The 288,358-nt window shown below is 42.3% G+C and overlaps 2 protein-coding genes across 6 annotated transcripts; both read left to right on the forward strand.

The window, feature by feature from the left end:
* Positions 1 to 8,235: 8,235 nt before the first annotated feature.
* On the forward strand, positions 8,236 to 196,558 carry TPD52 (tumor protein D52). Of its 5 annotated transcripts, none has more exons than XM_074944198.1 (8): positions 8,236 to 8,476; positions 47,705 to 47,823; positions 51,793 to 51,941; positions 52,919 to 53,020; positions 54,014 to 54,040; positions 60,189 to 60,230; positions 62,833 to 62,881; positions 65,015 to 66,636. In XM_074944198.1, the coding sequence occupies exons 1-8, from the start codon at positions 8,455 to 8,457 to the stop codon at positions 65,129 to 65,131; spliced, it is 627 nt and encodes a 208-aa protein (XP_074800299.1). In that variant the 5' UTR covers positions 8,236 to 8,454; the 3' UTR covers positions 65,132 to 66,636. The 5 variants fall into 5 exon arrangements, with proteins under 5 accessions (XP_074800299.1, XP_074800296.1, XP_074800297.1 ...); XM_074944195.1 differs by lacking the exon at positions 8,236 to 8,476 and adding an exon at positions 40,220 to 40,601 and having other exon boundaries at positions 65,015 to 66,649; XM_074944196.1 differs by lacking the exons at positions 8,236 to 8,476; positions 54,014 to 54,040 and adding an exon at positions 40,228 to 40,601.
* An 80,317-nt stretch (positions 196,559 to 276,875) lies between these two features.
* HEY1 (hes related family bHLH transcription factor with YRPW motif 1) lies at positions 276,876 to 280,924 on the forward strand. The gene is made up of 5 exons (XM_074943039.1): positions 276,876 to 277,343; positions 277,636 to 277,711; positions 277,817 to 277,900; positions 278,091 to 278,172; positions 279,084 to 280,924. The coding sequence occupies exons 1-5, from the start codon at positions 277,252 to 277,254 to the stop codon at positions 279,665 to 279,667; spliced, it is 918 nt and encodes a 305-aa protein (XP_074799140.1). The 5' UTR covers positions 276,876 to 277,251; the 3' UTR covers positions 279,668 to 280,924.
* Positions 280,925 to 288,358: the final 7,434 nt, after the last annotated feature.

Below are 288,358 nucleotides of genomic sequence, written 5' to 3' on the forward strand. Positions count from 1 at the left end.
CTGCCTGAGCCAACAGACTGCGGCTGTTCCAGCTGGCCGGGGATTGCTGCCTGGGGCTGCAGACTATGGCTGCTCTGGCCGGCTGGCCAGGAACTGATGCCTGGGGCCGCAGGAACACTGGCTCGTGTGGCTGTCCCGGAGGCCACCTGAGCAGCTGGCCCCAGAGCTAGCTGCTTGGGTGGCCCTGGGGTCAGCCATACTGGGCCCTGCAGAAGTCACTGAGGTCACGGAATCCATGACTTCCGCAACCTCCGTGACAGACACGGAGCCCTAATTATAAGTCGTGTGATTCTTGAATGGATATTCCTGGGGCCGGTTTTGTTCAACATCTTTGTTAATGATCTGGATGATGGGATGGATGGCACCCTCAGCAAGTTCGCAGATGATACTAAGCTGGGAGGAGAGGTAGATATGCTGGAGGGTAGGGATAGGGTCCAGGGTGACCTGGACAAATTGGAGGATTGGGCCAAAATAAATCTGTTGGGGTTCAACAAGGACAAGTGCAGAGTCCTGCACTTAGGAAGGAAGAATCCCATCCCATGTGGTGGCTGTCCTGTAGTACTTAACTAAAAACCCTTAGCTCAGTTCACCACTACTGATCGTTATGTAGTCACCGACAGCTGTACAAAGTGGGAGTAAAATGCTACTGCAGATGGGAGTGGAGAGTTCTAAATTGACAGCATTTTACACTCAGAGGGCCAGACTGTCTCCTGTAGCTAAGCTCCATTAAGCCGGGTGTCATGAAGCCTGTTATTCAACGGGAGTTTTGTTTGAGTAAGAATTTCAGGATTTGGCTCACTATTAATAATAAGTATATAGTTACTTTAGGACAACTGCTGTGTAATGCTTAGAGAAAACTTCAGAATGATAATGTCCAAACCAGTGAGGAGCAGATAGAACTTCCAAAAGCCTTGCAATATTATTTCCAATAATCCTTGACAATACTAGTGGTATTCTGTATGTGCTGTACAAGTGACAAACACCTCGCAGAAGCCCCCCAAATCTTTCAGAGTCCAGGTGATTAGAGGTGTCAGGTATCTTTTCAAAAGTGTCTAAGTGATTTAGGAGCCTAACTCCCATTTTCAAAAGTGCCTAAGAGCCAAATATTCAACGGTATTTAGGTGCCTAAAGATGCAAACTGGCACCTAGTGGGATTTTCAAAAGTGCCTCAGTGCTTAACTCCCATTGAGTTGCACCACTTTGACTATACTGGGATAGTGAAAATAGTGCACCCTTTGTGTGTAGACAAGTCCTTTCTGAAAATGAGACTTTGGCTTCTAAATCCCTTAGATGCTCTTATCTGTATTCTATGATGCACATCTGAGTTAGGAGAAACTTATTTCAAAACAAAGGTCCAAGACCCAGATCCACAAAAGGACTTAGGCGTTGCAATGCTAAGCATCACAAGTGCCAACTTTTAGGTGCCTAGAGAATCACAGGAACAACCAGTGATTGGCAAGACCTGCATTAGGTACTTAGGCTATACAATGAATGGAGCGAGATAGTTGCCATAGATTAGAACCACTGGATTTTTTTTTTTTTTGGCTCAGCACCAAGATTCCTGAAAAATGTTTTCTAATTAAATAACTAGGGTTGCTTCTGGGCCAAATGACTATTTAAGTATTTTGTCAAGCTGTCCTGCAGCGACTCAAGAGCATGAGTACCAGCCTTAGGTCAGACTGTTAAGAACCAGGGCACAATCCCCAAATTGGTTGTGAGTTCTGGTTCTGAGTTAGATTTCACCAACCAGTTTTCAAGTGTAAACTCCTCACGCACCATAACAGCCTGAACACAGAGTCATAGACATGAGTCCCCTTCCTGCTCTTGTCACCTAGACAAGCCTGCCTCTGTGACAGATGGTCCCTTGCACCACGAATCACAGAAATATTCAGGTTACTCCCAGTCCAAAAGGACCAGTCACTTAACCCAGGTCAATTGCACCTTAGATCTCAAACCAAAGACAATGCTTGTAGAGACCCCTATAATAAACTATATTGTTCTATTCATAGGAAAAGGAAATAAGTGTTAGTTACAAGGTTAAAGCCAGTAAACATACATACACAAATGAATTACAATCTTTAATTTCAACATTATAGGTTTTTTAATAAGCTCTATATGTCCTTTAGGGCTAATCCAGGCTCAGCACTGGGTTCTCTTGCCTATGCCTAGAAAACCTTGCCCCTCAAAGTCCAAACAACATAGAGGTCCACTTTCTTCTCATTAGGGGTTTTTATTCCCTTCCCCCTGGCACTTTGAGCTGCAAATCAGCTGATGGGATGAATTCACGTGCAAGGCTCATCTTCATGGAGGGGAAGAGTAAACAACATTTTTCTTCTTTACTATTCTTCTCTATCTGGTGCTGATGGGCCTTCCTTGTCGGGCAGGACATAACACCTTCTGTTGGAGACCAGCATTTCACACTAGTTCATGTCTCTCTCTTGTCTGGTGATTTACACAGTTACAGAAGCTTGCAATGCAAACCCTCAAATATTACCTTACAATATGGGATACAGATGTTATCAGTGAAATTAATGCACACAACTCACTGGCATTCACATCTAAACACTAAACAATTCTTATAATTCTTATACTTATTTTAATAGTACTAACACACAGGTGAGCCAGTCTGATCTCAGCTATATATTTGTCAGTACTCAACTGAGACTGGTAAAATGACTAGGGCTGCTTCTGGCAGGGGTGAAAGTTACATTCAACACTTACTGGTACAGGGGCTGGGTCTGGGCCCGGGAAGGGGCAGGGCCTCAGGCAGAAGGGGCGGGGCTGGGGGGTCAGCCTCCCCCAGCCAGCCCATCTGCACTGCCTGGCCCGCGCTGCCCGGGGCGCCAGTGGCAATTTAAAGGGCCCGGGGCTCTGGCTGCTGCCGCAGTAGCAGCAGCGGTGGCCGGAGCCCCGAGCCCTTTTAAATTGAGGCCCCAGGGCAGCTGCTCCCTTTGCCGCCCCACCCCCACCCCGTCGGTGGCCCAGGGGGGTGTGAAAGGGGCAGGAACGTTAAAGCGCTGTCACGGCAGTGCTTTAATGTCAGTTGAGTACAGACTGGTACCGGTGGCCACTTTTTACCGGTATGCCTTACCGGCCCGTACCAGCTTACTTTCACCCCTGGCTTCTGGGCCCAATGACTATTTAAGATTTATCCACAGTAGAACAGTCACTGGGCTTGAGAAAGGTGGGAGACTCAGGGACCAGCCCCTGTTTCAATCACTCACTCATTATTTGGCCACAGCAGAACAGCTTCAACAGGAGAGATTGAGGGAATCCTGCATCAGACTATCCCATACTTCAGTGGTTAGAGCACACTTTCCCGCTTTTGGCAGTTCTCTAACCATAGGGCTAAAAGTGATAACGTGCGCACCACCACCTCCTCCAGCAGCTAGATTTTGAATGGAACCTGACCTGGTAGATGGCCTCCGCTCAAACGAGTTAGGTGGATGAACACCTATCTTCCCTCAGTTCACAAATTGTTCTGGGATCTAGGTATCTGGATGCCTAGGGGAAGGCAGCACTGCACATGCTCAGAGGCAGAAACTTAGGCATCTAGGGAACTTTTACCCTGAAAACTTAGGTGTCGAATGAGCCTACAAGGTTTAGCAAGAGTTTTGTGGATCACAGTGGAGCCTAAAACTGGGATATATGCACAAAAACCCAAGGGTTCATTTTTGTTAAATGAAAATTAAATTTTACACTTATGAACCCGCAACAAAACACAAATGACTCAGCTTGGAAAGGGCCCAGTCCTGGCCAGAACAGAGCATTCTCAGCTTCCACAGATAAGAAGATAGCCAGTACGGATTTCGGATAATTATTATATTTACAGTAGAACCTCAGAGTTATGAACACCAGTTACGAACTGACCAGTTAACCACACATCTCATTTGGAACTGGAAGTACGTAATCAGGCAGCAGCAAAGACCAAAAGAAAAACAAAAAGGCAAATAGGGTACAGTACTGTGTTTAAACATAACCTACTACAAAAAACAAAGGGAAAGCAGCATTTTTCTTCTGCAGAGTAAAGTTTCAAAGCTGTATTATGTCAATGTTCAGTTGTAAACTTTTGAAAAAACAACCATAATGCTTTGTTGAGAGTTACAGACATTTCAGAGTTACGAACAACCTACATTCCCGAGGTGTTCATAGTTCTGAGGGTCTACTGTATATCTTATAAATGAAAAAAGTAATTGACTCAAAACAATCTGTGTATATAACTAATCACGTTCCCTTTGTCCTCTCTTCCATTTTTCTTCCTACTGTTTGTTACACTCACCCACTTGTGTCTTGTCTTATAGATTGTAAGACCTTCAGAGCAGAAATTGTCTTTTACTCTGAGATTGAACAGTAATGTCTTTTACTATGTATTTGCAGAGCCCAGTCACGGCTGGAGCCTTTAGGCACTACTGTAATACTGTATAACTATCATAATAAAAATAGAATTAGTGGGAGTTGAGAACGCTCAGCACTTAGCAGAGCACCTTGCAGCATTAGGCTGCAAATGAAAACAGAATATGCTACCTTGCATGAAAGCAATGCTGAGGGTTTTCAGTGCTTCTTCTCCAGAAGAAGAATACAGAAGTGAGGCGCATGTGGGGATCTGAATATAAATACGTTGAACACAGAGGTGCAACAGACTTTAAGATGGTCTAACAGATATAGGTATCAGTATCAGCCATGAACATTATAAATACTGTTCTCAGTCAATGGTTACAGAAAGACTGCGGCTGAACGCTTGGTGACAAAAGAATGAAGAGGCACAATACATTCAATCCGAAGTGAACAAAAGGAAAAAGGAATCCAGGCAGACAAAAAGGTCCAAGGTCAGTATTATTCATGGGACAGAAAGGCTGTTGTGGTTATGTTCTTCCTTTTAATAACTGGGTTGCAATAACTGGATGAAAAAGAAAGTACGCATTCAGAGAGAATCATCCTCTGCATACCTGTGAAGAAAAACAAAACAGAATGTTGAGATAGTTTAAGTGTATTTGGGGGACTCATTTGTAACCATTTGTAGTTAAGAGGCTAGATTCGGTCAAATTGGCACTAGGAGGTGTACATTAAAACTATCAATCAACTCCAACAATACCCTTGCATGGAACAGGGCATTCCTCTCTGGTGAGAGCAAGGAGCCTGTCAGCAGTGTTCTTCGTTGGGGGTCATCAGAGCAGGGCAGGGCAGCTTTCATTTGTACCAGAGACTCATAGGAGCTTTGGAAGTGGGAGTGTCGGGGGAGGAACTAAATCAATGAACTCCCTAACTGCCCTGGAAATGCCTCTGTCCTAGTCATCACACCCATTCTGGGGGATATACTGGCTCCTATGCCTCTCTAACCCCTAAGAAGAACTGAGATTGTGATTGCTTTGCACCACTGCAACCCTGACACTCTGCTATTGGGGCTTGTGCTAGTCGTGTAAGTGCTGCATAATGGTGGAGTGAATTGAGCCCAAGGGATTTAATTCTCTACACTGCTCATATTCTTACCTTCTGAGAACTGATCAGTCATAAATCATCAGCTGCTCATGGGAGATGGGGAAAAGCGTAAGATTTCAAGTGCTGTATTTTAAAATATAGTTCTCTCTCAATTATTTATGTCTTTTAATATCAGAGATGTATCAATTTCAAATACGTATCTGTGTTCAATTTTGTGTTCAATCACTACTATAATCAAAAAACATTACTGTGAGATATGTAGACTCATCTCACTGCACAGGGTGTTACATGCCTAGCTAAACTGATTCCTGCGCACCAAGATGAGAATATACCCATTACCTTGTTTTATCTGCTTGCTATATTGTTATGGCATCTTCACAATCACTTCGTTCTGAAGCCGTGTATATGCTAGAATGCAAACAAATAGTCCTCTAACAGAAGCTGTCCCAGATTTCATAGAATACCTGAGGTTTACGTTGTTTTTCCTCATTGTCTAGGCATCCTAAATTGGTACCTCACAGCCCTCTATTGTGATCCTCTTTGGCATGTGACAGTGTGCCAAATGTTCATGACAATTTGGGTATTCACAAAGCCCCACACTGTGTCTGCCGGACACTCATTTTGTGCAAACACTGCTCTTTTTGATCAAACAAAGCCATAGATAGCAGGATCAGGGGAACAGAAGGGAGTGGGGGAAGAAGTGTATCCATCAATCTAATATTCTTTATTGAGATACTCTCTTAAAATGCTTTGCTTTTATGGCAGACTCCACAATTATAATTTTTCAGCATTTAAAGTTATTTTAGGAGAAAAAGCTCAGACTATATATACGATGTTTCAGGTTCAACCAGTGCCCTGTTTTTTAAACTATTAGTTCTCTTTAATTGTTGTATGCAGTGTTGTTGTAGCCATGTCATTCCCAGGACATTAGAGACAAGGTGGGTGAGGTAATATCTATTATTGGACCAAGTTCGGTCTACTTAGCTGTGACACACCGAGTACCTTTCCCAGACCTGAGGAAAACCTCTGTATAGCTCAAAAGCTTGTCTCTCTCACCAACAGAAGCTGGTTCAATAAAAGATATTACCTCAGTCGCCTTGTCTCTCTCATTCTCTTTAATGCAGCAACAGTACTTTTGAACTGATGGTCTGCTAAGTGCACTGGGTTGCTTTAGCTGTTGGCAACTTTCAAGGGAACACCCCTGAGGCTAAAATAAGAATATAATTTAGTTTCAGTAACACAGTGCAAGTTGTAAATATGCCTATTGTTTACAAGCAAAAATATAATAGAAAAAACAAATAGCCTGAGCAGTCACAACAGGGTATAGACATATCATGAATTAGTGTTACGATTATTCAGTTCTTAACTGCCTGCCATAGGCTTCTTTAAACCAGCTTGTGTAAAGTGATTACTGTATCAATTCTGTGAATAAATAAAACATCAAGTTGCAATTATTAAGCAACTTTTATTCCAGGGTCCAGAAGCATTTTACAGAAGGTAGGTTTTAGAGTAGCAGCTGTGTTAGTCTGTATCTGCAAAAAGAACACATTTGTTAGTCTCTAAGGTGCCAAAAGTACTCCTTTTCTTTTATTTATTAGACCATAAGCTTTCGTGGGCTACAGCCCACTTTATCGGATACATAGAATGGAACATATAGTAAAAAGAAATATATATACATACAGATAAGTTGGAAGTTGCCAGACCAACGGTGAGAGGCTAATTAGTTAAGATGAGCTATTATCAGCAGGAGAAAAAAAATTTGCAGTGATAACCAAGATGGCCCATTTAGACAGTTGACAAGAAAGTATTTACAGAAGGTAGTGAGTACTGTTAGCTCCAGACACAATGGTGATTGATTAATATGTAAAGATCTGAATAAACAAACAAATATTTATGTATAGGAAACTGAGGCACAGTATGAAATAGCATAATAGTTACCATGGAAAAGAGTGCAGTGTAAAAATCCCAGCTACACTGATTGCGGTGTATGAACTTCAGGCCCAATTCTGCAAAACACCTATGCATCTAAATACTTTAGGCATATGAGTGTCTCATTTTAAATAATTCAGATTGCTCATGTGTGTAAAGTTATTCAGTGGTTGCAGCACTGGATTTGGAAATAGAGAGATACCAGTCATTATGTGGTATAATTTATAAATGCCTAGACGCTCAGATTAGGTTAGACCTGTTTTGCAAAATTTTACTGGTGCACTCACCCAGGAAAAGTAATCTTTATTTGAAGAGTAAATGAAATATCTTTACTTTTACCATTACGATCATCATCATAAAGGTAGAGAGAATGCTCTAGCTTCTCATGACTTTATCACAAGTCTCAAGATATTTGGCATTTTATGGCATCTTAAAGACCCAGCTCCTGGAGCCATTTGAGGATGATGTGATAATTTTGCCTTTCCTTTCAAAAAGGACATTGCCAGCCCGCTGGGTTTCAGAGAAAAAGCTTGAAAACAGGAATCCCAAAGACACATAAACCAGCAGGCAAGTATAAAGAACCCCCTGGTTATTATTTTTAAATAGACTACTTTCTAAAGTGACGCTTGCGATTTCGTGGGGCCTGATCCATGATGTCTGAACGCCTGGTAGCTGAGGGGGCCGCTCGTGTCCGGGCTGGTACGTTTCCAGGACAGCTTTCCAAGACGCCGGATGGGGCGCCGCCGGGGCTGCCAATCACTCTGCCTCTCTCCCAGCACCTGCCCGGCTTGAGCGGAGAATCCCAGAGGCGGAGCAGCGCGGGGCTCACGGCTCTGCCCCCGCGCAGCGCCCCTGCCCCCCCAGCCAGGGGCGCCGCCCCTCACCTGCTAGCACCTTGCAGCTGCCCCAGCCGCAGGGCAGCTCCGGTCAGGTGGCTGGCGGCGGGCTGACGTGGCTGGGAGCCCGCCCTATATGAAGCCCAGGCGGCGCTCGCGCTGCCGAGCCTGACGCCGGGGGGTGGTGACTGAGCCGGGGCTGCACGGGAGCAAGGCGGCGGCGGGCTGTTTCCGGAGGGCGCTGGCTGCGAGCATGGACCCCAGCAGCGAGCAAGGTACGGGGGGCTTTCCCGGCCGGGCGCCCGCTGTCTGCCCCGGCCCCGCGGGGAGGGGAGCCGCTGGGGGCGGCGGTGCCTGGGGCTGCTGGCGGGGCGGGGCTGCCCGTTCGCCGGCCCCCGGAGCAGCGGGACAGGGGAGAGAGGAGCAGCCTGACTGCAGCCCCCCGGCCCCTGCGCTTCCCCAGCCCCAGAACCCTCCCGCCTCTGGGCGCGGCGGGCGTGGCCGCGGCAGCCCCTCCCCTGGCGCCGCAGGGCACGGCCCGCGCTCGGGGGCCCTGCGCTGTGTCCTCCCCCTGCCCTGTCCCTAGCGGCATCCGGGAGCATGGCGATAAGCGGCCGCTGGGCAGCGCTGCTTGTTTGCATAGTGATTAGCTGCGCGCGCCCTCTGGGAGCCGTGGCAGCTGCTGTAACTCCGGCGGTGGCTGGGGGCGGAGGAGTGAGGAGAGGGCGTGGAGGTAGCTGGCCCTGCCTGGGGAGACTGAAAGACCTAAACTCCCCATAGCTTGGCTTCCTCTCGATCTCCCCTACTGGGACCTAGGCACCTCCCAGCCCTGCTCCTACTGTGCCCCTCTGCACTAGCCTAAGACGTGTCTCATCTCCCCCCACTCCCTTACTCCTGCGTGCCAGGCGTAACACCAAGCACGCAACCTGCTGAGATGCTGAACTCTCACTACTCCCATTTGCTCTTGTGGGTGATCAGCACCTCTGAAAATCAGGCCTGAGGTGGACCCAGCTACTTGGTTTAACTGCCCAGTGGTCCCCGTTAAAGACTTTGTACGCTTTAAAAAAAAAAAATCCGCATTCTTCTTAACCATGGTTTCAGAGTAGCAGCTGTGTTAGTCTGTATTCGCAAAAAGAAAAGGAGTACTTGTGGCCCCTTAGAGACTAACCAATTTATTTGAGCATAAGCTTTCGTGAGCTACAGCTCACTTCATTGGATGCAACTTAACCATGATGTCTTCTCTACTAGAATGTTGAGATTCTATTTATGCCATGTAGTTGTAGCCCTGTTGTCCCCAGGATACTAAAGAGAGGAACTTGTGTCTCACCTACAGAGGTTGGTCCAATAAAATATATTGCCTCACCCAACGTATCTCTTTAGGAGTCTACTTACTGAGGGTTGCAGCCTTCCTCCTATCCCTATTCCTTGCAGGTCAGACGGCTTACATTTCTAAGATAAAAGGTGTCTGGCGTTGGCCCCTTACATAGGGTGAATGTAGCTGATTCTAAAGGGAATGATTTTGCTGCATGAATGCAGCTTTTAGTGGAATGTTCTAAGGTCAGATTCATGTACGTACCTTGAGACTGCTTCTCTGTACAAACACAGGACTGGCATTTGAGCTAAGGCATGATCTCTGCTTTGCACCAGAGAATAAAATCCAATCTTGAGTATGACTCTAGTTTCTGCCTTCTGTACACATACAAGATAGAATGGAATTACTCTGATTTAGCCTCTGAGATGTTGGGTAATCTTCTAAAATAGCTTATACATTCATATTTAATAACTATACTAGGCTCAGGTGAATGTCTTAAAACACAGGCTAAGCATTTATATCCTATATTTCTAATGTGCTCAGAACTCTGGATATCTTATGACAGTATAGTAAACATGGATTGAAAACCAAACCCAACAAAACACCTTCATTATAGGAATCTGGATGGGGGATAGGGATTACGGTAATTCTGTAAACGCGGTAGTGGAACAGTTCCAGTAAAATATTCTAATCGGCCAAATCTTCTCTGGTAGAAGTAAACATCCAGTATTCCTGTAGCATGAAAGAGCTGCTTTCCTACAATAAATCCAAGGCTTAAAACCACCAAAAACTATTAGCGGGAGAACTGAACCCACTAGTTACAAATATGACTTTATAGTGTGGAGTGGATATTGGTAAGGTAGGGGGCAATGCTCTAATGAAGAAACCAAACCCTACTGCCAAATCCACCTGGAAGGAAAAAAAAAAAAGTTGGGTGCTGGGATTTATTCCTTGAGCAGGAGTGCTAGGATAGTAGTTGTCAAATTCCTCACCAATAGACTGGAGAAGCTTTGTTTCTTCTCCCTTGCAGTAGAGGTACATGGCTGTGGGAGGGGAACAGATAGTGAGGATGCTGAGTAAGTGGACTTTTTTTTTTTTTTTTTTCTTTTCAAATTGGTCTTCCTTAATACTAGTGCTCACAACTTTGCCTAACAGCAGGGAATTTGTATGATGTCCATTGTGCTGCAGCCCACAGGCTTCTGAATTGCTATAGCAGAGGCACTGCAGCTGTTTGTAGACCTTGGAAGGCAAAAATTCATGGGCTTGGATTTCCTTTATACATGGAAGGCTCTTTCTAGCTTTTACAGCATCACGGCTCTCTTCCTGCCTTTATAGTTAACTGAAGCTCCTCTCTCGAGATTAATCATGAGACTAAGGGAAAAAGTGAGTTGAATCTTGCACCTTAAGGTTGGTGGTTATCGTTGGGCCAATCTGTGACATGACCTGTTGCTCTAAAATGCTTTCAGGATATTTTACACAGTAGCTTTACATAGCAACGTGCTGCATTATGCACCACTGATGTCTGCTGGGTGGAATAAATTAGACCTACTGTATTTCTATAAACAGCTTCTTACACTGCCTGAGCCATTGGTGCTGCTCCTTACCTGGTCAAGCTTGATATTTGGATCCAAGTGCCCTCATTTTGTATCTTCATGACACATGTTCAAAGTCACAATGGGCTAAATGGTAAATGGCTTGTCTTGGTGTAAACAATAGACTGGCATGCCTCCAACTTGGACTTTATCTAGCTTTGGCCATAACGCCTTTTGATCAGAGGCAGTGCACTTTAGTTAACTCGCATGGCAATGCAGTTGGCCTGATTAGACTAAACAAGTGCATTAGTCTGTTAACCACTTTTTTTAGTAGACGTGTACTGCATTAGCTGATAATATAACTTTAAAAAGACAGCTGTGAACTTCTCTGCATGTGCACAACAGAAGGAAAGCCTTGCCTGGTAAAATAATTAATGCAGAGGAAAAAAAATTTAGTGAAAGTACTGAAGTAAACCTTTCCGTTGTACCTAAGTCCCATAGTAAATATTTGTGCTCCTAAGTCACTTTGGTAAAATTTAGTGCAGCAGGATTTATGTGGCACCTTCAAATATTGTCAAGTACGGAGGACATGATCCATTATGCCTTGAGATTGAGGTCTCAACTTGGTGTTTTACTCTGCAATGTAATTGTAGACTTGTATGTCAAATTTTAGTTTTAACTTTATGTGGAATGTTATTAAAAAAAAAAAAGTGGATGGAACTTACGCGTTGCCAGGGCACCTCCACTGAACTCATGTGAGGGTCTACTAAGGAAAACGTGTAGCTTTTACACTTAACTAATCTGGTCAGATAAATTATCTCCGTAAGACTCAAAGTGCAATATTTAACAACTTGCATCAAAGTATATTTAATTGAAAGAATTACTGTAGGGTAGACTTTATTCCAAAGCAGCTATTCCCTGAAAGTAATAGCTCTGCATTGAAACAACATGGAATCTGCAACAAAAGATTGACAAGACTTGTAGAGTGAAATACTTGCCTCTTCCAGAAGCCACTGTCTCACTACTGTCCACTTCAGGAACTTCAAGAGAATGTTTCTCTGAATTCCCACTTCTGATCTCCTTGTACAAAATGAGAATATACCCAATTATAAAGTCAACTACTCTGAAATAACAGGACTCCTGTGTAGTGAAGAAAAACCTAGTTAAATCAGTTTAAAAAGAAGGCATGCAAGAAACTAGTCTAAAGAAATATAGCTGTAAGAAAACTCTAGTACAGGAGACATGGGATTCTTGTTCCACATTTGATAGGCCTGCACTCACCAATGACTTACCACTACAGCGGCCTGTCGTCTTGAGGACTCATCTAATTAGCTAACTGGGTGTCTCTTTGGATTGTAAACTTGGCTGACAATACTAATCTTGTGTTTCTTACCAACAGAAGTTGGTCCAATAAAAGATATTACCTCACCCACCTTGTCTCTCTAATATTCTGGGACTGACATGACCACAACAACAATATTAGCCTAGTCAGCCAAACAAACTCTTGCTTAAGAAAGCATAGTGTCAGTAAGCTGTATCTCATTGACGCTTGGTGGCTGCTGTAAACTCAAAAGGAATATGGGGAGAGGAGGGTGAGAAGGCAACCCAGAGGTAGTACAGATAACTCGTAACCAGCTCAGCAATAGCCAGAATGCTGAAAAGATCAACTTTGTTTAAAACTAGCAAAAGTTGGACTCTTCTTGCTTTCTGTCTCTTTTCTGGGTGGTGTGGAAGGAAAACCTCATTTAGATGCTCTATATAAGATTATGGCTACAGTCTAGGAGATGTCTATGCCATGAGCAAGATAATTGAAATAAGTTTGTTGGTCTAACAGTGAGGTTTGTGAATGAATTGTGATGCATACAGAGTGATAATAGTGAAACTGCCATGTAACCCATGTTTCCACTTAGTAGATGTCAATGCAGGGTAGCAACCTTGTAACAATTAAGTTGACAGCTGCATTCTCACCCTGTCAAAGTGAAAAGAATCTTGGATGGCTTAATAGCTGTTCCTGAATTTTTGTACTCAACTATAGAATATGTTAAATATGAAATTAATTGTAAATAGTTTGGTTACTCAAAACAGTAAACTTTAAAAATACACTGGTAAATGCATCTCAAAACAAACAAATTAAAATAATACACGGAAATGAAGAACTTCATAAACTTAGCAATTAATACCATAAACTGGGTTTCTTCACACTTGTGCAATAGAAAGACTTGTGTAATGCTGGCTAGAGACTAGTTCTTTGATTGGAAACCCTGCAAGAGAGCCTTTAGTTTAAAACTGTTAGCACTAGAAGTTTTACTTTATAGAACAAAAAAGCAATTTACTAAAACTAGTGGATGTCACAGCATTCATTTAAAATGCTACTTAATGCTTATTCTTTGTTAGTGTTATTTATCCCAGATGCTCTTTCACTACAAACTAATGCTGATAAATCATGCAGTCTTTTGCTTTGTGGTGCTTGTAGTCCCTGAGAAGTAGGGTCTTCACAGGTAAATAGACACTAACTTTCTCAGAAACCTGCCTTGGTTACATACTGACAGTTTCCCACCCTTAAAGGCCAACTACTTGGGGCTAGTCTACACTAGAATTGCTACAGAGCTCTCCTATGGGCATAATAAAACCACCTCGAGAGGCGGTAGCTATGTTGGTGGGAGAAGCTGTTCCACTGACCTAGCACTGTCCACATTGGTACTTAGATTGGTGTAACTTATGTCATTTAGGAGGATGGCTTATTCACACCCCTGAGCAACATAAGTTATATTGACATAAGTGGTAGTGTATACAAAACCAGAGGTCATTGCATACTGTCAGCATTCCCACACCTTCCTCAAAAACCTAAGCTTAGAGTTTAGTCTGAACAGCTTTTAAATAGCCTATTACACAAAATACCTGAAGCCGTGTGGTTGTGTATCCTTTTCAGCAGTAGAAAACATTGTACCAGCATTTCCAGCTTCTGCACAGTATGGTAGCAAGAGACATCTGAGCCCTGTCTATGTTGGCACTGACACCTTTGCCAGCACTAGTGCAGCTCACCATTGCTCAGAAAGCTGGCGCAACTTCAGTGCAGATGCGACCTATCGGTATGATCAGATCAGAAATGGCTTAACCTTGAATGCTTAGTGACCACATGCAGCAAAAAAGTCTCCATGACTTACCAAGACTAATCTGTGTTTGGTTTTTGTTCTTGTTTTTTGTTTGTTTTGTAGAACTGTATTCTGCTCAAACTTCACAATTTGGTGCTGGTTTCTTTTACCTACACTTCAGCAATTTTCCACTTCTAGACCTGGAGAAGAATGATAGCATGTAAGCTTTTCACTCCAGTAGTCAAGAGGATTTTGAAGTGTTCTGGGACTTGTGGTACACTGAGCTCCTCTGTTCTATTCACATTGTTATACACGCCCAATATAAGCATCTCTTTCTAGAACTAGCAGTCTGTATTAAGTCTGTTACATCAGAATCCATTATATCAACCCCAGTGTGGAGGGAACTGCTGCTAGCAATACTGGGAACTTTCCTCACGTTGACTCTCTAAGCACTAATGTTGCATGTCTAACGTCGTAGCTAACATGAATGGTGGGGAAAGGAAACAAATGTGCTTTAAAATCAGGAGCGACAAGCATAACTTCACCAGGCAAATAGGCCACCCGTATGACTAAGAAAGTAAAACTGAAGAGAGAATTTAGCTATACCAAAAAAGTCCCATTTTACTGTGGCCAGAGCAGATCGGTCCTTGAACCTCACTAGGTTGAACTTTGGCCAACTAGTCAGTCCATACAAGACCCATCAAATTCTGCCCTGGTGAATATGGTACGTTTGTCAACTTGTATCAGTTCTTGTCAAGCTTGTTTGAAAAAATCAGATTTGCATTCAAAATTAATCTACACACTTCAAAACTACTTTCTTCACAAAACTTTATCTCTAAAGTTGCACATGGCTAGACAAATGGGAAATGAACAGTTAAGGGATCATCCAGTTCTCACTGTCAATAACTCTTCAGTATCCTGTCATCCAACTTACCTTTTCTGTAGGTTTTTGTTGTTTGTCAGCTTCACCTCTGCACATCTACTAGATGAATAGAAATTGGCTTTTTATTCCTATGTTATAAGGCCAGAAGGGACTACTGATCTAGTCTGACTCCTGCATCACCCTGACCATAGGATTTCACTGAATTAAATTCCATTAGAACTAGAGCATGTTTTAGAAAAACATCCAATCTTGATTTAAAAATAGGATTTTTATGGTGTCCAAGTCACTTGTTTTGATCTCCTGTATATTGTGGCAAAACTTAGTGGTAAACTGTTTGGGTGGGCAGTGTAAATCAGAGGGTGATAGTGAGAAAAGGATTTCTAACTGGAGACAGGTTGGGTCCTGGAAGGCTAACTGGAAATGGCCAGACACTCGAATGCTTGTGGGGAGAGGTGGGTGGAAGGCTGAGGAGCAAGATGTCTCTCTCTCTGGCTCTTCCAGCCTTTTTTAGACCCTCATTCCCCCGACAGCTTCATTGCCTGCGTGCCTCAGGTACTCAGAGCTTCCCCAAGTACCAGCAAGATAGTTGATATGAATCTTATCAGTTTCACAGCTGCCCATAGCACTCTGAGCAGCTTTGGTGAAACAGAATAATTCTGAACTTCAGTCTGCTGCTTAGCAAAGTGAGTAGCAGCTGAGATGTGTCATTTGTCTCTAGACTTGGAAGGGTGCCATTCCATTGACAAATACTTTGTACTTTCAGCAAAGGGAAGGGCTAAATTGTCTCTAAATGAGGATTACATTTTCCAGGAAAACTTCCTATCTTATCTCTGTTGTAAATGCTACCCCTAGCTATTTTTTAGTGTTGCTCCTATTAGGCCTGATCTACACTTATGCTATAGATTATTTTAATTCTACTTGTAAGGGGTATGTTTTTTTTTTTAAACTATCAGTTAGGCTAGTGAGAGCCTTAATGTAGATCAAGTTATGCTGGTATAAAGTTCTCTGTACTGATATAGATTATTTTGCTTTGCTTTGCCAGGCTAAGCTATATCAGTATATGCATTCTTATACCCATACAACTGCATCTATGCTGGGGGAATTTTTTCTCCATGGGCCAGATTCTTTCCTGTGGCAGAGCATTGCTCTGCCTAGGAAATGTGGGGAGGTCTGTGTCAGGGAGTTGAGTGAGCCTTCCTGACTTGCACCAGTCTCTGAGATTGAAGAAGCCTCTTGGCTGTTCTAAATTCCACCATTGCTACGAGTGCTCTGTTGGTATCCAGAGCTCTGTCATGCTTTCTCCCAATCGCTTGCATTTCTGACACCAGGGTGTGGGGCAGCTGGTGTAGGAGCCACTTCTGCCTGTTTATGATGGTAGAAAGCGCTCCTATGCCAACACAAAGGGATCTTGGAGAATCTACCTTCATCATAGCAATGTACAAAGGTGTTGGCCTGTTTGGCCTATGTACTATCTATAATTCTGTAAAGTATTTTGGGATTTGAGATAAAAATGACATATTTGTCTGAAAGGATACAATTAGTGTGCAAGATGGAAACAAAACAAAAGTTAGTGTTTCCATGGCAGCAGAACAGTGTAGGAACTTTACCTGAATGCTAAGGATTCCTGAACTAACTTACAGAAAATCTTATTGTAGACTTAATGGTTTTTTTGGTGCCCCCCCCCCCCCCCCCCGAACAGAATAATAGTCCAGGTTGCTGACCTCTGCTCACAAGGCTATCTGAAAGAATCATAAGTGGCTTCAAAGCAAAAGTACAGCTTGACTGAGCTTGTATCAGAAAAGCACACAGCTGTTTCTGATGGAGAAATCTTCCCTAGTCTTAATATCTTGGCTTGAGGTTCATTGTGTGGGGGTAGATGGCTCACTTATCCTCATCCTTGGGTAGACTGCTGAGAGTAAGCCAAAAAAATGGGGACTGGAAGGGAAAGATGGTGCTACAATAAGACTACTCACTGAATTGAGGTGCTACTATATGGCCAGAATTTTCTGTGAGTCAGCTTAAGCTTGGACCCCATATAGATTCTTAACATAGAGATGCTGAGCACATGGAGATGTACTTAATTCTCAGGGAGAGGGGTAGGATGGAATGGAACTAGGTCATCCTTAGCTAGATGCCTACATTGAAGCCCCTAAAACTAAAGTCAAGTCTCTATCACTAAGGCATACCGAGCTTTTGTGTGGGGGGGGGGGAAGGGAGAGGGAGAAACAGAGTGAAGAACAAGCAGAGTGTCCTCAAATGCTGAAGTGTGGAAATACGAGAAAACACTTTCTAGTGCAAGTCTAAAATCTACTGTTGATAAGGGGAGAATCTCAGCTAGCCAACCAGAAACTAGTGTTAAAAAAGGAACTACTTTCATGACTGTAAAAGTTCTGCTCTCCCTATTTTGCAGCTGTGCTTTGTGCCCCTGTTCATAGCCCAAGGAACACCATCCAGAGCATTTACTAAATGTTGAGTACTTAAAATCTACTCACTCACAAGTTGCAAATGGAAAGCTTTTTCCTGGCAAGTTTCTGTGACCAGTTCTGCAGAACTGAAACTTTGTTCTAGTCCTTGGCTGCTGCAACCTAAACACTAACTGATAATGTAGTATCTCTCTGAATCTGCAAGGATGGACTCGTTACCACTGTTGCTGTTAACTCTTACCTAGCAGCACAGCAAAATTTTCCTACTTCTGGGGGAAGTTGAGCAGCACAAGCTTCCACTGGACTTAGACCTTGTCTATACTACACAGTTTGTCAGTAAAAGCTATGAAGCTGTGCATACTAAAAGCTACTTTTGGTGGCAAAACTGTTTTGCGGACAAAATAAAACCACCTCGACAAGAGGCATAGTTTTTTGTGGCAAAGTTAGTGACAAGGCGTCAGTGTAGATGCTGCTGTTTCTCGCCCCAGCTGGCCTCCCCAGTATCCCACAATGCTCACCATGCCTGCTTTCTCTCACTGTTTTGAACTCTGCTGCCCTGCATCTAGCTATGCAGGCATATGCCTCTCCCCTGTCAAAGCTTCCTGGAGCTTTGACGTTCCACAATGTGGAGAGCTAAGAGCTGCTGAGGAGGCTGTGGAAGAACTTGGAGGGAATCACAGAAGTCCATTAATGGGAATCAGCTGGCAGAACAGGCTGCTGCTGTGGGGGCCCAGAGGGGGAAGGAGAAGAGAGACTGCTGTGCAGAGCTGGGCATTGATGTGGGGAGGTGTCCTCCTCCCTTGCCTCAGGTTTGGATGCTCAGGCAGCTGTCTGAACTTAGAGACAGCATGCTAACACACTCTTCCCCAACACACACACTCTTCTCCCTCCCCCCGCTCTTCACTTGAAAAGCAGCTGGCAATTTAGTAGGATGCCCATGGAACAATGGGATTGAGAAACCTGCATCATGTGATGCTGTACCTGCCCCATGAGGCATTGCAAACCCTTCCCAAAGCACCCTGTGGCCAGTTGTACAGTGGGATAGCTACCCACAGTGCACTGCTTCCTGTGTCAATGCAAATACTGCTAGTGTGGATGCACTCTGCTGACGCAAGGAGCATAGTGTGGCCATGCAACAGCTGTTTTATGCTGCTTTAATTTTTTTTGTCTACAAAACTCTGTACTGTAGACATAGCCTTAATCATAGATGAGAGTCAAAATATAGAGGCCAGGGAAATGTTAGTGGCAGACTCCTTCCTCCTGTTACAAAATAGTCTAGAAGGGGGAAAGTGCTCTCTTCCAGCAGGTAAAGGTAGGTGGAGCTTCAAATTTATCAGAGCCCTATAAGACACTGATACAAAAGAATGTGTCTAGCAAGGGATAGGGACAGCATCGCACCTTGGTAAAATCAATCAGCTGGGGTGGAGTTGAGCTTCTCATCAGAGTTGCTGCTGAGCTTCAGTGCACGGAGAGCCCATCCTTGTGTAGCAATCCTGATGAGTAGTTGTCAAATTCTTCAAGGCTTTTATAGCAACCTATCCTTGCTTATTTACTCTTCTAAATGGAGAAATTGACATGTACAGCTGCAGCAGGCAGGTACTTCATGTGCTTTCCTTGTTAGGCGTTGACTCTTTTTTGTCTCTCTCAGAAAAAGGCCTTTTGTCACTGTGATCAAACAGCAAGTTCTGGCAGGTTTTATGCACTGCTGGAGAATATCTTAATGCATTAAGAGGCCAGCAGTGAGGTTACTGATAATCCTTAAATTGTGGAAAGGTAGGACTTGAAACTCTGTCCATCACAGGATGTAGGACCCAGTCTGCTTGAGCAGGGCCAGAATTATGACTCTCAAAATCTATCCAATGTTTAGGACCTGTTCACAGGATACACCTCTACCTCCATAAAGGTATCTCCATCCCTGAACTGTGTGTGGGGGGGGGGGGGGGGGGAGGAGGGGGGAAGAGGAAGAGATGAAGTAATGGTAACTGACAATTGGAACAATTCAAAGTATTTGGATTTTCCATCATTCAAAGTCTTTAAAGAATGCATATCCTCTTCCAAGGGTATGTCTACACAGCCAATGTTAAAGTGCTGTGGCAGCGCTTTAACATGTTTGTGTAGATGCAACTCCAGCACTGGGAGACAGCTCTCCTAGCGCTGTTAAAAAACACAACAAAAAAACTACCTCTGCGAGGCCAATAGCACCCAGTGCTGGGAGCACATCTACACTGCCACTTTACAGCACTGAAACTTGCATCAGTCATGGGTGTGGTTTCTTTTTCCACACCCCTGAGCAAGGAAAGTTTCAGTGCTGTAAGTGGCAGTGTAGACAATCCCTAAAAGACATTAACATCACTTACTGCACTTCTGGAAGGAGCTCTGACTATAGTGGTGAGAGGCTTTATAAAACTGAATGGAGTAGTACAACCCAGAAGTTATGGGTTTGATGCAGGAATTATTGGATGAAAGTCTATGGCCTGTTATGCATGAGGTCAAATTAGATTAAGGCCAGAAGAGGCCATTATGATGATCTCAGAATTGATACATCCTCCTGTAAAGCACTAAAATGGGTACTGATTAGCTCTGCCCCATAGTTCAAGGTCAAGCTGCTAGGGCCCAAATTTTTAGATTTGATTCTTGAGTAATGCTGTGACTGAGGGGTCTTTAAAATTTTTAGGTCTAGATAACTGATCCTTAATATAGTAACATGCCCTGCTTTCAGGTATAAGACAGTCAGTAAGAACTAGTTTCATTCTACCCACAAATATGCAGTGGGCAATTGGTTGGAACAGAAATATTTGTTTGTTTTCACCAGGACATTATCAACTCTCGAATTTGTCTTCTAACACTAGCAGATTCTGAGCCCTATGGAGCAGAGGTTCCCAAACTTTTCTTAGTGCATACCCCATTCCAGATCTGCCAGCTGTTCCTGTACCCCTACCCCGCTCATCACTGATCCTTTGTGTGTTCTTCTTAACGCTACCTGTCTTTAGCCATCTGTCCATATTTCACTCTTACGTACAGTATATAGTGTGACATACATAATTGAAAACCTCCACCGACGAAGTTTTGAGCTCAGTTACACTGGACAATTGCTGGGCAACTGAACCTGTGCTGTACAGTGATTAGAGGTGAGGGTTCTGCATATCAGTTCTCTGTCCTCATTGGTACATCTTGAGGTAAATTAACTACTGTATTTTATATAACATTCCCACAGTTTTAAAGCTTTGTCTGAGTAGCCTGTTATGAAAATGCAATAAATCCACTATTCTACAATTTCTCTTGTAGCCCCGGGGATATGTGTACCACAGTTTGGGAACCCCTGCTATAGGGGAAGGGCTGCAAATACAGGATGTTGTACTGTCCAACTTCTCAGCATTGCAGTTGACGTCAAACTTGACAGTGTGCACGATTGCCCAAGGGAGAAACAAAAGAAGCTCAGCAGGCATATACTAAGCACTGAAATGAAACTGCTTAAATTATACAGTGTTCTATGTATTAGCAACACAAAACTTTAAAACTGTCCTATTAGTATCTAGTATGTAACAAACAACCCTAGAGACAGGAAATCCTAGGTTCCATGGCTCTGCTTTACATAATGTACACAGCATACACCTTGAATTCAGCAGGATTCTTTACAAATCCATGGCTACAAGCACTCCCGAGGCTTGACTGTATTTACAAAAATATACTGTCATTGACATCTTAAAGCAAGCTTCCATGTGTCAAGAGTGCTTTATCTGTATTCCCTAAACTCATCTGCAGACTCGGTTTCTGCATAGCAACACAATGTTTAGAGGCAAGCTCATCAGACATAACTTAAAATATAGATATCAAGGTCTCTGCGGTATCTTTGGCTGGCAACAGTGTATTTAAACTCTTGTAGCAAATTACACCAGCATTCATAGCTGGAGCAGTATCTCAGTGTCGACAAGCGTGCACAATAAAATACTTAATCAGTGGTCATAGTCTGAATCTTAATAAAATGTAAACTACATCTTTTGTGAAGACTAATCCATTAAACAGGCTTCAGTTGTCACATTAATCATATGAAGTATTAATACAGTGTGTTTTGTCAAGGTTCCTTCCCCACTCTGAACTCTAGGGTACAGATGTGGGGACCTGCATGAAAGACCCCCTAACCTTATTCTTACCAGCTTAGGTTAAAAGCTGCCACCACCAAAGTGTTACACAAAGAACAGGGGAAGTGCCCACTTGGAAAAGTCTCCTCTCCTCCCCCAGAATATCCCCCAAAGCACTACACCCCCTTTCATGGGGAAGGCTTGATAAAAATCCTCACCAATTTACATAGGTGAACACAGACCCAAACCCTTGCATCTTAAGAACAACAAAAAGCAATCAGGTTCTTAAGAGAATTTTAATTAAAGAAAAAGTAAAAGAATCACCTCTGTAAAATCAGGATGGTAAATATCTTACAGGGTAATCAGATTCAAAACATAGAGAATCCCTCTAGGCAAAACCTTAAGTTACAAAAAGACAAAAACAGGAATATCCATTCCATTCAGCACAAGTTATTTTAACACCTCTAACTAGATTGCTTACTAACTCTCTTTACAGGAGTTCTGACCTGCATTCCTGCTCTGGTCCTGGCAAAAACATCACACAGACAGAGAACTCTTTGTCCGTGTCTCCCCCCCCCCCCCCCCCGCCCCCGCTTTGAAAGTATCTTGTCTCCTCTTTGGTCATTTTGGTCAGGTGCCAGCGAGGTTATCTTAGCTTCTTAACCCTTTACAGGTGAAAGGGTTTTTCCTCTGGCCAGGAGGGATTTAAAGGTGTTTACCCTTCCCTTTATATTTATGTCAGTGTTCATCTTTATTTGGGCACTAGAGCAGGATATGGATTTCTTTCCAGACTGAAGGGGTACCATTCTATGAACTCAGAGTAAAACCACACTCAAATGGATCTGTCTATACAACCTATACAGTAACAACTAGTTCCTTTTATCAAGATTATTCCTGGTTGGCACTTCAGTGCCAACCCAGTTAAGAGGGAACTAGTCTATACCTCCCTTGAGCATTAATAAAAACATTCCAGTGACTTCCACTAACAAAGCCCATGGAAATAATGCAGCTGCATGTCACTGAGGGCATATTTGAGTCTAGACAATCCTCCCATCCTATGTATGAGAAGGAAACCCACCATGACTCCTATCCTAGGTAGAATCTGGAGAGCTCTCTGTTTTATAAAAAAAACAAAAAAAACTTACTGTAGCTGTAAATAGAATACACTTACAGAAAGGAAGACTCATGCTCTGGTTATTTGCTTATAAGAGTTACACTTTATACATTTAATTTAATACTACAGTATTCAATTTTGAATATCCTTCAGTTTCTTACCTAAACTAAATGGACTTCCTCTTGATAGTTATGGCAGGGCTGCCCACTCTTAAACTTGGAAGGACATTGCAGGGTCTTCACTCCAGCCCTTAACCCAACAGGTGGCATATAAATGGGAAGGAAGAATAGGTGGTGGTTGAAAAAAGTTGGGAGAACAATCAAAATATTGAGTTCAGAAAACTCTACATATCATCAAAGCCAAACTATAAGAAAATAAGATGTCTCAAGTTTCCTTCATACTTAAGATCAGAGGAAAAACTCGTGAATAAATGTGTGGGTCTAGAGGAGAATGGGTGTTACAATAAAGCAAGCTTTCTCAAGTGTTTAGCATCTACAGTCTTTATAACTTGACTATTTATATTAAATTCAGCTTTGGATGGGGAGGGAGTTGCTGTTTATCTAACCCCTTTAGGATGCTGCTGAACTCTCCTTTCAAGCAACTAAGTTTTGGCCTCTTTATAGAAATAAGGATTCAAGCACTTTCAACAAGTGGAGAGTACTCTAGCACAGTACTACTAGCAGAGAATGTCTTAATATGTTGGAAGTACTGTTGATTAAATAATGCAGTAGGTTGAATGTGCCATTGAGAATTGCCTACATCATACTTGCAGATTTCAAGAACTTGGGTGTTTAAACCCTTCCTCCCCCCACCCCCCAAAAACCCATACACCTTTGGCATCACATTCTACATTTCAGAATGAATGGAAAATAATCTAGATTAGTCACCTTAATCCCAGCAAAAAATGCTAGCGTTTAAATATTCTCAGCAGTTATCACACATGTGCTGGTGGCACCATGTGCAAAACAAGGCTTGTACACTTACTGATGCAGTGGCCTAAAGCTCACTGAGTTTTCCATAACTCTTGCTTGGATATAGAGATTATTTAAATATCTAAACTGTTTCTTAGGTTGTAAACTGAGAATATAACATGCAGTTTACTACTGAACCCAGTAACAAGAAATAGCTGTGTTAACTTTCACTATAGGCTTCATAACTGTGGATTACAATTAGGAAACAGGATGAATGCATAAGTGATTGCTGAAATCGTGCAATACATTCAAAGTTCCAGTCATGGCTTTACATTCTACTTTAATTCTAGCTGAGAACTTGCATAATTCACAAGCTGACGTGATCCCCCACTTCAGCTTTTTATTGTACACTTTGTACCATACACTGTAAGTGTTCATGGGTCTCCTGACATCCATGTTGCCATTCTTCAATCCACAGAAAATAGTACTAGATCTCTTGGCCATGCCACCTGCTTTCTGAATCTCCCCACTGGTTTCCATGTTCACTGCATCAAGTTCAAGGTCTGTCCTTCCAGGTTTTGCATAATTGTCTCTGCATTGTTCCATTAATGCCAGCTTTTACATGTGATTGTCCATTTGCCTTTCACTTAAACACTTTAAAATTCACCTGACCAGTTTCCCTGTGAAATATAAACCTTACTAGATAATTCCCAGTATAAACCTGCTGATGAGGGTAGATGAGAGAAACAACTTGCCATCAGACCGGAGTGACTGAAGTCCCACAAATGGAAAAGACAAGCATGTCAATACTACTCCTGGTTACCAAATGGTTGGGAGGGATCAGAGCAATACTAAGGCTAAAACATCTGAACAGATTCCTAACTAACCATGGTTTGCAAGAAGTTAAGGACTCTGTTCTGGCAGCTCTATCTTGGAACTTTTATCTTCCATAAACTTAAAGGAGGCAAATTCACACCTAGATTGCTTTGTCATCACCTACGTGTAGCAACAAGAAGTCACACTTGCCACAGCACCCTGAATGCTCATAGGCTTTTGTGGTACTGGTAGCAGGCCTTGGACAAGAGGTGACTATATACAGCTCAGGGCCCCATCTGAAACAAAGTAGTGCATGATACAGATAATCCAAGCCCTAGAGGAGAACAGACACTAAGATAAACGGGAAGAATTGGCTTCACTGAGCCTGCCTAGATGCCATCTAGCAGAAGGGGTCTCTTAAAGAGGAAACAATTTGCGCAGGTCTCCTAGATGTGATGGCCTCACTTAAAGAAATACTGCAATGTGTCCACTTGCCACAATTTCAACTAATATTTAGGGGTCTCCAACTGTGGGTGGCAGAAAGCAGATTCTTGAGGGCATACTGAATAGCCAAACAAGAAAGCAGTTAATGACTGAAGCCTGTGGTCTAGAGTTGGCTAAGAAGTGGAATGAACATTGTCTTTTTTTTTTTATGGAAGACCTCAAAAGTTGGAATTTTTTGACCAGCTTTATTGCAGATGTCTCAATGTTGGAAAATAAGAATGTATTCCTACTTTGTGTAGTAAAGATCTACAGGCCAAATATTCTGGTTGTGACTAAACCAGAAAACGTGGCTCTTTAGCACCCTTCCACTCTGACCCCAGTCCAGCTTGTAGTGTTCAGATATGATGAAAATAACTTGAGCATGTAGAAAACTCTCTAGGTTTTTACATGAACCCCATCACTCTTGTATCTTTGCGTCTCATAAAGGGCAATATACTTGCTTTCCTCACAAGAAGAGGACAAGTATAATTCTTTTTATTCAGTTGCCCGAGCTTGCACAGGAAGTCTGTGGTATAGCTGGAATAGAATGCAGATCTGAGTTCTTGTAGTACCTTAACTAAAGACCAAACCTCTGCTCTACCCAGTATTCCAGAATCTTCCAAAGGAGGATGCCGGGATGCAGTGAACTCAAGCAGCATTAAACATTAACAAGTCTTACTATGACTAGACATTTGCAGTTATTTCAAGACAGATAATTAAGTGAATTGGTTAGCCTACAAAGAGATTGCTGTCACATGAATGAATCAAGACAGTCATAGATACTAATCATCCCAGTCTTCTACATATGAGCTAATAGCTGCTAGTATGCAGCATCTACAACTTTAGTCCTACCTATGTTACTACTCTGCTATACCATGTGGTGGAACAAGTGGATTAGTAGCTTTGCAGTCAAACTACAACAAATAGAACCAAACCCATCAGGTGCTCTTACTATATTGTCAAATACTGGATTATTGAAGGTCAAGATTTCAAAACCAAACTAACAAGCAGAGTGTCTGGTGTCCGTCTGCATCAGCCTTTCTTGCAGTCTCCAGTTTTGTGTGCACACACATCGTGAATGATGCAGGAGGAAACTAACAAATGGGGAAACTGGTCAAACCTTTTGAAAGTTCATCAGACAATACTGTGTACTAGTATTGCAATAGCCCCAAAATGAGCTAGTTACACAAGGGAAGATGAGCCCTGCCCCAACACACGTGGTGGGGAAGGGTTATAATACAACATAAGCAGACTGGTCAGGGGATGATAAACACATTCTACTTTGTTAAAAAAATCTAATTCTGTGTCTAAGCTGTGACTATCCTTAGTCCATCTTCTTGCAAGCTACCACATTAACATCAAGTTGCCAATGAAATCAATGTCTTTTTACCTTTCAAGCTGTCTGAAAGATGTCTGGCTAAATACTAAACTTTTTTTTATCCAAGCAGGGGAGCGAATACCTTGTGTTAATGGTTAGGAATAATAGAGCCATTATTTGAGAGAGTGTCCTCTGTGTGTGTACGTGCACTCGCTCCAGTCATACCACTGAGTAAAGTGTTCACTAATAATCTTCTTCTGTAACTAAAGATCCAATTCAAAATGGCATGGGACAACTTCATAACAATCTGCAGTTTGCTGTTGATAAGCTAAGGGAGCAAAGGTGTTAGGTAGCAGTTCTAAACTGTCAGTTTGGTATGCAACATCTTCCCTGCAATCATTTGTTACTATAGCCCTTCAGTAAGGCAAACTTCTTATGCAATAGCTTAAGATATGACCGAAGTCCCAGTTGACAGTGCTGTGACACTGCAACCTTGAATTTAGCTGGTCATGGCCTTGAAGAGAAGAAAATAAGTAACACCAAGTCTTGATGCTTGGTGTGAGCATGGTTATTGTACACTGCTTGAACTACTACAGAAATACCTTATTTCTATACTGGATGGCTAAGCTTGCTGTATTTTGGTTCCATATTCAATTTACCTGTACTAGAAATCTTCTACAGATGTGCTCTTGATGAACATGAAGCAGAGTCTCTATGTACATGTAACTATTTGGCTACTAAAATCTAGAAATGTTCTTTTTAGAAAGAAACATTTGAACCTTTGGAATCTTTAAAGCTAGCTGAATTTTAAGTGACTAGTGTCCTTAGGACTAGAACCTACATTCTATTTGTTGTACACCATAGCTTGTAACCCCTCCCCTGAGCTGACCACTTCCCCTCTCCTGACTTGAACAAGTACAAACATTTGGGGGGAGCATTTGCTGCCACCAGGTACCCCAATTGCTGCCTGCCGTTTACCAGGAGGAGGGACGTGGGGGAGGGAAGTGGGGGCCTGGCTGGGGAGGGGGGTGGAGGAAAAGACTGACTTGGCCAGGGGTGGGTGATGGGGGCCTGAGTGAAGGGGTGGAGCCAAAGATGGGAAGAGGTGGCACAGGTGGGGCCACCACGGCCCAGGTGTCCATGCTCTGAAAGGCAGCGGGTCGGTAGTTGTGCCACAGGGGAAGCTTAGCCTCCCCAGGCCTATTATACCCTCCTCCTAGGCTAAAGAGCCACCCAACCCTGAGAAGTCAGGGTGGAACCAGGACTGTCCCCCCCCAAAACAGAGGGGAGGAGTACATGTAGAAGCCCACAGTTCTCAAAACAAATAGCTAGTACAGAGTTAATGGGAGTGGGTTAACGGCTTAATGGCATCCATACATAATTTCAAAGGGCAAAACTAAACAGATACTCCTCTATAAAGTCCCTGCATGACATGGACCTACCTGTATAATAAGCCTGATAAATAGACTTGTTTACAGCAGAGTTGATATCAGTAGTGTCTGAATACACTAAACTTAAGATCCAACTGATCCTTAGACAATTGTGCTACTGGCAGATCAGGCATAACTCATAGGGATTGGGAATAATTTGAGTACACTCAAACTGCTAGGAGAACATAGACTTGTATTAATAATTTAAAAAAAAAGGCTATTAACTTCTAACTAATCTAACCACTGTAACAATGTAACTTCAGGTTTCCTCAAGGAGCAGATTAGTGAGATGTAAACAAGGCCAGTCTAACTTGCTTTCCCAATTTTTTTCCCCAGTGCATAATATACTATCGCTTTCTATTTCTACAGAACGCCATTAGGGGGAGCTCAACTACTTATTTCAATACCTAGGCTGCTTATTAATGCTTTTAACTTTGTCACGTTTAACCTTCACACTGCACTTAATACTATTTGTTCAGTGCAAATCTAAATATTTAATTCAAATATGAGTTGGGTGACCAGATAGCAAGTGTGAAAAATGGGGGTGGGAGGTAACAGGCCCCCTTATAAGACAGCCTCAAATGTCAGGACTGTCCCTATAAAGTCAGGACATCTGGTCACCCTGAATAGTGGAATAGGCAGTCAGCTGTTCTTAAAATCCCTGATCAGTCCCTTATTCCTCTAGTGCAGCGTTTCTCAATGACCCATCTATGGACCATTGCTGGTTCCTGAGATCTGCCTGACACAGTTTAGGAAGGCAGCAAGGTATCAAAGGTTGCACTAGAGCAGTGTTTCTCAGTTTTTTGATGTTAACAATTCCCCATTTGCTGAGGGACACGTTTCTTGCACCTCTTATGTAAGGGGAGGTGGTAGAAGGCACTGGATGCTGCTGTCAGTAGTGGTAAAGGAGCCTCCAGAAGGTTAGATGTTGGCTCTGGCAGAATAAAGAAATGTGACAGTCTAATTCTTCTGCCTACAACAGGGGACTTCACTGTGAATTACTAGTACCTAGGATCAAAAATGGATTTCTTTAGGTCTGGGTGGAGAAGAATTCAGGTGCCCAGAACCAGTAAGTTTCAGCTGGCTTTACACTGTTCTTTGGGTGAAGCTGCAAAATTCTCATATCAAATGCACCAAACTAGGCCTTGTCCACAAGAGAAAAAAGTAGTAGTGGAGAGAGGGTGTTTGGAACTTACTCTGCTTGAGTACCTTAGAACGAACAAGTACAGATTAATACCATCTAATAAACAAGCTTCTCCCTATTCCTAGCCCCTCACATAGCTGCATGGATGCAATCCCCTTAGTGCCTCCCAACCCTGCTTGAAATTAAGATAGTTGCTTAGCTGTCAAGCAGGCTACTGATGTAGCTGCACTAGTGCAATGGACAGAATCTGCACAGAGAATATGGAGGTGCTCAGTCCCTTAGAGGAAACTAAGCCCAAAATTGGAGCTCAACTCTCCAACTTGTATGAGCAAGTTCTTGTTTGTACCACAGGTACAAGTAGTGCAGAGTCCTTTTCCCTTTGGGATTTCAGACCTGGCAGTTACACTATCACCATTTAAAGAACTTCATAAAAAGGCATAAGGGGACAGTCTGCTCAAACTCTAAAAACATTAGTGTCTTAACTGGATGTGGTGACTTCTAAACCAAGTTACTACTTCAAAAAATTGGATCTTTCTACCAACATATCTATTGTATACTCTGTTCAAGTTCTTAAAGTAACTTGAGCACTACTCAAAGGTGATCGGTCATGGTGTAAAATCACTTAATGTTGTATTCCCGTATATGCCTCCTTCCATAATTAACCACAGTAGGCTAACTAGCTGTTCAAGGACACTAATGTTGCCTAGTAGAGCTTGTTGTGAAAAACATTAATTTTTGTTCTCTGGCTTAACTTTCATTAGCTTCAGATTTTGGGCATGTGTCGACTACAAACTTAAGGTGCCCTATGTTAGGTCCATGTTACCCTTCTGCCAATGGTGCACATCCTCACCAGGAGTGCTTCCACCAACTTAAGGGGGTAGTGTTGGGGACACTGAGAACCTGGGCTCTCGGCTCTGCAACTCTCTGCTCCCCGATGTAAGTAACCTGCAGTGTATACACAGACACGGTACTGCCTAGCTATACCAACATAATTCCATCTCCACAAGAGGTGTAGGGCTGCTTATGTCTATAGGTCACTTACATTGGCGGGGGCAAAGCAGTAGTGTGTACACAACATGATTAGGTTGACGTAAGATGCCTTATGTTGACCTAACTCCATAGTGTAGACCAGGGCTTTGAAATCCAGAAAACTATGACCAGCTCAACTGTCTTTACCTGTTTAGTAACAGCCTTGCTATATGGTTCATATGTTAGCTGGCTTTTGCTCTCCTGTCATTACTTGCAACAAATTATGCATTACCATACTACTAGCAGAAGTTTCTGAGCGCCAGTTCCTTTTTAATATTCCTTGTACTCCAGCTCTGTGGCTATAAAAATCTAGGCCTTTTAAACAAGCAAACAAAACTTGTTGACATTCCCATGGGATGAGCTGGCTTAAATTAGCAAAGATCAGCACTTTAGCAATACTTTATCAGTTCAGGCTTCAAGTTATGGTTACTGGCACATCTAAGAGATTCAGTACTATTTTAGGTCCCCTCAAGTGACTAACTTTGGTGTATCTACCATGAAACTAGTACAATCACTTCAGATAGCATTGTAAGTGCTACCTCAGGAGCACTATCCAAGATCCAACTTGGAACAGCATTAAATATTCTTGATGAAAGCCAACAAGTTAAGTCCTATACCTTGGATTCAGGGTCCTTAGTGATTTGGCAAAGAGCTCTGAGAACCAATGAAGGAAGTTTTTGGCATGTTGCATTGAAGGACGTGGGTTTAGCTGAGGAGAGCAGTGTACATAATCGTCCTCTGAGGAAAGACTTGAGACAAGATTAGTACATAGCTGTAAGGGTTAGGCAAACGGAATGCTTGAGTGCACTAAAGAGAACCAGGACACATCCTCATCTGGAGCATTGTGTCCAACTTTGGTTATATTTTGAGATAACCAGTCCAAGGAAGAGCAGCTGAAATGACTAGATATGGCAGGTCTAAATGGGTCACTTGTTGACGCATCAATTGCATAAAACTTACCTGAGGTTGTGTGACATACTTGGGTACAATCTGGACTAAATTATAGCTGTCACTCATGCCCTGTAACCTGGAGTGCCCTTTACAATGTTTTACTGCTGTAGCCTCCAGTCTGAACTGCTCACAGCTTCCAGCATGTAAGCCACCCCCAGGTGTGTCTGTGTGCTGCGGCCGTCCAGCCATACCTTGGCTCTTGCCAGCCTTGGTTTATATTGCATGGTGACTCCAACATGCTCTGTCTGACTTCCCCTAGAAATGTATGTTTTGTATTGCCCAGCCCTCTCCTAGACAACACAAATTCATATAAAGTCCATATTTCTTTGATAAAAGTAATGTGTACACACCTTGCTACCCCAATAGAGTTTCACAGACACTTCCATTTAAACAAACTGGATTCGATAAAACAAGTTTATTAACTACAAAGATTGAGTACAACTAATGACGCATAAAAGTGAGAAATATAGTACCTTTATTTTTATTGTAAATGCAACTGGTGCCTGATGTAACAAACTGTTAACTTTGCTCTAAATTTTTCTTACCACATGCTCTGAGCAGTCTCTCAGTGAAAGCTGACCAAACTTCTTAGACCAGAACCCCTTTTCCAGTTCAGTGGCCGCTTCTTTTGTCCCTTCTGGTGCAGTGAATCAATGGACAGAGGAGAGGTGCCTTGGGGTGTTTGTCCCTCCTTTTTATGGTGTCAGTCCTCCTCTTGGAAAATGTTTCCAGCTGAGATTTTGGAGACAGTCTATGGAGAAGGCTGTTCCCTGCTGCTTTTCCTCAGCTGTCTGAAGTTTGTCTACCTTTCCTATTTGGTGACTGTTTTTTACTGCTTAAATGCAAATTAAGCACAGAACCCATTCCTTTGTTTGACAGACCCGTTTGTCAACTTCTACTGTGGTTTGGAATGTGGTGTTAACACTATACAGGGAAATCTTATAACTCCACATACAACTTTGGCACACATTTTATCAAGACAATATTGACCAGCAAACTGAGTTTGTTTTTTTTCAGATACTACCTCACAAGACTACTTAGTATAAAGATTATTCATGTTGTTTTGTGGGTGTTGAAGCTGACCACTTGCAACAAACTGGTTTAGTTGTCCTTGTAGCTGAAATGGCCGAGTTTCTCTGCCACTGAGGTAAAAATGACCAGTGAAATCTTGCAAAAGGGTCATTCAGGTATATCCTACGTGTTAGTGCCAAACATAGAATGGTACTGGAAGCCCATCCAAAACAGTGAAAGCACTCTTCATCAAGCAATTGAAAAATCTGAATGCTTGATATCTGCCTTTTATCTGAGTTGCAGTGGACACTAAGCAATGAAAAACTTGAAGACTATACTTTGTTCTCACGCTGCCCTGACACGTTGCTCCAGCAGGGGTAGGCTGTTATAGCTTAACCCGGTGCCTGATAGGCATTGCAAGGCTGGCAGGTGATTGATGAACTACTTATCAGTATCCATGTCGATACCAGCTGTGGGCATCTTTCCATCATTGCAGTATGGGTCCTGCCCAGGCCAGTGATGCAACTGGAGATCACTTTTTACCAGCAACTGCAGTCAGTTCTTTAAGAAACTCCAAGAACTATTGTGATCCTGGGAAACTTTAATGCATAGGTAGGAAAGGATAATGACACCTGGGCAGTACCAAATATTGCATGTCTCTGGCAGACAAACAGGAACCAGGCACTGGCTGCCCAACACGTGGTGATCATTGATTTGCTCTTGTCACTCATTCACAAGCAGATCTGAGACCGCCCAGATGGTTTTGCTATGGCTGATGTCTTCAGCACCACTGACCACCAGCAATAGATGTTCAAGTTCAAAGGTGGTGAACTTGACGCTTCTGCTGTCAAAAGTGCACCTCCAGTTTTGAAGACAGATGATGGGCTGAAATAGTCCAATTCAACCAAAAGCTCTTTATTACAACCCAGCTGTCAGATGGCTTTCTGTCTTGAATGGTGTGACAGTCAGGCCAGATGATTGCAAGAGGGTCCTGGAAGGCGGATATATTAGTCCTAGAATGTTAAAGGCCCTTTTTCCTCCAAGCTGAGAAGGGGGTCAGTTAGGGACACCTGAATCCAATTAAGGACTGCCTGATGTCTTTAAAAACCCCTCCTCTTGGGAGAGCAAGAGCCAGAGAGCCAAGCTGCTGCCAGGCGAGTGGCAGCGGGGAAATAGGCTGTTCCAGGCTGCGAGGCTATGTCCTTAGCGTAGGGGAAACAGCCAAATCTGAGGGCCTGCTAGGGGAAGGACTGACACATCAGGGTGGGGGTGGCCAATCTGTGGCTCTGGAACCACATGTGGCTCTTCAGAAGTTAATATGCGGCTCCTTGTACCAGGCACCGACTCTGGGGCTGGAGCTACAGGTGCCAACTTTCCAATGTGCCGGGGGGTGCTCACTGCTCAACCCCTGGCTCTGCCACAGGCCCTGGCCCTACCCCCACTCCACCCCTTCCTGCCCCCTCCCCTGATCCTGCCATGCCCTCGCCCCCCCCCCCCCCCACGAGCCTCCTGCATGCCACGGAACAGCTGATTGGGAGGTGTGGGGAGGGAGGGTGAGGCGCTGATCAGCCACTAGTGGGCGGGAGGTGCTGGGAGCAGGTGGGGGCGCTGATGTGGAGGTTGCTGACATTGGTAAATTCTGGCTCCTTCTCAGGCTCAGGTTGGCCACCCCTGCCCCAGGGCAACCAACTGGATGACACAAGGGGGGCAGCGAAAGATACCCCCCTGGGTTTTTGTATGAGACTGTTTCCTTTTTGTTTGGTAGAGGATCACCCCTTAGGCTGACTCTGAAAATGCAACCAAGGGAGCACAGAAGGGAGAAGGCAAACCCTGCCAGAGTGGGGCTGATTACTCTAGGCCTGCCAGCAACAGAGGGGGAAATGCTAAGTCTGGTGAGAGAAAAGAGGTGCCTTGTCACAATGGCTTAAAAACATCAAAGGCCACTTCCTCTGTCATCTAAGCACACAGATTCTAGTTTTCAGTGCTGACTGCAGCCGGATCAGTGCAGGGGCCTCAAGCGTTCAAACTTCCTCAGTGGATCTTTGGAACTAAGAAAAAAGTGAGGCTACAATGAGTCTTTAAAGACACATTTGACAAGCACAAAAGGAAAGGCTGAATGGATTTGATTTCAGAACTTCATGGGGAGTGTGTGTGTGTAAATCCTTGTTGACTCAGGCAGCCGGTGTAGAATAGGGTGCTGTCAGGTATGATCTCTGCACCCTTTTATTCAACTTAGCAGTGTTTTTGGGCACCAGCTTGTAGAGGAAAGGATCAGGATGACCATATCACCCAGAGTCTGCAGATCAGTTCCACTGATGGAAAGTGCATTTTGAAATGCTCTTTCCAACTGTCTGTCCCGGCAGTCCCTCTTCCACTTGAGGAGCAGGAAGTAAAGGTGGAACCACTTTTTTCTCTGAGATCCAAATAGTCCATAAGCTGAAGTTGGGGAAGACACCGGGGGTTGGTTACACTACCCCTGAGTTGCTACAGACACATGAGAATTGTTGTACTGTGGCTGCATAGTCTGGAAAACTCCTAGCTGGTGTATAAAAACCATTCCCTTCTGACTGGAAGAAAGGGGCTATTCAGTTTTTGAAGGTAGCAGCTATAGACCCAGGGGAAGTTTTCACTTCTGTTAATGTCTCAAATGAACAATGCACTTTGAAAAAGACCAGGATACTTGGGGCAACATTAGACCTAGTTATTCCATTGTCCGTGAGATCTCTACCTTGAGACTGCCTTTTGAGGATGTCTGAATTTTAGTAAGCAGGGTGCTGCACTTACATGTGGCCTTTGATTCAATACATTGAACAAGTTTGTGGGAGCTGATAAGGTGGCTCAGCATCACAGGGAAGATGGTCACCTGCTAGAAGAACTATATTGGAACAAAGCTGCATTCAAGTCAATGGCAGATAGGAAACCATGGTGTGTATTGCCACAGGAATGTGGGAAGGCAGTTTTGTCACCCTCATTGTTCAGTATCCGTGTTGATTGGCTAACAAGTTTAAGAAGGCAGCTGCTGGTGTTAAGCTCAGCACTATTCTGCTGTAAATTCTCAAATATGCTGGTGACCTTTTGTTGGGCTTAGTTTGAAATTACTGTAGCTGATGGCTGACTTGGTTGGGCAAGAAGCCATGAGCACTGATCTGATTATTAAATAGGCTAAAACGAAGTCCCTGGTTTCTGTCATTAAGCTGTCCAGATGGCAACTGTCATGTACGTTTGGGTAGTGTTAGTGGAGGATGCTTGAAGGATGTGGACATTTGTATAGCAGTAGCTGCTGCTGTGAGGCCTTTCAATGATCTCCAGGGATGTCATGTCATCGAGCTTGCTATAAAGCTGCAGATCTGTAGAACCACAGTTAAACTGTTGCACAGAAGCAAAATATGAGCACTGAGGCAGGCTGAAGAACACCAGATTGACTTTTTTTACTTTTGTTTTTCGTTACCCTGCAACTTGATATGGAGCAGCGAAGATAAGAAGTTAGGATTTCTGAGGCAATTGCTGGTTTGGCTTTGATCAGCCCTGGTTTGATTTCGGTGGCTTTCCTGATATGGAAGACCAACAAATTCCAAAGTGCGTGTGCCAAAGAATGCTGCTATGTGGCCCGCAATCACATGTCATGTCACCAATGCTTTTGGCGCACAAGATTGCAGTTATGCCCATCATTTGGCATATCAAACCAGACCACCTTAAGCACCTAGCTAGCCAATGACCTGGATGGTGCTCTGTTTGCAAAGAGGCTGTGTCTCTTTGTGATTTGTGGTTGTGTGTGTTCAGTGTCTTTTAAACTAGGGGGGAGGGGAGGGCAGGGGAGGGGAGAACTTAGACAACAATGGAAAGTGGCTTCTGGTAATATCTTCCTTTGGTCTTAAATGAACAGACTCCAGTTATCCATTATGATTCTAACAGTGTGATTTCAAAAGCTGAATTGCTGGCTTCCTCCACTAGAATCCTGTGTGTTGGAATGGGAAGGGTGGGGAACAGCAGTGCAACAGGACCATTTTAAAAACCAAACCTGGACATTACATATCATCTTGCCCTGTTGCACTGCTTTTTCCCAACCTGAAAACCCTGTTTTCTAGCAACGTTTTTTTTTAAACTGATCCAGAACCTTAAAGCTGCATTAGCTGACTTAGTCTTTGATCTTTGAGGGTTTATCAGTTTAGGTTTATCGCTTGGATTGCTTATCTACGGTTATGCAGTAAGTGGCTTTAAGGTTTAGATGGTGTATACCCCACTTCAGTTTTATTGGGGTAAGGCATCTAAGGGGTATGGGAACACTGACTTGGTTGAAGGGTGTAGGTTTAAAAGGCACTAGTTGGGCAAGTATTGACTAAATTCAGAATGGCCTAGTAAGGTAATCCCCCAGTTCAGGTCACAGTCTAAAGCTAATCGCAACATAAATTGGCAAAGTGATGGCCATGTAAGAACCCTTTTAGCATGACAGCACTACCCTGCCAGTTCAAATAAATGGAATATGGTTCTGGCCTACGAAGTTATGTGACAATGATCATTCAGTCCAGGAAAGTGATAGCTGGCTGGCAGGGGACTTAGCTTTTTTTTTAGTGCTAATTCTGGAGTGTGGCCTTAAAAGCACCAAAAGACCTCAAGAAAGAAATGTCCATGGAATTTCTATTACATGTCCTGCGCAGCACCAGGCTCTGTCCAAGTAATGCACCCTGTTCCAAAGCTCTAATGATAGAACTTAATGTCTACCTAGTTACAGGGTAAACCACTAGTATCCCAGTCACTCTTCAGGCAATATGGAGCTCCTACCCAACTCTTTCACTTTCTGACTTTTTAGTGTGGAAGACCAAAGAAATAGATATTGCTGATGTGTGCTTCAGATTCTAAGGCTGTCTCCACTGAAGATGTGCTTTTTGCTGTGCAAACAATTCAAATCAAGGCTACGGACAACTGGAACTCAGTTTCTCTAATCGAGCTTCCTGAAAAAAATGCACTTACTACAAGGTAGAGGGGGAGAGACTGAATTAATAACCATTATATGTGTTAGGACTATATGAAAAACATACAGCTGATTCATTCATAAATGCAATCTGCGATAGTGTAGATCAGACAGCCTTATTGAAATGTAGGCAAACATGCTTTCTTAGCCTTTCCCATTTGAGAAAGCAGTTAATAAGATGGCAACACTTGTCACATGATCATTGCCAATTAGTATTAGCCCTACATTGTGAAATTGAAACTAGGTAGCAGTTGGTATCTGAGGAACAAATACATCTGTGCCCAACTCTAATCAAATACATGTCCTGTTTTTTGACATTGGTTAACAGCTCTCTCTACACATAGAAAGCTCTCTGCACTTGTGATTCATGTAGAGAAATACTAGCCCTTGTTCCTCATGCTAAGTACTAACTCTGAGAAGTCTTGGAACACTAACTGATCACAATCCAATTACTTGTAGCATATAAGAATCTTGATGCTAATGCCTGACCGAGCCATTTTACATCACATTCAGGCAAACTTGGTTGTAATTGGCTAAAGTGCATTAAGTCCTGAGTAATTGACCTTCTTGACAGCCCTTGCACAAATAGCATCTAAAATGGTGTAAACCAAGGGCTGAGCACTTAGTCTATTGACCTCCTACACCTCTCACATTTTTAGGGTAGAAATGTTTTCTACAGCAGTTCACCTCATAGAAGCTGAAATGCTGATTATAGCAAGCAGTGCCCTATCAGTATGAGTCTCTGGGGCAGGTATGTCTAGAAAACTACTGCCCTTATTTCTCTCAAACCTATGCCCATCTCCTTCCTTTCATCGCTTCTGCTTGCTCCTAGTTTTGTCAGCCTGTAAAGAAGCAATTAAATAATAGTCCTAAAACTTGTGGGTGTAGTGCTTAAACAAGCAACACTTCTGAAACAGAAAAGGTAGCAGGGTGGTATCCGAAACGGGTTGAGCTCTAAGCTGGCAAAACTTGACTCTTGCCCTCACGGGTTACAGGAAGATGAGGTAGTTCAAACTTCCTGCTAGGGAATGTAGCTGTACTGATATTGCCACTACAAGAATGGAATTTCAGTCTGTGGTTTCTTTTACTTGCTGTCAAGAGCATAAGCATTCTCCAATGTGTAGAACAGCTGTTATGGACTGGCCTAAAGTAGCTAAAATCTGAATCAACTGTGACCACCTCAACTCCTGCAGATAGTGCTAAGGCAAGATGGAAAGGGTACAGCTTATGGGAGGTGATGTGTAGTGCTTAATTTGTAATGAAAGAGGTGCTGGGGCTCAAGTCTTTCCAAAAAAAAAAAAAAAAAAAAAAAAAACTTTCATAACTGACTTGGCAAGCACAGAGGTGCCAGGGCTAGGAACCGCCAAGCCTAGAGGTGCTGGGGCTCAGCCATGGCACAAATTAAGCACTGGTGGTGTGATCAGAGTGGGGAAACTAGCTTCAGCCAGAGGTCAGGCTAAACCAATCTTGCCATTCAAAGGCATATAGTGCATGACTCTTTGGCAGGTCATTTCATAACAGGGTCTCTTGCTTCACATGGGAATCTTCCTCATAGCTTATATAATGGAGGAGGCTGGGAAGCTGTGATCACATTGAGGAAATCTTGGTTTCTGGTGCTCTTACATGTGTCAAGCAGTTCCTTATTGGCTGTGAGGAAACCAGTAAAACACTGTCAGAATAGGAACATCTGAGAAGAGGATGACTGAAGACTTGTCGTGGTATTGGAGCCTACATCTCTTGATGCATCTCAATGTACTTCTTTGGCACCTAGACTAAATCAAGGGAAATGTAATAGGCAAAAGCTATGTTTCTCAATGTTTCAAGGCCATCCTTCAGTCTGCCTCTTCCACCTTTGCGATCTCAACTGAGATGTGCATCGTTGGAACACTTAAAATATACAGTAATACCCCAGCAACACAGACAAATTATGGTCTGGTCTTGCGTTGTAGATGGAAACAAACAATGTTATCTGAATTCATCATGGCTTGTGAACAACCTCTGTTCCTGTACTGTCTTAAAGACCAAACTGTTGGGACAGCTGTTCAAAAACTTGAGACCCTACCGTAGTCTCTATTTCACCTAACCCAGTTTGTGCGATTAGTATGTCTGTCTGAGGCGCAACAAAGATAAGTCGGTCAACGCTTGTAACTTCCAAGGGCTGGATGATAGGAAAGAAAATGGAAGTTACTTATTGACACTCATGCTTGACAGGGCATCTGCAATGTTAAAATTCTTAGCTGTTCCTGGATACTTGAGTAGATGCTGTAACTAAAACTTTTACCTTTCAGCCAGGTGGAAACTTCTGTGGCACGATCCTCAGCTGTTTTTCTAATGCAGAGGTTAGGTCACAATGGCTTCTACATGGGGCACAGCCTGGAAGGTACAGAAACTTATGCAGTGCTCACTTCAGCAGAATTTCCTGCAGAGAGCTTATTACTCTGATGCTCAATCTGCACTGGTTTCCAATTGGCATCAAATGCTTTAAAGGTGGTCTGCAATCAGCGGAGATGATTGAGCTAACAAGCCTGGACTCACTCATTATGTTATGGTTCCTTTCTACAAAGGGCCCTGATCAGGATTCAGTACCCAAACCTGAGTGAGGTAAGTTGCAAGGACCTTTTTCTTGAATGGGTAGGGAGAAGGGAAAATGGGATAACTTGACAAGACATCAGTTTCTAGGGAACTGCTCCTTTGATTTCCTCCATGGTCTGTTCTAGGAATGCCCAGTCAGGTCTTGGGCCTCTAGCCTTCTCTCTATAGATAGGGACCCACATCCCTTCTCTCTTCAGATTGGGAGTTTGGGCTGTAGTCCCCTGTAGTTCACTAATCACCTGAGCAAGCCAATCTGCCTAAAAGCCAGCACCTGCAGTTTGCTTTCCACTAATTTTTGTGGAATATACTGACTAGCACTAAATAGGCTTTAGCCAAAGCACCGGGTGCATGGGTTACTAGGGTAGATGAATAACATTTCCTCTGTAGCTTGTGAAACTTAGACTTTTTGTACTGTCTGTAATCAGTTTGTCCATTGCAGGCCCCTGCCCTGGTTCTCATCTGGAAGTGTCTTGAATATATTGGTAACTCTCTTCTCAGGTGTCAAATACCACTTTAAGTATATTAGACTGCTGAGATGGGTGCTGCATTGTAACATTGCTAGATAGAATCAGTGCTTTTGTTTGACTTTTTATTTTTGCTAGCCACACAAATTACAAACAGTTGTTGCACAGACAACAGGATGCCATGCACAATTTCTTATTTCTGTGATTAAAAGTCCTACACAGATGGCATATAGAATAGATTATGGCTAGTAATCCTTTTGTGTCCTAGAAGATTAAGGATATCCTGGTACAGCTGCAGTCAGCTGACTTTTTTTTTTTTTTTTTTATTTAAATGATTGAAAATTCTGGCTGCAATTCTGCAGAAGACATCCCAGAAGCCTATGCAGTGTGCTGCAAGTGTTTGTTTACCGAGGGAACGGTCCATAAAACCCAGCCCAGGTTATAGATTTACAAAAACTTAACCACCTGCTATGCCACAACTACGACATGGCTCAGAAGTAGTTTATTAAATGTGTACTGCACTTGAGTCACATGAACGTCTAAAGTCGTCCAAAGGAAATAAAATGCAGAGTGGGAAAGTACAACATCTAAATCCTATGGTTGGGATTACTAAGTGAATGAGGCTGCACAACGCTGAAAATCGGAATGAATGCTTCCGTGGATGTTGATCTACATTAAGGACTGAACATGCATTCTGAACTTTCTGGGATGGATTGGAGGGATACAGATCTAAATGAGGATTATAAATCTCCTTTTGATTTCAATAGTGGCATTAACAAAAACTATCTCTACCTGTCACCTAGTATAAACATCTCTCCACCTGGATCACCTGTACAGAAGAATTCTGGTAACTTTTTCCTTAATATTTTTTTGCAGGGGAGAGTGGTGAGTGTACTAGTTTACTTTAATCTATGTAGAAATGATTACCTCTACAGCAAGAGCAATCAAATTCTGGGAAATCTAAGGGCTGGCATTGTGGGGGCCAAATTCTGCCAAATTCCTATTCTCGCAACATCATTGAAAGAAAGGGTTACAGTTCTAAATGAGGACAATTTGGTCCACTGTTCCCAACTTGGGAGGCTTACTGGATACAAAAAAATGCTGTCTTGTGGAATGACCTGCATTACATATGCTTCACGGACTGACTAAAATTGACTTCCTGCTGTAAACAAGCTGTTTGGGGTCTGAAGTAGACTGAGGAAAAATAAGTGATCTGAAAATTTTTGCGGGATGGAGATACTTAACATAGCTAAACAATTGCTTAGTTTCATGTGAATCTTGCATCAAAAAAATCTTAAGATGTACTTCAGTTTAAGATTGCCAGTGCCCCAAAATGGTGGAAATCGGACATTAACTCTTTTGGTTCTGTGTCAAAGTATTTCCCAACCTAACAAAGGTCCATAAAGTCTTTAAATTACAATTCCCACATAATTCCCCCCCCCCCCCCCAAAAAAAAAAAGCTGCAAACTAACTTTCTTGGGCACACAACCAGCAGAGTCTGGTTCAGATGAATACTGCTTTTAGTGCCACATGTGCCAAAGAAGATGCCTTGGTCTAAAATTAAACATTTATAATTACGGATGGACTGGCATTTTGAATTTGTCTTGAACACTTGTGACAGTACTCCCCAGTTGGAGAACTGCCAACCTCTGGCACCCTCCTATGCTCATTTTCTTGCTTCTGTTCCTGCCCCATCCACCCACCCTTCCTTATGCTAGTGAACACATTGCTCTCGTTCTCCGGTCAGATCTGAATGCAATGTGAACAGGAAGTTGCTTGTAAAGTGATAAATGGCTAATAAATGCAAAAGAATATGGTTCCTTCCCCCTGAGGACCGAACAAAGCATGTTTTAAAGCTAAACTACAGGGATGGAAGAGACTGTTTGGGAACTTGGTCCTCTGTAGATAGGAGGCCTAAGGTATTAGTATGGAGAAGAGGTAGTTTCTCACCAGATTGACTAGAGAATTAGTGAAATAACGTACAAGTGAAAGTTGAGCCAGAGAAGTTCTTCCCAGATTGAAGTTAAAATGAAAACCAGTGACTCCTATGGAACAAGGACAACTCTGCCCAACATCTTCACCTTAAATCAATGTGGGAACTCAAGGTACGCATCCTCAACGTGACCAAGAGTTCCCTAGCAAAATCAGGGGGAAACTGACTTGGCAGACTGTAAATTAGATACTTCATGCCTCTCCTTTGTCAATCACAAAGCAAAAATCCCTTCCAGTTAGCCTGTAAGAAGTTATGTGAGTAAACTTAAAATCACTAGCAGGCCAGATAGATTAAGAAAAATCTTTAGTGTACATGGAAACATTCCCCCTCCCTCCCCCCTGTTAATGGGCTTTAAACTGTTGTGCCTATCATGGTATTTCACCTCTAGTCAGACTTAACTTATCCCTATTTCTGTTCACTGAGGGCAAAGTTCATGGAAAATATCAAATTTACAATGATTGGGAAACCTACAACCTTTCAACATAAAAACGGACATACTGGTCCATCTAGCCCAGTATCCTGTCTTCTGATAGTGGCCAATGCCAGGTGCTTCAGAGGGAATGAACAGAACAAGTAATCAAGGACCACATTTCCTGTTCCCAGAACTAGTGGCTCAGATCATATTGACTACTCCTAAATCTTAATTTTTTTGGGCAGAGAATGAACATGCGTAACTTCAGGTCAATGGGTAACTTTTGAGACCATCAATATCTTGTGTGTATGGTTCTAATAGTAATTCATTTTGTAGTAGCAGAACAGGGAAGTCTGTAAACAAGATTTCTCAAGTTCCTAAGGAGATGCAGTTCTCAAACTGTGTAGCAAGTGCTAATTACATCTTTTAAAAGCCAAGTGCTTTCCCTCTTGATTTTGCAAACCATTTAGATCTCAAATGAGGAAGACATCAGCTCAGAAGATGGGTTTAAAAACTTGATAATCTGAGATGCTACAATGAAGATGCCATTCCTGCTCTCCAGACTAACATGTACTGGGTTAGTAATTGGAATGTTGTCATTGGAATTAACCCTCAAAAGTCATGAGGTGGCCCATGCTAATTAGTCAGCTAACATACACTGAAAGACTTCTTTTGAAAAAAGCACCAGGTAGGTCTAAATTGACAATGTATTAATTTTGGCAATCCTTAGTTATGTAAAGGTAACTAAATTACCCCACACAACTTGCGGCTATCAAACTAGTTAAACTTCTGAAAAAAGTCATCCTAGCATTTATCTATTTTGCAAGCGTCTGAGAATGAAAAGAGTGTAGCTCCTTAAATCCGTTCAGTCCAGACTTTAGCTCCTAAAGAGCTGACAGTATCCCAAATGTACAGTGGAGGAGAACTCATAAAACAAAGAAAATATCTTTTCCCTTCTGCAAAATAAGGGGATTAGATAGCTGACTTCTTACCACCTTTAAACTTATTAGGTGATAACTGTTACTTATGTTTTGACATGAAATTGAGTCGGTCAGTCACTTGCTAGCAATGTGTCAATATTGTCTACCCACCTCAGATGGAGAGCTTTCCACATGCAACTGGCAGGATATGATTTTTAAGCTTTTTGGGAAGTTCAGATCTACTATGAAGGCTGCTTATAACCCTGGCTTCAGGACTAACCGAACTCCCACTAGGTATAGGGAAAGAGGACTCTGAGTAGCAGCAATTTCCAGTCTCCTGAAAATGTGGCATCACAAAATCCACCTTTGCTGGTAAGTGGTGCAGAGGTTGAGGACTAAATGCATATGGAAACCTATCTACAGTTTTGACCTGGGTGGTCTAGAGCTGAAGATTGAGGCATGCTGTACTGTGAAGAGGATTGTGCTGCTCATGTTGACCCTATTCCTCAAATATATAGATGTTGCTGACAATCTGGCATGTTTCCTTAGCACTGAATTCACAAACTGTTTATGGATAGATAAGCCAGATGACTGTTCCAGTCAGCTTGTAATTAGGATGGTCAATGAATCCCCATTAACACATGTGATTAACTCACAGCACAATGAGTGCGTTCATTTTTTTTTTTTAATGTGCGTTAATCGCAGACCCTCTGGGTGGGAGGGCAGCATCAGCTGCTACGGAGAACCTATGTCCAGTCAGGCACAGTAACACAAGCAGTCACCAGAGGGCAGGAAGAGAAGAGGCTAGAGAAAGATGTGATTTTTGGATCCTGGCTCCAGCAGAGAAGTAGAGATCCTGAACGAATTCCCCCCCCGCAGGTGTCCATATTTCTTAAAGTAAAAACAGGGGCTTGCCCGAACTGCCCCCCCCCGCCCCTCCCCTGCCCCAGGGCTGAGCCCTGTGCTGCCTGTGGCCCACCAGCAGCAAATTTCTCCGCTTTCCTGCTGGTGGACAGTGCTGCCTTCAGCTGACCCCCAGGCAGCAGCCACCACACTCTGCTCTGCCTTGCAGCTGGGACAAAGGCCCAGTTTTGGCAAAAAGTAAGGACAGCCAGGACAGAGCTGAAAAAGGGTCCGGTCCTGGCCAAAATAGGACGTAGCATCACCCTAGCCAGCCTGTTCCCTATTGTTCCCGGCCGGCCCCTCACTTCCAGGACCAACCCCCCTGCGTCGTGCCCCATTGCCCCTAGCCAGCTGCTTGCTCTGGGGGTACCCTGTAGAGGACATGGGCCTGGCGAGCTCAGCCTCCCTGCACCAGCCTCTTCTCCCCTGCGGTATGATGAGTCCCTGAGGTAAAATCACTCTTCCTTGCAAACAAGGGCTTGCTCAGCTGAAGGGAGCCCAGCTCGCCTCCTTTTACTGAGCTAGCCCAATACCAAAAACCACCCTTCCAGAAGAAGCCGCAAGACATCTCCCTCACCCTCCTCCTGCACAAGTTATTGCTTGCTCCCTCCCGTTGTCACCCCCTGCCCTCACAGATTCTTCTCCTGTACACATCATTACTTCCCCCCACCCCGCATCCTCCAACACTGAATGCTTGTTTGTCTGAGGTGAGTGGCTGAACAAGAAGTAGGACTGAGTGGACTTGTAGGCTCTAAAGTTTTATATTTTATTAAATGCAGTTATTTTTTTATCATGAAAGTTGAACTTACAAATGTAAAGAGATTGCACTACAGTACTTCAATGAGGTAAATTGAAGTTTGTTTTACAGTCCAAATGTTTGTAAAATAAATTGAGCACTGTACACTTTGTATTCTGTTGTAATTGAAATCAATATATTTGAAAACATCCACAAATATTTAAATAAATGGCATTCTATTTAACAGTGTGATTTTTTTTTTTTTAATTGCTTGACAGCCCTACTTGTAATATACTGGTGTCCCAGCTCTAAATTCTCAAATCAGAGTCTCTACTTGGTTTTATTTTTTGTTTCATATCTTTCCACTTATTTTTGCACTTAGAATCAGAATATCAGGGTTGGAAGGGACCTCAGGAGGTCTAGTCCAACCCCTGGCTCAAAGCAGGACCAATCCCCATATCCCTAAATGGCCCCCTCAAGGATTGAACTCACAACCCTGGGTTTAGCAGGCCAAAGCTCAAACCACTGAACTATTCCTCCCCCCCCCTACTTGTTCTGAAGTAGTCAGTTAATTACTGAAGTATAGGACGAGCTACTCTATTTCCAGCTGAGTGTCATTTAGTATTAATTGTATTAAATTTTAACACATGAAAGCCAGACAAGTCTGTTAGGATTCTGCAAGCTATCTTGGCTGTGACCCTGTATCCACTCCTGGCCCTCAATAGGGTGTCTGAAAGCATTAAGTACAGAAATTCCTTACAGCCATAAAATGGCAACATATTTCATATGTGCCCCAGTTATCCTTTGGAGAAAAGAATACTACAAAAAAACTTTGGATCCAGCAAGCTGTTCCAAACATTACTCAGTTGCTTGTATCCCTTCAGGAATAAGGTTTTCAGGCAGTCTTGGCTCAAGAGCAAGTAGTTCACATACTTTTTGGGGAGGCTGTAAAAATGGTGGTGTTACCTTTTGGCACTATAGTAAAAGTGGGTATTTCAGGTTTGTTTCTGGAAAGTGCCTCATAACAGTTGTATGGATGAAAACACTGGGATCTGTTTCCTAGAAAATAGATTAGGTGCACTGGCTTATCACAGAAGGGTCTGTCTTTGACCCTTTGAGGTGTAAGGCATGTCCTTTATTTATTTTCTTGTGATGTATGCTCCAGGTTTAGCAGGGTTTTTTGTTGTTGTTTTCCAAATAGAAAGCCAATTCTCTTCTGATGTAATATCCTTATTTGCTGTCCGCGTACTATTGTGCTTGCATTGCAAGCTCACTGGTGTAGGGACTGTTTTATTTACACAGCTCCTAACTCAAGGGAGTCCTGCTCCATGATCAGGGTTTCCTGAGTCTCTGGTAATACAAATTAAGAAGTGAGAATAAATGGTTTAGCAAGAATTACTTGCCTAATGAGCAGTAACACTGAACAAATTGCTGGTAGATCAGAAAGTATTAAGGTTGGAATCTAGTAGCTTTACACTTTAGTGCTGTGTCCACCAAGGTTGAAGCCAAAAACTTGTTAATCAGACTCATGCTATGAAGCATACATTTAGTGGAGATCACAGTACATGCCAGTACTTAAAACCTGTTTTGGTCTGAAAAACGAGGCCCAGGGCTTGTCTTGCTGACTCTTTCAATTTCCATATCAAATACACTCAATTGGTTTCTCAAGACAATCAGAACAGCAGATTCAACCATGAGCTCTGGACAAGATGGCTCTCCTTGCACATCAGTAAACAAGGGTCTTCAGGATAAATGTTTAGAGTTACAATTGGCAATCTCACTGAAAGCTGTGAGGTTGTACTGGTAGAACTGTCTAGAGTTCTAATGACTTACAATGAGAATAGATTTCAGAGTAACAGCCATGTTAGTCTGTATTCGCAAAAAGAAAAGGAGTACTTGTGGCACCTTAGAGACTAACCAATTTATTTGAGCATAAGCTTTCGTGAGCTACAGCTCACTTCATCCAATGCATACTGTGGAAAATACAGAAGATGTTTTTATACACACACACACCATGAAAAAATGGGTGTTTATCACTACAAAAGGTTTTCTCTCCCCCCACCCCACTCTCCTGCTGCTAATAGCTTATCTAAAGTGATCACTCTCCTTACAATGTGTATGATAATCAAGGTGGGCCATAACCTGGATTTGTGCTGGAATTCTCCCCACCCTCCCCAACTGATCCTAAGGAGAGTGATCACTTTAGATAAGCTATTAGCAGCAGGAGAGTGGGATGGGGGGAGAGAAAACCTTTTGTAGTGATAAACACCCATTTTTTCATGGTTTGTGTGTATAAAAACATCTTCTGTATTTTCCACAGTATGCATCCGATGAAGTGAGCTGTAGCTCACGAAAGCTTATGCTCAAATAAATTGGTTAGTCTCTAAGGTGCCACAAGTACTTCTTTTTAATGAGAATAGAATCCATCTTACTTAGTTTTGAATGGCCAACTTGGCAGCTAAGTATAAAATTCCTCATTCTCCTGTAGAGGAGATGTATTCAAAAAGCTGTAGACCTGGTGTCTATTTAACAAGGCACCAGGCTTCTTTCCCAACCCCCAGTTACGAAGGCCAAAGGACAGAGAATATGGCTGTTCTGATCCCACCTTAGTGCTAGGTGCTACCTGTATTTTCTTTGGGAACTTGGACTGGATGTTAAAGGATGACAGGCAGTACTTTCCCCCAGCTACAGCAGGGGACTGGCAATGGAGATTCAAGAATGTCTGCTTTCTTTTTTTTCCTATCCATCCTACATGTATAAGAAACGGCTTTCCAAACTAAGGAAGCTGATTTCAATGCTGATGTCAAACTAGGAGGCCCTTATATAAGTGCCAAAACAATTGCCTTAAGGATTTCAGTACTCCTTAGTACACACTCTGGCACTTTAGTGTTTGTCACAAGAACAAATCTTGCAGTCTCCTTGGAGACTGCAATACATGTACCATCTTTTCTTACCACAGAGTTCTCTACTAATCTTTCTCTCCCAGGTTTGCTGAGCTCAGACACAGTACCTGAGGTAGGAGAGGATGCTGCTGCTGCTACTGTTAATATGACAGAAAATCTTTCTGAAGAAGAACAGGAAGAACTGAGAAAAGAACTTGCTAAGGTAAAGAACAATCTGTATGCAAGTGGCTCTCTCTGAATTAAATCTTGCTGGTTTCTGAAAGTTCAAAATTTGAATAAGATCCTTCTCTAAAGTGGCTGTCAAAATAGAAGTCTGGAGAGCACTGACCAAAGTGGTAAACTTTGGGTCCCCAACTTTCAGGCATTTAATCTACCTTGATTTTTCTTCAAAGCTGGTACTCACAAATCTCACTAAAGTCAGCTAAAGCTACAAATGCTCAACATTACATAACTAATCAGTTTCAGTCGATGCCTAAATATAGCTTTAAGTCTGTTTTTTAGGTTCCCAGGCTTGAACAGCTTGTCCACTTCCCTTCACACTTCAACTTCAGCATCCACTAATGAAACATCCCACCCTGTTCATGTTTTTATTTTTTGGAGTGTTATCGATGTGCACATCTTATTGCTAATGGTTAACAAGGAAACTAATCTGTCCTCAATTCATACCAGCAGTGAACATTCAGTAAACCTTTTTTAAACAGACCTTATAAATGAGCCAAAATGAACTAGTTTCCTAAAGCCTTTTACTTCTAAAGCTGCTTGAGCACCCTCTAGCTTCAGTGTAACCTGAAAAAAATCAGGCTGCTCAAATAAGGCTTTACTCCTGAGAGAATTCTGTGCCACGGTGTATGTGCAGACTTAATGTCCCCTGCAGATTTCTTTGCTTCTCTGCAGAAAAATGACTTTCTGACAGGGAAGCTGCAAGAGCAGTCACACACCACTCCCTAGCAGCACAAGTGCATTGTTTCAGGCACCTGGAACAGCTGGCAGAGAGGTAAATCACTGCGGGGCTGGACACACGCCTGTCAGTGGCTCTTATCCTGAGCTGGGATGAGCTGCTTGTCCTGGCTGGGCTGGAGGCGGAAGAGGATGGGACTTCCTCTTCCCCTTCAAGGAGTGGCTGGAGCTGTTAGATCCACCCCCAGAAACCTCCCCCAGCTGCAGGAAGCTCAGTATCCTCCCCTGCTTCCTGCCCCCATCACTTCTCAGGTGCAGGGAAGAGGGGTCACTATATGGGGAGCTGATCCCCCATGCATCCAGACCTTCCATACCCAGACACCCCTGCCAAGCCTCACCTTGTACACCCAGAACCCACCTAGCACTCCATACCTGAACCCCACCCTACTGAATCTCAACCCCTGCATCTGGAGCCCCCTGCACCCAGACAACCTGCCTCCAGACCCCACCCCTGCACCCAGACCACTCCCCACTGAGCTCCCTGCACTCAAACCCCCACCCTGAGCCCCCATCACCCTGAGCCCCTGTTAGCCGATGGCCAGGGATGTTTGGTGAGGTGCCAGCTATGCCCGTTTATACCATCCGTGACTTTAACCGCTAGGACGCACTGTCCCTTCGCGGCGGGCAGCCCGGGCTAGGCTGACGGATGCCCCAAGGTCCTAATCACCCGTGACTTTAACTGCTAGAGCTCAGAGCTCCTTCGCAGCGGGCAGTCAACACTGACTGACAGGTGCCCCAATGGCAGCACTAAGAGCCTCTCCACACCCGTGACTTTAACTGCTAGAGCTCAGAGCTCCTTCGCAGCGGGCAGTCAGGATTGACTGACAGGTGCCCCAAGAGTTTGCCCCGTGGAGGCGGCACAACTCAACACTAGGCTCTTAGTACTCTCACCTAATGGCCAGGCTTTATAGCCAAAACGGCTGAGGTTCTTTAATTGTGTTGGCTGCTTCACAGTAAACCAGAGAAACAAGTCAGGCTTATGCACAAATGGTTACCAAAATTTATTAAACTAGATTCTAATCATGTGGTTACAAAATTGCTAGTGCCTACTTATTTAAATGTAGAGATGTTACACACACAAACAAATTACAAAACTGAAGCTACAATCCCAAAGAAAGAAAACAAAGTATAGAGCTCTATTTCAAAATATGTGTACACTAAAGATAGGAGATCAGGTGTGGGTGCTTCTTACCCTCCTTGCATCTCTCGATTCCAGCGGTGCCAAGCCAGGATCGGTCACTCAATTCCGCGGAAAGACGAATAAGGGACAAGGCTCAGGGACCCTCTTAGCTGCAGAAGCCTTGGGAGGCTGTCACTTATCTGACCAGCAGATAGATAGTGAAAAGCACTCAAAAATCATGGTGCTGTAGGTCCCCTACTTATACCTCTGTACTCCTTTATTCTCTTTCTCCTTTCTATGCCAAATTGGGGCTGGTCTGTCGGGGTGACGCCAGCTCTCGCAAGAGTAGTTCACACTTGCAAGGGAGAAACAATAAGTTTCGACTACTGGACACTTCTTTTATCAGGGTAAATATTTTCCCACCTAGGATGTTGGTGTGTGTGCATCATGCTGTTTTAGTAGGGGCTAAGAGCCATGTCTGTCACAGCGCCTCTGCCTGCTGTGAGCCCAATTGTTGTATACGTTCCCAGAGGCACATTGTCGCAGCACACCTGTGCTTCTCACAGCTTCAAAGGCTGTGCTGGAGTGCCCTGGTGTTTTGGCTCCCGTGTGTTTCCAGCAATGCCGGTCTGAGTGGGGGGGGGGCTGGCTGTCTGGCTACAGCCCCCCATCATCCAGACCCCCACACCACCAAGCTCCACTCCCCCCAGTCCCCTGCTGAGACCTCCACACAGAGATCCCTCCGCTGAACTCCAACCACCTTCACCTGGAAGCCCATACAGAGTCAATTGCATGTGGAAACCCCCCCCCACGAGCCTCTGTGCATCCAGATCCCACCACACCTAGACCCCCTACTGAGCTGCCTGCACCCAGATTGTTCCACAGAGTCCTCTAACACCTGGATCCCCCCGCACACTGAGCCCCTCCACACTTGGATCCTGCCTGGTTGAGCCTGCTTGCCTCACACCTGGTGCACCTGGCACAGAGGGAGAGGGCCCCAGGCTGTTTCTGGGGCAGGCCCAGGCCTTGTGTGGTGTCTAGATCAGGTGCAGACTCACCGCTGAGTCTGTGTCCCGGCGGTGGGGAGGCTGCAGGGTGATCGCCCACCTTTGTGCTGCCAGTGGCCTGTGCTCCCCACTGCCATGCTGGAGCCTCCACATTTATTTATTGACAAATAAAACTTGCAGAATTTTAAAATTTTAGGTGCAGAATGCCTTCAGGAGTAAAGACTGCTAGAGCCTCCATATAGTTTAACTTCAGACCCTTACGTTTGAACATCTTGGCCTAAATGCTTGTTTTAGGTATCCTAGAGTTGATGAATAAAGCTGGCATTCCCCAGCTAGTCACTTCTCTAGCTTCTGCTGGCCTGTTCAGGAGTGGTGTTCATATATAAGCAGATTGGTTGAGCACCTCTCCTCTGAAGATAGGGCCTCCATAGGGTGCTTCATGCTGGACAATCAAACCTTGGCATTCTGTTTTTAAGAAACATAATACTGTCAGTCTATTCTTCTTGAGAACCTTTAGTCTCCAGGGCAGCTACTCTGCATTTTTTTTTTTTTTTTTTTTTTTTTTTTTTTTACAAGAGTTCAAATCTTATGCACAGAACAGGTACAGTGCAGGCTTCACTAGTCCCTGTAACTATGCGTCAATCCTGACATGAAAGGACTGTCAAGACGTGAAAGTGTGTGGTAATTCCCTTAAGTCAATCCTTGAGCTCCAAACTGGCTAAAAACTGTCTGGGAAACCATTATTTACTATTAATCTGGATGAGTAGATAAATGAGGCCCTATAGCCTATTAATCTCCTAAATCATCTAGTCCTCCAGAAATGCTGAAATAACTGGAGGAGATGAGGACCCCCTCCCCCCTTTTTCATTAGGCTCTTCCTAATGTCTGCAGTCCTTATTTATAAAAAGACACTTTTGCATCAATCCCTTTCTAAAATACCTAGATGAAATGTTAAAACATGGCATCCATTGTAAATTACTTCATTATGCTAAATGTTCTTCAGTTAATAACTTCCTAAATGAAGTATTGCTAACTGGTTCCATAACTTGCTAACTGATCTTCCTCCTTGAACTGTATACTGCCCTAGGTAGAAGAGGAAATCCAGACACTCTCACAGGTACTAGCTGCCAAGGAGAAGCATCTAGCAGAGATCAAGAGAAAACTAGGAATCAATTCACTGCAGGAACTGAGGCAGAACATTACCAAAGGCTGGCAAGATGTGACTTCTACTTCAGCGTATGTTCCTGTCACTGGTTCAGTGTGTCATGAATCTGTGTTGGTTAAGTGAAAACTGTTCCTCTGTTGTTTAAACTTTGTAACACATTTACTAGTCAAACTTTCTTTACTTACAAATGTCTGAAGAAACAGTAGCAGCCTTCTTGAGGGTATCAAGTTTAAGGTAAAACTAAGCTTCATTAAAATCTAGCTAAGTACCTGCCCCAAAGAGGCTTCTATCAACCCTGTCTTTACAGTGCCATGATTCCTATTCCGCATAAACAAAAAAAGCAATTCTGTCTTGCCAGCACATTGCACCACCAAGATGGTGCAAATCAAATGCAATACCCTTCCCCCTTTAATTGGCAAACTATTAAATCTTTCCCTTTATGTAGGAAAAGAAATGTACAATATCACAATAGGCACTTGAACCTGGGATTTTATCCAAAAAAAATTCCAAAGATTGTTGTTTTTAATGTCACTCAACTAGTGGATATCTGAAAAATCTGCAATAACTGTATGCATGAAGTAAAAAGTTTATACTGAAAAGTCTCATAATATTGAGATTCAGCAGAAAGCCTTTACTCTTACTTAATCACTTCTTCAAGCAGTTTTTCACTAGAACTGCACAAAATTTAGCAATCTTGGTTTCAGCCTGCAGCTTAAATCACTTCTCCAGTGGCCGCAGAGCATGTTGCTTTGCTTCATGTATAAAAAGCAAATTGATTTCTAGGTGAGCCTGCACTGAAACTTGAGTGATGACAGTGAATTAAGTGTGAAGGCTAAAGGGACTATTATCTAGTCTGACCACCTGCAGAATTTCAGATTCTTGTGATTGGGGCATATCTTGGATATCTGTCTTGATTCAAAGACTTAATGTTCATGTGGGTTTTTTAGAATTTTTTTTTTTTTTTTTTGGTATCAAAATGTTGCACAACTTGCGACTGTCAGTAGACTTACTAATGGAATCCAATTTACCTCTGGCTGTTTGAATATAGATATAAGAAGACATCAGAAACCCTGTCTCAGGCTGGGCAGAAGGCTTCTGCTGCTTTTTCATCAGTTGGCTCAGTCATCACAAAGAAGCTGGAAGATGTGAAGTATGTTTCATTAATCTTTTACTGAAGTTCAGTGTGTGTTGGCGGAGAGGGCACATTATTAATTTCACTTACACTTCTGATCAGTGAGTAAAGGCACAGAGTAGCATACCAAGAACCTGCAGAGCATCTGCTGCTGACTTGATCTGGGTGAGAGAACGGCTGCTTGTGGAATGCACTCCTAAAATCATTATATGCAATTCTATTCATATAAGACGTTTCTGTGTGCAAAATAGTTTACTATTAAAATATTTTACTTCTAATGCCACTCACTAGAGTCTCTCTTGTAGGATATTACACAGTAAGTATTTTCATCAGTACTTACATTCTCTCATGACAGTCTAAAACCTTTGCATCAAAATCCATTTTGTATGGATAGCTTTTGTGTTTTGTTTGCTCTCCTTAAGTCATGTTTCATGTTTTTATAAGCTATTCGTAACTTCATTCCGAGAGCCTGATTTTATTACCTTTTTGTGAACTATTGCCAATGTGCCAGGTTAAAAGCTGGTAACTGCCAAACTGAAGCTGTTGCCATCTTGTGCCAAAACTGCACATCCATTCTGTTGCATCTTTCATGCACACGAATACCAAAGACAATTTAAAACTACCCTCTGTTTTGACCAGCATGAAAGATTTTTTTTTTTTTTCCTGAGTCCATTAACATCTGAAGGCTTATACAATCCATACGATTGCACTGCTTTCACTACAGGAATTTGCGAAATTCCTGTATATCTTGCCTGTGTCTTCCTGTAGCTTGTCTTGCATTAGTGGACCAAATTATTTGCCTGTTAATTGGCCTATAAAAATTCAATCCACTTAAGAATTTAATTGCATTGAAAAACAGCGTAATAAAGTCAGCCCTGCATTTCAAGTGCTGCCATTTACCTCTTGCTTCTATAAAATGAGTGCTTGAGAAGTAGCTACATGAGATTAATTTTACTACAGATTCATCAGAACTTCCTTTCTTTTTTTAATGCTTACTCTGGCATCCTGCAGATTGCAGGCATTTTCACATTCCTTTAGGTAAGGTGGGCTTTAGAATTGTTAATACAACTTCAGCACATAGTTGGTTAGACTGTTCCACATCAATTTTTAAAATTGGTTTATCTAGGAAATGGTTAGTTCCCTTATAGTAACCACACAGAATAAAAATAACCCAATCTTTTTAATGGCAGGGGTGGGATTACATCATTTTGGGCAGTTTCTAAATGAACATGAAATCCAGATATACAGTAAAACTGTAATACTTTTAAAAAAGTAAAAGAAAGGAAGCTGTTGAGAGGAGGGAGGGGGAACAGTTGTGGAAGCATGTTATAAGGAGACGTGAAAAGCCTTTGAGGTCAATGGCATGCAGAATTCCTTCCTCTAATGTCTGATTAAAAGTTCTGGTCCCCTGTTTGTACCATGTATGTTTGTTCAGCAGTGCGTTGGTAGAGTAGTAGTTGTCCTTTCAGTGTCTCTCATCACAGTAGCTGTTCAGTAATTACACTGGTGTCACAGTACTCGAGGCTAAATACATTTCAAAGTAATTGATGCATACTGATGTCTGTAATCTACCCAGCTACACTATTTCTCACCCTTTTTGTATTTACTATTTTTGGAATCCTAGGCAAGCTTAATATTAACTTGCAAATAAGACTCAGATTTATAAGCAACTGAAAAGCCAAGGCAAGCTACTAAATTTAATGTTAGTATACAGACTTTGGTGGATCATCTTGGTCTGACTAAATGTAGTGTATAAGGGGCAATAAATATTGATGGAATTGACAACGTATCTGCATAAAGAGTATTCACACAATACCATGTAAAGGGTTGTGTATTAAAAAGGGGTAACATGCACGAGAAACTAGTACTTCTACATATATAGTAATTCAAGTATCTTAAGTGTATAACAGACCTATGGCACAAATATTCTGAATTTGATTCAGGTGTTTTGTAAAATAATACTCCTGTCTTCAATGTTTTATCCCTACCAGTGCCCCTTGGCTCCAGTGGCTACCTGCTAGAGCAGGGTTGGGCAAACTTTTTGGCTCGAGGGCCACATCTGTGTATGGAAATTGTATGGCGGGCCATGAATGCTCAGAAATTCCCACTGGGATATGGGAGGGGGTGAGGGCTCTGACTGGGGAGTGTGGGCTCCAGGGTAGGGCCAGAAATGAGGGTGCAGGAGGGGGCTCCAGGTGGGGGTGTGTGTTCTGGGGTGGGGCTGGGGATGAGGGGTTTGGGGTGCAGGAGGGTGCTCTGGGCTGGGACTAAGGGGTTTGGTGGGTGGGGAAGGGGGTTCAGGGGTGCAGGCTCTGGGTGGCACTTCCATACCAAGGCCAGCCCAGACAGGACCACAGTTGAAGGCAGCCTAGAAACCAGAACCGCCATTGCCAACCCCAGCCTCCATACAACCAGGGATCTGGTTCGTCCAAACTGCCAGGCCCTAGGCAGGCCTTTTGAAGATGCACCTGAGGATGACCGACCAGCCAACTGGATCCTTCCTTCCCCTTTTTTGGCATGTCTATCCCATTTATACCAGGCTTGGTCCCAAATCACCTCAGACCGTTGGGATCTTTGCATGGTAGAAATGGGATATTCTCTCCAATTCTTTCCCACCCCTTCTCTTCTTCCCCCCCGCCCCCATCCCAAATCCCTCTTCAGGGACCCTTCTCATGAGCAACTCCTTATGCAGGAGGTACAAACCCTCCTATCGGCAGGAGCTGTGGAGGAGGTTCTGCTGGAGCTCAGGGGCAAGGGGTCTTTACTCCTGAATACTGAAAGCACAGGGGGGCCTCAGACCCATCCTGGACCTGCACAACATCAACAGCTAAAGTTTCAGATGGTCTCTCAGCCACCATTATTCCTTCCCTGGATCCAGGAGATCGGTATACCCTCGACTTTTTGAAAGATGCATATTTCCATAATCCCACCCCACAGGCACTTCCTAAGGTTTGTAGTGGGGGGCTTCTCACTACCAATTCACAGTGCTCCTGTTCAGCCTGTCATCGGCACCTTGGGTGTTCAAATGCATGTCAGTCATGGCCACTTTCCTGTGGAAAAGACTGGTTCAGGTATTCCCATATGTTGATGACTGGTTGGTGAAGGGACATTCCAAGACACAAGCAGATCAGCAGGTCAACCTGATAAGATCCACCTTCAACTCACTGGGCCTCCCGCTAAATACTCAAAAGTCAATGTTCACCCCTATTCAGAGAATAGAGTTCATGGGGGCGGTACTAGACTCGAGGCAGGTCAGAACATGTCTACCTCAGTCCTGTTTTCAGGCCATACACGTACAAGACCTCGGGCAGTTTCCTACAGCCACAGCAAGGAGTTGTCTGAAACTCCTAGGACACATGTTGTCATGCACATATGTGGTCCAGCATGCGAGGCTCGAACTCAGACCTCTCCAGGCTTGGCTGGCATCTGTTTATCGACCGAGCAAACAGTCTAGACAGGGCAGTCATGCTTCCACCAATGGTTCTCTAGTCTCTTCAGTGGTGGCTCGACCCTTACACGGTGTATACAGGTGTCGCATTCTCCAAACCGTACCCCTCATTATGTCTGGCCACCGACACATCGGCAGTGGGGTGGGGATCTCACCTCAGAGCACAGAACTCAAGGCCTCTGCTTTCCAGAGGAGCTGTTGCTTCACATCACCAGAGCTGAGCGGTTTGTCTGGTATGTCAGATCTTCTGGCCTCATCTGGAGGGCGAAAGCATATCAGTCCTGACAGACAACACAACAGTGATGTATTGTATCAACAGACAGGGTGGGCGTGCTCCTCTTCCCTGTGTGAGGAAGCCTGCAAGCTCTGGGAGTTCTGCATAACACTCGATCCTTCTGAAAGCTTCCTACCTCCCCGGATCTCAGAATGAGCTAGCAGATCATCTCAGCAGGTCTCTTTACAACCACGAGTGGCCCATTCACCTGGATGTAATAAACAATATCTTCCAATGGTGGGGTCTTCCCAGTGTTGACTTGTTTGCCCCAAGGAGCAACAGAAAGTGCCTGTAATTCTGCTCCTTCCTGGGCTCACTGGCAGATGCATTCCTTCTTCCATGGAAGGACCAGCTCTTCTACGCATTCTTCATTCTCCCCCCCCCAATATCACACTTGTTCACAAGGTCCTCCTCAAGATCCGGAGCAATGGGGCCTCTGTCACCCTGGTAACACCAGCCTGACCATGCCAGCTTTGGTACACCATGTTGCTGGAACTGTCGGTGGAGACTCCAGTCACCCTGCTGCTAGTTCCAGATCTCATTACTCAACATCACGGCTGACTCCAACACTGCAATCTCGAATCTCTTCACCTCACTGCTTGGAAGCTGCGTAGTTGAATCCACTCAAGCATGCATGGTCAAACCCCATTAGGGAAGTTCTTATGGGCAGCAGAAAACCATTGACAAACCTACTTAGCCAAGTGGAAAAGATTATCTATTTGGTGTTCGCAGAGCAATGTCCTTCTATCGCAATCTTCAGTCCCCTTTTATCTTGAACCACCTACTAAAGTTGAAACAGCAGAGCGTGTCACACTCATCGATAAAGGTTCACCTGGTCGCCATCTTGGCTTTTCACCCAGGAGAGTTGGGCCTCTCCGTTTTCACTAACCCTATGGTGTAGTGGTTTCTTAAAGGGATAGATCGGCTATACCCTCAAATCCAGTGGCCTACCCTGCCTTGGGACTTTAACAATGGTACTCTCAAGGCTGATAGGGCCTCCGTTCGAATCATTAGTGACATGCTCAACTACTTTACCTGTCTTCTAAAGTGGCCTAATCCTAGTCACTATAGCTTCAGCCAAGAGGGTGTCTGAGCTCATGGCCCTCCCATCTGACCCTCCCATATACTACCTTCTATAAGGACACAGTGCAGCTTTGACCCCACATGGCGTTCCTCCCGAAGGTAGTCTCCAACTTCCACACCAACAAAGACATATTTCTTCTAGTCTTTTTCCTGAAGCCCCATACCAACAGCCATGAGCAGAGACTTCACTCCCTGGATATTCCGTGGGCTTTGGCTTTTTATGTTGAACGAATAAAACTGTTCTGCAAGTCAAACCAGCAATTTGTTGTGGTGGCGGACAGGATGAAGGGCCTCTTGGTGTCCTCCCGGAGAATATATTTTCTTGGATCACATCCTGTATCCAGGTATGCTATGACCTGGCTAAGTGTAACATTGGACTTGTAAGTCAAACTTGAAAACCAAAGTAACTTAACTGCTACTAATTCAAAAATATGCTTGATTTTAAATATGTTGTCTGGGCTTTATCCTACAATATGCAAATACTATCCTTGAGGGCCACTCCTTTATACTCTAACTTTCCTGTATGGGTGGGTGGGTGGGTTTGTAGACTCAAGTACCAGGGAAGAGTCAGCATCCTTCTACTCAATTTTAAAAAACAAGACTCCCGTCTCTAGAGGTGAGAGCCTCTTGCAGGGTCAGACAGGTGGCTGACCACTGCTGGAAAAATGTAACTATTGAGTGCATTAGAAAATGTATTGAGCAGAAACTTGGCATCCAGCAAAGTTGGGATCTGTGCCAATATATCACATAATGGGACTCAATATAGAAGTTTCTCATCCTGAAGGCAGGGGATAAAACAGACTCTAGAAATCTAATTATTAGAAGCTGGACCTCCTACAGGGACATGGGCGGCAGATGTACACAAGGTGAAACAATAAATAAACATGATTGGAGCACAAACTAAACCTCAGCAAACTAGTAACTGATACTGAGTTTGACTTGCAGTATATGGCACTACTACCCCATCTTCAGTCACATGTTCAGTTAGCAATGTGTCCTGGCTTATCTTAAAGCTTTTTACCTCTTTGGTGTCTAAACAAGTCCAGAAATCCTTACATTCTAAACCTATTCTGGAACCTTTTCATTCATACCGAAGTGGCTCTTATCATTGAGGCACTAATTTAGGGGAGACTGAGTTGCCATCAAAATGAGATGACTAGCTACTGCCAGGGATAAGAACTCTCATATGAAAGTATTGATTCAAGATTAAGCATTCCAGGTATGGTTGGAGAAGATGCATGTCCAGCAAAACTGCTCTACTGAAGCTGGAATGGTACTCAACTAGTACAGACTACACATCTACAGTAGTGTAGGGCTAGATGTTTGGGGGGTGGAGGAATTGAAAATGAGAATGCTGAGCTTTTCCTAGGAAGGATTAAATTGGCTCAAATTATTACTGTCTGAAATGATCTAGTTGCTATTAGGCCTGAGACACTCCTAATGACTCCTTCCTAATGAGCAGTTGTCCACCTCACCTAAACCATATCACTAACTAAGCTCATAGTGATGAGTTGGATGTATTGGCAGGGATTAGATTTAACAAGTATGAAGACTAAACTTGTCGTTCCTCAAAAACAAAGTTAAGGCTAGGGCTGGGCAAGAAATTGTCTTCCTGTCCCACAAACTTGAGCTTTCAAACTGTTTTCCTGTTCTACACTAGGACAAAGCAAAGGCCAAAATCAGAGCTGGGACTTGATTCTGGGCCTGTGACATCCCAGGTGAATGCCCTAACCACCAAGCTATTGGCTTCTCTGGGACGGTGGGGTGATATGTCCAACTATTTTGTTGGAAACTTCCCAACCAGCTGTAGCTGAAAGTAGGCCTGTTGAGTTACTATGACTCTAATCCTAGTGAAAGGTAATGGACTGAAACTGAGCTGTTTCTAAATGGTGCTAGTGAACTAAAATTCAGCCTTGTAGTTTGCTACTCCATATGCAGGAGTCCCATTAATTTAGTGATAGTCTGAGAGAATTTATCCTTTAACATAAACATCATTCAAGGGGAGGGAATATGTGAATGATAGAGCTTTAGGCATTCACTTGACACTACCAGAATTGCAAATTTAGCATGTTTCTCACTGTCTGAAAACTTAATGGGTAGATTAAAGAAGGACACAGGAATTGTGTTGTGACTATGTAGAATGTACTTTTTAACTGGCCTATTTTTAATGAAGTATTGCTATAGCTCTCTTGTTATGTTCTTTATGAATGTGTTTGTTTGAAACTGCCCTTGGGAAAACAGTTGTAGTATCAGAATCTTTCTCCCCATAATTGAAGAGGTCTCTTTACATGGAACCTGATGCAAAGGGTTTCTAAGCAAATTGCTTTTCATAATTGATCATAACTAACTCTCTCTCTCCTTTTCTTAATGCTGACACTTAGTATACGCTCCATACAACATTCAATTAGCATGCCTGTTATGAGGTAATGTATGTACGTTTTAGTATGTAATCCAGCTATTGGATGTGTGTTGTCTCTTACTAACTGAATTGATCCTCTTTCCTTCCCCCATCCCACCCACATATGTAGAATTAAATACATGGAAACGTCTTGGTTTTTAGAACAGATTTACTGTACTGACTTAGGATAAAGCATGTACTGACTGTTCTTGCAGAAAGTTCATTATTTCTTTGAACTTGTTCTAGTGGCTATTACACATCCTAGACATGACATTTACTTATGATGAGAAGCTGAATAGTCTTTACTTTCTTAGAAATGTTATGCTACCAAATGATTTCAAATTCAGAACTGTCTACAGCTCTTCTAAAATGAAGAGACTTACTCTCCTATAGGTTAATAAGAAAGTAAGTAGTTTGGCCTCTGACCTCAGTTTTTTCTCTTGCTGACTTTAAGTGCTTGCCTTGCCTCCCTCTTCCCCAAAAAGCCTGCTTGGATCAAAAGGCATGCAGATACAACTTCATATTGGTTGGTGTCCATTTCCCAAACCAAGGAGTGGTGCACATGCCTACTGTATAAATGCATATCAGAGTAACTGAAAGATAAATGTGGGGCATCCTAAATGGACAATGAGCAAGGGAAAACTGAACTTAAGACCTTACCCCAAACCTAAAGCTTCTAATGTTTTGCACCTTCTAAATAAGGTTGAGTACATTACAAACACTAAGGCTGACTGCATCAGAAGTAAGAATTTCTTCATCTGGCAAAAAAGGCACAAGGTCACGCTGCAAGTTGGTGGCAATTGATATAGAATCCCTGGATGACTTACTGACCCTACTGAAGTCAGTGTTTGCCATTTACTTCAGTGGGGACAAAATTTCACCCCTTGTCTCGACAAGCAAACCTAGGCTGCTACCACTAAATAACACCGCTTTTATCTTAGCGTATTGCGTTTTATCTTTTCATAGTTTAATAGTCTCTACCTGTGAGAGATTGAGGAGAATACTTATTACTGTTGATAGGGGCGGTCTCCAGAAGGACAGGGTAAATTATCTCCAGGGTAAATCTATCTTTAACTTTGAGACACACATACTATAATGAGTTGTCTTTATAGACAACTAGAGCAGTGGTTTTCAAACTGCGGGTTGCAACCCAGTACTGGGTCAGGGAATGTAAGGCACTGGGTTGTGGTGCGGTGCTCTGGTAAGCACTGCTGACTAGGCTGTTTAAGTCTCTTTGGTGGTGCTGCTTGGCTACGGCAGGCTAGTTCCTACCTGTTCTGACACTACACTGTGCCCCAGAAGCGGCCAGCAGCAGGTCCGACTTCTAGGCAGTGGGGGCCACAGGGCTCTGTGTGCTGCCCCCACCCTGAGCACCAGCTCCACACTCCCATTGGCTGGTTTCTGGCCAATGGGAGCTGTGGGAGGGGCGGGGCGGTGCCTGCAGGTGAGAGCTGCATGCACACCTCCACCTAGGAGCTAGACCTGCTGCTGGCTGCTTCTAGGGCACAGTGCAGTCTGTGGTGCCAGACATGCAGGAAGCCTGCCTTAGCACCCCCACTGACCGGGAGCTGCCTGAGGTAAGCCCGTGCCGCAATCCCTTGCCCCAGCTCAGAGCCCCACCCCAAACCTGGAGCCTCCTCCTGCACCCCAAACCCCTCATCCCTGGCCCCAGGCCAGAGCCCCCTCTCACACCCCAAACTCCTCATCCCCCACTCTGCTGGGTCATGGGCATCAGTGATTTTCTTCAGCTGGATTGCCAGAAAAAGTTTGAAAACCACTGCTTTAGAGTGACTGGATGTGGCTACGTTGTCTTACTGAACTAGTTAACTTTTCTAAGCCAACAACCATCAGCCTGTTTGAAGAGTCTATGAAAAGTGACTAATGACAAGTTAAATCTGGCATTCTACAGTACCTTACCCCTTAACTTTGTAACTCTGTCACTGAGTTCCAGGCAATAAGTAATTTCACTGAGAACTTCTCGTGTTTTTTTTTTTTTATTTTTTTTATTCTGCTGTTAAGCAGTGTAAAGAGTGATTGCCTCAAAGGTGGTAATAAAATGAGCTTCTTGGCTTGCAGTTGAAAGTTCTATACATGAGTTGTATTTGAAGCTCTTCAATTGTACAGTTTAGGCCTAAAGCAGGGGTCGGCAACCTTTCAGAAGTGGTGTGCCGAGTCTTCATTTATTCTAATTTAAGGTTTTGCATGCCAGTAATACATTTTAATGTTTTTAAAAGGTCTTTCTATGTCTTTAATATATAACTAAACTATTGTTGTATGTAAAGTAAATAAGGTTTTTAAAATGTTTTAGAAGCTTCATTTAAAATTAAATTAAAATGCAGAGCCCCCCCGGACCGGTGGCCAGGACCCAGGCAGTGTGAGTGCCACTGAAAATCAGCTCGTGTGCTGCCTTTGGCACGTGTGCCACAAGTTGCCTATCCCTGGGCTAAAGTAACTGTTTACAAAATGTGCAAAAGCTACTATCCAAAAGATATATTAATCTGACGGCTGTCAAAAGCATGTTAACATAGGACAGGGAAACATGGATGCATTGTCCCAAAACTAACCTAGTATTACTATGCTCATGTTCTCACTTTAAGAAACTAACCACTGGCTTTTTTTCCCCATAGAAATTCTTCTACTTTCAAGTCATTTGAAGAAAAGGTTGAAAACTTAAAGGTAAATCTAACTAGCTGCCTCTGGAAACAGTTGTTTAATGGGAGACTTAAGCTGGGACTTTCGAAGGAATCAAAATGTGGTGCTCAAATCTCTTCCCTTAAAATTCAATGGCAGCTGGGCAACTAGCTTCTTAGGCTACTTTTGAAAATCCGAATATAGTAATTTGACGACCAAGTAAACAAATGCTATGAAATGCAGGGATTTAGCCAACTGGCTTCATGCCAGAAAACCCCCAGTTGGGAAGACTGACTGACTGCTCTCTGGTCTGCTTGTATGCTCAGAATGGCACGAATGGGCTGGATCATGCTGTTTTCAGTTCAAGGCAGTTGCACCTGTGTTTCTCCTATATGGTCCAAAAAGGTCACTCTTGCTGACTCCCCGCCATTACCTTTGGACGGAAACATGCATCTCTCTCCCTCCTGACCCCAAAATATTTCCACGCTGCACAGCTTCACAATTTAGTTGTAAATTCACCAGCAAAGTCAGACTGCCTAAGCAGGCCTGCTTTTACTTTTTCTCCTCTGATGGTAAGCAATGTAATTGACCACAACTAAGTTAGCGCACAGCTTTCTAAGCAAGTACAATTATTAAGGGAAAAACATTAGTGAGAGAACATATATAAAATAGTAAACCTACATGCAAATAGGCTTATCAGAGATCACCCCAATTCCAAGCAGAACTCTGGCCAGAGAACAGCCCTTCAAACCCCACCAAGAGGTTTTTCTGTGGTTACAAGTTGATAACTGGCTTGGCGCAGAACCAGCACACTATGAATAGAGTTGCTCTTTTATGCCATTTGGGCTTTGACCCTGGGAACAGGTAATTTGTAGACAAAGATTCCCATCCCAGGTCAAAGCTTCAGTAGATCAGGTCTGGAGGTGGATATTTGCATTCCCCTCCTCCCAAATATTTCCTAGGAAACCTACTCCATTAACAGCTCAGTCTTGTCTTAGCCCATTGTTTTAAAGTCTTCTTTGACGCTTGTAACACTTCTCAAAGTTTACATTAATCATGTCTTGCCAGACAAGTTAGACAGTCCCACAATAACACAAACTTGCATTTTTAATACAGTGAGGTTCTAAGATACTTCATTCAATAAAGGTTGTCCAGGAAACTGCCTTTCACACACAATAGAGAACCTGTTCTTTGTATATCCAGAATCTATACTGTTTTTAACTTTAGGGCTGAAAAGCTTTATATTCTAGCTTACACTGGGAACGCAAACTCTTATGTTACCATCAGAAAGTAAGGAATATAGGTGTGCAATTCTGTTGTAAAATGTACATGATCTTAGATTTCACTTTCAGGTAAGGAGGCTGAAGTTGATGCTGAGGCCTCAATAAGCAGAGATCAATGTTATGTGGCTGTTCAACTAACTTTTTGATATAAAGGCCTTCATATTATGGACCAGACTGCTCCTTGTACAGGAATTTGGGGTTGGGGAAAAGTACATAAAGAACTCCTTTCCCCTTTTAGCATCTTGTGTAATGGCTTGTTGCAATCTGAGAGTTTAGGGACTTCTCCTTCCATGAACTCTGGGAATGCATCTCCCTAGAAGGGAGGTGGGAGTGATGTGGGGTAAGTGTGTTACACACCATCTGAAGGGGTGTAGCAGTGGATGTGCTGCACCAAAACACCAGAGCTTCAGGATGTGTCCTTGAGGCTGAATGTTTCTTGGAGCTCCTCCAAGGTGGTACATAACAAAAGCTAATCTTGTTTTAATTCAAAATGTTCCAAAACCTCTGTAGGATGTCTCAACTTGAAGTTGTACAATCTTCATAGAGCATATCTGAATATAGGCTGTTGCAACAATCTGGTCAGGAGCATTTTTGGAGTACTAAAGGCTAAGGGAGACTCATGTGTTAAGCCAATGTTTGGAGGGTTGCAACATTTCCTTCAGAGTATCTCCACCTAGCTTCTTCCACCAAGTGGCACTGAGTGCTGCTTCTACCATAAGTATTGTAGAGGCAGACTGATCCTGGAAAAACTGTTTGGGGGAATTTATCCTGTGGAGGCAATCTTAACATTAAGGCATTGTTTATTGCAAAACTTGTTTGTTAAAATACCTGGCTATCTAACTGTATTTGCAGTTATCCTTTCTGAAGGGTTTACCTAAAACTATCTGTATTTTAGTCCAAAGTTGGAGGAGCCAAGCCTGCTGGAGGTGACTTTGGAGAAGTCTTAAACTCAGCTGCCAATGCTAGTGCCACAGAAACTATTACAGAACAGATACAGGAGGAGACCCAGTGAGATTCCTGCCTTTGTCCTGCTACCCACTGCCAGATGCTACAAGCAAACTCTAAGCACATTTGTAATGTTCTTCACTGTCAGTTTCCACCAGATGTGCTTTTACTTAGCACTTAGCTTTATATCAATTTGATAAAATAGCTTGTTTATGGGTTTAAAATATTTTTGGAACTAAAGTAGATTGTATCAGCCTGGCTTTCTGGGGGGAAGGGACATTTTTATGCTTTTCAAGTACTTAAAGGATATATCCCTGATTTTAAAGGCAATCTCTAAAATGTTGTTTTGAAAAACTTTAGACAAACTTTATGCTGTACATATAGTATGTGGATTAATAACTTTCTTTTGGATGCTGTGATTATTAGCAATTGTCTTCACTTATAAGAACTGTCATTCTACTTTTACTGCCAAACTGAAGGCTAACTTCACTCCTTTGGTGGCTTCAGTGCAACAGTTCCCTAAATTGGACATCACACTTGGAAGATTACTCTAAGCTGCAGAAAAAGGATTTCTGCTTCAACATTATAAATAACATAGTTATAGCAGGTTTCCACAATAGTAATCTACTGTAGTCAAAACCAGAGTCCTAAACTGGATTTGGTGCACATGGGGCAAAGGACATAATCCTAACTAGCATTCAGACTTACTGACTTCTCTGTGGGTCCTATGACTAGAGTTAATGTCCTAAGTGTGGGTTTCTCAGAGTACTTCAAATGAAAGTGAGATGCCTAATGCTGCTGCTCTAGTATCTGAGCTAGTTTGTTTAGCACAGTACACTATTGTGAGTTCTTCACTTGATGCTTTAACTCCTGAATTATTCTGCTGTGATAAAATGGCAGTCTTGTAATAATGGTCTCCAATGGTGCTGATTCTAAAACTTCTATTCTAGTATTAATATTGAATCTTACACTATAAAACATGGAGTGGAGATGAAATGTGAACACATTCGTACAGCTTAGAATGTAGGAATATGGCTTTATGAACTTGGCCTTGAATGGCTGCAAAAAATATTTCTAACAAGTCATTACTGATTAATAATTCCAAGACCGTTATGGGAAGTTTTTCAAAACCTTTCACCATGCTGTAATAAACTTGCACAGCATTTGCAGGCAAGAACCATTGCTCTAGGAGGTAGAGGACCTTCTAGATGCTCAAACTATTTCATGCTCTCAAGACTCTTGTAGTCCTACTCTTTGTTAGAGGCTTGAAAATTAGCAATACTGTTTGCACCACTGGAGACTCCACTCCTGCTTAACCACTGAGATCCACTCTTGAAACTTTACCCATTTCAAAGCCTACAGCAGACCTTGTAAGAGGGCTACGTTACTTTACATATTAACTATATCCACTTTATGTACTTTGGAAGTTGCTTGTATTATGTACATGTCTGGCACATGTTGGTCATTATCAAATTGTAACTTATGCCAAATGTCTCATCACTGAGCTTGGAATGAACTGGAAGCAATTAAAAAAACTAACTGCAAAAATTTGTCTTATGCATGTCAAATTCCAAAACTGCTACACAATTTTCTTTAGACACCATTGTACTGCATTTCTGACAAGCGCTTTGATAGCACTTCACTGCTAGTGAATATGCTCAGTTACATGTGAGCAGCTTAATAAAATCTTATACATGAGCATTGCCATTCTCATTAACAGCACAGCTGTAAATGCAGACATTATGAAAACTCCTCTTTGGAAAAGTCATAGCTACCTATAGGCCTAAGCTTTTTTAAAATCAATTTGAAAGGACTGAATTCACATACGAAATATTCATATGCCTAATCCTCTTTTCAGTGATGTGATGAAACACCTGAATCCTGCCCAAATGTAAACTGAGCTAGCAGTGTGGGATAAGCTGAACAGATACACCTTGGAATCCTTAGGGCTTGTCTACACTGGCAATTTACAGCACTGCAACTTTCTTGCTCAGAGGGGTGAAACCCCCATGAGCACAGCAAGTTTCAGTGCTGTAAAGCACCAGTATAGACTGCACCAGTGCTGGGAGCTACGCCCCTTATGGAGGTCTTTTTTCTTTTTTAAGAGCCCTGGGAGTGCTCTCTCCCAGCGCTCTGCCACGACCACACAAGCCACGTTAAAGCGCTGGCACGGTGCCAGTGTAGGCTAGCCCTTGGGCAGTAAAATTCCACTTAAAACATTGGAAAGAAATCAGAGGAGCAGTTTCAGTTGACACATCTAGGGAATGTTTTCCCACTAGTGTGAAATGCAATTAGCAGCTCCACTGAAGATGTCTTCAGTACCTGAATCCTGTCAATTGAGACTTCTCCTCCCAGAGCCTTGACTTGAAATGGCTGAAGCCATCCTGGGCATCTAATTTTCTAGAATCACAACCTAGTCAAGATCCTAAGCCAATTAATATTTACTCCCTGCTTTTGAGAGAAATTTTTATGCCCACTTGATATCCAGGGCACCTTCTGTTGGAAATGGGACCTATCTGCAAAGCTGGACCTTTGTGCTAAAGATAAATGCAATGGTTTGTAACTGTCTGCTAGATTTAGTAGCTAATCTCCTAACTTGATATCTCTATACCTATTCTACCTGTACTGCTACTCATTACTCAGTTCTTAAACTTCCACTACCTGCTTCCTTCTTTATTACTAAATTTACCCATTTCCTGTGTCTCCTTTCACTTTCCAGTCTTTAAATGAGACTTATCAAATACAATATGCTTACTGTCCAGTCCAGTGACCTCTGTACTAAACTGCTTACTTTGTCATGGATTTTTAGATACCTTTACTATCATAATGCTATCTAACTTTCTTAGTTATAACAATCTTTACTTTCTTTACAGAAGCCAGACAACAGCTATAGAGATACTCTCAATCTGGTCTCTTGTAGGTAGTTAGCCCTAGACACTATCTCTCTTAGTTTGTTTGAAAAGATGGAGTTTGTAAAACAGCTATTTTACAAATACTAAATTTTTATACGAGATTCATTTTCTAGGTACTGATTATCTGTGAATGCACCTATGTTTCCTGGCCTAAGCTTCCATATGTATGTCTCCTTACTGAAACTGCTCTTCTGATTCCTTTCTAACTGCCATTACAATAGAACCTTAGAGTTACAACTACCTGGGGAATGAGGGTCAATGCTGAAATGTTTAACTCTAAACAAAATATTATGGTGGTTATTTCAAAAGTTTACAATTGAACATTGACTTAATACACCTCTGAAACTTTACTATGCAGAAGAAAAATACTGCTTTTTTTTTTTCAATTTGCATTTAAGAGTACTGTATTATATTGCATTTTTGGAGGGGGGGGGTCTCTGCTGCTGCCTGATTGCATACTTCTGGTTCTACATGGGGCCTGAGCGGCCTGTTGAGCAGCCATCATGACAGTGATTCAATTGTCAGCCGCTGCCACCTAGTTCCCAGCCTGCCAGGCCTGGTGGCAGATTCAGCCTGTCCCTCAGTCGCGGTGGAGACTTGCACTTCCAGTGAAGCCGCTGCCTTGTTCGGGAACAGTAACGGGGCCCTGGGCCTTCGCCCTGAGCGAGGGGCAGCGAGTCTCTCACTTCGTCCCTCCCCCACCCCGGGCCACTCCTGGCAGCGAAGCCCTTACAGCGCCCGCGAGCCAGCAGCAGAGGCTGACGCTGACCGGCCGTTTCCGCACGAACAGGGCTCCCCGCGAAGGGGGGGGGGGCCCTCCAGCCAGGCTCCTCGGGCTGGAGCCCCCGCCTCCTGTCCCCGGGCGGGACACGTGACGGTGGGGAACTTCCTGCCCCCACCCCCAGGAGAGGTGGGCCCCAAGCAGCAGGTGCTGTTCCCCCTCCAGCGCCCCAGAAGCCCCCCCGCCCTTATGCGAACGCCGCCTCCCGGAGCCGACCAAGATGGCGGCGGAGTTCATGCGCGCGAGGCGGCGCTCTCGGATACCCCCGCGCTACTCTATGGTTGCCCGCGAGTCCGCCGCCTGTGCGTGACCGGGCGCAGGAAGGGTCAGAGGTCACGCCCCGCCCTCCCGACGGACGCGCAATGGCGACGCGGAGCTGGAGCCGCGCCGCCTCGCGGAGCCGGGCCTGGCAGCTGCTGGGTGCGGCCAGGCGGGGCAGCAGCCATGGAACCGGCGACTCGCCCCCGGAGCCGGAGAAGCGGCCGAGCGGCCTCACCAGCGCCTTGGGCGCCGGCCCGTGGCAGGTGAGAACGCAAAGAGGGGGCGGTACGAAGCGGAGGGATCTAAACGGCGGGGGCAGAGGAAGCCGCGCTGTATCACGTGACAAGGGGCGAAGGCGCTAGTGGCGAGTGGTTGTCACCTGACGCGGAGCGAGGGGCGGGGCCTAACCGTAGCGCTACCCAGTGCGTGCGCCGCAGGGAGTCCTCGAGGGAGCGCTCACGCAGCGCCCCCTGCTGTGCGTGGGGCGGGCCTGGCAGCTGGAGCTTGGCGCGTTCGCAGGGGCGTGACGGGATTCGCTGCTGCGGGCTCAACACGATTTAGTGCAACAGGAGTGAAAAGCCCTGCTTAGATGAGCGCAGGCGCGTGTGAACCCTGTTTTAGCGGGGAAGTGGAGCTTGGGGGGGCTTTAGGGGAGGGAGACCCCGGCTTGATACGTGTCAGGTGCTAGCCTGCAGCTGACCAGGGTTTGCAGGTGCAGGGCTCCTTTTCCCCCCCACCCCGTGGGTGTGTCGCTCTCCCCCACCCCTGCTGTTGGTGTGTCACTGGTGTTACCAGTTTTGCCCTTACTATGGGGTATGTTCATTTGTTAGGGTTACTCTTTTTTTGCGGGGGGAGTTCTGTAATTCTATCAATGTACTGCTTGTGTCATTTGTGTTCTCCTATGGAGCTCTACTTCTCCCTTTGGCAAGTTCCCTCCCAATGGAACTATCCTGCAGGATCTAAGTTCCCCAGGGCTGGGTTCCTCCAGCCCCAGAATCAGATGAACACACACACATTCATTAACAGAGCATGTCTGAGGGGACCGGGTTAATCAGCACTCCCAAGCTGACCCCTTGTATGTCACTGGACTCAGCAGACTGGGTCGAGCAGCACTTTCAGTCTGCCACCCTCATATGTTCCGGGTTCAGCACATCCCTTTCCCCGCTTTCACGTTACAATTGTTTTGGTAGTAACCCACTTGATGGGCAAATCCCACAGGATATTTGAGTGCTGCAGGGGAGCCAAACAAACAAAACAGTTATTAAATCAAACTTACATTTGACTAGGAAAGTCAGGTTTAGAAAACTAAACTTGCCACAGAAGGCAGGGTCAGAAGGCTATGCCTAGAGAGAGAGAGAGCTGGGTTCTCACCACTCCATGAAGCTTGAATCTATCGGGGGGGTCCCAGTTGGTGGTTGTGGTGGTAACTGAGGGTCCAGAGTGCTGGAGACAGGCAGAGCCCCCAGCATGATCAGTCAGGAGAAAATGAAGTCCCAGTGGAACTGTTGCAAGTGCTGTTCTTGCCTTGGAATCTCTGTTCTCTATTCTGTCTGCTAATGGGGATGCCTCCCTGTCCCATCTTTGATGCAAATGGGGCTAGGGGAGTTTCCTTAATTCTGTAACCCTTGTTGGAGCGCAGGTGTGTGTGTGTTTAGGTGTGTCTCCCACTACCTTTTCATTGCTTTTTGTAAGTCTTTCTTCTGATCGGCTTTGGTTCAAGTAGAGGCTGGGAGGGTGTCCTTCATGAGTCAGACAGGTTCGATACTGTGCTCTAGTTCCCCAAGAATGCAGCGCTGACAGGTAACACCGGGCCCCAGGTGCAGGGCTCCCCCCGCCCCATCTGTCTTGGGTGTGTCACTGGGCCCCAGGTGCAGGGCTGTCCTCTTTCCCCCTCTCCCCCTGCTTTCTGTGTGTCACTGGTCTCCAGGTGCACAGCTTCCCCCACTGTCGGTGTGTCACTGGGCCCACATGTAGCCCCCACTGCCCCTGGCAGTGTGTCCCTGGGCCCAAGTGCAGGCCCCTTCCCCCTGCCCACCGTCAGTGTGTCACTGGGCCACAGGTGCAGGGTTTCTGTTCTTAGGAAGAATGTGAGGTTTAGATTTTCTTTCTTTTAGCAAATTCTGGATCCTGTTCATTTGACCAGTAAACAAAACAAGATTAATGTAAGAGAAAATCATATTAAAATTCATAATGGAATAATCAAATCAGCTTTCCAGTCATGTGTTTTTCCTTCTGAGATCAGAGAGTCAGTTTCTCCTTGGCCAAGTTCACCCTACTACCAACATGTAATAAAGTAAGAGCTTTTCATGCCTATGGAAAAAAAAGTTGAAGCTTGCATGGGTATCTTTTTAAAGGGATTCTATGAACATGAAATCTAACCAATTTAAAAATAAAAGTACAAGTAGTTTTATATACTGCAATTGAGTCCCTTGCCAATTATTGTTAAATAGGAGAATGTAGTAAAATATTTTTCTCTATCATGTTGTTGTGTAATAGATCCAGGCAAACAAAGGGTGAACTGACAGACAGTTGCAGGAAACTGGCTGTTAGTGTGATTATTATTTGTATTAGCATAGCATGGAACCCTACATGATTGTTGTTAAATGCACAAAGTAAAATATTGGGGAAAATAGGGATTTTTTTTCTTTTATTGTTTTAAATTATAGTAATTGAAGATGTCATATGTAACAAAAATAGGTAAAGCATTTTCTGATAGGTGTATGGCTTTTTAAAATTGTCTAATTTGTTAATGTGAATTTCAGTTTTACATACCTATTTTTCTAACTACAATGTTTGATATACAAACACTGGAGCAGTTCTTTTAAGTTCTGATTCTGCAAGCAGACATATTTGGGCTTGTTTCAGTGGGTCCTGCTAGGATGCAGCAATCCGATTTTAGGATTGGGACCTAATATGTCAAGCTGAGCCTTAATTCTAGTGGTTAGATATCCTTTTTTTTTTTTTTTTTTTTTTTTTAATGCCCTAGCTAAACTGATGTGAATTCCTAATGTTGATTATCTAAATGGGTTTAACTCTTGCTTGTATCCCTTTATTGACTTAGTATATGTAAGTAAGGGTTAAACCAGTTCAGTGTGTCTCCATTAGGGATTTACACCAGTTTTAACTGGATACCTTGGTTTAAAAGTCAATCTAGTTAAGATGGTGAATTTTTCTAGTATAGAAAAGATTAAAGTTAACGTTGCCCTCTGCAAAAATAGCCCATGCTATAAAAAGCCTTCCGCTTACACAGGCTATTGGGAAAGAGTATCCTCATTAATTGAAGGCAGACTGTGGCCTCAGTGCCTCTAAGAATAATGGGATATGGCAGCCATTTTTGAAAGAGGGTGAATTCCCCTGAAGATTTGATGCACCAATTCTGCAAACAGGTAAACTTGCAAACAGGCAAAAAATCACATTTAATCCTAGATATTTATTTTCAAAACCTACCTACTGTAGTAGATCTATGCAAGGGTCACCTCTTCACCGGTTGTCGTATTGATACATAATGTTGTTTTTATAAATACACATTGATAACAAAAGGTTAGAAACCCTGCAGGAGCCCAACTTCAAACACTCTTTTAAAAATGTATTACACAAAACGAAACAAAGTTTATGTAGAAAAATCAAAGGGCATAAAAGATAACAACACTGTGGAAATGTCACACTGGAAGACCAACTACCTATGAAACAAACCAATCCAGAAATTGACGCCACATTTTAAATCTATTTCAGAATGCAACCTTAGCTATAGAGTTATGGCAAGTGTCTCCATTATACATATATAATTGCAATATATGGAACATGATTCATTATATGCAGTCAGATATTCGATAATATGTAACAGAAATCTGTTTTGCCTCTGTAAACTGAATATCATCAGAATAGACCTAATCTATCAGTAAGATATTTGCCATGGGCTAGAATTGCTTCCAGTGCAGTCAGTAACAAAATTTCATTGACTTCACAGGGGCCCAGATCAGTTACAAGTTGTTTCTGTAATAAAGCTAAGCAATAGAAAATATCTGAATTCTATACTGAGTACATCAGCTTGTCTCGCTGCTTGGTATGGGACACAGCTAAGAATGCCAATCTCAGGTCAGACTGCCAAAATACAGGGCATGTACCCCATATGGGAGGTTTACTCTATCATAAGATTTCACCAAGCCAGTAACAAATGTGTGCTTCAAAAATATTGTACTAGTTATTGTGAAACCACAGACAGTCCCTCTCAGGCCCTCTAGCCCCTCATGTATCACCCAAACAAACCAGACTTCAGTGATAAATGATTATTAAAACCAGAAGTCACACCTATATTGGGTTCTTCAGTTCCAGAGAACAGGCACTCATCCCAGGCCAGAGTATACTTCAGATCTTACCCAAAAGCCACGCTGGTAGCCAATCCTCTAGCAAACTAAAAACTAACAGTTTATTAATATAAAAAAAGGAGAGTTATTAAATGGTTAAGCTGAATTATAAATTACAGTTGATTTCAGAATCTGTAGATCAGGCTAATAACAGTGATGTTAAATCTGATAGCTTGTAATAAGGCTCTCTGGTTCATCCTAAATATTGGGGTCCTCAGTCCATTGTTCAAAGCTCCCTTTGTTAGAAATCGCAGTCCAGAGATGAGCAGGAAAGAGGCAAGGAGATGTGTCAGTCTCCAAGTTATACCCCCAGGTTATGTGCATGGAAAAATACTGGCTCAAACCATGGAGTCTTGATCACATGTTCTACTGCTGAGTCACTGGCCAGACTCCTGTTGAGTCACTGGCCCTCCATTGTCCATATGCTCTCTGAGGCGTCCTTGGGAGGGGCCCACGGGAACAGTTGATTCTCCTTAATGGCCCAGCAACACATGGCTGGCTAGTCTTGATGTAAATGGTTCGGGTGGGTGTTATCCAGGAACGCAACATGTTTAGTAACAAGCACACAGAACAATTTCATAACTTCATACACAGTGGTGATACACACATTTCAACAGGATAATAATACTTAGCAGATTATAACTTTTCCAATGATCCCTTACAAGGCATACTTTGTACAAATTTATTGTGATTGTGCAACAGTGGTGATAATAGTAATATAGACATGGTCACCTTCCTTTTTATACAGTGTCACACAGCTATAAAAGCTTATTAGTATAACTGACCAAATATATATCTCTGTGTGGGCCAGGTTGTGTCCAGGGCATAGGCAGAAACAGAGCACTTCAAGCATCTCCCTCCCCTTTGGACCTCAGCAGGAACCAGGCACTGTGAGAGTCCTTGTGCCTGAGTGCAAGATCTCCTTTGGTCTAGTGTCAGTGCTACCAGAAGCCACTGCAGAGGGAGCTGGACCATGTCCGTGGAAGGGGTAGAGACACCCGTTAGAAATGTTTACCAGTGACCAGTATGAAAGATGGCAGAGCCCCCACCAGTAAAATTCACAGGCAGTGCCCTAACGAGAAACTGAGCCTTACCCCACTCTGAACTGCTGGGAAGGGGAAGATGGATGCTGGGGAGCTATCGGCCCTGGGGCGCCATCTTGCATATCAGCCTATGACTTGCAGGTGTCTGATATACCTGAAACCACGTGACCTCCGCCCTCCCCCCCAATTCCTGGAAGGGAAGGAGCTTTTCCTCTCTCCTCTTCCATCCCCGAGCCTTCTGACTGTTGGGAATGTGTGGGCGCTGGCCATTAATTACATAAATGTTTGGGAGCTGGTTCAAGGATGGGTTGGTTCTCCTATGTACAGAAGCCAGTTTGGATCAGGGTATTTCTTCACTACAGTTATCTCAAGTTCTCTACACTCAAGTTACTTCTCTTGAGTTATCCTACCTTGAGTGAGAGCAGCCACTTCGTGAAATAACACTCATGTTGTTGTGGTCATACTGGCACTGTACTTACTCGTGTGGTGCTAAAACTTGGGCTGCAAACGGAACCAGGGGCAGAATGGGGGATGTGGGAGGAGCTGGGGCTAGAGGTGGAGGAGGGGCTGGAGCTGGGCTGCGACTGGGGCCAGAGCTGGGCTGGGGGTGGAGTGGGGCTGCATCTGGGGTCAGAGCTGGGCTGAGGATAGAGAAGGGGATGGGGTGGAACTGTGGCTGGGGGCAGAGCTGTGCTTGGGTGACACTCCCATTGGGGCTGGCCTGGGCCCCACCATGCACCTCCCTCCCCAAACGTTCCTCTGTGCCTCCTTGTGGGTCGCGCCCCACAGTTTGGGGACCACTACCTTAGGTGGGCAGCACAAAGAGGAAGATGTTTATTCCCCATCTCCACTACGTAGCCATGTAAGGACCAGGCATATCCTGGCCCGCAGTGAACTGTCTATGAGAGGGTGTGAAGTTTATGGGTAGTTTTACAATTTTTATGGAGGAATGGTAGCGAAGCCACACTTAACCACAATTCTCTGATGCAACCTTAACCGGGCAAAAGAATTGGAGTATCTGCTAAATATTTCACTTCTGGGAGGTGGGGGAAGGGGAAGAAATCAACAAAATACAGTGTAAGAAAGAAGAAAGCTTTTAAAATTCTTGTATGGTAGGAATTTGTGGGGGAGTTAAGGTACTTCAAAATATTTGAGATAAAAATAAATGTTTTTTAAATTGGGTCCCTAGTGTCATGCTTTTTTGGAGCCCTTTTGCAAAGAGTACATACGGAGATTCTACACTAAGTTTCTGGGATGGATTATTGTAGATCACCACTTTTATATTTTTCCATTTTGGAATTTCGGAGAAAATACATTTTAATTTTCATAACTGATTTGAGCTTTGCCAGTTTGAAAGCACTGCATTAACAATATGACAGTGTTATTGCCTAAACAGATAATCTATGTCTGTACACAGTAGAAAATTAGACAAATTCCAGTTTCCCTATTTACTAGACATGTACTTCAGCAAAGCCAATTGAAAAAGCATCACATACACTAATTATTACATTCTTTGCTAGGTAGTTTTCCAATTTTTTCACACGACAGCAAGAGTCGCCAAGCTGCAAGCTCTGCATTTTAATGTTGACATTTGTCCATAGTCAAGCATTCCCTGCAGCTTCGGTGTGCTTCACTATATTGGTATTATTCTTTGTAAAGCTCTGTATTATTTTATTTTTATTTTTAATTTCCAATTTGCACATTTTTTTAAAATCTAGGGAAATTAACAAATAAAAGTTTTCATTTAAAGTTAGTTATGGTTGCTCAGTTCTACTCTAATAACATTTTGCTGAAAAGCTAGCAAATACAATGTTAAGGTCAACAGCCACGCTTGTTTCTCTACTTACACCAATATAAAACTTAACCATTTTATCTATTACTGTCCTTTTTACACAACACATGGTTGACAGCCAAAGCTTTAAAAACTACCATGCAGTCTTAACTTTGATACACCTACAAGAAGAACAGGTACATTAGAAGTTGTTCTTTTCCCACCTATGAAATCTATTCAACAAAATCTTAAAAAGAAAATACTTTTAACATATGTCCTTGTATGCATGTCAGATTTAAGGTTGCGTAGTAGTTTATGAAGGCCTGCCTATTAGGTAAGAGTTGATTAGTTTTATGTAGATGTTGGTAGAGAAACAAAATGTGGTTGTTGATCTTAACTGAATGTTATTTATTTGCTAGCTTTTCAGTGGTTGAGAAAAATGTTAAAGTAGAACAGAGTAACCTTAAGTTACATTAAATGAAGTCTTTTGCTGTGCGATAGACTAAATAAAGGGTAAAATGTTTTGATAATAGAGTGAATAACCTAAATTTTGTAGCTCAATATCTTTAAGTGAAAATGATTATTACTATGACTTCTTTTTAGTTGTTTAGAAAAAGAGTGCATTGGCACAGTATTAGGTTCTGTTTGCTCCTGTTGTTTCCTTAATACTAATAGAAAAAGAGATACCAGGTTCACATTTTACATTTAGGCAAAATCTTAGAACATCTCAAATGTTTATTTTAAAACTATTTACTAAAGAATTTATGTCTGTAAACCTAGTCTCCGCTCCTTAAATTTAATGGAATGTGAGTTGTTGGAAGCAAAAACACAAAACAAAAACAAAACGAAATAAAACCAACAATGACCCAGACTCATAACCCTCAATATCTCACTTATAACCACAAGGTGGAGGTAACTGAGCAAAGAATCCTCCTTTGTGGAGTTAGGCTAACCTTAGTTTTATTACAGCAGAGGGCATCAGTTCTTTTAAGACATAGTGGAAAAAATACTGTACGTTTGGGGGATTTTCTCTCGGGTCAGTTTTAAAACATACTACAGTTGGGAAATATTATAATTGTGAATAACTAAGGTTGAGATTTATAAAAGTGCCTAAGTGACTTAAGATCACAAGTCCCTTAGGCAGTGTTGAAAATCTCACCCTTAATCTTCAACTTTATTTTGATTTTTTCTTATTTATGAATGTACATACGTTTTATCATACCTGTGTATTGAATAGTTCTTTTGATTAACATTGCATCTCACTTGCTTGGCAGAGGCACAATGCTTAACACGTAGATCTCATCTTCTGTTCTCCATGTCATTGCATATTTATATTAACATTTCAATTGTGTATGTGTTTTTCCATCTAAAATTATGCTGTAATAACTGTTTTTTATCTAAACCTTCTTGACCTGTAAATTATTTTGCAGTTTCTGTATCTTCTTCTGCACAAAAGGTGTACTGGTCTATTTTCCCTGAATGTGAAGATTTTCTACATCCATTTGAAGTTCCCTCCTCTGGATCTGTGGTGATATTATTGGGATGATCTAACTTTTCTTCCTCTATAAATGAATTTTTGATGGAAAAACACAGACAACATTTCTAATAATGATTACATTTGTATTAAATTACATATCTTGTTTAACTTTAAGAAAAAAACTTTGCATATGTTTGTTAATCCCTTATTATGAGCACATTAATTTCAGAATAAATTTTGAGGTGGACATTAAAATTGGTAAATGAACACTTTGTTTAATGGAGGCCAGCAAACCATGTGTTTCGGCTGCAGTCCAGAAAGTACGTCATCATTTGGAGCCTTTTGTGGTGCAGTTTCTCCCTTCTTAGTCTAACTTAGATGGGAATATAGTGAGAGAGCTCCTACTTTTTACAGGAAACAGGGATATTTGTTTGAGTTGACAAATCACAATAAGATGTTGTAAGGTTATGGCATTTGTGGGTTAGCCCCTTGTAGTTGTGGTAGCAATACAGCATGTAAACAAAGTGATGTCACTACTTTCTACTACATTCAAATGGTAACTGATTTGCCTCACACTAGGCACAGGAGCAGCTGTGGTGAGAGCATACTGTGTTTAGATAAGGTCTAGCATTATACTTTAGGCTTGTTCAGAGGTAAATTGTACTGTTTATTTTCAAAGTATAATTATTTGTTATTGTTTTCTAAAAAGGATTACATGAAAATAATAGATATGAAATTATAACTCCTTTTCATGTAGGTGCGTCTTATCAATTGGGGACTATGACTTTCTTAATATTTTCAAAAGAAGGAAATTATAGACATGAGTCCCTACTCTTTCCTAGTACAAAAATAAATAAATACATTTTCTCTATTGAATATGTGTGGGTAAATAATAAATATATGTTTAGCATTACTATATTTTTCTGCTTCATGACATTAAAATTTTCTCCCAAAACACAGAGATGTATATTAAATTAATGCTGATTTTTATATGTTCTAGATGCATAATTCTAAGGCTACAAGAGACCACTGTGATCATCTAGTCTGACCTCCTGTGCTACACAGGCCTTCTGACATTCTGTGAACAATATTGGTGCAATATAATTAACAAGGACATATGATACAGCATCAGTATTGTTGTATTACATTATTTTACCACCTACATATGTTTATTAACATTATGACACCATAACATAATTTCTGTTTTCCACAGTATTGAAGGGCTGTTTTTTATATATCTAGACATGCCTATGAAAATGCCTCTGACTCAAAAAAGGCAAAAGTCACAACATAAAATATATTATCAGAGCCATAGGAAAAAAAAAATTATACAGCAAAGAAGTTTTGATTTAAAAAGAGGGTAATTCAGGAAAAGGTATTGTATACTGTGCCAAACATAAAAATAAGATGGCTGTCATTTAAAAGCTGCCTACATGGTACTTCTTGAAGAACATCATAATTAATAAGGAAAAAGGAAAATAACATGTACAGTATAATACTAAACAGTTGGAATGCTTCATATATTTGTCTGTTCACTAATTAAATGATAAAAACTAAGTTGTCATGTCCTATTCTAAACTTGTAGTTGAAGTTTAACCTTTAACTTTATATTTTCTGATTCTTTTAATAGTTTGATAGAAAGCAACCAACATGCACATTTGAACAAAGTTTTTTGTGTTGGATTAAAAATCTCTGGTAAATTATTTTCCCTACATGTATAATTTTTAATATTTTTGTCAGCAGTCACATGCTAATCACTTTCTTTTTCAACCAGTGGCACATCCTTCCATAGTTGCAATTCAGGGGATTAAGCAATTAACTGTGAAGAAAATAATTTAGATGTCCAATATATGCCAGCAGATTTTCACTGTTATTCAAATATGAATGTAAGGTGTTAGAAAAATGGTATAGAAATGTACTGGATTGTTTGAGAAATAGTGTGTGATCATGTAATTAAAGACTACATAATAGATTTTAATATTGAACGGTGCCATTGTAATAATCTAGTTTGACCTCCTGCATGATACATGCCATAGAATTTTATCCAGAGATTCCAGTATCAAACCAATGACTTGTGGTTGAACTAAAATACATCTTTTAGAAAGACAGCCAGTCTTGATTTAAAATCTCCATCATGACGTGTGGAAGAGGGCAGAGTTAAGGTGTCTAATGTAACCTAACTTTTGGCATTTTCTGATTTCTGAATGCAGCTTTAACATTCTCTTTATGTAGCTTTGTGTCTTAGATTTTATGGGTTTTGTTTTATTTGCTTTAAGAATAAAGTTGGAAAAAATAAAAACATAAGAAAGAACTTCACTTTCCATGGCTTTGTAGTTCAGCAAGCTTTAAACAGGTTTGGCAGGAGCACTTGTAAATCAATGATTTGGAACTGTCTATCCAGACACCCTCAGAATGCCCTGTCCCACATATGCAGGAGACTTGCAGAAGGAGTTGCTAGATGCATAGAGGAATGCAGTGGGTGGGAGGGGCAGAGAGACCCTCTCATGCAAACTTTTAGCAACTGCACGCTTCAAAGGCACATCAGAGCAGGTCTTCTTTACACAAGTCTTATAAAGTGTGCAGCAACCTTTCTCTAAAGTTTTTGTCTCTTCAGTATAAATGAGCTAGCCTGGAATACTGTGCAGCATGGGCTCCTTAGGTGAATTAGTTACACGCTTAGGCCCTTATTCTGCAAATGTGAGTAGTCAAGGCCTTTGCAAAATAGTACTGCACATGTGCAACAAGTGGTTTTTGAAAGGCTATAACTTGGTAAAATCAAAACTAAATTGGGCTAGAACACTCAGATCACTCCTTCTCATTGAAAGATATTTAAATATCAAATTTCGACTTCCTAGCCCCATCATTTTTGGTTGTAGAGTTAATAAAGTAGGAAGAAGATTTTTTATATAATGGGGAAAAATTATACATCTATTTTTCACCCTCTTACTCAGAACAGCTTTATTTTTAAATTTGGAAAAAAACAATTTTTTAGGCCGGGATTAAACATGGAAAAATTTAAATCCAAAATATGTAAGTTTCAGAAAGTTATGAAATGAATGCAGATACTTAAACAATCTCAGTCATAGCAGTTACTGTTACTCATGGTATAATTCTGTTCAGAGTGGATCGTTTTATTGCTTTTTTCTTTCTTTTGGTAACCATTTCCAAGATTCCTTCACTGCATTTTTTGGGGGAGGGATAGCTCCGTGGTTTAAGCATTGGCCTGCTAAACCCAGGGTTGTGAGTTCAATCCTTGAGGGGGCCATTTAGGGATCTGGGGCAAAAATTGGGGATTGGTCCTGCTTTGAGCAGGGGGTTGGACTAGATGACCTCCTGAGTCCCTTCCAACCTTTATATTCTATGATATTGAGTGTCTGAGTAAGAGTCTCCAGTTTTCACTGTGGTCTTTCAGTTTTGTGTTTTGTAATGTTTAGTCTAACTCTTACTCATCTTTTTTTCATCTTTTCTCTGAATTTTGATATTCTTCCACAAAATTTGCTTTGTTCACTGGGGTCATTTTGAAGACTTATTTATAGTCGGTTATTTTTCTAAATTATTATTAAGTTGAAATAAGCAAGAAGGAATAATGCTGTCGAAAAGGCTGTTGGTATTCATTGCAATAGCTGTTGTATGAATTGTTTTTCAAACTACTAGAGAAGATTAAAATGTATTACTAATTCATATATTTCCAGTATTTTCAGTGCTTTGGTGGCAGGCAATAACCAGTTAACTTTAAAATATAATAGACAAAAATAGCATTGTGGTGACTCTCATGCTTACAGAAATGACCCAGGACAATACGTTTCCTAAGAAGAAGAAAGTTTTTAATACAGTATTTTGTTGTGTGAGAATATCTTCTGACTTTCCATCCAACTGCCTCCCAAATCCCATTCAAAACTCTCCCTTGTGACTTTCCAAGTCAACATTTAACTGTTTTCTCTGAGTTAATTACAGCTTTCACTTTCTTTGTTTTTGATAAAACATCCTTCTTTTATGACTTCTCCTGTTACCCTGTTTTATAAAGCAACTTTATTAAATAAAATTTCTTTCTGTTTCAGTTTATACAGTAGTTGTTTTTAATTCCTGTTGGTAATGAGATCCATGTTTGTGCTCCCTACCATTATCTCAGATTGTATGGAATAAAGTAAAAAAGTCTCTTGTTTTAAAAAAAAAAACAAAGAGGTCGATCTTGTCTTTGTGGTTGCCCATGTTGGCTTGTATGTTGAATCTGCTGGGAAATACTATGAGCTTTAATTGTGTGGGGTTTTTTAATATACCAGAAACCCAAAGGCCACTAATGAGGGAGGACAAAGAACTATACTATGATGGGAAAAAATTTCAAAACACAGTGTGCTTTAAAAAAGTAAACACTGTGTGTGTACAGTATTTAGTTGTAACTATACAAGTAAAAGTGGATTATAATTGAACATCTTACTTATGTGCCTTAATAGGTGAATTTTACTAACAGCTGTATTTACTTGAATTATTCACACGCTAGCTAAAACTTTTGATTTGGTCTGTATCATGCAGGGTTGTATGATCAGTGGTCTTGTTTAAATTTCTGTTGCATGCCCAGATTGATGTGTATATTTTGTCCATACATATCATTTTGATTTTATAAGCAGTGTTGTGATTACAGTCTAAGATATAATTTGTCACACATAGTGGATTCAATGAGTGATAAGTCTTGAAAAACACTAAATGTAGTGGATACCGGTCAATTGCTTTGCTTTTGAGACCATTAGACTGCCAAGCCAGGATGGGTAGCAACAGTTTTGCCATCCATATTGAATTGCTGTATCATATCTGGCAAAATAGGAAAGAAAGACTTAATACTTCTGGTCTGGTGATATTTTCAAATCAAGAGATTAACTAAATCAGTACTGTTTACTGCTGGGGAAATTGTGTGCAGATTTCCTTTGCTTCCTTGCAGAAAATGGTTTCTGTGGGGAAGGAAAGAGAAGCTTCACCAGTACTCACTCACCCCTCACTGGCAGCTTGGCAGCTCAGACGCATCTGTTTGGGCTGCCGTGGTTGTGGGGAGAGGTAGATCACTGCGGGGGAGGGAGATCTGGGGATCCCCCACAGAATCATAGAAGATTAGGGTTGGAAGAGACCTCAGAAGATCATCTAGTCTAACCCCCTGCTCAAAGCAGGACCAACTCCAACTAAATCATCCCAGCCAGGGCTTTGTCAAGCTGGGCCCCAGCCGCCCGGGGATATTAGTCCCAGCTGGGGGAGGAGGATGGAGATGGAATAGCTGGGCTGGGTCAGATCAAGCCCCAGAAACTTCCCCTGGCTTCAGGAAGCTCTGCACCGCGTGGTGGGGAAGAGGCTTGGGAGAGGGGTTCCAGGTGTGGGGGGTGAGGCTCAGCGGGAGGGTTTGATTGCAGGGGGGCTCGGATGCATGGGGCTTGGGCGGACAGGGGGAGCAGCTCCCTGTACAGTGACCCCTCCGCGCACCCGGAACACCCCCACTGAGCTCCTTCCACATCAGGAGCCCCCCCACTCCTTCTGCACTCAGACCCCCCCCCCCCCGAGCCTTAGCCCCTGAATCAGGAGCCCCCCACACCACTGAGCCCCACTCATCAGGGATTCCCATCCCACTGAGCCCCAACCAGGTGCACCCTGACCCCCCACTCCCCCATCCCCCACTGGGCCCTAACCAGCTTCACCTGGACTCCCCTGCAGAGTCCTATTCCTCCTGTACTCAGAACGCCGCACCGAGCTCCTGTGCGTCCATGCACCCAGACCCCCCACTGAGCTGCCCGCACCCAGATTGCACCACACAGAACCCTGGTACTCTTGAGGGAATTCTTTGAAGAATTTTAAATTGTTAGCTGAAGTTCTGCATATTTTAATTGATAAAATAACACAGAAACACAATAACTATAATCACACCGTTTTCAATTATTTTGGTAATTTATTTCAAATACTTGTCATCAAATAATTGAAAATGGTGTGATTATATTGTATTATTTTGACAAACAAAATTTGCAGAATTTTAAAATGTGCTCAGAATATTTAATTTTTTGGTACAGAATTCCCTCAGGAGTAACTGTTGAATAGTGTAACATGAATGACTTTGGTATAGACAATAGAATAGAGATTTGGAGAAGACATGCTGCACTGAAAACATGTCCTACCAAATTCAGGTCCATGATTTCAGGTATTTAAATCTGAAATTTCATGGTGTTGTAACTGTCAGGGTCCTGACCCAAAATGGGATTTTGGAGGGGTCGCAAAGTTATTTTAGGGAGGTCCCAGTATTGCCTTCCTTACTTCTGCACTGCTGCTGGCGGCGCCACTGTCTTCAGAGCTGGGCAGCTGAAGAGCGGCAGCTGCTGGCCGGGAGCCCAGGTCTGAAGGCAGTGCCACCACCAGCAGCAGTGCAGAAGGATGGCCTGGTATGGTATTGCCACCCTTACTTCTGTGCTGCTGCCTTCACAGCTGGGCCCTCAACCAGCAACTGCCACACTCGGCCACCCAATTCTGAAGGCATCAGCACAGAAGTAAGGATGGTGTGGTATGGTATTGTCACCCTTATTTCTGCGCTGCTGCTGGTGGGGGGCTGCCTTCGGAGCTGGACACCTGGCCAGCAGCTGCCGTCTCTGGCCACCCAACTCTGAAGGCAGCACAGAAGTAAGGGTGGCAATACCATGATCTCCCCTACAATAACCTTGTGACCCCCTGAAATCCCTTTTTGGGTCAGGACCCCTAGTTCGGTCTCTCCCATAAAATCTGTATAGTGTAGGGTAAAATTCCACAAAAACGCTTCACGGACTGTGAAATCTGGTCTTTTCATGGCTGTGAATTTGGTAGGGCCCTAGCTATATGTGTTTGTGTGTTATCCTTAACTGAAAGTCAAAATGGAACCTGGGGTTACATCATAGTACAGCACTTCTTGTATGGTACAACACTACAAAAATATTAATACATTCTGTACAGAAAATAGGCCACAGTATTTAATATTGTAAGTATAAATATGTAGTGTTTATTCATCAGCTTCTCTTTGCCTCTAATAACATCAGCTAATAGGTGAGATGAGCCTGTGACACAGCAGAAATAATAGCTTGTTTAATCCAAAAGGAAATTATGAACAATATTTCTCTGAGGAATTTGGAGCTGCTGTGTAATAATTTATGAATACTGTATGTTGGTCTGGTTTGTGGGGTATTTTCTGTATGGCTAATATTGACTTAAATCAATAGGGCAAACTATCTGGAAAAACAGGCAAGGAAGAATTGCTCAAGAGAATACCTTTCTATGCTAATAATTGAGAGTTAAGGAATAATGCCAGAAATCTTAGCTCTGAAGATTTTGCCTCCTCCCCAACTAACCTACAGAACTGGTTTGGACCAAGACATGAAAGAGATCCGTAAAACTTTGACAGGTTTTAAAAAAGCACTCTCTAAAGGGCATGTGTAGTAGTTCAGGGGAAGCAGATTGAGACTCCAAGAACTGATGGGAGTGTCTGAAGAAGTTAGGTCTTGCCTATATTACCATCAGGGGATGGTAAGCCTCTAGGTAAGTAGACGTGTGTAGACTATTAGGGCCTGTGTGCACTACAGACTTAAATCACTACGCTGTTAGGTCACCTTACATCCACCACAGTAATTACTGTGGTGCCTGATGTCCACACTACCCTCCTGTCGGTGGTGCATGTCCTCACCAGGAGCGCTTCCACCAATTGAAGAAGGGCAGTGTGGGGAGGCTGAGAGCCAGGGCTCTCAGCTCTGTGTAGCTTCCCACCGGGAACCTAGCTGTCCCCGGGGCTTCTCGCCTTCCCACCAGAAGTGTGGCCCAGCCACCTGGGCTTCTTGCCTCCCCATCATGAGTGAGGGGAAGCCACCTGGGCTTTTTGCCTTCCTGAATGGGGAGCTGGGTGGGTGCAGCCCAGTTCCAAGTGGGGAGCCGCAGGCGGCCTGGCTATAGCCCCCTGCCTTTCTTGTCAATTTCACAGCTCCAGCATGGAGCCCTGAAATTGACCAGATAGCCAACAGCCCAAGTAAGTAAGGCAGCAGACGTAACTACACCGACTTAAGCCCTAGGTCTCTTGTGGAGGTGGAGTTATTATGTTGGTGTAGTAGGGCACTTACGTCGGCAGGACGAGGCTTTAGCGTGTACTCTGACACACTTAGGTTGACATAAGCTGACTTATGTCGACCTAACTGAGTAGTGTATACCAGGCCTTAGTTCATTTCAAATCCTTTTTCTGTACAAGCTAAAGCTTTGTTCCTACTTCTAAAATAAACAATACTTCTGTTTTAAGAAGGCTGTCTGACCAGAAATACCACTGGTCACAGACTCCCAACAGGAAGAATCACAGATGCCCAGACTAGCTGACTTGGGCTTGCACTGCAGGGCTGTTTTATTGAGGTGTAGACTTCTGGGCTCGGTCTGGAGTTCAGGCTCTAGGACCCTGCGAGGTGGAGCTAGGGCTGCAGCCTGAGCCCAACATCTATACTGCAATTAAACAGTCCTGCGAGCCCGAGTCAGCTGGCATGGGCCAGCTGTGGGGGTCTAATTGCAGTATAGACATACCCATTGGGTCTTTCATTTTGTTGGACATCAGGTGCTGCAAAACTATATTGTGCATGAGCTGTCTTCAGCTATGCAGCTCCCATTGGCTTCAAGGTGAGAAGTATATGCACAGCTGAGAGCAAAGTTTGGACTTGAGTACAGAAACCCCAAAATCTTATAATGGTTTATTATCAAAGTTACAAGCCTTATCTTTGGGAATTGGCATTTTAAGAATTGTAAGGGTTGCTGTTTCTAGAAGTAATGCCTGGAGCACATTTTGGTTAAAGGGTGGTGGTTGAGGAGAAAAAAATGGTATAACTGAAGAACAAAATGTGTGTTGGTGATTTTTTTAATAGAAAACTCCAGAGAGAGACCCACTAAGTGGGTTGTGTAAATAGTTATCCCTGGGTTTGTAGTAATTTGTATGACCATTTGTTTAAAATTGCTAGAATTTTCACTCATATTTAAATAGTAATATATAACTTTTATAGGTACAATATTGCAGAACCATAAGCTCTTGTGGGCTAGTAAATAGAAATGAAATATTTATTGTAAACAAATACAGTTAAAGTGACTTAATGGTAATGATTTTCATCAGGTCAGATGAGGATTTTTTTATTTTATAGTAGACTGCCTACTCCTTCTTGTTTTCCAATTGCGTCCTTAATTGCTGTGGCAATACAGTACCTCTCACTATAAAAGACCTATTTCAAATAACACATTTTTTCCCTATTTTTATTTGTTGTAACTAGGCAGGAGATATCTGCCCTTGTCAGCGTTTTACACTGGCAACCCTATATTTATGTACATGATAGTTGCATTCTTCGCATACTGCTTTATGTTAACATCATTCATTCCACAACTGCAGGAATTTAACCACCCATCTCATTTATCCATGTTTCATTTGTATTCCACACATTCCAACATGCACACTGCTTGTCCTTGCAAGCAGACATAAAATGTTTGTAGGTTTTTCAAGACCTGTTGCTCATTTGGGTGGGATGGGACCACCTTGCTGTTAAGTTGGGGGGGGGGGGTGTTTACTTCAGAAAATGTGCATGGCCTTCCTCCATTACCTGGGGATCTTTTACTGAGGTTTGGGACTATGATTTGTCCATCCTTTGTTCAAGATATATTGCCTTGCAGAATATTTAGTTTTAGGGAGAGACCAGATTCGTAGTGTTTTTCATACTGACCTATATAGTGTACCTAGGAAACTGAACATATCCAAAATGTTGTGGTTTGTGTTAAACCCTTCTGGCCTCTTCCCTTTTTAATGTCTAGGGTGTACAAAACAGTTATTTACACTTAATTTGCCTAGATCATTGTTGGGCAACCTGCAGCCCGTCAGGGTAATCTGCTGGCAGGATGCCAGACAATTTGTTTCCATTGCACGGCCGCCTGCAGCTCCCAGTGGCTGCGGTTCGCCATTCCCAGCCAATGGGAGCTGTGGGAAGCAGCGGCCAGCACAACTCTGTGTCCCGCGCTGCTTCCTGCAACTCCCATTGCCCGGGAACAGCGAACCGCAGCCACTGGGAGTTGCAGGCAGCCGTACAAATGTAAACAAACTGTCTGGCAGCCTGCCAGATTACCCTGACAGGCTGTGTGCTGCCCACGGGCTGCAGGTTGCCCACCACTGGCCTAGATGTTTGACACCCTTTTTGTACATCTGAGTTTTATTTGTCATGTTTTTCTAAATTTTTAAAATTTTATCTTCATCATGATTAAGTATACTTTATATCGTAGACAGGTCTGAATGTTTGACAGGAAAGCGAGCAGCTATAAATGACTTGAGGTCCAGAGGTTTGCACTCTCAATTCTGCTGTGTATTCTGGAAGAAAATAATTAGAGGAGACTTAGAAGTCACAAAGAGAAAACAACAAATACATCAGAAGGTGATCTAAGAGTGGAATTACATGTTTGGAAGAAGCTGAAGACACACAAACCAACATCTAATGAGAAATCCTGGAAGTCACACAGAAAATTAACAAAGTTGCAGTTTCTGCCACGAGATTGTAAATGAACATATTGATGATGATGATAGCCCACAGAAAAGTCTTGGAGCTCCTGTACACCAACCGTTAGAACCTCATCCCCATCATAGCAACTTAGAGGAGAGTCTCCCTGCTTCAGGCACATGGGTTTGTAATAAATCACAAGAAGATCCATAATCCCTTCTGAGAGAATTGTCCACCTAGAAGTCAAAATAGGTTCAAAAGAGGGAGATTTCTTGGCACAGCAAAGGTTCGATGAGACCCAGATGTTGATCTCCGTGGTGTCAAGGAACCAAGTTCGTCCATCCATCTTTACCTGCAGCTTCTGCGGCTTCCAGTCTTGTGCGCAGAGCCTATTCCAAGGGCAAGCATGCACATAAGAGAGCTTCAGGAGCTAAACTATTTCCTACAAGAGATGCTTAGAAGAATTAAGATATTATCCAGAGTGACCCATTCCCTCAGTTTGTGAAAACAGAAAACCCATATGATATTAATATTATGAATTTTCCTTCACAGTCCCAAAAATCTTGATCACGGATGTCACACTTTCAGGGTGGAGAGCTCATAGGGGATGTCATAATACACAGGCAATATGCTTGAGATCACTGAGGTTTCAGAGCATCAAATTACTAGAGATGAGAGTGCTAAGGGTAGCCATTGGGACTTCCAGGGTATGTCTACACAGGGATAAAAGCCCTGTGGCATGGCTGCGGCTGGCCTGGATCCGCTGACTTAGGCTTGGGATGGGGCTATGGATGTTCAGGCTTGGACTGGAGCCTGAGCTCAGGGACACTCCACCCTCACAGGGTCCCAAAGCTCAGGCTGCAGCCCAAGCCCAAATGTCTATGCAGCAGTTTTTCAGCCTTGGAGCCCAAGCCCCGTGAGTGCAAGTCAGCTGATCCAGGCCAGCCGAGGTGTTTTATCCTTGTGTAGACATGCCCTCAGAATCGCTTGCAGGCGCAGGTTCTGGATCAGACAACACAATGACTTTGGTATGTCATTGTCTGGCAAGGGAGCAAAGAAGCTTGAGTCTGAACACAAATCAAACATCCTCCATGGGTGCAGTGACACTGAGCCTCCATCAGGAGGATCCACATAAAAGAGACAGTGAACACAAAAGCAGCTAAGACACCAGCATATGGACAATTCAGTGGTTTCTGTATCAAGAAGTATTCCAATTCCTATCCAGGAAGTAAGGCCATGCCCCAGGTGGGCCTATTCATATCCAGTTGAAATGTGAAAACAAGGCTCTTCTTTGTCAGCCTAGCAGATTTAGGGATCTGGGGCAAAATTGGGGATTGGCCCTGCTTTGAGCAGGGGGTTGGACTAGATGACCTCCTGGTCCCTTCCAAACCTAAGATTCTATGATAACCAAATATTCCTCTATACGTCCCTTTTTCTTGTTTCTGCTGGTGAGAGTAATTCAAAATATTAAACTGGAGGAAATGATGGCCATTCTGATTACCCCAAATTGGCTAAGAAGTCAGCAGGCTAAGACCTAGTAGAGTTGCCACAGAGACTGCCAAACCATCTTCCAAGCAGATAGGATCTCCTCTTCTGTGGCTCAGTCTGCATTCCAACTGAGGTTACCTGAGCCTAGTAGCTTGGTATTGAGTGCAAATGCCAAAGAGTGGATACTCCTCCAAAGTCATAAATACCTCTCCTAGCCTCCCATAGACTCCTAAATTCCTAAGTCACTTTTGAAAATAGGACTTAGATTTTTAAGTCACTTGACGCTATTGAACATTTTACCTAATGCTCTTAAAGTCTAATGGGGAGGTCAGTCAGTACCCGTTGTAGATTTTGGCATTGTCTATAAGGTGCTAAAAAGTGCAAGAAATTATATTTGTGCTTTTCTTCAAAATACTTCAACAGGCAGAACCTTAGACAATTTTTACTACTTAGATACGAGGTTTCAAATGCAATAATCGGTTATATAAGATTTTTAGGATGATTCATTTTAGATGTTTGTTTGTGTCACTTAAGCAGCATGTAGGGCAGCCTGAGGATTAGATGAAGCATTACCTAGATTGCCATATCACCTGAAGAAATACAAATTGTTAATGCTTACTGTCAACATTCCTATTGTATCTGGGTTTTATTCTTGAAGCACAGCAAGTGCTTTTGTAAAATTAATTTACTTTACCCAGTTGAATTTAGTTTATATTATTATTATTATTATTATTATTATTGCCTAAATTTGAAAAAAAAATGTGCATTTGTGATTGTAAAGCAGAAGGTTTTTATACAGGATACTTATGCTGGTGGTGCATCAACAGCTACTTCTCTCTCTTGGTAATAGGTGTTTTGTATACACAATTGCTTAAAAGTATTTTAGTCAGAGTTCTGGGGTGCTATGTTTACACTGGTAGTTTCTGAATCAGCAGATTTGCCAGGCGTCAGATCTCTAGCTCAATTTTCAATTCCTGAGGTTTTGCTATGTCAGGACAACCCAAGCTGTTTCTGCATTCCAATAAGTTGGAATTCAAAACTATCCCCTTTTGTTATGATGTTATTAGGAATGAGGTTGCCAAATTTACAGATAGAATGTGATGGCCCTGTTCTAGCTACATGATTACTGCTGTGTGGCTGCTAACTTTTTCAGCATCTGTTTAGTTTAGGCTGGGGTATGTGTGTTTTTTATAGTGTCATATTTGATAAATAACACAGAACTATCTGTTAAGAGTTATGAGATAGAAACATCTTTGCTTCCCATTAAGCATGCTTTTGATTCTTTGATTTAAATACGATATGGTTTCAAGTAGTTTGAAATGTTTTAGTTTTCTGATTGAATAGTTTGTGTCTCATGTTGTCCAGTCTCTTGTAACAATTAAAACACATTACTGCGGATGCGTCAGTAGGTTGTTTGATTAGTTCCTTGGCATGAAGAGATTAGATTTCCCATTCCAAAGGGTAAATAGTATCACAGATGTCTGTAGCAGTGGTACTCTGTATTTTAGACTACATTGTGTAGACGATGTAAAAGATGGTAAAAATGTGAGAGCCTGGAATGTCTTATTTACCATTTAAAAATGACTGGCACATGGGCTAACTTCACTACAGATGGAAGTAGGTATAATTCCCTCACCGCTTATATCAGCAGTGAGTTTCACCCAAGCTTTCTAGATATTGAGCCTTATCCTGCTAGGTCCTGAGCTCCTTGTGTGAGGTTCTGAGTGTCCCCTAATCCCTTTGGAGTTAACATAACATCAGGGCCGGTGCAAGAATGTTTTGCGCCCTAGGCGAAACTTCCACCTTGCACCCCCCCTCCACCCTGAGGCGCCCCCCCCGTAGCAGCTCCCCGCCGCCCCCTCTCCCCTCAGGGAGCCAGGCAGCAACTCCCCTCGGCCTGGGAAGCCATGCGGCAACTCCCCACCCCAGCCCACCTCTGCTCCGCCTCCTGTCCGAGCACGTCGCCACCACCTCTTCTCCCATCTCCCAGGCTTGCAGTGCCAATCAGCTGTTTGGCACGCAAGCCTGGGAGGGAGAGAAGCAGAGCGGGGCGGCGTGCTCAGAGGAGGAGGCAGAGCAGAGGTGAGCTGGGGTGGGGAGCGGTTCCCCTGTGCGTCACATCCTCCCCCCCGTTACTTGCTGCAGGCAGCCCTCCCCGCACCCCTCTGCTGCAGCTCACCTCCGCTCCACTGCCTCCCCAGAGCGCGCTTTTGGCCACCCCCAACCACTTGGCGCCCTACGCGACCGCCTAGTTCGCCTAGTGGTTGCACCAGCCCTGCATAACATGGGTTGAGCCATTCTGAGCTCCTTTCAGGGTTGACCCACTATATAGAAAAAAGTGATGCAACTGTAATTTTTAATAGCATTTAGTAGCTTTGAGACTTTTGATGCTATATATTAAAAAAGCAGGAAATTACTGAAAAGCAATGCTCCTCTACATCAACCAAATCTCTAAAGGTTTGGCTATTTGATTATTACTCATTCCATTGAGATTTGGAGCCCATATGCCTTGGCTTGGAAAAATCAGCAGCCGAAATTATATAAAGAAGTTATTCTGTTAAGGTGGTAATTGCCAAATGCCAAAAAGCAATTGATTAACGGGTTCTCTTTGCAACTTACGAATAAAAATGTTCTTTTTCATGCACTTTCTGTTTCTGGGATGTACTATCTCAAAAACCCACGCGTCCCTCCACAAATTCTCTTGCTTCCCAGAAAAAGGCTGCTGTTATCATATTTTATAGGTATCCATCTTAAAATTAACCGAACTTAAAATTAACCGAACTTAGTATCTTAGTAGTTAGTATTGTTCTCATAAATGCTGCTTTTTCTGACAATGGTATATCTAGGTATTTTAAGGCTTTCATTTCTTAATACTAAGATTAAAGCCTTTTACTTGGAATATTTAGGTACATAGTACCCTGTGTATAGAGCTGAGTATTTACTATTTGGTCTAAATTCTCTTAGAGTTTTTCTTTGAGTGTTTTACTCCTTGGTTATTATGTATTGTCACTGATGGCTGAATTACTAGCTTTTAACTGTACAGTTAAATACTCTCGTCTTGTTTCCAGATCTTTCGTGTCAGTCACATTATGCTCAGTTAGCATCAACCAGCACAGATGGCAGCTAAAGTACCTCAGTTTCACAGAGATGTATTTTTCAGTTATTGTTTTTAATTGGATGTGGAGAGATGTTTTTATTAAAATCCATGGATGAGTGTTCTCAAGAAAATACAGTAGTATCGGACATAATTTAAACCTCACCAGAGAGACAGATTGGGGACCTAGGGGAGCAGGCCTCCCTGAAACCAAAAGAAAAGGGGGAGGTCTCCTTTTGCTTGAGGAGGAGGATTTGTGGTCCCCAATTGTCTTCAAGGGGAAAAAATAGTGTTCTGTGCATTTTGCCAGTCGGCACTTGAATTCAAGTGTTTTGTTTGAGATTTTGGTGTATGAGAAAGAAAAAAAGATATTGCTATGCATTCTCTATGGCAGGGGTTCTCAAACTGGGGGTCGTGAGCCCTCAGGGAGTCGCAACGTTATTACATGGGGGGTTGCAAACTGTCAGCCTCCACCCTCAAAGCCCACTTCACCTCCAGCATTTATAATAATGTTTAAATATAAAAAAAAAAAGTGTTTTTTAATTTCTAAGGGAGGTTGTACTCAGAGGCTTGCTGTGTGAAATGAGTCATCAGTATAAAAGTTTGAGAACCACTGCTCTATGGGTATTTAAAAAAAATCAAGTGTGTACATGTATGTACTTCCATATCATTACTCTGATGAAATATTTTCCATGTTTATATGTGGGGTGTAAATAAAAAAGCTGTGAGTATTAATCCATAATTTGGACCGTTCCTTTTATTATTTAAATACAAAAGCCAAAAAGCTAAATTGTCAAAATTTAAAAAATAATTACAGTCAGTAATGTCTTGCCAAATTTATTTGAGTGCATTTTCAATGAGGAAGTAGTAAATTAAAATCTAATTTTAATAAGGTTCTACATGCAAGTAAATCATATCAACTAGGAAATATACCTTTTAAAGAACTATTACATTATTTTATTAAATTATTGATTAGTTAATGTCTATAGAACACTTTGAAGATATGCCTTACTACATAGGTGCAAAGTATTACCTATCAGCATGGATTCACCAAGGGTAGGTCATGCCTGACTAATCTAATAGCCTTCTATGATGAGATTACTGATTCTGTGGATGAAGGGAAAGCAGTGGATGTATTGTTTCTTGACTTTAGCAAAGCTTTTGACATGGTCTCCCACAGTATTCTTGTCAGCAAGTTAAAGAAGTATGGGCTGGATGAATGCACTATAAGGTGGGTAGAAAGTTGGCTAGATTGTCAGGCTCAACGGGTAGTGATCAATGGCTCCATGTCTAGTTGGCAGCCGGTGTCAAGTGGAGTGCCCCGGGGTCGGTCCTGGGGCCGGTTTTGTTCAATATCTTCATAAATGATCTGGAGGATGGTGTGGATTGCACCCTCAGCAAATTTGTGGATGATACTAAACTAGGAGGAGTGGTAGATACGCTGGAGGGGAGGGATAGGATACAGAAGGACCTAGACAAATTGGAGGATTGGGCCAAAAGAAACCTGATGAGGTTCAATAAGGATAAGTGCAGGGTCCTGCACTTAGGACGGAAGAACCCAATGCACAGCTACAGACTAGGGACCGAATGGCTAGGCAGCAGTTCTGCGGAAAAGGACCTAGGGGTTACAGTGGACGAGAAGCTGGATATGAGTCAGCAGTGTGCCCTTGTTGCCAAGAAGGCCAATGGCATTTTGGGATGTATAAGTAGGGCCATAGCGAGCGGATCGAGGGACGTGATCGTTCCCCTCTATTCGACATTAGTGAGGCCTCATCTGGAGTACTGTGTCCAGTTTTGGGCCCCACACTACAAGAAGGACGTGGATAAATTGGAGAGAGTCCAGCGAAGGGCAACAAAAATGATTAGGGGTCTGGAACACATGACTTATGAGGAGAGGCTGAGGGAACTGAGATTGTTTAGTCTGCAGAATAGAAGAATGAGGGGGGATTTGATAGCTGCTTTCAACTACCTGAGAGGTGGTTCCAGAGAGGATGGTTCTAGACTATTCTCAGTGGTAGAAGAGGACAGGACAAGGAGTAATGGTCTCAAGTTGCAGTGGGGGAGGTTTAGGTTGGATATTAGGAAAAACTTTTTCACTAGGAGGGTGGTGAAACACTGGAATGCGTTACCTAGGGAGGTGGTAGAATCTCCTTCCTTGGAAGTTTTTAAGGTCAGGCTTGACAAAGCCCTGGCTGGGATGATTTGATTGGGGATTGGTCCTGCTTTGAGCAGGGGGTTGGACTAGATGACCTCCTGAGGTCCCTTCCAACCCTGATATTCTATGATTCTATTATTTATCATCTCTGTATAGCTGAACTGTTAAAATATTGCCCTTTTTAATATGTAAAATGTTTTGGATCAGAGAAATAATATACCATAAACTGAAGTCCTCTCAAAAGGCGAGAATTTACAAAAAATGTACCAAGGACATGAAATTTTGAATTGTATTGTAGTGAATGGCTTTTGTTTGTACATTAAAAATAAGATTTAGTATCTCGTTTAGACATTAGTTGCATTTTATGTATGGAAATATGTTTAACATTTTTTTTCCTTATATTTATCTGTAGGTGCCTTCAAAAAATGTGGAATCCTTCGCATCCATGTTGAGACGCTCTCCTTTAGTTCAGATGGGGCCCGCCAAAGACAAAATAGTGCTTGGTCAAATCTTCCACATTGTAGAAGATGATCTTTATATCGATTTCGGTGGCAAGTTTCACTGTGTGTGCAAACGACCAGACGTAGATGGAGAGTAAGTAATACTATTGTGGTAAAGGAATAAAATTTGCAAGAAAACCAGGATACCTAGGCAGTCAGAAATCTCTTTGGAATGATCTCAGATAGGGTTTCTTTGTAATTTATTAATTTTAAACTGCTGAACTATAGATTGCAGGTGGAGAGCTAATCCAAATCACAAAAAGGTTTGGTTTTGCTCCGAAGTCACTGCATTAAAAGAGCAGATTCCCTTACATTATCAATCATTGGCACACAAATGTTACAAACTCTTTAAAGCCCAGAGGGGAATTACTTTTGTTAAATGTGTGATTTGTAAACAGAACATTAACTGGAGATCCGAAGTAATTTATTTGTTAATGTTTTCTGTCTTCTTTTAGTTCAGGTTTTTAAATTGTCAGAATTTTATCTTTGCGCCTTGAAATGCACATTGACCACAAATGAATAATGAACAATTGGACTGAGATAAATTGTGATGACATAAATGGATAAATATGATCCAGTTTAGATTCACTGCCTGTTTCTAGTTGAGTGCACCACGAATATATTTGTATAAGCTTTTCTCTGATGGGCAAAATATATGCATGAAATGTCAGATTCCTGTATTTGTAGATGTTGGTTTCAAAAGAAACAATTAATTAAAACCATCTATTTCTGTAGAAAACAAGCTTTATTTTTTTGAGGAGAAACATATTTCAGCTGTTATGAGTACAAAGAAGATAGCATTACACATGTGAACTGAATATAAACTGGGTTCATTGTTGTCTTCCTTACTTTTCAGAGACAGCTCCATACGTCTGCAGCTGGGTTGCAGATTGCCCAGTGGCAATGGTAGCAGCGTGAAATTAACAGCTCAGTTTCACTTTTGGTATCCTGAAACTTGTGGCGTTTGGTTAAGCTGTTAGCTTTCTCATGCAGCAGCATGATTCCTATGAGCAGAAAGGAGAACAGGAACTGAGATGAGGAAGGAGGCTCCAAAAACGGGGACTAGGGAGGAGCAGAGTAGCACAGACCCACTCTCTGGAAGCAGACTGGAGGCTCTGGTGAGGCAAGAAGAGACAAAATTCCTTTTCCCTTCCGGCAGCCAAAGGAGGGTTGAGCTTCAGATTTACCAGACACCTAATGCCAGAGGCTGATCATAAAAGATAGAGCCTCAGAAGCCTCTAGGGACAGCACCCTAGTAGAGATATTGTTGCTTGCCCTATTTGCAGCTGCTGGGGAACAGGGCTTCTCACCAGGTTCTTGCCCTTGGACCTTGCTGATGGGAGCCCCCTTCTTGTCTTTCATATCTGAATCTGGCTAGTAGGTTTACTCTTCTGTCCAGTAGGTGTCTGGTCAAAAACTATAATAGGCATCAGTGTGTCAAAGTTGTGAAACCAAACATTTACTGAAAATGTATTTTTTGTGAAAACTTGAGCACATTGAGAATAAAAACTCACTTTCATTATTCAGTTCACTTTCACTCTTTAGTTTTTGTGCATTAGCACAATGCTGTGGTGCTTGAGTTCACAATGCTATGGTACATTTAAATCTACCCCCAACTTAAAAAAATTTTTTTAAAGGTTTGAAAATATTTGTATTGGGTTGGATGAAACCCCTCACTACCATACCTAAAATAATTGTCTTAAACTGTCTTGACAATAAAAGCCAACTCTAGAGTATTTTGATTTCCAAAAGTTTTTAATTTGAAATAACAAGTTTGTGCATAAGACTCTAATGTAATTTTGTAATCAAACAGCATTTGCGTATTCATGATTTTGCTCCCTAATGTTTTCTAAAATAACGGCATAGTGATTTTTGTAGTATTGCCTCTCTGACAGCAGATGTGTTTGACAGGCCTGTGACTTTCAAAGCAGATATGATTGACAAATATAAGGTAGATAGCACGTGCCATGAATAGTAGTAGTACATTTTTTGACACAGACATGAAATAAACAAGGTAATTTCTCAGTTCAGGCTATATGTAGGGTAAAAATAAAGGGGGATTAATTCTGCGTGTGGTGAGCATCTCCAAAGAAAGTCCTCCAGCCCTATTGACTTCACTGGGAGCTCAGTACACTCAGCACTCTCAGGACCAGGTCTATAGAATCAACCTATATTATGTATTCAAGGCAACTAAATTTAAAATGCAGAAAAGAGAGAAAATTCAGGGTGGGAAAAGGCAAAAGAAAATCCAACCTTTATACATAGTTCTAGTGAATTTTATGTTCACAGTTTATTTAGAATCTTGATTTAATATTATGATAGTTTAAAATTTGATCCATTACTATCATAAATTTACTTATAAAAGATAGAAAACTTTAAAGTCTGTGGTTAATGTAGCTCATACAGTGAGAATGATCAGTAATCATGGCAATCATAATAGGTCTTAATGTCTTGTGTTAACAGGACATTGCATCATATTTTGGTGACCGAACATAGCACAGGAAAGAGAAGAAATGTATCTCAAAGGAATTTGTCCCCAAGTCCAATAGTGTTTGTGCCTGAATGGACCCATCTCTAGTGTTCCTTTTCCCCATCTTTCTTTTAAGGTTTACATTTGAACATGTATTGTGGTGGGTGGATTGGGGTGGGGCTAAGGAGTTGGAAGTATAGAGCTCAACTAAATTACTACCAAACCATCACTTAACCCTCCACAGATACTCCAGAACAAGTGCAAGATTAGCCCCTGTTGGTTTTTAAATTCGCATATAAATAGATAGATTAATTTTGATGAAATTGACATGGGGGTGGTGTTAGTACTCTATCTGATAGTTTTTGTTTTAGTGTCAACAGTTATATTATGAGATGTCTTCTTCCTACAGAACATAGTTAAACTAATTATCCAAAACTTGGCACATTGGTCAGTGTGTGCGCACAAGGGACTTTTGGATCAAAAGCAAATCTGGAAACTGCTATCTTGGCTAGATGCATTAATATTTAAGTAGTCATAACTATGTCTTGAAGTTAATGCCTCATGAAGAGGAATAAGTGGGAAGGTCATGCCTCTGCTTGTCTGATTACTTCTGTCTGCTTGCAGACTAAAGACAGCAGTGCACTGATTTTATAAAATTAAGGTTGCATTCTCAGAACAATACTACCTTCTCATGTTTAATAAGAACCTGGTATAAATAATGTGTGGAGACTCTGCTTTGGATATTCCTGTGTCCCTCACCTGAGACAGAGATGGAGACTGACTTCCAGTTTGGAAGCAAATGAATAATCATTTTTTACAAAAAAAAAAAAAAAAAATCCTTAGTTTGGCAGAAGATGCTAACGTAGTTCTTTTCTAGAAAGTGACAGGGTAAGAATATCATCCTCTTTTATAAAAAGAAAAGGAGTACTTGTGGCACCTTAGAGACTAACCAATTTATTTGAGCATAAGCTTTCGTGAGCTACAGCTCACTTCATCAGATGCATACTGTGGAAAGTATAGAAGATCTTTTTATACACACAAAGCATGAAAAAATGGGTGTTTACCACTACAAAAGGTTTTCTCTCCCCCCACCCCACTCTCCTGCTGGTAATAGCTTATCTAAAGTGATCACTCTCCTTACAATGTGTATGATAATCAAGTTGGGCCATTTCCAGCACAAATCCAGGTCTCCCCCCCCCCCCTTCACAAACCCACTCTCCTGTTGGTAATAGCTTATCTAAAGGGGGGGAGAAAACCTGGATTTGTGCTGGAAATGGCCCAACTTGATTATCATACACATTGTAAGGAGAATGATCACTTTAGATAAGCTATTACCAGCAGGAGAGTGGGGTGGGGGAAGAGAAAACCTTTTGTAGTGGTAAACACCCATTTTTTCATGCTTTGTGTGTATAAAAAGATCTTCTACACTTTCCACAGTATGCATCCGATGAAGTGAGCTGTAGCTCACGAAAGCTTATGCTCAAATAAATTGGTTAGTCTCTAAGGTGCCACAAGTACTCCTTTTCTTTTTGAGAATACAGACTAACACGGCTGTTACTCTGAATCCTCTTTTATATATATCCTCATATATGTTCTTTGTATGGGTTTAGAGTAGAGGTTCTCAACCTGGACCCCACAGGCTGTTTGTGGCCCACTCAGCACAGAACTGTGGCTGATTTGACATCCTCAGGGCCATACAGGTAGTACTGGATGCGGCCCACAACGGTAAATAGGTTGAGAACCACTGGATTAGAGCCATCCCTACTCACACTGGTGACCATAATAACATTTTATTATACTTTCTATTAGCACTGTAGAGCAGGGGTGGGCAAACTATGGCCTGTGGGCCGGATCTGGCCCACGGGATTGCCTCCTGTGGTGCCGCAGGCCCCGCGCCACTCTCGGAAGTGGCCGGCACCACATCCCTGGGGCCCTGGTGGGATGGGGGCGGGCAGAGAGCTCGGTGCGTTCCCCTTGCCTCCAGGCACCACCCCCCGCAGCTCCCATTGGCCGGGAACAGGGAACCGCAGCCAATGGGAGCTTCAGGGTAGGTACCTGGAGGCGTGGCAAAGGCAGCGCACGGAGCCCTGTGCCCCTCCCTCCTGGAGCGGCGCTGCCACCCCGGAGCCGCTTTAGGTAAGCGGCGCTGAACCACTGGAGCCCGAACCCCCCCCCGCACCCCTCACCCCAACTCCCTGCCCTGAGCCCCGCTGCACCCTGTACCACCATGCACCACAACCCTCTGCCCTGAGCTCCCTCCCGCAGTCCGCACCCCTCCTGCACCCCAACCCCCTGCCCTGAGCCCCCTGCAACACCCCGCATGCCTCCTGCACCCAACCCCCTGCCCTGAGCTCCCTCCCGCAGTCCACCCTCGTCCTGCACTCCGCACCCCTCCTGTACCCCAACCCCCTTCCCTGAGCCCCCTCACATACCCCGCACCCCTCCTCCACCCCAATCCCTTGCCCTGAGCCCATTCCTGTACACTGCACCCCCTCCCACAACCCACACTGCCTCCCACACCCCAAACCCCTGCCCTGGCTCTGCATACAATTTCCCCACCCAGATGTGGCCCTCGGCCCAAAAAGTTTGCCCACCACTGCTGTAGAGTCAATCTAGCTGGAGAGTGAATTGTCTGATATTGTGACTCACGTTGCCAACAGAAATGTTTACAAAGTGGATATTTATTGTTGATAGAGCATGAGCCAGAAAGGAGACATCTTGACTTTCAGATTGCATATTGAATGTAGAGGGCTAAACTAACAATTTAGAAAAAGCATCAGATTTAATTTGCAGTTACTGAAACAGACATGGAACCTTGTGATGCTATTCTTACAAGTCACTTTCCAGAGTAGAACTATACTTTTATACCTATTCTAGTGTGACTTGTACTGCAGACCTCTCTTTTTAATTTGTTCTTCTCTTTTCAGGAATGTTAAACTCCCCAAAAGTGTTACTTTTTGACAACAATAAGAAAAAACGGGGAGAAAAAGTACCTTTTGCCCCTTAATAATCCTGTCTCAAGTGATGAGCCTGCAATGCTTCCTCGATAACTTTGGCTTATTACTCTAGAACCGAGGTCCTCAAACTTCACTGAGCTGTGACCCCCTTCTGACAACAGAAATTCTTACAAAATCCCAGGAGGGTCTTAGGCCTGAACCCACCCAAGCCCCGACTCCCCAGTCCGGCGGGGCCAAAGCCAAAGCCTGCTGCCCTGGGTGTGGAGGCCAAAGTTGAACCCCGAGGGGAGGCTGTAACCTGAAGCCGAAGCGTGAGCCCAGTCACGCTGGGGCGTCAGCCCTGGGCAGTGGGGCTTAGTCTTTGGCTTCGACCCTGGGCCCCAGCAAGTCTAACACTAGCCCTGGCAACCCCTTTAAAATGGGGTCGTGATCCACAGTTTGAGAATCGCTACTCTAGAACAATCATCTAGAATTAGTTTGTAGTCTCCTAGAGCATAATAAAACCTACCTTTCATTATCCAGCACAATCTTTGAGCTGCAGGGTGACTTTTGGTTCTTCAAAGCAAACAAAACTCTTGTAGACCTGTTCAGTGGAGCCTGTGCCTATTAACCAGCTTCTAAAAATCCTAATTCTCTCAATTCTTTTTGCCTCCTCCAGGAGGCAAATTCCATTCAGCATAAAGTCCTTGCACTGCTGGGCAAAGGAAGATATATATTTTATTTAATTAAATATTTATGTATTTATTTATTAAATATTTTCCCTTTCTTTTCACGGATAGAGTATTTCCTTTTATTAAGTAATTGCAGAGCAGCAACCTCATAATCCCCCAGAATATGTCTGCACAAGAACTGTGCAAGTATCTGATTTTTTTGGTTTGCTGGCAGTTACGAAAAATAAAGTTTCAGGTAGACCCAAAACACTTTGTTTTACCTGAAACAAAATGTTTCATTTCCATTTTGAGCTCTTCAAACATATTTAATTTTTTTAAATAAAGTTGAAGGAAATTTGTTAAGTAAAAGTAGTATTGAATTATCAAATATTTGAATTGAAATATCAAAACGTTTAGTTTCAAAAATATCAAAATGAAACATTTTGATTTTCTTTGGATTTTTTTTTTTGTAGTTTTAGTTTTTTTCATCAACTGAAACAATACAGCCCAAATTTGCAAAATGTTTTGGCTGATCCAAATTTGCATTTTTCTCCAAAAAAATGTTTTGACCAAAAAGTTTTGCCCCATCCGTTCTCACCATTACATAAATTAATTTGCAGCCTTGAGTTGAAACCACTTCTGGTTAAAAGAAATCCTGGAAACAGTACTGATAGAGGTTTAAAAACAATGAATATAATGGGGAAGTGAAGACTAGAAACTCTTCTCTTGCAATTCATTGTCTGTTTCTCCTTTTGGAAAATATTACTTCATGAATTTGTAAAGTCTGTTGTTATACATCATTATTGATGTTTGCTTGCTTCGGGATCAGAATCTGCCATATTTGGAGTATAGTCAGTTTACTATGGGCCAAATGCATTGCTGGTGTAATGTCAATGGAGTGAAACTAGGATGCACTTGTCCGCTAATAGCAGGTTGCCATGTAGGATTTATTTGATGTTACAAAGATATTACCGTCATTCTTGCAGAACAAGAAAATATGAATATGGGGCATTACTAAATACATGACATTTTATTTTATATATTGCAGTTATTAAAAACAGCATCTTTCCTAGCATGCATTATTTAATCTTGTATAAAGTCCCTGTAAAAAGTGCAGTTTCTGTAAAATGATTTGTAATCCACCCAGAGATAACATGCAAGGCAAAGAGATACTATGGAAAAATAGGAGTATGCTAGATTACGTTTTTTCTGTCGCTGAAAGTTTTTTCTTTTGGGTAGTAGAAAGGGAACAAAGCCTTCAAAAGAATAGTGCCTGTTTTTAATAGATCTCCCAAAAGAACAGTAGTATAAACCATGACACAGAGGTTCTGTTCCAACCTGTTTCTGTCATCACTGGGTGGGATTCTTAAGAACTGTTAAGTCTGGGAAGGAGTTGTGCTGATTTTGTTTCTTGTAAGGTCTGCACCTGTATCATTAATGACCATTCCCAGTAAAAACGCAATGGCTTCTGGTAGTTTTCTGAAATGTGCGATTGCAGGACCCCTATCTGTGCCAGTCTGAGGTTGCTTCGTTTTCGAAGACTGTTGTAATCCTCTAGCAACTTTATCAAGTTACAGAATCTAAAAGGTACTTCTTTAAATTTGCATGTGCAGCTGTTGCAGGGATTTCCAATACATCCTGTGGCAATTTACTTAACACCTTTTAGTGTGTGCCAAATTTGCATTGGGGAGGAGGGGAGAAGGAGGGAAAGAAATCATATGATGCTAGTTGCAATTCAGAGCATAAGGAGTACTAGTGGCACCTTAGAGACTAACCAGTTTATTTGAGCATCCGATGAAGTGAGCTGTAGCTCATGAAAGCTTATGCTCAAATAAATTGGTTAGTCTCTAAGGTGCCACTAGTACTCTTTTTCTTTTTGCAAATACAGACGAACACGGCTGCTACTCTGAAACCTGAATTCAGAGCATGACGGCTTCATGACCTTCATAAAACATTAGGTAATGTTACTTTTGTAAACTATACCAAAATATTTATACTGCTTGAATGGTTGCCAAGGTGAATTTTATTTGGGAAACATTCACACACTTTTGTTTTCTGTATTAAAATTATTTTATATGTTAGGAGGAAGTGAAACTAATTATTCTAAAAAATATCTTTTTATGTAGTTGATTTGTTGGGTGTTTTTCCCCCTAGCAGTTACGTTTAATTAAGACAATTTGAGCTGTACTGTTTCCAATAATGATGGATGAAGTGTGGATATTTAAGATTAAAACATGTTTAATAAAATTAGAGCTAGGTTCAGTGAGAGATTCCGGTTAGTAGATGATTTTGATATTTCAAAATTTGGTTTCATTCCAGTTTGGACCAAAACACCCTAATTTCAAAATTCTCCATGAAACGGAATGGACCGCTAGCTCCAGGTTAGTGTATCTGGTGGACTGCTGTGGATCCTGGAAGCCCTGGGGTCCCCAACTCAGAGGCAGTTCACCTGGCTGGCTGCCCCAGACTCTAGAAGTCCTGGGGTCCCCAGTAATGAGGAGCTGAATAGGTGAGCTGGCAGGAAATTAGTCAGATTTCCATCAGAAACCTGTCTCATTGCCAGTAGAACTTTGTCAAAATCAAACCATCTCTATGAAACATTTTGATAAATAGGCAAATTTGAACCAAAAATGTTGTTTTGGAATTTTCCTGACCAGATGTAAAAAAAATTCTACCATTCCTTTTTCCAGACCTCGCTATAAAAATAGTTGAAAATGTTTAATGTGCATCAAAGAAAAGGAAAACATAAGATATTAATTTTACATTACTAAAGTATTAAGCACAATATTTTAATTTACGTTTCTTAGGCTTGATCTACACTAGTAACTTATGTTGGTATAACTATGTCACGCAGGGCTATGGAAAAGACAACCCCTGAGCGACGCAGTTATAGCAACCTAACTGCCGGTGTAGACAGTGCTATGCGATAGGAGTGCTTCTCCTGTTGACCTAGCTACGACCTCTCGAAGAGGTGGATTACCGATGTCGATGGGGTAAGCCCTCCTGTCACATAGGTAGCATCTACATTGAAGCACTACAGTGGCGCAGCTGCACCACTGCACCATTTTAAGTGTAGACAAGCCCTTGGATTTCAGACGTTTGGCCAAAATATAACAACTGGCCTCAAAGTCACACCTAGGAAGTTGTGCATCCACCCACATTTGCAAAAGAGTTACCTCTTTCGGTGCTGATCCAGTAGAGCACTGAAGCACACATGCTATTTTATGCTTCTGAATACTCAAGTTATCTTCAGTGGGACTATGCATCTGATTAAAGTATGCATCTGCTTAGATGTGTTGCTTGACCACAGACTGTGCATAAATGCCTGGATGGTTGTGTCTATGATTGGGGTTTTTACAAAAAGAATTCTTACCTGTGTCTAGGGCTGGTAGGAGTTGTAGTATAGATAAGTGTCTGACGGCTTCCTGTGTTTTTGCCAGTGTGTTGTTAAAATCATAGAATTGTAGGACTGAAAGGACCTCAAGAAGTCTTCTAGTCCAGTGCTCTGTACTTGAGGCAGGACTAAGTATTATCTAGACCATCCCTGACAGGAGTTTGTCTAACCTGGTCTTAAAACTCTCCAATGATGGAGATTCCACAATCTCTCTAGGTAATGTAGTCCAGTGCTTAACCGCCCTGACAATTAGGAAGTTTTTCCTAATGTCCAACCTAAACCACTCTTGCTACAGTTCAAGCCCATTGCTACTTGTCCTATCCTCAGAGGTTAATGAGAACAATTTACCACCCTCCTCCTTGTAATAATCTTTTATGTACTTGAAAACTGTTACCATGTCCCCTCTCAGTCTTCTCTTCTCCAGACTAAACAAACTCATTTTTTTCAATCGTCCCTCATATTTCATGTTTTCTAAACCTTTGATAATTTTTGTTGCTCTTCTCTCGACTTTCTCCAGTTTGTCCACATCATTCCTGAAATGTGGCACCTAGAACTGGACACAATACTCCAGTTGAAGCCTAACCAACGTGGAGTAGAGCAGAAGAATTACTTCTCATATCTTGCTTACAACACTCCTGATAATACATCCCAGAATGTTGTTTGCTTTTTTTACAACAGTGTTACCCTGTTTACTCATATTTAGCTTGTGATCCGCTCTGATCCCCAGATCTCTTTCCGCAGTACTCCTTCCTAGGCAGTCATTTACTATTTTGTATGTGTGCAACTGACCATTCCTTCCTAAGTGGGGTACTTTGGATTTTTCCTAATTGAATTTCATCCTATTTACTTCAGACCATTTGTCCAAATCATTTTGAATTTTAAATCCTATCCTTCAAAGCCTTTGCAACCTCTCCACAGACTTTATCAGTGTACTCTCTGTGCCATTATCTAAATCATTGATGAAGATATTTAACAGAATCGGACCTGATCCCTACAGGACCACACTTGATTTGCCTTTCCACCATGACTGTGAACCACTGATAACTACCCTCTGGGAACCGTTTTCCAGTTAATTATGCCACCATCTTATACTAGCTCCATCTAGGTTGTATTTCCCTAGTTTGTTTATGAAAAGGTCATGCAAGACCGTATCAAAAGCCTTACTAAAGTCAAGATATAACAGATCTATCACTTTCCCCCATCCACAAGGCTTGTTACCCTGTCAAAGAAAGCTATTAGGTTGGTTTGACATGATTTGCTGTTGACAAATCCATGCCGAGTGTTACTTATCACCTTATTATCTTCTCGGTGTTTGCAAACAGATTGCTTAATTATTTACTCCATCATCTTTCCAGGTACTGAAGTTAAACTGACTGATCTGTAATTTCTTGGGTTGTTCTTTTTCCCCTTTTTATAGATTGGCACTGTATTTGCCATTTTCCAGTCCTCTGGAATCTCACCCATCTTCCATGACTTTTTGAAGATAATTGCTAATAGCTCAGATATCTCCTCAGTCAGCTCCTTGAGTATTCTAGGACAGTGATTTTAAAACTGCGGGTCGCGACCCAGTACTGGGTCACGGAATGGAAGCCGCTGGGTCGCGGCGACTCTGGTCAGCACCACCGACTGAGCCATTAAAAGTCCCGTTGGCAGTGCTGCCTGGCTAAGGCAGGCTAGCTCCCACCTGTTCTGACACTCCACTGCACCCCCGGATCGGCCAGCAGCGGGTCCAGCTCCTAGGCGGGGGGTCACAGGACTCCGTGTGCTCCTCCCATCCTGAGCACCGACTCCGCACTCCCACTGGCCGGGAACCAGCCAATGGCAGCTGTGGGGGGTCAGTGCCTGTGGGCAAGAGCCATGCAGAGCCACTTGCGCACCTCCGCCTAGGAGCCAAACCTCCTGCTGGCCGCTTCCAGGACGCAGCGCGGTCCATGGTGCCAGGACAGGTAGGAAGCCTGCCTTACACCCCCGCTGCACTGCTGACCGGGAGCCGCCTGAGAGAAACCCACACCCCCATCCCCTGCCTCAGCCCTGAGGGCCCCCCCAACCCGGAGCCCCTTCCTACACCCCAAACCCCTCATCCCTGGCTCCACCCTAGAGCCTGCACCCCCAGCCCAGAGCCCTGACCCCCTCCCACACCCCTGCCCCAGCCCAGAGACCCCTCCCACACTCTGATCCACTCATTCCCAGCCCCACCCCTCAACCCAACCGTCTGCCCCAACCCTGAGCCCCTCCCACACCACAGATCCCTGATCCCCAGTTCCATGGGGTCGCAGGCATTAACAATTTTCTTCAACTGGGTTGCCAGAAAAATAATTTGAAAACCACTGTTCTAGGATGTATTTTCATCAGGCCCTAGTGCCTTTAATACATCTAACTTGTTTAAGTAATTTTTAACTTTTTCTTTCCCTATTTTAGCTTATGATCCTACCTCATTTTCACTGGCAAGAAAGAAATATGTAGTAGAGATGCAGATTTCCATTTCAGATGTCCATGGGATCATTCTAAGCAGTGAAAAAGAAAACATGATGAAAGTTACCTAAACTGTTCTTTTAAAGTGTAGTTTTGCACATAGCATAGTACATATACTGTAACGATATGTTTCAGAGTAGCAGCCGTGTTAGTCTGTATTCATAAAAAGAAAAGGAGTACTATTGGCACCTTAGAGACTAACCAACTAGTTATGCGACCCCCGAGCATGCTCAAATAAATTGGTTAATCTCTAAGTACTAGTACTCCTTTTCTTTTTGTAACGATATGATAATTCTTACTTTTACATTCTTCCTAAATAGAAGCAAATCATTTTACAGACTTTATTAACGAGTTCTGTAAAGCGTGTGCTAGGTTTTGCCTTCTGCACTAGGCAACTAGGAGAAAGAAAGCATATGGAGTCTCTTTTTCCCACCCCCAATGCAAGTAGCAGGGCAGGATTCTCTACTTAGCATCTGAGAGGGCCAGCAAACACATTGGTCAAAGTATCATGGTCTTGTACCAGCTAGGGGCACCATCTAGGCCCACCATTGGCTAGTGTTTATGCTGCTGCTAACAACTCGTGCACACCATGAGCCACTGCTGCTGCCAGTTAGAAAGTGCACTCCAGCATCTTGTTTCCCATAGAAATCTGCCATGACTAATAGGATGATTGCAGTAGAAAACACACCCACTAGTATTAGGGATACTGGAGGGAATAATTATATGTATCACATTCATATACACGTACACTATAAACATACATATGAATTGCTTTGTTCCCCACGAATGGAGGGTGCAGCCTTTTCTAGATTGAAACCTGGCATCTATTTTAAAGCACATAGCAACATTAGACAAAAGTTATTCTCTTCCACTATCACTCTGCCAATAGTGCCATCTCTCTACCCTGTTCATCTGCTTCTAGGAGCATCTCTGTTTCTTCTTCTGTATTGCCCCCCCCCGGTGCTTTGGCACAAACTTATAATTCTGGTCTGCCAGGCCATCTCTGTCTCTACTTGTTCCTTAAGACTCAGCTCTTCTGCAATGCCACAGTGTGAGTAAATTTATATTATTATTATGAAAATATTTTTAAACCACAACAACAAAATAGTGTAACTGAGCCATCATAATGTGTGCATAACCAAGCTGAATAACCTCATGATTTTGCTGTAAACCACATTATTCCTTCCTTCCTTCACCCTATTGTTCATTATTCCCACTTGATGCATCCTGTATATTATTTTGTAAGCTGTACGGGAAAGAATAATGTCTTTCTACGTGTTCGGTAAGACCCTGTACAGCAAATATCGTAACAGATGATATAAAATAAATTAAAAAGTGAGGAATACTGTATCCAACTGAAACATCCGGGTAGAGCATAAATGGCCGAGCTTCCATGGCCCAATGCTCAACTTGATGGCATTTCTCTGTTTAGAAATAACACTAATAACTTTTGAATGCTGCATCTGATTAATTCCCATATCTCAGGGAATGTTCTAGGCTTCAGTGGGCAGAGCCCTATTGGTTTTGGTGAAAATCAGAAAAACCAGAGGGGAGAAATGAGAGAGACACAGCACCACTTGCATTTGGTTAGCAGACTTACTGCCTTCCGTCACCTCTGGAATTGTCTAGAGAACAAAGAACCAGTTGATGGCAGCCGTCAACACATTCCAACACAATAGTATTCCTATCCCAGTTTAAAATGTTGACCCCCTGAGTGAACAGAGGGAGGAAAGGGGGGAATGGGGCATATGCAGAGCCCCTGACATGATGGGAAGGGGGGGTGGAGTATGGAGGACCCTGGTATGGGGAGAGAGGGGAACTGGGGGTACATAGAGACAATGGGATGGTAGGGAAGGGGGGAATGAGGAAGTACAGAGTCCCTGGCATGGGGCTCACAGAACCTCTGGCAGAGGAGGAGAAAGGGGGACAATACTATGGTGAAAGGGGAGCACACAGAGTACCTGCCATGGTGGGGAATGGGGAATGAGGGGCCCTGGTATGGGTGGCACATAGAGACCCTGGCATGAGGGGAGTTGCAGTGAGTCACTGAAATAGAGGGGGATGGAAGGGTGACACACGGGGAACTTGAGGGGAATCAAGGAGGGAGGCAAGGAGACTCTGGTGTGTGCAGTGAGCTCAGATGACAGAAGCAATAAAGTGTGGGAATCCCCAATTACCCAAATTAAAATTTGGCCAGGATACAGGAACTTAACCATACACTTGCAAAAAATGTCATGGGATTTGTAATGACTCCAGTGATCATGGACTTCATAGATCTTCAGACCTAACCCGAAAAATATCATCATTAGAATAGAGTTCCCCCTAATACTAGGCTGGGCCACCGCGATAGAGTATAGATTCTTCAGGGTTGGTAGAGAGCGCCTCCTGCTGAGTCATCAACATTACTTCTTGTCAGTCCTGAGTTTCCTCTAGATCTCTTCCACCCAGTTATTGACCCAAGCTTGTGATGTTCTGACATTATTGCAGCTTGAGGTATAATATGACTGTCCAACAGCTGTTGGTCAATATGCAAACTGACAGCACTTTAATTCTGAGCAAACCATTAACTCATATGCAACTTTGTTTTTAGCAGTAATGTAATGCAATGCTATATTTAAAAAAGTGGTCCTGGTACTGCACGGGTGATATGATCTCGTTTTTGTCTGTCTTATAATAGTTTATTTCCCTTTTAGCGTCAGTAACCAGCAGAAGCAATCTGCTTACACATTGAAATGCTTATGGAGGGGTTGGGGAGGAATTGCCACCTAGCTTGTAAAGAATTGTTATTTTTAAATGTCTTAATTTTAACACTGGTTATATACAGAGAGGTATATAATATGGGGGGGAGGGATAGCTCAGTGGTTTGAGCATTGGCCTGCTAAACCCAGGGTTGTGAGTTCAATCCTTGAGGGGGCCATTTAGGGATCTGGGGCAAAAATTGGGGATTGGTCCTGCTTTGAGCAGGGGGTTGGACTAGATGACCTCCTGAGGTCCCTTCCAACCCTGATATTGTATGATATAAGAGAGAGGTAAAAAACAGAGATGTAATGTTCTGCTTCTGCTGATGGCTTATTTTTAAAGCTTCTTATTTTCATTTTTATTATTGGGATCATTTCCTGCTGAAAACCCAGAATGCCTCAGTTGTTTTTGTGTGTTTGTTTTGTTTGTTTAAAATTTCAGTTTGGACTGACATGAAAGATCCTATTGGTTGTGGCCACGAAGATAGCTTTTTCAGAGTGGAATTAAATTCACAATCATAGAATCATGGGACTAGAAAGGAAATCAAGAGGTCATTTAGTCCAGTCCCCTGCACTCATGGCAGGAGTAAGTATATTAATCTAGACCATCCCTGACAAGTGTTTGTCTAACCTGCTCTTAAAAATCTCCATGATGGAGATTCCACAACCTCCCTGGGCAATTTATTCCAGGGCTTAACCACTCTGATAGAAAGTTTTTCCTAATGTCCAACCTAAACCACCCTTGCTGCAATTTAAGACCATTTCTCCAGTTTGTCCGGATTATTTTGAATTTTAAATCCTATCCTTCAAAGCATTTGCAACTCCTCCCAGCTTGGTATCATCCGCAAACTTTATAAGTGTACTCTTTATGCCGTTATCTAAATCATTGATGAAGATATTGAACAGAACCAAAGCCAGAACACACACAGGATAAGAGACTAAATCACTTATAAAAAAAAAAAAAATACACTGGGCCAAATGCAGTTGTGGTGTAAGCAGGAGGAGTTCCCGTGAAGTAAAAGGAGAAACACCCACTTGTGCCAGCGCTGATTTTGTCCCATTGTGACGCTTCTCTGCAAAGACAAAAATTAATATTCTGTCTGCATTTATAATCATTTTAATAAATCGCAGGCGGATTACCTGGAAATGCAAAGGATTAACATTTAAAGCTTAACAGAATAGTAATACTAAAATTAGGTCTTCTCATTAGACAACTTTAGATATAAACACACTTCATTATTTATTTCCAAAAACATATGTACAGTGCACTTTAGTTTGTTTTCATTTACTTAATGGTAACAATTGTATAACTAAAAGATGTTTAAGTGGTCATTTGGAACTTAAACAGCTATTTCAGTTTAAAAAAAAAAAAGTTAACAAACTAAGCGCTACTTCATTGTCATTGTATAGTCTGTAGTGTTGCTGTGCGCTTTTAAACAGCTGCCAAGTAAAATTCAACTTATAAATCCTCTGCATGCTTTTGTACATTCCATCAAAATTATATGTTACATACCATAAACCCCATATTGAAAGAAAGTTGTGGTTGCAAATAAAGCATTTAAAAGTTAAGAAATGCCAGAATTAAGTTTGCTCGTACAACCCTAATTTGGCCCTCTTGTGCATATGCATTATGATACAATCTTTAATTACATGATCATATATTTTTTCCACAAGACTCCTGCGTCATTCAGTACACAGGATGGAAGACACTCATGGAATGAATTAAGGTTAGGTAGTGGTAGATTGTTTGTTGGATCCTTGCCTCGTTTGCTGCAGAAGCTGGCAGGTAAGTAGAGAACTGCAGTAAGAGGGAAGAAGATCTTCTGCTTAAGGCAGGTGAACACCCCAAAGGGACCTCAGTTCTATCCCTCTGCTACAGCGTTGCTATGTGCTGTTCAGCAAGTCACTTACAACTAAAATTGACAGGTGCATGTCCCTAATTTCTGGTTGCCCAACCTGAGCCAGCAGGGCATAACTTGCTGAAGTGCTGAGCACTTGAAATGCAGCTGAAGTCAACAGGAGCTGTGTATGCTCAGCATCTTTGGCTGTAAGACAGTGTGGTCTGAAGGAATGAGCATAAGGTTGGGAATCAGTAGATCTTGAGTTCCAGTTCTGGCTCTGCCACTCCGTTATCCTGAAGCAGAAACAAATTCATTAATGTCTGTGAGACACTCAGATGTCAGAATGATGAGTGCCCAAGAAAAGACCATAAGGAATGAATAATTCTGTATTCATTACAGGCTTTGAATGGTGTGCAGTAAGGCAGGCAGAGTCCAATAACTGAATAAGGATAAACATTTTGAATAGCAGCCTCATTCTCTGAGGATCATCTATCCTATGCACTGAATGAGGAGCCAGGGTCCTGGGGAGGACATAGTATACTATCACATATCAGTGCATACAGACAAGGGGCAGAGTTAAGGTTGCACAGGCAATCTATAGTCTGGTATTTCCCAACTTTTTTGAATGTTTGACTCTACAACCTAAATAATATATTTTAACAAGATTTCCATATGTAATTCCCTCATTTTTTACAGGAAAATATTAAAAAAAAAAATCTATTATGTGCAACAGTAACAACCTCACATCATCAGTAGGGTTCAAATCCTGCACCTGCTGGGAGCTTGTGCATGAAACATCTAATTAGCAGGTTATATCTTATTGCTGAGAAAAACATGTAGAGGGAAAGGTCTATGCCTGTTGTATAAATATATCTGTAGCCTGGTCTACACGATGGGGTTAGGCTGAATTTATCCGTGTTAGGTTTATTTAAAAATGACCGCGTCCACACAACCAACCCCATTCCGTCAACCTAAAGGGCTCTTAAAATCAACTTTTGTACTCCTCCCCAACGAGGGGAGTAGCGCTAAAATTGACCTTGCTGGGTCAAATTTGGGGTAATACGGACGCAAATCGATGGTATTGGCCTCCAGGAGCTATCCCAGAGTGCTCCATTGTGACTGCTCTGGGCAGCACTTTCAACTCCAGTGCACTAGCCAGATACACAGGAAAAGCCCCGGGAACTTTTGAATTTAATTTCCTGTTTGGTCAGCGTGGCGAGCTCAGCAGCACTCAGCAGCACAGGTGACCATGCAGTCCCAGAACTGCAAACGAGCTCCAGCATGGACTGAAAGGGAGACACTGGATCTGATTGCTGTATGGGGAGAAGAATCTGTGCAGGCAGAACTCCGATCCAAAAGAAGAAATGCAAATATATTTGCCAAAATCTCACAGGGCATGTTAGACAGAGACTACAACAGGGACATGCAGCAGTTCTGCGTGAAAGTTAAGGAGCCTCAGGCAAGCCTACCAAAATACAAAGGAGACAAACGGTCGCTCCGGGTCAGAGCCCCATACATGCCGCTTCTATGAACAGCTGCATGCCATTTTAGGGGGGGACCCTACCACTATCCCATCACTGTCCGTGGACACCTGCAAGGGGGGAGTCTCACGCTGCACAGAGGAAGATTTTGTGGATGAGGAAGAGGAGGACAATGCGCAGCAGGCAAGCAGTGAATCCATTCTCCCCGGCAGCCAGGACCTTTTCATCACCCTGGAGCCAATACCCTCCCAGGGCGGGATCCCCGACCCTGAAGCTGGAGAAGGCACCTCTGGTGAGTGCACATTTGTAACTACGGTACAGGGTTTAAAAGCAATAGTGTTCATGGTCCCCTGGTTGAAATAGTGGAATTTTTGTAAGGGAACAGTAAAAGGCCCCGTTCATGCTGGGCTGTTTGTGCTTGGCTAAAAGGGATCATCCCAGAGAATAGCCACGCGGCACAGGGGAGGGGTGAAGGGATCATCCTGGAGAATAGCCACGTGGTGGGGTTGGGGTAGGTGTGTGCTGCACATCTACCTGAATACTGCAGTCCCTCCTTTTAAATGTAAAACCCAACCCATTGCTTGCTCTGGGAAAGGGGGGTGCTGCAGTTTGAAAACATTCCCACATGTTATGAAGGTGTAAGAAGCCAACTCAGTTTTACTCTCCCTTTTTATCTCCCCCCAGGTGCAAATGTTTCTACGCTCCCCCTATCATCTCCGTCCCTGAGGTTATCACAGATTAGAAGGTGGCAAAATAACATGTTTTCCGAGCTCATGCAGTCCTCCCGCACTGATGGGGCACAGCTTAATGTATGGAGGCATTCAGTGGCAGAGGCCAGGAAAGAATTAAGTGAGCACGAAGAGCGGAGGCAGGACACGATGCTGAGGCTAATGGGGGAGCAAACGGACATGATGAAGCATCTGTTGGAGCTGCAGGAAAGCCAAAAAGAGCACAGAGCCCCGCTGCATCCATTGTATAACCGCCTACCCTCCTCTCATTTTCCATAGCCTCCTCACCCAGATGCCCAAGAACAGGGCGGGGAGGCTCCGGGCACACAGCCACTCCACTCCAGAGGATGGCCCAAGCAACAGAAGGCTGTCATTCAAACAGTTTGATTTTTAGTGTGGCTACAATAAACAATGTGGCCTTGTCCTTCCCTCCTCCCCCACCCTCCCGGGCTACCTTGTCCATTCTCTCTCTTTTTTTTTTTTAATTAATAAAGAAAGAATGCATGGTTTCAAAACAATAGTTACTTTATTTCGAAGAGGGGAGGTGGTTGGTTTACAGGGAATTAAAATCAACAAAGGGGGTGGGTTTGCAGCAAGGAGAAACACACACAGCTGTCACACCATAGCCTGGCCAGTCATGAAACTGGTTTTCAAAGCCTCTCTGATGCAGAGCGCGCCTTGCTGTGCTCTTCTAATTGCCCTGGTGTCTGCCCGCTCAAAATCGGCCACCAGGCGATTTGCCTCAGCCTCCAACCCCGCCATAAATGTCTCCCCCTTACTCTCACAGATATTATGGAGCACACAGCAAGCAGCAATAACAATGAGAATGTTGGTTGTTCTGAGCTCTGACCTATTCAGCAAACAGCGCCAGCGAGCTTTTAAATGTCCAAAGGCACATTCTACCACCATTCTGCACTTGCTCAGCCGATAGTTGAACTGCTCCTTACTACTGTCCAGGCTGCCTGTGTATGGCTTCATGAGCCATGGGAGCAAGCGGTAGGCTGGGTCCCCAAGGATAACTATTGGCATTTCAACATCCCCAATGGTAATTTTCTGTTCTGGGAAGTAAATCCCTTCTTGCAGCTGCTCAAACAGCCCGGAGTTCCTAAATATGCGAGCGTCATGCATCTTTTCCAGCCATCCCACGTTGATGTTGGTGAAATGTCCCTTGTGATCCACCAGTGCTTGCAGCACCATTGAGAAGTACACCTTGCGGTTTATGTACTGGTTGGCAAGGTGGTCCAGTGCCAAGATGGGGATATGCGTTCCGTCTATTGCCCCACCACAGTTAGGGAACCCCATTGCAGCAAAGCCATCCAGTATGACCTGCACATTTCCCACAGTCACTACCCTTGATAACAGAACGTCAATGATTGCATTGGCTACTTGGATCACAGGAGCCCCCACAGTAGACTTGCCCACTCCAAATTGATTCCCGACTGACCGGTAACAGTCAGGCATAGCAAGCGTCCACAGGGCTATCGCCACTCGCTTCTCAACTGTCAGGGCAGCTCTCATCTTGGTATTCCGGTGCTTCAGGGTGGGGGAAGGCAACTCACAGAGTTCCAGGAAAGTGGCCTTGCGCATGCAAAAGTTTTGCAGCCACTGGGAATCATCCCATACCCTCAACACTATACGGTCCCACCAGTCTGTGCTTGTTTGCCAGAATCAGCGTTCCACTATATCAACCAGGCCCACTGCCGCCAACCTTTCAGGAACGTCTGTGTCCATGTCCTCATCAAAATCCTCCTCGTGCTGGCATCTCTTAGCCTGGTTCTGCATATAGTCCAAGATAATGCGTGAGGTGTTTACAATGCTTATGACAGCAGCAGTGACGGTGAGCTGAGCAAGCTCCATGCCATGGTATGGCATCTGCAGGAGAGCAGAGTTGCAGTGGAAACGGTGGATGACAATGGTTAGCAGTTGTACAGCACCCAGGAGGACCAGAACGGAGCCCCCGAGGTCGTTGCTGGGGAGCAGGAGAGCAGAGTTGCAGCAGAAGCGGTGTATGACGATGGTTAGCAGTCCTGCTGCATGCACCATCTGCTGACAGCAGCACCCAGGACACAACAGCAGCGGTGATGCTGAGCTGAGCGGGTTCCATGCTTGCCGTGATATGGCGTCTGCACAGAAAAAAGGCGCGGGACGATTGTCTGATGTTGCTTTCATGGAGGGAGGGGTGACTGACAACATGTATCTAAAACCACCTGTGACAAAGTTTTTGCCTGATCAGGCATTGGGAGCTTAACCCAGAATGCCAGTGGGCGGTGGAGAGTGCAGGAACTGTGGGATGGCTATCCACAGTGCACCGCTCCGTCAGTCGATGCTAGCCATGGTAGTGAGGACGCACTCCACCGCACTTAGTGTGGACATACGCAATCGACTGTATAAAATCGATTTCTAAAAATTGACTTCTATAACATCGACCTAATTTCATAGTGTAGACATACCCTTAGTGTGCGTAAGTGTGTTTTTAACTGGCTCAGGTTTGTGGCTAGCATGGATAGGGAAAAGAAAAAGAAAAGTCTTTAAAGAAAGTAGCAATACAGAATTGGCCTTCTGTCCATTTCTATTGTAGTGGCTACCAAGAATAATACTTCTGCCCTGTTAAAATCACACCTTATTGACTCAACATACTGAATCTCCTTTAAGTTCCATCTTGTAGGTCTTACTGCAAGAATTCTTGGGACGTGGGTTTAAATGCACTTTGTGGATAAGGGAGAAAGGAAAAGAATAACAGCTCTACTTGCACTATTACTTCATGCTGTTTGAACCTTCAGGCTGATTGTTTACCAGCAATAAGGTTAGTGTTTTCTTGCGCTGTTTGATGCTTCCCTCCTGGTAGTCTCTGCTGTAGCCTTCATTTCCCTATAGGTTCCTCTTCTTCCCGGTAGCCTCTGCAGCAAGCCACACACTGTAGAAAATATCCAGGAATGGCTCCCCCACCTTCTGCAGCCCATCTGTCTCTGGAGTGGATTCTCAGTCTTCTTTTACCTACTTTCATCCTTTGCTGTCATTCTCTTGTTCAGAAACTTCCTATTTGTATGTTCTGCTGTTGCTCTCTACTGACATCTGAATTTCTCACCACTCTCATACCTTGTACTTTATTCCCCAGTAATGACTGCAGCCAAAAAATAATACCTTCTAAAATCATAGGATTATAGAAGTGTAGCACTGGAAGGGACCTCAGTAGGTCATCTCATTCAGTCCCCTGCACACATGGCAGGACTAAGTATTATCTAGAATAGGAGTCTCAAACTCAATTTACCTTAGGGCCAGTGCCAGTCCTCATATCCTGCCAGCGGGCCAATAATGTCACTGAAGATGGCGTTCAGAAAAGAAAACATTTATATTGTATTTTTTATTTCGAATTTCTTAGAAATAATAAAACTGTCATACAACTTATACAATTCTTCACCTGCCAGAGAGTTTTTAGTGTTTGCCAGACACCTGGCAACGTGTCAATTCTGTCAGTTTGTTGATGTTTGGCCTCAGTGACTGAGCAGTTGAAACCTTCAAGATTGCAGCAAGGTGTGCATCAGATAGTTGTGTTTGGTATTTTGACTTGTTTCTATTCATTGTGGAAAAAAGCGATGCTGCCTCCATGGCTTACTCCGTCCGGCAACTAGTGATGGTATCTCTGTCCCTCTTCCCAAGCCAATGGGAGTTGCGGGGGGCAGTGCCTGCAGCAGACATTGCCGGCAGCATGGCTGCATGCGTCTCTCCTCTGTGGGCCGCAGTGGGGAGGTTCTCGGACCGCAGATGGCCTGCGGGCTGGGACTTTGAGACCCCTGATCTAGAACATCCCTGACAGGTGTTTATCTAACCTGCTCTTAATAAATCTCCAATGATGGAGATTCCACAATCTCCCTAGGTAATTTATTCCAATGCTTAACTACCCTGACAGGAAGCTTTTCCTAATGTCCAACCTAAACCGCCTTTGCTGCAATTTAAGACCATTGCTTCTTGTCCTATTTTCAGAGATTAACGAGAATAATTTTTCACCACCCTCTATGGAATGACCTTTTATGTACTTGAAAACACTTATCATGTCCCCCCTAAATCTTCTCTTCTCCAGACAAAACAATTCCAATTTTATCAATTCTTCTTCATAGGTCATGTTTTCTAGACCTTTAATTGTTTTTGTTGCTCTTGTTTGGACTTTCTCCAATTTGTCCACATCTTTCCTGAAATGTGGCACCCAGAACTGGACACAGTACTTCAGCTGAAGCCTTATCATTGCAGAGTAAAGTGGAAGAATGACTTCTCATGTTTTGCTTGCAACACTCTGGCTAATACATCCCAGAACTATGTAAATCAGTATCATCTCTAAAAACCTTAAGGTCAGGGCCAGTGTTTGGGGCAACTACAGAGATAGATGTATTTTTAGGTCAAACGGTCTTCGGTTTTTCTTTTTAATTGGACACTATCTGATCAAAAACATATATTTAAAAATAAAATTCCCTGCCTGTGTTGTTCATCAAAATATTAATAATTCTAAAATAGAAAGGATGTACAAGATATAATGTATTCTTATTTATTTGGGGTCAATTTCAAGAATCCCACAGAAGTCCTAATGGATTGGGCTCTCTACAGCCATCATATGTGAGAATGGGAGAAATTAACTCTACCTCCCAGCCCAGGAAAAGGCCCCTCCACTTCAGCTATGCGGGGGTGCCCAGCCATTGGCTCTGTATGAGGGTAGATTCCCTAGTCTGACCCATCCCTGATGCCTACTTCTCTGTCAGAGTGGAGTCATCACATCTCAGACCTTATGGAGACTCACTGGGAGTGTATGCGTTCCATCCACGCAGGGGTACACTGAGTAGGCCCTCTGCTACAGGTTGAATTTTGGTTTTTGCATTTCATTCAGCTTGGACAAGGTAAACACAGTAGTCATTTTAACTTTTTAAAATTTGTTCTCATGCACAATCTTTGTCTTGTGAGCATGGCTAGGATGGGTTCAAATCCGAACAGAAACATTGTTTTAATGGAAATTTTTAAAAAATCATCACATTATTTCTGTTTTATTAGGTTTTGTAAAACTTTTATCAGATGTAAAGTAGCTGACAGTGTCCATTTAATACATTCAAAGCTAGTCACAGGTTTTGTATGAATAGTAGGGGTGCCAGCCCTGACATCCTAGCCAAATTTTAGTTTGGTCAATTATAGTCTGTAGTGTTGCTGTGCACTTTTAAACAGCTGCCATGTTTCTGCCTTCCAAAGTGTCTGCATTTCAGTGGTGTCTGAAGTGACCCCTATAAATATATATTTTTAATAAACCAATTTCATCCCTTTTAGTGTGAAAAGTGGTATATGGGAATAAAATAATATAATCTTAAGAATTTATAATTACATAACTTACAACAGTGCACCTTAACAGCCGTTCAAAATCAGCATGAAAACTTACCAGGCCATGCACAAAAATCTGTGCACGCCAAAATAATTTTGATTTTAAAAATGCTGTTTTCTTGCCTGATAAAAACATTACTTGGTCAATTATCAAGTTAAGTAAGCAAGCAGAATTTTTCAAGTTTGTCTGAACAGCAGTTTCTTTTAAAGAGAGAACTTTTTAAATCCTTGAAAGTTCTTCAGTGCAACCATCCTGTATCAGTTTCTTTCTCTGTAATGGCATATAGGCAACTGAATAGTAGAAATCTTAGTACTGTTTTTCACACACTAGAAGCATTCCTCCAGACCATGTTATGTACTTTGGGCCGTATTCTTCACCAGTGTGACATCAGGGCTGACTTTGGCCCATTGTGTGTTTATACACTGGTAATGTTTGCTAACGTTAAAAAAAAAAAAGTCTGATTCTCCTACGCTCCGCATCTTTTAAGGAAAACCATAATCAGACAGTTAGTCTCCATGCTGTGAAAAATGTAGTCTCTCTCTGATTAAAATTGCAAGAATGTCATGTTGAAATCCTCAGAGGACAGAGATGATTGCCACTGTTGATCAGCAAACATGCTTTCAGGCACTCCAGTCCATCTCTTGATCACAAACTTTACCCGAATTCATGGGAGAAATGTTAAGTGCTGCTGGGCTTGTTGTCCGGTTCCCACATACCAGCACTGCTACTTTAAAAGGAAGAGTCATTGTTTAAATTAAAGAAGGCTAAATCCAAGGAGGTGGTATGAACTCCCTTTTTCACAAAACTATGTCGTACAGTTCACCGTAGCTCCTAGCCCAAACAATGCATGTGGTGCCACTGTGTCTGCTATCAAACAATTTCATCTTTTCTTTCTATAACATACTTGCGGAGTAGCCCTCTGACTGCAGACTTACTCTATACACTACAGCAAATAACTGCTAACTTTATCTATAGTAGTGTGTATTTTCAAAATATTTCATCCCCTGTGCACATAGCATATTATTTGGTTGGTTACTTTACCATTGTGACTTTTTTTGTCACCCACTGTATGTCATTCTGAAATAGTTATTTTCAGCCACAAATTGAGGTGTTAATTTTTGTGGTTCAGTAATACACAAGGACTGTACCTCCACAGTTCCTGGAGCCTTTAGGTCTGTAAATATTTTTTGGAAAATGTCTTAAATTTTACATAACTGATAGTTGGTACTTTAAGCTTTAGTCGATGAAATAACATACTGCCGTATATGCGTGATCAAAGTGCAATTGATTTGCACTAATGATGCAGCCAATGAAGTGAGCTGTAGCTCACGAAAGCTTATGCTCAAATAAATTGGTTAGTCTCTAAGGTGTCACAAGTACTCCTTTTCTTTTTGAGGATGCAGACTAACACGGCTGATACTCTGGAACCAATGAATACTGAGTACATATTATCATGTCTAGCATCAGTCTCACAGCAGAGCAAGTTACCCTGCAAATCACTTCTTTTCACTTCTGGCACTATGTTTGAGGCAGTATAGGCAGAAAGGCAAGAGACCTGCTGGGCATTAAAAGGAAATAATGGCACATTTTGCACCAGTGCAGTGTTTGCCATATTGAGAGAACTTTTGAGGGCTGTCAAGCACAGTCTTTGCAGTGTGAGGCCGCATGACATCCTGCATGTGGGGGAGAGAGTGTTAGAGAAACGGCTCTTGGAGAACAAAGAGGTCCATAAGTGGTCCTTGGCCCCTTTCGATCCAGTGCCATAGTCTATAAGCAGTGTGTGACCACATGGAAAAGCACGATTGCCCTTACATCATGGTTATTCGTATTTATCAAAAGGTATATTTTGCTAGCATATTAGAAGGTCTGAATATTTTGCCTAAAATGTAACCAAACATTAATATGAGCAGGAAGCGCTGTGTTTCCTGGTGTGTTTCAGGTGTTCGACCCCCGTAGTTGCAGAAGCTGGAATTCTAAACTCAGGATTTGGAAAGTAAATTGGAAGGAGAATAGATTTTAACATTGTTTTAAAATGTATGAACAGACCTAATTTAAATCAATAGGTACAGTCTGCGGAAGGATTTTTTTTTTCTTGTATTTAAAAAAAAAAAAGGGCCTTGTAACTCACTTTTAATGAGAACTTTTGTCATACTGAAATATTCTAACAACTATAATTTAAACCACCTTGCTGAGATTCCACCCAACCATTTTGGGTACAGCCTGAGATAATAGTTTTAGAGGGATTTGTGGGGAAAGAGCTTTAAAAGATTTGTGAATCCTGGATGACTGGTGAGGAGGTAATTATACATAAGATGTACAATTATCTGAGGGCACTTCTGTTTGTGTTTGGAGGTGTTTTACACATTTGGGACATATTGTTGCTTAATAGACTGTTCTGTTTCTCAGAAAGAAAAGGAGTACTTGTGGCACCTTAGAGATAATACATTTGTTATTTATTTGTTTATAGTCTCCAACAAATTTATTATCCCTAAGGTGCCACAAGTACTCCTTTTCTTTTTGCGAATACAGACTAACATGGCTGCTGCTCTGAAACCTGTTTTGTTTCTGGAACTAAAAATGCATTGGTTCTATTTTGGACAAAGTACAAATGATGAATCTTCATATACATACAGACAGGTTTCAGAGTAGCAGCCGTGTTAGTCTGTATTTGCAAAAAGAAAAGGAGTACTTGTGGCACCTTAGAGACTAACAAATTTATTTGAGCATAAGCTGATGAAGTGAGCTGTAGCTCACGAAAGCTTATGCTCAAACAAATTTATTAGTCTCTAAGGTGCCACAAGTACTCCTTTTCTTTTTGCATTACATACAGATACTCTGAGGGCCCATATGAATATATCCTACAATAACAATCGTTGTTGTTTCATTATTTATTTATTTTTACAATGTAATTAAAAATACAGCCTATCCCCTATGGAATAGTTATAGTGGGCAGTCTAAAAAGAGACACGAGGGACCCTCTACAATACAAGTTTATAGTTCTAGGAATGCAGTATTGTCAACCCTAGATGTTCAAAAATCATGAGATGTTCTTAAATGTTGTGATTTTTAGGCCAATAATTTTGGGGTTCCTTTTATTTCCCTTCTGGCCTCTGAGCCTTTCAGGTTCATGTTTTCAAGCTATTTTCCTCAAATATGAAGGCTAAGCACTTTTTAAAAAAAAATTAAAGCTGAGGTTCTCATGTAATAATAAGATTCTGGGGGTTCGGGCTTTAAGAAAAAGACCGAATATTGCAAAGACTCAGGATAAAATTGCTAGACTTGGCAACCTTGGAAATGCTCATCCGGCACAACTATATGATGGACTGTTCTTCCCAGGTCATTTTATTATATTAAGAAGGTACTGGCTGGTAAGGCTGTTCACCTGATTGATGTTATATATTGAGAATTAATTAAAGATCATATTTAGTTGCTTTCAAAGCATTTGCAGTTCAGTTTAGTCATGCATCAATATTTGCAAAAATTGAGAAGGGAAGGGTCATCCATGGGAGTTGCGGCATGAAGCACCATTTGGGATCAGATCCTAGTGGGACACAATAAGACTAATTTTAACTATCCCTCCTCATCTCAGAAAAATCCCTGAAGATGTACTTCAGCTCCTCTAGGACTGACACTGCCTTCCTATTTTGTAATTTTTATCAGCATATTTAGAGGCAACGGTCCAATCATGGACCAAGGGCATGTGAAATTCAGGTTGAGAAACAAGAATATTAAAGAATGAGCTTTTCAAAGCGGCCTAGGGGATTGGGGCACCCAGTTCTCATTAGGCAGCTTTGAAAATCTCAGCTTAAGTGTTAAGCACCTGAAAGCACAAACAGAAAATGGTGTTTTGCAGCAAATGTGTGATTTAGGAATTCACCCCTCCCTTACCCCCACCCGCAAATATATCAGTAAAGAAAACTCCATCCTGGACTCAGATCTTTCCAAGTCTCAGTCATGAGGGAATTTTTGAGGCTGATTTATAAACCTCATAAAAGTGGAGGTTTATTATAGAAATGAGCAGATTTTGGGTGGGTGGGGAGGGGACAGATTATACATAATGGCAGAGACTTTTCCATCGGAAATATTTTCAAAAGTTAGGGGCAGAGGTATTGAAGGAAATGAGTAGGTCAAAGCAATGACTAGATTATGGTGATTATCCTGATTGGATGAAAGTACTTCTAGCAGCATGCGCCACACCAGTATTTTTTGTTTATGCAACTTGTCTAATCTTTTTAGGATTTTTCATTGTCGAAAAGAGAGGGAGGGAGGGAAAGGAAAGGACTTGCTGCTCTATTGAGAAAAGCTTATTGTGAGTGAAAGCTATATTCGTTTTTTAAAAAAAAAACTGTTCATGTTTTAAAAGCCACGCAGTACTATTAGAATATCCCCTTACTCAACACTGCAGTCTGTGTGTGGTCACTGCTGCCATATTGCTGTCAGCATTTAAAAAGCGATAGCAGCCAGCAGAGATGCAAGTTGCTGGTAGTACTTGGTGGGACACACTGAAAGTAGGCATGATTTGTGGTCATTGAAATGTGAAGTAAGTTGATAGTCAAATATGGAACAGCTTTTCTAACAAAAACAACATTCTGCGTTCCCTCCCCCCCTTGGTTACACATGTTGATTGTAAAGAGAAGCAAATTTTCCATTTTCTTTTGTTAGCATTTTGGAACACTTTATTTTTATCTAAAGAACTGAAAATCAAGCCACCCAGCTTGGGTGAGAATTAATAGCCTGAAACATCCTGAAGGAACTGTTCTGAAAAGCTCTGAAGATGTCTATTAAATGAAGTGGTTTGAGACTTGGCAGACTTGTTCTACATAGAAAAGTGCCTAATTTGATCACTGGTGTTCCTACATCAGCACATAAAAGCCTAGAGTGAGTAACTCTGAAGTACTGCTATAAAGGTAGGGAATGGACCAATTTGGGTACAATGAGAAACAAATGTCATTTGTTCCTGCTTGGTAAATTTAAGTTGATACACATCTATCATGACATTAAAACCATAATGGATAAGCAAGACACCTTGACTTGGTATCTTGCTGTTATATGAAGATGTGGTTGTCAAAGAAGCATCCGGTATTTTAAAGGTTACATGAAATGGGAGAAGGGAGAGAAATGGGCTTGTGCCATTTCCCTTTTTGCTTTATCAAGAAGGCACAAAGAGTATGGGCTTGTTTTTTGTTTTTCTTTGTTTTAGGTTCTTTGTTTATAATTGCTTACTTTTTATGTTAGTCAGGTCCTTTTAAGCTTGGAAGTCTGTCAGCCAGATCCTCAGCTGCTGCAAATCCACTTAGCCTCTTGGAAGCCAGTGGTGCTCTGGTGATTTCCACCAGCTGAGGATCTGTTCCTATGACAGTAGAATTAGTGAAATGATGACATTACAAAAACCAAAAGAGTAACAGTTGAGCTGGGAAGGGATTTTTAGGCATATTGGTTAAAAATATTTGTTTGTTTGTGTTTAACACCTATTAAACTTTAATGACTAACTATTCGGAGAAAGGGTGTCTTAAGGAAAGATTCAACACCCTATCCCTTTGAATAAGTTGTGAGAGTTTATAGTATAGCTCATCTGACACCAGAGTCCTCTGGTAAGATCAGGAAAGACCAGAATTGATATTTAAAGTAAAAAATATTTAAGGTAAAAACAAGCATAAAAAAACAGCAAAAACCAACCAAACATTTTAGGCTTTTCTATGGACAGTAAAGAAGCAAAACGGGCACAAGTCCAGTTACTTTAAAATTTGTGCAGGTAATCTTTAAACTGCACTGAGATGTGACACTGTTTGACAAGAATTAATTCTCTCTGTTGCTAAGGTATTGTCTTTGTTTCAGATTTTTATTAATATTTGTTGGTTCAACTCCGTGTTTAATATTATTTAAGGAGTTAATGTTTCTAACATTCTAACAGTTAATGTTTCTAGTCCTTTGTGTGTAACTCTTTCCTCTTTTGGGTCCCTTTCAAAGGCCCTGTATCAGATATCCATTCTCACAGCTGAGTACTGGATTTAGCTCCCTCAAGAGCACAACAAGACTGCTGTTGGCAATTGGCCTGAAGGAGTCACTACAGAGCAAAATGAAGCTCTCTCTTCCGGCAGACAGTTCTGTAAACAAATTGTGATTCTGTGCCTGGCAAGATGCAGCATTCCCACTTGATTGCCAGATACTAGATGGCACTGGCATGAGGCAGAAATGACAAGAGGACTGTCTGAGAATGTCAGTTATCCAAACGACAGCCCATTATAAACTGAAAATTGTTCAATATACTTGAGATGTACCTATGCCCCACCCAGGTTTGGGCATATTTACATGAGAGAGTTGAACTGGTTTATTTAAAGGTGTGATTTTTAACTAAGTTAATTAAACCAGTGCAAAAGGAGGCGTGGACACTTTCGTTTTAGTTTAAATTAGACTCATTTTGGCATAGTTTAAATTAATTAGGAATTGGTTTAAGATAATAGGAATAAATCACTCTTAAACCAAAGTAAGAGTGCCCACACAGAGAGGTGTGAAGTGGTTTAAAATCACATCTTTAGCTAAACCAGTGCAACTTTCTCACACAATCAAGGCCTTACATTCCTCTGTTCTCTTCCCTACTGATCATAAGGGAAACTTTGGCTTGAAGGATTTCCTCCCTGTGAATTAGGTCAGGTCAAACAAGAAGTTGTGCTCGGTACTGACTTGCTTTCTGCTTATTTGTTCAAAATTTCAAATGCATGGACTTTTCTATGTTATAGGAACCTAGTATACCAACTGATAATGTTCTAAAGCTGTAATTGACGGTCTTGAATGACACGGTGAACTGCAAAATTTCTTCTGGTAGTGTGTTTTTAAAATTACTGTTTAAGATTCTGAATGAAGTTTCCTGAATTAGATTCTCAGTACGTTTGCAGGCACATATCTGCTTTCATACAAATATTTTCCTACAGTGCACATTTTGTGCCCGTTCAAGTTATGTACACTACCACATCCTATAGTGAGTGGGCATACCCACAAATGAACTGAAAAATCAGGCCATATGTATGAAAACTTATTCTCTCAGCCACTCCAAGCTCCATGCTAGTCATATAAGAATATAAATGTGTAATCACAAGTAACCACCTCACTCCTTTTAGAATAAACAGTGCATGTATTGTTTTATAATCTAATTTTAATTTATGAAACAAAGGTAATACAGTTTTGATTTTGTGCCAGAATTGTCTTAAAAGGTAGCTGCTTTGTCTCTCAAACACGAGCATAAAGTTAGTACTTTAAATGTTCTAATTACTGTTTACACAGAAGTGCGAGTTGACTATATATAGTTCTTGAGGTATTAAGGTAATTTGTATTAAGTATTTTGCATATATTAAACTAGAATGTCTGTTAAATGTAAATATGAATATGCGCAGGTGGGCATGCATATAGATATACTTGCCGCTCTAGCTATACGTGTACAATGTAACTTTTTGTGTTTGTACCTTGAAATATCAACACACAGCTGATTATTGTCTGCTGTTTATAAATTTTGGCATTAAGATTCGTTATACTGGGAGTTTAGAATGCCGAATAAATTGCTCTCTATCACTTCTGAGCTAATTGTTCAAATAACTTAGAGCCAGTATAATTCATATTCACAGTTGAGTTCACCTCCCTGTTCCTTGAAGATGTGATTCTTCAGTACCCAACACTGCTGCAGTGAACTGGACTGGTAGGGATAACCATGGGACAGGAGTGGTTTAAGAAAGGAAATAAAGTAGATTAATTAAAGCTAATACGTTGGCTGCAGGCCAAAATCCCAGTGATAGATGCTGTTCTAAATATGGCCGTCTTGGGGTCTAAATCAGATATGTAGCTGTTACTTTAAAGTGGGGTGCTGGGAGAGATTTGACCAGTGACTTTGGGCTTCTCATTTGACCTGTCATGTGCCCGTGGATATGCTGTTGGCTGCAGGAGAGAGTGTGGAGCCATTCTTCCGCCTTCACTTCCTAGGCTCTTTAGCCCCCATTGAGCTGAGAACAGTGACTGAGGACAAAAGCTGTATACACTGTACAAACAGAGCACCAAAGCAGCAGTACACTGACTCATTCTTCGCTCTGTGTGAGAACTGAGGGGGACTCTATTCACTTCTTTTGTGCTGGTGTCTGTCAACAGCGCTGTTTGAGGCAAGGCCTATTGTGCTGGCCAATGTTTCTTATTGACCTAAGTCTGTGCCTGCAATGTTCCCAGGGTCGAAGTTGCGAGTGAGAGAATGTTTGAAAAGGGGTAATCATAGGCTAAATGCATTTTGCTGCATTGTCGTCTGACCTATTAAATCTAAACTGTGGTCTACGTTAATGCAAACAGGTAATTATGTAGTCACAGCTGCAGCTATTGACATCTGGTTACCGCCCCGTGGAAAAAAATATATGTGGTTTTCTATTCTGTGCCTAGGCTCTTAAACGCTGGACTTTAATGATATTAACTGGAAATAGAGAATGGATTAATGGGACTGACAGGTCAACAAGGTGGGTACTTTATCCATGTAAGCAAAAATAGCTCCAGCCACAGCTGTTTGTATACTTCTCCTACCTTACATTTCACAGCTTTCCCATGACTCCAGGTTTAACCATTCTCAACTCCAGATTCAGTTATTTAATTGTTATGGGGTGGGAGTGGAGACTGCAGAATATTTTGTATCCCCACTTCCCAGAGTGCTCATTGCAAAATAGTTTTGCAAGCCCTGCCTGTTGTAATTGATTTTACAGTGTGGTGCTTTTATGAATTACTATCATTCTTTCATGTTGAGTTGCCAGGATTTCTAAATGTAAGTCGTTTACATTTAGGCCAACACCCCCAAAATGTAATGGTAAGTGTAATGTGCAAGGGTGATAAAACATTTCTGGCTATAAATTATTTTATGGAGACTTCTTTTCCTTTCAGTGTATTGTAGAATGGACACGAGTGTTACTTGCATATAAATCAGTTGTAGGACATCCTCTCTTTCCTTGTTTTCCTGCATTTGACTATAAATTAAGAAATTGTTAAAATGTGTCCTTCTGGACTAAACAACTTTCAAGGAATATTTCAGTGAGAACAAACTCTTTACTGCTCTTCTTCCTTTGTATCCTAATATAATTTCTTTGGAGCCAAGTATTCTGAATGCTATGAAGTTATTGAAATAGTAAAATTAATGCAACAGGAAGAGTAGGTGCTGTACAGCAGTATGTTAGGTCCAGTGTATGACAGATCCCCTTACCGCTGTGAAAGGACTGTAGCTGGTAAAACTGTGAAACTTCCTCCTGCAAAAGCTTGTCTGCTGAGTCTTACTAGAAATGTAGGTCATTCTCCTTAAAGCATCATGGCAGAAAAGCCATCTGCCCACCTCACAGGGACCTGTCCAATAAGTAATTCTCTGGAAAACTCTGTCTTCCACAGGCCTCTGAAATTCAACTGTTTTCCTTTTTTGGTTCTTATTGAGGATAAACTGCTGAGAAGTGGTTCTACTTCAGTGAGAGCTTTCCTTTCTTCCTTGCCTTCTGTGCTTTTTACCGTCTTCTGCGCCTTCTAATCCTCCTTTCTTGTTGCTGGTCCTCCACTGAATGGAGAATGCTCCCTCTGCTGGGCTGGGGCATTACAGGATGGCTAAAAAAGTTGAAACTAAAAAATACCTTAAAAACAGGAAACGCTCTCTGATCCCCTGCAGCCAGAAAACTGCCTTTTCTGCACTCAGACTCCAGAGGTGGAGATAGTATCTTGCTCAGACAAGGAGAAGCAAAGAATACCTAAGTCCCTCTACCAGCACAAACCAGACCAAGTTACTGAGTGGGCCAGCGTTGCCCCAGACTCAGACTGCTATTCATCCTTGTAGAGATGAACAAGCTCACTGGCTTTTTGCTTTTATTCATTAGGAGCCAGTGAGGTGGGAGGCAAAGGTAAGTCCAGATCTCTCTTGCTCTTCCTCTGCAGCGCCAAGTCTGCCTACCCATTCATTCCTTTTTTCAGAGTCCAACAGGCACCAATATCTTTCCTCTGATGCTAAAACTGATGCTGTTAGCTGTGGGCTCCTAGGCTGGAATTATCCTTTCACAAGCTCCACCTGCCACAGTACCAGACTCTCCTCAAGCTCAGCATTCCTCAACGCTAGCCCGTTCAGGTGCCTAAGTTTGATGCAGATGCTGTAATGTCTCAGCTGCAGTATGTCTATGGTAATGCCCCCATCCCTGGATGACTCTCTTTAATTTCTAGTTATAAGGATGCCATCTAGGAAAGAACAAAAGTGGAGTCATGCCCTCAGATGTGCCTCCAGAGTTACTAAAAGGTGTGTGAACACCCTTATCATTATGGACATTTTGAAGGGTAGCACTAGGTACTGGAAGGGAAGTTGCCTGAAAAAAAAACATTGAAATCATCTGTGTGCTAAGGTGAATTGGGAGATACAAATAAATCTACTTTTAAAATTATCCACTGTGAACTGTCCAGTTTGTTTTAGTTTGGAAAGATTGTAGACTCCCAATTTGGGACTGAAGCTTGAAAGAGATGGGGAGGTTTCGGATGGAAATTAAATCAACAAAAGTGTGAGGAAATAGTGTACAAGATATGCAGCACTGCTCTGTAAATCATCATAAGAAGACAGTGGAGTTCAAGCTTTCTCATCATATGTAATGAATGCACTTTCTCCTTGTTTTATAGGAGAAGTATAGCACAGGGTGCATGCAATATTGAACTACCCCATTTTGGCTCAGTGTTCTCAGAGGGATCAGTCTCGCTGAGGGCGCCAATGTTAACCTGAAACTAACAACTTATTAGTATCCTGTTGGTGTAAATTGTTCTTCAGATCAATGATAGCAATGGAAAAAAAGCACTGACCAGCACATTAGTTCTGTCCTGGAAATAGCGATACTTAAAATGCTTATCTTAAAAAGAAATGAAAAGCAGGATGCCTTTGAGCAACTCTGATAACCTCTCCTTGACTTATGGTATAACAGCATACATTATTTAAAAAGTTAACCATAATAAATTCCTTCTGTGTAAAGACCTGTGCTTGCAAAAGCAAAATTTGCTCTAGATTTTAACATCTCTGCTTTTTACGGGGGGTCATATCATCCTTAATAAGTATTTTTTCGGTTGGTCTGTTGGTTTTAAAGTTGCACTTAATTTTTACCATGTGATACTTAATTCACAATGTAACATTTGTATTTTTTTAGCATCTCTCCTTATACTAAAGTTCATAAATGGATAATATTCTTTCTTAACCTGGAATGCCAGGTTATGTCATACCTAAATGTATCACTGTTATGTCAAAACTGTGAGACCATGTGGCCATAATCCGAATAGGGTCGGTTTGTGTACCTTTCTTAAAAGGAAAATGAAGCGATTCGTAAAAATAATGTTCTAACAGAAATTAGTTGGTGTGTTTCAACAAAGGCCCCAGGCATGTGTAAAAACCACATTACACTTGGCACAAGTTGTCTCTCTCAGTTCAAAAGAACTTAAGGGGAAACTCAAGTTACCTATTATACTAAAAATACATTCCAGGGCATACCCTCTAGCTTCTGGAAGTTGTGTCAGATGTTCAGCGTGGGAGAGTATAGCTTCTGTGGATTTCAGCTGGAGACTAGCTGCAAAGTAGGAGAGTAAGAATGTAAAAGTCCTTTAGAGTACGACCAGTCCCTCACAAATGCAGTTTTTGTCTTAGAGGTTGGCTATAGTGATCATTTGGTTTGTTGGAAAATGAATGTAGTTTGTGAATTCAGATACTTAACTTCATTTTACAGCGCTACGTGGTGACAACTTTCTTAGGAAAATTTTGTTTAATACATTTATTTCAAGAGACAGAGAAGTGTAGCATGGTATAAAAAGATGCAAGCCCCAATTTTGCTAACTTTTTAAAAAGAATAACAAATCTTAAAGCACAAAGTCACATTTATTGATTTCAGTTTGAAAATTTGTTGTTTGAACAAATATTGAACACATTAACATAATGTATAGAGAGAGAACGCTTTCTAGATTTGTTGGAATGGATGTGCCAAATGCTGTTTTATAGAAGCCCTGATATGGGAGGGATTTGGCATCTTTGTTATTACTGTGCCAGTTAAATCTGGGGGTATTGTAAAATATTCTACCTCCATAGAGGAAGACACAGCACGTAGTTTCTCTTCTGCACCACTAGGGCTAGTTCAGGCATGGCATTGTAAAATCATCCTGCTTTTCCAACCATAGGAACTAATACACAGAAAGCACAAGTGAATGGGATTGGACTACAAATTACCTAATTGAGGTTGTGTAAAATTCAGTGTTTATTTCCCTGGAGTAATTAAAGCCTCTCTGACAGATGTGTATTGCTAGAGTTTGTAAGATGAGGGTGACCACATAGTCTGCTGTGGTCTTTTAAAAACCTAGACCAGTTTTTGGTCAATTTTCTGCATTTTCCTGTGTCACACACAGACATTTTTGTATTCAAATTGAGATGTTTTCAACTATCAGAGCTGAATGGACTCAATTGCTGTATCAGTGTTGCCCCACATTGTGACTCTTTATACTGCTTCTCGTAAGAGAAGATGTAACTGTAGATGCAGGATGTAATAGTTAAACAGGGTTGTGGACCATGAATATATAGATTACAATCAGTACAAGTTAGCCTCAACAGTGAGCTTCCTTTCAACCATTTGGACTATTGTCACTGCTTCCCCTCATTCAGTCTCGTGGTTGTTGTTCTTAGCACAAGACCAATAGACAGTATTGATAGTTTAGCAAATACTGTTTTCTGTTTGATTTTTTTATTTTACATGAGAGAGAGACTGTGCTTTGAGTGCTCCCACCCCCATGAATAAATGGCTGTAGAGATTTCAAAGTTTGCAAAATATCATTGAATAGGTAAACAATTTACGTAGCTTTTCTTCTTTAAAAAAGGCTTATCTCATTCACATTGGATTTCATAAAAAAATTGTTTTTCCCTTAAAAAAAAGAAAGAGGAAAAAATCAAAATGGATACCCAACTTAGTAGGTAAGAGGCTTCATTTGTTTTAGAGAGGTTTCTAAAACCATATAGTACAGTCTACTCAGCTAACTGCTCTTTACTTGAAGAAGTAGAGGCATAAAAACACTGAGGACTCAGTTCTAGAGTGTGAATAAAGTCTGGGTTACACAAATATTTCCAGGAAATGGAAGCAAATGTCATAGAGCCTCTTACAAACCAAATAGGAGCAGTACAGGGTTAACACTCTGACATTCTGAAGTGTCTTAATTAGGCTTTGGCAAAGAGCCATAGTCAGTAGAAAATGGGCCTCATCTGAGACGGGAGCAGAAACTAGTGGTTTCAGCCTCTGGCAAGGTCTTGTGCATTCAGCAGCATTCTGTGCTTGTGCCTACCTGTTGTGGGAAAGTGAGATGCTGTCCAGACCTGAAACAAAGCAGCCAGGCATTTTCCCATCCAGCTTTGCCATTGTGTGCTTAAAAAGAAAGAGAGGGAGGGAGGAAAAGGTACCTGTCAATGAACATGGCTTTTTGCAGTGATTCACCGCACATAGCTCCACTCAATTAAAGGAGGGCCTAGTTAACCCACAGAGCAAACCTCTATCAACTTTCTCAGACTAAGCCGATCATTTAGAGCAATATTCACTGTAAAACAGGATGCCTTGGGGATTTGAGGTTTTGAAGATAGCCATGCTGAGAGAATTTTATAGTGCTGATGTTTGAATCTCTTGGTGCTTTCTGTACTAGTCTTTTCAAAATGCAAATAATTGTAGTTTTTAAAAATGAAAATTTTGAGACTATGATCTTTGATATATTTTTACATGGTTATTTTAGCATTCTAGTTAGTCCTTTACAATGGAACCAAAATTCAAGAAAAGTGTTAGTGATCAGACTCATTTTTTAGATATTGTCACAATTTAGATCAGTGGTGGGCAACCTGTGGCCTGTGGGCTGCACACGGCCCATCAGGATAATCCGCTGGCGGGCCGTGAGACAGTTGGTTTACATTGACTGTCTGCAGGCATGGTCGCTCCCAGTGGCTGCAGTTCACCGTTCCCGGCCAATGGGAAGCCCGTGCTGCTTCCCACAGCTCCCATTTGGCCGGGAACGACGAACTGCGGCCACTGAGAGCTGCGGGCGACCGTGCCTGTGGACGGTCAATCTAAACAAACTGTCTCATGGCCCACCAGCGGATTACCCTGACGGGTCGCGTGCAGGCCGCAGGTTGCCCACCACTGATTTAGATGGATCAGCCAGGTAGGCTAAATATAAAAACTATCTGTTTAAAAATATATAAATATATTTTCACACATAATTACAGGGCTCCAGGAGCAGGGACTGTGAATGAACAGAGTTATCTGGAGACTTGCAATAAAGTTGCAAGAGTTGGCAACACTAATATATATGTCCTGTACATATACACACATTGATACAGAGCGCATAACTGTGACAGGGTCCCCGAGGTGCAACCTGGATTGTGGGACTGCTGAGCCCTCTGTCCCACCAGTCTGGGTGGCCCTCACACTGTGATGCTGATGTCAAGCTACAAACCTCTAACAGGTACTGCACTTACACAGATATCCACAAACAGGACACACCCAACTGTGTTACATGAATGATCTCCAAGCCACTCATGAATCATCAATAGAGAGGCTCCAGCCAATTCTCCCTAGCCTTGCATTCCAGAACTGTACCATCTTACACTGCTCAAGGCTCCTTTGGGCCGTGCAAGTTCATTAAGTAGTCTGCCACTCCCTCAATGTGGAATGGACACACACTAGCCTTTGTAAACTGAGTTGAGATTTCCTAAGCAGTTCAACCAATACACATGGTTATAGCTAAAATATAAAACAGGCTTATTAACTACAGAAAGATAGATTTTAAGTCATTATAAGTGGTAAGCATAAAGGTCAGAGATAGTTACCTTAAGAAAATGAAACTTCTAGTTTAAGCAAGAGTTGACTCAAACAATGTCTTACCCTGACAGATGGTACAAGCAGGTTTAGTTCCTCAATACAAAGGCTGGGACTGCCTTCCAGTCTGGGACCATCCTTCCCCAGTTCAAAGTCTTTGTCCTCCAGACGGTCTTCCAGGTGTTGAGCTGGGAGCAGGGAAGTCAGAGGCCAAGTGATGATGTCACTGTCTCTCTATTTTCTTCCAGCTTCCTGGAAAGATCTTTGCTGTGATGTGGGTTAGTCTGTCCCCAGGGTGTACATGCCTCCTCCAAGAAATTTCTGGGATAGTGGATTGTGTGTTGATGGGCCATTAACACTTTCTGGCTATTGATGGCTACTCCTTTGTTGTAACTGAAAGGCTCGTTATGGGTGTTCCCAACCTCACAATATATTTCAGTAACATGTATAGTAATACTTGATAACTTCACTTACAATGATTGTACAAACAGTCCAAAAGGTTATTATCTCAACAGATCAAGACTTACAAAATGGTATCTCAAAAGGCAAATTCTGTACAAAACATATAATCATATGATAGTGGTGAATATGGGGGTTCCGGGGTGCAGAGTGTCACAGTAACCTTAGAACTTTTGCGCCTCAAGCCAATACATTTGTAAAGTTGATACATAATTTACACAAGGTTACAGATACCTCCTAGTGCTCATAGGGTAGCAAATGAGATTATGGGGGAGATTTTCAAAGGCACAGAGAGCAGTTAGGTGCCCAAATCCCATTGAAATTCAGTGGGAACTGGGTACCTAACTCCAATTTGTGCCTTCATAAATCTCCCACCCTTTAAGATATAGGATTATTAATAATACATTACAGCACAGTCTGTTCCTGCAACAACTTACTACCAAGCATAATGCTTACTATCGTGTGACGTCAAAATCATCACTATCTATATTTAAATCTACTTAGCTGAACCTGCTGTCCTTAGTAGACTGTCCCCATGTTCCAGTGGGACTCTGGAAGATATCTGGTGGATGCTGGAACATTGTAACAGAGCAGAAGTGCCCTGCCTCGGCTTTGGGAGACAGATGGCTCCGGACCCAATTTTCTCTTCTTTGGGAGATTCCAGACCACCAGAGGAGCCATTATCTCCTCCTCCAAGAAATTCTAACCCAGACAGTAGATCCAGCGCCTCCTGATAACAATCTCTACCTCATCATTTGCCTCATGCTTTGAGGACCTCCACAGCCCCAGACCCCCACAGTACTGATCCAGCTTAATGGCCATACTAGGGAACATGGGTCTCATACACTAGATATGCCTGTGTGGTCTGCTAGGGAATCACTCTACCATTCCCCTCTGAGGGAACACCCAGAGCTTCCTCTTGAATCCATCATTTCCACTGGTACTGAAAAGATTGTCCTCTTCATCTCCTGTAAAGCTGTCACTCTGGCATCTCCATCCCCTCCAGATGACCATAAACAGTTCCAAGAATTATTACTGTACTTCCAGTTAAACAAACTATTCTGGAACCTACTAGAGCAGTCTGGCCGGCACCACCCAGACCCCTACCCCCAACAGGGCAGAGAAACACTATTTCATTCCAGCCAAGGAAGTGGAATTTCTTTCTACCCATCCCACACCTAATTATCTGGTGTTCCAGGCTGCCAGAGAGAGAGATCTAGAAAACAACATCCAAAACCCATTCCTTTTGACAAGGAGGCTAAACGTCTAGACTTGTTAGGAAGGAAGGTCTTCATGTCCATTAGCTTTCAGTTCAGAATAGTGAACTTTAGAACCGTTGGCTAAGGATGACTATCTGAACTATTCCAAGTTCACAGAGTTTGTAGACAAGTTGACACAGCAAGACAGAGTTCAGTTCCAAGCTCTCACCTGTTGATTAGCAGAGTAGGATACACTCAAAATCCATTTAGAGATCCTCTGGGAAGATACAGCTTGATCTTTAAGTCATTCTCTGATGGTGAGAAACAGTCTAGGTGATTTTCTGATTGATTTTATCCTTTGTATATAAAGAGCCAAGGCTCATTGCACATCAAGGGAATGAAGTCTCCTCTCCTCAGATGCACATGATTTCAGAAAAAACAAAGGTAATTGGGTCGACTGGTTTAAGTGTAACTCAAAGTACTTTGTGGATGAGATTTTGTTCTTATGGAATATAGTGTATGGAGGATTTGCTATTAGGCCTCTGAGCTCACCTACCATTCTCGCTGAGGTGATGGCCACAAGAAATGCAACTTTCTTTGGTAGGTGATACATAGAACATGTGATTAGTGGTCTGAATGGAGGCTTAGTGAGTGCCAAAAGTACAAGGTTCAAGTCCCAGTGAGAGGTAGGTTTCCTTATTGGAAAGCAGGTTCTGATCAGGCCTCTTGAGGATCTCTAAATGGATTTCGAGTGTTTCCTACTCTGCTACCAGCTGTCACAGCCTCCTCTTCATGGGGTAAGCGCTCATTCTGCAGGAGAACAAGCAACGTCAGTAGTGGAGTTCCAGCTACACATTCACAAGACATTATGGGCTAGTTCTACTGACTCCTCCACTGATGTATCTTTTGGGACAGCGGCCCTTCAAACAGCTGTACTGCCTACATCCTCAAACCTTTCTCCTATTTGAGTACTGCCTGTCAGTCACCCACACATACAGACCAACATTTGAAGAAGAAAAAGAAGTTACTTACCTTATAGTATCTGGAGTCCATATCTGTATTCTACCACACTCCCTTCTTCCATTCTGCTTTGGTTCATTGCTGGATTTGCTGTAGAGAAGGAATTGGAGAGACTGTTGGTCTGTTCTGCCCTTTATACCCTTAGTTTGAGGGATAAGGAGAGCAAGCGTGCATGCATGGACCAATGGACATTGCTTGCAAGAATTTTGCAATTCCAGGCGCATGGCGTGTATCTGCACCCACAGTGGAATACAGATAGGGACTGCGTATCTTGAAGAACCTCCAGTTACTGTCAGGTATGTAACTCACTCGCAAGTGTAAAAGTTCTTGTATATGTTTGATTGCATTGTACAAAAAAGAAAGTGTGTCTAAGGAAATATCCTAAAGTTGTAACTGAGCATGGAATCTTTTAAAATGTGTTTTTTTTTTTTTGCTTGAGAACCAATATAAGGATTTCCAATATTTGAAGACAAGTTATATTCTGATTTACACCCTGTTGAACCACTTTAATTTTGAAGGGGCTGTACAGTGTATAAATGAAGGCACAATTTGGCCCTTAGAGTGTACTTTTTTCATTGCAGTTGGGTGACTTACGTTAGTGAGAGATGCATGGGAAGATGAAAACTCAACCCTCAGTCTTCAACTTTATTTAATCAATCAGTTATCTATACAGTGCCATAGGTGTGCATGGTGCTTTGTAACCAGCACATCAGACTGTTTCCTGCCCCTGGGGATTTTGTATTCTAAATCAGATATAAAAGTAAAAGAAACAAAAGGGGGAAAGAGGGGGCAAGTATGGGAGAAGGAGGAAGAGGGTTGTAATCATGGAATGGCATATAAGTTTATTCTAATATGTGCATTTTGTCAGTTCCTCTTTTAAAAATATATTCAAATCTGGGGCGGAAATGATGCATTATAAACACAAAGATAAAAAGTGTAATCTAACATACTTTTCCTGTCACTTTAAAAAAAAAGCCAGTTAGATTATTTTGTTCATTGCATTACATCCTATAGGCTTCATCTCTAACCAGCCGTTACCCTTCTTTATATTCAGGGTAGTAATGAATAACTTTCTTAGTCTGAATGAGAAATAGGAGATTGTAATGTGTTATGGATGGTGTCAGGGAGTGATTTCTCCAGAGATGATGATACACGTTGCTTTCTGTTACTTCTATAATTTTGACCCAAATATTTTTCCCCTTGATATACCAATTAGTTAATTTACACAGATTCCTCTCTCTCTTTCTTGAGCCCTACCCACCTCAAATGGCCTTAGTATTCAGTAAGTCCATGCTTTTGTCTGGCAGATTTCTTAGACCTGGTGATACCAGATAATCAAGCTGCCTGTGACATCATAAAATGTGTTGGATCAGGAAGGCACCATCAGCCTGGCTTCGTTTTGTTTCTAAGAGTCCACAGTAGCTGTCATTGTCTTAGAGTAACTGATATCCTGCAGTCCTTACAGATCAATCATTGGTCAAAAGAAACTTTTGTGGCCTTTCAGACCATTCTGTGAGCGCAAGTTTAATTCATTGAAGTACTGATACGAAGCATGACCTCCTCTCATGTCAGATGAAAGTCAGTCACAATATTGTGATGAATTGTGAGAGAATAACCTATATTATTGAAGGCCTCTCTCAATATAAAAGGATTAGCTCCAGAAAACTTTTTTCCTGCTGCTGTTCAGTGGTAGAAAATATACATTTTTATTGGAGAATCTACTGGTTTTGTTTCAACTACTTAAAAACAGTTGCTGAGCCAGTTATATACTTTTTTAGTGCCCATAAATACATAAAGGAATTAGAAATTTGTGCAAGTGTAATTTTTAGTCACATTTTTCAAGTTTATTACTTTATATGAAGGAAACTGGGTGAACATTAAAACTGTTAACCAAACTGAAACAAGTTTAAAATCCAGGAAGGAGGAGAAACCACAAGTTACCTTGAATTCAAGTTAAAAAAATAAATAATTACCCTCTGCCTACCCTGTCTTTAAATCCTTTGCTTATGAATAAATTTGTTATAACTATTTACACAGAAGAAAGTTACTTGGGCAGCTACACTTACCCCTTGTAGTAAATTAGTTTAACTTTCAGGTCAGTGCTGAGAAGCATAGTTTCATTTATTTTAATTTAAATATAAATATATTTACATTATATGGCTTTTTTTTCCTAACTGTCTTATTTAACTGGTGTGTATGGGGAATTGAAGAGAAGATCTTTTTGCAGTGTTTCAGGGATACAGAAATTCAAGATACAGAGTTGACTTACGCAAAATATTTCATACTGAGAACTCCAGCTCCCTGATCACATCTACCTCTGAGCTCCCCTGAGCGGAGCTCAAAGCTTGAAGAGTCTATAAACATGGTTGCCAGCTCCCGGTGCTGACAGGAGCGATACTGGCCCCCAGTTCTGCTCTCTCTTGCCTCCCTGACCCCAGTTCCATCCCCTACTCTTCTCCTTCCAGTAAAGAGAAGAAGAGGACTTAGATAGGGACTGGCCTAATTCGCCTCAGAGAGTTGGAATGGCTATTTTAATAGCCTTCCAGGCGTCATTGACCTCAGCCTTGGAGTGCCGCCTGTACTCTGGGGTAGGAGAAGCAGAACTAGCGATCTAGGGGTGAGGAGTGAGTGGGAGGGGAGATATGTGGAAGATGTGGTATTGCCAACTCATGATTTTTTCACGAGTAATGGATTTTGGCTGGGGCTGGAGCTGCAGCCAGTCTGGCAATGACACGAGGAGCTCTAGCCCTCTAGCAAATGACAGCCTTCCCTGAGGGAAAATCCTCTCTGATTGGCTGCCTGTCCCGCTTGTCTGCCTCCAAGGAAAGAGCAACCAGTCAGGGCTGTTGCAGGAAGCAGGCTGAGCTCTCCTGCTCTTCCCAGCAATTTGGCCCATTCTCACTGGAGGGGATGGGGAGGAGGGAACAGAAAAAGCCCAGCAGCTGTAACAGCTCCTCTGCTCCTTCCCTGTCTCTCACCATAACACCTGGACTGGGAAGGAGGCAAGCAGTTAAAGGACCCCTGGAGTTGGCCCTTGGCCTAGAAGGGGGACCCCACTGCTACCCCCGTACCAGGCTGAGGGTGGGATTAAGAGTTCCAGGAGGAGTAGAGGTGAGGCTGGGGAGATTGGAATAACTGATGTAGGGGCAGATTGATCTGGGGACTGGGGAGCAGAACTGATGGGAGGCTAGGTAGTTTTGGGACAATGGCAGGACTGATGTGGGGTCTGGGGGGACACGATTTATTTGGCACTTGTGGCAGATGTGAAGGTGAGAGCTCCTGCAGCATGGGCCAAAAATCACATTACCCAATAAATTTGAGAGTGGGCAACACTAATTGTCACACACCCACAGTAGGGGTGGGCAGGGCCAACTCAGAAATCAAAGACAGATCATAAAACACAACATAATCTGTTTTCTTTTTGTTTTTTGCTGTGTTCTTTCTGCCTTGTGATTTTTGAGTCATTGGGATTGGCATTACTGAAGATGGGGTGCAGACATGGGGGAGAATAACTAGGACCTGGGAATCTTTACTATGTTTTTTTAAAAGTAACTGTTTCTTGGCACTTTGGCCATTCCTACCCTGGACATGAGTAATATCCCTTTAGATTGTATTATGTGTTGTAATTTCAGTACCCAATCCTGGAGCCCTTACTGATGTGATATACTCCCATTGACTTCATTGAAACTATTCACCTCAGCAAGGGCTGCAGGATCAAACCACCCTCTCAATAGGTTTTTTTGTTTTTAGATTCAGTAATCTAATTTGCAGTGTAACTTTAACAGCCCCATTCACATGCTGTCTTACAGATGAAATGAAGTAGCCTGTTCAGAATTCTGTCTCATGAACCATTCTTCTGCATGCATGCATGTATGCGTACTTGAGTGCAGACATCTCTTTAAGACGCACAAAAATTTACTCTGTGTACACATATAAGCACACCTACAACTTTTAATTTTCTTCCATCTTTTTAAAAACATTACAGTTCACTGTATTTATTGACTACTAAAAACCACCTGCTGTGTACCTGTCTCTGCTGGCTATATTGTGACACGGAATTGGTATTAAAATATATTAAATTGGAATTTCTATCAGTTTACCTTGAGACTTATATCATGCAACAGCATCACATGATCTGATAATCGTAAAACCAATCAAGTACAATAAAATAGATGAGTAGTATTCTGACGGGTACCTAATCTAGAGTAAACTTGTCAGATGGGACCAGTACAGCTGGGCAGCAAATTTTCTGCAGTGTCAAAGTCCTCTCCCCTAAACTCACAGATCCTGTCAAATCAGTTTCCGAATTATTTCTGGTGCTTGTACGCCTCTTAACTCCGTTACATACATAACCTCTTTAAACATTAGTGGTGAAGAAAGTAGGATAAAAACCTTTTTATTTGCGTCCTTGCTTATACATCAGCCTAATCAGTGATTTCAACATTTTGGAAGTCATGTGTAGCTGCTCTCCATCTGCAGGCTCTGCAGCAGCAGTAGCAAGAACACAACTCTGGTTTTAAGTGAATTCTAAATAAAAAAGTTGCTATTGTTTGAGAAAGAAGGGTGATAAATTATGATTAAACTTGAAGACATTTTCCCCTATCAGCTAACAACTTTTAAATGTCAGTAGACTAAACTTTGGGAATAAAATATTTGATAATGTCTTTTTAAAAAAATTTTTTTTCCTCCCCACCCCTTCCCTTTCCCTCCCCCACATTAAATGTGCTCAGAACTTCGCTGCTGGGCAAATTGTCAGTTAATGTCTATAACATACAATCTAGCAGAGTGTAGATAGCTTGTGCATGAGTAGTTTATTTTAGCTTCCTGCAGCTGATAGAATGATTTCATTGTGGAATTACTGTTCATAAGAATGCTTTTGTATTTGCAAGGCTTGAAATTGGCACCTGTCAGCAATAAATTGACAAATGATTATATTTATGTGAACAGTGGTACAGCCTCTTTGTGAAGGCAAACACCTGGACTAGCTGAAAAATATAGCAGATATACAGTTTTATCAATCATGTCCATAACAGACTACTTACTGATATGGCCCCACTTCCTTGTTGATTTGAAGGTACAACTTGTACAGTTATCTAATGTAGTTATAACATTGTTTCATAGCCAGATGTGTTTACCACATAATCCATTATATAAATGTCTGTCTCTGTGTAACATATACTGACAAAATAGTAAGCAAAATATTTTAGAATCAGTTCTATACCTTTCTAAGATAATAATGCAGTGATAAAAAGATACTGGAGTCAACATATTCTGATTACTTCATCAGAAGTTTTGCAGCTCACATCCATTTGACTTAAACATTTAAATTCCTTCAAAATAAACCAAAAATAAACTTTTGTACAGACAAAAAATATTGAGCCTGGTTTAAGATCCCAAACTAGAAACAAGTTATGGCCCAAATCCTTATTCGGCCAAAACTCCCATTGATGACAAGTGCATCCATCCCTTCTGTGCATTGAAACCACTTCTCTGCAAAAGTTTGTTACCTGGCGTAGAGCTTAGCAAGAGTAGTCCCATTTATTCTGTGGGCTACTGACATTAATAAGCACTGTGTTTGGAAGCAAGTGTATTGAGTCTCAACCCCTTATACATTATAAATAAGGCTAAGGTTTTGTCACGGTTATTTTTAGTAAAAGTCAGGGACAGGTTGCAGGCAATTAACAGAAATTCACAGAAGCCCATGACCTGTTCCTGACTTTTACTAAAAATAATGGGGATGGGAAGGAGGGGAGGCTGACTACTGGGTGGGGATTGAAGCCTGACCCCCGCGGGAGCGGGAAGGGAGAGAGGATGACTGCCTGAGCCCTACCGCCTTGTGGGGCGGTGGTTGGCTCCAGCCTCCATCACTGTGGTGACAGCTTCAGGCCCCGCTGAAGCTGAAAAAATCAAGGAGGTTTGTTAAAGTCATGGAATCAGTGACCTTCATGACTAAATCATATCCTTAATTATAAACACACATTCTTAAAGGTATAATCACAGTAATTTGAATATTATTCAGGTATGATGGCATAATGATCAAGACTGTATTGTAAACATTAAAAAAAATTCCATTTCGTCCTATGAATTATAGACTGGAATTCTAGGATAATTAGGTTGTATATACTGCACTCATCACAGTGGTATCTGAGCACTTTCCTATAACATGTGAAGAAGGGCTAATGTCTGTCACATGCAGTTTGTTCTTTCCTTCTGCCTTCCTTACCCTGGGGTAAAATTTTCATGTGGACTTTTTTTTAATTTATATCTGATATATTGTGTGTATTTTATTTGTGGAGCCAAGGCTAAATAAGCGCACCTTACACTTGTAAAAGAAAGTGGTGAGGTCTGTGGTGATACTTAGTTTCTTGCACAAACAAGTTTTATATTTGTGTTAGATAGCTCCATGTGCTTTAGCTGGAGGAGTAGAATTACTGTACTTTACAAGATCTCTTTGGTATTCCAGACCCAGACCATTTAGTGCCTTGAAGGTAAGCATCAAGACCTTTTACTGTGATTGACTTTGGAAAGTCAGTGTATTGAGCAGAGGACAGGTTTGATCTGCTTATGGTAACCTGTGTTGCCAAGGAGCTGCTGCATTGTGTACTAGTTGTAGTTTTCTCAGGGCTGACTGTTTCATACCCAGATATATTGCATTGTGGTATTCTAGCAGTGAGATAACGAAGATGTGTTTATTTCTGAGGCCAGGTCATCACCAGAATAGGACTCGGATTTCTAGCTGGCCGTAGATAGTAGCATCTTCAAATAATGTGTTCTACAATGTGAGAGCTTTGGTGTTGGTCTGACTATTGTTCCTTTGACAGAGGAAGAGAAGATTTCTTCACTGAACGAGACATTGGCTATTTCAATCATTGAAAGCACCAGTTGCTCATGCCTCTTTTACTAACCAGGAAACCCAGCAATCAGATTCACAGAGGTGAATCTTCAGAGTGTCCGGCACTTCGTGATGTCTGAATGGGCTGAACTCAAGGAAATACAGCAGACTGGCTGTTTGGGTGGCACACGTAGATAGGATTTATGCAGCCTGAGGAGTCTTCTGAATGCAGGTGATAGGATAGTTCTTTGCAATACATAGTGCTGCTCTGAATTATGGGCAGAGTTGATGAAGCAGTCGACCACAATTCTGAACAATTCTTTATGTCATGTTCTTTAGGTCTGTTAGGTCACGCAGCTTGTGAGGAAACAGAGGATAGTTCTCTTGCTTGTAAAATAGCCTTAGGAGAAATTCTTTACTTCAGCCTGCCTATTTCAACCTTCATTTTCCATCATCACTGTTCAAGTTTCCATCCTTCTCTCTTGATCTGACACAGAATCTCTGAAAATCAAAGAGGTCTGTGAGGGTGATGAGGAAGAGTGGCCATTTGGGGGCCAGAGCGTCAATGGTGTTGGCTAGTATATGATGATTAGGACCTTTCCAAATTCACAGCCATGAAAAGCATGTCACAGACCATGAAATCTGGTCTCCCCCCCGTGAAATCTACTCTTTTGTGTGCTTTTACCCTATACTATCCAGATTTCACAGGGGAGACCAGCGTTTCTCAAATTGGGGGTCCAAAAGGGAATTGCAGGGAGGTTGCAAGGTTATTTTAGGAGGATTGTGGTATTGCCAGCCTTACTTCTGCGCTGCCTTCAGAGCTGGGCGGCCGGAGAGCGGTGGCTGTTGGCCGGGTGCCCCGCTCTGAAGGCAGTGCCCCACCAGCAGTAATGCAGAAGAAAGATACCATACCATGACACCCTTATTTCTGCACTGCTGCCTTCAGAGCTGGGTGACTGGAGAGTAGCGGCTACTGACCAAGGGTCCAGCTCTGCAGAAAGCAGCACAGAAGTAAGGGTGGCAATACCATACCGTGCCATCCTTACTTCTGCGCTGCTTCTGGCAGCGGCTCTGCCTTCACAGCCGGGCTCCTGGCCAGCAGCCGCTGCTCTCCAGCTGCCCAGCTCTGAGGCAGCGCCGCCGCCAACAGCAGTGCAGAAGTGTAAGTAGCAATACTGCACCCCTCCCCCCACAATAACCTTGCAAACCCCCCCCGCCCGCGCGCACACACACACGCGCCTCCTTTTTGGGTCAGAACCCCTATAATTACAACACCATGAAATTTCAGATTTAGATAGCTGAAATCATGAAATTTATGATTTTTAAAATCCAATGACCATGAAATTGACCAAAATGGTCCGTGAATTTGGTAGGGCCCTAATGATGATGATAGTTCAACAGATCTCAGCTTCTTGACCTGCAGGTGGAGTACTGCCATTCTTCTGCATATTTTGGGATTTGGTGGGATTTATGAGCCTTTGTGAACAGACCAGGATCAGGAGCCGTTCAAGTTGCCTGGGAATGCGCTAACCACTGCCTAAATGAAGCAATGATCTGGCGAAGACAGTGGCTGAATTTTAATGTCCTCCACTGTGACATCTAATCCAAAAACCATGGATTAGATGGCACAGTAGAGGACATTATGAGCAGCTATCCAATAAAAAGTTCAGTAAACTGCCTCATGAGCTGAATGTTCCCAACTAAAAAGAAAATTTCAGTGGAGTTTTCAGTGTGAGATGCAACTAAATGCCCTGAATGCTTTTATTTAATGTTCTTCATGTCTGCTGTATCAGGAATTTCAAATAAATGCATCTGTATTTCAATGTGAAGAAAAGTCCTACTCATGGTTTGTTCAGAATTTAGTGGAGTATGTGCAGTGCCGCAATTTGATTTTTTTTTCCCAACCACTTAAAATTAAAGTGTGTCTAAGCCACATGCCCAGTTATATTCCCCTCACTCAAATTGAATAGTACCCACTACACAGGTCCAGTGGTAAACAAATTTTAAGTTGAAATCAATGGGTCTATTTATGTAGTAAGTTACTAATCAGTGTGAGTAGAGGTTTCAGAATTGAGGCCCAGATTTCTTCAAATATATCTAATGTACTTGTTTTCACTGAGGATTAAGACCATGGCAAGTTGGAAGTTTTAATAATCTGCTTTAAGTTATGTGAACACTAACCATTTTCCCTTCATGTTGTTATTAAGCATTTAAAATGGGGTTTTTTCTTGCTACAAGTCCAAAACAGCCAGAGAGATTGTTACGAAACTTACTTTAAAAACATTTTTAAAAATTAAAAATGCCTGAAAATAGCACCTTAAAATGAAATCTTCAACTATAACACTGAGGGGAGCAGGGAGGAGAATATAAAACCAAACTCAGATACATTTTATCTTTGTGTCACCTTTGCCAAGTGATTTAATGCATACATTGAATTTACACAGGAGCAATTAGGTTTAATTAAAATACTATACGTAAAATATTTGCTCTCTCTATCCTTTACCTTGCCTGCTAGAAAAATCACACTTTTCTGAATTAACTGACTGGCTTAGCATATGAGTTATGCTTTTGCGACTTATTTTTAGTATTACTTAAAAAGCTTCCTTTTGCTTTAATGGTTCTTACAGCCTTCCCAGTTAATTTTGTTCATTCTTCAGGAAAAAAATTAAGAAATATTTACTTTATTCCACTGAATTAGGAAAATGACTACTTACTAGCAGATACTGTATTTAATGGAACTTTAAAATAAATCCTTTACACAATTCAATGCAGAATGCAACATGTGTTTGACTGAAAGTTGGAAACCAAGTTTCAGCTAGCTTTGAGCTGTACAGCTTTTGAACTCATGAAGCACAGAGCCCATTGGCAGCTCATGCTCCTCGGCAGCAGTTGGGATTGAGTGGGGGATGTACGTGCAAGTGTCATGCAGTGTGTATCCAGAGTGACACTAAAAACAAAAGAGACACCCGGCTGCAGCATGCTGAGCATAAGCAGCTGCTGCTTGATGTCTTGCACTGTGAGAGCACCTTTCTGACAGGTTCTCAGGCTCAGCTCTGAGGTCAGAACAGGATTAGGATGGGAACCCACTTTGCCTATACTGACAGCTGCACTGTTTAGTCAGTGCACTGTGACTTCAACTCCCTGGCTTCTAAAGAATGTTTAATTAATTTGCCCACTATCAAAATTTATCTTTACCAGAAACACAAACATATGTTAGAACTGGAAAAAATACGTTTGGTAAAGAATAATGTCCTAAAAATGTTATGCATAATTTCATATGAGGTAGGATTGTATACTTCTGATTTTGTGAATGCTGCCATGCATTTAAATTTTGAATTTATTTAAAAACCCTCAGTTAATTTTAGATTATACCTCGCAGTAATTTTACTGCACTATATTAGAAAAAGTAAATTAAATCATTTAAAATTATAATCTAAAGTATTATGTTTAGTATTGTCATCACATTTTGTATAGTCTGTATTGAATGTGAGGATGTAATCTGAAGTTTCCGTAGACTAAATGTATTTTTTGTTGTAAATCTATCGTTTTTGAGACATCTACTGAAAGCAAAATTTCACCTCTGCAGAAGGAGTTTGCTTAAGTTTCACAAACATGCTATTCTCAACAACAAAATAAAAAGTTAATAGGAACTTGAGTAGACTCAGAAAGACAAATGCTGTTGTATGAGGAAAGCTAGTCTGCCTCACTGGTTTTCATCATTAGCATAAACTAAATCAAGCACGTTCATTGCAGATAAAAGCAGTCCTTCCTGTATTCCCCTGTTGAGTGACTGCTTCTTTCTATATATTGTAAATATGCTGTACCCTGAAATATTTTTCTAAAGCCCATTTATATTCTGAATAATAGCTAAAACTGTACAAAATATATACACATCCCCTTCTTTGTTTTGTGTTTTCTGCAAGAAGACAGTGTTTTGAAGTGTAAAAACCTTTTCACTTGCTTAAATGTTTAGCTGCCTTGTTCCTGGTGGGAGTAAGGGACACTATGGATGAAATGTGGTAACACTCGTCAGATTTCACGGTCATGTACAAGATGTTATCTGCAGCCAGTCCTTCCACTCTGCCAAACCCCCTGAGACTGGTGTTCATTGCCAAAGGCATTTTCCCACCAGGAGATTAGAGAAGAGACTAAAGAGAGCTGGTTGGTCTACTGTGTAAGTTGTTGAATATTTAGGTCACGTTAGAAGATGAGATTGCATGGGGCAACATCGAAATGTGAGTGTTATTTTCATGATACTATATATATGTATTTATAGGACCCATAAAGACATTGACACAGCAAGCCTAATATGATTTTTTTTTTAACTTTTGTCCTCCCCTACCTCTGCGTCCACTCCAGTGCTTATTACTATCACTTACTGTATATTGTGTAAAAATTTTAAAATTGTAAGCTTCTCAGGGCAGGGACCATATCTTTATCTCTCTGCAAAGTGTCTAGCAGTTTGGGGTACAGTATATTGCTACTGTTTACTTAATAGTCTTTTTATGTTAAAGTTACTTGGAATGATCAAGATGTACACTTTAACCAGCAGCCCTGTCTGTTCTGATTTCTCTCTACCATCATGCTCTTGCCCAGTACTCCCTTTTTTATTGTTTGCCACACTCATTTGCTACATCTTTTTAGAATTAGTTTGTAAGCTCTTTAGGGCAGTGATCATGTTGTCTTGGATGTTTTGTACAGCTCTTAGTACAATGGAGTCCCAATCCTAATTGCAGCCTTGGGGTACCACTACAGTACAAATAGCACACAATAACAGTAAATATAAGTAGTAATATTCATTCTGTTATGTGCACATCCAATCCAATGTGATGAAATGTCCTGAGATATATCTGACCTCCTAGCAGTCATATAAATAGTTTTTTTCATTTGGTCATGTATGTTACAGATATTAATAAATTAAAACCTCACCACATCCCTATGTAATAATAAGCTATTATTATCCCGGTGACAGGTTGCTCTACTTACTGCTGGATGGCACAACCTGCTGGCAGTTCTGGAGATTAGCTTTGTCAAGGCTGATGCCCCTTCCAGAATTTACACCCTGTTAGTTTCTCCTTTGCAGCCCCTCTCTCGCTCTCAGGAGCCATAGCTGTCTTCTTCATGACTCAACCCTCTGGCCAGGTCACTATCGTGGTTCCCCTTCCGGGGGGAGTATATCAAGTTTCCTGCTCTCCAGCAGTCTTAGGCAGTCTTCCATTTTTCTGCCTCACAGTGCCACTCCTGCAGTGGCTGGCAGGGGAACCTGGGCCCCCACCCTGAAATTTGGCTTCTGTCTCAGGGTCCCTCTACACAGCAGCCAAGGTCCATTCCCTGCACCTTGCTGCCTTTTCCCTGAGCCACTTCGATACCTCCTGGCCCTCCCCACTCCTCTGGGTTTACCAGGGAGTAAGCTACCAGGGAGTAACTTCAGGCGACTTGTCTCTGCAGCCCCCAAACACTCCTCCTTTCTCCAGTCCCTCCAGCCTCCTTCCTGTTATCAGCTTCCTCTGAGCCTTCAGCCTAACAGATTAATTGGCCCATCTGGCCTCCATTTAACCCTTAAGGGCAAGGGTGGGTTGGACGCCCCATCACGATCCCCATTTCATGGACGAGGAAACTGAAGCACAGATATGCAAGGTGACTGAGCTTACAAAGTATGTGGTAGAACTCAAAGTAAACCCATCATCTTATTACTATTTTTATGTTCCACCCACAAGACCATTGTTCTTCCAAATAAGCAAAGACTCAAGACTCGCAGTGCAGTTGCAGAGGGCTTTTACGATAAGTGGGATAAACAGCATATTTTCTCCCCATAAGCTACGTACTTCGTCATAAACTGAAGAATGATACAGAGCCATTGAAATTTGATTTTTCTATGTGTTCCTCAAAGGTGGACAGAACTCTTGGTTTTATGTGCTCTAATGGGGGGTGCAAACAGAACACTTTCTTTTGATATTTGTGCAGAAGGAAAGATTAGTATCAGCACTTTATTCGCTGTTGTTACCCTCTAACTTCTCATTTAATGCAATGTGATAGGCACATACCCTCTGAAGTGCTTGGCATGGCAACAAATACTTCTGAATTAAAAATGGAAGTTTAACTCTTTCTTTTCATAGATTCATAGATATTTAGATCAGAAGGGACCATTATGATCATCTAGTCTGACCTCCTGCACAACTCAGGCCACAGAATTTCACCCACCACTCCTGCGAAAGACCTCTCACCTATGTCTGAGCTATTGAAGTCCTCAAATCGTGGTTTAAAGACTTCAAGGAGCAGAGAATCCTCCAGCAAGTGACCCGTGCCCCATACTACAGAGGAAGGCAAAAAACCTCCAGGGCCTCTTCCATTCTGCCCTGGAGGAAAATTCCTTCCCGACCCCAAATATGGCGATCAGCTAAACCCTGAGCATATGGGCAAGATTCACCAGTCAGATACCCCGGAAAGAATTTTCTGTAGAACTCAGATCCCACCCCATCTAATATCCCATCACAGGCCATTGGGCCTATTTACCATAAATATTTAATTACCAAAACCATGTTATCCCTTTGTTATTCCATCATACCATCTCCTCCATAAACTTATCGAGTTTAATTTTAAAGCCAGATAGATCTTTTGCCCCCACTGCTTCCCTTGGAAGGCTATTCCAAAACTTTACTTCTCTGATGGTTAGAAACCTTTGTCTAATTTCTAGTCTAAACTTCCTGGTGGCCAGTTTATATCCATTTGTTCTTGTGTCCACATTGGTACTGAGCTTAAATAATTCCTCTCTCTCTCCAGTATTTATCCCTCTGATATATTTATAGAGAGCACTCATATCTCCCCTCAACCTTCTTTTAGTTAGGCTAAACAAACCAAGCTCCTTGAGTCTCCTTTCATCAGACAAGTTTTCCATTCCTCGTATCATCCTAGTAGCCCTTCTCTGTACCAGTTCCAGTTTGAATTCATCCTTCTTAAACATGGGAGACCAGAACTGCACACAGTATTCCAGGTGAGGTCTTACCAGTACCTTGTATAACGGTACTAAAACCTCCTTATCCCTACTGGAAATACCTCTCCTGATGCATCCCAAGACCGCATTAGCTTTTTTCACGGCCATATCACATTGGCAGCTCATAGTCATCCTATGATCAACCAGTACTCCAAGGTCCTTCTCCTCCTGCATTACTTCTAATTGATGCGTCCCCAGCTTATAACTAAAATTCTTGTTATTAATCCCTAAATGCATGACCTTACACTTGTCACTATTAAATTTCATCCTATTACTATTACTCCAGTTTACAAGGTCATTCAGTAGGATATCCCTGTCCTTCTCTAAATTGGCAATACCTCCCAGCTTTGTATCATCCTCAATCTTTATTAGCCCACTCCCACTTTTTGTGCCAAGGTCAGTAATAAAAAGATTAAATAAGATTGGTCCCAAAACTGATCCTTGAGGAACTCCATTGGTAACCTTCCTCCAGCCTGACAGTTCACCTTTCAGTAGGACCCGTTGTAGTCTCCCCTTTAACCAATTCCTTATCCACCTTTCAATTTTCCTATTGATCCCCATCTTTTCCAATTTAACTAATAATTCCCCATGTGGCACGGTATAAACGCCTTACTGAAATCTAGGTAAATTAGATCAACTGCATTTCCTTTGTCTAAAAAATCTGTTACTTTCTCAAAGAAGGAGATCAGGTTGGTTTGGCCCGATCTACCTTTTGTAAAACCATGTTGTATTTTGTCCCATTTACCATTGACTTCAATGTCCTTAACTACCTTCTCCTTCAAATTTTTTTCCAAGACCTTGCATACTACAGATGTTAAACTAACAGTTACCCGGATCACTTTTTTTCCCTTTCTTAAAAATAGGAACTGTGTTAGCAATTCTCCAATCATATGGTACAACCCCTGCGTTTACAGATTCATTAAAAATTCTTGCTAATGGGCTTGCAATTTCATGTGCCAATTCCTTTAATATTCTTGGATGAAGATTATCTGGGCCCCCCGATTTAGTCCCATTAAGCTGTTTGAGTTTCGCTTCTACCTCAGATACGGTAATATCTACCTCCATATCCTCATTCTCATTTGTCATGCTACCATTATCCCTAAGATCCTCTTTAGTCTTATTAAAGACTGAGGCAAAGTATTTGTTTAGATATTGGGCCATGCCTAGATTATCCTTGACCTCCACTCCATCCTCAGTGTTTAGCGGTCCCACTTTTTCTTTCTTTGTTTTCTTCTTATTTATATGGCTATACTATTTTTTCTTTTCTTTTACTATTCCAAATGATTGACATATGTAAGTGTGTGTGTGTGAGAGAGAGAAGCTAATGGAAGTCATGCACTGTTATGTGGCTGTTATGAACATGAAAAGAAGATTGTATGACTGAAAGCACCCCTGAGGTCACACCCTATACGTTATTGTAATAATCTTTCTACAGTATAAGCCTTGTGAAGTAATATTTAATAATTTAATCATTTAACAATAGCACACTGATTATTAATATTCTTGTGTAATGTATGTATGAAATGTGTATTAAGAGTTATCAACATAAGCTGAAATTATGAATACAGTGTGGTTGCCAGACAAGTCTGGGAAGGGGGTAAACCCGTTTCTGAAAGACAAAGGACAAGCAAGTGCTTCTAGCCAGGTGTCATCAAAATTGATTGGCAGTCACCTATCAAATGGCCATTCTTTGGTAATGAAGGGAGTCAGGAACAGATTGATCTGCATTTTAGTAAACAACATGGAACCTCTTTCACCATGAGATTCCAGGTCTCCGTCCTCACAGCTGGAATTAACTTTGTCTAGGGGTAACCTCAGGAGAATGAGTGACCAGACTATAAAAGTGAGGGGCAAAAACACCCTAAGTTATCTCTCTTCTTTCACCTAAGACAACAAGGGAACCAGCCCTTTGACTTTGGGGTGGGCGGACAACCCTGAACTGACAATTCTTGAACTAAGTCTAGCTTGTTAAGTTTTAACTATTGGAAAGCGTTTTATCTCTATTCCTCTTGTAACCATTTCTAACTTTAATATCTTACACTCATACTCACATAAAACCGAATTCTTTGTAGTTAAATAAACTTGTTTCATTTTTAATCTAAACTAATCAAGTGTTTAGTTTAAACTAAACTGTTTGGTAACTCCAGTTAAAGTAGAAAACTGTTGAATATTGACCCTTTTACAGGGGCAGTGGACCTTTACTATCTGATCTGTCCAGGGGAGGGTTGGACGGTGCAGAACACTGGTTTTTGGGTAAATTTGGGACTGGGAGTGTGGTGACATCACCCTGAAGTAGTAACCAAAGCTGGTGGAAGCAGGTGTGTGGCTGGTGTGTTGCTGACAGGCTGCTGAGGTCAGAACTGCTGGACCAGGGCTGCAGCTATACAGACACTCAGGTTGTGACCTGCATGCTGCTGGTCTGTTTGTGAGTGGCCCAGGTTGGGAGCTACAACAGCAAAACATTGTGAGGCACCCAAGATTGCAGGGCAGGCAGCGATACAACCCCTCACTGGTCTGAATTGCACCCTGGAATTTGACTGGTGGTATGTGCTTTCAGTTGTAGAAAACTAAAAGTAGTGCTGTGAATGATTACGATAAGTAGAAACTCAAGTTTGGAAAAGGTACAGAAAAATTACTCTTTTTAATAAATGTTTTGGATAGGGATGTCCACAGTGCCTCATCTGAAAAACTGCACAGCCTGCTGGGATTACAGTGCTGTATAGTGTCTGAGTACATTTAATTTGACCTGCAAGGATATTTCCATGAGTAGCAGTTTACTGTACTTGTCCTATTTAAGGTTCGTAAGCAAGGAAAGGGTCCAGTTTAAACCTTTAGTAGTAGACTAGCCCCAGTCTTGAAAAGGTGAAAACTAAACAAAAGTCCAAAACTTGGCTATGATCAGTAGAAACCTGCAGTGATCACTGAAACAAAATGAAGGTATTCAAAAGGGAAGATGTTAGATGTTACAAATACCTTCCTCTTATCCCCCAGGATTTGCTGTCACTAATATAGCAGACACTATTTGCAACAGGCAACATGGTGTTAGGGATTCTTCTTGGTGTATTGAAAATGTGCCTCAGGTGGCATGTGAGCAGGATTCATCACTGAATTTGGTCCGCTGGTTGGTTCATTAGCTTCCACGGCCCAGGCCAGGTACTGATGGGGTATGAACGTTGATCCATGGCCCCTGGTGTTAGTGATTATTGTAGGTAGGTGAAAAGGAAAGAGAAGTTTAAGATATATTTTTAATTTTGTGCTTGTTGCTTGTGTTCATTGCCTTATTTTATTTGAAGGTCATTCTGGTTTTGGTGCTTCGTAACTTACATTTTACTAATGTGTTCAAGAACCTTTCTCCGGTGAAGTTGCTTGCTGCTCCATTACTGCAGTAGTTATGAGTTTTTTGCTTTCATACCATTTCGGAAATAGACTTAAGATCCTTACTGTGTCATTCTCTCCTGCCTCCCTGCCCCCAAACTCAGTGCAGGTTCCTCTGACTGGCACACTTGAGGTACTGCTCTGCTAGCTCAGTCTAATGCCTCTATGCCAGTCAAATGGAGATTCCTCGCGGCTCTCTCTGTGGACCCTCCTTTCCAGGAAAGATTGCTTTTTTAAAAAAAAACCTTTTTCCTCTCTCTCTTCCTCCAGCCTTGCCACAGTTCTGATAGAGAAGAGGATCCTTCACCAGAGATTATGGGGAATTGGAAAATTCCTCCATTCTGGTGTATAGTAGCCTCAACACACTGGCTGGTGAAGTGGGGGTCTAGTGTTCAGATCAAAGAAGGCTCTGCTGACTTTCCCAGTTAGCTCATATTGTCCGCAGCACCTCCTACCCCACTAGACAATTTTTTTTTCCAATAATACGTTTCTAAAATAGTTCTTACTCACATAGTTGAGGAGACAAAGTATGTCTGGGTTCTCAACATGGCTCAAGTATCCCAGGAAGGGGAGTCAGCATTCAGCATTTGGGGGTGAAATCCCAAACGGGATCTCATATGTACCTCCAAAGCCTAGAATGAAGGCAAAAAGCCCATTAATACTGGCTAAATAGAGCAGTGTGTGTTTCCACACATGGGAAGATAAAATTACAGGTAATTAAATTAATTTTTTCCTTTATGTATAGGGTGCAGATAAATTGAAATGTATGGGTATTGTGCCAACCCATAAAGTATTCCCACTCAATGGGAGTGTTGCCTTGAATAAGGAGCAAGTAAAATTAGAGTAGGAAACATTGACCCATGGCTTTGAGCTTCATTCCTAGTTGGGCCTACAGTGAGGAGTGTCTTGAGTGTTTTGTTTACTTTGTACTTCATTTCTGGCACTTAAAAATGTTACCAGCAGCACTAAGATAAACTGTTGTAATAACTTCAGGTATGGTATCTATTTTGAATTTTATTTTATAGGGCTTGAAAAATAAATTTATTTGGATTGGAAAGAGTGCACTGTAGGTGTACGTAATTATGTCTATGCATTAAACTTAAAATTCATAGTATTATGTAAAAATATATACATCGTAAAAAGACAGTGAAATATTTTGATATGGAATAACATCTGGCTGGTACAAGGAATCGCTGTTAGTTGATAATTGTCTGCTCTTTCTACCTGGGCTATATTCTCTATGAAATCTTAATGTATTTTGAATGGGTATGCTTTTCAGTGGAACGAATTACACACACTGCACAGTAAATAGTATGTTGGTGGCCACAAGCATGGCTGTGCACTCAACAACATCTTGTATACAGCTGTTAACATTTATATTAGTGCCAGCTAATCCACAGTAACAGTATTTGTGAGGGGAATGCATGCTAAGGAATATTAATATCTCATTGGAAGTATGGCATCATCCAGCAATAGCATATCATCATGGTATTAGACTTTGATGTCAACATTGGATATAATTCCATCATCTGATGTCGGACTTGACCATAAACTTCTGGTCCACAGAGGAGAGATGAGCCAAAGTAGCGTACTTGATTCTTTCTCAAGTAGCCATAAGTGTCTATGGTAACAGCCTTTGAGCTAACTTGCTAATCAGTGACTTGACTTTACAGTTGTGTACAATTACATTGCTTTACAGCTGGCTAAGATGGAAACATTAAATATCTGCAGAGCAAATTTGATCACTTTCCTAGCATACTGTTTTAGTAGTCAAATGTAGAATGTCTCAAAAAATCTGGAGAAACTTTGGGGGGATTGTTTTGTCAAACTATAGATTATGGCCCCTCCCCTTTGAAAGGCTTTTTATGTAGCAGGGATTTGGGCGGGGGGGTTGTTTTGGTCTGCTTTAATGAATTTGCTAATATACAAAAGAGGGACCCTTTTGCACCACAAGATTTTTGTTAATTATTAAAAATTCCATACTCTCGCTAAACAATAAAATGCTACCATTCAATATTTCTAAAGATTATGTACAGTATCAACTTTAAATCAGCATTTTTAAAAAATTTACTTTCAAAGGTAGATTCACTGGTATACCAGAGCAGTGCAAAGCAGCCAGAATATACTACCACTTAACCTCCTTAGCCAGAGCAGTGCAAAGCAACCAAAGCATACTGGTGAATCTGACCCTTAATTTGCAATTGACTTATTGGTTTAGACAGGGCTGTGAAAAGGCACCAGTGATGTCATGTTGCAGGCATGGCTAGGGTGAATAAGTGAGCTTTATAGATTTAAAAAGCAAGTAGTAGTTTGAATGCACATCTGTGAATTGTAACAGTTTCCTGACAGAATAATGGGAAAGGAATCATATAAAAGAACATTGATGTGATTTGGGCATCTACAATATCATGTCTGAAAGATGATGTTAGTAAATTTTCTGGGCTCCAGTTGCATAATATAATACTATATAGAAGAATACATTTGTTTTGTGTGTATACCATTCTGAGCTAACGTGGCTTACCAGGATTCTTCAGTAGGTTAGTGCAATTTCTGCATCAAACGTAAGAGAATTTTGGTGTATATCCGTAGCTGTTTGTATGTCCACAGCATTTGCTGTCATCTGCAGAATTCCAGGAGAGTTGATTTTTCCAGAGATGGAATCACTAACTTCCCATACTATTTGTTACACTCTATAGTGTACTTTAGAGAGTTAATGTCCACTGAGTTGGAAAACTAAGAGAGAACTCGGGAATGATTTTCCTGAGATACCCATTACACACAAAATTTTAAAAACCTATGTTAAAAGAATATTAAAGTTGCAAAGTCAAGCACTGTAAAATTAGGAAATGCTAGAGTTAAGGTTGCCTTCACAACCTTACTTCAGACTCCTGCTTATGCATAATGAAATGGTCTTTAATTACATGATCACCTACTATTTTTTCCACAAGACCATTGCCTCATTTAGTGCGCAGGATGGATGTTGCTCACTTAATGAGCAGCTATTCAGTTATTGTGTTTTATCCGTGTTCTTCCGTTCTTTTATCCGTGTGTGGCTTCGTGACTTATTTACTGCATATTATGCAAACCCTGCTCTGAAAACAGAATCACTAATTTCCTCAAGGGCTTTTTCTATGGCATTCATCACTACTGTTTCTGAGTGCTTCACAAACAGTGAATTTATTTTCACAATACCCCGGTGAGCTGAGGGGATATTATCCCTATTTTACAGATGGGAATCAGAAGAATAAAGAGATTAAGGTCAAAAGTATTTATTAATATTGAGTGCCCAACTTGAGATGCCAAGACCTGATTTTTCAGAGTACTTAGCATTTAGTAGCATTTCATGGATTCAAAGTGCAGCTCTCATTGATTTCAGTTGCATCAGTCAGTGCTCAGCACTTCTGTAAATCAGACCCCAGGGTCTCCAGTTGGGCACCCAGAAAATGAGGAACACACAATTAATGAACTCCTGTAAACAGTTCGGTTTAAGTGACTGGACTAGCATCACATAGGAACTCCTGTGGCAGAGGCAGGGATAAGAATCCCATTTTCCAGGTCAGCTTTCAGTTGTCTTATCCATGAGATCATCCATTGTCTTCCTGCAATCTCCGCCTCATTCACCACAAACCTTCTAATCTTTTTAACAAATGAAATAGGGGTACTGCAGACCACAGCCTCCTTCACTGCACAACGCTCATTGATTCCTTGAGTAGGTCTATCCAGTGCACTGAAGAAAGCACAGGTCCTGGGGGAAAAAATATGATCATGTATTAAAGATTGTATCATAATGCATATGTACTTGGGCCCTCAAATAAGGCATTTCCTAACTTTTGAGTGTTTGATTTTGCAACATTATTATTCTTTTAATTGAAGATTTTGTGTGTGTAATTTCCTAGATTTTAAAAAAAGCAAACTGAAAAAACCAGAAATTCCATCACATGGCATTGTATTGATATCCACATGGGTGATCAGCAGGGTTAGACCCTTTAGATCAGGGGTTGTCAATAGACAGACGAGAGGCCAATCCTGGACCTCCAAATCCTTTTGAATGGACCATGAAATCTTTTTATTTACGTATTGCTACAAAAATAATAACAATAATGAAGATATTGTTTTCTCTGGAGGCTGGACTTCGACTATACCTTGACCAAGAAATTTGGGCTTTGACACAAAAATAATTAATTAACCTTGCTTTAGATCCACCATTCCCCAATCCCTCCCCGGTGAAATAATGTTGCTGGTGTTATTGATCAACTATACTACTTGAGTTGTTCTTACTAGTTTGAAGTGAAAGTCCCACAGTGAAGACTAATTGTATATCAGATTGAAACTGCATGGGAAAATTGAATAGAATAGAATGACTGAAGTTCAGATTTAGCTGGAAGGACCAAATGAACAGCATTACTCATGTGATAAATGCTTTTGGATTTTTATTACCAAAAGTTGTCAGGACCTTGATTTTATGTATCATTCCACAGACAGTACCTCCAGTAGCACAGAGCACCTTAATATCAAGCTGTGGTACAGGTTCAATACTGACTTAATATCCCTTCTTTAATCACTAAATTAACATCCGTCTGTACCAGGGAGGTCTCTCATTCAAGTACTTTTTAGCGTTATCTAAGTATGTAGGCTGGATATCCCCTCCTCCTTTAACCAGTTGAAGGGTATATGTTATGCGATCTGGAGAAAAAACGTATTTAGGACTAAGTAATGTTTAGGGGAGTACTTTCCTCCTACTACCCATTTATTTGTTGACCCTCTGTATGCAAAGTTTGTCACTGCCTCCTTCACCTAAGAGTGATGGGTAGATAGCTGCTTCTGTAACTATGTGAATGCTATTTTATAAATCGGACAGCAATGATCAGTCTGTGACTTTTGCAGTCTCGATTCAGGAAGGTGCTGGATTTTACCCTATTGATCTCAGCCTCAAAATTCAGATTCCAGCACGAAAATCCATGAGATTAGTTTCTTTTTTAGGTTACGACATGAGGTTATAGTAATAGCAGATTCCCTTTGCATTCCTATTCCAAGAATAGCAGGAGCACCTATGGACCTCTTCTGGATGAAAAGTTCAGAATAACTGATGCACAGTGCTAGCCCTGGGGAAAGGAATATCCATGCATTATTTTAGGTATCAAAAATGAGGCTTGTATTGATTCAACCACTTCCTCCCTGTTTCTCTTCTAGCTATTGTCACCTAGCACTCTTCTTGCAGCTGTATGAGTAGGCAAGCAGCTGTTGTTATGTATTAATATGTAGACTTGGCATTGGTTATGAAGGCAGCTACTAAGCAGTCCTCACAGCTGGAGGAAGTGTGTTTGCTATTAGCACAGCTAATCAAAATAGAGGGAATTAATAACCGGGAGAGAATGGGGTGCCCTTGCATCTTCCAGTCTAGATTGCACAGGGTTGCATAACTCTTTGATTTCATTAGGAAGTGTAAACAATTAGTGGAAGTAGTGAGGTATATTGATAGTCACCTAGAGGTTTTTCTTCTGCATGTATGGCTTTAGAATGGTGACACATAATTGCAGGGTAATAGTTGAAGTCTTGTAGCAATACTGATTGTTCCGTTGGGGAAAAATGAAGCTATTTCAAGGTTCTGCACTGAATTTTAAAATCTCACAATAACTAATAATGCCTCTACTAATTATACAATTAATGTCCTCATGACATGCAAAGCCTAGAGCTCTGCCCAGTTTTAATATACATACAGGTAATAGGGAAACAGGACGCCTGAGCTTTTTGTAGTCTCCACTTGTGTCGCACTGGGAAGTTTATTAAATGCACTTTGACAAGTTTAAAAGACCCAAACCGAGTTGAACTTGGAGTTTTTCTTTCTGCCCTTATTTGTGAAAAAAGAATGAAAGTTTGTGTTACAGTTTTAGTCTTTGACAGATGGAAGCTCCATTCTGCTGTATTTGATCTGGTCACCAGCAGCCAATAGGAGATTGTATGCGGAAGGCCTTGTCCATATGAAACTTCCTCCTGTCAAATACTCAAGTAACACAAGGCTTAGAAGAAAGAAGAATGGGGATTAGTGAAAAGCCTGAAAGTGCTGTGTGTCACACAAAGCCATGCCATCATCAGTAAATGACACAAAGCCCACCACTAAGCTACTTCAGACTTCATGGACAGTGTTGAATGAAGTAGCAAAATTCTGCAAGAACACCAAGGTTTTTCTTTAAATTGTAGAGCGGCACAGGGAGAAAGCACAAGAGGATATTTAGTATTCTATTGTAGTGGTCTGTTCTGCTTGATAACGCCAGTCAGTGGGCAGATCAGGCTTCAGTGACACAATGCTGTGCACTTTTTGAGTCCATTGCAAGCTTGAATGCAGGCCTAATGGGATAAATAAGGTGTTTGAGAAGTAAACAGTAAAGCATGAGAGGCTCTTGGTATTGATGAAAGTGCCTTCCTTCATGTGATTGGGAGGCCTACACTCCATAAGCTTTTCTAGTACCATAAACAAACACTTCTAAGAATGTGGTGCATGTTTTTTTGATGTGGGCTGAGAGCTTTTGGAGTACATGTAAGAAGAGATTCTTTCATTCCTTAGTTTGGAAGTATTTTCAGTTCTCCCTTTAGACTTCTTCAGTCACCAGGATGGGAAGTGAAAAGATTCCGTTTCATTCAGAAATTAAAAATACTGAATTTTTCAGACACAGTTAAAATCTTATGTGCATTTTAAAAACTCCAGACTAAAAGAGAAATGATTCTGCACAACTATATTTTAAATGGAGATTCAAAGAATCGTTGATATTTTTTATTACCATTGGGTACAATTTCTGCTGTAATGTGCAAAAGAATTAAACATGGCAAGTTCATTTACATGTTCAAACATGTAATTGTTCATTTGCACTCCAGAGCGGCTGTGGTAATTCTTCTGTTTTTTTTTTTTTATTAGCCATATATTATAGGTGGAGCTGGTAATGATGCCCATAGTTAGTATTGCCTAATTCGTTCCACTACGAGCCCCTATTTTAGTTGCTTGTAATTCTGGGAAACTTTGACTATTTGGGGTTAAACTATTTTCAGCCATTTCTGAAAACAAGGTTGGGTAAAAGTGGGTGGTTTTGCCAATGTTTAAAAAAAAAAAAAAAGTTCCCATTTCTTTGAGAAGTTCTGATACCTCCATGCTTTGAAGCAGGGACTTGAAATTTGTCAGGTGGAGAGCCCTGATGTCAGGACGTTGCCTTTTGCTGTTCCCTTGAAAATTCACTTAGAATTAGCTAAGTTATAAGTCTTTGAAAATTACCATTTTCACATAATTAGTAGAGGTTTGGTAGAGGCTCACAGATAAAATCTTTGAATGTTCTGCCTGCACGGAGCACGCTCCAGTCTATCAGAGCTTACTGAGCATGCTCTAGTAACACTAGCTTCATTTGTACAGAGCATGCTGCCTGGTCTCATGCAGCTCGAGCTGCAGATGGGACCAGGGCCGGCTCTAGGTTTTTTGACACCCCAAGCTCTGAGAGCGCAACTGCCCAAGCGCAAAAAAAAAAAGTGGGGAGGGGGTGGCTGGAATGCCGCCCCTGGAGTTGTGCCGCCCCAAGCACGTGCTTGCTTTGCTGGTGCGTAGAGCCGGTCCTGGATGGGACACAACAGCAGAAGTAGATGTCCCTTTAACTTAAGGGATGGAATGCAGGGTAGAAAGCCTGGGAAAAAAACCAAGGCTTCTAGTCTCAGTTCATCTGCCAACTGGTGTTAGTAATGCACTGCATGTTGTTACTGAGCCTTACCTCAGGAGGGGGGCAAGTATTATTCCCCAAGTTAAGTAATTGAGAATTTGCAAGTGGTCACTTTTGGCAGTGCTGGGAATAGAAATTTTATCACTAACATGGCAAACGAAAGGCACTTTGATCCGGAAGTTTCTCTTAAAAGATTTTTGATCCAGGGTTACCTTTAATGATTTATCCTGTTGCAGTTGGACATAGCAGAACATCTATTTTGAAGCCAAATTGCTTAGATTGCAATATAAAATAACAGTCATAAAATATTACAAAATTGTTCAGACCTCTTTGATCATTAAGGTAAACTGGGTTTCCGATACCCGAGTTAAGGATGTATTGTTTCTGTGATAGATGATTACATTCCAAGAACATTCAGTGAGTACTTCCTCTATACCATTCCCACCCTCCCAGCAAAACGAATGGGCATTCGTTAAAAAGAATGCTCTTCCCTGACTGGTTGTGAAGCATTGCAATTATGCTCTAGAAAGCTATAAGCAAAATGCTGATATAAAACCTATGGGCTAAATCTATCCCTCTGTCACTGGGCCTAGTGTGAGAAGGTTGGGGGATTTAAGGAAGGGCTGCAGAGTCACTTCACTGTCACTGCTGCAGCTTTGAGGTTACAGTAGTTGCTGCTGCTCCCTTGCCCTTGCTCTGCATGGGATAGGTAAACTGGCTGGTGAATATGGATAGCGATAGCTTGCTTGGTCCTGCTGCTCCCTGTCCACAAAAGATGCTGAAGGGGCAACAGCAAGTCATTTGTAAAGATATAGATGGCTTTGATCCCCTATGTTAAGCTTTTTCTTTTCTGTGTAGTGTATCTTTAAATGTGCAGTGTCACTCTGCTTGCTTTTTGGGGGGAGGGAAAAGGATGGCGTACAAAAATGCTGTCAGTCATTTCAAGGAGGAGGATCTTTCAGAGCAAGATATGTGCATTGTATTCACTCTCATGGAGAAAATAGATTTGTTCTTTTGTTGTCATTTTCTTTGATCTAAAATAAGACATCTAGGTTGACAGTACATGTTTTGCTCTCTGTGTATGGAAAACCTGACACCTCCCTTCTCTATATCTGGGGCTCTTTGTGGCAATAGAATATGGACCCCTTTTTATTTTGTACTTTATTTCTGTACTTCCAAAACAAGGGTATTTTGGGCATGGGGGAATCAAGCTATGTCCACAGTTCTGATGATAAACGTAGAGTTCTGTACAAAGGCACAGTACTCAGATCTCAAAAACTGAATGCAATGTTATGTTAGATAATGAACTACTAAAATTGATAGGCAAGCTTACTGGGATTTTATTTGCAAAAATTATTATTATTATTAAGATTATTATTACTATTACTATTATTTTAGTTTTATTTGTTCCAGGACATATTTTCTAGGGCAAAATTTTCAAAAGCGCCGCCTATGTCCCATGGATTTTCAATTCACTTTCAGGCTTGTATGTGCCCAAGACACTTTAGAAAATGGAACTTAAGGGCCAGATTTTCAAAGATGTTCAGGTGACTAGATATTCAGCCAGGCACCTAATGGGATTTTCAAAAGCAACTAAGCAGATTAGGTGGTTAACTCCCATTGATTTTATGATGGCCTTTATTTGTTATTATTTGTGTGAAGGAAACACCCAATGTGCCCAATCAGGATTGGGGCTTTATTGTGCTAGATGCTGAACTGTAAAATTTTTGTGGTCTCTATGTCATTTGCTTTCACACTGGGTTGCTTAAGCAGAACCATCACTCTTGTGATTTGCAGCTGTATTGTGTGTTAATTTTGTATGTTAATAAAATCCCATGAATAAAATTATAAACAAAAAATAAAGCTGAGCATTTCTTTTAAAAGTTTCCAAGCAACAAGTGACATCAAGTTTTATACCTGTAGTCGTAAGGTATTTTGTCACATGCATGTAATCACATTATTAAGAGTCAGTGTCACTCTATTAGTATTAAAGATGAGGTGCTAGCAAACATAACAGGATTTTTTTAAATTTTCAAATGGAATCCTAAATCAATTTACCATGCATTGTGGAACTAAAGTTTATTTAAATAGTCCAACACTTAAGATAAATGTATGTAGTTTTAATTCAAAAGGGCATAAAACACTGTCATTTAAACTGAAGTAGCTTTCCTTTGAGTTAATTGTATATCCAGATCTCATGATTAAACAGTTTCACTTCAGCCAAAATACCTTTCCACAAAACCACACCTAACAGACTACTTAAACTAGTGAAACTTTCTGGAAATGGGTTTCAGAGTGGTAGCCGTGTTAGTCTGTATCAGCAAAAACAATGAGGAGTACTTGTGGCACCTTAGAGACTAGCAAATTTATATGGGCATAAGCTTTCATGGGCTAAAACCCACTTCATCAGATGCATGGAGTGGAAAATACAGTAGGAAGATATATATACACAGTACATGAAAAGATGGGAGTTGCCTTACCAGATGGGATCAGTTCTAATGAGACAATTCAATTAAAGTGGGCTATTATCAACAGGAGGAAAAATCACTTTTTTAGTGGTAATCAGGGTGGCCCATTTCAAGCAGTTGACAAGAAGGAGTGAGTAACAGTAGAGGGAAATTAGCATGGGGAAATTAGTTTTTAGTTTTTGTAATGGGCATGTAGTTTATGTCACTACAAAAACTAAAAACTAATATCTTCCTACTGTATTTTCCACTCCATGCATCTGATGAAGTGGGTTTTAGCCCACGAAAGCTTATGCCCAAATAAATGTGTTAGTCTCTAAGGTGCCACAAGGACTCCTCTTTGTTTTTTCTGGAAATGGTAATTAGCCAAACAGATACTAAAGATCATGTTCTATGTTTGTACAGCACCTAGCACAGTGGGGTCCTGGCTAGAGCTCCTAGGCACTACAGTAATACACATAAATAATTATAATATAAAACTGTACCTAGCTTCTTGTGGGCAAATCCTTTCCTGATCTAGATGGGTCTTTTTATCACCCAGCCACTCTCTTTGACCTTAAGAGAAAAGTAACTTTACTTCTTATATCACATCTGGGCATCTTAATGCCTGGTTTTAGTCTTACATTCACTTAGCCTTACTGTTAGAATGATAGACACCACTGATCATATTTTAAAGCTTTTTTTGTGTATTACAGATATACGTATCCTTTTTTAAATGTTTATTTAGCTCTGTTGTCAAGCGTTTAACAACATATTTTGATAGCCTTGGTACGTCAATGGAAAAAATCAAATTTGTATGGACTTATTTCCTTTTCTGTGTGTGTGAGAAAAGTTTCTGAACAATTCTTTCCACCCCAAGGGTATTATAGATTGCTTGTACTGTCAATACTTTCCTCCAATCTTTTGTTGAATACAATAAACCTCCCTGTCCTTTTTATTAAGAGGGTTGGTAGAATTTCACCCACCATTTAAAATTTAGATAATGCATTGTTTGGAGAAGTTTGTTTGAAAAAGTAGTTTAAATTGGAATGAATTATCACCTAGGTGCTTTGTGTGCGTGTTTGTGGGTGTGTGCGTGCGCACCAGCAACTTGATACAGTGGGAAAGCTGCAAGACACCTTCTGAGATGGAGAAAAATATATACTGCAGTACAATTAGTTTTGCTTGCAGATGAGAGTAGGATTTTGTTATGGTGATTCATTGTGACTCACCATACTCCACGAGAGGATGGGTGATGGCAGTAACTGCAGTTCCTGAAAGAAAAGGAGTACTTGTGGCACCTTAGAGACTAACCAATTTATTTGAGCATGAGCTTTCGTGAGCTACAGCTCACTTCATTGGATGCATACTGTGGAAGCTGCAGAAGACGTTATATACACACAGAGACCATGAAACAATACCTCCTCCCACCCCACTCTCCTGCTGGTAATAGCTTATCTAAAGTGATCATCAAGTTGGACCATTTCCAGCACAAATCCAGGTTTTCTCACCCTCTGACCCCCCCCCCCCCCCACAAACTAGAAGCAAAACATACAGATTAAACGTTGAGGTCTATTTTATTCACATTTTTTGTTCACAGATATAACTGCTTATGCTGAACCCATAGAATATTAAAAAAAAAAAAGAAAAGGAGTACTTGTGGCACCTTAGAGACTAACCAGTTTATTTGAGCATGAGCAATATGCTATGCATCCGATGAAGTGAGCTGTAGCTCACGAAAGCTCATGCTCAAATAAACTGGTTAGTCTCTAAGGTGCCACAAGTACTCCTTTTCTTTTTTCTTTTTACGAATACAGACTAACACGGCTGTTACTCTGAAACCTGTCATAGAATATTAAGGCTACTTTGTTTTTTTAATGAGCATGTTAAATTGTAATTTATTTGGAAGAGACAACAGTTGTTTACTTCATTAACACTGCTGAAACTGTGATTTAAGGACAGGACTTAAATCAAGAGCTGATTTTACCACTAACATCTACTGTTTCATTTGCTCTTTTTGTTGTAGAGGCACAAACCCTCTGTTGGTTGTTGATCCGTCTAACTAAAAGCTCTCCTCTCTACTTATACAAAAAGCCCCTTAGCATTTATTCTGCTTCCCACCACACTGGTTTCCTCTACATTCCATCTAACTTTTTGTGGTGCCCCCTCTCTGCATCATCATCCGTATCCAGAAGCTTCAGTTATCTATGGTCTTGTCCATACAGTATAGTTATACTAGCCTAATCTCTTGGGTAGGCCCTCTTATTCTAGTTAAATAATGGCTTTTTTGGTTTAGCTTAAACCTTCCTAAACGACATAAAATAAATGTAAAAAGACTCTCCTACTGGAATAGAAGTGTCTGCACAGGGAGGTTATATCGGCATAACTATCTCTTTGACTCATACCTTAGCTTTATACTGAAACAAGGTCTGTTTCTTCAGGGTTACTTTTCTGTGTCTTGATTTTCCTGTATATCAGCTTTACTTCCATTTGGTGGCTGCTGATAATGACTGGCTAATGGGTGTAAGCACCACCAAAAAAATCCCTTCCCCTTTATTCCTTTAAACAAGCAAAAACCCTTTGTGGCAGATCCTGTTCTTTTATACAGCTGCACAATGGAGAGAACAATGGGGGATGATTTGGAGCAGGGGCTGGAAGATTCTTCAGTACAGCACCAAATTATTTGTCTGGATTGAGAAAATAGGTGGGGTTAGCTAACCTATGTTAGGGGAACCCTGACCTAACCACTACCTCTTTCACAGTGTAGAAATGGGTTAACACCTTTTACCCCCATTTAGCTGGTTGAGGTGAACGCTAGAAGGGAGCAAGATTGATCGGTTAATTGGAGGTAAAAGGTGTTAATCTGTATCTACACTGGGGGCATGGCTACACTTGAAACTTCAAAGCGCTGCCGCGGGAGCGCTCCCACAGCAGCACTTTGAAGTGCAAGTGTGGTCATGCGCCCCAGCGCTCCTGGTACTCCACCTCCATGAGGGGATTAGTTTAGAGCGCTGGGAGCACGGCTCCTAGCGCTGGGGCGCTGTCTACACTGGTGCTTTACAGCGCTGTAACTTGCTGCACTCGGGGGGTGTTTTTTCACACCCCTGAGCGAGAAAGTTGCAGCTTTGTAAAGTGCCAGTATAGCCATAGCCTAAGGAGGAAAGGTTGTTAGAGACAAGGTTAGCTGACCTATTTTCCTAATCTAGACAACTCAGAGTGCAGTTAGCGGATCGAGGGACTGGAAGTGTCTCTCACATCTTCATTACATCAGTACCATAGGCCTGGTCTAGACTAGGATTTAAAACTCTGGTGGAGGAGCGGAGACTTTAACTTGACCCATTTACTATATTGGAAAGTACAATTGCTTTGTCTTTAATATAGTTTTAAAAGGTGTTAATTAGATCAAGTTAGTTGATTGCATCTAATTTTCTAGTCTAGGCAAGATCATCCAGGAGGAGAGAGGTGAATGGGGCTGGAGGGTTTCCATCCGCTTAGATTGCTGCTACTCCATTGAAATACAGAGCAGTGCTAAGAGTTGCAGATGCTCTTGGAGATAATTTTCCACCTTCAAACTCACCCACCCCCCCACCCCAGTCATCAAAATCTGAATGCAGGCATAATACCTGTGCAGAGCTCCAGCCCCCAAACACCCTCTTCTCCCCCAGGTGCAACACCAGGGGCCCAACAGGGAAAATCGGAGGCACAGGGAGGGAGTAAGGAACTGGACAGCCTGTGATTTCAAGAAGGCAGGAAAACCTGTGGCCAAGGAGGAAATGGGGATTGAGGGGGTTGAAGAGAGGGATGGGAGGGTGAGGTGTCAAATGTGCTGTGTTGTGTTGTAAGCATTTCTGAGACCATTTAAGTTTGTTTATATATTCCAGTAACTTCAAGTCTGCAATACCTCACTGGCCAAAGACTATTTAATTCATGTTTCCTGTGCAAGTTTAAAACCTTATTCGAAATTAGTACATCCTTCTTTCCCTCTATCTATAACAAAAACTGAACATTTTGAGCTTTTCTTTTCTTTTCTTTTCTTTTTCTTTTTTTCAGTTTGCTGTATGAGAATTTCCTTATTTGTGTAAAAGATCATTTTATTTAGCATTTTATGGAAATGTCTGAAGTCTTTGAGAAGCTGTAATATGTCTGTTCATTGTTTCTCAGAAGGTAAAGATGAATGTTTTAGGAGACAAAAAAATGTAGATAATTTCTGTAAGGAAGATGAGTTTCTTTTTAGCCTGTCCTGGTGATTTTTTTTTTTTTTTTGGCAACCTCTCACAACCACAATGTAAACAATTTCTGATTGAACCTAGTGTACAGACTCTGAATTACTGCCAACAGAGGTGCTGTGGGCTTTGTTTTTTTCTTAAATAGCAAGTAACTCAGTAGTGGGGCTTAAAGATCAGATTTTTGGACATTACAAAGGAATTGTAATAAATGGATTAAGGAGGTTGTGGTGTGAAGCAAGTGACTAGGTTTTGTGCACACAAACGCTTCATTTTTGGTTCTACATTGGATGCATAAACATAATTCTGGTATGAAATCATGCTGCTATTCTCCACTCAGGGCATCATGGTATGTTGTCCCATGCGGGATGGTTAGTAGTACTACTTTCATTAGATGCTTGAATGTTTATTAACTTCTGTCTCTGATAGCTGAGGCTAACATTTCTGCTAATGACTAAGGCCGAGTCTAAAACATGAAACTTTTGCAAAAATTATCCATCATTGTGAGCATCAGCTCAACTCCACTAGCATTGGCAATATTGGGAACCCTAATTTAGAGGTGCCTTTGGTTGTTCCTATTGTTTTAAGCACTGTGTAATCTAAGGCCATGTCTATACTTACAAGCTTACAGCAGCACAGCAGTACCGATACAGCTGTGTCACTGTAAGAGCGGTCATGTAGCCGCATTACGCCAGCATAATAAAACGAGCTCAACGATGGCAGTATCTGTGTTGGCGGGAGAGCATCCCCTGCTGACATAGTGCTGCACGCCTGAGCATTTATGCCAACATAAGTGCTAGTGTAGACATGGCCTTAAACTTGTTAGGGCAGGTCTGATAGATATGTTGCTTTAAATGCATATAACTGGTGTATACTTGAGATCCCAACATTGCAAAAACAGATAAGGCTCAGTGGCAGTAATTATGGGATATTTTTCAGAATTTGCCTATTGCAGACAAGACTTAATACTAGAAGTGCCTGGGGTTGGGGGGAATGACAAGGAGATCCGGGATTAAGAGGAGAATAGATTGTAGCAAAAATGATGCTTGGTGAGAGACTGTGAATAGTGAGGAAGGACTAAGGAGACTTGCAAAGAATGAAGAGAGAAGAGTAGGAGGGGAATGAGGACGAACACACAGAAAAAGAGAAACTGATTGGAGGAAACTGAGGAAGAAAAGAAAATCTAACAAAAGAGACCACAAGAAGAGCATTGGAACAAGAAAAAATTATCCTGGTGGAGATAGCATCCCTTGTCAATTGTAACAAGCACTGTCCTTGTTTCTTTGTCATTGGTGGAGAACTTTCCCATTTTAACCAGTTTTTGCATAGACCTAAAAATGTGAGGGGTCATGTGTAGTAAACTAATATAGCAATAGTCTTTGGAAATCTGGTGTCAAGGAAAATGAGTTTGATGTGATAGTATCTGTTAAATTCCAAGACCACTAGTACCCCACAATTTGGCATGACTGAGAGTCTCAGTGTAGTGCTGGCCCTGGACTAAACTGTTGTTGTAGCCTTGTTGATCCAAGGATATTAGAGAGACAAGGTTACAGATTGTTCTAATAAGCCATAAAAATAGTGTTCCTCATTCAGTGCACTAAATACCCCAGTAACAACTGTGTGGGTGAAACCAATTCCTGAAGTCTTGAACTCGCACAGAAAAATGATAAATACAAAAACATCATGTCACCCATGGGTGAACACTTTTCACAAAATGATTGCTCCGTATCTGACCTTTCAGACCTTGTCCTCAAAGGCACAACACATGAACATAAGAACGGCCATGCTGGGTCAGACCAAAGGTCCGTCTAGCCCAGTATCATGTCTTCCGATAGTGGCCAGTGCCAAGTGCCCCAGAGGGAATGAACAAAACAGGTAATCATCAAGTGATCCATTCCCGGCTTCTGGCAGACAGAGACTAGGGACACTATCCCTGCCCATCCTGGCTAATAGCCATTGGTGGATCTACTCTCCATGAACTGATCTAGTTTTTTTTTTTTTGAACCCTGTTATAGTCTTGGCCTTCACAACATCCTCTGACAAAGAGTTCCAGAGGTTGACTGTGTGTTGTATGAAGAAGTACTTCCTTTTCTTTGTTTTAAACCTGCTGCCTATTAATTTCATTTTGTGACCCCTAGTTCTTGTGTTATGCGAAGGAGTAAATAGCACTTTCTTATTTACTTTCTCTACACTAGTCATGATTTTATAGACCTTAATGATATCCCCCCATAGTTGTCTCTTTTCCAAGCTGAAAAGTCCCAGTCTTATTAATCTTTCCTCACATGGAAGCCGTTCCATACCCCTAATAATTTTTGTTGCCCTTTTCTGAACACTTTGGAATTCCAATATATCTTTTTTGAGATGGGGCAACCACATCTGTACGCAGTATTCAAGACGCAGTATTCAAGACCATGAATTTATAAAGATATGATATTTTCTGTTTTATTATCTATCCCTTTCTTAATGATTCCCAACATTCTGTTCGCTTTTTTGACTGCCGCTGTACATTGAGTGGATGTTTTCAGAGAACTATCCACAGTGACTCCAAGATCTCTTTCTTGAGTGGTAACAGCTAATTTAGACCCCATCATTTTATATTTATAGTTTGGATTATGTTTCCCAATGTGCATTACTTTGCATTTATCAACATTAAATTTAATCTACCATTTGTTGCCCAATCACCCAGTTTTGAGAGATCCTTTTGTAGCTCTTCGCAGTCTGCCTGGGACTTAACTATCTTGAGTAGTTTTGTATCATCTGCAAATTTTGCCACCTCACTGTTTACCCCTTTTTCCAGATCATTTATGAATATGTTGAATAGGACTGGTCCCAGTACAGATCCCTGGGGAACACCACTATTTCCCTCTCTCCATTCTGAAAACAGACCATTTATACCTATCTTTTGTTTCCTATATTTTAACCAGTTACCAATCCATGAGAGGACCTTACCTCTTATCCCACGATAAGATACTTTGCTTAAGAGCCTTTGGTGAGGGATCTTGTCAAAGGCTTTCTGAAAATCTAGGTACACTATATCCACGGATCCCCTTGGTCCACATGCTTGTTGACCCCCTCAAAGAATTTTAGTAGATTGATGAGGCATGATTTCCCTTTACAAAAACCATAGACTCTTCCCCAACAAATTATGTTCATCTATATGTCTGACAATATTGTTCTTTACTATAGTTTCAACCAGTTAGCCCAGTACTGAAGTCAGGCTTACTGGCCTATAATTGCTGGGATCACCTCTGGAGCCCTTTTTAAAAATTGACATCACATTAGCTATCTTCCAGTCATTTGGTACAGAAGCTGATTTAAATGGTAGGTTACAGACTACAGTTAGTAGTTCTGCAATTTGACATTTGAGTTCACATTCAAAAGAGCTTGAATTCATAACTTTGCTAGACAGAAAATCATGGTCTTAATAAAGACCCTGGATTTATGGTTTCTTTTGACAATCTGTAACCCACCAACCACCCTTTTTTGTCCTATGACTGCAGAGGTGTTAATGGGCTACTTCACCTTGAATGGGCTCTTCAAATATATGTTAACTATTTATGCTAAACAATCTGTTCCACCTTGTGTTTAACTGTGACACTCTAAGGCCTGTCTACACTGCCACTTTACAGCACTGCAACTTTCTTGCTCAGGGGGGTTACAAAACCACACCCCTGAGCGCTGCAAGTTTCAGCGCTGTAAAGTGACAGTGTAGACAGTGCACCAGTGCTGGTAACTATTCCCCTCTTGGAGGTGTTTTTTTTATAGCACTGGGAGAGCAGCGCTGGTGCCGCAACTACACAACCACGTTAAAGTGCTGCCGTGGCAGCGCTTTAATGTTGCTAGTGAAGGCATGCCCTATGTACCTTTCCCAAACCTGAGGAAGAGCTCTGTATAGTTTGAAAGCTTGTCTCTCTCACCAATAGAAGTTGGTCCAATAAAAGATATTACCACACCTACCTTGTCTCTCTAATGGACTAGACTGGCATACACATTGTAGGTAGGTTTTCAGGTGTACAGCAGCAGTAGCAGGTGGGACCAAAGGAAGGAGTACAACCACCTAGCCATCCTGCAGCCTCCCTTACTCAGTCCATTACAGGGCAGTCCTGGGGGTGGTTTATGATCAGGACCCCAGTTTCCCCAGGACGTGGCAGCAACAGCTGAGGTGTCATCTTCACTGAATGAGACTGTGGGGAATCTTTGGTCATCAATAGAAACTCAGTGAGATAGAGGAGATTATTTTTGGGTAAGAGGTTAAGGAAATAGCAGGATTGGCAAAGATTCAAGGGAATGGATCAGTGAGGATCAGCTTTACCTAAAACTTGGCCGGGGGAGAGGGATAAAAGGGGTGGAAAATAAAAAGTAAATGCAAGAGTTAAATAAATAAAGCTTAAGTGTCAAATAAATAAACAGCTAATAAGGCATGTGCCTATTCTCAGTATTTTGTTTGTTTTACCCCTTTCACTTACTTGTCATCTTTGTCTATTTTGGCCCCAGTTCAGCTACCAGGCCAACTAGAGGACTTTGTCAGTAGGAATAATAAGAAGAATACAGGTAAAGCTCTCTGGGGAATCTTGTCTACTTGGTATAGTAGGCCAGACTCATGCTTGTTTATGCAGTGTAGAAGATATTACCTCACCCATCTTCTGTTTATGCTTGTTTATCTTCTTATCACACGCATACATTAAAATTTATCAATTTTACTCAAAAATGTAAAATGATTAAAATATATTTACCTCTATAGGTAAAGTGATTTTATTAGACAACTATTTTTATTCAGAAGTGATAACCCATTCTTTTCTGGCACTGAGTGCATACATAAATAAAGTGAAGTATTTTTCTATCAGACCTTGCCAGACGCTCCTGTATCCCCTAATTTCCATAAAGGATTTTATTGTGTTTTTTTTTTGTCTAGATCAGTGGTTCCCAAACTAGGGGCACCGCTTGTTCAGGAAAAGCCCCTGGCAGGCCAGGCCGGTTTGTTTACCTACCACTTTCGCAGGTTCGGCCGATCGCAGCTCCCACTGGCCGCAGTTCGCTGCTCCAGGCCAATGTGGGCTGCAGAAAGGGCGGCCAGCATGTCCCTTGGCCCACGCTGCTTCCCGCAGCCCGCATTGGCCAAGAACAGCGAACCGCGGCCAATGGGAGCTGCGATCGGCCGAACCTGCAGACGCAGCAGGTAAACAAACTGGCCCGGCCCGCCAGGGACTTTCCCTGAACAAGCGGCGCCCCTAGTTTGGGAACCATTTTTTACCCATGCAAATCCCTAGTGAAGATGTTCTGTAAAAAGTGACTCGCCTCAGTGGGTCTTTCTTTGGTTTCAAGCCAGAGTTCCTGGCTTTCATCTACTGGGCAGCGCTGTCTCTCAAGGTACATCCACACTGATGATAAACCTGTGGCACTGAGTCTCAGGCCTGGTCTACACTGGGGCGGGGAATCGACCTAAGATACGCAACTTCAGCTACGAGAATAGCGTAGCTGAAGTCAGCGTAACTTAGGTGGACTTACCTCGTGTCCTTATGGCGCAGGGTCGACTGCCGCCGTTCCCCCATTGACTCCGCTTCCGCCTCTCGCTGCGGTAGAGTACAGTAGTCGACGGCAGAGCGATCGGGGATCAATCACTACCTGCCAATCTGGTGGTTAGTGTAGATGTACCCCCTGGGTCAATTGACTAGGGCTTGAGGGGCTCAGGCTGCAGATCTAAAAAATACAGTGTAGACATTTGAGCTTGGGCTATGAGACCTACCCCCCTCATGGGGTTTCAGATCCCTGGTTCCAGGCTGAGCCCAAATGTCTACACTTCAGTTTTTAGACCCACGGCCCAAGCCCAGCAACTCCGAATCCATTGACACGGGCCAGCCACACCTGGGTCTTTTACTGCAGTGTATACATATCCTAAGTGGTTGACACAAAATCCAGACAAGCAGTACTATTTGTATCTACATTATTTTTGTCTATTTTTTTTCTTTAAAATTTCACCATTCGCTGTTCCTCAGATGAAACCTGCAACACTATCCAAGTCAGGAGAAACCTTTTACTATCTGTAGTTCAGTATTTTATGGCTGAGATCTACTCTCATCCTGTAACAATTTGTGATAGAAGGAAAAGAAGACCCAGAGAGTTTGAATTATTTGGTGACTGTTTTTGCTTAATATCAAAAGCAGTTCTTCATTATAAAAACAAATCCAGATTAAAACTAGTAATGCAGGATCAACTTAACCCTTTTCAATGTATTTGGACTAATAGTAACAGATGTCGTTGTTCAACTGTCTTGTTTAAAATCCAAATAAAATGAAAGGGAAGAGGAAGGGAATGAAAGAGCATTTCCTTACCAAGCGGTCACACAAGCTATTGTTTGGGGGGTAGAGGGAGCCAGTTTTGTGTAGTTCTGAGCACACAGATGTTCCTCTTGGCATCAAAACAGTACTAGTCAGGATAGGGTTTTTTGCAGACATAGAATGTGAGGCTTCTTTGTTGGAGACAAAGTGTGGCCTGTGGTGGGAATTGCTGCAGTGATGGGAAAGTATCGTAATGTATTGTTGGATTACTGTGATTTTTTTTTTTCAGTAGAGACAGTACATTAAAGTAGCTTTGTGGGCAACAAATTGTTTGAGCCAAGCCTGGCTAATAACATGCTTTTCTTGGCAAGCAATTTTGCAAGGTATGGCTGGCATAGTTTGTATGGTCATGGGGTTGTCCCAAGCGTGAGCATCAGCACTGCTGCAGTGAGTACCAGTTTTAACAACCTAATTTATTTAGGTGATTTAATAAAGGAGTTTTTGACTATAAAGCTAGAACTGTAACACTTTCTGCCGCTATTTAAAAAAACGTATATTAGAACTGATATTATACATTCCTTCCTATATAATTTTTTACGATGTCTGTCTGTTTTGGTTTTTTAAAGGTGAATGGAAAAGCTTTAAGAAAATTTGGTAAACATCTGAAAATCACAAATGAAAAGTACTTTTCAAATCAGTTCTTCTGTTACTTACCAGCCCCAGTTTAATTTGAGGATCCTGTTTTACTTTGGGAGTGACTGATGATAATGCTAACCTAAAGCACCGAATACAGCAGCTCTTTATACTGTTTTTGGTGATGTTCAGCAAGAGGAACACAGACCTATCAACTCTGGTCTTGGTTAGGGGTTTTTTTTTTTTTTTGGTCTTTTCACTGAAGCTTCTTTTATTTACCATTTAATTGTTCATCTCTCCTTTTAGGCCTATTGTACACACTATTTTTGTACTGATTTAACTATTTTGGTTGGGGATGTATCTTTATACCAGTTTAATTAAAGAGGTACTGCCCCCTAATCTGGATGTAGTTATATTGATGTAGCTTATTCCCTTTGCTTTTCTGGGAAAAGGCTATACCTGTATAAGCACTTCTATATCAGCATAACTACCTCCACAGTAGGGGGGCATTATATCTCTTACCTTATTGGCATAGTTAAAGTGGTACAACTTTGTGTGCATAGACAAGCCCTTATACTGGTATAATTGTATCCACTAGGGGGTTACGCCACGTTAACTAGGTCAGTTTCTATTGTAGGATCACAGTGTAATATAGACAGGACAAGTCATGGGCTAACAGTTCAGGGAAGAGAGATTATTGGTGAGAGGAACAAATATAGAAAGATACCTGGGAGAAGATGGTTTGAAGGCGAGTGGTGGTGATTGACTCTGTACAGTAGCTTTACATTTCATAAATTTTTCCTTTAAGAAGACCACTTTAGGAACACCCCAGCTCCATCACAGTTGCTTTTTTGATTGGTTGGTTTGCGAATTTAGGAGATTTTACAAGAGTTGGAACTTGATCCTTGTTTCTCTACTGAGCAATATTTCAGTATCTAAATCCAAACAGTTTAGCTGAGGAGGTGCCCCGTTCCATTTGTGAAGTATGTCACTACACATAACCATTCTGAGCACTTACAGAACGTAGTACATCTTCAGCTTGCTGTAAAAACATTGGGTTCAATCCTGCTCTCATCTGTCCTCTTCCCTGTCACAATTCCACCCTCTTTGGTATGTCTACACTACAAAGAAAAATCTGCAGCGCCAAGTCTCAGAGACCAGGTCAATTGACTGGGCTCACGGGGCTTGTGCTATGGGGCAAGAATAGACATTTGGGCTCAGGCTGCAGCCTGGTCTTTGAGGCCTTCCCCCTTTACAGGGTTTCAGAGCCTGCACTTCACCCCAAGCCTGAAGCCTACACCGTTTTTGTTTGTTTTTTTTTTAGCCCCGCAGCCCATGCCGTGTAAATCCAAGTCAGTTGACCTGGGCTCTGGGACTCACTGCTGCAAGTCTTTTAGTGCAGCACAGACATACCCTTTCTCTACTCCTTTGCTCCTGTTTCCAGCTCTGAGACCTTTCTTTTAACACTGTCTCTTCAATCTGTTCCCTTTTTCATACTCATTTAAACTGCACCCTCTCCCTTAGTTTCAGCCATTCTATTTTTCACTGCCTACAATCATATTCTTGTTTCTCCTGTCATGAAAAGTCACCATCCTTTGATCCAAATTCCTTCTCTAAGTCCCATCCTATTTCCTTGCTCCCCTATGTTTCCAAAATCCTAAGGCATATGGTGTTCTTGCTGCCTAGCTTCTTCTCTTTCACCTCTTTCCTTGCGACCCTCCTGGTCAAGTTTCAACTTGCAACTTTAGCTTCTCTCTGACAAATCTTTTCTTGAATGTTCAGCTGCCATTTCCCACTCATTTTCTTCAGAACTGAACTTCTCTTATTCCTCCTGAATTTCTTTCCTTTGCTGTATTCATTGATAGCTCCTATAATTTTCCCATATCCCAAGCCTGTAGCATCAGGGGAATCTTTGATGCTTCTTCTTATATACGAGCTATCACAGGCTCGAGTCTTTCTTTATAATGTTTCCAAAAGCTGCCCTTTCCTCTGTCTTCACATTTAAGTCTTTTGTCTACATACAGGTAATTCGCCTGTTGTGCTAGATAACACATTTTTAGCTGCCTAGAATTACTGCTTTCAAGCCGTAATGTACAAAGCATTCAGCTCTTCCTACATTTGCTTGTTTTGTCTCATTTCACATGTTTGTGTAAACAATTTTTTTGAAATCCAAAATGTTTTTAATGGACTATATTTAGCAGAAAGTAAAAACATCATGTCTTCTTCAAGTGTTAGGTTTGCTCAGGGACTGATGATATTTTGTCATTTCTGATAGAAATCAGACTTGCTGGTGGCCTTGCAGCACACTTTAGACTCATTGCTGCAGTGGTCTTGAACTCTGATGGTATGACACTGCCAAACCATTTTCATTTTCTTTTCAGGGTGCCAACCTTTTGTAAGAATTTTCTGTTCCCTCTAGAAAGTACTTTTATTAACCAGCAAAGTCATTTGAATGGGCTATCTGAGACCTAAGGAAGTGCAAAAAAATGTTCCTGACAAAATCTGAAAATGTCCTTTTGACAAGGAAACCATGACCTTTTTTTCACCAAAACGTCTGTTTAGTACTAATATTTTATTGAGCATTCATAACGTAGGTAGCTAAGATTGTTCTTAGGATATTTTGATTCATTTTGAGTTAAAAATGAAACCTACCATGTTTTTAAATACTGGGAAATACCCTCTGGTTTCTAAATATTTTTTATTTTAGAAACTTACCCAAGAAAATAACCACCCTAAAAATATTATAGGCAGGGCTGGTAGTACTGTCTATTATTAAGATTGTATTAACATTGTATGCAATGTTGTTGAGACCTGAAGAAGGGCTCTGCGTAAGCTCGAAAGCTTGTCTTCCCTCACCAGTTGGTCCAGTAAAAGATATTACGTCACCCACCTTGTCTCTCTCATTAAGGTTGCCTGATCTGTCCCATGATAAGATCCTGCCAAATGTTAACTGTGTGAATTGAGATTTTCCATTACGGATGGGGGCCTCAAGCTGAATTTTTTGGGGGGGAAATTTCAACCAATGGCTGGTGAGCCATTTCCAACAACGAGGCTAGAGAAAAATACATTGTTTTGTCTATATTAAAAGAATTCTGACAGCCTTCTCTTTAAACAGCTCTAGCGCCCACATGGTCTGGAGTGGAGAGTTGAAATTTTGCAGGGATTGGCTTTTGTGGTCAGGGTTTTTGCCATCCCAAGGGGAATCTGCTCAAATTTGGCCAAGTTATAAACCTCTGAAAAATCGCAGTGCAACAACTAAAATCTTTAAAGAGTCCATCTTCACTGAACATCCTCAAGCATCTCATAGCTCCATGTGCTGATTGGACTGCACATGCACCATTCACACAGAGTGACTGCACATGCATCATCTAGCCCGTGGCTGTAGGGGCTCAGAAAGACTTTTCCAGTAACGGCCATTCCCACCTGCTCCAGACAAGACAAGGAGCCAGGAGTGGGGAAGAGAGAGGACCAGGATGGGGCAGAAGGAATCAGGCTTTGGGGAAATAGGCCGAATACTCTGTGCTCTATAGAGCACACTCCCCTGCAGATCCTGAAATGGAGACCAAGATTCCTGAGTCTCACCAATCCTGAGTTGCCAGCAAAAATAAAACTGAAACCCACTGGCAGAGTGTGTCCTATACCCGTCTAGTGTTGGTCCACATCAGCCTACTACTGCTATGAGTTACTCTGTTAGCTCAAGTGACAGAGGTCTGTGTCGTGATTCTAAAGGTGATGAGCCACATGAGTGTCAAAAAGACCTGTCAGTCACTCACAGCAAGGGAATGCTGAAGTTCCCTCCACAGTGGCCATTCGCTCAACCAGTCCTCCCTTCAACAGTGCTTTTCTAAGGAAAATTCCAAAACTTCATTTCAAATGTTTAGACCAGTGTTTCCCAAACTTGTTCCACCGCTTGTGCAGGGAAAGCCCCTGGCGGCCTGGACCGGTTTGTTTACCTTCCACGTCCGCAGGTTCAGCCGATCTCGGCTCCCAGTGGCTGCGGTTTGCTGCTCCAGGCCAATGAGGGCTGCGGGAAGGGCAGCCAGCACGTCCCTTGGCCCGCGCTGCTTCTCGCAGCCCCCATTAGCCTAATTCCCAGCCATACCCCAGGACTGCATTTGCTTTTGGGGAGATTTGGGGAGTCCCCTGAGCTCTGCTTCCTCTTCTGAGGCATTTGCAGCAGCTTATGCCTCTGCAGGCTCCAGGGACCAAGCTAGGCCAAGAAAGCCAGATGCTAAAGCAAAGGTCTGTGTCATGTGCTTCCCCCCTTATTGAGTGTCTTGTTGGGGATTGTGGCCAGCTCTGTTCATGCAGGGTGCAGTTCCCTGCCTCAGCCCAGCCCAGTTGGGGTACTGAGGCAAGTTTAGTAGCTGCCCTCATTTCCCCTAAAGCTATCTGCATGACTTCCACGTAGACTTCTTTAGATTTAGACCCCTGATTGGTACCAGCCTCTTTCAGTTTGGGAACAAACAGACTACCTGAAGCTTTGGTCAAAATGAGGTTTTTGGACTTTGTCTAGAGGGGATAATCTGTGGAGCTGTGCAAGAATCACAGGAACAGTTTGTCTCATTCCCAATCTCAAGCAACCTGTGGGAATGCCAGGACATCCATCATCTATTTCAAATCAGAGTAATACAGCTCATTCCCTATCCTATTTCTAGTCATCGACAATTAGGAACAAATAGAAAAGGGTTCAATCTGAAACATCTGAATGAATTCCAAAACAAGGCTTATCTTCACATTCCCATGTTATCCTCTCACTGACAATTCCATTTTGCATATGGATAGCAGATGTTCCCCTTCAACTTCAATCATTGCCATTTGATCTGACAAGTGCTCCCAGTGTCTCTTGCAGGGTCATGGTAGTATTAATATTGGCTGTAAGGAAGAAGGAAATTCAATTTTATCTCTTCCTAGACAATTTTTCTAATCACAGCTCTGCACAGTGAGAAGGCAGAAACAAGTACACAGAGGATGCTGTTTCTGGAGTATCTTGGATTCATGATAAACAAATGTAATTTGGTGCCAGGGAACTCAATCATAGGCTGAGCCAAGGAGAAATGCTATCAAGTACAAGGTTTCATCTCAGAAAGTGAAGATGGGCATCAAGAAAACAAGTGGTGGTACAAAAACAAAAGCCTATTCTTACTGGAGTCTGTTGGGAATGCTGATCTCATATACAGAAATGCTTCAATGAAGCAGAGTTCATGAGAGACCTGTCCAGTAATTCTTACTGTCCCTTCTGCATATCATACATATCCATTGGTAGTGGTCAAAGTCCCATTGTATATTCTCCGCTCCCTTAACTAAGGGCAAAGAATCAAATTTTTTAAAGGGATCCATCCACTAGTGAACCAGACCTGATGATTCTTATGTCAGATGCCAGCTTGGGAGGGTGCTCTTTCAGGTCCCACTTCAATCCAGAGAGTAGGTACCAGAAAGGGGGACAGCACAGGATCCACCAACTGAAACATAATGATTCATTAAGGTCTTGGAGCACTGTTTCTTCCATGGATAACAGATTTGTTCTGATTGTGACAGTCAATGTGTCTGATGGGGTTTCATAAATAAAAGGAAGAACATTATCAGCCTAATCTAACCCCCATAGACAAAAACAACTCTTGTCCTGGTCAGAGCAAAGTTTCTTATCTCTGTGCACTGCCCATCAAGGGGAAGATGCATACCAGGGTTTAGATTAAGCAGAATGGAACCTGCCTCCAGAAGTATTCTCTTATTGCAAATCAATTTGGTGGGCTGGTGATTGATCTCTTTGCATCCAGAAACAGCAAAAAAAGTGCCCCATGGCTTCTGACTGTGTCTAAACCCAAGAGGTTAGGTGGTGAATGACCTCTTGCAAAGCTGTGCAATATCTTCGCTATATGCCTTTCCACTACTCCTCACGGCCATGCAAAAGATAGGAAGGAGAGAGCAGCAATGATACTTTATCCTTTCTGGTTGAAGAGATTATGCCTCTCAGCCTCAACCTGATTAATGCAGCACTGGATGTTCAAAAGTCTCTACTTCACAGAGGAGTTCTGTTATTGCAGAAAAAAAATCCTTCATCCATGACCAGACAGGTTCAAAATAGATACTTGGATGAAGTAATTACCACTCTCATGGACCCTAACAAGAAGTCAACCAATAAAACTTATTCTACTGAGTAGTACAAAGCCCATGTTTAACAACGATGTTAAACAAGTGTAACATAGCCTAGAGTTCCTCCAGGAGGACCTTAATGTGGGTATATGAGAGCATCTAAGCAAAAAGTTCAAATCTGTGTAGTATATTGCTATCAATACGTTTTTAAAAAGGAAAATGTGTACATTAAATACTTAGGGCAAAAACCTTCATTCTAGTCCCAGAAGGTAATAGAGCACAACCTTGAAACCTCTTTCTGCTGCTGATTGCACTATCCAGAATGAACCTGTGCATGAGAAATCATTGTACTTCCAGTCCATTAAAATAGACTTCCCAATAGCTGTTCTCTCCAATCAGACAAGTTTTGAAGTTGAGATCTTTTTCCGATGAGACCCAGTATTGTTCTTTGAATTCAAACAAGTAATCCTTACAACTGTTATGTCATGTCATTCATTCTCAAGGTAAACGCAAGAAATAGTATTCCTTCTGTCAAGCATCAAAGTCTAGTCCTTGGGAGCACTGACTACCTCCGGCAGAATAGTCATGTTTCCTGTATTGACAGACAGCCACATGACCATCAGTACACAAATTCACCAAAATGTTACATATTGATCATCCATTCTTTAGCCATACTAATTTTTGGCAGACATCTTCACAAGGAGATGTGAAGGATATGTACTATACCTCGTTTTGGAGATCCATGTTTAAAAGATGACCCTGGTTCCTACCCTGGAGGCAGACTGCTGTGAAAACTCCAATGTAATGGATCTGTGGATCTAAGCGTGATGAATAGGAAGATGTATCTGTGTGTTTATTTGAAAATTTTCTTTCTCCAAGTAATACTGTCCACAGATCCAACTCATCCAGAGGTAAATGGATCATCTCGAATAGAGTTAGAACTGAACATTCAAAGATTTGGGTTTTGTTCATGGAAGAGAATTTCCTATACTCTGCAGTAGGAGGAATTGTAGTGCTTCTTCCTCAAAGTACATTTAATACTGTCTAATTTAGTAAAGTAGAAGTGGAATTATGGCTGTGGAAATTGCCACATCTGGTGGAATCTTTAGGGGGTGTGGTACTCCCATGTGGCTACTGACTGACTGGTCTGGTTCTGTCCTCCAAGCCACAAGCAGGCTGAAGTACCCATTATAATGGATCTGTGGACATTTAATACTAAAAGAGAGGAAATTGTCAGGTAAGCACAGATACATTTTCTGAGTCTAAGATATGAGCCTTAATTTAAGTCTGATTGTTAGCCAGTATAACATAGTAACTTAGGAATTGCAATATATGATAGGACAAGTGGTCTCTCTAATAGAGTGGTCAGTCTCTGAGAATTACCAAAACCAGATGCTTCCAAAAAAAAAAAAAGGGCAGAAAACACTCTTCAGTAAACAATAACTTGCTGATAGGGGAATTTTTTTTTCAAATTAAAGGTTATCTTATAACTTTTTAAAAATCCAGTCTAGCATAACTGAATATTCTCATTCTCTACACAAGTGTATAATCCTTTTGCAATTCTACTAAGCATTTAGAAATGAAAAATATGCTGACGTTACTGCCTAAGTAGTAGCTAAATCCCATATATATAATCTTCATTTTTAAAATATTATTTCTAAATTAACTAACAATATTTTTGTCTTCCAAAAGAGTTTTTCTGCTGATTACGTTCCTTAAGAATAAAGTAGTTGAATCTCAACTGAAGATGTCGATTTCCTTTACCACAGTCCTTTTGAAATGATGTTTCCTCTCAAGTTAGGTGACAAATTCTACATTCCGGCCTGGGAAGGTGACTGGCATAAATTGTTGTATTATGACATAACTATACCTGATACAAGTTCTTTGATGACAGCAGTTACCTTTTGCAGGTTTCATTTGTCAAATCTTATCAGATTCTGCCATGGAGAAAAGGTTATAGCATTCATCTTTGATATGATATGAAAAATATCATTTATTTATATTATTCCTTTAGTGTGAAAGAAGAGGGGCTCTTTCAAAAAGTTTCAATAAGAGCTTTTTACAACACAAACTGATTCTTTCATACAGTCAACAAAAATTATTTTTCTGTTCTGGCAAATGTCACTGTCATAGTGTGGGACACTTTGGAAGAAGGGTTTACTCTAAGGTCAAAGCTAGTAGTACCTTTAAGAAGTTAGTAAAAAAATATGAATTTCTGTCTAGAATATTTTTTAAAGAGCAAAATCTCTGCTTTAAGAGCCACATGTAGAATTAGATTTTACTTGTAAATGATTTCAAACTTTGAGTATTTTATTTTTACTTTAGCAGAAAAAATATATCAATTTAATTAGTGATATTACCATAATTGTACAACATGATGGACAGTTATTTCACCAATTTGTTAGGATGACTTATATCATAAAAGGGCTATAATGAGGCATTGTATTCTTTGGTTTTATCAGCAGACACTGAAAACAGACACATTTCAGCTGTCCACCAAAGTTGACCCACCTATTCTATGAGAAGGGAATCTACACTGTCACTTCTTAAAAAAAAAAAAAAAAAAAAAAACCCAAAAAACCAAACACCTCAGTTGTTAATGGTCTAACAGCCAGGAACATAAGCACCTAAGAGTGACAAGGATACAGAAATCTGAGTCATCTGGAATGAAGACACCACTTGATCAGTATATTTAAGTTTGGGCAGCTCCATAAGTATAAAGAAGGTAACCCTTTAACCCCCAAACGTTGCAGTACTTATCAGAGTAAACATTATTAAAAGTAATGTCAGTAGACATCATTAAAATTCACACCTGTTTAGACCATGTAGTGACAATTTTACTGTATAATGTGTTTCTATAAGATCCATAGGATACATGGATTTTCACATGTCCCAGAATGTCCTTTTAAGCTTCAGGATCTAATTACACCCCCAAATCTTTATCTGAGAATTTCAAGACAAATTTATCTTTTAGAAGTTGTTAGATAAAATAGTTCTTGGGACCAAATCCTACCTCAGGTACATAAAACTCCTGTTGATTTCAATGGTGATTGTTTGTATACTTTCTGCATATATTGTAGTTAGAAAATCCAGCACATAGTGTAATGAATATGGGCAGTAGGCTAAAGGTTACATAAGGTTTGATGCATTCTGCTAAGTATTTCAAAGAATGTAAGATAGGTGAATAGTTTTTGAGATGCTTAACATTATCCTGAAAAGCATGTCCCTTTCCACTTCTGAAAGGAGGGTTTTTTATACATGTGTGGTGACATATGGAGCAAAAAATATCCTGGACACTTATTAAACAAATAGCATGAAACTAAACACTAAGCAACAAAATATAGAAAGATGTTTGCTTTTTAGCACATGGAAAGATGAGAACAAAGAAATGGAGAGGAAAGCAAGTCTAGATAAAGTGGCCATGGGCGGACAAGTCACAAGGGAAAAAAAAAATACAATTTCTTACAGAATGGAGTAAATCTAACTTTCGCCACCAGCAACCTTGGAGCATTTTTGTGCCGTACTTAATGATTGCAGAGAACAGGGGTGCCTTGTAAATCCCATTTTGAGTATACATTCTTCTTCTGATTGACTGACTGCTGCAATAATGATTCATAGAGTTTCAGGCAAGAAGGGACCTAATAGATTATCTAGATTGACCTCCGGTATATCAGAAGCCATTAAATTTCACAGTTACCCCTGTGTTGAGCCCAATAACTGCACTTGACTAAAGCATCTCTTTGAGAAAGACATCAAGAGATGGAAAATCCACCACTTCCCTTCTGTAGTTTGCTCCAGTGGTCCTCACTATAATTTATTTACTAACTTTGCCGATCTTTGTGTCCTCTACAAATTATATCAGCAGTGATTTTATATTTATTTCCAGATCATTGGTGAAAACGTTGGACAGCGTCAGGCTTAGTACCACACACTGTGGAACCCCACTAGAAACACTCCCATTTGACGATGATTCCCCATCAATGACTACTTTTTGAGATCTGTCAGTGAGCCAGTTCTTAGTCCATTTAACATATGCTTTATTGATATTGTATAGCGCAAATTTTTTTATCTGAATGGTGTGTGGTACTAAATCAAATGCCTTACAAAAGTCTAAGTACATTACATCTAGGAGGTTACATCTATGATCCAAACTTGTAATCTCATCAAAGAATAAAATGAGGTTTGTTTGACAAGACCTGTTTTCCATAAAACCATGTTTTGTGGCATTAATTATATTCCCGTCTTTTAATTTTTTATTATTTGAATCCCATATCAGTTTTTTCCATTATTTTGCCTGTGATTGATGTCAAGCTAAGCAGCCTATAATTATCCTTGGTCATCGTGCTTGCCCTTTTTGAATATCAGCACAATATTAGTCCTCTCTCAATCTTCTGGAATTTCCCCAGTATACCAAGATTTATTAAAAATTAACATTAGTGGGCCAAGAACTTTTCAGACAGCTCTTTTAGGACCATTCGGTACAAATTATCCAGGCCTGCTGATTAAAAATGTTTATCCCTAGTGGATTTTGTCTAACATCTCTTTGGTTACTAATGGCCTGGAAAGTACTTCAACATCCTCATGTGATGCAAGTACATTATGATCCTGGATCCAGTCTTCTGCTGGGTGCAGCAGAGGTGGGGGAGCTGCAAAGGAGTAGATTGCTGCAAACCCTGGAGGCCTGCTCAACTATGAATGTAGTTTAGAGTTGTTCAAAACTGTGCTCTGGCTGCAGTGACTCTTGAGACTGTTGCTTGCTAGTCAGGGATTGATGAAGAGCAGTGTGCTCTGACCAGGCTCCATTCCCCTAGACCCATCCACAACCAGTCACCTACGCCACCCTTTATAAGCCTTAGACACTAGAGGAATATCCCCACCTGTTTGGTTTTTTTTAAGCCAGCTCTACTGTGGCATATATAACAGTATCCTGAACAAACCCCGCACTGAATTGAGTTAAACCTTATTGAACTGAGTTTAATACCTTTGGGGTCCATTGTATTAAAAATGCAATTGTTTGTGGTCTTGTGAAATTTTATGTAACTTCTCTAGGAGGAGTCAGTGTGCTAATGTAATTCCTCTGGTTATATCAGCCTTTTGAAGCCACCCCCAGAGAGGTTTGCATATACTAGTTCAAATGCATATACTAATTCTCCAGGGGCTAACAGACAAAAAAAGGATTTTGGATAAATAGCCTGGTTTTAAACAGGCTCAGGGGCTTCTTCCTGATCTAACAAACGAACAGGACCCCTGGTCTACATAGGGTTCCAATCGTTAGGGAAGTGTTGAAAGGACTTGGGCTAATGAGGTCCTATAAGACTGTGTTAGTTATGCACTGATGCTGTTATGAACTTGTGACCACAAAATGGCCCCTTTGAAGGATATGAAGGACTCACCTGCCAGAATCCATGTTGGAGACAATTGGTGGGCTGATTAGCATGCGTGTAGGTTCTTTTATTGTTTTAATATTTTCTCTGTAGTGCTTTTATCTTAAAAATAAAATAAGCTTGCATAGGAAGTGCCATGTGGTAACTTATAACTGTTGGCAATTACGCTGTTATAAGTCTCTGAAGAGAAAGCAAGCAGGCCTTTTTAGGCAGACTGTCTTTTGGTGGGAGCAACATATGGAAGGCAGGGAACTGTACAACCTGGATATATCCTGGTCAGAAGGGAGCGAGGCGTGTCTACACTCAAGAGGTGACGGGAGCCAGAAGCCTGAGAGTCAATGCCCTTGCGGTACCAGAGTGGGGAATACAGATGTGGTTGCCCGGAACTGTGACATATGACCACCCCTCCCCCCACCCCACCCTGTCGCTAGAGCAAATGGGCAGTCGCAGGGCTCAGGACAGAGCTCTGAACATTTTATAATTCCAGAACAAACTCCTGACAATGAAATACAAATATTTTTATTCCTTACTTTACTAAATCAGAAGTTCTGTTACGAATAACTGTATTTTAGTAAGGAGCTATGAGTGTAACACAGGGGGAGTTCAGATTGCTGTTGGTGTACTTGAACAGTGGTGATAATATCAAAGAAAAAATATGGAGCCAAATTGACTGTGAAACCTCATAAAAGACCATTCATTTTTGTTCTTGTATTTTTTTAGGTTGACAAATATGAAGTCTTCCATTTTAAAGTTGGAAATGGTGAGAAACCATAGAAAATCTTAAACTACACTGTATTAAGGCATTGGAATAAACACACTATTTGTTATTAGTTTCAAAAGATACATTTTGAAAGTCTCAAGATGCATTGTTGCAGTAGTCCAGCTAATTTGCCTAGCAAAATCAGAATTTCTTACAGCATTCTGTATAGATACCTGATACTGCGGTTCAGTCCTAGCCTTGACTTCAGTGTGCTTTGCATTATTTAATATATTTATATCAAAGAACTAGCCAGAGAGATTCCCTACTATTTAAATCTATGAGAACCATCACTAGAATGCATTGGCAGATGTTAAAAAATGTCTGTGGAAAGAATGTCAAAAACCTCTCCAAAGGAAAGTCTTTAAATCATGCCCTTAATACAGAAACACAAAACCAGATTTAATTGCCCTTTTCCTATCCAGATCAGACAGGCAGGCTCTTTTGGTTCAGCATATGGTATGAAAGAGTGCATAGTGGAAGAGAACAGGCATAGCTGGGATTGAATCTGTTTAGCTTTAGACGTCATAAAGATCACTCCAAAGAAAGCACTTGAAGTTTAAAAAAACAACAACAAAAAACAAAGAAAACCCCAGACAGAACAGAGTATTTTCATTTCGAATATGCTTATTTGAGATGTCCTAGTTGCCTTTCAGGGTAGCGATGTTACATGTTTATGAAGTGGAACAGAGGATTTCTGAGGTGCCTTTGTGTATGTATGCATTTTAAAAATCAGTTTATAAAAGGATGGAGAAAATTAAGACAGCATGTAAAGTGCCCCCGCTTCTGCAGTTGTCATTGATTTTATAACCTCTCTAGGAATAAAAGCCCTTTCACTTTAACTTAAAATAATAATTGTTATATGACTTTAATGGCAAAGGCAGTTCATGATTGCAACGATGGTGGGAAAGTGGCCATGTAAAATTCTTATATATTGAATGATTGGAAGAAGAAAAATACTGCAGTCATTATACCATAGTTTAGAGTCTGGAGAAAATGTCTGTTGTCATTCTCAAAATAAGGATACTTCTGCTACCCATGAATAGACATGAAATTGCACACCTGCAACACTATTCACTTGGTAGCAAACACTGTAGTTAGAGTCACAGAACAGTTTCAGTGGAACCCCTTGGTTTTTACATGCGCGTTGTTTTCTGAATTACTCACTATGCAGATCTTACACTCTATCCAAAGGTAACGTCTTAAACAAACCAATATTTGAACTTTTTTTCCAGCTGTATTGTCATGGGTTGTAAACCATCACTACAAGGGTGCACGTACACACACCCCTGCCGTCTTTCTTAAGTAAAATATTCTTAGGTTTGTTTGCTTTTGTTTTTTAATAGGACAACATTGAAAATGGCTAAAATTTAAATGTTGAAATTTGGTATCCAGAAGAGTTTTCAGTGAGAGGTTGTGTTTTTGCTTGGTTTGAAAGAAAAATTTTGGTTTTAACAGACTTAAAGCTCTGGTACAAAAGTGAAAGGCGTGGTCTGAGAATCAGAATAAAATAGAAGGGTATGATCGTTTGGAAAGTAAGTTATATTGCGCATAGATAGTACTTTCCCTTCTGGATTGCATCAGTTTGGGGGGGTATTGTTTTTGAAAACTTACTATATTTTTGTTATTAAATTTATACTACAAAATATTGAAGATATACAGTGTGGGTGAATCAACATTTGTTGTAGAAACTTGAGGTTTGAATATGAAAAATGCTTTTCTTTTTGCTCGCCCCTTCAAACTCCTTATCCTGTTTCCCCTGCCACCTTCTCCACCCTTCCAAAAGAAATAAAATCCACCACCCCTGTTACCACTACCATAAGCAACTTGTGTCTATTATGATCACACCATTGTGGACAATTACTATCTTCAGGTTTTGAGGGAGGGTATTGATATGATTCTTTGAGGCACCTCCAGCCTGAGTCATTTTCTATAGAAAGATGTTTGAGGGACGAGGCACCTTTGTGCCATTGCCAACTTCCCACTACAAGACACATAGAAACCTATGAATAGTTGCCAAAGTAGTTTGTCAAGGAACAGTAATCCAGGGATCCAGTTCAACAGCTGGTTCACCAGGAATTTGTGGCAGCCCCAGCACCTGCACTGGCAGCCCACAGAGTCCTGCCTCCAAAACTGGGAATTGGTCTGGAGTCTTCCATCCAAAACTGAGGACTCCAGACCAATTCCAAAATTGAGGTTTTCATGGGTCCTAAAGGACAAATGTTGGTGGCTGTGGAGGGGAACATGACCATTAGTAAAAAATCATGGACAAGCTTTGAGTTTCAGCTGTCAGTTTATGTTTTCAAAGATGTCTTTACATGAAAAAGGTCTGGAAACTTTTTCAAAAGAAATCAGTGCTTAGTCTCAGCATGTCTAGGTCCTTAGAAGGTGGATAAAGAGTATGCTGTAGCCAGGAACCCCAAAGGCCAGCTCTGGTTTGAAAGCTATGCTGTTAGGACGGAGGGAAGGGGAACTTTTTCTGGGTAGAAGAGCAAGGGTTACATTGTGCAAGAAATAGGACTGAAGCATCAAAGGGATCTAAATTAATTATTCCAGATGCTGCCTTAACTCACAAACTAATTTTCATGTACCTGATATTGCCCTTCTGATTACTGTTTTGGAAGTAAATTATAAAGAAGTTGAGCTACTCCTTTTCCTTAGAATTTACTTCCAAATTACATTGTTTTTCCTTTTTTGAGTTTTCTAAAAGTTTTGCAGAGGAATTCTATACCACTGCTTCCTCCAGACAAGACTGTCCTTCAGATTGTTTACTTCAAAGTGGGTTCAATATTCTCACTTGACAATGGAAAGTTGACAAACATTGGAATCCTTTACAAACACACATAGCACTTGCGGGGGTTAAGAGAAAGACTCAGTTGTTCCTGTCTCTCCTACCCACAAATTGTCCTGATTATGGAATGCTCTTGAATACAGCTGTTGACATCATTTTAAAAGAAAGCACACCCTTTAAAAAAAGAGAAAGAAAGCTGGACAATTCCTTTCCTTTTCCATTGGTATTTTATGCTTTCTTGGACAGTTCTCCAGTTTTGAACATAACAAAATGCCTGCTTTGTCTCTGGATTCTACTTAAAGCTTCTACCTTAAACACAGTATAACCTCGGTTGTTTTAAGGATTAATACTTTGGTGCCTTGGATAGAATGATGGGTTTTATGTATTATTACCATGCCTGCAGCAACCTATCATTTGCCCATGCTTCTAAACTTCTCTGATGGGAAACCACTGCAAGTAGTATTCATGTTTCCGCTTTCTCTACACCCTCCATTGATCTTTTATCCTAAAGTTTTCTAGCTGTAGGGAAAATCTGTCACAAAGGCAAATGTTTATACCCACACAAATTGACAGTTGTGTCAGCTGCTTCCAGGTGGTATTCTTCAGGATACCTTTGTAAGCAGGTGTGCTGTGACTACAGAAAACTTTCTTTAATAATTGGATTATGTGTGATTAAAGTATCTGGAATTTATGTTCAGATTATTGAAGTAGCAGTTAAGGTTTGTGATGCTTTCACCATGATATAATTACTTGGCTTTTTCATTACAAATATGTGTTAAAGGCATGTCCGGGAACTTGGGCAATGTTTATTACAAACTGTACCATGAGCAAATAGGCTTGTTTATAATTCTACAATGGGAGATTAAAGCATTCTTGTAGAACATTATGATAAATTGAATTTACTTCACAGTTGTGAAATTCATAGCACAGGAAAAGCCTGCATTTGTAAGAAACACTTTTTTATAGTAATATAGAAATTTTGGTCAGACTATTTGTCTAATCTGTGCATTTGTAAAACACCCATCACTATAGTATCTGGGTGCCAAAGGATTATGGTGGTAATCAAACAAAAAGAAGTTTTTTCAGTATAAAAGTAATACCTTTGTACCTGGAGGCTAATATGTAACTTTTAAGATTCTCTCCATTCTGGAGAACTAGTGGCTTCATCCTGCAAAACCTTCCTCAGTTTAATAGTCCTATCGAAGATCTATACATGTGAGTACAGAGTTTGCAGAGTAGAGCTCTAATTAGGTCAGTGCTGGGCAGGTTAATTTACTGGTGTGTTTATATGTGTGTAGGTATTGGTGGGGCTTGACAATTTACCTGACACCTCCTAGCGCAAGGACTACATTTTATTATCCAGGACAAAAATGTGTCCCTCCTCCTTTTTTAGAAGACTGGAAGAGTTGTGTACTGTTTGCTTTGTACTTACTTAACATATCACTCAACATTTCTATTTAAAATTTTTTAAAAATTCCAACTTCTTATGTTTCTCTTGCTTTTGCTATACCTACTCTTCCTTCCTAGCTTCACTCTATATTTTCTTTTATTTCTATCCTATTGTAAATTATGATATCATGTTTTCTTACACTATTTTGAGTGAGTTACCTGCTGTCAGTCTGTCTTTCTCTTCCTCTCCATCCCTGTTTATCCCTTTCCTTTTCATACATTGTGTTCTCCACCTTCTCCTCTTGTCTGTTTTCTGACCCACATCTTCTCCCAAAATCTCTCTCCCTCTCAACAACTAACTTATTTTTCAGCTTATTCCATTCATATGTCCTCTTTCATATACCTCATCTGCTCACCCACTCAAGCCCCTTATACATAAGGAATGAAAATTTTGTCAGCCAAAGTAAGGGCTAAAGTAAGATGAGAAGTCCAACTGTCCAAGAGCAACACCCTGGTGAGATACCAAGACCCTCCCTTCTTCTGTGCTGCTGTTAAAGAGGGCAGTGCTTGAGTTCATATTGGAGAATTCGCCCTGGGTACTTCTAAAAGGCTCCATCTTTTGTAGCCTCTGGCTGCTGGAAGGCACTAGGAGCAGTCTCTCTATATTATCTTTCTCACCCCAGAACCTCCTGGCTTCTGTGAAAGGCATCTTTTGTTATCGTAAGCCTAAACCAGCTTCTTTTTTGTATGTGTCCTCATCACCAGTAAATAGATTCAGGTTTTGGTACATTTTCTGTAACTTTGTTTTGCCCGTTTTTATACCCTTGAAATTTTGTGCGTTAGCCAAATTTCATGAAAACAGCAATTCTACTGTGAAACTGCAAGATTTTGCCTGTTTTCACAATGAAACCAATTGGGCTTCAAAACAGTCCTGTTTAAGAGTTAAAAACCCATTTTGTGGAAATCAGTTTCAAATTTACAACCAAATGCAAACATTCCCTGTTCCCCAGCATTTTGAATTTCACAGTGACTATTTCACACACCACTACGACTGTTAAGTAAATTTTACTTCGCCTTAAGTTCTTGAGAGGTTTCAAGATCTGCACTTTACTCTGTAAGAAATGTATTATTTTACTCATGTTTTGGGACAGTCAAAATACCTTAATTTTCTCTTTTTAAAAATGAGTGTATAAAAATCCTGACTGACTGCATTGATTGCTACTGTTACTGACAAATGTGATCATGGCAAGGTCTCGCAAAATCACTCAAGCTGCTTACTGCAGTTACCTCTTTAGAATCATGCTATCAATTATTTTCCTTGACTACTCTGGGGAAAAAAATCATAACCCAACCACCTGAGCCACAAAGGATTTACCAAGAGGCCCAGGAGTAAACTGTAAACTAGGATCTTCACATGTCAAAATAAATACGTACGAGCCCAGAACACTTTGTTTTAAGATGACATTTGTTTTCCAGTGCAGTCTTTCTGTAGTCTTGGATGACTCATTAAAGAGAGATCAATTCCATTACAATTTTGCTAAGAGATTCCCACTGTTTTGCACAGTGCTAGTAGTTAGCTGTCAGACAGTAACTACTTGATGTCCTGGGTTGAAAGGCAAAAACAATGAGCTTGTCAAGAGAGCGTATACATTAGACAGTCATTACACCTTCTCCAGTTGGCCACTGTTGCTAAAGTTGATCTCATTTGATAAGTGTTTAGTTTTTCATGCATTAAAAGTAAGAATTGCTTATGGCTGAAATGTTCAAAAATACGTAGTGCTCTTACGTAGTGCTTTTCATCGGTAGTTCTCAGAGCACTTTACAAAGGAGGTCAGTATCATTCTCAGTGTTCACTAATTTTGGGGACCCAACTTGAGTCACCTAGGGCCTGCTTTTAACAAGTGTTGAGCGACTCCCATTGACTTTTTAAAAAAGTAAAACAATAAAACACAAGTGTGTCTCTTCCTCTAGGCAGAATGTTCCATTATAATAGGTGTGGCAATTTTTTTTAAAAATAATTTAACAAAAAATGGCAAATGATACTAACTCTATGGAGGATAGAATCAAACAAAAAGCTTCCTTCCTTGCTTGAGGCTTAGAAGTGAAGATATAAGCCATAGTTAATGCAAAGATTTTGTCATGGTTATTTTTAGTAAAAGTCACGGACAGGTCATGGGCAATAAACAAAAATTCAGGAAGCCATGACCTGTCTGACTTTTGCTGCTGCAGCTCCATGTTTTCCCCACCACCGTGGTGGCTGGGAGCTGTGGGGTTCCCCCTCTGCCTACAGCGACTGGGAGCTGCAGGGTGACCATATTTCCCAAAAAGAAAATGGGACACCCCAGCCACTTGCCTGAGGCATCGCGAGGCTCTCGCCTGTCGTAGGAACCCTGAGGAGGGGCCCCTCAGGAATCTGTCATGTGTGACTAGAACTTTGCAGGGGGCCCCCTGTCGCTGCTGTCGCCGCTGTCGCCTGTCACTGCAACCCTGCCAGGGCCCCATTGACTGTCAGCTTCAGAGTCCTGCAGCCCCTGGGGCTAAAGCAGAGAATGTCACCAAGGTCTCCACAGTATGCATCCGATGAAGTGAGCTGTAGCTCACGAAAGCTCATGCTCAAATAAATTGGTTAGTCTCTAAGGTGCCACAAGTACTCCTTTTCTTTTTGCGAATACAGACTAACACGGCTGTTACTCTGAAACCAAGGTCTCTGGAAGTCACTGATTCCCTGACTTTCATGACCTCCGTGACATAAACATAGCCTTAGCCATAGTTAAATAAATGCTAAGTAGCTTGAGTAGCCAGTGTCATATATTTTTTAACAGAGAGTAGCAATGTCACCAATGACCTAGTGATGTGTTGTCTTCCCCTGTAATGATGTACAAGTCTTGCACATAATGGTGTACATGATACCAGCAGATACAGTAAAACCTTTTGGTAGAAGAACAAAATAGTTCTCAGTAGTAACTCCATTCTAGCATAAGCCCCAGTCTCTCAGTGGGGTCTAGCATGGATTGCTGCACCTGGGCAGAGTTCATTGAAGATAATCTGCATAGGTGCGGATCAGGCCCTTATTATTGCTTATCATTCACTGTACTTGACTCACAAAGGAAATGATGGACAGAATAGCCCATTGTGTCTTTATTTTGTCCACCAGTTAGGCCTACTTTCTGACGTACCAATTTTGGTTTTCTAATTTCCACACTTCCCTTGTTTACCAAAAATAATCTTAACACAGTCCTTAAATTATATCAGTAGGCATTTTTTGTTTTGACTAATTTAGTTTGTTTTCCTTTGATACCTGGTCCCATTAATATTTGTTGTTCTAAGTTGTGACATCTTATGAACTTACTCATTTTTTACAAAGACAAGGTGGCTGAGGTAATATCTTTTATAGGACCACATTTTATTAACTCACAATTATGGTAAATTTGTAGGCCCAGTTATCAGAACAACCTTCACATATGATTAAGCTCATGTGCATAAGTATTTAGCAGGATTGGGCCCTAAAACAAGGAGAGAGAATTTACTAGTTTTCCCATCTTTCTCCCAAATCACACTGCCTCTAATTCACATCTGTTGTTTTAAACATATAGTTCAATAAAAGTAAAACATATTTATTTAAAAGATGCCTATTGTTCTTTAGCAAAATCACCCGTGTTCATTCCTTATCTGTATCAATGTACTTTAAATAGCATGTGTTGCATGTAATTACAGTGTAATAGGAAAGTTACCACAAATGTAGGTGTACTAGTTTCCATACAAATTCCCTTTAACCATTTTTTGAAATTAGGGACCAAGGTCCTAATCCAAAACCCACTGAAATCATTGAAAGACTTTCCCTTGACTTCACTGGGTTTTGCATCAGGCTTTCAAATGCCTTGCAAAATTTTAATTTTAAAAATGAATTTGTTTGAGTAGTTTGTTGGAAAGGTTTTTAAAAAATAAAACAAGCAAACTGTTTTTTCTTGCAATTTATAAAATAAACTGTAAACTAATATTGGTGAGTGCAGCTCTGTAATGCTGCTAACTTCATAAAGAGTGAAGTGAATCATTACCTTGAAAAAGCCACGATCAATTCCCTTATCTTTTGCCAAAGAAAATAGTATGTGTTTGGAATTTAAGCTAGTAATATACTACTTTGCACTTCTGTCTTCCATCTAAGGATCTCCAAGTGCTCTTGCAAATATGTAGGTAAATATTATCAGTGTCATTTGACAGACAATAGAGTGAAACATGGAAGGTCTGAGTGATTTGTGAGAGAGAGAGAGAGATGGGAATGGAGGCTGGGCTGTGTTACTTCCAGAAATTCTAGAATATGTTCCATCCTAGAAGATGTAAGCATGTCTAGTGCTTAACGGAACTTATTTTGTTTGTTTTGTTTTTCCCCCAGAAAATATCAAAAAGGATCCAGAGTGCGTCTGAGACTGGTGGACCTTGAACTCACATCTAGATTCCTGGGAGCAAAAACAGATACAACTTTACTGGAGGCTGACGCAGTGCTGCTAGGGCTCCTGGAAAGCAGAGAATTAAGGCAAAAAGAGTAAAGTTATGTAAATAAATCAATCAATAAACTGTAGATGTTTAACATTTAATTTGTACAACTTGTTTGTTCTCAGAAAGAAAATGTTAGGATTCTTCCCCCATGGTTGTGTAAACGGTAAGGTAAATTAAATAAAAGGCACCAATCACAGTATGTCTAGTCCTTAATTATCTTTTACCTTCTCATCTCCCTGCTTAAAATTGAACATTCTCACATCATACTAAATTCAGTGGTAAGAAGTTAACTGAGCTTCTTTGAATAATTTGGTAACCATACCATGTCTGACCTTTGTGTATTCTTGCCTGGAGCAGAACAGACATTCCAGAGTCTGTATTCCAATCCCAGGGAAAAATGATCTAAAGTGCATACTTTGCCAGCAGAATTCCCTGGCAGAAGTGCATTGTTCCTTTCAGTAAAGGTGCATAATTTAGAAATAGACGTATGGTTCCTGGATCAAAGGTCAGAAAGCAGAGTTCATACTACAAATGATGGTCTTAATCTCTGTCATTGTGGGGTTCTCATTTGTATGATGATATGGCCCTTGCTGTTGCCCATGTCATAGTGGACCATTGAGCGACTTGAACTTATTTGTTGCTTTGATTTGAGCTCTCATCTCAAATACATGTTGATAATCACTGATTTTTTTTAATGGTGACTAGTCTAAATGCAAAAACCTATTTTAATGTAGCAGTCTGTGACTTTATAAACAAACTTAGAAAGGGCATGACAGTGTGTGTTTTAATGGACAGTCTAGAGATTTCACACACTGTGCACATTTTGAGACTTTGCACTGCAGTGTCCCAAGTCTCTTTGGCATATTTGAAATTGGAGCACCTTTCTCCTGAGCTCTGGTGCCTCCAGGTTTGAATTGTATGTACTCAGTGGAGCTCAGAATAGGTTAAATGTGCCATTTTATAGCAATGGGGCCCAGAAGAAAGGCCACCAAATCTGCAGGATTGTTCATAGAAAGAAAAGGAGTACTTGTGGCACCCTAGAGACTGACAAATTTATTTGAGCATAAGCTTTCGTGAGCTACAGCTCACTTCCTACATTTTAAAGATGCTCTCCGATGAAGTGAGGAAAATTGTTAAGGTGGATAGGACTTGTCAGGCTGCAAGGATAACCCAAGGAATCAAGAGCTGCATGTAGGAATCTAGCACACTACACATTGGCCCAAGTGTATATTGTTCTAGACATCAGCACTTGGTCCAGCAATTCCACTGTGGTGTAGAACAGGGTATGCAAGTGTTAGCTCCGTATGAAAGGCAGTCTCCCACTTCTCTCCTCAAGCAGCCACTCCTTGTAACCTTTTCTCTGAAAGTATGTGCAAGGAAAGGGAGAAGCAGAGATGAAGTTACGCTCCAGTTCACCTGGGACAGGGTAATAGCTCCCCAGAACCTTGTTACACAATGGTTCCTAATTCTTTTCCCTCCTGAAGAAAAGATTATATTCCCTTCACTTCCTCCCTTCTCCCCCACCCTTAGCAAAACCAATGTCTTGGGTATCACACAGGGGATCACACAGCCACTAGTGCCGTTGTCCAAAATTCATCTCAGTGAATGATCTGTCAAGAACAATGCTTTAAAAATCATGTACTTCTCTGCCACAGGATACGAGTAGGAATCTTATGGAAAATGTTCAAGCTTTGTGAGGGGAATGGAGCATGTTTTAGCAGATCTGTGTGCAAACCGTAAAGGGACGTTGTTTCTCAAATGAGAAATGATCCAAGTCAATGAAGGAGGGCAGGCCATGTGAGCTTGCTTGTTGCCTTCGTTTGCTCTTTCATCTCAGTGATCATAATTATGGGAATTTGAACATAAATTTGAACATGGGAGATTAGCCTCCAGGTAAACAATTATACTGCCTCCGAGACAGGAAAAAGAATGTTTTTATTAACCAGAAGGCATCTTGGATACCCCCCCCAAAAATTGACTGATCAAAGTAATCAATCTATTTTACAGTGTTATATCATTCTTAAAGAAATACAATTTGGGGGCAAAATGCATGATATTAACTATTCCAGGGCATGCAGTTGTGAGATGAATTGCTGTGACATTGAGACTCACTACAGACACTGATTTTATCAAGACTTCTTTGGGGGAACATTATGTTCTCGGAGTAGAAAAGAAATGGCTGTTTAAAAGCTGCAATGGCTACTAAACAAGGTTCTGATAAAATGGAAAACCAATTTGTTCTCATCTGTGGAATCTGAGATGTTGCAAAATGTGAGACAGCTCCGTTTTACCAGAACGAAATGGATTGCTGCAAACTAGTCTGGGCAAAGATTCTGGACCTGTATTGTGAATAACTTGATTGTGGGCCTATTCTACTGTACTTGCCACTTTTGCATGTGTACGGTATACTCCTGTTTATTCAAAATTCTATTATCTGAACCTCCACAGTATCTGAATCTCTTCCTTGCATGCTCTCTGTATCTCATGCTGGGAGACAAGGAAGGGATTCGGATAAGGTGGAGGTTTGGATAATAAAGCAGACACACACACCCCTGTACCACTCCCCAAAGAGGAGGACAAGCCCCAGCAATGGGGGAGGCCACATGGCTGCTGATTGGCTCCAACAGCAGCACAGGAAGCCCTCTGCAGCTCCACTGTCACAGCCCCACTTATTCATTCCCATGACAGCAATCTACAGAGGGCTCCCTGCACTGCTGCAGGGCAGGTGACACCCAATCCCTGCAGGTGCAAAGCGCAGGAAAGGTTGCAGTCCTGGCAGGACAGAGCAGAATCCTGTGATAAGTCAAGAGTTCTTTGAATAGTGTCCCTATAGGTGTTTCACTCTTGGTACATGTGTGCCCTGGGCACCCTCAATCAGAGATTTTCGTTAGCAGCCTCCATTTGACCAGCACATGTAGCGTTGGTATCTTCGTGCCCCGCACCCAGGCAGTATCAGGCTGCGCAGGTGAATTGCCTTCCCATTCTCCCCCCACCCCCAGTTCCTTTTCAATGGCCTTGGCCTGAGACAGAGCTAGTATTCAGTATACTGCTTCTACAGTGTGTCTGCTTCTTGCCTATCTCAGTAGTTTTGGAGCTTCTCATTAGTTAGTTCGTTAGCCAGTTAGTTGTAGTTAGTTCTCCCTGTGAGGGGCATGCCTGGTTCACCGGGGTACAAACATTGCCTTTTGTGTAAAGAGGCCATCCCAGTCAGTGACGGACAACCAAGTGTGTTCGCTGCCTGGGCAAATCGCATGTGCCTTAGAAGTGCAACTTCTGTCTAATCCTGAAATCTAGGGCTCAGAGAAACCAAGAAGTCAAACTTTGATTCCTTATGATGGAGCGTCCCCTCTGCCCCACTTCAGAACCCGGTCAGGACCTCCCAGATGTCAGTCTCTGGAAATTTCTAGCACCCCCTTCCCTCTCAATTCAATATTCTCCTAGGAAAGAGAAACTGTCAGAGCCCTCTTAGAAGCCGCTAAGAAGAAGAGATATAGTTCCCCTCCCATGGATTCCCCCTTAAAAGACCTCTGTCTCCAGCCAGATCTACGGCTTCTGATGTCTTCCTTGAGGCTTATTACTATAGGAGGGAAAGGCTCCTTTGGTATGGGGGATGTGGGAAAATGCATTGGCTCTAAGACTAAACAGGACTGCAGAAAGACCCTGGTACCATTGGCTGGGGATGGTACCAAACGTAGAGGATTAGTACCATTGACTTGAACTCCACTCTCAGTGCCCTTACCAAGAGTCGCAGTACAGTATAAGCCTTCAACCTCATTGACACCACCCTTGAAGCACCTTAAGGCTTAGGTTCCATCAGATAAGGACAAACACTTGTTATCACAACCCCACTTGATAGCGCAACAGTTATCGGTACCACAAGACTTCAGATACCAGAGAGACTTGGCAGTCATTGCCAAATTAGAGTCTCTGTTGTTAACAGGTATCAAGAATCTCTTGGTCTCCGGATCCCTTTACATCCCTGGTGCTATTGCCCCCCTATTCTCTGGGAGCTCCTCCTTTAGAAGAAGAAGAGGATGACGAGGAGGATGACCTTCCCTCGGCTTGTTCCATTTCATTGCCAGTATTCTTCAATACATCCTTACACTAACCTCCTCTCCCAAAGGGGCAGGGAAGATGCTTCAGGACCTCATCATTCCTGGTAGGAGCAACTCTGCATGCTGTCTCCTCCCCTCTGTTGGCCTCAACAGCCATATTGGGGTCTCTGGACAGCCTACCGTCAGCAGTTCTCTAAGTCCCTGACCCTGTCCTATCAGGACGATAGGGAGACCCAAGCTTCTCCTCTCCAGCAGCATGATGAAACATTTGATGAGCAGGAGTCCAGTGCAGACACCTCAAACCACCATCTCATCATCTTCACCAGATGAGGCCCTGATGCCTCCCCATCCATCTATAGCTGATGATTTTTGCCAAGTCCAGAACCTTGTTAAGCAGGTGGCAGACTCTGCAGATACCCCTTGAGGAGGAAAGAGAACCCCAACGCAAGCTGTTGGACATTCCATGCTCTGCAGCACCATCTTTAGTTGCCCTCCCAATTAATGAGGCTCCACTGGAACTTGCTAGAACCATCTGGCAAACCCTACCTACAGTGACAACTACTTGTAAGAGGGATGACAAATTTATTTTCTTTCCAAGGACTCTGAATTCCTTTTCTTCCACCCACCTCCCAATTCTTTGGTTGTCAATCCAGTGAATGAGTGAGGCAAACAACACTGCTATAAATCCGAACTATATGACAGAGACCAAAAGCTCCTGGACCTCCTGGGAAGGAAGACCTACTCATGAGCTATGCCGCAATTCCATATTGCAATTTATCAAGCGTTGGTGGCCAAGTACAGCTTTACCAACTACACAAAATTTGGGTCATTTATTGAGCACTTTCCTCCAGCATAAATAGAACAATTCCAGGCCACTAGAGGAACAGTTGCTGAGGAACAGTTTCTGGCAAGAACATATTTGCAGGCAGCACTTGATGCCACAGACACCACAGTCCATTTTATTTCTAAGGCAGTGGTGATGCATAGGGCTTCCTGGCTGCAGTTGTCTGGCGTCCTCAACCGTATTTTGAACTTCCCTGGGGATCTCTCATTTGACATATGGAAGATGTTTGCAGAGAACACTGGCAAGTCATTACATACCCTTAAAGATTTGAGGGCCCATTACGCTCGTTAGGCATCTACACTTTCGCAAAAAACATTAAGTTCAGCAGATCACACATGGGTCAGAGATCCCGCCCTATAAAATTCTCTGTATTCCACAGGCCTTCAAAACACCCCAGGAAGAGGCACTTGTTCCAGAGAAAGAGACCCTCTAGCCCATCTGATGTGGCACCGCAACAAGCATCAAGCACCAGTTTTGATGGGACAGTCAAGGGTTAGAATTCCCCCCCCATTAGCCTGCCAGCTTCATCATTTTACCTACATTCCCCCATTTGGAAGCCAACTATCCTATTTCCAGCATGCATGGGAACATATCGTCTCAGACAAGTGGGTGCTGGAAGTAATATCAATCTACACGATCTACTTTACCTCCCCACTTTCTCATTCACCTTCCCCGTCTCTCTTCAGGAACCTCCTCTTCCGAGCCCCTGCTAAGGCAGGAAATAAACACTCTTCTTTGCTTCGGAGCAGTAGAACTGGTACCTGCTCAGTATAGGAGAAAGGGTTTCTATTCAAACTATTGCCTCGTACCAAAGAAGAATGAGGGTGGAGACCAATTCTAGATGTAAGACGTCTGAACAGATTCATGAGACCTCGGAAGTTCAGGGTGGTGAATGTGGCTGCTATAACTCATTTTCTGGATTCAGGACGCATACTTTCATAGGTTGATCCTACCAAGAGGTGTTGTCCACCACAAGGACTGTGCTTTCTTTGTTTTGCTGAACGTAGAAAAATCCACACTGATGCCCATTTAGAATATACAATTCATAGGGGCATGGCTGGATTCCCTCACATCCAGGGAATCTCTTCCCATAGACACGCTCTGGACATTATCCATCAGACACAGATCCATCAAAGTCATGACAGACAACGTTGCTTGTATGTTTTTATATCAATCAGCAAGGAGAGGTGAGATCCCCTTCCCTAAGCACCAAAGCAGTCAAGTTGTGTAACTGGTGAATAAAACATCATATAAGGATTTGCCCAGCATGCAGAATGTCACAGCCAACATGCTCAGCCGATGCTTCTCCCAACAGTACTCGTGGAGTTGGATTCCCAGGTTCTTCTTGGAAACTTTAAGATTTGGGGGTTTCCAGAAGTAGACCTTTTTGCCACAACCACAAACAAAAAATGCTCAAGGAGAGGTTTGGGCCCCAATTCACTGTAGAGTGTCTTCCTCCTGCCCTGGACAGACAGACTGTTTTATGCCTTCCCTCTGACACCTCTCATCCTCAAGGTGATAAATCAGATCAAGCAGGACAAAGCCAGAGTCATTCTGATAGCCCCAACATGTTCAAGGCAAGCATGGTTCCCTTACCTGTTTCACTTCGCTCTCTATCCTCCGCTAGATCTCCCGGCTGTCCGTCAACTCCTCTCTCAGGATGCCTGATGCATCGCAACTTGGGCATTCTTCGCCTCAAGACGTGGTTCCTAGATAGTTTGTGGGGCTAGAGCAGGGTAGGCAAACGTTTTGGCCCGAGGGCCACATCTGGGTATAGAAATTGTTTGGCAGGCCATGAATGCTCACGAAATTGGGGTTGGGGTGCAGGAGGGCTCCGGCTGGGGGTGTGGGCTATGGGGTGGGGCTGGGGATGAGGGGTTGGGACCAAGGGGTTCAGAGGGTGGGAGGGGGATCAGGGCTGGGGCAGGGGGTTGGGGCACTGGAAGGAGTTAGGGGGCAGGCTCCAGGCGGTGCTTACCTCAAGCAGCTCCCAGAAACAGCAGCATGTTCCCTCTCCAGCTCCTATGCAGAGACGTGGACAGGTGGCTCTGCATGCTGCCCTGTCCGCAGGCGCTTCCCCCTCAGCTCCCATTGGCTGGGAACCACAGCCAATGGGAGCTGCGGGGGCGGCGCTAGGGGTGGGGGCAGCATGCAGAGCCCCCTGGCTACCCCTACGTGTAGGAGCCAGAGGGGGTACATGCCACTGCTTCTGGGAGCTGCCTGGAATGAGGCAAGCCCCCGACCCCACTCCCCAGCTGGAGCACCGGAGCGTGGCAAGCCCCAGACCTTGCTCCCTGGTGGGAGCTCGAGGACCATATTAAAACATCTGAAGGGACGGATAGTATGCCCACCCCTGCCATAGGGGGACCCATCTCGAAAAGCTGCACAGGGTGAATAACCTCCTCTTATTGAATAGTGAATTATGAAATGTCTCAATGTTCTGTTCATTGGTATTGTGTGTGTGTTTTATGATTGCAACACGTGAATATTCTTTATGTATGGAGTACATGAACTTCATTTAAATGCAGTATTTATTAAATGAGCACCAGCAGAATACAAACAAATCTGGATACATGTTTCCAGTTGGGCTTGCAATCTAGGACAGGCAAGATAACATTTCAGACACACATTAGATCATAGATGCTATTATGAATGGGCAGTGGCGTGGGAATCTAGTGGAGCTGTGTGTTGAAAGGCTTTACAGAAGTAAAAACAATCAGGAGTCCTTGTGGCATAGAATCATAGAATCATAGAATATCAGGGTTGGAAGGGACCCCAGAAGGTCATCTAGTCCAACCCCCTGCTCGAAGCAGGACCAATTCCCAGTTAAATCATCCCAGCCAGGGCTTTGTCAAGCATCTTAGAGTCTAACAAATTTATTTGGGCATAAGCTTTTGTGGGCTAAAGCCCACTTCATCAGATGCATGCAGTGGAAAATACAGTAGGCAGGTATAAATATACAGCACATGAAAATATGGGAGTTGCCTGACCAAGTGGGGGGGGGGGGGGTCAGTACTAACGAGGCCAATTCAGTCAGGGTGGATGTGGCCCATTCCCAACAGTTGACAAGAAGGGGTGAATATTAACAGAGGGAAAATTACTTTTTGTCATGCTACCAGGCCAATTCAATCAGGGTGGATGTGGTGCCACAAGGATACCTTGTTGGTTTTGCTCATACAGACTAACACGGCTACCACTCTGAAACCTTTACAGAGGTAGTGTGTTTTGAGAGGAGGAGTCTGAAGGAAAATGGGGGGAAATTTGGAGCGTGAGAATTGAGAGACTAACATAAATCAGTATAGAAGAAGTCAGGGAGATGAAAGTAGGGGAAAGATGCAAAAGGATTTATCCCATAACAGTATTTCCTGATTAAAGATTAACACTTCAGTCTAACAAACTGAAGGATGCGACTTATTTTAATATGATGACACCCTATTCTCTAAAATCATGCAGATATAAACATACCTTGGATTTACAGAGGAATCCCTTAGCATAATAAAAGTTAAGTTTTGGGAGTGTATTCTTCTGAGTGCCAAATTCAGGAATTTCCCCATGGGACATTTTGGCAATGACTTGTTTTGTTTTGAAGTTTATTATTTATGCTTTCCTCTGGAGCAGTGATCAGGGATAATCTGTTAAGATCACTGTTTGGCCGGGTCCTGTAAGTGAAGCAGATCCAGTGCCCCTGTGTCAGAACAGGTGCTCCCAGTTTGGCCAGTTAAGAGGGTGAGGCAACACCTGGGTGCTATAAAGGATTAGGGGTCCTGGAGAGTGAGGAGAAAGACCCAGTGAGTTGTGGAGACCCTGTGAATCAGGGCAGTCGGTGACAGGTGGTCAGGAAAAGGACAGGTGAGAGCTGTCAGGGAGCCGGAAACTGGAGACGAATTATCAGGAAGTCCATGGGGAGCTAGCCTGTTGAGCTTCCTGAGCCAAAGCCAGTGCTGGGAGGCTGAAAATGGCAGAGGACTAGGAAGCCAGAAGAGGGGCTGGCTTACTGATGACCTTCCTTGAGCCAAAGAGCCATGGTTTCAGGAGGCTGAAAGAGGGCTGACAGCAGAGAGCAGCAGAGGGAAGGGAAATGCCTACTGGCTCTCTGAGCTGAAGCCAGAAGGCCAGAGCAGGCTGAAGGTGGGGAGTGAGGCATGGTAAAGGGTCACCAGAGCTGTGCTGGAGAGCTGGAGCGAGATGAGGGACACCGGAGCCGTACTGGGAAGCTGGGGTGTGGTGAGAGATGCTGGATCTCTACTTGATTACTGTCTGGACTATAGTTGTTGGACTTGGTTTGGGGGCTTGTTATGGTTTATGTGCACAGGGCTTTCTTTTCTAATAAGTTAATTGCACTAGGGCCCTTTGTACTCAAAACAACTGTTTGGACTATTTCTGGGGGGAAGGAGGGAAACCGAGGCAGACGCACTTGTCATGCTGCAGCCTGCCACAAGAGGATACTCCAGGCCGGGGGCCCCTTAGGGCGAGCATATGGGGTTTAAACCAATACAGTCAATTTTTTAGGGTTTGTCTTCAAGGACTGTGCTACTGCAGTGCAGCTGCACGCTGTAGTGCTTTAGTGAAGACACTACTATGGCACCAGGAGACCAGCTCCTGCGGCGCAGTTAATCCACCTCCCCAAGTGGCAGTAGCTAATTTGACGGGAGAAGCTCTCCCATCGACACAGGGCTGTCTACAGCAGGGGTGTTAGGTCTGTATAACTATGTCGCTCAGGGGTGTGGATTTTTCACACCCCTGAGCGATGTAATTATACCAATATAGGTCTGTAGTGTAGGCCTGGCCTTAGAGTTATGAAATTGAGACCACAGCAGGTTTTAGTGGATCTTATTCCTTCTCCTCTTCTGTTTCTATAGCAATCTTTTCATTCTTTCAGTGTTTATCAGTTCTGACAATGCACAAGTTACAATACAATCAGAGCACGGTACTCCCTTCATTAGCTGAACTTCAGTTATCTTGTACTCCCCCTCATCAGATGCAGAGTTCAGGTCCCCAGTATCTGTGAATTACATTGACAAGTCCCTCATACATATGCAGATAATGGTGACAGATGGACTTTAACTATCAAGAATTCATATTTCATATAGTGTAGAATTAACGCTGAGAGAACAGAGTGAAATTCAACCATAGCGTGGGAGTGCCAGTGCAAGCCAGGAGTTATGCTGAGAGGCTGGTGCACCTCATCTGTGCTGTGAATAGAATCTTCGTGGCTAGCCTGTGTGATTCAGCCCAGAATTCCACAGTGGGGCAGGCCAGGGAGGGGCCACAAATTCAATTTTATACAGATCCCGTGGTCCTGTATCTCCCTGCAATCTGTGCAGAGAAACTGGGGCCACTATTCGAGCGCAGCCCATTGCAGAAATGTCCATGAATTTCACCTAGCCATCCACTTCTCACTTCACCTTCAGAGAGCCCATATACTTTACACAAGAGTTTGTGGTGCTTTCTGTTTCTACAGACGTTCTGAACAAATATTTGCTTGCTCAGATGTGCCTGGAAAGCAAGTAAAAGTGGTCACAAATACCTTCAAAGCAAATTTGGTCTTTAATTCATGGAAAGTTTTAAAAAAATTTAATAAAGGATTCACTCAGATGTAGTTTCAGGGCCTTTGATGATGAGTTCCCCTAAAATTCTGCCTAACTTTTACATTTCTGTTCTGTGTAGATCATTAAGTGGGCATGTGCAGCTCTGAAAAGCAAAACAAATTTTTAATCACATACTGTGGAAGAAAAATAACACCATTAAATGCTCTCTGGGTGGCTGATGTACTAATGTAGTACATTGTAAATAGCAATCCCTCTGCCGTAGTCTGCCTTTTCAAATTCCAGGCCCCTAGAGGGTGAAAAGGAAAAGATGCTGAAGAAAAAAGCTAGAACTTGCCTGATGGCAGTAAATTAGCATATTGCCACCAGCAAAATCTGCCACTGGGCTTTCTCTGAGGGGAAGAACAGTTAACATTTTGCTTTTCTCTAGAATATGAAAGACTTTTAATTTTATCTTGTTTTATATTTACACATTTATAAGTAAAGGCATTTCTTAAGCTTTTTTTTTTGTTGTTAATGTTCTCTTTGGTTGAAAAATTTCTGAGAGTCTTCTGTCTTGACTGTGAAGCTCTTTAAATGGACACAAGCATGCACTCTACATGTGTCTTAGTAAATTATGTGTTCTGGGGGTTATTTATCATGTATCTAGGGTCAGACTGTCCAAATGAGGCTGTTACATTGTCATCTGGCCTGACACCAAACTAAATATTATCCCTGAGATGAACGCATTACACTAACATTCACTAAGTTCTTAAATACTCTCAAGCGTTCTTGTTTCTTGTGCTGTGTCCTGTTCAATCAGAATTAAGCATGCTGTTGCATTGTGCATTGCAACTGTACTGAGGAAATCAACCATTTGTTAATTTTTTCAACCCTTCTGCAATGGTTTGGGTGTAAAACAACCCCAAGAAATAAACTTCCTTAATAAGATAACCCATCCAAGCCATATGCCTCTTTTGAGGTGGATATTGTAGTTAGTCTGCAGTTTGGGGGCTAACCTTTTACAATGGCAATATATTGAAAAGTTTTTGGCATCATTTCATCTAATTGGGGAGATTATCTCTTGTACAAGATGACCCGGGGGTGGAGGGAATTCTGGTCCTGATAAACATGTTCCCTAGAATGACAATTTTGCTAATGGAATATGCGAATAAACTGCTGATCTAGTGAGCATCTGGTACAATTCCAAATGAGAACATAAAACTTTGGCTTACTAAGCAAAATGAGGGCTTGTGATGTCTCACTGTGAATTAAGTATAAGAAAGAAGTCCATTTTGCTTTATGAGGAGTTTAGCTGTATAATATTAACAATCTCATTTGTCACTTTTAACAGGTGATAGTTCTGCACAGTGTCATCTATGGAAATATTTCAATGAAATGTTTACTTTTCAAGTGGTACAGTAGGTCCAGTTCTCCTTACTTTAATAAGAAATTAGCTACTAAAAATGATCAGCCATATTAGCAAACAGTTCCTCTTTAGCTTCCCTGCTTCAAACAACACAAAGAAAATTATGTAGCGCTGGTACTTTTCCCCCCCTCAGCATCAAGCCTCTTTTGTGATTAAAGGCATAACACACAGGAGCACTGGGAAGAGACTGAATATTATTTCCTGGCCTCAGTCACCTAACATGGATGAGGGATACAAGAGGTTAATACGTCTCTCACATGGCAGGGGTTTCAATCTCCTGAATGTTTACATGTTCCCCTTTGAAAAAGAAATTAAATCAAATAAAACATATCAATTAAAACTAACAACCACAGCCCCAAACAAACAAGGCATCTAGAATGGAGGTCAGGGTGGACCACTTGAACCTCCTAACAGATGAGAGGATTAGACTGCCTCTTATTGGAAATCAGTCAATAACTTCTATTTCTAAATCTCTGTGGCTTTCTGACCACATGACCACTTCTTAAAACAGTTCCTTCTGCGATGCCCTGTTTGGTTGCTGGTGTGGATCCACCACCCAAGGATCACAGGGAGGGCAGGCAGTATCTTCACCCTGGGATTCCACTGGTTGGGGACAATGGGAAGTCAGGGATGCTTCTAATGGCTCCATAGGCGTTCTGCCCACAGGTGGTTGCTGAGGGATGCTCTGAATCAGCCCTGTCCCCGCCTCAGCTGGCTCACTTTTTGTCTTAGACAAGTCTCTTGCTTGTCCTGCAATGGAGCTAAGGTTGTGGCCACTTTCTGGCACTGCTGCCTCTCATTTAGCAAGTTTATGCTACCCTGAATGCTATATGGTGGTTTATCTTTATGTATACAAGCAAACTGAGGGCAAATTCAGAGGTGGGGCTAAGCTGTGCATCTTCTTCTAGCCTCCTCCTCATGTACATTGTACCAATTTAGAGCCCCTGAGATGTTACCCACCCTTACAATCACCTCTCAGTTTGGCCCACTGGGTCAAAATTGGTGTATCTCCCACACTGAGGGGGCAGAAAAGCAACCAGCCAGAGCAGCTATGTTGAAATTGGCCTTTCTCTCCTTTAACTCACACCTTTTCCCAACTCAGTGTATAAATTATACTATCTTAGATGCCCGTAGCTTTCTTTACACCTACTTCCACAGGCAATGAGTAACGTACATCACCCTTTCAGCTCTGAGAGATTGTGTATTTCCCAAGTCACGTAGTGAGTCAGTGCCAGGACCAAGTTGTAACTCAGGAGTTCTCTGCTCTGCCTTGTGGTTTAGTCACTAGACTTTGCTGTCTCCAAAAGATCATTATAAATCAAATGGGAGTACAATGAACTCATGCCAAGTTTGGAATTAAGAATTTTAATCATATTATTTTCCCCAAATGCTGTAAAATACCTCTGAATTATACATTAATTCCTGATGGCTTAATGTTTCCCACCTCCCAGGCTGTGTCCACTATCAATATACAGCCCAGGAGATTTTTCTCCTCTCCTTCCTTTAGTAACACTAGTAGGAGATGTTACCAAAATGCCTCTCTGCCTGTGGCTTACAAAGCCACATGGACACTTGGTGTTTCCCTGGGGCGTGGGGGCGATACGGACCGGAGAGACCCAGTCACCAGAGGCAGCCAGCTGCCTGGAGAGCAAGAACTGTGAAAGAGCAGCAGCTGCTTGGAATCTTTCTGCCATGCCCTTTGCACCTCGGCCTGCAGCTTCCCCGCACACGCTGGATCACAGGGGAGCTGAAGTTTCATTTACCGATTGAGCGACTTTGAAAAACGTCCCTGTTCCCAATTAGTGTTGCAAGTTGTCCAGATCAATGGTGGGTTAAACTGAGCTGCCCACTCAAGTGGTGGGCGTAGCGTTTAATAAAGGGGAGGGAAAGGAGGCTCGGGGTGGAGAGCGGGGGGTCCCATCTCTTTCAAGGGGGCTGGATTCTTTCAAGCGAGCTGCAGTGAGCTGGATTCTTGTGTGAAAAACAACTGCCACAATACTTAAGTCGTAACCTCCTCACCCCTGACGGCATGGGAAAGTGCACTCCTCAGCTGTTAGTTATAGAGAGGCCGCTGTAGTCATGAGAAATGTTGATAAAAATGCAGTTTAAAGCCTGCCCTCCTACTCTGCACATGTCATCTTGCCTATCAAACTGCCTAATTGGAAAATTAGACTTGCCTTAATTTAGAGCCCTGAAAGTTCAAGTGCCAATAATTTCTCAGGAATTTTTTAAATTTTATTTATTAACAACATATTCACTACATGTGAGACCTTTATAAAAAAAAAAAGTTTTGATCTTTCATTTCTGATAGATTCTTTGATTCTTGTGTGAAACTTTGCTACTGTTAGCGAGGACAATCAAGCAGATGTGAGCATGTCCTGTATCTTTTTTGTCCCTTCCTTTACCACATCCAGGGAGCAGTGCTCATTTCAGCTAAGCGGCCATTTGAATCTTATTTTTAAAATTAAGATGCTTCTTATTTTCTCTCTCACTGATGCTCCTGTATAAGTGCTTTAAAGTTCTAAAAACAGTGGAAGTTCTTGAGAGGTAACCCTGCAGCTACATAAAAAAACAGTCACCTGTATTTTGGGGCCTGATCTTTCAAAGTCTTACTCGGTAGCTTTGATTATTTAGTGGGAGCAAGATTGGATCCCTGATATGTGCTTTAGTTACATGGGCAGTCCCAGGACTGCTCATGGGGGTAAAGGCTGCAGGATCAGGGCCCAGTCCAGCTCCCACTGAAGTCAGTGACAAAATGCCTACCGACTTGAGTGTGGGCTAGACCAGGCGGCTGACTTGCAGTTCATCTGTTCTGAGCAAATGCAATGTGTCCCTTCTAGATTTCCATTTCTAAGCCTGTGTGGCTAGATCACACATCACAGCACCATATGTCTTCATTCTATTGCTGGACAGCATCCATCTGAGACCTCTTATGGGTTAAAGGAAGTAGTAATTGAACGCTTTAAGACTTCCAGGCTTTCTTGTTTACTCTCCAGTTTTAGGACTGTAAAGGGGAAGGATTAAAACTGATTCTTATTTTGCCTGTACTAACAGGAGCTCTGTGTTATCATTAGGAGAGCAAGGAACTCTGAACATGATTAATCATCAGGGCACTACAGCCTTCAATTATAATCATTGCCAGTCTAGACAATGGTTCTCTTACTGTTTTTCAACATTTATTACAGCAGTTAGCTGTAAATTAGCACCTTGGGGGTTGACAATATGTTCTGTGTGCTTTCCAGCTGTGGTGCAAGTGGCTGGCACTTACAAAAGTGTTTTAAAGATAGTCTAATACACCGATGAATGCATCCGATGAAGTGAGCTGTAGCTCACGAAAGCTTATGCTCAAATAAATTTGTTAGTCTCTAAGGTGCCACAAGTACTCCTTTCCTTTTTTCTGATACACCTGTTAATCCTGTGGACTGTCTCCCTATTGATAAAAGCTTCACATCCCAAGGACATGAGCAGAAAGGAAACAAATATAGAGAGGAATCATTATTTTCAAGGCCTCAGAGCTGATAACCTGGTATGTATCAAATACATTAAATGATATAAAGCATGACACCATTTACAGTCTGGGAAATATATTTTACAGAAAGAGAGCCTGGTTTCCTACAAAAGTATCTTGTGGTCTCAAACAAGTAATAAATCAATCATCCTTGAATTTAAATAGTGTCTTTTATCCTGCAGAATCTCATAAGATGTTACAGGGTGTATCACTTAACCCTCCGCACACCTCCTGAAATGCAGCAGCTCTGGGAGATCTGCAGTAGACATTTTGTGATGAAAGCAACATTATGTGACCCTGATTCTAGGAGGGGAAGTCAAGAATAGTTAACTGTCAATTAAAACTAGAGGGGGAATGTTAGGTGGGCAAAGTGTAATTACCTAGGTTGGAATTTGGCCAGGTTAAACACCCTACTCTTGGCAAAAGTGCAATGAGTTCTTTAAGGAACACAAGGGGTCAGGATCTTAGTTTTTTGTCTCCTCCAAAAGTAGCTTTGGAGCACCCATTAGGGTCATGCTGACGTTCAATATTGGAAGAAGGAAGGAAGAATGAATTGTCACTAGCAAATACTAGAACCCCTACATTTTCCTTGGAAGCGTCCCATCCATCCAAGTAGTGGCAGCCTTGACCTTGCTTGGCGTAAGGTGTGACATGGCCATGGGATTTTTTACACTGTAAGTAATACGATTTCAGTGCAGCCCTGCAGTTTTACACTACTTAAAGATCTGACCCCACTAATGTTATGTGTGTGCCAAATCAGAAGGTATATGAAGTCTGGATTTTTTCAGAGGAAAAATCAAATGAAACCAGAGGAATGACTTGAAAACCCAGCCAAACACAAATCCTGATAATATGGGGCAGGGTTTGGTCCTCCATGCAGGTGTGGAACACTGTGCTTGAATAAGTAGAAAGTGATAGGTAGAACATCATGCCAAAATAAACCAATTCTGCATTAATGGGATCACTGCTGCCAAGTTAATCCTTCTGGAGAGCAGGAATAAGGCCAAAGAAGAGAGAGCCTGGAGCAAAAGGCTTCAATTCCATGTTGGAAAAGATACTCATTTGTGTTTTTGTTTCATTCTGTTTTTTTTTTTTTTCATATTTACTAATAAGTTCTTTTAAAACTTTGTGCTGCCTTCCTAGAAAGGCACCCTTTATAAAGTTCATAATACTATGTGGAACAGAAGCGTGTTTCTGTGTATGCAAGCGAGCATATGTATTCCAGACAAGGTGAAGCTGACTAGATAGTATAGATTAGAACCATAAAACAACTGTAGGTTTGTTATTGCTCTTGCATTCTGTACACAAATGGGGTATATGTGGTAGGCTCCCTTAACTTATACGGAAAGAGAGAAGAGTTCCACGTACTGAATCACAAACTGCTTCTGGCAGCACCTACTTGCCCAGTGGATGTCTCCAAAAGAAGTACTGATAAGACCTGATCCTGCTTAGTTAATGAGATCAAAACCTGAACTAAGGTAACAATGGTAACAAATCACTTATTTCAGGTCTATAGGGGTCATCAAGCCATCTACCCTTATATGCTGCACAACTGGTTAGGTTCATTAAGAGGGCTATTTACCTTCTTTTGAAGTATCACTCACTGGCATGGGCAGCATAACAGGCTAGATTGACATGATTTGATCAAGAATAACAAAGCACTATGGTGCTCAGCGGGCATGAATCAGCTGTAGCTCCATTGAAGTCATGCTGATTTACACCAGGTGAGGATCTGGCTCTAAGTTCCCAATAGCAGTAGTTACTGTTATCCATTATTTATCATGGGTGGGCATGGTACTTCCACAAGCAGATAGAAAGAAGAGGTCCCTGTATACTGAAGTTTACAATCTAAATTAGATTAGCAACAGAAAACGCATCAGCAAATAGGGAGTACAGCTCTTGGGGGAGAGCAGTTTATTTTGCTACTTCCATGGGACCAAGATTTAGCCCAGAGAGCACACTGTTAGACTTTATTTTAAGGAGTGCTGACAACTGGCTTTGTAAAGTTAACGCATAGTCACACTTATATAAAAGATTATTCTGTTGTTCTTCTGTTGGTATATAACCATCTATGCTTTGATTCCTCAAGAAGAAGAAACATTTGGCCAGGATGTGCAAAACTTACATTTAACTTTATGCATTGTGAGTAGTCCAAGTGACATATATTGGACTACTCGGTGCATAAATTTAAGCACATTATAGTGCTTCCACTTCTCCTGATTATTCATCTTAAGTATAAACAAACTGAATACAAATACCAAGATGTTACCAAATGTAAGTAGGCTCAGTACTTAAGAGATGAAATGATGGTTACGGAGATAAGCACCTTGCTCTTTATTCCAGCACTCTCCTCAGGAACTCTACTTGAAAGTGCTCTGATGCCACTAACCCAGAGTTCTGGTAACCAATGACATTACTGTTGCTTCTGTTTCCTTCCCTTTCTGTTGAGCATGCAAAAATAGATACATAAACCACAATTTCCTTTTATTTCCATTCAATTTACTCATTTTTTTATTTCAAGTTCTACTACTCCTAAATTTTTGTTTTTCTTAGATAGGTTTGCAAAGTCCATGCCATTCTTTATTATATTTTTAAACAAAAAATTCAATTATATATTTTTTTTTAAAAAAGCATATCAGAAGACATCTGGCACTCCTGAGCAATTCTACAATAACAATCCAGGAGGTGCGATGGAGGAACAATACTGGTAAGGGTGAAAGGCTTCTGGGAGACGGAGCCAGATGAGGGGACTCTTATGAGGAGCAAGTATTGTCCTACCTCATTTTCTGCCTGTCTGGGCCCTACTACTGCATTCCAGCCTTGCTCCTGATATGACACATTGTCCCTCCAGTTCCTGACTTCTCCTTCAAGCTGGGAACCAGCAAATAAGGAAGTGGGTCAGGTCAGGAGAAAGGCCTGGTAGGTAGGAACAAGCACAGAGCTTAAAGAGAGAGGGTAAGTCTCTATGTAAAGCAACAACTTAATTTGAATTTATGTTAATATATTTTGCCTACTCTGAATGGGGTGCTAATTAAATAATTTTTGGGAAATTGGAGGCTGGAAAGACCATTTCTCTGCATGCTTGTTTCAAATTCCTATCTCTCTCTGTTCTGATGAATGTACAGATTAGTAGTTGGCTATACGGGTGGTATAACAATTCTCAATATATTTTTTTTAACGGGGCTCCTTGCTCCTGATATACGTTTACTATTCTTTGTTCTATGCTTCAGAAACACAATGGTTTAGGTTACAAGGTACCATATGTACAATTTAAAATGTGGGATCTTTTTTTTCCCCTTGAAATGACATTTTGCTATTTGAAAGAATTATTTTCCACATAAGACTTTAAGAGCCTGATAGGCACAACTGAATGTGTGCAGTGCTCACCTAGCTGACAGTTTCTGTGATTGCTCATGCCAGGGCAATAACTGAGCACTCATCTTTCAAAATCAAGCCTGTAATGTTCTTAATTTTACATACTTGATCATAAAGAATTTTCAGGTTAGAAAGGGTGAGAATTACTATGTCATCTACTAAAATACACTTCATATTATGTCCAAAAATGGTTCTGTTGGGTACCTAAAGTTAGGCGCCTAAACCCATAGTTAGGTATCTACAGAAAAATGGCCTGATTTTCAAACATGGCAAGGATCTACTACTCCAATCGAGATCCACGAGCTGGAGGTGCGCTGTACCGCTGAAAAATCAGGCTTCTTTTACTAGGGTGCCTAAATATGGATACAGGTGCTGATCTTTGGGCACTCAAGTTTGAACACTTTGGCCTTCTACTCCTAAAAGTTTATGTAACTTGTAAACTTCAGCTCTTCTTATGATATTACATTTTAAAATTAAAAGTTACCTCATTTTTTTTGCTCAAAACTGCCTTTTATTCTTGTGAAACACCCGTAACACTTTTCAGAGTAACAGCCGTGTTAGTCTGTATTCGCAAAAAGAAAAGGAGGACTTGTGGCACCTTAGAGACTAACCAATTTATTTGAGCATGAGCTTTCGTGAGCTACAGCTCACTTCATCAGATGCATACCGTAACACTGGATGTTGTATGGAAAGTTGCATTTTTCTCAAGTGCAGCTAAAAACAGAAGGCTGTTTACTGAGGTCTGCGGTCTGTTTTTTTCTCATTTTCAGCACGAGCAATTTAAGCTTAATGAATAACTTGGGGTTTCTTTTGTTTTGTTTTGTTTTCTTTTTACTTAAAGAAGCAACGTGTCGTTTCTTGTGAAATTAAATGTCACAACGTCTCCTTTTTCATTTGTCTGCTTTTTAATGTAGTGTCTAACCTGCAGAATGTGATATGGGAATTCTCTAAAGAAATCACAAGAGGTTGTGGCACAGACGTGAATTGTCAGCCACTAATATAGAGTTAATTTGAACTGGTGCTGGGACTGGTGGGCACACCTCAAATTAGACATGTGGTGAGCGTTTAACCACTGTATTACCAATTCACATCTGAACAGCTGACAGCTCTGAATAATTTATTGCATGCAAATGGTGGGACCTGCCATCCATGTTAGAAGTGGGATCCAATTGCCACAGCACATTAATTATAATTGCTAGTTTGTGCTGACAGTAGTAGTACAGACAGTCAAACTACAATGATTAAGCAGCTACAGGGGGACTGTCTCCTCCTCCCCCTTCTTCCACAAGTAGACTGTTTTATCTTTTTTTATTATTATTATTGAACTGGAAGGATTGACCAAGCAACTCCCATATGCTGTCTCCTTGGGAAAACAAGGTGTACTCTCAGGATATCAGGTAAATTAATCTTGATTCAGAGCTGAATTGGAATTGGGGGCTATTGTAAATTATGGGTGGCAGGCACCTGAGTATCACATAAAATGCTTTGTAGAACACAGGGTTCTCCTCTGTAACAATCCCTTCTGGGAATCAGAGTCACAGAATCATACTAGTTAGAAATGGACAAGTCCTATTAGGTCTCCCACTAACCCAACATTATGTTGTCTAGTGCCTTGCCTAGATGACTAAAGCAATGAAAGCATCCACCTCTTCCTTTTGGAGATTGTCTGTGATCCCATAAATCTCACTTTCAAGAAGTTATTCCTGACAATCAGCCCAGGCTTTCCTTTGCTCAGGTCCATCTCTTTGCTCCTAGTTATACTCACTTGGACCATCCTGTACTCTCCCACAGCATTTACAGCCTACAGGTATTTATAAAAAATAATATTCCAGAGTCGTCATTTAGCCAACCTACAGTGTATGTATTTATTTTTTAATCTTCCTTATAGTCTTTAATCCTTCCTTAAGTCATTTAATAATTTTTGAAGCTCTTCTTTGAATTTTTCTCCAACTTGGTCAATGTTGTTGTAGAATTGAGGTGTATAGAACTCTCTGCAGTGACTAATTATGGTACTGTTTCACAACTTCTGTATAAACAGAGACTGCTGTATCAACTCTTTACTCTGTAATGTGAAGCTGCTGCATAGACATTCCAAATTGCAGCACCTTCTTTGCCACCATATCGTATTTTGCTGTTCACCACGACCGCAAGTCTTTCACTGGTCCTATGGGGGCTCTTCCAGCATTTCCAACTATCTCCTTCCCATTGAATATCTATGTTGCTTAATTTTTCTCCAAGGTGTACTAGTTTGCAGTTTTTTGGGTTCAGTCACATTACTGCAGAGGGGCAAATTGCATGAGTAATTTCCAGATACTGTGGCTATTGTCCTACTGAATATGTTCAGTTACCATTCAGCTATTACAAGAGTTGGTGCTCGTCATTCTCTGAGATGCTGGGTCAGCAGAAGGCCAAACCAGAGCTAGAAGCTCTTAATCAAAGATGAGGAGGAGAAATGAGGGGAAGGAAAGATGAAAGGCTAGGGAGGAGGGAGGAAGGAAAGAGAACATGGTAGAAGGAAAGAATGGAAAGGAAAGAGCAAGTCAATATGGGGAAGGAGAGAGAAGATTGTCACTGAGGGGCAGAGAGAAGGAAATTGAGAGACCATGGAGAGAGAAGAGGGAATCCATGGAAGGAAAAAGATAGAGATGAGGTAAGAGGCAAAAGAAATTATTACAGAGAAGAGAAACTGAGAATATTTATTTGACATAGTTCTAGGAAGAGTGGTAATGTCCCCTATCGATGGCTAACATTTCATATTATTTATAAACATTCTTCTGATTGTTTTCAGACGATGTACCACCATATTTTGAAGCAGGAACTTGAAACTTGTCAGCAGAGGTAGCCCTGGGGACTAAAAGATTCCTTTTGCTGTCCCCATTCAGATGTGGTAGACTTATAAGTTTTTGAAAATCATCCTTTGACTGAGCTCCATAGAATTTGTTAGAGGTTTGTTCCTCAAACCACTGAACGCTCCATGTGCACCAATCCTGTGGGGAAAAACCAGTATCTAATCATGTAATTAAAGACTAGCATAATGCATACACACAAGGGGACCAAATTAAGGTTATACAGGCAACCTTAATTCTGGCATTTCCCAAGATTTGAGTGGTTGACTTTGCAACATTCATTATTGTTTGTTTGTTTTACTGTAACATCTAGAAGCCCTAGTCATAGACCAGGACCCCATTGTGCTAAGTGCTGTGCAAACACACAACAAAAAGACAGTACCTTTGTCAATAAATATAAAGGGAAGGGTAAACACCTTTAAATCCCTCCTGGCCAGAGGAAAAACCCTTTCACCTGTAAAGGGTTAAGAAGCTAGGCTAACCTCGCTGGCACCTGACCAAAATGACCAATGAGGAGACAAGATACTTTCAAAGCTGGAGGGGGGAGAAACAAAGGTTCTCTCTGTCTGTGTTGCTTTTGCCGGGACCAGAGCAGGAATGCAGGTCAGAACTCCTGTAAAGGGCTAATAAGCAATCTAGTTAGATATGCGTTAGATTCTGTTTTGTTTAAATGGCTGATAAAATAAGTTGTGCTGAATGGAATGTATATTCCTGTTTTTGTGTCTTTTTGTAACTTAAGGTTTTGCCTAGAGGGATTCTCTGTGTTTTGAATCCGATTACCCTATAAGGTATTTACCATCCTGATTTTACAGAGGTGATTCTTTTACTTTTTCTTCAATTAAAATTCTTCTTTTAAGAACCTGATTGCTTTTTCATTGTTCTTAAGATCCAAGGGTTTGGGTCTGTGTTCACCTGTGCAAATTGGTGAGGATTTTTATCAAGCCTTCCCCAGGAAAGGGGGTGTAGGGTTTGGGAGGATTTTGGGGGCGGGAAAGACGTTTCCAAGCGGGCTCTTTCCCTGTTATATTTGTTAGACGCTTGGTGGTGGCAGCAATAAAGTCCAAGGGCAAAAGGTAACATAGTTTGTACTGTGGGGAAGTTTTAACCTAAGCTGGTAAAAATAAGCTTCGGGGGTTTTTCATGTAGGTCCTCACATCTGTACCCTAGAGTCAGAGTGGGGAAGGAACCTTGACAACCTGCTTTTTTTATGTGTAATAATAATTAGATTGCATAAAATGGACACACAAAAAGATGGAGGAATTGTTTCTTCAATGTACGATGTAGCGCCGAAGGAAAGAAAAGGTTGAGCAAAGGAGGAAGGACAGAAACAAGGGAAACATAATAAACTTTTACTGTATCCCTTGGCCTTTAAAGCCAGGTAAACATGAGTCCAACTGTACAGAACTCAGAAGTCTAAAGCACCTCCAAAAATGAATTAAAATAGCATTTTCATATTTACATTTGAAGGCCATTTTCTTTGCCCTTCCAGGACTAGCAGCTAATCCTGGGCACTACAGGAAGCTCCCCTTTTCCATGGTATAAAACCTCTCTTTTCTAGCCCAGCAGGTCTGCAAGATATCTGATGAGTCATGACAGATCTTGAAAAGCTGCTGTGGACATAGGATCAAAGGGACTTCCTGGGTCATTGAGACCAGTCCCCGGCCATCGCAGGCAACCCCATCATATAATCCTGTTCATAAATTTATCAAGCTCCATCTTAAAACTAGGTAGATTGTTTTCCCCTATTCTCCCCACCACTTCTATAGGAAGGCTGTTCCAGAACCTCAGATAGTTATAGACTTGGGTCTGAATCTTGTCCATCCTGGGCCTCAGGAAAATGTAATAACTGGGGGAGATTCTACATTCTGGGATGAAAGGAGGAAATATTTCCCTAGCAGACTGATTTTCTTTTTTAATATGGCAGCTGTGTGAAGTGACTGAGGGGAGTGCAATGTTAGAGAGGGCCTGGGAGATGGATAAATTGGCCTGTGATGCAGCCATAAGGATGTGATAAATTTCACATCCATCTGCTAAACTTATTTATTATATGTTTGCAGAACCCCATGCTTCATCACAGGGATATTATCACCTTATGTGCATATTCTATAAAATATGTAGTACAGACACAACAATACATATGTACATTCTCTTTATGTTTGTAATTTCATGTTTCCACATGTATCTAAAGAATATTAGAGGAGTGCACAGGGGGAGGAGGGTCTGGGAGATGTAAACTGCATTTAGTCTTAATCTGCCCTAGTACATATTACAAGTAGAAAATATATATTTCCTCTTTTTTTTTTTTTTTTAAAGCTTTGAGTTTCTGGGGTTCATAGAAGATTAGGGTTGGAAGAGACTTCAGGAGGTCATCTGGTCCGCTCCCCTGCTCAAAGCAGGACCAACACCAACTAAATCACCCCAGCCAGGGCTTTGTCAAACCAGGCGTTAAAAACCTGTAAGGATGAAGATTCTACCACCTCCCTAGGTAACCCATTCCAGTGCTTCACCACCCTCCTAGTGAAATAGTTTTTCCTAATATCCAACCTAAATCTCCTCTGCTCAACATTGTTCCTTGTTCTGTCATCTGCCACCACTGAGAACAGCCTAGCCCCATTCTCTTTGGAACCCCCCTTCAGGTAGTTGAAGGCTACTATCAAATCCCCCCTCACTCTTCTGCAGACTAAATAACCCCAGTTCCCTCAACCTCTCCTCATAAGTCATGTGCCCCGGCCCCCTAATCATTTTTGTTGCCCTCTGCTGGACTCTCTCCAATTTGTCCACATCCTTGCTGTAGTGGGGGGCCCAAAACTGGACGCAATACTCCAGATGTGGCCTTACCAGTGCCGAATAGAGGGGAATAATCACATCCCTCGATCCGCTGCCAATGCTCCTACTAATTCAGCCCAATATGCCGTGAGCCTTCTTTGTAACAAGGGCACACTGTTGACTCATATCCAGCTTCTCGTCCACTGTAATCCCCAGGTCCTTTTCTGCAGAACTGCTGCTTAACCAGTCAGTCCCCAGCCTGTAGCAGTGCATGGGAGTCTTCTGTCCTAAGTGCAGGACTCTGCACTTGTCCTTGTTGAACCTCATCAGATTTCTTTTAGCTCAATCCTCCAATTTGGCTAGGTCACGCTGGACCCTATCCCTACCCTCCAGCATATCTACCTCTCCCCCCAATTTAGTGTCATCCGTGAACTTGCTGAGGGTGCAATCCATCCCAATCATCCAGCTCATTAATGAAGATGTTGAACAAAATCAGACCCCTGGGGCACTCCACTTGATACTGGCTGCCAGCTAAACGTCTAGCCATTGAGCCTGACGATCTAGCCAGCTTTCTATCCACCTTATAGTCCATTCATCCAATCCATACTTTTTTAACTTGTTGGTAAGAATACTGTGGGAGACCGTATCAAAAGCTTTGCTAAAGTCAAGATATATCCCATCCACCGCTTTCCCCATATCCACAGAGCCAATGTTGGCTTAAATGTTTGCAGAAACTGAATACAAAAGGGCACATCAAATTTCACTTTTGAATTTCAATAAATATTCAGACATCTTTCCACTCCTCATAAGCTCTTGTAATTCAGCCATCTAAAAGTCACACTTAATAAAACCTTCCAACCACACCGTGCCATCATGTATTCTGTAATGTGCAATCATGTGTGTTTTAGCCCTCTGTTCCTTCTTTCCCAGCCTTCCTTCTCTCCAGTTGAATTTTACAAAGGAGCAACTCAAACATAGTAATTTGTTTGGTTTTTTTTGTTTTGGTGGGAGAGGGAGGGGGTAACACTTTGATTTACCGTTTTACATAATCTTCAACAATAGCAGGTTTTCAGAGACTTGGTACAGCCTGTACTCGGAGTAAACCTGAGTATGTGATCAGAAAGTGCTTAGATGGTAAGATAAGCATTTAATACCAATAGAGCAGAATTATCAAATAATACAATGGATGGTGTTTTTTCACTTCTGTTCCTTTTCTTATTAAAAATGTCCATTTGAGTATTTACCTGATGTACCTGAATCTTGGATCATGTCACTGTTTGTTTTGGTTGGACATGCTGACGCCTCTTTCTCATGGATGTGTGCTCTCTTTTTTCTTTTCTAAGATAGTAAAAGTAATCCAAAATATGAGACAGCAGAGGAATACATGTATTTGTTCCCATCTGACAGAGAGAGGCCTTTCACAATGTACTAAGAAACAGACCACTGTTCTAGATTACAAGGGATATGTAATGTCCAGTCCTACTAATACATGAGAATGAGAAATCCTGTATATAATTAAAATGTCTTTTTTTGCTGAAACTCTTGCTGATCTAACAGATTAATTGGTAACTTGAATACTGTGCAAAGCATCTGACTAATTATTCCATTAGTAACACTCAAATTGTGTAAACTGTAGAAATAAAATAAGCTGTCAAAATTAGTCTCCAAAATTCTTTGGGTCAAGAATGAAGCCTGTAGATGGGCTGTTGCTAGCTGCACTGTACTTGTTCTAAGATCAGGAAACTTCAGCCCCCGGGATTGTCAATCCAACTCCTATCATGGGCCCACATTGTGCTCCCTAGATCTGCACACAGATGGGATTCTTCGATTACAGTTATCCTCTACTCCACAGGAAGGCTCAGTACCCCTAAAGCACTGTCAGGGTACAGTGATGCTTGACCTGATTCGAGAAATTAGCCCTGTTCAGGAAGCTATTTAAGCATGTGTTTAAGCAGGGATGAGCAAACTTTTTGGCCCGAGGGCCACATCTGGGTGGGGAAATTGCATGCAAGGCCATGAATGTAGGGCTGGGGCAGGAGGTTGGGGTGTGGGAGGGAGTGTAAGGTGCAGGAGGGTGTGGGGTGCAGGAGGGCGGTCAGGGCAGGGGGTTGGGTTCAGGAGGGGTGCAGCAGATGGCTCAAGGCAGGGGGTAGGGGTGCGGGGTTTGGCAGGGGGCTCAGGGCAGGGAGTTGGGGTGCAGGAGGGGCATGGGGTGTGGCAGGGGGCTCAGGGCAGGGGCTTGGTAGGGCAGGGGGTTGCGGTGCAGGAGGGGTGTGGGCTCCGGCCCGGTGCCACTTACCTTGAGCGGCTCCGGGGTAGCAGCAGTGCACAGCGGGGCTCAGACAGACTCCTTGCCTGCCCTAGAGTGCGCTGCACCACTCCGCTCTGTTCCGCTCCTGGAAGTGGCCGGCACCACGTCCCTGCGGCCCCTGGGGGTGAGGGGGACAGAGGGCTCCGCGCACTGCCCTTGCCTGCGGGTACCTCCCCCAAAGCTCCATTGGCCGCGGTTCCCCATTCCCAGCCAATGGGAGCTGTGGGGGTGGTGCCTGCAGGCAAGGGCAGCGCACGGAGCCCTCTGCCCCTCCCATCTCCCAGGGGCTGCAGGGACATGGTACTGGCTGCTTCCGGGAGAGGTTTGGGGCCCGCGGCACAATGGGGGTGGAAATCCCGCAGGCCAGATGGGCTGCATTCGGTCCGTGGGCTGTAATTTGCCCAGCCCTGTGTTTAAGTCACATGGAAGTTGTTGCATTTGTCTTGACTTATTGACTAGGATAAAAGGTGCTAAAATCCATCCTTATTCAGCAAAGCTTTTAAGCACATGCTTAACTTTAAGCATGTGCTTACATTCCATTGGTTTTGGCTTGAGTAGGATTTAAAGACGTGGTGTTAGAATGAGTTAGCTAACACGTTTCAAAACTCTATCAAGGACACATAAGTGTAGACTTTGACATGTGCTAGCTGGTCCAGTTAAAATCAATGCTCCCAAAACATTCCAATAACACACCTTTCAATCCTAGTCAAAGAGAAACCCAAATGAGATTTAAAGCATATGTTTAAAGTTCAGCACATGCTTCAGTGCTCTCCTGAATTGGGGCCAGAGGGAGATTCCTACCTCCAGGGTGTGTTCAACCAATTAAAGTTTGTCCTGATGTGATGTTGCTATTGTGCATTTTGTTCATTGAGGAATGCTCTCAGTACACTCTCTATGCACCTGGATTCTGCACCATTACAATCAATGGGAGTTTTGCCATTGACTCCAATGGCAGCAGGAGCTTTGTATGGGGGTGGTTCTGTAAAGCACAGTTTGAAACTGATCTCTCTGTCGTCCCAAACACTCAAGCTCCCCTGCTCACCTAGTTCAATTGATTACTCTTAATAAACACTGTGGTTTTTCTAACTCACCTCCAAATTTTTAAATATGACACCAAACACGCTACTTAGTATAAGTAATAGATGTATTGTCCAGTCAGGGCCTAATCAATGATGAAAAGAAAATTCATTCATATTTTATTTGAAAGTTTTTTTAAAACTTAGGAAAAATTAATTTTAGTCTAATTCTTTAAGATGGAAAAATATTAGTTGATTTTTTTTTCAAATATGACACTCATTGAATTAATTACTTCACAAATATCATTTGACGAGCGCTATTCAGATGGAGGACAGATCTTATGTATAATAAAACTGTTTTCCTCCATCTCTGGAATGAACACTGGGGATCATTTAATACAAGTACACAGGCACTTCTAGTTTCCCTGTCAGAATATGATTTATATCAAACAGTTGTTGTGTTTTCATTCTGTCTGATTTATTGCTTTTCATATATACTTTCCATAAATACTGTATATTGTTTCATTTGAGAGCCCCAGCTTTTTTTCTTTGTATTGCAGCTTGTGTTTGAGTTTCATGTGTAACACTAATATCTTTCTGTCAACCCCTTCAGTTCCGCAGAATATGCTAATCTCTTCTCTGCCATTTCAAATACTCATTGTTTTCATTACATGTTTCAGGGGGACCATAAAAGAATATGAAGTTCTTTAGGCCAACAGGGTTGTCAATTGATGTCAGGACAAATATGATTCTTTTTAATCACATTTGGTTTCTTTAAAAGCTATATCCAGTGAAGCTAGATAGTATAGTGTTTGACATCAGGCAAATGCCTGCAATGATGCTATTTACTCAAGGGTACTGAAGGAATTAGCTGAAGAAATCTCGGAGCCACTGGCAGTAATATTTATAAACTCACGGATGCCAGCAGCGGTCCCAGAAAACTGGAGAAGGTTTAATGTAGTGCCCATCTTTAAAAAGGGGGAAAAGGAGGAGCAAGGGAATTATAGACCTGGGAAGCTACTAGAACAAAGTATAAAACATTCAATTTGTGACTACCTGGAGGATGAAGGGATCATCACTAGCAGCCTGCATGGATTTGCCAAGAACAAATCATGTCAAACTAGCTTGATTTCCTTCTTTGACAGGGTAACAGATTTGGTAGCTAGGGGACTGTGGTGTACATAATATACCTGGACTTCAGCAAGGCTTTTGACACAGTCCCACAAGACATTCTGATAAGTAAGTTGGAGAAATGAGGGCTCAACAGAACTGCCATTAAGTGGATACATAATTGGTTAAACAACTGCAAACAAAGAGTAACTATTAATGGAATGATGTTGGATTGGAGGGTGGTATCAAGTGTGGTTTCACAGGGATCTGTTCTAGGTCTGGTGTTCTTTAGCATCTTTATTAATGACCTGAATGTAGGTATAGAAAGCACACTGTTCAAGTATCCAAATGACACAAAGCTGGAAGGGGGGGTGCTAATGTTTTGGAGGATAGAGCTGAAATTCAGAGGGATCTTGATAAATTGGAGAACTGCGCTATTAACAAAATGAAATTCAACAAAGATAAATGTGCTACATTTCAGGAAGAAAAACCAGATGCACAAATACAAAATGAATGGGGGAAAACTGGCTTGGCAGTAGCACTGCTAAGAAGGATCTGGGAGTTGTGGTGGATCACGACCTCAAAATGAGTTGGCAATGTGATGCTGTTGCAAAAAAAGCAAATGCAATTTTAGGTTGCATTAACAGAGGCATAGCATGCAAGTCACGAGAGGTGATGGTATCACTCTACTTGGCGCTGGTTAGGCCTCAGCTGGAGTACTGTGTCCAGTTTTGGTCAACAATTTATAGAAAGGATGCACAGAAACTGGAAAGGGTCCAAAGGTGAGCGACAAAGATAATCAAAGGGATGGAATGCAAGCCATATGAGCAAAGGCTGAAGGAACTGGATATATTTAGTTTGGAAAAAAGGCGATTAAGGGGGGATATGATGGCAGTCTTCAAATACTTGAAAGGCAGCCATAAAAAAAGATGGAGAAAAGTTCTCTTTTGCCACAGAGGGCAGGACAAGAGGCAATGGGTTCAAACTTCAGCATAGCGAATTTAGATTAAATCCCAGGAAAAACTTCCCAATGTAAGACCAGAAGGACAATGGAACAGACTGCCTCAGGAGGTTGTGGAAGTTTCTTCACTGGAGGTTTTCAAAAGGAGGCTGGATAGCCATCTGTCTTGGATGATTTAGACACAACAAATCCTGCATCTTGGCAGAGGGTTAAATTAGATGACCCTTGTGGTCCCTTCTATCCCTATGATTCTATGATAATACACCTTAGCTGGAGTGTAGTCGTCACTCTTCAAATCTTGGCGATTATTTAGATAATGCCCTTCACAACAAAGAGTCCCATCCTGCATTTGGATCAGTGAGGGCATTAGTATTTATTATTTGTATTAGTCTCAGTTTTAGTAACCCTCAGTATTAGTATTTATTATTTATATTAGCATGGTGCCTAGGAGCCCCAGTCATGGACCAGGGCTCCACTGTATGAGGCAATGTACAAACACAGAACAAAAAGAGGGTCCCTGCCCCAGACAGCTTACAACCTCAGTAGATCCATGGGGCTCCGAAAGCACACAGGTCTGCTCATACTGATCCAATTGCAGGATCGGGGCCTAACCATACCTCAATATATAGAGGATACTGGGAGTGAAATTCTGGCTCTATTGAAGTGAATGGCAAAACTCTCATTGACTTCATTTTATCCTAGGTATTTCCTTACATGGACAGATAAGATTAGTAACCTTAGATAGATAGATTAGAAAAGACCAGCAGGTCCTTAAGGTGATTCCAAAATCTTAAATATAGTTATTTTTAATTTCTTAGTTGGTTTTACTGCTTCCTTCTGTGGTATTTCCCCGTCCCTCAATATTTTGATTAAAAAAAAAAGAATAAAACCACTAACTTGGCTAGCAGCAGTTTCTTTATAAGCAAGGTAAACAGATGAGTATTGCACTAGGATGGAGCTGAGGCTTTAGAAAGAGTATTTAGCAGGCTTCTTAAGTTAAATGAAGTATAAGATTTTTATTGGTTTGTGGGCTCAAAGTGCCTGTGGCAATTCTCCCTGCTCTGAAGTAAGACAAATAGAAAAAAGTTCCCTTTGATAAATAACCTTTCCATATTAAATGCACATCAATCTGACATAAACAATTAGCTGTCAGGTGCTTGGTTTTGCAAGCAGAGGCCAATTTTCAGATTAGTGCTAATTGCAGGGCGGGCTGACACATCAACTCAGAGACCCAATAGCTAGCAGCACTGCGAGGAGTGGACTTCAATAGTGGGAGCAAGGGAGGGCTGAGGCTGCCTGTCTCCAGATTGCTGGCAGTTTGACTGTAGACTAAAGTAATGGAGCTGGCAGGGTGGAATCAATTACTGGCCAATGAAGATTTTCCCACAGGTCGAGGCTTGGGAAAAAAAGGACGTTCCTGCTGCCTAGACAGCTGGCAGAGACTGTCCACTGGGAGAGAAGCCTGTGGAATGAGAAAAAGAGGGACAGTTCTCTGTGATAAACTGGTGACAGACTATAAATTATGAAAAGGGGATTTGGCAGAGGATTTAGAGCTTGCTAGCCCTGCTTCTTCCTTCCTCCCCCCCTGCACCTCCTCTCAGATTTTTATGCCAGCCATGTTCACTGAGTTATTTGATCATCTTAGTTAGAAAATAACAATGTGTTAAGAGAAAAGGTTATCATATATTTTTGCTAAACAGGGTGTGTCATCTATTTTGAAAGGCTTTAATGCAACACTTTCTCATACAAATCAACATTTGGTTTGAGTAACTAAGTCTTACTAATTATGCTGTATGTTGCATCCCTGTAGCTGCTGGGAGACCATTTGGTTTCTCTGGTGTTGTTTCAAAGGCCGCAATACATTTTGACCTCTTGATCTGTTTGGAATTTTTATTCCTACTCTTCTATAGTAATTCATTTGGGCTCTGAGGAAAAATACAACAGCTTTAGCTCAACATCTATCTCTTGGGCCTCACCTTAATCGTGGCAACAAAGTGCAACACCAGCTGCCTTTAAAACCACTGATCTTTGTTGTCAAAAAGGAATTGTCCAGTGTATTTGTATCTGGGGAGGCAGGGGAAATCTCTTCTGGTTTTGATCTTTCATGAAATATTGTATGTAAATTCAAATCCAACAGTACAATTGCCCAAAGCAACAATTCTCTCTGAAAGCTCAGCAGCCTGTGTTTAACTACCCTGTCCAGTTTTTATCACAGACACGACTTGTGTAAAAGTCATTACATGTTTTAGGCAACAATATTTGAATGAATAAGCATATCTTACCTATTACTTCTTAAACGTAGGTTTAATTATATGTCAAAACAAAATTTTTGTTAGTACTCATTCTGTTTAATTGTAATCAGGGGTGCTGGAAGTAGGGGTCCTGGGGGTGTGGCAGCACCCCATGGCTTGAAGTGGTTTCCAGCATATACAGAGTTTACAGTTTTGTTCAATGGCTTTCAGCGCCCCAACTATACAAATTGTTCCAATGCCACTGATTGGCCTAATGAAAAAAACAAGACACCAAGATTCAATTAATCATTTCTACCTGTGTTTTGAATTGGGGAGGTTTTTGTAATTAGGAAAGGAAGAGGAGGAGAGTCTGAATGCCTATGTCATTTTGTTCCACCACATTTTATTCCTATTTTTATCGTTAGAAATCTAAAATTAAGAATCTGTCAGCCAGATCCTCCTTTGTGGTGTTCGTAAAAAGAAAAAGGAAAAGGAGTACTTGTGGCACCTTAGAGACTAACCAGTTTATTTGAGCATGAGCTTTCGTGAGCTACAGCTCACTTCATCGGATGCATAGCATATCGTGGAAACTGCAGAAGACATTATATACACACAGAGACCATGAAACAAAACTTCCTCCCACCCCACTGTCCTGCTGCTAACAGCTTATCTAAAGTGATCATCAAGTGATCATCAAGGAAGGCCATTAGCAGCAGGACAGTGGGGTGGGAGGAAGTTTTGTTTCATGGTCTCTGTGTGTATATAATGTCTTCTGCAGTTTCCACGATATGCTATGCATCCGATGAAGTGAGCTGTAGCTCACGAAAGCTCATGCTCAAATAAACTGGTTAGTCTCTAAGGTGCCACAAGTACTCCTTTTCCTTTTTCTTTTTACGAATACAGACTAACACGGCTGTTACTCTGAAACCTGTCTTTGTGGTGTTGTTGTTGCACTGTTGATAATCTTCAATAACTCCACTGTCTCCGGTAGGACTTCATTGAAAACAACAGAGTTATTTTGGATTTACATCGCTGTAACTGAAATCATTGACTGTTTCCTCACAGGCAAACTTAGGACCCCTAATTCTCCACATGTTTAGCTCCATCATTGCTACCACTGAATTATACATAGGATGTTTGCTAATGCTGACTAGTCTAATTTGGTGATCTATCTCAGTCCTACATGCACCAAAAAAAAAGCCCTCCCAATGAAATATTTATACAGTTATTTAACATTTGTATATGATGCCTTAGGTGTGCAAGTCACTTTTTATAAGAATGAAGACATGACCCATGTCTCAAGGAACTTTCAGCTTACTGTATTACCAACCCCAGTGGTTCAAAAATAATGACTGAGGCCCCCAAAATCATGAGATTGACTTAAAGTTAAATTTAAAGAAAATAATAAATGTGGATTTTTATTTTCCTTATGTTTTCTGAGCTTTTGGGATACATCAGTTCACATTTCCAGGCTTTTCTCCACAATCATGAAGGCTAGAAATGTACTTTTTGTTAATGGAAGCTGAGATTCTCACATAATAACTTGCACACAAGGGATATGGCTCTTAAAAACACAAGCACCCATTATTTTGGGCTCACAAAATTATCACAAGCACTGGCAACGCTGAGTTTAAGTTATCTATGAAATGATCTGAGGAAGCTTTTCCCAAAATAATCCTCTGAGGTTCAACTCATGTTGGTTCCACATTTCAAAAAACATTTTGAAAAGTATGAGTGTTAGGGATGATCTCCACTACGGGGAGATCAACGCTGCTGCAATTGATGCAACAGGGATCGATTTAGCGGGCCTAGTGAAGACATGTGAAGACACTAGGCCCGCTTTGTTGGTTTGAATGAGATGTTCTATGAGGGCAGCTTTCCCAATGCACTGATGTTCGAACTCCAGTAGTGTGCCCAGTGCTATCTGATGACTGGCAGATGGTCCCTTGCCAATTCTCAGAGCACAGCATCCATGTTACACAAAAACAAAGCCCCCTCCACCATGCGAACTTGGTGTCAGTCTGCCCACGGAGGCCAAGGACTCAATAGACTGAATTGCCTTCTCATCAGCCAGAGCTTATGGATTTTCTGAGTCTGTTTAGGTGCTAGTGGGGAAAACCCACTAGACTATAAGGAACTTTCCTCTGATTCCTCAGCCCCCTACCTTCTCAGAAAGGGCAACCAATCCACCAGCTGAGGGACAGGCTGACTCCACAGTCTCTCCTCCTTCTGCTTCTGCGACAGGGCTGGAATCTTGCCTGTGCTTCAGCTAGTTGGGGAGCAGCTGCTCCTGATAGCTGTGCAGAACCTGCACTCTCTCTGCACAGCCCCACGGCCCACACCTGGGGAAGCAATAAAGAGTCACCAGGATCCATGCCTCCGTTGGAGTGTGGGGGCTGTGTGTGAAGAGAGCCCTCGTGAGCTGCTACTCCCAAACGTTTGAAAGGAGGGGGACTAAAATGAAATGTTTATGGGGGCGATGAAGAGAAATGAAGAGGGGGTTAAGAATGAAAACTTGGGGATGGAGAATGAAGGACTGGTCTGGGGGAGAAGACAGGGAAGTGTTGCTGCTGGCAGCGACTGGAATGCTAAGGTCTCGCTTGGTCCTGCCCCCTCACTCCATCCCCCAACCTTGCTCCGCCTTTTCCTTCCTCCATCTATGGCTCTGTCAATACCCACACACAACTGTATGCAAATATATTTAAATGCATGTAAATTGGGTGCACTTATTTAGATTTATTCGGTTTGTTCAATTGACTGTTGTTTTCTTTGAGGGTCCTGGCAGATATGGACGCCTGGTACCTTCTCACCTAAACTACTTTCTCATTTGAGCCTCTGGGTCAGATATGAGACATACTGGTGGGACTGCTTTTAGGAAGCTTGCTATGGGCCATGCCTAGTCTCTGGATAAAGCCTAGGACTTCAGTCTCTAGGGATGTGGCTCTAGCACCCTTCACAAGAATTACATTTGTCTGGCTACAGACTCAGGCAGACAACGCTGCATTGGCTTGCATCCAAGTTACATTTCTTTAAAAGAGAATTAAAATGAAAGCATGGATTCAAGAGCTCAAGATAACACCCCCAACGGGAAAGAACTGCCTTGCCAAGCTGCTACAAGCCCAGCCCAGTTCGATCCCTACCTGTAGCATGCTGGTACATTAACAGAGGGATAGTCCAAGGATGAGAAAGCTTCCTTAAAGCAGACTGACAACAGACCCAACTCTGCAAGGTGCAGAGTTTTTGTGAGTTTAGGGCAACCAGTACTGTACAGTAGCGGGCCTTAAAGAAAGGGAAATGGTAGAGTGAGAGGGCAGGAAGGAAGGCCAAAAAGGAAAGCATTTTTAATCAGCACCTGTGGCTCTAAGGCCACCATTTACCTCACTTTCCATGCACCTATGGGGAAGCATGGGGCGTGGCAGTTTACATGGAAAAGTGAATTAGGACATTGCAAGCTTGTTGTTGATGTGTGAAGTATCCATAGCATATTTTTTTCAATGCTGATCGCTAGTAAGTAGCAGTAATATGCAAAGCACTCTCTCTTTTGGGTTTAGTTTATTTTTCTGCCTTTGTGGCAAACCTGGCCTCAAAATAACATAATGTTAGACTCATTTCTTAAAAATCAGAGGCTTGCCTGACCCTACTGACAGGTCTGAAGTCTGAACAATTTGTTCGCCAAGAGAGGCAGATTTGGCAGCACTCCTTGTAAACTGCAGCCGCAGGAGGCCCCAGTTTCAATTGAAATTGTTTCCTCTGGTTAGACTTTTTTTGGCGGGGTGCCCCCCGGGATGAGAATTCGCAGTGTTTGTTTTGGGGTGAGGCTGATGGATAGGAACAATGGAGTATGTGTGTGTCTGTGAGGGAGGAGGCACTGACACTGCCCACAGGGGACTCTGACAAGCTAACGCCAACAGTTTGCCGGGGCAATATCTTCATAAACCGAGGGCCTGTTTTATCAGAAAGTAAAGGCCAGTAAAGTGGAAGCCTGGTACATACACGTATCAACCTGGCAGCAAGCTTTTTTGCCTCAGTGGGCCAAAATTATCCCTCACAGAATTCCATGATGGATGAATTTAGCCCTGTAAATCACTCTTCAGCTTCCCGCCACAGCCCACCCAGTGTCTGTGAGGATTGAGGAACTGACATAGTTTAATTAGGTGACGCCGTAGCTACTGAGCCGTGGGGTGAAATAGAAGGGAACAAAAAAAGGCTCTGATTTGTACCTCAAGTATGGGCTGGACTTACAATGATTTGTCATTTAGACCTTGTGTTGTACAAAGCTTCCTCTGCTTTTGCTGCCTATCTTATCACTTGTGACCATTGCCTGGGAAGGAATCTCTGTGGCAATTGATTTTCTTCCTGTGTTTGACTGTTTGTTTGTTTCCTTGCTAAGTGTACAGGCGATTCATCTTCCTCATAGAACAACAGAATAGGAACAGGGGCTCTTTAATTGTTGTGAATTTGTGTAAAGGGCAGGACAATGGGTATGGTATAAATCAAACCATAGGCTGATGACTTCAGGGGGCGTTCTGAGTCTGAAAATTAGGACATTCTGTCCTGACAGCTTTTATAATGTAGCTCTGCATTGCCAGCATGTATATCCAAGGCACACTGAAAGGTGAATAGATGGGACAACATAAAATAAATGGAATTTAGTATAAAAATAAACAACACAGGATGACTGTACGGATGGTGTTGTTACTTTTCATATATAATTCAATGAAAACCCTCCAAGAAACCCGTGGGGCTTGCTGCAGAATTAGGTCTGGCTTGCAATGGAGTGCACAAGGCTGTAAGGCTACCTAGCTTCCTTTGTAACCTGCTGTTCAATTCTCAGACGAAAGGGGCTATCCACATGTAAAGCACTGTATGTGTCCAAAGAGTTATCAGCCTTATCCAGTCACAAGAGCCAGCTACCACTTAGGTCTGTGCTGCAAACCCCACTAGAATAGTAAATTGCAAATCTGATAGCATCCAGATATCCAGTCAGAACAGGTATCCTTTGGGGAGTTCTCCATTTCTCCAGCCTCATTCTTAGTGATAAAAGAGTAAGAAAAAATGTGAGAAAGTCAGAAATACAGTAACAAGAGCTGAAGTAGATATCGGCGGGCCTTTCCCACTTCTTGTACCCCACAGCATGGTGCCCCTTAAGGAGATGGAAGAGGAAGTGATTTCAGTGTAAAGTTAGCAGAAAGACTGAAAAAAATCTCACATTGCTGCTGTTTTTCTTCACGTTTTAAGAATCCTCTAATCTACCCTGCACCCCCCTTATGACCACTCTAGAAGCAGCACTGGCATGGGTTTAGTGAACACATGCTCTATGTCCTAGCAAATAGGGTCCCTCAAGGGGGAATGTAGCAACAATACAGTGGCTTAAAGGATATCCCCACCCAAGGACATGAATTAATTCCAGTCTTTAAATGTGAAGGAAACAACTGAAAGTTTTGAATCTTAAGTAAAAGATTCTGAGACTGAGAAACTGTATGAATTAACTGTGAGCATCCTGAACAGATCAGTTTCAATGCTGGCACAATGCACATCCCCAAAAAGGGGCTACCCTCTGTATCCCTTGGGATATATTTTTTTAAATAATCTTCACTGTTACTAACACCAATTCCGCTCCACTCGTATAGACTGGGTATTGGCTGCTGCTAGCATTTTTAAAACCATGTTGATTAGACCTGCTCCGAGCAACATGCATTCATTCGGGTGTTAAAAAATGCCACTGGCCAATATACGTTGGGACTCCCAACATTGCTAAGCACCGTGGAGCTGAAATGGTGTTTGCAGCGTGGGAAATTTTTGGAAGTTTTGCTAGCATAGACAGAGCCTACGTATGACAATAAAAAACCTGATTTCTGACATGCAGAGGCTTTCTGTACACAGAGCCAACGTGTGAGGGATTCAAAATGACTTACTCCAACCCCCAATGACTCATAAGAAAATAAAGAATTTCTGGACATGGAAAAGCCATTTGTCCCATTGTTGTTTTACACTGAAAGCTCTTTAGGAAAGGGAAATTGTCTTCATCTCTTTCAATCTACGTCTCTATACGGCTGCCCATCACCATGGTATCTGAGCACCTTCCATTAGAGGTAGACACAAAAGCATCTTTCTCTCTCTCTCTCTGTCATGCTGGCTGGAACAAGCTTAAAGCTATTGCTTGGGTTTCTATTTTGTTAGTGTGATTTAGACAGTTGTCTGTAAAACACCATGCATACTAAATGATACCAATAATAAAAGCAATAATAATATAGTCTGTTTCCTCCTTTGTCCCCATTTCTCCTTCTTTGAAAGGAAAAACAAATCTTGTTGTCTCTGAAACTTCTCTATACCTTACTGGTCTTAACTGGCAAATTACTCCATATGTTTACTTCTGTGTAGTTCACAAAACCCACAGGCTATCTGCAAGTTAGGGTGGTGAATTTTATCCCTCTGTAAGCTCTCTGGGGAGCCCAACACACCGCTTGATTACTCAGACTTAGTTGGGGTGGGGAATGACTGGAGGTGCATTTTAAACCTCCTATGAATCTATTTGAACAACTTTGTATTGTTGGTAGAAAATGTTCATTGCAGCCCCACATTCAATATTTACTTTTGCTCCTCCAATTAGGGGGGCTGGAATTAGGGGTCCTGAAGCACCCCCTGGCTTGAAGTGGGTTCCATCCGGTATAGGATTTACAGTTTTGTTCAATAGCTCTCAGCATCCCCACTATAAAAATTGTTCCAAAGCCACTGCCTCCAATTATCTTTTTAAATCATCTGCTGCTTATTTGTATAACTCTCCCCCTAGTCCTCCTTACCAGCTTATTTATATTTTAAATGCCTTCTGCTTATTGCTCATTCTGATCTTTTACTTCCTTACTTCACAACATTAACAGCTGTTGCCCTTGTCCCTGTTTCCACTTTACTGGAAGGAATTTCAATGCTCCTTTATTGTCTCTTACATGTTTCCTACAGTTGGACCATACATTTCTCTATACACTGTAGATTCCAATCAGAATTTGTCATAGTGTCTCACAAATTCTTCAAAATCAACTTTTCTATGTATTAAAAAACAAACAAACAAACAAACAAAAAACTTCTTTGAGTATTTCAGCTCATGAATGTTTCTGTCCTAAGGATTCTGGGTCTCCAGATTCATTTACACTCCCCGAATTCCAACCTTATTTATCATAGTTGACTTCTTGGTTAAAATTAGGTCCAGAATAGTTTCCGACCATGTGGATTGTTTAATAAGCTTCCTGAGGTAGACTGGCATCTTGTAACCTGCCTTGAGTAAGGGTCAGCACCCACAAGCAGTCCAGGGCCCAAATTTTTTTACTCAGAGTTACTATTTGGTCCTTACTTCCCCCTTGATTCATGGGGGAAATAAATTGTGCCAGCCCTTTCATTCATGCAGCTTACATTGCCCTCCATGCTGGCTCAGCTGTCTTGGGTGGCATGTTGTGGGGGACAAAACCAAAGCTACTCTTCCCCTCCCCCATGTGAGTAGCTTGTGACAGGGAATAAAGAGGGATCTGATGCCCCATAACCCCTCCTTCTCCACAAACACAGAGGCCAGCTCACAAATTAGCCCCATAAAGAAGTCATCCTGCATTACCTCCATAAATGGGTTTTCCTCTTCGGTTTGTATGTGGTTATCTCTAACAGTACCAGAGCAACTAAATGTTTCTATAAATAAAACTTCAGCATACCATCCTGTTATGCGTAAAAACATCTCCTAATCTTCTTGGATATCCATATAACATCATCCAAGAACCAACCAGTTGCCTTTCTTGACTATAATGTTTTCCTAATCACTAGTCTGTGTTGGGTCAGCTGAAGTATTTGCTGTGTACTATTTCTCCCTATAAAGTCAATATCATCCCTAACAAAATCCTATTGCTCCTCTTCCTGCTTTTGCCTCTCTTATCAAAAGACTCTTGTTCCTGATATTTTAAGTTCTCTGATTATTTTCATGCTTTGTCCATTTATTTCCATAGTGTAGATATTCTTAAAACGTATATGGTAATGCCAGTTCAGCATTTATTTTGTGTATTCACTTAGCATTTCTAGAAAAGGATTTTGTCTGACTTAACTCTCAGTTGCTGTACGTTTCCATTCTCTTCCGTCTTTTATAAGTAATCTACTATGCTAGCCAGGTTCTTTTTCTATATTAGCAGTAGTATGTTCTCACTTTTACTTCAAAACAGTCCCAGGTGGAAGCTATGTGGATTGGAAAGAGTCTCCCATCGACATAGCATGGGATAAAGAGACCGCTTTAAGTCAATGTAAGCTACGTCGACTTAGGTTACATAACTTACATAACTTAACTAGCATAACTTACATCGATGTAGAGCCCTATTGTAGACTAGGCCTCAGTTTAGGACAGCAAGGGAAGACTACTGTATCCATTTGCAATGGCAGGGGCCTATTACTTAAGAAGAATGTAGGTATCCAATTCTGAATATGATCATAGAATCATAGAATATCAGGGTTGGAAGGGACCTCAGGAGGTCATCTAGTCCAACCCCCTGCTCAAAGCAGGACCAATCCCCAATTAAATCATCCCAGCCAGGGCTTTGTCAAGCCTGACCTTAAAAACTTCCAAGGAAGGAGATTCTACCACCTCCCTAGGTAACGCATTCCAGTGTTTCACCACCCTCCTAGTGAAAAAGTTTTTCCTAATATCCAACCTAAACCTCCCCCACTGCAACTTGAGACCATTACTCCTTGTCCTGTCATCTTCTACCACTGAGAATAGTCTAGAACCATCCTCTTTGGAACCACCTTTCAGGTAGTTGAAAGCAGCTATCAAATCCCCCCTCATTCTTCTCTTCTGAAGACTAAACAATCCCAGTTCCCTCAGCCTCTCCTCATAAGTCATGTGTTCCAGACCCCTAATCATTTTTGTTGCCCTTCGCTGAACTCTCTCCCATTTATCCACATCCTTCTTGTAGTGTGGGGCCCAAAACTGGACACAGTACTCCAGATGAGGCCTCACCAATGTCGAATAGAAGGGAACGATCACGTCCCTCGATCTGCTCGCTATGCCCCTACTTATACATCCCAAAATGCCATTGGCCTTCTTGGCAACAAGGGCACACTGCTGACTCATATCCAGCTTCTCGTCCACTGTAACCCCTAGGTCCTTTTCCGCAGAACTGCTGCCTAGCCATTCGGTCCCTAGTCTGTAGCTGTGTATTGGATTCTTCCGTCCTAAGTGCAGGACCCTGCACTTATCCTTATTGAACCTCATCAGGTTTCTTTTGGCCCAATCCTCCAATTTGTCTAGGTCCCTCTGTATCCTATCTCTGCCCTCCAACGTATCTACCACTCCTCCCAGTTTAGTATCATCCGCAAATTTGCTGAGAGTGCAATCCACACCATCCTCCAGATCATTTATGAAGATATTGAACAAAACCGGCCCCAGGACCGACCCCTGGGGCACTCCACTTGACACCGGCTGCCAACTAGACATGGAGCCATTGATCACTACCCGTTGAGCCCGACAATCTAGCCAACTTTCTACCCACCTTATAGTACATTCATCCAGCCCATACTTCCCTAACTTGCTGACAAGAATACTGTGGGAGACCGTGTCAAAAGCTTTGCTAAAGTCAAGAAACAATACATCCACTGCTTTCCCTTCATCCACAGAATCAGTAATCTCATCATAGAAGGCGATTAGATTAGTCAGGCATGACCTTCCCTTGGTGAATCCATGCTGACTGTTCCTGATCACTTTACTCTCGTGTAAGTGCTTCAGGATTGATTCCTTGAGGACCTGCTCCATGATTTTTCCGGGGACTGAGGTGAGGCTGACTGGCCTGTAGTTCCCAGGATCCTCCTTCTTCCCTTTTTTAAAGATTGGCACTACATTAGCCTTTTTCCAGTCATCCGGGACTTCCCCCGTTCGCCACGAGTTTTCAAAGATAATGGCCAATGGCTCTGCAATCACATCCGCCAATTCCTTTAGCACTCTCGGATGCAACTCGTCCGGCCCCATGGACTTGTGCACGTCCAGCTTTTCTAAATAGTCCCTAACCACCTCTTTCTCCACAGAGGGCTGGCCATCTACTCCCCATGTTGCGATGCCCAGCGCGGCAGTCTGGGAGCTGTCCTTGTTAGTGAAGACAGAGGCAAAAAAAGCATTGAGTACATTAGCTTTTTCCACATCCTCTGTCACTAGGTTGCCTCCCTCATTCAGTAAGGGGCCCACACTTTCCTTGGCTTTCTTCTTGTTGCCAACATACCTGAAGAAACCCTTCTTGTTACTCTTGACATCTCTTGCTAGCTGCAGCTCCAGGTGCGATTTGGCCCTCCTGATTTCATTCCTACATGCCCGAGCAATATTTTTATACTCTTCCTTGGTCATATGTCCAAACTTCCACTTCTTGTAAGCTTCTTTTTTATGTTTAAGATCCGCTAGGATTTCACCATTAAGCCAAGCTGGTCGCCTGCCATATTTACTATTCTTTCGACTCATCGGGATGGTTTGTCCCTGTAACCTCAACAGGGATTCCTTGAAATACAGCCAGCTCTCCTGGACTCCTTTCCCCTTCATGTTAGTCCCCCAGGGGATCCTACCCATCCGCTCCCTGAGGGAGTCAAAGTCTGCTTTCTGAAGTCCAGGGTCCGTATCCTGCTGCTTACCTTTCTTCCCTGTGTAAGGATCCTGAACTCGACCATCTCATGGTCACTGCCTCCCAGATTCCCATCCACTTTTGCTTCCCCCACTAATTCTTCCCTGTTTGTGAGCAGCAGGTCAAGAAAAGCTCCCCCCTAGTTGGCTCGTCTAGCACTTGCACCAGGAAATTGTCCCCTACGCTTTCCAAAAACTTCCTGGATTGTGTATGCACCGCTGTATTGCTCTCCCAGCAAATATCAGGAAAATTAAAGTCACCCATGAGAACCAGGGCGTGCGATCTAGTAGCTTCTGCGAGTTGCCGGAAGAAAGCCTCATCCACCTCATCCCCCTGATCCGGTGGTCTATAGCAGACTCCCACCACTACATCACTCTTATTACTCACACTTCTAAACTTAATCCAGAGACACTCAGCTTTTTCTGCAGTTTCGTACCGGAGCTCTGAGCAGTCATACTGCTCCCTTACATACAGTGCTACTACCCCACCTTTTCTGCCCTGCCTGTCCTTCCTGAACAGTTTATAACCATCCATGACAGTACTCCAGTCATGTGAGTTATCCCACCAAGTCTCTGTTATTCCAATCACGTCATAATTCCCTGACATCACCAGGACCTCCAGTTCTCCCTGCTTGTTTCCAAGGCTTTGTGCATTCGTATATAAGCACTTGAGAGAACCTGCTGATCGCCCCTCATTCTCAGTATGAGGCAAGAGCCCTCCCATCACAGACGTTCCTGCCTGTGCTTCCTCCCGGTATCCCGTTTTCCCACTTACCTCAGGGCTTTGGTCTCCTTCCCCCGGTGAACCTAGTTTAAAGCCCTCCTTACTAGGTTAGCCAGCCTGCTCGCAAAGATGCTCTTCCCTCTCTTCGTAAGATGGAGCCCGTCTCTGCCCAGCACTCCTCCTTCATGGAACACCATCCCATGGTCAAAGAATCCAAAGCCTTCTCTCCGACACCACCTGCGTAGCCATTCGTTGACTTCCACGATTCGACGGTCCCTGCCCTGGCCTTTTCCTTCCACGGGGAGGATGGACGAGAACACCACTTGCGCCTCAAACTCCTTTATCCTTCTTCCCAGAGCCAATCAAGGCACCAGGATTGACATTGCTACCCTTGTAAAAACTGCTGTGGGATCTTCGATGGCCAGACGAGGTGATTTCAGTGATTTTTATGCATCAACCAAAAGACAACTGTGTGGTGACCCCTAGCACTGTACTTGGGTATCACTTCCTACAGCACCTATGTGCTCTGTGAAAATCCGAATCTACAATGTGAACTAGCTATCTTGGTTCAGAGAGCTGAAGAGATCACCTTTCACGGTGATGTGACTTGCAGACCTTCTTTTTCAATCAGCTTTGACCAGTTCTCACTTGGTTTTAGACTTATGCCTCTATATGAAAATCAACTAAAACAGCGGTTCTCAAACTTTGGGTCAGGACCCTAAAGTGGGTGACCCCCATTTTAATGGGGTTGCCAGGGACAGCGTTAGACTTGCTGGGGCTTAGGGCTGAAGCCAAAGCCTGAGCGCTGCTGCCCTGGGCTGAAGCCAAAGTCCGAGGGCTTCAGCCTGGGCTGGTGGGGCTTGGGCTTCAGTTCTTCCCCCCTCTCCCCTCCAGGGTAATGTAGTAATTTTTGTTGTCAAAAAGGGGTTGCGGTACAATGAAGTTTGAGAACCGAGCTTAATATAACCTTTGATCTTAACTGAATTTATGGTTACCTTTGTGAGGTCTTTGAGTAGATGGGCTTCACCTGCTTCCATGGAAGTCAACATAAAAAAAATCTTACAGATTTCAATGGAAGTTGGATCAAACCCTACTTTTTTTTGTTTACAATAATCTTAAATGCCAACAGCTCATTTACTCTCACATAGTTGTTTCCCAATATAGTTTAAAAGTAATATTCTTTAGTGAATAGTATGGGCTAAATTCCTTCCTGAAGGCAAAAGAGTTACACCAGAATTTGGAGCTTTGGCTTCTACAGGAGCTCACATATCACAGAAGAGCCTGATGCTTTGGGCTGAATAATGCCATCCCAAACGGACATCGTGTGTTGCCAGAGGTCTCTTCAATTATTCTTTGAACTGTCTTTTCATCATCATCATCATCCCCTTCCTCCTCCTCTTCTCATTCCTGTGAGTCCAAAACCAACGAGTCATAACCTCTCAAACTCACTAATAATACAGAAAATAGTAATCTTTCTAATTCTACGCTCTGATTTCTTAGCTGCTGTCTACACCAGCCAAAGAAGTAGTGTTAGTGCCTATCTAGAAAACTGCGGTTAAATGCTGTTCTTGTGCTCAGGATATTGGCATGGTTTCTCTGTACAATGTGCACAGTCGTAAGCCCACAACTATGTTCTTGTCTAAACTATAAAAAACAACTGGCCAGGGGACTAGATTATGGTTGTTTTCCCTAAAGGCTGCAGCACTGTTCAGGGATACGATTAAGGTCCTAGCTACACTTCAGAGATGAAACTGTATTTTAACCTTATCAAGGGAAACCTTCTTCACCAACTTGATTGTTTTCAGTGTAGATGGGCCCTAATTCACAACACTCATACAAAGAAGGGTTCCTGACTTCCACATCACAGACTTGATTCAGATATAAAGCTCTACCTCTCACCCATTGAAATCAGTGGCAGTCTTCCCATAGACTTCAATGGATGTTGGCTCTGACCCCTAATGCATTGCACTGGATTTTTCATACTAACTAAAGTGGGAGCTGAAGCCTGTTCTGACTTTATTTTAGAACTTGTATTTTTCTAAAATTAAATATATTTTTTTCAGTGACTAGGGAAAAATCTGGCCAAAAGTTGGCTTGGGGACCACCTTATGAGGACTGGGGGTGATAAGAGTGCTCGTTCTTGTTTTCTTCTTTTGCAAAGCCCTCTGGGTAATTGAAGACATGGCTCTTTTTGGCTTTTGGTCAGCATCTCCTTTTTTGCTCCCATCTCTCAACGATGTTGGCAAAGGTTTGCAGTTCTGTTCAGTCATATTCTTCTTAAAGCGCCCTGGATAGCCAAATAAGGGCATGAGACTGCAGCCTTTACTCACGCGAGTAGTCCCTTTGAAGTGAATTCAAAGAGAATGGTCATGTAATGTCTGCAGATACGGCACAGTTAATCATGACCAATACCATTTCCATTGTTTAATGACTTAAACTTTATTTCTTATACCCAAATAGAAGGGTTTTTTTTTTACATTGTTGACACTGATCCTCTAGCTTAGCAAAGGGCACTTGTGGAACATTTTCTGAACCAATTTAGCATCTGCCCAGGGCAGCCATTGCACGTTTCTCATTATTAGGGAAGAAATAAAAGCCATTCACTAATCCCCAGACCACTTTGTTCCCCTATGGTCTTCAAAGAGTAGGGCCCCTAAATGGTGATTAAAGGCTCTGGAGATGATTCTCAATGAATTTTCCCTTTTCTCCCAGTATCAGAGAGAGAGACTCAAATTGTCAAGCTGGGTAATGGTTTTTCTGAATTAATGCCATGGGACTTTAAGAAAAATCAAAAAAGAAAATAAGGAAGATGATTATATTGGGCTTTTAACTGTTTTTTATAGGCCTCTCATATTGCCTTTCAGTAAAAACAACTCTCTCTGCGTAGTCTGTGGATTGAAGACAGTAGTGGTGAGTTGGAGGCCAAGCAGTGGTTGTTGCAGTTACGAGTTTGTCTAAGTTGTGTTTAGCCCTGTGCTGATGTGCAAGGGTGGAAGAGAGTGAAAGGAGCTTTCCTTTACCTCTTGTGTCCTTATGCACTTGGCCCTAGCGTTTCTGGTGCACAAAGACCAGGGCTCTCCAACACGGACAGTGGTGCTAACCACTCTATAGGGACAGGAGAAGGGCAGGGTAGTGAGGTCGAAGACTCACCGGCACAGCACCTCCTGCTGGTCATCTTGGGAATTAGCTCTTTTCCAGCCTCGGAGTGCCCTCTGCTGGCCGGTGGCTCGCCTGCCTCAGGCCCCGTGTCCCTCCTGGACCCTGGTGCCCCTTTACCTCGGGGTTCTGCCCCAGCAGTACCCCCACACTCTGGGTCTCCCCTCCCAGGGGAACCCCCAACCCTCTAAGCCCACCTTGCCTCAGTGGCTACTGCCAGTTATCATCTAGCCACCGCTCACTGGGGCAGACTGCAGTCTGTCATGGCCACTCATCATTGGCAAGGGGTTAGGACCTGCTGCCTTTGCCTATTCCCAGGCTGTATCTCTGCAGTCCCCAGTATCTTTGTAGGCCTTTACCAAGGCCTGCAGCCTGGGCGTTTGCCAAGCTGGAGCTCCCCAGCTCCCTTTGTCCTTCTCCAACACTGCTCTACTTCAGGTATCTTCCTCCCAGGCAGCTAGCCGTTCCCACTCCAGGGCTAGAGTGAGACTCCTCTCAGCTCCTGGCTCACAGCCCCTTTATAGGGCCAGCTGTGGTCTGATTGGGCTGGCCACACCTGTGGTCAGCTACTTTTACTCTTTTTTCCCAGCCGCAGCCCTCTCCAGGGCTGCTTTTGACCCCCGTTGTGCGGGACTGGGGCAGCCGCCCCACTACAGGCAGGACCAGGGCACTGTTCTCACTCCGCACTGACCAAGAGAGCTCCATCTGCAGGGAAGGTGCTCACACTGCACCCTGCCTTGAGAAGCTGCTGCCTGCACACTGATCCCCTCAGCGTCCACTCCCTTCTGCCCTGTGTAGCCATGTACATCTGTGCAAAACAGGTGCAAGACCACTGCTGGGGCAGTCACTTTGCACAGGTGTAAATGACTACACAAAGTGCACGGCAGAGGAGATGCAACCCCAAAATATGGACTCCACGAGTGGGGAAATCCATCTCCTTTTATTTCATGTTCTGCCATTTCCTTTATGCCATGTCCGTTTCATCTCCTTCCTCTCCACTTCGTCTTGCTAATAACCCAAACTCTATTAATACTTAGCTGAAGCCTGCGGAAGTAGGTAATTTTTTCTCCTCATAGGTTGGCTTGTTATCATTTCTTGTCCTCATCTGAGTAAGAAGAGATTTTTTTATCCAGAACTCTACTGCTAGAATAGCCTGTAGAACAGGTGTGCGTGTGGGTGTTGTGTGCACATCACCAGAGGATGCTGAACAATATTTTGTTTCAGGGTTGGAGAACTTTCTTCTCTTACCTCTAACCCCCACTGCCCACAGCCAGAAAAGCAGAGGGATTCAGCACTAGTCCAGCATGACAACAAAGAAGTATAGAAATGAAATTTCACCTCTAACTGCTGACTTGAATGGATCAATGCACCAGAAAACCACTATGTCCAGACTCAGTCAGACATGTGAGGAAAAAGTAATTGACATTATTCTCCTTGCATCTCCAGCTCTGTTTTTCAAACTGATTTTGTTTTGGCCCTCATTTTAGGAGAATATTATGAAAAGCAGATTTTCAGTTGTCTTGACACCTGTTGTTGAAGGTGATTTTCTGACCTCAGAAGAAGTCTAGTGACTTCATAGGTGTAATATATTTCAGATATAATGGGCCTGATTCTCCACTGCTTTGCACTGTGTGCACTCATTTATACCTGTACCATGTGGATGTAAACAGGATCTAGCAAAATACTTGGTGCAATTTGATTGGCGCTGCTGGCTGCATGTTGGATGAGTTGCACTAGCAACCTCATCAACCCAGACTGCTTTATGCGAATGTACAGACGGAAACATTACTTGCCCTGATATTACATCACTCTATCGATGATTACAGCTGTTTTAATGTGGGTCCTGCCAAAACTTCCATAGAGAAGATTCGTTTGTACCTTGTAAAAAGCACTGGCAGACCAACTAGCTTAAAGTTTCCCTTGAAATAATTTGTACTGGTGTAAATCTGGAGTAACTCCATTGAACTTGATGGAGTTACACCAGAGTAACTAAGAGCAGAATGTGGTTCCATATCTTTTTCTCTTTCCTGTAGTATTCATCTCACAGGGCAGGAGTAAAAACTGCTGTATAATTTGCAGAGAAGCAGGAAGTGAAAAGCAGAGTTCAAAGCTTATTCTGCCAAAAGAAAATTATTCTAACCTAGCCTCCTATGACTGGGTCTCATATGACACTTGCATCAAGAAATTCCAAGGACTGTTCGCTGTTGGGCAGTACTCACTAGCCTCGGGTGCTGCTGTTGTGATACTGATTTGCCATACTTGTTCGACTTATAGTTGCTGACCTAAATTTAGGACTTTTAAAAGGCTAAAGGTCAACTGGCAGCTTTGGGATATTTCAGAGGATGCGAGTTATTATGAGCTCATTGTAAACACCAGGCAATGGCCGAATGGATGAGTTTAATTATAAGAAACAGCATAAAATTCAGGAGCTGATTCATTCTTCTTGGTGAAGTGCCCGGTGCCAGTCCTATTTTGTCCATATAAAATAAGCCCAGTTGAATCTATTTAAAAGGAGGCTAGAAGGAGTCATAAATCTTTATAGGAGTTGAAGATCCACAGAAAACTAGGCCTGATCTCTTTTACATCTGTTTCAGGTTCTCAGCCTTATCTGGTTCAGCTGCCTTCACTCTTTGTGGTTGCATACAAATACCATTAAACAAAAGTCCTTTTGCAGTTGCTGAGTGGCAGGTATAGGGTAACTATACTCTGAGCACTGAGGACACAGAAGGAGGGAGGGCTGGGGGCGGGAGGTGGGGGAAGAGGCACTGCCAGAGTTATTGCTGCAGACAGCCCCCAAAGCCTGGCTGATTGACATTGTAAATCTATACAGAGGGGTTGTTTGAGGGGAGTCTGTCAGATTGACAGTGTAAATGTGTAACACACACAGCCTGTGAGAGAGGAGTCTGCCGGCGGGTGGGAGAGCGCTGGCTGAGTGTTGGTCACACGGAGATTGAATTACAGCTGAATTAGATCAGAGCTGTGGGAAACAGCACCTCCTAAACACACACACAGTCTCATAGGGAGCTGTTGAGGAGGAGGGGGAGATGGAGGCGGGCAGCTGCGGTGAAGTACTAAGGGCAGCTAACAGAAGCTAGCAGCTAACTTAATTACTGGAGATCTCTCCGCAACAGGCTTGCCAGCCTTTGGAGACTCCAGCTTTGGAGACTGAAAGGCTCCATGGTGCCAGCCCAAAGATGGGGCAGTTGGCATTTAATCCACACCCTTGTTTGGAAGGAGAACGATTGTGTATTTTAACAGAAGAGAAAAACCGTGATTATGGGCAGGCTAGGGAAGGCCTGGGTGCTGGAGCTGCTAGCTCTGCAGCTGGAGGGTCAGACTCCAAAGGGGATTTGGATGGCTTTAACTGATACCTTTTAAGATTTGAGGATTTATAGAGTTCCACTAACACCGCAGCAAAGAATCAGCCTCCTTGCATACAACTCGCCCTCCTAATCCTTTTGATTTTTCCATGTGCCCTGCTGGCATTTCGCAACTGTGCAGTATTAATGTCTTTGGGTTGCAGGCAGGGGTGAGCTGCGGGGGGAGAGGTGAGACTTTAAAACAGAAACATTTTTTAAGCTCTGTCTGAAAGGGCAAAAAGTCAGATGGCTTCAGCGTGCACTCACTCAGCGGGGGTGATGGAGGCATTTCCAGGAGCCAGTGGAAAAGCATTTGTTTTCTTGGCTGGCACTGAAATGCCTGGTTGCAGTGCACCAGACAAAGCCGGGCATTCTCTTGGGCAATCACACCTCGGCGCCTTAAAATGATCCCTTCTCTCCCTTTGTCAGTCAGCTGGAGAAAAAAATCACTGGGGTGGCTTACACTGAGCTGGGGAGGAAACAATGTCCTTTCTGCTCATTCTCCCTCCCCTTAATCTCCTGTGTTTGCACATGTCTTTGTGGGCTAGTTGAGCAGGGATGGGAAACTGACCCATAAAGAGTTGTACGTGGAATATCAGATTTTTATTATGCAAGCCACTTTAAGTACAATTTTCCTTTATTTGACCTTCCAGTATCTGTCACCTTGCATAATCGCTCTCTGCCTAATGCTAGCCACAACTATTGGCCTGTTGGGCTTTAATACTCTCCACCTTCACGCTAATTCTCACCAGTAAAATGCAAGCTAGCCAGAAAATCAGAGTGTCTCACTATAGACAGGGCTCCATGTGTGGTACCCACTGTGCAGTTTACCCCGGCTACAAAGTCAGGGGGCTCTGCCTGGGCTGCCCCATGATCCTGCCCTGGCAGAGCAGGTTGCAGGGCATGTCGGAGCAAGGTTATTTGCTGCCCTTTGTAGTAAAAGGCAAGGGTTGCCAGAGCCTCCAATGTTCGTTACAAAGCTGATCTGTGTCCGTAACACGCCATCCCGCCCTGCCGTAAAAATGTAGTGACCAGCAGCGGGGTGGCTAGAAGGAACTACTGAAGAGATCAAAAAATGGTGGCTACTGAACTACAGAAGGTGCACTACTGAGCATATGGCAGAACGTGTGCAAGTGGCCATGCCATACGGAGATCAGAACCAATTTTCCCCAAGTGCTCCGCAGGCTGAACTGGATCCTTCACACCCCCATCATTTGCAGGGTGACCCCTGTAGACTCAGACCCCCAACAAAATATTTACATGTTGCTGCCTTGAGGTTTTTGCCAATAGCCAGCCAATGGTGCTCAGAGCAATATCAATTTAGTATCTTTTTTCCACATAACCCTTTGCCTGTAAAGCCAGCCACCCTTAGTATCATGAGGTCTAGACATTTTTCCAGGTTAGTGTATGTAAGCCCAGAGCTAAAAGGCTTAGGGAGGGAACTCTCTGCCTCCCCCTATAGGAGAAAAGAAAAAGTCTATCTGCTAGCAGGCTTCATTTACATAAAGTGTAATTTTGCTAACCTATAATTCCTTATAGTGTTGCATTATATGAAGTTTATGTTCAGATTTTATGGATGATAATAGTTTATTTACAAAACTACCTTTACAAAAGGGCATGTGAATTGTGTGAGCTGTACGCTAGAGAAAATGATCCACCCTGAGCTGAAAAGTAGGGGACTTGGACTAGGAGCCCAAAATTCACATGCCCTTTTACAAATGCAGTTAAACTATTGTCATTCATAAAATAAGAACATAAACTCCAATTAAGGGGAGGCAAAGCAACCCAACCTAAGTATTCTAGCTTGGGGGTTTACATATAGAGCATACTTTAGCTTTGCCCTGATTTCTCCCACATTTAATCAGATCACTCCCTTTTTTGTACTTTTGCAGTGGCCTAATCCTGTCTTGGGAGACCCACCCCAAACTCTCAGTGAAGCCAATGGAATTTTTGGATGTGTATGCCATGACAAAAATCAGGTCATGTAGCTCTTTAGCATGGGATGCTTTCTATATAAGCCTGTACAGTAACATAAGAATAAGAAGTTAGAGAATTATAATTTGGAATCTGCTTCTTTTTAATTGTTGTTTTGTTTTTAAAAAATGGAGTTCTGAGGTGAGAAGTAAATTGGCATTTTTCAACAGATATGCTCAAGTAGACTGAATGCTAAAATGTGTTTATGGATGGGACCAAGGAAGTTCTAAATGCCAGCTGGCAAGGGGATGCAGAGGGTTATGGGTACCTCATGATTCTGGTTGCACATTCTGGTTCACCAAAGAATGTCATGTGAGGTTTCAGATGGAAGCCAGTGTTACACTGGGGATCAATATCATTGTGAAATGTAGGTTAAGATACTATGCAAGGAGTTATGTATCTGTACCAGAGAAATATGTTCTTAAGCATGTAAGTTAAAAGCAGGTCACCAAAAGGTGAGATGCCTTAGACCAGTTCCTCTAGACAGGAGGTAAAAAACATGTATCTCTCTGTTGGGATGTAAATTACGCTTGAAAGCTAACATAGTGGATGCCTGTTTACATGGGAGGTCGAATGCTAATTAAGTGATGTGATGTCAACAGGAAAGGAGCACTCAGGAAAAAGCAAACCACCGAGGACGGGAGGAGGTCCTGTCTGTGAGTAAAGACAATGAACTTGCAGGGTATTTCTAGAAGGCAAAGAAGACATCCTAGTGTGCTGCACCTAGGAAGTAAGTGGACATCATGTTTGCGTTCATGAAAGCAAGGTCTCAGCCTGCCTTGGTTGAAAATGATGCAGAGAACTTTGGGTGAGATAAACTTCTTTAGACATAATGTTAACTGGTTAGTTGAGTTTAGACTCTAGAAAGTGTATTATCATTTTATATTATATGTAACAATTTGTTTCCAGTATTCACATGTGCTATGACTTGAATCTTGAAGCAGTGATAATAAATTTATTCTTGTTTTCACTATCAGTATATCTAAGTGCTGTGATGTTAAGCAAAGTGCTGGTCCTGAGCTGAAACTTACAAGCTAGTATGTACTATTCCTTTGAGAATAGCAGGCCTGGTAATTCTGTGAGTGTTCAGGGGATAAGGAGTTAGACACTACAGAGAATGCTCCGAGGACTCAGGGGTTTGGTATGTGCCTATTGCTACCTACACAGAGAAAGTGAGGCCTATGGAGGCCTGGAAGATAGTGTTTGTGTTTCGAGAGGCTGGTGAATTCAAGAAGCTGATTTACAGTAGGCATAAACTAGGCTGTCTCACGTGTAAGGGCAGACAGTGGTGAGATACCTCACAATGCTGGGGTACCCTGGGGGAGCCTCACAACAATGACATTTCATTTCTGGATAATGACAGACCTGATATTTCATGTTATTCCTGGCCTCAGTTCAGCAAAATACTTAAGCATGTGCTTAACTTTAAGTCCCCTTTATTTCAATGGGAGTTATGTACATGCTTCATTGCTTTGCTGAATCGGCGCCTAGGCCCTGGGTGCTCCTGTCTCTATGAAAGAAAGAAAGAGAAAGGAATTGTCCTCTTTTCTTTTCAACCTCCATGCCCTTGGAGTGGGGGAAAAGAGAGAAGGAGAGCAGTGCTTTACCCAGATTCCTGTTTTTTGTCATGATTCACTTGCAGAATGACTCACTGTGGCCTCTTATACTAGTCTCAATCAAAAGTAACCCCTCTAACGTGACTGGGATCACACTAGTGTAAAACTGGGGTAAATCAGATCAGAAACAGGCCCTGTTGTTTTTTTAAAAAAGAAAAGATAGTTCGTGACATCCCCTGCCCCACCACCCAAAAGAGAGAAAACAGATTTCTGCAGCATCAATGTGATTATTAGAATCTGATAAGCAGAAAACTTTTCAGTGGCAGAATCTGATAAGCAGAAAACTTTTCAGTGGCAGAATCTGATAAACAGAAAACTTTAAGTCTACTCCTTTATTTTATAATTTTGGAGAAATCTGAGGATCTTATTGCAGAATTCAGGTCCAGTGGGCCATAAAATATCTAAGTCCGCTGAAGTTGTGATGATGGGCACAAGGGACTTGGAAGAGAAAACTGATCAGCACTGATTAGTTTTAGGTGATATACAAGATACTCTTCTTCACTACAGGCAACTAAAGGATGAGGTAGGAACTTTAATCTATAGATACATTTATGTATGTTAAATATCATTCTTGTTGTGACTTTTGGAAGGAAGGACATTTGGCTTCTGGTTAAGCACTGGACTTGAACTCCACTTTGGGTTCTATTCCCAGCTCTCCTGCAGATGTCCTGGATGACTTTGGGCAAATCACTCAATCTTGAGGTGTTTCAATTCCCCATTTTAAAAAGGGATAGTTCTTTCCTACCTTGCTGGGGCTCAGTGAGCATAAATTCATGAATGTCTGCAAGGCACTCCAATGTCACAGTTGTGTGGGACACACACACGTTTCTCTCTCTCTCACACACACACGCACGCACGCACACACACACACAGCTTCCAGCTTTCTTTAGCACATTTCTGCCTTTCAGCCCAGTTGGGACCATGCTGGCCCCCCAAAAATTCAAGAGGAGTTTTGTCATAGAAGTCAGGAGGAGCAGGTTTGGGCCAAAAATGTATGACATACGTTAAGATCAAGTCTTAGATTTTAAGGTCAGAGAGGACCATTATGATCATCTAGTCTGACCGCCTGCCTATGAAACAGGCCACAGAATTTCACCTAGTGATCCTTGCATCAAGCCCGTAACTTCTGGCTGAGCTACAGAACATCTTTTTTTAGAAAGGCATCCAATCTGGATTTAAATGTCGGAGAAATTCACCTGGCCAGCTTACTCAATTTATTGTAATGATTTATTATCTGGACTGCAGTAGTGTCCAGTGACCGAAGTCAGGTTTTGGGTTCCTTTGTGCTCAGTATATTGCAAACATGGTCCATGCCCTAAAAAGCTTACAATGTAATTCTAAACCGGACGCACCAAGTGTGTGTAACAAACAATAGAAGAGTGTTTTTCATCAGACAGCCAGGAGTCCTGTAATACAGCTTTATGGGATTCTAGTTGCCCTGACTGGGGGCAGGTACCTTTTTTTTTTTGCTGGGTGAGTAAAATATCACTTGTGTTTTCATCATCATCCTGCTTGTAGGACACACAGTCAGATTTTGTGCTGGGACTGTTTTCATTACAACTTGGCCAGGCTGCTGTGATATACGTGTGGGTTCAGCTAGTCAGAGACTGAACACTTTAAAAATCACCCTCTCACACTATCACCGTCCCCTTTCCCATTTGCAAGAAAACTCTTGTGTGAACCACATTGATTCATTCACCCTTAGCAATGACTTAACTTTTTTGTCTGAATTCTTGCAGGCCTTCAATGCAAATTGCTCATGTCACAGTTCACAGCTGAAGGGAAGCAACTTCCACTGAAAAGTACTCTATTTAAATCCTGCTAGAGTGCTCAAGAAACACACAGCTCATAGCCAAACAGGACGAAATAGCACTTACAGGAAAGTATGACTAACCTAATTTCCACATTTACTTAGCAAACAGAACACTCCAGTACATATAAGCACTTCAGAGGTCATAGGGATGGGATAGCAGGGGGAGGGTTCAGTTAATTTATGGCTGCGTGGTGCAAATCAGACATGGAATTCAGCTCTTTGATGTGAGCAATGTTATTAGCACTGATTCTGTGTGTGTGTGTGTGAGAGAGAGAGAGAGATTATCTGCCATGTATTATAATGTTGCAAAGTAAATCGCTTGTTTCCTTCGCAAGCAGAATAAGATACTCCTGAAATGGAGCTGTGTGTTTTGAGTTTAGTCAGTACGGCATGCAGGAGCTTGTGCGCTCTGTCCATCAGAGCTGGCAGGCTGATGACATCAGGAAGCTATGAGTGTCCCGCAGCTGCTTGGTCTGCTCCAGATCATGTATCTGCTTTAGAAAACCCAGCCTGGGGGTAGGGATTTGAGGGGGAGGGGATTACACATGAAGTGACTTATCGAAATGGTGATCTTCTACAAATACAAACTACATTAAACTGCTTGGCTTGTCTTGGTCTCACAAGTCCTTCTATAAACAGAAAGCTGCAAGCATTGGGCGGCTTTTTTGCAGCTAAATATACTCTTGTCTGCGTTCTGCACTACCAGCCACCTGTTTACTGCGCTAGAGCGCTGTCCCTTGCTTCATGAGGCCAAACAACACGAAGAGATGCCACGTGTGTTTGCCGTCTCTCTCGTCACAAACGTGTGTCAGCTGAACAAGAAAGCAGCAATAGGCTGTCCTGTTACTAACTGTAGATACAGATTGCAGCCGAGGCAGTGATAGCCGGGTGATAAATTCAATTTATCAGACACCTTTGACTGCCACACCTGCATGCTGCTCACTAATCCAGCTCTGCTGGGACTGTTTCTGACATTCCAAACCTCTGACTGACTTCAAACAGCTGTTGCCTCTTTTTTTAAAAAACAACCTGAGAGAGAAATGTTTAATTCTTTCCCCCCAAAGGCAAAGTTTTCCCTCTGAAATGACATAGACCTAAGGCACAGGATATGCAATATTCCTTCCTGTGCTAGTGACAACTTAAATGCCCAGTATCTTGTGACACAAAGAGGGGCTTTATCACACTGGAAACTTGAGATTTCCCCTTTCCATTGGGACTTTCAGCATTTATTTCTACACTTTGGAAGGATCTGAGCCAGTGGACCTTAAAATTGTTACATTACTATGTACAGAATCGCTTGGAGCAGTTTCTAAAATGTTTCAGAGTGGTAGCTGCGTTAGTCTGTATCAGCAAAAAACAACCAGGAGTCCTTGTGGCACCTTCGAGACTAACAAATTTATTTGGGCGTAAGCTTTCATGGGCTAGAACCCACTTCATCAGATGCATGGAGTGGAAAATACAGGAGCAGATATAAATACATGAAAAGATGTGAATTGCCTTATCAAGTGTGAAGTTAGTCTAATGAGACAATTCAATTGGTAAGGCAATTCACATCTTTTCATGTATTTATACCTGTTCCTGTATTTTCCACTCCATGCATCTGATGAAGTGGGTTCTAGCCCACGAAAGCTTATGCCCAAATAAATTTGTTAGTCTCAAAGGTGCCACAAGGACTCCTGGTTGTTTTTTCTAAAATGTATTAGTTATAACTTTTCTCTCCCTCTGTGAGACCTATATAGCAGGATTATAGCTGTAAGGTCTGTGGATCTGATCAGTCAACAGGAGTCTTTCTTCAATGGGCTTGGATCAGGGCTTGATCCTGCAAATTCTTATTCACAAGAATAGTTCAGCCTCAAGTAAGCAGTCCCACTGAAATCAATGGGACTACCTGTAAGAATGAAGTTTAACAGGAATAGGTGCTAGAGGATGGTTGTATAGGTGGATGGACATGGAAAATGTGAACAAATAAAATGCCTAAAATGCTCAAATATCTCCAAAGTAGTTTTCTGTAAAATATATGGTATAGACATTATATATGATGGCATTGGGTGGTCTCTTTTTTTTGATTACCCTAATTTGTTGTGCCTGCAAAGTTCATTAGAGGCTTCCCCATTCGTGAGTAATGCTGCTTCACTACCTCATATCGAGTGCATCAAGTGCATATGTAATCTCTCTCTCTAATATATATTATAAAGGTATTGTGTAATGTCTGTGCTCATGTATAATGTTTCCTGAAAACTTGCTTCTATAGTTTTAAAAACTCTTTAAAAACGTGATTTACAGGGAAAAACTTTAGAAATTTTGAAATTTGCAGCAAGGAAACCTGATGAGAAAACGAAAATAAATGGAATTTTTTCCAACTTCCATAAAGGCAGAGAGTCAGGCAGGCTCTTTTTAATCTGAATGTCTTCATGGACACCTAAAAGAAACAGGGGCAACCTTGTTAATTAGAACATTGAAACGAAATAAAATGGGAGAATGGTCCATTTCATACGCAGCTATGACATGGAATTTTGTCTAGTGGTTGAAGCATAGGAAGTATGGCTGAGTGGTGAAGATATAGGACTGGCAGGAGCTTTTTGGGAAGGAGTTTTATTCCTGGCGCTACGTCTGACTTCCTGTGTGACTGTGGGCAAGCTACTAAAGGCCTAGCAGTACAAACACTTGTTAGTGAATATAATGAGCAATACTGCGGTTAGCCCCAGTGACTGCCGTGGGCCTGTGCCCAGTAATGTTTGCCAGATCAGGCCCTTAATCTCTCAGCATTTAATCAGAGCCTTCTATGTCCAAGCTGGGGAGTAAGGCGGCATAAGGCTACCCCCATCACAGCGTGTGGGCGAGGCAATGGGAGAGCAGCCATGACAGAGCCAGTACTCCCTGTCCTGCTCGGCTAGACAGAGAGTGAGCAGAGCATTGGCTTTTCCCTCCCTCCCCCAAGACATGCTGGCTAGTGGAGCTCAGCTGGCATGAAGAGGGATGTAAACGGAGTCAAGTAAAGGGCAGGTGCAGCTTAATTCTCCCTGAACAAGGGGTAAGCAGGGACCAAAGTGTGACTTCCCTACCCAAAATCCAGTCCCTAGTCTGCTCCTTCTGGCAGTGCAACAGCATGCTGCTTCTTACTCCGAGCTCATGGTAACGCCACGTTCGTTAGTTTTTCCATCTGTACAATGGAGAGAATACCTGCCACAGAGGTGTCATGAGGCTGACTTTGTTGGAGTTTGTAAAGCTCTTGTGCTCCTCAGATGGACGGGAGCTATAGAAACGCAACGTATCATTATTTAATCAAAGGGGCTTCGCTTTCCCGCTCTCACCAGTTATAATGACTCTGTTCATTGTTTCTGCTTGACTGACATGATAATCAAGGAGGGCCTGGGAGAGAGGGATGGGTTTTAGCTACTGTATTAAAAACACTGGCCCCACTATTTATACTCTCAGCACTTTAAAGGTGACCTCACTGGTCCCTCCCCCCAGTTCAGAAGGCTTCCATAACAAACAAAGCTCTGACTGCAGAGCAGATCTGCAGTGTGGATTATCTGCTTGTTTGAAGTGAAATTTAGCTGGTCTTAATCAGAAGGCTAACCGCATCAGGTTCACATTAGCCTGTACAGAGGTAGTAGTTTCACACAATGACATGGTAGCAATTAAGCCAGTTGCTACTGGTTCTTACCCTAGGGTACTACTTTGTTTTGTTCCTTATAGATTAGTAGAACTGTCCTAGTTTCCACATAGTTTTCCTTCCTGTAGACCCTGGTTATTTCATGATGAACCCTCGGGGACCACTTATTAGACCACACAAATTGTAATTATTTCCCAAACAGGCAGGACAAGTTCTGAATCTGCAGCATTGTCAGTAAGAAGAAGATTATGAATCTGAAATAGGGAAGGGATTTCACTAAAACCAAAAGAGGCTAAAAACTCCACAACCACAGGGAATAAAATAATTTCAAACATCCGGAATATGAGACAAGAGCTCATTCCAAGAAACAGTATCATTCTTTATTTGGGGTTGGGTGAAAGGAGGTTCCTTTAGGGTCTCCCTTCATGTCTTCCTTTACATTCCCCAGCAACTGCAAAATCACAGATCCCTCCTATACGCCAGCTGCGAGGGGACCCAATTATATCATAGTTGTCGCTTGACGCAGTTCTGTTTTGCAGTGTGGACAGGGCCTATGCACTGTAGGCAGGACTTTAAGACTTGTGATAAAGCCATGGCATGTGGGAAAGGATTGGATCTACCCTACTTGAGAAAATAATACCAAATTGTATAAAATGAAGAAGTTAAAAAAGGTTATATAAAGTACAGCTGATCATGGGTAACATCAATTAAGGTTGGTGGCACTACAAAAGCAAACTTTATTTATAGGAGAAACTACTTTTGATTGAGTTTTCTGTACATGACATTTTTCCAGCTTCAGACACAGCTGTCTTTGTGTGCCAACTATCTTTTCTTAAACCTATGTATTCTCGACACAGTAATGAAAAGGCTGCTGTCCATTACTTTCTAGAGTTCCCTCCTACAATATTCTGAGGCAGTCATGCAGTAGGGGATCTTATTCCAAACCCATTAAGTTTCTTTTGGTATTTGCATGAGCAGTAGTAAATTATTTTAATGGGAGTTGACTGACTAAATCCCTGTCTACTTCTTTGAAAATGGAAGGGGGACAGGTCATTCTAGCAAAGTTCCATAGCAAAATTTTCCACCAAGTTAAACCCCATAATGCAGAAAACTGTGACTCTCAAGTATAAAATAAAAGTTTGCCCTTTGGAGCAAAGGCCTTGTGTGGCAGTATCATGACATCTTGATGTTACCTTGTCACATCATGACAACTCCACATGTCACTCTGCAGACATCACCATGGTGGGATATAATATTGTTATGTCATGACAGAGCTTCAGAACGTGGTGCCATTACATTGGTCCCCAAAATATTTTGAGTCACTTTCATGGCAAGGGACAAAAGCCCAGATCACCAAAGGTATTTAGGTGCCTGCCTCTCATTGATTTCATTGGGAATTAGGCACCTAAATACCTTTGAGGGTCTGGGCCAAAGCATCAAGCTCAGAATTTCCCCTTGATACTCTGGACCGATGGCAACCTTAGCTCAGACCTCAAATTCTTTGAAAGCCATGCCAAAGACCTTTACTAACTATAGGCTAAATGATTCCAGCTAATGGTTCTGGACCTAAAAACCACATCTGCTCAATGTGCAGTGAGCTGTGGAAAAGTTGAAAGAGTGGAAGGGGGTGGAAAGGACTCTATTGTCCTTCCCTGCTCTGGGTGCCTAAATTCAGGATGGGAAGAACCACACATAATAATACATGACATGAAGACATCTGCGTTTCCAGTAAGGACAAGTTGACTAGTTCAGAGAAATTGCCACCACCAGCTGCAGAGCACATAGTGCTTTTTCAAAGGCCAACAATATAAGGTGGAGAATGTGCTGAAAATATAAAATGCCAGATGCTCAAGCCCAGTTAAGATGCCTTTGTGCCACTCTGGTGGCACAAAGGGGCCATAATACAGATGCAAATTGCCAGCAGAGAATTCCCCTGGTGTAGGGAGCTCCCTGCTGATGCATCTGTGCCTCCATTGAGTCTAGCACCTCTGCTACTCATCCCCTCCCAGCGTAGAGGGCATGCTGGGAACTGGGAGGAGGGTGGAACTCCATTCAGCAATGCAAATCCTTCACTGGGATAGGGTCCAGTAAGGACTCTACATCAATGGCATATCCTGCAGCTGCCTCACAGCAGATGTAAGCTGTGGCAGGGCCAAGGCTGGCCTTCAAACCTGATTGCCCCCCCCACCTCCTATGTAGAGTTGCCAATTATGGTTGGACATATTCCTGGAGGTTTCATCACATGACATAATCTTTAATTAAAGATTAATGTTTAATTCCTGGAGACTCCAGGACAATTCTGGCTGGTTGGCACCCCTACCCTATGGTGAGCAGAGCTCTGGCACAGGCGAGAATATGCTCTGCTAGCCCCAGTGAAGTGGAACACTTCCTTTCCCTTTTGCCCTCTGCAGGATCCTGCAGGCTACACGTCTGTTTCTTTTTGTAATTAACAGGATTGGTTATTGTATGGTGGTTTTCATAATTATAGCAGCCTGATTATGAAAGTATTGTGTATTGCCCCAAAGAGGAGTGAGTGTGTGTGTGTGTGTGTGTGTGTGTGTTGGTTTTTTTTTATAAATAACATTGTGATTATGATTTTAGTGCCCTCTTCCAGAGGTCCCCAACTAGGGTGAACAGATGTCCCAATTTTACAGGAACAGTCCCAATATTCAGGGCTCTTTCTTATATAGGCACCTATTACACCCCACCCTGTCCTGATTTTTCACACTAGCTATCTGGTCACCCTACCCCCAACAGAATGAAAAACAAGTAAGTATATAGCAGTTTATAACTGTGCCCACTCCAGTTAGCTCCTTGAAATCCATGTAGACAACTCTCTTTCCTCCTGAGTCAAATTCTGACACTGGATTTTTTTTTGCAGAGAAACAAATGACAAAAAAGGAATCAATCAAATAGAATTTAAACAACTCCCTAAATTCCATAACAAAGGCAGAACAATGTGTTTTGCAGAATTTACTCAAGTATTAAGACAATGTCCTCTAACCTGCTGACAATTAAAAGGAAGGAGGCACTGTAATGGTTAGGAACAGGAATTTTTGTTACATGCATTAAAAACCATTCCTGATGGCTGATATACACAGGTTTCTGCTATTTGCCTTCCCAAAGGTCAATGACTGAAGTCTGCAAAGGTAGTTAACCTGAGGACAGGCTGCTGCAATATGCCAACTGTATTGTTCCTTTTAGAGGTTTCGGTCTCCTGACTGGTCCAGAGTGCTACCGTCTTCTATACTTAAGGGTTTCTTTTAAAGGTCCTCAGAAATACTCTATTTTAAATTATATACATGTATATATTTCCCTTTAGTAAAATACTTTCTTTATAAAAGGTAATAACGATGAAGTTATCAAATTCTGGTTTTGGTGGGCCACGAGAATAATATTCCTCCAAGGGAAACATTGATGTTGGCTTTGCCGGAGTGAGTCAATATTTGCCTCTTGGGTAAATAAATCTTGCTGTCAACCAAACCCCCAACCTAATATCTGCTTACTGTAATGCAGAAGGTACAAAATATTGAGCAAGCACCAGACTTCACTTGCTAATACATGAACCTTTCACTCAAAACAGTTTCAAATTAAAGATATGATTTTCATCCCTATATTTGAAAATGACAAATCAAAAATCCTAACAATTTCTACAAAGCTTACACCTAAAACACCATAACCCAACAACTTTTGCTTCCTATAGTGTAAAAGTTCCCTTACTCTCAGAAACAATCTGCACATCTAGGATTACCTCACTAATCTGTTTGTGATGGGTTCCCCCCCGGGTGGCAGGCTATAGATAGACTGCTCCTGGTCCTACACTCCCACCAGCATTCGCACAGGCAGAGACACACCCAGCTGCAGTTACGTGCAGGGTGACCAGCCACGGCATGAACCAACAATAGAGAGGCTACAGCTAAGATATCACCAGATATCAGTCTAGGACCCCAGAGCTGTACTGCCCTGCCTTGGCCGAAACCCTGACCAGTATGAATTTATTACCCAGTTCATTCCTCCCTCAATGTGGAGAGGAATATGCAACAAGCCTGTGTTAAACCAGGCTGCGATTTTTCCCCAGACACTTCACTTAAAGGTGCACTGTTTTAGATTAAAACAATTTTATTAACTACAACAAGATAGATTTTAAGTGATTATAAGTGATAGCAAACAGATCAAAGCAGATTACCTAGTAAATAAACAAAACCACAAACTAAGCCTAAGATACTAGAAAGGTTGGATATGAATTAGCAGTTTCTCAGCCTGACTAATGATACAAGCAAGCTTGCAGATTCTCAAGGCACAAGCTGCACTTGTTTTGCAGCTTGGGCTCCCCACCCCCATTCCAAGTCCTTTTCTTTTGGAGCTTCTTTCAGGTATTGAGTTGTGGGGGAGTGAAGAACCACAGATGAGGTCACTCCCTGCCTTATGTAGCTTTTCCATATGGTGGGAACCCTTTGTTTCAAACTTGGTTCCCAGACCAGTTTGTGGAAAAATACAGATGCCCAAACTGGAGATCAGAGTCATGTGATCTGGTCACATGCCCTTGCAGAGTCATAGCAGCTGTTACTTACAGGCTGTCTGGAGCGTTCTCAGGAAGGCTCAGGAAGTGTGGAGAAGGGTCTCCTAAGGCCTACTGGTTCCCCTGATGGTCCATTACCTTGAATAGGCCCTTCCCAACCAGCTATCTAGACTGGAAACATTTTGCCTAGTGGGTGTTACCTAGATATAACCACATTTGAAATACAGATACATAGTCAATATTCATAACTTCAGATCCAAAAGGGATACATGCATACAAATAGGATAGTCATCTTCAGCAAATCATAACTTTACCAATGACACCTTACATGACTCACCTTGTACAAAATGCATCATAATTATGCCATAATCATATCATAATAATATTACTATGACGAATATGGAGTGCAGTGTCTCACAGTGTACATACTTAGACCTAGTCTATATTACAGGATAAGGTCGATGCAAGCTGCCTGGCATCTATCTAGCTGTTGAAGTGTTTCACTTGAATTTGGCTCCTGCTGATGTATGTGCGTCTGTATGCTGATTTAGTAACACCCCCTCCACAAGCGAAGTAGAATCACGGTCACCGTAATTAGGTCAACGCAGTGTTGGTGTAGACACTGCATTGCTTAAGTTGACTGTTGCTGACTTTCAGGCCTCATCCCACAATGCCCTATGCTGACAATACAATCGATAACAAGCGCTCTTGGTGCACTGCCAACACAAAGAGCCAAGTGTGCACACACACACAATTGATTTAATAACTGCAGTGGCTGTATGCTGACTTAAGTTCGGTTGACATAATTTTGTAGTTTAGACATGGCCTTAGGGGCTCATCACTGTAGTGTCTGAGGGCCTTCCAAGACTTTAAGAGTAGAAATAATAACAATCTCTCTCTCTCTCTCTCTCCATTGTCCTTCTAAGTCTATGGGGGAAATAGCTCAATTTGTTTATGGGGAATTTTTGTTTATAGACATTTGTGTGTGAGTGGATGTATTGCATTATGTATACGTGAATAAAGAACTTATTGAGGGAAAGGCAAAATGAATAAATTAGCTTTGCTTTTAATTCTCAAATTGGTTGGGTCTGTTGTTATTCTGATGTGCTGTGGGAATCAAAGTAATCGTCACAGTCTAGGTCCAGCTCCTGCGAAAGTACAGTCTCCTGCACTCATCAGCCTCCCCCTGTTGGTTGACAGTTGCTTTGTTCTAGTACAGAGGTGGGCAAACTACGGCCCACGGGCCACATCCGGCCTGTGGGACCCTCCTCCCCGGCCCCTGAGCTCCTGGCCCGGGATGCTCGTCCCCAGCCCCTCCCCTGCTGTTCCCCCTCCCACACAGCCTCAGTGCATGGCGCTGGGTGGCTGGGCAGAGCAGTTGCAGAGCCGCGGCCTGACCCGGTGCTCTGGGTGGTGCAGCTGTAGCACCACCAGCCACCGGTGCTCCAGGCAGCGTGGTAAGGGGGCAGGGGGAGTTGGATAGAGGGCAGGGGAGTTCAGGGGAGTGGTCAGGGGTCGGGGGTGTGGACAGGGGTTGGGGCGGTCAGAGGGTGGGGAACAGGGGGGTTGGATTGGGCAGGGATCCCGGGGGGCAGTCAGGAATGAGTGGGGGGGGTGGATGGGGTGGCAGGGGGCAGTCAGGGGGGTGGTCAGGGGACAGGGAACAGGGGGATTGGATGGAGCAGGAGTTTCGGGGGAGCTGTCAGTGGGTGAGAAGCGGGGGGGTTGGATAGGAGGCGGGGGCTGGGCTAGGCCACGCCTGGCTGTTTGGGGAGACACAGCCGCCCCTAACCGGCCCTCCATACAATTTTGGAAACCCGATGTGGCCCTCAGGCCAAAAAGTTTGCCCACCCCTGTTCTAGTAGAACACAGTTGTGGGAAATCATAGTCATGGAGAGACTGGAGTTCTCTCAGGTAGCTCATGGAGGGCTTGGAAAGAGGCCGTGACCTGGACTCTGTATTCATTGAGGAACCAGTGCAAAGAGCAGAGCACCAAAGTGATGTGTTCACAGAGACTCACTTACTAAGCAGATGGCTTCAGCTTTTTGTCCAAGCTGGAGCTTTTTCAAGGCATGTGGCTTCATTCTGCGATATAAATAATGAGCTGCAATAATCAACAGCTATAAATTCATACCGTTAGAGAAGGTCTTGATTAAACCTTGTGATTGTTATGGGCTTGGTAGCACTGTGAGTTGGTTTCCTAGATTTATTTTCCCCTTCTGATCTAGTTTACTTGTGCACATATGTTGGTGGTCTCAATAAGTCCTTAATGGACATTGGAATGCATCACAACCACTGTTCCCTCTGGTACAACCTTGCCTGATAAGCACTCTCTCTGAGTAGCCAATGGTTGGCCTAGTGGGGGGATCACAAATCATAACTGGTGTCACTGGAAAACCAGCCAGGCAAAATGTTACAGATTGTAGACTATTATTATTACCATTATTACATTATAACTTTTGTACGTGGCTTTTTTTTTTTTTTTTTTTTAGACAGAGAGAAAACAGGTTTTCATTTCAATAAAGTTTCTAGCCCTTTGTATTGAAGAGAAAAACCTTCCATTGAACTCTTGCCCTGTAAGGGGAGCTTTGTTGCAAACTACTCTGGGAGTATTTTACCAATCAAGACTGCCAAAGAAACAAACACTTAGCTGAGTCAAGGATCATTTAACAGTATTATTGATGTTGAACCCTCCTGTGCCAATACCCTCTCTGTTTTTTCAGCATGACTTCTCCTTTTGTCCACCTGTTCCCCAAGCAGGACTTTCTGCTGCATATCATAGATTGGAAATAAAGTGACATTTTTCTTGCCCTGTCCCTTGTTGGTACTTTTCCACATTAGCAACGTGTCACCCTGCCTCTAAGCCAGAAGTTATCAAACTGTGGTCTGTGGACTGCTGGAGGTCTGCAGAGAGCTGGCTGGTCACATGGTGCTTGAAGTTCTTCCTCGTTTCTAGAACCTAATTCCATTAAAAGGTAGCTTAAATGCATAGTTACCTAGTATTACGTTCCTGTGTATGTAATTGTCATTGCTACAGGAATGCAATGTGTTTTCAAATGGGAGGAGAGCTGGTCTGTGGGATCACACATGGGAAGGATATACGAAATAATATGAGTTTGAGAACTTCTCCTCTGAGGGTTTTAACAGTTCTTATGGCCAGAACTCTGGGTTTCTTGGCCAGACAACATCTCCTAGGATGCCATGTGATCCCCATGTGATCCCGTTTCTAACTGAGCTACATGGTGCATCAGGGGAGAGGTAGTCTGGCCAGCAAACCTGCTCACAGGAGAGAAGAGGGGCATGAAACAACCCAGCTATAACTTCCATGAGTTTATGCAATTCCCATGAGTCAATGTGGCACCGTAAGAGATGCAGTTTAATGTTGAATGGACTCAAAATGAAAAGTTTCACCGTTTCCAAATTGAAATGTTTTGGAACTTTTGTTCCATGAAAATTTTCAATATTTCAACTTTTTGTCCCAATTCAGGACCAAAAAAAAAAAAAAAGTTGAAATATTGGAATTTCCCATGGGATGCAGATTCTGACTTTCACCTAGCTCTAATCCCTCAAATAATGGGAAAGATCCATGTTGTCAGGTTTCCACTGACTTTCAGTATGACTGATATGCATTAGCAGAGCTGCACAGGTAACCATATGCAGTGCTTACCTGCTCTGTGCCTGCATCTAACTGTCTTATGATTTCATGGGGCTTAAATGTTTAATGGGGGAGGAGGGGAACTGAACAACTTGCTTCTCCAAATGAATTACCTGCTGCGAGTAGCGTGAACCCTTTGCCATGTTAAAAAGTTTACAGAACAGTTTTGGTGTAAATATATGAGATATTAATACTGAATCTAAATAACTCCGGGATTGCTACATCACCTGTGCAGTTACAAAACACTTCAGAACACTCATGGTTATGACAACGTGCTGTGTAGTCTGTAGAACTGTTCATTGCTATGGAACCAAGGCTCCTAGCAAATAAATTTCATTTTATCTTAACACTCAGGACACTGCCATCACTCGGGATGAATTCTTGCTCGACTTTGACCAAAAACATTCTACAATCTTTACTTCTCAGCCCAGGGCTCTCAATCTGTGGGTCACGAACAAGTGTCAGAGGGTCATGAGCACCCAGCCTTTCCCATATTGCTAAATGGGAAGGGGGTCCTGGCTATATGGAAAGGGACACAGGATGGAAAAGGTTAAAAACTAGTCCTATGCCATTTCAGAGCTGGTGAACTGCCTGCCCTAAATGGTGAAATAATTGATGGAAACTACAAGCAAACTATGGACTATGTTCTTCCCTCTGTCTTTGCACCAAACTGCTGTCAAGAGGTGTACTTGCTGAATGAAGGTAAAAGACGGTCCTACATCTTCTACCATATCTGAGTAGATCATCAATTTTCCCTATGATAGGCTTGGGGCCTGCCCAACTCAGAAAATGCCTCTCTCCCCATCTGATTCCGACAAAGCTGTGATCAGAAGAGGCACTCTTTTGCCCTTAGTTTAAGTGAGGGGGAATCTCTGATAAGTTGGTCTCCAGAGGAGGTCATTAATGCTGGAATTCACTTCCCTCTTGGTTTGCCAGAACCCAGACCTTTAACTTTCAGAGCACACTGCAAAGCCCATCTTTTTTCCTGGACAGTGGAAGTAGGATTGCTACCTGTCTGGGTTTTACCAGTTGAAAAGAGGACCTGGCAACTCTAAATGGCACCCCAACCAAAAGTCTGGTTACCGCGGTGTGTGGGGAAGCTCCAGGTCATTAACCTGCTCCACTGGGGCTACCTCCGACCTCCAGGCAGGCTCCTTGAGACAATCCAGTGAGTGACAGGGGAAGGGGCAGAGGGGTGTTCAATGGGCGTGGAGACTTGGGGGAAGAGGGAGAACAGGGGCAGGGTCTGTGGGGGGAGAGGCAGAGAAGGGGGTGTGGACTGGGGAAAGAGATGGAGCAGGGGCAGGGCCTTGGGAGGAAGAGGCTGAGCAGGGGTGGTGCCTTGGGGGTCCAGTCACCAACAATTAGAAAGGTGGCAATCCTAGCTGGAAATGGGATGATAAAAGCGGTCATTATAGACCTATTCCTTTGGGCACAGACTATTACGTGCTACATGGGCAGAGCCTCGGGTGCTATAAACTGGCATAGCGCTATTGAGGGCATTGGAGCTACATTAGTTGTGAAAAATGTAGGGTCAGGTCCGCAGCTGGTGTCAGTCAGGGAATCAATTCCCTGTCATGGCAGGGACCTCAGGCATTGGTGGCACCTTAGTCTCTTGTTCTCTGCTTCTGGCACACAACAGCTTGGTCTCCTGAGGACCAAAATGCTGCAGTTTCACCGAAATAATTGGGCTCAGCTTAAGGGTGTTTGGTGAAATGTAATGGCAGGAAGTCAGATGATATGATCTGTTGGTCCCTTCAGGCCTTCAACTGTATGAAACTATTAAATCTGTGGAGCTGTTCTGAGGTCAGTGCAGCTATGTCAGTTTACACGAGCTGAGACTCTGGCCCCATGTTTTGGACCACCCGTGATATAGCATCTAATGACTACGGTTTGACTCCATGCATCTGAAGAAGTGGGGTTTTTTACCCACAAAAGCGTATGCCCAAATATATCTGTTCGTCTTTAAGGTGCCACCGGGCTCCTCGTTGTTTCTGTGGCTACAGACTAACACGGCTAACCCTCTGATCTGTGATTTGTTGATTGTCTAATCAGTGTATATTTTAAATTTCCAAAAGCGCCTACTTGTACGGATGGGGGCTTCAATTCGAAATCCAAGAAAATAAATAAATAATAAACTTCTATTAAAACCATACGCCTAGACACAAGGAGGCCATGTGAGCAGGACTGGCTGTCCAAGTCGGAAGAGGACTAAGAGACTGCCCGGACTCGCCTAATTTCCTTCCCTCTTTTCTGATTGCATACTATGGCATGAGCTTGCTTTCTCCCAGCTAAGAAAACAGAGTTATTTGCCTATGAACAGACTAAAAAAACCCACCGCCCTTTTCAAATAGTCCTTTTCACCTATTTGGTCCACCGAAACAGAATATTTTGAAAATGCACTTTGCTAAAATAATCCCAGGGGGGTTTTGAGTGTGTTGTTTTGTTTTATCTGGCAATAAAGTCTATGCTGCTTCTGGGCACTCGTGTTCGCTTGACAATCAACGCTTCTTCTCTCTGTCCTGGGAGGGCAAAGGCGGGAGGGGGAGAAGGGAAGGGCCGAAAGTACAGCCGAGAATTGTTCAGATTGCCTAGATCTCTCCAGGAAGTGATCTTTCTGCTTTTACTCCAGACACACGCCTCCCAGCTAGCCGGCAGCTCTAACTAATTAGCACACGTGATGGGAATAGGAAACAAAGCCCCAACAATAGTAGCGTGGGAACGCAGAGTAAACTGCAATTACATCGCCCCCACCCCTCCAAAAAGAAAAAAAATTAAATAACTAAATAAAAGCCGGCGACAATAAAACCAACAGCATGGGAAGCGACACAAACCGCGCTGGGCAGGGGTGAAGATCAGTGCTTGCTGGCCGAGGAACAGCCGCTGTTATTTCCATTCCATACTTCAAGTACATTGAGGCTGCTTCTTTCCCTTTTGTTCAGGGTTGGGGCACAACAGAAAAATGTGTTTGGGGAATTTCAGCACTTGCCAGGTCATGGGGGAGGTCAGGCCACTTTTGTTGGGAGAGAGGCGGAAGAAGAAAGAGGGCAATCAAATATCCTCCTGGAGACAGCTTACAAGCACATGTCCCATGCTGTCAGGATGATAAGCTCCAGTGTGACACTTGCAGCTTGTTGTCTTGGTGCCAAGCTGAATACATTTGGTATATGTTAAATATGTGAGAAGTGGCCACCACTTCCCCAGCGGATCACAGCTTTTAGACCTATTATAAGGGAGCTATTGTGTGGGATTAAACACATTTGCTGTGGTTAAGCACTCCTAGTTTGTGCCTTTTCCCCACTTCCTTTACAGCAATATTATTAATCATGACTATCTAGGTATTTATGCAGAGCCCATCACCGTGGCATCTGAGCACTTAGAATGTAATAGATCAATAGGCACAAAATAATGACACTTTGGTTTTGTAACAAGTAAACACACAGGGACTGAGTCTTGTTTTAGCTATACCACTGTAAATCAGGAGTAAGGCCTTGTCTACTCAGGAGGAAACTGAGGGGCATAGCCAGTCCAACATAAACTCCTGCATATGGACACTCTTTTGGAATACAAGGAATTTTATTCCAGAATAATTACTAGCTCACGAAAGCTTATGCTCAAATAAATTTGTTAGTCTCTAAGGTGCCACAAGTCCTCCTTTTCTTTTTGTGGATACAGACTAACATGGCTGCTACTCTGAAACCCTGTTATTCTGGAATGAATTCACTTTTATTTCAGACCACAGTGTCCACATGAGGAGTTATTCCGGAATAACGATGCTGGTCAATTTCCTCATATAGACAAGCCCTAACTTCACTGAAGTCAAAGTTACACCGGTTTAAAAATGGTATGAGAAAGGTTGGAATCAGGCCTTTTGACTGGCCACATGCTTTAATTCTCAACATACATAATTTTCAGTGTGCTGACTTCATTTCTGCGGTACCTTTAAAATAAAACTGCTTTTACACCCGTAAATTTGGACAAAAGAATTTTGTGCTGCCAATCTCAACACAGCTGTTTCTACATCCTTAGATTAGTCTAACAAAAAGTTCCTTAAAAATACAGCAGTCAGCAGGGATGAGGATCTGGCCCAGTTTTGGCAAAATCTGTCTGACATTTTGATTGCATTGTTTGTGTTTATCGTAGTGTTGTCCCATCTTAAAGATATAAGGGAAGGGCAAGAGATATTTGTTGGTCATAGGATCTGGTTTTTGATGTTCTCACTGCAGAAGATGGCTTAGTGGTCTAGGTCCTGACTTTCAAATGTTCAGACTCTGTGGAATCATTCATTCAAAGAGTCAAACCCAGCCGTTTATTTTTCAAAAGTAGACAGAGTTACTTTGCCAGTTCTCTAAGATAAAATCTTAACCAAGGTCCTGGCTGCTGTGTAAATTCCCATGGCAAGCGAAGGGATTAGCTCTGGTTTCATAGGCTGAAATTTCCCTCAGTACCCCATGTGCAGTGTGCTGTACAGTGGTGGTTTTCCTGGCTACAGCCATCCACCTCAGACGTGGCTGTACTTCAGTGGGACTGAATGTATGTAGTTAATTAAATGTTTAAAGTTCTTTCAGCGTGAAAGATGATGCTACATAAATGTGAGTTATCTTAAGGATAAACCTAAATACAAGTTTCCCCACATGTGCATGCACCTTACACCTCATCTGCAAAATGCCTAGTTCTTCCTGTACAGGGCCTCTCTGTGCAACAGTGATCAGAGATTAGTATCTTCAAAATGGTAATAAAATATTACTATGATTTGCTTTGTCCCAAACTTTGTTTTCCAACAGCTAGAGTGTATGCTCAAGTTTCACTTTTATTCTTACCAAATGAATTTTTGTTGTAGGGAAGTTGCTCATAAACCCAGATATACTATTTCTGTTTATATGTTTGAACAGAGATTGCCAAAAAGGCAGGTTTTCCCTATTAAATATCAGAAATTTAAACAGTGGTTTGCATTAATGGCAGTAGGTGTGGGAGCTGCTTTCCATCCTAACCACTTAGTCAGAAATGACTAATACTTATTTTTGTCAACGCTGCATCTTAATAGCAAAGAAAACTCAAAAAAGATTTTACACTGTAAACTCTTTGGAGCAGGCTGTCGTCTTACATGCCTGTACACCACCTAACAAATTTTGGACACTACTGTGTTACAAGTAATCATGCGGAAGAGCACCGTGAAGAAGATTAGATAGACCTTTCCTTGGTGAAGGAATCTTAGGGGGGCCTAGCTTGAGGTCACAAGAACAAGGAAGTTCCTGGTGAATAGTTCTGCTCTGTCCCACTGTGTCCAAGTATTGCAGGAGTCTGAAAAAGATGTTTCATCTAATAGACTTTTCAGGAAACGGACATCAAAGAAAAACTGCAAAAATCTGGGCGAAATTATATATAGAACACAGATAGACTGCATCATGTTACATAGCAATCTGCCATACAATCAGCCTTGGACAATAATGCCAAATGAACAAAGGGATTAAAAAAAAAAATTTCTGAAAATGGTGAAGCTGTATCCTGGGCAGATTTTACACATACCTCAGGGCATTGTCTCCTTATATAGTTTGGCAACACTTCATGGAGCTGTCTTGCCAATAAAGTATTATTGAACTGAAATCATTATGTGATCTTGTAATATCAAGGTATATTTACATACAAATAAATGATTAAATAGTGTGTTGGAGTTGCAGCTCAAACACTGAAAAGTTAGGAAATTCCAGAATTAAGGTTGCATATGCAACCTTAGTTCAGATCCCTTGTGCATATATTTGCATTATGATACAATTGTGAGTCACACGATCACACAGTGTTTTTCCACAAAACCTCCACCTCATTCAGTGTGGATGATTGTCTGGGGATGAATCAGGACTGTGTAATAAAAGAGGCTGTTGTCCGTAGGCCCCCTGCCTCATTAGTGGCAGAAGTGGGAAGTTGTATGGTGGATATGGCAGGGAATTGCAGGAAGTCATAGAGCTTGGAATGTCATAGAATATCAGGGTTGGAAGGAACCTCAGAAGATCATCTATGAAAGGATGGTCTGGTGGGTGAAGGTGCGAGTATGTGTAATTATGTAACACAAACACCATGCTTTACTGTGCAGGTGCTGTAATCGTTTAGGACAGAGTTTTTATGAAAGCAGTTATTGTACATCTGTACCAGGTTGCATCTCTTCCTCTCATTTAAAAATAGCCATATAAACAAAGCTATTTCTTATTGCGATGTGTTCACATTCACAGTAAGTATGTCTCTGAAAACTTGTGTAACGTGTTGAAATTAAAGTTAAAAAATGCAGAAAAATGTCAGTCATGTCATCCCTTTAAAAACAGTTGAGACATTCGTGGCTAATCTGTAAACCCCTTCATTAATCACACTGGTGAACAATTACACAAGTATTGAAATGAAATGAGACAATCTATTTGAGTAAGAATCTCATCTGTTTTAAGAACGTACAGATCTCATTCCCACTGTATCTGAAAACCTTAAATCTTTAACATATTTATCCTCAACACCCCCAGGAAGGAGCAAAGTATTCATCCTACTTTTACAGATGCATTGCACTGATACAGTCCTGTTTGAAACAGGATTGTGTTAACAGGCACTAGGCACTTTTAGTTCTTACCAGCAGGCTCTACACAGGGAGGTTAGAGAGCTACACAAATCACAGCCCTGTAGGCTGGACTCTGTAGTGCCATGTAGATAAGCCCTACATGAAGTTTGTCACAGAGCAGGGAATTTCACCTTGGTCTTCCAGCTTTAAGGCTCCTGGCCTAAATCACAGAATCAGCTTTCCTCTGCAGCCTAGTTGCTCACCAATATGACTTCACAGTCTAGCCCAGATATGTTTTTGCAAATGAGTTGAAGAATTGGAGCATAGTATAGGACAAATCCAAAGACTATATGAATTTTTTGAAATCCTCTAGAAAAAAAATAGTCTGGACTGCTGACTTAAGATGCCAATAACACTGTTCTTGCTTAACCGTGTTAAACCACCTTACCAAAATAAGATTTAAAATTCATTTAGTAGCAAAGGCTTTATTTCACAGGATTTGTGCTTACAATGAGGACTTTAATGTGAAAGTTTATCCCAATCCTTGGCCAATTTGGAGATAATGTTGAATTTAAAAACGTCTTGATGAATTGGACATTATTAATTGCATTTTAATTTAGCACTTATACCTTACTGTAGTATCAATTGTTCCAACCAATACATGGCCTGGCCCTAGACAGAAGGTACATGACAGAACTTGGGGTCCATCAAAATTAGCATATCCAAATTGAAATGCTAGATCCAAACTCTTGAACTTGGGGGAAGTGTTGGTCACTGCTCAAGCTCATCTCTGTTAAAAATGACAAATTCACAGCCCTGCTTGAAGTGCATGCTAAATTCTGCCAACTCCTTTTTGAATGCTTCTATTGATTTTCAACCAGTTACCTTGATCCCAGGAAAGCATTTTTAAACAGTGAGACTTGTACTGAAAATGAACATATTGAAGAATGAAATACGTAAAGAAAAATGCAAGATTCAGAGCAGTAAACTCTGGAAACGCTGGTGCTGTGGTTCAGTAAGTTCTTGGTGGGAGGGATACGGTTTTCAACTCGCTCCAGCATGAGTGCCAGAGCCACTAGTTGAATTGGGAAAAGTAACCATAGTAACAGTGAATTTCCGGGACTCAGTATGACAGGTTGACGGGGATTACTCTTCAAAGCAGTTGCTCCCTTGGGAGAGAAGACTTAAAGGGAGGGGTTTGGAGTTAATTTAGTGCACACACTAGAACAAGGGTCAGCAGTGGCAGGTCTCTGCTGAAGGGAAACCTACAGCAGCAATAAACAACTCCCTTTCAGTGTTATTTTGACTAGTATCGAAATAGCCTAAGGAAGCATAAAACAGAGAAGAATGGTGGAAAAGTACACAAAAAAAATCACACAGACTCACTCAGCATGATAATTATGAGCAAGAATTCTTAGACGTGTCAGGCCAGATCCTTGGGCTTGCCATGGCAGCTTTGCGACCGCTCCTGTTTTAGTGCCTCTAGTGTAATGGGTGATCCAGGGAGAAAGGGGATGTGGCTGGACCCCCTCTGTGCTCCAGCAGTCCCTGGCTCTTGGAACTGCCCCTTGGGGACAAGGGCAAATATTAGACCAGACCTGAGAACCAGTCTGATGGCAACATCAGAGGGGCATAAAAGTGATTTTTGAAAGCTATTTCACTCCTTGATTCTCCTGATCCTGCGCTCAGCTGCAGTGGATGATCTTTCTAGACCAACACATCTTTTAACATTTCTTATCTTACGATAGCAGCTGATAGTCACCTGCAATTACTCACACACAGGCCTACCTACGCGCTGACTGTCTATTTCTGTACATCATTTTTTGGAAATCAGTAACTGGGAAAATTCTGAAGTATATCTGGAAGTTGTCTGGCTTCCTTAGTCAATGAGAGGAAGTAGGCATGAAGAGTAAGACTGTATGTTGAAAATCCTTCTGGAAATCTCTGCAAGTAAAATAGATTACTTAACATGAATTCATTTCTAACACTCCTTTAAAAAGTGCAAAGGAGACATCTTTATTATGAAATAATCACCTGCAAATCGGTCTGAAACTCCTCATTCCCTAGCACAAGTCAGATGTGTAACCCCTGAGCCAAAACAGAGTATATTTATATGTGCCTTATATTGCATTTGCATTTTTAATGCTTAAATGGCCAAACACATTTCTATCTTTGTTTAAAGCCCAATCTGCTTCTAAGCTCGTAAAAGCAAAATGCATGGACAGAGAATGTTTATTATTTATAAATGCTTGAAAAATTGATTTAATGGAAAAGCTGACCCAAACTTAACTTTAGCATTGCAAAAGAGGCGGATTAATTATAAAAACATTTCTTGGGAATAGGTGGTTCCTATCTTATTCCAAAGGCTGGTTGCAGACAACTGCAGGATCTTTCTATCTGCTAAACTGCAACTGTTGGCTGTGCCATTACTGGCTTTTATCTCTTTGGCTCCAGTTCCTTTCACTCTGCCAGAAGCCCCTTCCAAAAACGTTATTGTTGCACTTAACAATAATATGGGCAACTCAATGAAATGTACATTGTGAAGTTGTGTGCATAGCTTAAGTTAAAACAAATGGGATGCTTAAAGCAAATAGGCTAGTGGATGGAGCAGAGGAGCAGCCTTGGGGAAAGCTAGGTTTCCTGGTGCTGCCTTACTATGGGATGGTAGGCATCCCCCTTAATTTTTTTTTGTGACTAAGTTCCCCATCTGTGAACTCAAAACTATCCACCTAGTAAAGGACCCTTATTTGAAAGGCCTTGTGTAAATTAAGTATTTTTTGTATTACCATAGCATTTAGGAGCCCCCCTCATGGACCAAGACCCCATTGTGATTGGTCCATCAATAGTTATTAGCCAGGATGGGTAGAGATGGTGTCCCTAGCCTCTGCTTGCCAGAAGCTGGGAAACGGCGACAGGGGACGGACCCCTTGATAATTACCTGTTCCATTCATTCCCTCTGGGGCACGTGGCATTGGCCAGGGTTGGAAGACAGGATACTGGGTTAGATGGACCTTTGGTCTGACTCAGTATGGCTGTTCTTATGTGCTGTACAAATAGAACACAAAGTTGATCTCTGCCCCCAGGAGCTTACCGTCTAAGACAAGAGAGAAAAGATGGCTCTGGATGACAGGAGAACACAAGGAACCAGAGAGCTAGTACCCTTCAGCCTCACAGGCTGGGGGCTTGGCACACCAGCAGCCAGTTGTCAAGGTTTTTGTTTGTAGAAATCAGGGCAAGGGCAGTTTTGAGGAGGGACTGGAGGGAGGCTAATGAGGTGCCTCTGCAGATGTTTAGCGTCAGACGCCCAACCAGTGTTTTCCCCAGGAATTGATATGGGGGGGAGGTGTTCAAATTTCGGGGTGGGGGGGGATTCAGGGCTGATGAGGGGTGAGACCATGAGGGTGAAGGTGGGCTTTATGGCACCATAGTAAAAACTGAAAAATGTTTTATGACAATTTTATTAGATTTTAAAATCACCACACAAATTAAAGTTGGCTACTCAAACCTTCTATGAAGCACTACATCTACATCCTTCTTGGTTTCCTGTTATAATTTTGCACAACTCTATTAATGAACTTCTTGAATGCAATGCATCCATCTGTGGTGGCTTCTCGTGTGTCCGGTACTTCCATTCCTTCAACTGATATGCTCATTAGTTCATTCACATGATAGGCAGAAGGCCACTTCTTTCAAAACACAAAAGTCTATTCAATGATGAAAAAGAACGCTCAACTGTAGCTGTTGTGACTGGGAGTAGCAAGAGATGAATTCCTACTTCTTTCAGCCCAGGAAACATAGCATAAAGATCAGGTTGAGCCACTGGTGATGATAAAAAAGAAGCTGAAGTCAAATCTTCATTCATTCATTGTATGATATTCCACTCTGTGTTCAAATTCTCTATTCTGCCCTGAGCACATGGCAGCCCCATTGCTGGTAGTGCCTCACTCCACTCAACCGTCAGTGTTTCATAAGACAGGGATCTGTAAAAGCTACGTAGAGGTTGAGTAGAATCTAGAAGTCGCTGTTGTAGATTTTTAAGAATCTAGTCTGTGTACTTTTTCAGTTGTCTTAAACACTTCTTGTCCTCTTCACTTAAGGATTCAATATAAATGCCTTCATTAGTCAACTTCTGGACTGCAACTTCTTTGCTTCTTCCAGTACTTTTTCAATGGATAGCTCTCTGATGGATCCAAACGTAGCTTCTATTGCTGGACAAAGATCGACTACTGTTGTAGCAGATGCCTGGATGGCATTGTTTAATGACCCAAGTGGTTTCAACAGTAGACTTGCAAGAGAGAGAATGGTTTTAGAGTAGTAGCCGTGTTAGTCTGTATTCGCAAAAAGAAAAGGAGTACTAGTGGTAATAGTCTTCTCTGAACGTAGTAGCAAAAGTAATCCCATCTTGACAGATACTTTCCAAAGCCAGTAATAATGGCTGGAGTAATTTTAAGACAACAGCCAAGGATCACTCATGAGAAAGCCAGAGGGTTTTCCCAGATTGGACTAATTTGAACTTCAGTCCTAGTGTATCTTCTATATTTTCCAAGATATTCAGTCTTTTTGGACTCTTGCTGAAAAAAAGAATATAATGAAGACATTAAATGTATAGCTTTTTAAATGTCTTTTGAAGAGTCTGCAGCTCGTACTAGCGCTAGTTGTAGTAGATGGCCTCTGCAGTGTGTATAGGAGAGATTAGGGTTACACTTTTCTCTGAGCAAAGCTTGTCCTCCACCATGTCTTCCAGAGAAGTTTGCAGCTCCATCAAATGCACAAGCAGCCATCTGTCTGGGGTCCAACTGACAAGCATTTAACTCTTCTAAGATGTGGGTTGTCACAGATGCAGCCAATCTGTCTTCTATAACTTGAACATCTGGAAATGCATGTACTGGCCTACCACTGACATCAAGATAACGTACACAATGACTTAATGCTTGATGACCATTTGCATTGGTGCATTCATCAGCCATGTATGCAAATTTTTTGAATGTGGTGAGAGTTCTTCACTTTTCAACTGTTGAGTCTTTCACTGTTGCACCACATGCGTCTAGCCAGTCAGCTGAGTTTCTTGCAAAAAGACAGTGAGCATTTGCTGGTCTTGTTTGGAACTAGTGTTCAACTTCAGAATGAACAAGTGACAATGCACTTAACACTGGCCTCCAGTTTGTAGTGTGGTGTCTCTTGCTTAAACAGAAAGTATGATGCCACAGCCATGTTTGTTCACATGAACTGTGTTGTGTCTCCAGCATTCTTAACAGCCTCATTAACACTCAGCGGTGTTGTCCTTGGTCAGTGGAGACTCAGAGTTCAGAGGTGCTTTCACATGAGTACACCTCCCAGGTGGGGGGCAAGAAGGCACCTTGCTCATTCCTCCAGCTGCTCACTGTTCGCTCTGGCCACTGTTGTTCATTGTGCCACCATTCACTCCATCGCTCTGTTGCCAATGGCACTGCACCATCACCTTCTGCTGCCACCTGCCACTAGGACCTCTGCGAGTCAGACTCTTGAGGTTCCACCCAGCTCTCAGTGATTTCAGCTGAGCTCTCAGTGGGGGAACCTCACTGCTAGTGCAGACTGGGCCATCTCTTCCACAGAAATACTGTCCCACAGAAGGTCTAAGCACTTAGACCTGATTATCAGTGATTTCAGCTGTAGTGGTCGCTTAACACAACAAAAGACTATCTATGGAGTCTAATCAGCTCTGTCTTTAAACAGTGGAGAGGGGCAGGTCAAATCATACTTGTGGCTCAGGCAGCCCATCAAGCAAAACACCTGCCCCCACCCTCTCTTGATGCCCTCAACAACACAGGCTAAGTACAGTTCTACTGCCCTTTACTCATACAATAAGAACAACAACATTTCCCCCCCCCCCCCACAGTGATTTGTAACCCAACCCCAGCCAAAATCTATCACTTGGGCAACACAGCTCTGTTTGTTGGATACCTGGGTAGATTAGTGTGAATGTAAACACAATCTGGTCCTGAAGCCTTTCCCACCAGCCGAAGCTATCAGGGAGAGCTCATTTAGACTTTGTTTACAAACCATAATTTGAAATTATTAGGTTGGCCAACATCACCGAAATGAATGCTCTGACATGGTCATAAAAAAACAACAGCTGTATAAGGAAGCCAGTGTATGTTCGTACTTTTCAAATCTATTATACTTTTCCAGGTACACTTATTTTATGATACCCTTTATATGCTCTTAAAAAGTGCATATGAACGTTTCAAGTTCAATTCAAATTTCCAGACAATCACTAAATTGGCAACACTGCATGTAACTAGTTCACAAAACTGGGGAGAGGCGGGTGTTAGGGAAATTCGCGGGGGCAGCGGGGGGTAAGTCGGGGGCACGTAGGGAAACCCCTGCGCCCAGCCTGAGGGCCAGGGTGGGAGACGGCATGGAGGCGCTCGGTTGCCAGCGCACCGCAGCCAGCAATGGAGGCTGGGCTGACGGGCGGGGCGAGGGGTCACGACAGTAGCGAGCCAGCGCCCCCCGCTGTGAACGGCCGGGGACGCGAAGGGAGCCTTGGCCCACGGGCGGACACGACCTCACGGAGCGGCTCCGCTCCCAGGGCTCGGCCCGGCCGGCCGCGGGGGCGGCACAGACCCCGGCCGGAGGATAAGGGAACCGAGACGCGGGCGGGGGCTGGCAGGGCGGACCGGGCAGCCGGGCTCCCCGCGCCGGGGGCGGCCCAGCCCATAGCCCGAGCGCAGCCGCCGCAGGCCCTGTCTGCCCCCGGCCGGGGGAGGCTCACACGCGGCGGCCGCCGCTGCCGCACGCACCGCCCAGCGCCGCAGCCGGCCGCGATTGGCCGCCAGCCGGGCACCGAGCAACTTTCCCACGGCCGCTAGGCCACGCGCGCGGCTCCGCCAGCGCCTGACGGGCCTCCGGCCCAGCCAATCGCGCACCGACGGGGGCGGGCTCCGAACGCGGCCATGTGTCGCTCCAAGCAGCTCCACCCCCAAGCTGCTCCGGAGCAAAGGAAAGAGGCGAGTCACTGACCAGCCTCCCCGCCAGCGGCTATTGGCTGCAACCGGCGCCGCGTCCGCCAATCAGGAGAGCGGGGCCAGCGAGTGGCTACAATGTGATGTCTGGGGCCGGCGGCGCCTGGCCTCCCCCCTCCCGCGGGTAAGAGGCGAGGCGTGGGAACGGGATGGGGGAGACGGAGCTGGCGGAGCCAGAGGTCGAGCGGCAGCGGGGCGCGCACTGAGCCAGCCAGCCAGCCCGGTCCCGGTCCCGGTCCCGGTCTCCCTCCCTCCCGCCTGCCCCCCTGCAGCCTCCCCTGCCCGGCGGCGGCGGCGGCAGCAGCAGCATGAAGCGGGCGCACCCCGAGTACAGCTCCTCTGACAGCGAGGAGCTGGACGAGCCCGTCGAGGTGGAGAAGGAGAGCGCGGACGAGAATGGGTGAGGAGGGGAGCGGGGGCGCTGTGCCCCCGGGGGCATGCGGTGCGTGGGCCGGGGGAGGCGCCCGTTCGCGGCGATCCTCGGGGGAGCGGCAGCCGGGGTGTGCTCTGTGCCCGCCGCGGGTAGGCAGGCTCCCTGCCCTGGCGGCTCGCACCTTTGCCTCCCGGAGTCCCAGCGCGGAGCCACCTCCGCCCACGCGTTGTTATTATGGGAGCGGCTGCGTTGATCCTTCCTTACAGCCGCGTTTCTCTCACTCCCGGCATCTGCGCTAACTGTTTGTGGTTCATTTCAGAAACTTGAGTTCAGCTCCAGGTTCAATGTCTCCATCCACCACCTCCCAGATCCTGGCCAGGAAAAGGCGCAGAGGGGTGAGTCCCCTTTCACGAACTACTGATACCCTCCCAGGGTCAAGCCGCTTTGCCCCAGCGTGCCTTTTGCATTCAACGCTGAAAACCTGTCTGTTTTACTCATAGATCATCGAGAAACGTCGCCGGGATCGAATCAATAACAGCTTGTCGGAGCTGAGGAGACTGGTGCCAAGTGCTTTTGAAAAGCAGGTAATTCACAGTGGGCTCTGACTATAATTAGTGCATAGGTGACTCGGTCACAAGGACTGCAGACTAGAAGTGGTGCTGCATCTTACCCTTTTATAGTTTGTTTTGCACTATTTCTGCCAAACTCTTTTAGATCTTCTAAAAATTGACCTATTCTACTCGCTCTCCTCTCTTGCGCTCTCTCTTTTTCAAGGGATCAGCCAAACTGGAAAAAGCTGAAATTCTGCAGATGACTGTGGATCACCTGAAAATGTTGCATACAGCAGGAGGCAAAGGTAATCTTTTATCTGACAACAGATTCAATAGTTTTGAACAAACCGTGATTACAGCAACAAAGTTGTAGTCAGACCAAGCAGCACCCTGAGCCGTAACTGAATGTCCCACAAACTTGTCATCTGATATGCTGCATGCAGTGGGAGGAGAAATCAAATGGAAATATGTGTATACACTACTGGGAAATTCAGTATTTCCTCTTACATGGAACATTGTATAGTTTATTTACGGTTCTATGTTAAGTGCAGATTATATTGTCGTAGACTATAGACAGACTCTGTTGAGAAAATGATTTGTTATCCAAGTATCTGTAAGGTTATGGCAGCACTGTGAAGTGAAGTAACTTTCAGCCACTGAAGAGAAACACAAGCTTTTTCTCCCCCCCCCCCCCCCCCCGGCACCCCCAGCCTAAAACAAGTGGTCTATCTGGGATGTTTTTGGCTGTTTAATGTTTTAGGTTGAAATGGGTAGTGGAGGAGCTAACACAAATGCGAATGTATAAATTGATATTTGAGGACCGACAGCTAGTCTGTGAAAGTGGCCTGTGATAAGTTACATGTGTGTGACTAATGAATTTCACTGTTCAGTGGCTTTGTGTCCATTGACGTAGCTAGCATTGGAAAATACATCTCTTCTCTTTGTGCGTTCTTTGCTGGTAGTGTGAAGTTTCAGCTTATACGTGCCAGTCTGCGACTGGTCCTGGGACTCGCAGCATCACAACACAGATACTATAAAAGAAAAACTTGTTAGACCATAGAAGAGTTTTTGGAAGCCATTCTGTGGTTGGGGAAAACTGCAACTATATAACCGTCACACGCAAGTGAAATGTACTTGTAGGGAGTGTGGAGGATGCAGAGTAGCCAGTGACTAAAAATGGTATTTTAAGACTCCACTCTTTTTTCCTTTTTCTTAGGCTATTTTGATGCCCACGCTCTTGCTATGGACTATCGGAGTTTAGGATTTCGAGAGTGCCTGGCTGAAGTAGTCCGGTACCTTAGTATTATTGAGGGTCTGGATACTTCTGATCCTCTTCGAGTTCGACTGGTGTCTCACCTCAATAATTATGCCTCTCAACGGGAAGCAGCAAGTAGTGCCCACACCGGCATTGGACATATTCCTTGGGGCAGTGCCTTTGGACATCATCCTCACATCTCTCACCCGTTGTTATTGCCTCAGAATGGGCACAGTAATACCAGTACCACAACGTCTTCTACAGAACCACATCACCAGAGCAGAATTGCTGCTCCACACGCTGAAACTTCTTCACTGAGACTGCCCCCTAATGGCAGCATTGGACCAGTGCTTCCTGTGGTCACCTCTACTTCCAAACTATCTCCTCCTCTGCTGTCCTCCATGGCATCTTTGTCTGCGTTCCCTTTTTCATTTGGTTCGTTCCATTTGCTGTCACCTAATGTACTCAGTCCATCTGCACCAGCACAGTCGGCAAACCTTGGCAAGCCCTACAGACCGTGGGGGACTGAGATTGGAGCCTTTTAAGAACTAATAGTTTAGCGCAGGGTGAAGGAAGCTTAAAAACTCAGCTGAGCTGGTTTTATTGCCAACTTCAATTTTAAGTTCTTAAGTAACTGAGACAAAGGTACAGTTCGAGCTTAACAAAGTTTGTCTAAAAACTGAAGTGCTTGGGTTTTTTACATTTTTGTATTAGCAGATTTAAAAAAAAATGAATTGCTGAAGTTTTTCCAAAAATAAAATCACACTAGTGGATGTTAACACTTGTGATAGGTTTATGCTGAGTGTTTAACTCCCTTTGTAAACAATTTGTCTCAAATGATTCCATTTTGCCTCAGAACGTTGGACCCTTTTTTAACATTTAGTGTATTTTTGTCTATTATTGTTAGTGACAGCTTATTTTTAGTTTTAATTTTTCAAAACCGCTATTCTCAGCATTAACATAAATTGTGTTTTTGTTAATATTTTGACATTAAGATGTTCTATAAGGAAATATTCTTTTGTAAACTGTATTCTGAGTTTTATATTTCTGAACAAAGCGTTGACAAATCAGATTGACCAGGCTTATCACAGAAAAGGAATTCTGTGTCCCAGAGGCTGGGTGGGTTTGGTGATCTTGTCCTAGTCCTAGTCTTATCCTAGTGGACATTTATCACAACTCAGAACCACTGCATTATTTCTTTTGGCATAAGGAGGGCCAGTTTTTTGCTCAAGAGTAAACTACTACTAGAATAGCAAAGGTGCTACCGATCAAGTGTGAATTGCATTGGTGTTGATTTAGGTGGGGTCATGGGGGAGAGAGACCAACACCTTACACCACTTTACTGGCCAGAGCCAATGCTAAACACCCTTTCAATTGTGTGGGGTCAGAACCTGACCTTGGTTACAATGGAGTACCCTAAATTTCTACTTGGGTAACTGATTTCACCCTAGGAGCTTCAAATTTGCACCCAAAATAAATTGTGGTGGTATTTAAATAGCAAAAGGAATGGAACAGTGGAAACCCATTCCGGGCATAAGCTTGTTTTGTAACAAATGTATTCTCTTAACTGGTCAGTTTTCTATTGTATTTTACTCTGAGATGCACCCAGAGGTGATTCCTCATATTTTACAAGGGCTCTGCTGAATTCTTGTATATATTCTGGTTGGGTTTCATGAGACTCTCATTTTGAACAGTTTTATTCTGTCAAGAGGTATTCTTTATTGGGCTCCACTGAATTGGGTTTGGTCGCTTTTGTATTTGTGGCTAAATAAAGGAGAAAGAACAAACTATTTTGAATGACATTTTTGTCTGATATGTCAATGGGGAATCCTGTAGCCACGGGTACCATCTGAGAGGTGGCAGAATTACTACTTGTTCTTTCTGTGACATATACTTAACATCACTGTGCAACTATGTCTTAAATGTTACTGCATACATTTCTACTACGGTTCAGGTCACAGAGTAGTGCTATGTCTCAGAATAAGGCCATGTTTCAGAATCAAGCTTAAAAAGTGAGTATTAAGATTACTTTTTTGCTTTTCACATGCTTGCCAGTCCAAGGAGGATAAGGTGAAAGACACCAACATCCGTGCTGGAGAGAAGGGTGTAGTTGCACTGCACATGCTGGTAAAGGCCATTTAAATTATTTAAGATTTTTTTTTTTAAGTTAGCATTGGGACCTGTTGATGCTGCCTCACACATGAGTTTTGTTTTGCCCAAACACAAAATAGGTGAGTTCTGCAGATAAAATTCAAGTTCATTTTGCATCCTATGTGGTTGTACAGCATTTAGCATGATGGAGCTCTGACACTGATTGGTGCCTGTGTGTGTTACTACAATATTAATAATACTGTGCAGCTGGCTCACACATACTGAACTTAATAGTATGATGGCACGTCTGTAAAATACTTCCCTAAAGCAGTACAAACAGAGACATGACCTGGGGCGCCTGGTTTTCTGTAGCACTCTGGAAGTCTGCACCTGTAGAACTTAAGGATTTCTCCTCCAGGTACCTTAATTCTTCTCTGTGCATTTGATTTTATAGAGTAATTCTATCTTCAGATGGCTTATCTTTGTTCCAACTTAACTCTGCCAGAATAGAGCCAGAGTGCCTGGCCCCTTGGGAGCAGAGTATTTTGTTTTAAAAAGGACTCTCTGTCTAATATAGGAGTGGCATTGACTGGAGCCTGAGGGATATCTTGGGTCCCTTAGTTGAAAGAAGCGTTGCCCTGAGGTTGGGAATAGTTAATATGGGAGGGAAATCAGGTATATAACCTCATTCTGTTCTCCTAGGTTGGAGAAAATTGTTGCCAGTCATGAAGGTAGGAAAAGCAAAACTGAACATTAGTGCTAGAAGTATGTCAACGTGGGGGGAGGGATAGCTAAGCGGTTTGAGCATTGGCCTGCTAAACCCAGGGTTGTGAGTTCAATCCTTGAGGGGGCCATTTGGGGATCTGGGGCAAAAATTGGGGCTTGGTCCTGCTTTGAGCAGAGGGTTGGACTAGATGACCTCCTGAGGTCCCTTCCAACCCTGATAATCTATGATATCACAGTGAAGAAGTTATAGAATATAGAGTGTCTATAAACATATTAAATAAAAGGCTATAAAAGTCAGATTCCAGTTTCTCTTTCAGATTTATATTGTCACTCATATAATTATGTTCCTGTTTGTTTGGTACTAAACTAACACATCTCTACCTAAGGGACTGCCAGAGTGCACACATCTGCTGTTTCGTAAAGTTTAAAGGCTTTCTAAACCACAAAGCTGCTAAGCCTCAGTGATTGTTTCCTTCACATCCAAATGTTTTTTCCCATCTTTAAATTGCTGGCTCTCCTGCGGGGATGCGGGGGTGAGGGCTGCAGGGTTCAGGGTGTGGGAGGGGGCTCTGGACTGGGGCAGAGGGTTGGTGTGTGGGAGGGAGTCAGAGCTCTGGGCTGCGGGTGCAGGCTCTGGGGTGGGGCTGGGGATGAGGTGTTCAGGGTGGAAGAAGGGGCTCCAGGTTGGGGGGGCTCAGAGCTGGGGTAGAGGGTTGGGGCGCGGGCTTACCTCAGGCGGCTCCCCATCAGAAGCGCAGCGGGGGTGCTAAGGCAGGCTTCCTGTCTGTCCTGGCACTGCAGACCACGCTGTGCCCCAGAAGCAGCCAGTAGCAGGTCTGGCTCCTAGGCAGAGGTGTGCAAGTGGCTCCGTGTGGCTCTCGCCCACAGGCACCGCCCCCTCCAGCTCCCATTGTCCAGGAACTGGCCAATGGGAGCGTGGATCCCGTGCTCGGGGTGGGGGCAGCGCACGGAGCCCCATGGCCCCGCCGCCTAGGAGCTGGACCTGCTGCTGGCTGCTTCTGGGGCACAGCACAGTGTCAGAACAGGTAGGGACTAGCCTGCCTTAGCTAGGCAGCACCGCCAATGGAACTTTTAATGGCCTGCTCGGTGGTGATGACCAGAGCCGCTGTGACCCTGTGCCTTACATTCCATGACCCGCAGTTTGAAAACCACTTGCCTAGTGGATGGGACGCTATTCCATACATCAGAAGACCTGAGTTCAGTTCCTGACTTTGCCACTAACTTGCTGGGTAGTCTTGGGCAAGTTATTTAAACTTTGTGTCACAGTTTCCTCAGATGTAAAATGCAGAGAACAGTGTTTGCCCCCCCAGTAAACATTTTTAAGACTTGCAGATCAAAATTGCTCATTATTTGTAAAATTATAGTACAGAGAGAGCAGTGATACTCAGACCTCAGTGGTTCAGGAGCCAAATTAGCAATCAACATTACCCAAAAGAGCCACTGTTGTGTGAATTCATTGTTTCATTTACTATTTGTATAATTTATATAATTCTCACACCAAAATGACTGACCAAGTATTCTTATTTTATCAACTACGATTGGTTAATAGCATAGTAAAAGCAGCCTGACTGGTTAATAACTTAGACTGCAGCACATGGTATTAAAACACTGTGTGATCTAATTATTAGCCACGGGAGACACATTTAAGAGCCACTTGCGGCTCATGAGCCTCAGTCTGAGTATCACTGGTATAGAGGTAACTAGGAACATAGGACTGGAAGGGATCTCCTGGGTCATTGACTCCAGTTTCCTGCTATTGCAGGCAATCCCCTTGTAAAATCTCATACATAACCCAACTAGTTTTAAGATGGAGCATGATAAGTTTGTTTGTTCCCCCCCACTACTCCTATCAGAAGGCTGTTCCAGAATCTCAGTACTCTGGTGAGTAGAAACTTTTTGACTTCTGGCCAAAATACATTCGTGACCAGTTTATACCAATGTACCAGTTTTATAGTTCTATTTTTCCATTGCTGCTTGGTGGATACTCTAATACTAGTCTTACTACAAAAAGTAACAAAAGGCAGAATAGGTTTTTACACTAGGCAAGCCTTGAATTGCATCATACTGATAACCTGATGGCCAATCAAGAGTGTCACTAAATGAGCTTTGTTCATCCCTGATAGCTGGAAGATAATTATAGGGGCATGAGTTTAAATGGAAGGGGAAGAGAAGGGATATTTCTGTATGTCAAATCTGCATCCTGAACACAAGGCCCCAAATTATACCCTAAGTGCTACAACTTTAGCAACCCCTGCCCCCCCCCCCCCCAGTCTGCACATGTGTGTGTTATGAATCTAGAGCTTACGGGGGGATATAGGATGATGGAGAGACCTTGAACTGTGGGAGAAGCCTGAAAGCAAAGATTTTTTTTTTCCTTGGAGGAGGAGGAGAACAAATTGAAATGTAGAACACATCTAGAAAGTTTGACCAATACTACATAAAAATGGGTAATTCTAGAATTAGAATTCTGTGTCTGTGCTGGGGAATAGCTGATAGAAGTGACAGACTTAGCTTTTTGTGTGTGCGTGTGGGGGGGGAACCTGTTAGTTGAAGCCCAAGACAACTCTGGTAGCATAACTTGGTTTCTTAGGTTCATGTGGAAAAAAATAAATCCTGGCTATGGATCTCTTCACCTACAAAATGGCAAGCATGCTTAATGCTGACAGAAGACTTCTTAGAATATTGCATAGCAGTGCGAAGCCAGCCAGGTTTTCCCAAGAACCAGCCAAGTCAGTAAAGATAAGCTGAAATCCTTCTTCCTGTTATATATTGTGTGGCTAGTCACAGGAACCTCTTACCAGAAACTCTGAATTTGGTCTGCACCATGTTCTCTTCACAAGGCTGGAAGGCTGTAGTGAATAATGAGTAGTCATGGGCTTGGGGTGGGAAGGTAACAGTAACATTTTACAAAGCCTTTTTAAAGACCTTAAATGAAAGGACGTCAGGGGTGAATGATGCAGTTTTCCAGGTGACTCAGCACACTGCTCCACTAATATAGGCATCTGATGTTTAAGCAGTAACCAGTCAACCTGAACTTCTAAGAGTATGGTGCACCTGGGTCTTGATTGGATGCTTCTCTCTTCTCTTGGGGAGCTTCTAATTTTTATTTATAACTGGCCCTTTCTTTTGGAGCCAGGAGACGCAGGCACTGACATGCATTTAGAATAATAAAACATGAAACACCAGTGTTGAATGAGATTCAAAAATGTGGAAAAGGTGCGTGATGAGAGACAATGGGAATCATTTTCTAAGTTCTTCCTCTGGTTTTTATAGTTCCTCAGTGATAACTTGTTTTCTCCATTCTCCTTTTGATCCTTTTCAAAGTGCTAACCCTATAAGTCATTCTGTTAATTTTTCATACGCTGTTTATAAATGAGTAGTTGATGTGGTGCCAAATTATGGAGGAAATAAGTTGCCTTCCCTACCCATTTGCATGGCTTGCATAAGGACTGCCCAGAGCAGTGGTCCATATGCCTGGGAAGAGTTCAGGGGCTACTACGAAGTTGCTCCTTCCTGGAACAACCTGCTGCAAAGGGGGCAGAGAATAGGCAGAGCCATCTTTCTGCACCTCTTCTTTCCCACCCCAGTGCCAGTCAGCAGAGCCATACGTTTTGCTCTTCCCTTCCTGACCACAGATGAGGAGCTCCAGGGAGCCTTGAGCCTCTCAGATCTAATGTTTAACATCTAAGGTTGTCTAATGCAGACAACAGTAGTGGGATAAACACCTTCCCTATGAGCATTTAAATCTCTGTATTGTGCTGCTGCTCTCACAGACAGAAGCTACAGGAGAGGCAATGAAAAAAACAGAACAATATTTTAATCGGAAAAGAATTCCAGAAAGAGCAAGAAGACTGAAACACAGGGCCCTCGGGAAGTTGAAGTAAAGGAACAAATGAAGAATGAATGAATAGTTGCATTGGCTGTAGTAAAGACGCTTAAAAATTGTCAACAGGCACTAAGGCGTGGAGGCGTTTACGATATGTGAAGGATCCGAACGGAGGGAGAAAGGCAACAGTTCTCAATCTGAGCTTTGCTCAGTAAGCCAGAGTCAGGTGAGCCACAGGCTAAGATCCAACTATATAATTAAAGCAACAGAAAGGAGCTGGAATGGATTTCTGTGACTACGTTTTCACTTGATTTGATGGGCTGTCTGGCTGACGAACGACAGAGAAATGATGAGGTTCATATTTGCTGAATATGGCTGAAAAATACATGACAGCATGACTTATTGATCATATTTCCTGTCAAATAATTGCAAGGGGTTTACAAAATCTAACTGGTAGGAGCATGAGAAGAGGCTTGTAGACTAATATACTTGGGAATTTCATATGGCATAAAAGCTGGTATGCTCAGAATGATCTACCACAGTTCCACTGAACAACCAGCATTCTTCAACAGTTGCCCCCTCCCCAAGGTATGGGGTTACTAAAGTATTTCCCTGAATGTTGGTGCGGTGCTATTGGGCAAAAATCTATTTAAGTGCCTTCTGCTGTACTTTCCCTGTTTCTACCTCATCGGAAATTGACTCTGTATTCCCAGGTTTGGCTAGGACCAAACTTTTACAGCCAGTTCATGCCTATTTTAATACATGATGGGAAGAACTCATGCCTGTGTGGAGATCTAGCATGTGGCCTAAGCAACATTTACACCCTGGCTTGCGCTCAAAATGTGTCTTTCTGATTTTGTTGAATGTTAGGCCCACTTAGGAGCTAAGTCCAGTCAATGAAGGCATTTAGGTTAGGTGCTTTTCAGTCATGACAGTGATCAGTTGATAGCAGAGAACTGATCTACTCTTCATTAAGGTAGTAGGGTATTGAGGAAACTGATTGTTTGTGGGATTAAATTTTAATATTTGAAGATGAAGTAAAAGTAGGTGTGACTTATTGTTAGGAAATGGTTGTTAGGAAATAGCACTTGGCCTTGGAGAGTACACGATGTGACTCTCTGTATAATATAAACAGAGAGTGAGGGGAATCCTAAATGTAGTAAGAACTGTTCTGTAGCATGTTAAACAGTGAGCAGAGCTATTTTTTACTTTGTAAGGAAAACATCAATTAGATTGAACAATGTTTGCTATATAATGTAGATGCCTAGTTGTCTGTAGATCGCCCCTTTGAATTTTCTTTGGGATTCATTGCGCCTTGGGTTAGGAGGAAACTATCAACAACAAGAGGAAATCCTGTACTAGTTCTGAATAGTCCTTATTCTAAAGGTACTTCCCTTCTTGTGGGAATTGTATATAATCAGATCAACACTCCATAAAACAGATGAATTATTTTAGAAGGGAGACTGCCAGCTTTTTATTTTAAAAAAGAGTCTGATGTTATTGTACATAAGAAATAGTCAATTGTTAGGCTGGATGACATTCTTCCATAAGCTGCCTGTTCTATACAAAGGTGGGGCAAAGTTTAAGGCATTGGTTACAGGAAGTTTTTTCTCCCTTAGAGACTTTCATGTTTTCTAGAGCACACAATGACAACTCAATGCTAAAATTACATTTTTTGGTAGTGCACCCTCTGGAATAAATGATTAATTTACCCAGCTACAATCCGGATTTTATGGGGACATGAATGGTACATGTAACTGAAACCCAACAACTAACATCTATGGAGGGTGGGTAACAAATCAACCTGCTGCAGAGAGCAGCCACAGCTACCATCTAGAACGTGCACACAAAGGCAGAGACTAGAACCCTTGGGCTCAAATCCTCAGTTTGTGTAAACTGTCATAGCTCAGTTGAAGTCCATGGCGCTATGACAATATATACCAGCTGAAGATCTGATCCTTGTTCTTCAGCTCCAGCTACACAGGTTTTTTGCCAGCAGCTAAACCCTAACTGGTTAAGCTAGTGCTAGTAGCAGGTCCCATAGCCCCCTGTGCTCCAGCCACTAGAGGGAGCTACAGTTTACTCCTACCCACAGAGCCAGAGTACAGTGTTGTGAGATTCTAGAATGAAATAGCTATTAAAGGAAGCTCACTATGAAATGAGGTCTCCTAGGTACCTTTAACAATCTTTTTCACTTTCCTTTGTCAGATTTCTATCTTCCCATTTGGCAGTTGGCCAGGCTGCCTGCTTATTGGTGTTGCCCACAAAGTATAGCCTGGCTAGTATCTTGCACAATCCAGAAAGGGCCCCGTCTTTGTGATTCTGCCAGTTAGCAAACCTCAGTCTCACTTATTCGCTATGCAGCAGTCAAATGACATGCTTGCTGCAGCGGTAGAGCTAGTGGGCAACCAGAGGGACCTAGTACTAGGGAATTCCCAGACTGTGTTGGTCTTTACTCTGTCGCCAGAGATAAAGCTGGCGTACTGAGATGGAGTGTTGGGCCAAATTTCCACTTAAAGAAGTAAAGAACAGGGATTTTTCTAATGTCTTTCTGTTGTGCCACTGACTCAGT

The sequence above is a fragment of the Natator depressus genome, chromosome 2, assembly GCF_965152275.1.
Source record: "Natator depressus isolate rNatDep1 chromosome 2, rNatDep2.hap1, whole genome shotgun sequence".
Classification (NCBI taxonomy): Eukaryota; Metazoa; Chordata; order Testudines; family Cheloniidae; genus Natator; species Natator depressus.

What these genes read in the sequence shown, in the direction of transcription:
- TPD52 (XM_074944199.1), top strand. Translation starts at nt 40,442, where the DNA reads ATGCATTCTGAACTTTCTGGGATGGATTGGAGGGATACAGATCTAAAT. An exon ending in AAAAGGTTGAAAACTTAAAG is followed by an intron (nt 62,882 to 95,303) that starts GTAAATCTAACT and finishes ATTTATCTGTAG; the next exon opens with GTGCCTTCAAAAAATGTGGA. An exon ending in CGACCAGACGTAGATGGAGA is followed by an intron (nt 95,486 to 196,267) that starts GTAAGTAATACT and finishes TTTTTCCCCCAG; the next exon opens with AAAATATCAAAAAGGATCCA.
- HEY1 (XM_074943039.1), top strand. Translation starts at nt 277,252, where the DNA reads ATGAAGCGGGCGCACCCCGAGTACAGCTCCTCTGACAGCGAGGAGCTG. An exon ending in GAGAGCGCGGACGAGAATGG is followed by an intron (nt 277,344 to 277,635) that starts GTGAGGAGGGGA and finishes GGTTCATTTCAG; the next exon opens with AAACTTGAGTTCAGCTCCAG. An exon ending in GCATACAGCAGGAGGCAAAG is followed by an intron (nt 278,173 to 279,083) that starts GTAATCTTTTAT and finishes CCTTTTTCTTAG; the next exon opens with GCTATTTTGATGCCCACGCT.